Source organism: Schistocerca gregaria, chromosome 5 (genome assembly GCF_023897955.1).
Source record: "Schistocerca gregaria isolate iqSchGreg1 chromosome 5, iqSchGreg1.2, whole genome shotgun sequence".
Classification (NCBI taxonomy): domain Eukaryota; kingdom Metazoa; phylum Arthropoda; class Insecta; order Orthoptera; family Acrididae; genus Schistocerca; species Schistocerca gregaria.
This window is the reverse complement of record NC_064924.1, coordinates 149,363,826-149,652,183: the sequence shown is the minus strand read 5'-3', so window position 1 is coordinate 149,652,183 and position 288,358 is coordinate 149,363,826. Positions and strand designations below refer to the sequence as shown.

Here is a 288,358-nt window from a genome sequence, read left to right as displayed (position 1 = left end):
TTAATTATTAAGTTACGGCTGTGGACAGATCCTGGATCAAATGATCAGATATTTACCTATGATACCAAGTCTTTACATGTATCTTCGAGGAGTTACGTTCATATATAGGGGACGAACAGTAACGCAAGAAATTTCAGTCGCAATAAATGAAAAATCGGTTATTTGACAGTCGTAAGAGGAACAAATTATGGTAAATATATGAGTACTGTAAACTTTATTCAGTTTAATTTATGTACTGCATCAACAATCAGTTTCACTTTTTTATATTTTAGAGTAGTGGACAATGAAAAATGTGTGTTTCTTTATCTTGGTCGTCCTGATTTTCATGAGAATCACTATACAGGTTGTTTATAATTGAATATCGGGGTTTTAACGCTTTATAGTACCTATTACAATAAGGAGGTCTGCTGGTAGCGGAGGCATGTACACACCATTCTTGATTTGGCCCCAAAGGAAAAATCCGGATGGCGTTAGATCGGGTGAATGTGGAGGCCATGCAAAGCAAGCCTTGTCATTGGGCCCGTTGCGGCTTATCCAACGCTTGGCTATACACTTGATGTGCTCCGGTAACTAATAACTTTTCTGATTAGTGTTAATTTGATCTCTTTGTTTTAATTATGTCCAAAATTAAATAACTGGTTGAGGTGTTAAAGGCGAAAAAGAACCTACAATGCAATCAGTACTTCTTTGGTTTGACCGCAGAACTGTCATGTTAATTAAAATGATTGTGAGTAGAATTAAATTACTGCAGCGGTAAATAGTGTATCAACTAGCTCTAATTAACTAGCTTAATTAAGATATATTAACAAATATGCTGCTTTAATAATAGTTAACAGTGATTAAAAATCGAGCCTTGACTTTCCAAAGCGAGAAGGTAGTAATTACTTCCAACCATAAAGCACCTACGTTCCTTTGGTCGTGTTAGCACGACGGCACATTTATTCACATAACGAAAAGCAAGAAATTCTTACCAGCGTTTGGCAAAAATGTGTTACTTTGGCAGGTTCTGCATGCGACAGTTAACTTAATCGTTCTTGTATATTTAGTGAACATTGTCTTATAACCAAACAGAAGTATTCTGATTTATATAATACTTCATAAACGTAAAATATATTTTTCCGAATACACCTTCATGCAGTTCTGAATTACTTCTGTCTGGCCCGCCGGCGTGTCCGAGCGGTTCGAGGTGCTTCAGTTTGGAACCACGCGACTGCTACGGTCGCAGGTTCGAATCCTGCCTCGGGCATGGACGTGTATGATGTCCTTAGGTTAGGTAGGTTTAAATAATTCTAAGTTCTAGGGGACTGATGACCTCAGATGTTAAGTCCCATAGTGCTCAGAGCCCTTTGAACCATTTGAACTGTGTTGTTTGTCCATATAGACCCGTCAAATGCAGCGTCATTTCCACCTAGAAGGAGAGATCGTTTCATGAACTAGCAAAATAGCACTGTCCGCAATAGGTGAAGAAGATCCGTAGATTTTATTCACGCTGGGAATCATGAGGATATCTTAAAGTGGTAGACACACGAAAAGGACCTACTAAGGATAGTTGTAGCTACATAACGTATTTTATGTACCCCAGCAAGCTCATAAACCGACGCGCCACTCATATTAACAAATCAACACGGCCAACTAAATCCAGTCAGCATCAGTGATTTACTGCTGACTAACTATAATATCTCTCAAGTGAAAAGTGTGAAAATATACAGCTGAGAATGTATAATGTTGTCTGTATTTTCTTTATACAGACAGTCGTCACTTGTATTTCAGGGATAGTATTTATTTAACGTGTGCGTATTTTCCTGTTACTCACAGGCAGTATAAATCTTCTGTTAGGAATAGAGTCTTTTATCTGTGCTTCTAATGAATGCTGAATTATTTTCCACATGCTGCATGAAGTTAGCTGTGTGGCGTCATGGTTCTTTGAAACGCTACTTTTGTTTTAAAAAAATACAAAGAAAGAAATGAAGGAAACAACACTGAAACGGGGAGATAGATAGAGGGGGAGGGGGGGGGGGGCTGGAGGGAGCAAGAGGAGTGGCACTGGATTTTGAAGTGCGGCGTAGCTACGCAAGGCGAGGTGACACGAAGCGTCGGCGAAGACCGATCATGCTCGTTTATTCGCATGTCCGGGGTCAGGAAGACAATCATGGAGCGAGTACGTGAGTGAGCAGAGTCATATGGGGCCGACCACCAGCGACTCGGTCCTCCCTTCGGCCGGTTGGCCATAAACGATCACCGCTACGGTCGCAGGTTCGAATCCTGCCTCGCGCATAGATGTGTGTGAAGTCCTTAAGTTAGTTAGGTTTATGTAGTTCTAAGTTCTAGGGGACTGATGACTTCAGATGTTAAGTTCCATAGTGCTCAGAGCCATTTGAACCAATTTGATCCTTCCCCACAATATTATCTATGTGGTCTTTCCAATTGAAGTTGTTCGTAATTGTAATTCCTAGTTATTTAGTCGAATTGACAGCCCTTAGATTTGTGCAATTTATCGTTTACCCTAAATGTATCGGACTTCTTTTAGAACCCGTGTGGATGACCTCGCACTTTTCTTTGTTTAGTGCCAATTGCTACTTTTCACACCATACACTAATTCTCTCTATATCTTTTTGTAATTGAAATTGATCATCTGGTCATGTTACTAGACGGTAAATTACAGCATCATCCGCAAACAATCTAAGGGGCTGCTCAGATTATCACCTAGATCATTTATGTAAATCAGGAACCTCAGAGGGCCTATGACACTACCTTGCGGAACGCCATTTACCACTTTTGTTGTACTCGATGATTTACCGTCTATCACTTCGAACTGTAACCTCTCTGAGAGGAAATCACGAATCTAGTCACACAACTGATACGATACTCCATACGCACGCAATTTGATTAATAGTAGCTTTTGAGGCACGGTATCAAAAGCCTTCTGGAAATCTAGGAATATGGAATCGATCTGAGATCCCTTGTCGACAGCACTCATTTCTTCATGGGAATAAAGAGCTAGCTGTGTTGCACACTAACGATATTTTCTAAATCCGTGTTGGTTATGTATCAATAAGTCATTTTGTTCAAAGTGATTCATAATTTTCGAGAACAGTATATGCTCCAAAATCCTACTGCAAACTGAGGTCTGTGATATGTGTCTGTATTTCAGTCGGTTGCTCCTATTTCCTTTCTTTATTACTGGTGTGACCTATGCTACTTTCCAGTCTCTTGGAACAGGCCTTTCCTCAAGTGAACGGCTGTATATGATTGCTAAGAAAGGCGCTATTGTGTCTGGATACTCTGAAAGGAACCTGACTGGTATACCATCTGGACCGGAAGCCTTCCTTTCTTAGGTGATCTGTGTTGTTTCGCAACACCTAGGATATCTACGTTTATGTTACCCATGCTAACAGCTGTTCTGGTTCCGATTTCTGTAATATTAACTTCATCTAGTTACTGTAAGATACGTAGGACATTTCATTTCGAAGATTGCTAGGAATTCAATATTCCGAGATCCACTGTGTCAAGAGCATGCCAAGAGTATCAAATTTCATGCAGTGTCTCTCACCATGGATCTCACTGTGATCTACGGCCTTCACTCAGCGACCGAGAGCAGCGGCGTTTCCGTAGAGTTGTCAGTGCTAACAGACAAGCAACAGAGTGTGAAATAACCGCAGAAATCAATTGGGACGTACGGCGAACGTATCCGTTAGGATAGTGCGGCGAAATTTGGCGTTAAGGGGCTATGGCAGCAGACGGCCGCCGTCTTGGTTAGGAGATTCTGGAACATTCGAGCGAATGATTTAGCCACCCAGATCGCTTGCAGCGCCTCTCCTGAGCTCCTGCCCACAGCGGTTAAGTCCTAGACGACTGGAAAACTGTGACCTTGTCAGATTGATTTCCATTAACTGTTAGTAAGAGCTGATGATAGGTTTTGAGTGTGGCCCAGACCCTCACAAAGCCACAGACCCAAGTTGACAAGAAGGCACTGCGCAAGCTGGTGGTAGCTCCATAATGGTGTGGGCTGTGTTTACATGGAACGAGCTGGGTCCTCTGGGTCAGATGAATCAATTGTTGACTGGAAATGGTTACTTTCTGCTACTTGGAGACCATTTGCTGCATTCTCGTTCCCAAACAATGATGGACGTTTTGTGGATGACAGTGCACGATGTCACCAGGCCACAGTTGTTGGCAACTGATCTGAGGACATTCTGGACAATTCGCGCGAATGTTTTAACCACCCAGATCCATGAAACCTGGTAGTCAAGAGAAGGCAGGATTGGGTTACGATTGTGGACGGGGGCGTAACCAGTTACTACTGGTTGCCTTTTACAGTTACGCACAATTTATTTTAAATCCGTTATTCCAGACTCAACAATAAATAAAAAATACTACACGTTAATAATGAAGGAATAAACAAGTGTAAATAATAGTGTCTCCTGTGAGTTACAATTTAGCATATGACCATTAAATACAGAAACAACAATAATGTTTTTAAAGTAACCCACTGTGATCTGGGCAGAAGGCCTTACATGCCAGGAATGGCAATAAATTAAGAATTGTTTAAAACTCACTTCAACTTACAAATTACAGGTATTGAAATATTAAAGGCAAGTAGCCACAAAAACAGAAGATGGCATCAGACGCCAGGAATGACAGTACGTAAGGTATTATAAGATTACTACGTAAATACAAATACCAAATTAGAATTTTGAAGCAAATGAACAGAATGATGGCGTAAGGCCTTACACGCCAGGAACGGCATAACATTAGAAAAATTTTGAAACCTGCTGTAAAATAGCAAATACAAAAGCAAAAGTTAATTAAAAAACAAGCAGCTGATCCAGACGGTGCTCCAGCAATCGACCTCTGAGAAGGTCTGGCAACATTTTCGCGAGCGATGAGATAGGCGGCCAAAGGTTCCATTCACTCCACAAGATGGTAACTCAGACTAATGGCAGTCTAACAAATAGCTAATGATAATCCTGCTGAAGCTACCTGACGTCTGGTAAACCAAATGCAGTGATGGAACAACATGCCAAAGCCGGAATCGGCGGTCTGCAGTGCGTCCAGAATACTGTGTTTAGAGCGCCCGGAATGAGTAACGAATCGTTACCACCAGAGTAGAAGAATCACCAATCAATCAAGAAATCTGTCAAAACTACACACCTTTCCAGACAGAAGCGGTAAGGCGAGGAAATGTACACTGCCGTTACATACACTAACCCCCAGGGGTAACTGGGGCGTTAGAGGCCACCGGGCAAGATCAATTAGCGGTGGTTGAATTTAACAAATTGTAACAAGTTTCAACGCAGAAAATAGTAATAAGAAGTCGAGGAAAGCTAATCAGATCCACGTTCCCCAAGCACCCCACTCACTGCTCTTCGCCTCGGCGACACTACGAGCAGCAACAAAAATGGTTCAAATGGCTCTGAGCACTATCGGACTTAACTGCTGAGGTCATCAGTCCCCTAGAACTTAGAACTACCTAAATCTAACCATCCTAAGGACATCACACACTTCCATTCCCGAGGCCCGAGGCAGGATTCGAACCTGCGACCGGAGCGGTCGCGCGATTCCAGACTGATGCGCCTAGAACCGCTCGGCCACACCGGTCGGCGAGCAGCAACACGAACCCTAGCCACTGGAGAATCGCGAGATATCACAATGGTGGAGGTTTCTCTACTTGGATTGAAATGCACTCGTCTTAAAGCTTGCTGGATCCGGCTTACGACTAAGTCGTGCATCCTCGTGACCACAGGCCCTCCATCCGGCAGTCCATGCGTGACGCCAGTGGTCCCAGCGTGTTCTGACACTGCGCGGACCTGGCTTCTCCTCAGTCCCCAACCGAACTAGCACACTGACACAACCCAGCAAAATAACGATAGGGTAATAGTTACTACATATCGATAACCGCCGCTGCTGCTACTAGCGGACAGGCAACGCTTGCGAAACCGAGTGGCCTCAGTCAACATGAGAAGAAGCCAAACAACCGCAACCATGCCAACCAGCAGAGGGTGGAAACCTACAGACAGCTCCAACGCGAGCCGCGGCATGGGTCACTCCGAGTTTAACGTATTTTTACGGTTTGTAGCATTGCTTCAGATATTCGTAATGTTTCAACTAACTTTTGATTGAAAAGAACATTCAATTTCGCTATGTTTTGGGATAGAAAACACATTTAAGTATTGGGAGGTGTTTTTACAAAGTATTTGTCTCAGGTGTAGCCTTATGTGGGAGTGAAATGTGCACAATATAAAATACAGTCTAGAGATAAGAGAATCTATTGATACATGTTGGTAAAGAAGAAGTTTACATGATCCGATGGAGCAACTAAGACAGAGGTACTGAATAGAGTTGGGGAGGAAAATACTCCTTGGCACAATTTAACTAAAATATAGATTAATGCTGAGGCAACGATGACAAGTTCGATTGTTAATTGAGGTGAGTGCGAACAAAAATTGTAGGGGGCAGTAGTTAAGTAGAGTTAAACAAGATAGACTACCGTGGACAGCGGAACAAAACCAGTCTTCGAACTGAGGATAACTACAACAGTGACACCAACATGTTAATAATGGTCAAATATCTCTAGGCTCTCTTAGTCTTTAAATTCAAACACAAGACTTTAAACTGAATAAAAACATCATTCCGCCTGTGATCGTAATGAAAAATATTCTAGGGTAAGAAGACCGCTGCAACATACACTCCTGGAAATTGAAATAAGAACACCGTGAATTCATTGTCCCAGGAAGGAGAAACTTTATTGACACATTCTTGGGGTCAGATACATCACATGATCACACTGACAGAACCACAGGCACATAGACACAGGCAACAGAGCATGCACAATGTCGGCACTAGTACAGTGTATATCCACCTTTCGCAGCAATGCAGGCTGCTATTCTCCCATGGAGACGATCGTACAGATGCTGAATGTAGTCCTGTGAACGGCTTGCCATGCCATTTCCACCTGGCGCCTCAGTTGGACCAGCGTTCGTGCTGGACGTGCAGACCGCGTGAGACGACGCTTCATCCAGTCCCAAACATGCTCAATGGGGGACAGATCCGGAGATCTTGCTGGCCAGGGTAGTTGACTTACACCTTCTAGAGCACGTTGGGTGGCACGGGATACATGCGGACGTGCATTGTCCTGTTGGGACAGCAAGTTCCCTTGCCGGTCTAGGAATGGTAGAACGATGGTTTCGATGACGGTTTGGATGTACCGTGCACTATTCAGTGTCCCCTCGACGAGCACCAGAGGTGTACGGCCAGTGTAGGAGATCGCTCCTCACACCATGATGCCGGGTGTTGGCCCTGTGTGCCTCGGTCGTATGCAGTCCTGATTGTGGAGCTCACCTGCACGGCGCCAAACACGCATACGACCATCATTGGCACCAAGGCAGAAGCGACTCTCATCGCTGAAGACGACACGTCTCCATTCGTCCCCCCATTCACGCCTGTCGCGACACCACTGGAGGCGGGTTGCACGATGTTGGGGCGTGAGCGGAAGACGGCCTAACGGTGTGCGGGACCGTAGCCCAGCTTCATGGAGACGGTTGCGAATGGTCCTCGCCGATACCCCAGGAGCAACAGTGTCACTAATTTGCTGGGAAGTGGCGGTGCGGTCCCCTACGGCACTGCGTACGATCCTACGGTCTTGGCGTGCATCCGTGCGTCGCTGCGGTCCGGTCCCAGGTCGACGGGCACGTGCACCTTCCGCCGACCACTGGCGACAACATCGATGTACTGTGGAGACCTCACGCCTCACGTGTTGAGCAATTCGGCGGTACGTCCACCCGGCATCCCGCATGTCCACTATACGCCCTCGCTCAAAGTCCGTCAACTTCACATACGGTTCACGTCCACGCTGTCGCGGCATGCTACCAGTGTTAAAGACTGCGATGGAGCTCCGTATGCCACGGCAAACTGGCTGACACTGACGGCGGCGGTGCACAAATGCTGCGCAGCTAGCGCCATTCGACGGCCAACACCGCGGTTCCTGGTGTGTCCGCTGTGCCGTGCGTGTGATCATTGCTTGTACAGCCCTCTCGCAGTGTCCGGAGCAAGTATGGTGGGTCTGACACACCGGTGTCAATGTGTTCTTTTTTCCATTTCCAGGAGTGTATATAAAAAAACCACAATCTGCTAGTTGGAAATCGGCCTCTCCGTACCGGACTTGAGTACACATTTATTACTTAGAGTGACTGCTTAACAGTTTTCTTTAGATGTTGACTGTCCAGTCGATAACATGCTTCACTACTTTGTCGTAAAAGAGCATCTTGTAAAATGCCATCCCGTTTACCTCGTCGAGAAAATTATATGAAAGAAGGCGCTTAGAGTTCAGCATTGAATGAAATAGTACTTCAGTTCCTGCGTAAAACTGCTTTAGGTCACTAGCATTTTGATAGTAGCAACCGATCTCAAACCTCAAAGAACAATGCTTTGTTTCATTACAAATTTCGAAGCAATTTTTGGTCAATTACGGTCACTATTACCGCCAACTGGCCTTCAAGAAATTCTATACTTCCATGTGGCCCTTCTACTGTCGTGTAGCACCCGGTAAGAAACACAAGCACTTCATTGCTGAAGGAAAATAGAGCTTGTCCCTTTACCCACTTGTTGTACCACTCACTTTCTCGTTTATTCTTTCTCTCCCTGCCCACATCTTACTCTTCTCCATCCATCTTCCTTTTCCTACGTGCATTCTTTCGTGACTATACGCTGAATGAGGAAGACTGGAACACTAGCTCTGCTAGATATACAAGATAATATCTAATTCTATCAGATCTTACATAGAACGCGTGACAAAAAATTAACACCCAGAAGCAACGAAATGAAACCTTGCGAGTTGAGAGGGTATGTATTTTGACGCCTCCTACTGCTGCCTTCTGGCACATTTACGACCAGCGAAAATGTTATGTCCTTCTCAGTGCCCAGCCAGTATTCTTCAGCTCGTCGAGATACGTCAAAGCGAAGCGACACAACACACTGCCGTCAGTATCTGCTGATAATTGCAGTAATTTGAATCTATATTCAGAGTTAGACAGATCTTTTAAAGTCTCTTTCGTTAATAAGTTTAAATTCAAATTCATATTATTACTATCGGGTAGCTGCATTGTTTTGCGTTTGCCACCATAGATGCTCATTAACAGTTACTAGACGGCCGATTCGGGTTTCAAAATGAATTGATACCTTTGATTAGCGTAGCACATGTAGACCGAATTAATTCCTTTAAAAGACACAGGATACGTTTGACACAGCACGATGTTTCGTCAACTGAAAATTATTCTCTTTAATATTAATATTAATATTGATTAAGGTGTTATTATTATTGTATTGAGGTAAATCCACTACGCCATTCACTTGTGATACTCTGTTAAAATCGTAAAACACTACAGTTTCCCCTCAACTCGGTTTTTGTTAACGCAGTTTTTTTGTATGATTAACTTCTATGAATGGTAACAGTTCAGCTCGATAATAAGTGTCCAAACAGGGTCTATAATTGAAAGACTAGTTTCAACGCGATGTTTGAGCAGAAACTTCAGTTCTTAAACTGGAATTAATGATATGGATCTTTTATCGATTGGGATGTCCGCTGGATGTTGGCGTTACCTCAGTTCTGACAGTTTACGTAATTTTGACAGTAAATTAACACAACAGAAATTTACTTTTAACGAACGGGGCTTGCAATGACGTTAACTACACTGAACAGCTAAAGGAACTGGTACAGCTGCCTAATATCGTGTAAGACTCCCCGCGAGTGCGCAGAAGTGCCGCAATACGACGTGGAATGAACTCGACTAATGTCTGAAGCAGCTTTGGAGGGAACTGACACCATGCCTCCTGCAGGACTGTCCATAAATCCGTAAGAGTATGAAGAGGTGGAGAACTCTTCTGAACAGCACGTTGCAAGACTACCCAATATGCTCAATAATGTTCGTCTCTCGGGAGTCTGGTAGTTAGCGGAAGAGTTTAAACTCAGAAGAGTGTTCCTGGAGCCACTTTGTTGCAATTCTGGACGTGTGAGGTGTCGCATTGTCCTACTGTAATTTCCCAAGTCAATCGGAAAGCACAATGGACATGAATGGATGCTTACGTACGTGTCACCTGTAACAGTCGTAGCTAGACGTATCAGGCGTCACACATCACTCCAACTGCACACGTCCTACACCATTACAGAGCCTCCACCAGCTTAAACAGTCTCCTGATGACATGCAAGGGCCATGGATTAATGAGGTTGTCTCCAAACCCCTACATGTCCATCCGCTCGATGCAATTTGAAACGAGACTCATCCGACAAGACAACATGTTTCCAATCACCAACAGTCCAATATCGATATTGACGGGCCCAGGCGAGGCGTAAAGCTTTGTGTCGTGCAGTCATCATGGATACACGAATGAGCCTTCGGCTCCGAAAGCCCATTTCGATGTTATTTCGTTGAATGATTCGCACGCTGACATCTTTTGATGGGCCAGCACTGAAATCTGCAGGAAGTTTCGGTAGGGTTGCACTTCTGTCACGTTGAACGATTATCTTCAGTCGTCGTTGGTCCTGTTCTTGCAGGACCTTCTCCCGGCCGCAGCGATGTCGGAGATTTGATGTTTTACCGGATTCTTGATATTCACGGTACACTTATGAGATGGTCGTACAGTAAAATCCCAGCTTCATCATTTCCTTGGAGATTCCATGTCCCATCGCTCGTGCGCCGACCATAATACCACCTTCAAAGTCACTTAAATCTTGATAACCTGCTATTGTAGCTGCAGTAACCAATCTAACAACTGCACCAGACACGTCTTTAGCTGTGACTTTACGTAACGTATACGGTTGCACAAATTTTGGAAAGGGTTTCAAACAAGACCAAAATGTACACAGATTTAGCAGTTGTTTTGGGTAACGGACCGTAAACATCCGTTTGCCGGCATTTATACATTATCTTTGGGGTGGGTTATTTGCATGGTATCACGACTAGTTGCATTCGATACTTTGACCTTCTATCACAGGTCCCTATTTTCTCAGCCACTCTCTGGTCCATGTTGTCAAAACTTACTGAATCAGCTATCTCGTCTACACACTTTTTTGTCTCACAGTGACCTGTCAACTTTATGAATCCACAGCGGCTGAATCCGGAGTATCTGACGCTGTTCCACAACATCTTCAGCGCTTTTTCAACTGAAACTGACCCAGAGCAAAAATTATTACCTTACTTATTCAACTACCCTCGCACGAAGTTGACGCCGCCCACGCAGATGGAGTGATTGGGTGGTGGTCAGTTGTGGCACAGAAAGATGTCTCCTTCACTGATATTAACTTTTCACCTAGAAAATTTTTTTCGTGCTATGGGTCGTTTTCTATATATTTAATTGCCTTAAGTTCAAACAAACACTCCGTATATACAAAAATTTTCCTTAAATTTAATACTTCATCAACGTAAAAAAGACACAGAAGCTTCAGATTCAGCAATCTCCATTTTCCATTACATGCAGTCCTCTTTAAATTCTGCTGGTTCGTTGGTTGGTTGTTTGGGGAAGGAGACTAGACAGCGTGGTCATCGGTCTCATCGGATTAGGGAAGGATGGGGAAGGAAGTCGGCCGTGCCCTTTCAGAGGAACCATCCCGGAATTTGCCTGGAGCGATTTAGGGAAATCACGGAAAACCTAAATCAGGATGGCCGGACGCGGGATTGAACCGAGGCCAGTCTCTAACCACTGCGCCACCTCGCTCGGTTCTGCTGGTCTCGTTGAAGATATTCACTTGTTTGCTTGTGAGCAACGTCTTCCTCCAGCTCGTATCACGCGCCCTGCTGTGTGCCGAGTGCGAAACGCTGATAGACGTCCAGGTGCGTTCGTGGCGACTCAACAGTGCACTCCGAGACTGTGCATTGTGTCTCTACAGGCTTTTCCAAGCAAGTACGTAGTCCGGCTCGGTGAGTGAGTAGCAGGCTATAAATTCAAATGCCCTAACTTCGACCACCATTTGGCTGCAGGACCTTTTTTCTCTCGAAAGAACGATCGTTTCTTTCAGCGTTATCAACGATTTATACAGGATCGGCCAGAAGTTATGCAACCCACTCCCAAAGAAAATTCGCTATTTATTTTTTCTAATTATGGTGTCTATACTTCCTGCAGTACAAATTTTCTCTTGATAGAGGCAGGAAACGATCCTCACGTGCTGCAATACATGTTTCTTCGTTTTTGTTGTTACCTTTTGGAAGATCGCTGTATTTATGCTGCCTATTTCCTCTTCGATGTTGTGTACTTCAGGTGGTCGATTGAGGTTGTTCTTGTAGACGCTGTCAGTCAGATCTCTCAAAGAAATAAACGGAGTGAGATAAATTTGAGGCTCTAGGTGGCAACAAGTCACTTGAAATGATGTGCCCAGCAAATAACTCCAACGCTACAGTATCATAGTGCTGTTCACTGTGTCGTTGTTGCACCATCCTCCTGCAGCCAGCAGTGCCGTGGACTAACCTCCAACACAGCTACGAATTTCATTATGATGTCCTGGTAACCTTTAGCTGTTATCATTTCCGAGAAAAAGAATCGACCCACAATTCTTTTGAGTCTAGTTGTACACCCTAAACCAATCGTGTGTGAATGTATTGAGGTCTTTCTGAACTCCAATATCAGTCGCTCTGGCTGTTTGTTTAGCTGCTTAAATGAATCCATGCCTCATCAGAGTAAAAAACATAATCCAGCACCCGAACACTGTAGCGAATTAAATGCAGAAGCATTTGAACATGAAACAGATCTGATGATGGTCATTAAAGACCTAAACCGGCAATCTGTCAACAAAAAGTTTGTGACCACAGACGTAAGGCGGTTCAAAACTCGACTGAAGGCAAAAACATTGCTATAGTAAGTTGCCTCATTAAGTGCAAAAATCATAAGCTTGTTTTAATTCTGTAATTTCACTATATGTGTGCTTTTTGTCTGCTACTTTTAGCATAGCTGAGAACGCTACAGTTTCAAACGTAATTTTGGATCAACTAAAATTATCAGTTTTCAGTTTGTTACAGTGGACAAACTCGATAACTTTTTTCTGTTTCTTATGACCATAAGTATCATTGGTTGTAGTAAGATGGAAACTATACTCAGCACTATTATTTCCAAACTTCTGAAACGTTACATCCAAGAACCTTATTGAGAAAAATACGACAAATTACGTCTTTCAAACTGTGGAAAACTCCCAACAGTGATAGGAATGTATGTCCAGTCTACAACAAGTAAGCTGATATTGCACTAAGATGATTGAATTCGTGCTTAGCTACAACAAGGTATGTATTGCAGTGTATATGTATGTGTGTGTGTGTGTGTGTGTGTGTGTGTGTGTGTGTGTGTGTGTGTGTGTGAATAGGGAAGCACTTATGCCTCAGTTTACACATGTATTGCCATCTGATGTACTGACAGCGCTTGCACAATGACCTTGTGACGTCTCGGACAGCTGAATGCGCTCCTCCCCTCTCCCTTTCACCCAGTACCACCTTCGCTGCACTACTCGCCCCCTTGGCCACTGTGCCTTGCAGAGCTGCACTGCGACGTCACTGCGGTGGCGTCGGCCCTAACTCAAAAACTGTTTTGGGACACGGACAGAAGTTGCACAGAAAACAGCAACTGCAGTCACAGTGTATAGTAATTTACAGAATGCACTTTCTTCTTCACAGAGTCCTAACGATGGCCTGGAACATATTTCCACTCTATCCGCATTTCTCGTTCTTTGGTACTGTCTCCTTGTCACTCATTTGTCGTCATATTTTTCTCAAATACCGTCCACTCTTCGTAGCAGAACTGTTCCTCATAAGTTCACGGATTCGATCTTCGATTCCCTTATTTCCTCTGCTCACAATTCAGAAGCCGCAATTACAAATGCACATTCGAATGGTTTCTCTCTATAAGGAACACTTCTGCCTACGCGCGCCGTAGACCACCCACAGTTAACACTTTCCATTTCTGAATTGGATATGAAAGAAACGCCTGTGCTTACGCTCCACTATCCGTAAATCATCAACGAACGTTATGTGCGCTGAAAAGTACAGCAAATTCCTCTGAATATATTCTACGACTTGAGATTTGTATGATGCCGTACGCTTTTTGTAGTGCTTCTCACAGTATCGCTGCGGCGGTCTCACGATGAGAGGACAAAAGTATCACTAACAACTCAGCTTTTCCAGAACTTACTTAATCTCTTCATTGTTTCTCTCTTGGCAACTATTCCAAACAGACCAACAGGGATTATGTGAACGTGAAAGGTATGTGCTAAGGTCTGATCAGGGTAGATCCACAAAATAACGCAATAGTTGCCAACCGCAAGGTGGAATGAGTATAATATCGTTGAGTAGGAGGATCTTTGATGGTTAAGAGAGCCGGCGCGTGCAGTAAAAAACTGGGGAGTCGCTGCTAGGTGCCCGGAGGAAGCAGACGTGTGGTCACAGCTTTAAGGTAGGATTCGCGCTATGCAGTTTTCAGGTTGTACACTGAGCAAGCTTTAGCACGTTAATGGGAGAAGCTATAAAATGATTTCAAAATGGTTTTTGTTAGATAATGTTCAGAGGTAGGAATTGTATGTCCACCGCAGTAAGAGTCTTGTAAAATTTTTTGTATGACTGATTCGAGCTGCAAATATGTTGGAAATGGTAGTTTTTGTATATACACTCCTCGAAATGGAAAAAAGAACACATTGACACCGGTGTGTCAGACCCACCATACTTGCTCCGGGCACTGCGAGATGGCTGTACAAGCAATGATCACACGCACGGCACAGCGGACACACCAGGAACCGCGGTGTTGGCTGTCGAATGGCGCTAGCTGCGCAGAATTTGTGCACCGCCGCCGTCAGTGTCAGCCAGTTTGCCGTGGCATACGGAGCTCCATCGCAGTCTTTAACACTGGTAGCATGCCGCGACAGCGTGGACGTGAACCGTATGTGCACTTGACGGACTTTGAGCGAGGGCGTATAGTGGGGATGCGAGAGGCCGGGTGGACTTACCGCCGAATTGCTCAACACGTGCGGCGTGAGGTCTCCACAGTACATCGATGTTGTCGCCAGTGGTCGGCGGAAGGTGCACGTGCCCGTCGACCTTGGACCGGACCGCAGCGAGGCACGGATGCACGCCAAGACCGTAGGATCCTACGCAGTGCCGTAGGGGACCGCACCGCCACTTCCCAGCAAATTAGGGACACTGTTGCTCCTGGGGTATCGGCGAGGACCATTCGCAACCGTCTCCATGAAGCTGGGCTACGGTCCCGCACACCGTTAGGCCGTCTTCCGCTCACGCCCCAACATCGTGCAGCCCGCCTCCAGTGGTGTCGCGACAGGCGTGAATGGAGGGACGAATGGAGACGTGTCGTCTTCAGCGATGAGAGTCGCTTCTGCCTTGGTGCCAATGATGGTCGTATGCGTGTTTGGCGCCGTGCAGGTGAGCGCCACAATCATCTCCTATACTGGCCGTACACCTCTGGTGATCGTCGAGGGGACACTGAATAGTGCACGGTACATCCAAACCGTCATCGAACCCATCGTTCTACCATTCCTAGACCGGCAAGGGAACTTGCTGTTCCAACAGGACAATGCACGTCCGCATGTTTCCCGTACCACCCAACGTGCTCTAGAAGGTGTAAGTCAACTACCCTAGCCAGCAAGATCTACGGATCTGTCCCCCATTGAGCATGTTTGGGACTGGATGAAGCGTCGTCTCACGCGGTCTGCACGTCCAGCACGAACGCAGGTCCCACTGAGGCGCCAGGTGGAAATGGCATGGCAAGCCGTTCCACAGGACTACATCCAGCATCTCTACGATCGTCTCCATGGAAGAATAGCAGCCTGCATTGCTGCGAAAGGTGGATATACATTGTACTAGTGCCGACATTGTGCATGCTCTGTTGCCTGTGTCTATGTGCTTGTGGTTCTGTCAGTGTGATCATGTGATGTATCTGACCCCAGGAATGTGTCAATAAAGTTTCCCCTTCCTGGGACAATGAAATCACGGTGTTCTTATTTCAATTTCCAGGAGTGTATCTCTAACAATATATATAGTTTAAAGTTTACAGCCTGAATCATAATCCACATCCTCTTGCTTGTACTGAATATGAAAATAAGTAGTAAAGTAAAGTTACCCACCAAATAAAAGAACGTAAAGAAAATGAGGCCTGGTTTCTATGTAATATGTATGTGCAGCTCATGGTTTTAAATTGATTTTGGTGTAACTAAAGTTATCAGAGCAGAGTTATTTCAAATAACTTATTTTAGCCCACTGCACAACTGGCAGGTTGGCATTATTCAAATTAAGATGTAATTTCATTAAGTAAACATCAGAGCCGAATGTTAATTTTTCAGTACCATCTTAATGCCATTGCACAAACGGCATTATTCTCTTAAACTTGATTGCTGAGTCAAATACATGTTTCATTACTGGCAAAATGGAGGAGTGCAAGAGACAAATTAGCAGACGCAGTCAGATGCAGGTTTGTTGAATAATTATTTTAGAACAATTTTATCTTTGATACTCCCACTAATTAAAAAGGAAACCATTTTGGCTAGATACTTTCACTATTAAAGATAATTTTTGACATGATACTTTCACTAGGCGACATCATCTGTGGCCGGCCGGAGTGGCCAAGCGGTTTTAGGCGCTACAGTCTGGAACGGCGTGACCGCGACGGTCGCAGGTTCGAATCCTGCCTCGGGCATGGATGTGTGTGATGTCCTTATGTTAGTTAGGTTTAAGTAGCTCTAAGTTCTAGGGTACTGATGACCGCAGCAGTTAAGTCCCATAGTGCTCAGAGCCATTTGAACCATTTTTGCTCTGTGGTGACAATTTTGGATATATTTAACGTAACTGTGGTCTTTGTTTTCGAGCATTCCTGTTGCCACCATTGTTTCATCTGTGCGCTGCATTGCTAGTTGCGTAATATAGCGTTTGCTGCTACGGTTGTGAATATTTTTTTCAGCTCTGCTTCTGCTTATACTGATTTTATGTGTCCATTCTGATTATTTTACTTTTTGTATACAAAATATCGTCTTGTGAATTACGACCATTTTGAATTTTTTGTCCGCCAGTTTGTCTCCCTCAAGATGTCCGAAACCAATCTTCAGGGTGATAAAGCACAATTACGCAGTTCCTCAAAATCGCGTAAGCAACAACAACCGGACGATGACCTAGTTTTGTCATCTAATCCTCCTATTTCACAAACTGATCAGGAATTTGACAGCAATGCTGCGTCAAGTAATGACGCAATTGAGTCACAAAATTCCGCATCGGTTCCACTTCTGCCATCGGATTCTCAGAATACAGTAAGCGAATTAGAAAAAGTTTCCCATGACTCGTTCATGTTAATTCATCCTTCACAAAGCCATGTGGTTGATTCCGAGTACTAATTTCTCTTGCAAATATTTTTCCGCGGACAGCGAAATACACTCCTGGAAATTGAAATAAGAACACCGTGATTTCATTGTCCCAGGAAGGGGAAACTTTATTGACACATTCCTGGGGTCAGATACATCACATGAGCACACTGACAGAACCACAGGCACATAGACACAGGCAACAGAGCATGCACAATGTCGGCACTAGTACAGTGTATATCCACCTTTCGCAGCAATGCAGGCTGCTATTCTTCCATGGAGACGATCGTAGAGATGCTGGATGTAGTCCTGTGGAACGGCTTGCCATGCCATTTCCACCTGGCGCCTCAGTGGGACCAGCGTTCGTGCTGGACGTGCAGACCGCGTGAGACGACGCTTCATCCAGTCCCAATCATGCTCAATGGGGGACAGATCCGTAGATCTTGCTGGCCAGGATAGTTGACTTACACCTTCGTTGGGTGGCACGGGATACATGCGGACGTGCATTGTCCTGTTGGAACAGCAAGTTCCCTTGCCGGTCTAGGAATGGTAGAACGATGGGTTCGATGACGGTTTGGATGTACCGTGCACTATTCAGTGTCCCCTCGACGATCACCAGAGGTGTACGGCCAGTATAGGAGATCGCTCCCCACACCATGATGCCGGGTGTTGGCCCTGTGTGCCTCGGTCGTATGCAGTCCTGATTGTGGCGCTCACCTGCTCGGCGCCAAACACGCATACGACCGTCATTGGCACCAAGGCAGAAGCGACTCTCATCGCTGAAGACGACAACTCTCCATTCGTCCCTCCATTCACGCCTGTCGCGACACCACTGGAGGCGGACTGCACGATGTTGGGGCGTGAGCGGAAGACGGCCTTACGGTGTGCGGGACCGTAGCCCAGCTTCATGGAGACAGTTGCGAATGGTCCTCGCCGATACCCCAGGAGCAACAGTGTCCCTAATTTGTTGGGAAGTGGCGGTGCGGTCCCCTACGGCACTGCGTAGGATCCTACGGTCTTGACGTGCATCCGTGCGTCGCTGCGGTCCGTTCCAAGGTCGACGGGCATGTGTACCTTCCGCCGACCACTGGCGACAACATCGATGTACTGTGGAGACCTCACGCCCCACGTGTTGAGCAGTTCGGCGGTACGTCCACCCGGCCTCCCTCATGCCCACTATACGCCCTCGCTCAAAGTCCGTCAACTGCACATACGGTTCACGTCCACGCTATCGCGGCATGCTACCAGTGTTAAAGACTGCGATGGAGCTCCGTATGCCACGGCAAACTGGCTGACACTGACGGCGGCGGTGCACAAATGCTGCGCAGCTAGCGCCATTCGACGGCCAACACCGCGGTTCCTGGTGTGTCCGCTGTGCCGCACGTGTGATCATTGCTTGTACAGCCCTCTCGCAGTGTCCGGAGCAAGTATGGTGGGACACACCGGTGTCAATGTGTTCTTTATTCCATTTCCAGGAGTGTAGTTTCATCTGAGAATTCTCAAACAGTTTTTAGCAACCCTCCCCAGCAATATGAGATCCAACACCCAAATCCCGAGGTGAAATCCCCAGCTCTAGTTGAAGATAAATTAGATTATTTCTGCGACTGCTGAGCGAACGTGACGCAAAGCGTGATGAACAATTTGCTCAATACCGTGCAGACAATGTGACAAAAGATTAACAGGACGATTAGACGCTTTGTGTGCTTACAGCGCTAACCGTGATGAACAGAAGGCAAACGTGATGAATACCTTACCGGTAACATTCAGAAATTAACCCAAACTATCGACACATTTAAAGAAGTTACTGACAATAAATTACAGGATATCATTGAAATGCATAAGTGCGTCGTTACTGACCTTAGGGACAGAATCAATGCAGTACTCCCACCTGAGTCTATTGAAAAGCTGCAACAAACTTCCGCTGATCATTCTGAGTGCATGCAGGCCTTAGAATCATGTACCGAATCCCTGACATCTGACGCCATTCAACTTAAAACAAAGGTCTGTGAAGAGGGTGAGCAATTACACTCAGAATTAGAAAACATAACGGAAAGATTAGCCGCTTTGGAAACTCATGCAGAAAATGAATTAGGTCAGACAACCCCAGTTACCTTTTCAGAGACAACTGAATACCAAGCTCTGGCTAAATTTAAGAGAGAACAAATCATTATCAATGAACAACAAAAACGAGAAGTCAACTCAATTCATAGTAAACTTTCCGATATTCAGCAACAATTACAGGACGACAGTGCGCATCGTAATTTTGTCCCAGAACAGCAGGAAAATCCATTTGTATGCCATCAACAACAGCCCCCATTCTTATCTTCACAGGCTCCATTTGCACAAGATTACCCTGTACAAAGTAGTACCTTCCCAGGCAATTTTCTTTGTCCCATGATGCTCCTTCTTTTCCACGCCAAGGCAATGTAGATTACAAACACTTCCTGTCAATCAAGAAATTTAAAACGTTTCAGAATAACCGGAATGATTTACATCTTCTCGATTGGATTCAGTAATTTACATTCGCTTTTCCTCCAAATTGGCCAGAGGCACATCAATTAGAACTTGGAGGGCGAATCTGCAACGCGAATGAGATACATTGAACGGCAATGTTTGTCTTTCCAGTCATTCCAACAACAATTTCTTGATCCTTACTGGTATCCTACTTCACAGCGTGCTCTGAAAGATCAGTTGCTAAATATGCCACCTTTTTATAACTCACAATTTGGCACTTTGACAAAATATTTTGACCACATGATTCAACAGAATCAACATTTAACTGAACCTTACAGCCCTTCCGGTCTCATTCAGCTTTGTATTTCAAAATTACCTACATCATTGAGTGTTCCGTTGCAGGGGGTCGCACAGAAAACTTGAACACTTTTCGTGATGTTTTACAGCTTCTTGAACTGGATGAAACACTCAATCCATGAACTAGTCAACACTCTTTCCCGGAAACACTAAAGATTAGAGACGAACGTTTCCGTAACAACAGCAGGCAGTTTCCGAGTAATAGACCTCAATATGAAACTGCCAGACGCTTTCTTCAACAACCCCCGTATCAACAGAATGTTGTGAATGCTTACCCATCCAGGAATTAAAATTATCATCCCCTTCCATCCATGTCGTTCCGCAATGGTCAATACGGCAATACCCTACAAAATAATCGGCGGTACAGTAACAACCAGAGAACCTGGGACAATCAGCAGAATAATTCCAACACTTCTTTTGTACAAAGAAGCCAAATGTGGCACCAGAACCGCCATCAACCATACGGAACCAATGATTACTACCAACGACGACAAACCTTTGATGGCCCACCCACTCATCAGTACAGTCAACAGAATTTTTCAAATCGTAATGATAATTACCCAAGTCATAACCAGAAACAAACCAATGACAGCCGACAGAATTACAGCAATGACAGACGAGTACCATTTCATCAACCTGATTTCCGTTTCCACCCCAGACATGATTTCAATAATTCATCAGGTAGAACAGTACAGTTAGTAGAAGTTCATATGCCAAATCCACGAAACAATGGAGATCATCAGCGTGAGACAGAACACCAACAATAGCAACTAACTGCTCTGCCTACTGCGTGCTCACTGCAGCGTGAGCAGTCACGTGATTCTTCTGAACATTTTACGTCACGCGTTATCCGTTGTGGCGATATACGAGAGGATCTTCTGCTGGAAAAAATCGAACTACAACCAATTGTTCATCATCTCCTCATTAATATTTCGATAGGCACACACAAATTCTCTGCAATTTTTTAATTCGGTTTCTCCCATTTCTGTTATTAGTGAAGCTGCTTTTCAAAAATGCGCTGCTGTTTCTACCATTCCGAAACTTCCGCTTTCGCATATTAATGTCAGTGGTATTGTTCCTGGCAAAAGATTAGATATTAAACAGCAATGTTATCTGCAGTTTCAAGTCGATACACACTTTTTTTACATGCAACATTTTTAATAGTTCCGCTTCTCACTACAGACATCATTCTGGGGATCAATTTTTTCAACAAATATAAAGCAGTTTTAGATTTTTGAAGATCACTGGATTCGTCTCTGCGATGATGGATTTTGCTTCTTTTTGGACTTTCACAAACATTTGTCGAAAGCATAACAAGATCTTAACAAAATTAATTTCATTCAGTCTCAGCTCCCGTCGGACGTAGCACTGACGTCATTTTTTGTTCCTTCGCCAAACATTGACAATGACTATACAACACCAGAAATTAAGGAAATTATTCAAGATAAAATCAAGGTAGTTGATTCAGCTTCAAGTCAAGAAAAGGAAGATTTACATGACATTTTAACTGAGCTTTCCCATGTGTTTTACACAGCTCCAGGCACAAACAAAGATTTTTTATATGAATTTCAAGTAAAACCCCATACCCCTTTTCTGTTCCACCTTATCCGATACCATTAGTTCACTGTGACAAAGTCAAACAAGAAATCCAATCAATGTTATCTCACAATATTATTGAACCTGCTACCAGTCAATAGAATTCCCCAATACATGTTGTGCCTACACGGGATGGTTCAATTCGTCGATTCAAGACAGATCAATACGATCATCATAACAGAGACGGACAAGCCGCTAACTTTGGATGAAATCTTACAACAGTTTCACGGCGTATCAATTTTTTACTCCTTTGATCTTCGGTCTAATTTTTACGTCTTCGTCAACTAGCGGCAACTGATTTATTTGGCCCAGTTCCCACCACAAACAGAGGTTATGCCTATGTTTTTCTCTGCTTGGAATTAACTTCAAAATTAGTCACTTTCACCCTACTACGTAAAGCTACGGCCTGCACTGTTTCATGTGCTTTTACTAAACATTTTGTGAAAGAAGTGGGTCATGTAGCATCAGTGATCTCCGACAATAGGCCGCAGTTCTGTTCGCGCACTTGGCGACGTACTATTCAGACTCACAAAATTTCCGTCATTTTTATCTCCAGATATCATGCTTCATCGAATCCAGCAGAAAGGTTAATGAAAGAATTGATGAAATTATTAAGATCTTTTGTCATTCAAAACTCAATGATTGGGACAAATACCTTCACATGTTTTAGGATGTAATAAATTCATTACCAAATACTTCCACACAGTTGTCTCCACATCTTGTTGTAAGGGATCAACATCTGCCTGACAAGATTAAAGAAATCATACGTTTCCCGCAGTCTCACTGCCTGCGGCATCATGAGGTTATTGAACTTGCATAACAAAAAAACTAAGCGAGCTGCTCACCAACGGCTGCGCCAATTGAAGTCACCAAAGAGTAATATTTCTTTTCAAGTTGGAGACAAAGATCTGGTCCGCTCCCAAAGGCTATCCCATAAAGCCCGCAATCTATGGGAAAAATTCTTTCAGTTTTATAGTGGTCCATATCGAGTAGCCCATATCGCACATCGTAATGCACTTGAAATCCAAACCTTACGTACAAAAAAAAATCACGTGGTGTACATCATTTCACAAACATTTCATTGCATAGACAGTGCTTTTTTTCTTTGGGAACATTTTGGGTTTCACTACTTCGGTCTATTACAGTACATCCCAGCTACATATGTCCAGTTATTTTTTTTTTTATTATTTCTCCCTGTCCCGGACGTTGTTTGCGGACGTGTAGCTCCTCTGCGGAGGTAGCCTACAACCCTCATTAGGGCCTGTGTCTCACAAGTTCCTGTCACAGCTGGCGGTAGTTTGAGCTTGTAAGGGTGTGCCTGTGACATTACTTGCTGGGCGTTTGCTGTCTTCTTTTGTGGTTGACCTTGAATCAAGTTCGCTGTGGGAAAAAGAAATGCGTGAGTGAGGGTTAGGTTTTTCCCGCTCGTGCGATAAAGTAACGAAAATACCCAGGAGGTTTTGGTGATGTCAATCACTGGTGTGATGTCATTGCTCTCGTTTTTTGCTGCAGATAGTGCTCGATGATCTATTGTGGGCGGTTTCTATTTTCTCTGGTAGCCGCAAGAATCGGCGTTCCGGACTGCTCGTGGAGTGTGGCGGGTATGTTTTTATCTTCCAAGCCGGTAAGAACCGCAGCACTTGGTGTCACGCTCGATAAGCATTGGCAGATCCAGTGTGGTGGTTTGCTGTCGTCCATATTTAGGCGTTTCAGTGTTTGTTGGTGGCATCGATTGATGTCTTTGCATTCTCGTTGTCAGCCCCCTGTGGAAGGAGGCGCTCCGAACGGGCGCAAGTGACGTTTCAGGTGCCTCAGCAGAGCTCTCGACAGTGTGGGTGTTTCTGGGAGCAGCCGGCGGTTGTGTGACAGGCCCCTGGGAGCAGATGGTGTTGATACAGCTGCTGCTGCTGCTGCTGGCGGCATTGTAATTTCTGGTCCCTGGGTGTGGACGGAATGGGGAGCAGCTAGCGCCACAATCGCGGGCCCCTTCCTATTGGTTTCGATAGGGGTGGCTAGCGGTGCCTTCTCGACCACCTGGTCGGATGCCTGCGACTTTTCAGAAGGCGGGATAGTGGTCTGCGGTGATCTGCTGTCCGTGTTTGGCGCTGACGCCGCTATATTTGCGGGGCGTGCGACACGGTGGGAGGCCACGGCAGACAATAATTAACAAGCCACTTCGATTGCGGCTGTAAAGGCAGCTGAGAGCTGCACCGACATCGAGCGCAGGATGCACACCTCCCGTAACAAGATGGGCGTAGCAGGTGGCAGGACGGATGCCTCCCGAGTAGAGCTAGAAGCAGGTATGAGCCTCCATCCCTCCGAGCCTTCTAGGACTGATCGTTTGTCGCCTCATGTAGCAGACCGGCAAATTTGGGAACTTGTCATACTACCCGAATGCAGTTGTAGGCTGGGAAGGAAAACGCCACCTACTCCAGAATGGTTACGCGTTCGCATTCCAAAAGTGCTTAAAAAGTGTTGTAGCGAGATGGACGTGCAACATTAAGTTCTGTGAAAGTATTATTAAAGCTGCCTCCGTTGATGACAGAGGCGTGCGAGACGACCACAGTTACGCAGAAATATCTGGTGACAAAATTCAGAGGTAGAAAATATTTTGTAATCTTAAGAGGAGAGCTACAGAAGATGTAATATGTAAGCCGCCAGCAAAACTACTATACAGTCAACTGAAAGGAGGACACGCGGAAGAAATAACTATTAAAGACGTCGGCAGATTACGTAAGTACACTTAGAAAGCTGGGAGGAAAAATATGCCAAAATTACTTACTAGTATTCACGAAGATCTTGTTGTTCTGAAAACGTCAACGGATATGTTGTTACATAATAATGATGACAGGAAGACTGTAAAACGTCAAGATCCTTACATTACATGTTGACGGAATTTTCAAGCATTGTACAAACTTTTTGAAATATTTACGATGCATAGGCTTATTAATGGACTTTGCATTCCAATTGTTTTTTTTTCCTTGTTGATTGATAAGAAAGCTTCATCTTCCCAGAATGGTTTGGCAGCAGCTTTTGGTAGACTTGGTCTAAAATTATCTCCTTGAACAATGTTTTCATTTTTTGAGGAAACTAATATGAAAGCTGTAACTGAAGTGTGGATTTATGTAAGAATCCAAAGATGTAAGCCGACCGCTGTAGCCGAGCGGTTCTGGCCGCTTCAGTCTGGAATTGCGCTGCTGCTAGGGTTGCAGGTTCGAATCCTGCCTCGGGAATGGGTGTGTGTGATGTCCTTAGGTTAGTTAGGTTTAACTAGTTCCAAGTTCTAAGTGACAAACTGCAAATATGGAAAAAATTTCAAGAATGCAGTTCATGAAATTAGTTTCGTATAAAGCAGAACCAGGAGGTATTAACTTAAATGAAAAATATCCAGACTCTGTAAATTGGCGTTCATAATAAGCAAGTGTGACAATGATTTTTAAGTAAATTTGTTAATACCTTTGGGGTGTGAGGCGATTGGCTTCCTGGTGGTGCACCCTGGGTAGCACTTGCAGAACTGGTATAAAAATCTGTAATTCACATTTAATCATTAGAGGCTCAGTTTCTTTTGATCTCGAGATACAAGGTAGTAAGGGTCTGACAAGCACGAAGGCAAGCAGTAGAAACCCTTATCATTAGCGGGCGGGTGTTATCTTGCTGAAACGTAATCCCAGGATGGTTTGCCATGAAGGGGGACAGAACCGGGCGCAGAACATCGTCGGTGTATCGCTGTACTGCAAGGGTGCCGCGGATGACAACCAACGAGGTCCCGATCTGAAAAGAAATGGCTCCTGGATCGGCACTCCTGGTTGTGGGGCAGTATGGCGGGCGACAGTCAGGTTGGTACCACACCGCAGTCTGGGATGTCTCCAGACATGTCTTCGCATTGAACCTCATTGACTGGAAGTTACTGTCTTCAGTGTTGTCCCGCTTGGAACTGAGCACCGTCGCCTAGCTAACACATCTCTGAAGACGCCCCAGACACCAGCGGTGGGATATCAAACTCACTGTTGCCCGCCATACGGTAGGGCATCAAGGAGTGGTGGTCTGAGGTGCCATTTCTTTTTATCGAAAGACCCTTTTGGTTGCCATTGGGGCACCCTTACAGCACAGACGACATTCTACTCGGCGATTTGTTGCTCCTCACGGCAAGCCATCCTGGCCCTACATTTCAGCAGGATAATGCCCGCTCGCATGCTTCGAGAATTTCTACTGCTTGTCTTCGTGCTTGTCAAACCCTGTCTTGGCCTGCAAGGTCGCCGGATCTCTTCACAAACGACGAAGTTTGGAGCATTATGGGCAAGGCCCTCCAGACTGTTCGGGATCTAACGCGCCATTCGGTCAGAATCTGGTACAGTATTCTCAGCAGGACATCCAAAAACTTTACCAATCACTGTCAAGCCGAATAAATGCCTGCATGAGGACCAGATGTGCACTGTTGTGGTTGGCAGGAGAGCCAACACCATGTTACTAGAGGAGGCCGAAAGGCACGCGATTTAGCTCACGCAGGCTGGCTTGAGGTCTGGAACAGGACAAGGAAACTAGAATTTTGAAACGACGGACGTAGCTGGTGGAATACTTAACTTTAATCCATTAATGACGAACGTCGCTCTTGACGGTACATGATTCATAATATCAATAGTAACTGAATATGGCGCCTTACTAGGTCGTAGCAAATGACGTAGCTGAAGGCTATGCTAACTATGTCTTGGCAAATGAGAACGTAAGTAGGCAGTGAACCATCGCTAGCAAAGTCGGCTGTACAACTGGGGCGAGTGCTAGGAAATATCTTTAGACCTGCAATCACTGATAGTGGCGACACGCGGGTCCGTCGTATACTACCGGACCGCGGCCGATTTAAAGGCTACCACCTAGCAAGTGTGGTGTCTGGCGGTGACACCACATGGACCAACCCGTTATTGACTTGCTCATTTTGTGTAGCTCTTCTCTTGAATAAATCATCTAATTTTTCTGAAGTTGTAATCTTTTGTTTTTCTGTACATGTACATCACATCTATCGATATTGTCTCATTCGTATAATTCCTGCGTGGTGTATCTTTTCGTTTTTAAGAGTGTAGATAGAGACTTCCTCTTGCTGTGTTGCTGTCACGCGGATCTGGTTTAATATCCGCTGGAAAACACAAGTATAGAAAACGTAGTAGAGGGCAGTCACTTACAGGCATTTCGGGGCCCTTGCCCTTACCATGCGGTAATAAAGATCTTACTGAAGTCATGATTGGCAGTGTGACCAGCGCAAATGAAGTTTCTCATTTTTCGGTAAGGTAGTCCGTAGCTGCCTGCTATGCTCGTCCCGTCTGTGTTTGATAGCCAACCGCTGTTGCCGATTGTTTCTAGGCGCTTCAGTACGGAACCGTGCTGCGGTTACGGTCTCAGGTTCAAATCCTGCCTCGGGCATGGACGTGTGTGATGCCTTAGGTTACTTAGGTTTAAGTAGCTCTAACTCTAGAGGACTGATGACCTCAGATGTTTGTCCCATAGTGCTTAGAGCCATTTGAACCACTTTATTTCTGTTGTAAGACACGGGACGACGGTTAGTCGAAACATGACATGGGCGACTCCTTTTACTAACCTCCACATCTGTTCCCCATTTGTATGGATGGAAGCTTAACCAGCCCGTCTGGCCCTTTGTCACAGTCATATTGTTCTCTATTCTGCTGTTTTAATATTTAATGCAGCATGTAAAATTCATATTAGTGGTGGCGATCTTTTGCAGCCTAAGTAAAATTTAAATTTTCCATGAAGGTTGCACTGTGATACTGAGAAACAGAAGGCGCTATTTAGGGACACAACGTGGTCTCAACTTTTCAAGGGGGTAGACTGGCTGAGAAACTGCAATGTTTTCCTCACCTTGTACCACTCCATACTGAAGCCTTAGAAAAATTCTAAAGACACTCATCTCGCCATGTTGGTAATTTGTTTGCCTGGTCTGGACTGCCTTATAAGGCAAAGATAACTTTCCAATAAATAAAAGTATGAAAGACTCCACTTTACCTGTATCTCAGGAGGCTTAACTCGTCGGGATAACACTTTATTGCCTGCTATACTGTATAATGGTAAACCGCCAATAAAAAAACGCGTAGTAGTCCCCACGTTTCTCACTAAAATGGTTTTTTTCGCGAGGATATCAATTAAAAATGTAACAGGCATCATACTGTGAATCATGCACTTGGGCACCAAACATTATATGAATAAGAAAATAATGCTTGTTAGATTACAGAGGAACAAACGTATTCACATGTGGATTGGACACAGAATTACTTTCCAAAATTCTGTCTAAAAGCATAAACTGGATGGCTCCTACAAAACGGCGGGTTGAAGTAAGGGCGAACGCAAGGAAGCAGAAGACGACAACAACAGATTATTAATCATCTCAATGTAGTTCTCAAAAAACAGTTATCCAAAAGATCAGTCACTCCTTTCATTCGTTTATCGAAAACGTCGATGTCAAATAGGTCAAATAAATACCAGTCTGCTGGCCTAACGTTCTGCTCGCTATAATCCTTCTTAGACATACACGATCGCGTAACGAGGGAGTGCGAAGAAAATCTGCAAAGTTTCCTGTATATATATATATATATATATATATATATATATATATATATATATATATATATATATATATATATATATATATGACTGAGTTAGTAATCCGTGTACCAACCTTTCCGCAAGAATCTTCTAATCACCAGAAGAATGTTAAACGTCCATTATAAAACGTAATAAAACTGCAGCGAAAACTGGCAACAAATCAGTGCTCGTCAAGCTTTCTTTTCGTTTGCTTCAGTGTCATTCATCATACACTCAGATGCAATACTTACAGAAGCATTCTTGGAAATAAATTTCACTTACAAATTAAAGTTAGTGGAGAATAAATTAGTGTGCTAAGGTATCAGGTGGCAGCGGAGACGTTTCTCATAATGCTAAAACTTTCCAGTTTTTCTTAGAGGTGCACTCCATTTCGATGTACAGGCACGTCCTCAATATCAGTCTAAGGAATGTAAAAGTAATTGTATCGAATAAAAAGAACAATGAATATTGAAAAAGAGGAGAATAAAGTTAAAAACTGGGAATTAAAATCGGCAAGGACGCCCAGTTCTCTCTAAATTTCGCCGACGATAAGGTCATTTTCTTCAAGAAAGAAATGCAGCTACACAACACATTAAAAAGGGTTGCGATTTAGAAACAAATTTCACCGAATGAAAATAAACTTCACAAAGACTCAGTTATTAGCTGTCGGAGGCGTAGGAAGGGTTCTTATTATGGTGTTGGATCTATATCACACTGTAGTCTTTCATATAAATATTTAGCGACAACCATTTAGACGGAAGCGACGAGGACATAAAGCAGAGAACAGGAAAGGGGAAGATGAGAATTAAGCAGCTGAATTCCATTATCTGGTATAAAAATGTATCAAAAAATATGAAAAAGAGCATTTAGAAACCCACAGTTGAGGGCAATGCTCGGTACGGTGCTGTTGTGGGACGTCCTCCTAAAGAAGTTTAAAGCAATGGCAAAGGGACTTTTGAAAACGAAGTTGTGAAATAACTAGCAGAAACAAAATAAGAAGTGACGTGATACGGGAACAGATGGGAGTTCCCAAGGTTGTTGAACACACAATTGAAAACAAATGCCTAACATTCTATGGACATCTTAGAAGAATGACAGAGAAAATGTACCCTTCTAAGAAACGGCACTGGAGACCTCCGCGACACAGGAAAAGAGGAAGATCCTGGAATCACTGGAACTATGGAGCGAGGCGTGACTCATGCAACAACAGAACTTGTACTGGATGTGAGAGACGTCGCATGGTGTAGAATGCTAGCAGAAGGAAGAAGAGAATAAATAGTATTCTGAGACCCAATAACCAGAACACTTGGCATGTAACAAGATGTAAATATCACGTTTATTGAATGATTTACAACTTAAACCAGTCGTGAAAGTTAGATAAGAATACTAAGGATCCAAAACGTTAGATCGATATTCAGTACAAAGATTACAGTATAATAATTAGTTACCAATAATTCTATCATCCACCTGCAGTGAATTGATACATGTGTCGTGGAATAAATGATTCAATGGTTAATAAGGCCATTTAAAATTAACTAGAAGATCTGGCTTGCGGTTTCACTAGGTAAAGCCGCACGTAACATGGATAAAAGACACTAACCATATGAAACTGAACTGATGTCTGCCACTGAAAGTAGCAAGGCTGTGTATCTGGGACAAATATTGGTTAACGAAAAATCCAAACTTCATTGTTTAATTTGAAAACGTATACTTTGAGTTTGTGTCGAGAAGCAGATAGTAGAATATCATAATAGATAGATATGACTCTAAAACACTGAAACCTTTGCTGTATTGCTGAAGACTTTCGAAGAATGTCTTTGCTTCGTAGTAACCACCTAGAGGCAGGGACAGATACAGAACAGAAAAATGAGAAACAGGAAAGAGCTATATATTCAGAACCTCGTATACGTGTACACTGGTCCAATATGCCATTGAGTATCTCAGATGGAATACTGTTACTGTCGTATTGCACTCATTGTCTTAATTCATGCAGTGTCTCTGGTCAATTGGCGCAGCGCTCGCAGTTGAGAGAGCCCACGAGCAAAAAACTAAGAAGTGGATGTATCTGACGATCATGAACGTCAGAGATTATAGCCTAATCTTAAGATGACATGCTTATCGCACTGTCCCCACAATCACCACTGACTGTAATTCAGTTATAATTGTCGAAGTGTCCTTCAGGCGTTTAGAAGCAGTTGAAAATTATGAAACGCAGCTGCTACAAAAAAAAAAAAAAAAAAATACAAGATATCAGCCTACCGATCTTAAGCGTTGCTCTGTTTTCGGATAAGCAATGTCCAGTGTTTTTGCCTGTCGAAATTGGAATCTACGACGTCATACTGTAGCTGTGTAGAGCATCTTCAGTAATTTCATTAATCGTCTACCCAAAAGCGGTATCTCTGCTTGTTCACAAAGCGTGCAGGCAGGAAATGGGTGCCATTTGACGTCCGCAGTTTGTTCAGCATATCATTGTCCACCTTTAGTTTTGTCTTCATTTGTTGGCTCAATGCAGACAGCCGCAAATGATGGCTCTCTTTCGCTTCATGCATGGTCGGCGGTTTCCCCCAATGCAAGTTTAAATTTACGTGAAGATTTCGGCGAACGCTCTCTTAGTTTAACCTTGACCGCAGCTGCTAGCTTATGTGTAGGCAGAACGCTGCTCGATATATTTCACTAATCCGTCATTGCATTACCACATTTCCATGTTTACATGTTCGACAGAATAGATACCTCTCAGATATATAGAATTGCCGGGTTCACTTTCAGTTAGTTACTCCAATGTACTCAGTGCACAATGCTGTAAAGTGGTCTCATATCGCCGGCCTGAGTGGCCTAGCGGTTCTGGGCGTTACAGTCTGGAACCACGCGACCGCTACTGTCGTAGGTTCGAATCCTCCCTCGGGTATGGATGTGTGTGGTGTCGTTAGGTTAGTTAGCTTTAAGTAGTTCTACGTTCTAGGGGGCTGATGACCTCAGCTGTTAAGTCCCATAGTGCTCAGAGCCATCTGAACCGTCTGTTCTCATATCTCTTCCCATTTAGCGTTTTCTTAAGCACAGTGAAGGGACCACACCAAAAACGCGGAAATTACCCCCATACCGTAACACCACCCATTCCGTAATTCATTATTGTCACCACACATGATGGCAGGTAACGTTCCTCGGGCATTCCCCAAACCCTAACCCTTACATCCGATTCCTATGGGGTCTAGCGTGGTTTATCATTCCAAAACACTTTCTCCAATCATCCACTGTCCAATGGCACCTCTCTTTACAGCATCTAAAGCGCCACTTTTCCATAACAATGTGCGGCTTACGAGGAGATGACCGACCACCGTACCCCGTTCTTTAAACTTCTATCGCGCAGTGTGGTAACTGGACTTCTGATAGCACTTTGGAACTCATTAGTGATCCGTTCCGCTGATATCATAGAATTTTTCACAACCACTTTCCCAATGGTTGACAGTCTCTGGTCGCCAGTACATGTGGTCTGCCTGATCTTGGTTCAACTGCGGCTGTTCCTTCTCGTTTCCACTTCACTGTCACATCGCCTGCAGTCGACCTGAGGAGCTTTAGAAGGATTGAAATGTCTCTGACGGATTTGTAACTCGGGTGATATCGATTGAGTAGTTCACGTTCTAAGTCACTTTGCTCTTCTGACGGAGCCGTTCTGGTGTTATTGCCTCTCCTCTTTACCCCCACCCCCCAACCCCTCCACACCTCCTTTTATACTGGCTGGTCGTCCACTCGTGGCATCTAGTGGTCAATTCCGCGTTATGTATGGGAAGGAAATCGGCCCTGCCCTTTCAAAGGAACTATCCCGGCATCTGTCGGGAGCCTTTTATGGAAATCGAGGGAAATCTAAGTCAGGATGGCCGGACGCGGGATTGAACCGTCGTCCTACCGAATGCGAGCCCAGTGTGCTAACCACTGCGCCACCTCGCTCGGTTCATATACAGGTCCAACACAATATTAGGAGGTATACCACAACTTTTGTTACCTCAACGTATATTATTGAACGTTGCCTATTTAACAGCTTTCGGAGCAAATTTGACTGAAAGGTGTGGCGTCTACCACTTTTGCTGTAATAATTTTATTAAAAGTGGAAAATGCCACCTTCATTTAAAAGATTCAGTGCCGTGGTATCCGCTACGTATTTTGATTTTCAGTTTGTCGTATAATTATCTCCCGAATTAAAAATGTAAAGTGCAGTCTTAATCCATCCATTGTGAGGTATAAAATTGGGTTAAAGGCTTATCACAATAAGTCAAGTATTACAGTTAAGAACGCTGTATGTGTCTTGATGTTTTGTCACTCGCTTAGCGCAAACTATGCAGACTATATACATCCAGTACTGGTTTAATGACTGAACTTGACGAATTGCAACAAACTGTACTCGTAATTTCAAACTTCTTCTACACTTTTACTCGCTAACATACCACTGAATTTACTCGCAAAATTATTTCATTGTAAGACACGTAGTTCGTGAGATATGACGTCATAAACATTGAGCATCTTCTTTTAAAACGGAACTCAAACTACCCGGACTATACTATTCGAGTGACTGACCAGTTTTTACTCCAAATGTTTCATTAGTCCTCGAGTGAAAAATCCTAAATTAATAAAACCAATGTAGTTGAGGACCTTAGTTATAGACAATGGTAAGAGACAAGCTGATTGTTTCTAGAAATTGCAGAGTAACGTTTCATTAAAATCTCATGAATAAGATATTTGAAACACATCCGCATTGTATTTTTTATACAGATATGTCTTTGTTTGGGGGTATTCCTAGAGTAATGATATAATTTTAAAATAGCAAGTTCTATCCAAAATTTTATTCTTAAAAATACGTCACTCGGCACTGGATACTGTATACTTACAAAACGACTGCAGGTTGCACTGACTTAGCACTGTTTACTGTCTAGCCGAGTTAACGAAACATTATTGTGAAACCTCTCAAAGTTATAAATTTAAAATGTCCATATTGTTTCAGGTTATGATACTATTATTTCCGTTACGAATATTTGCAATAATTATGTACAAAATTTCAAAAATTAATGTATGATTCAGCTCAATATGAAATTAATGTTGTTGACGTCTTACTACAGCATGAAAACAATATTAAGGATAGCCCTTAACGTTTCTGCCATCACGCTATCACGAAAATTAACGTACCAATGAAAAGGGACTTAACTTATCAAAGTTTACTTACTAAAATAATTGATCACATTTACATGTTTAGTAGAAAGTTTTGAACCGCATTTGCATTGAGGAAAATATTGAGAACCCTTACCTGAGTCGTACTTATTCACAACATCCTCGGATTGGTACACTTCGTCTCTGAAAAGCATTTTCCTGGCTCTAACATCACTTTCGTTATTCTAGTGGCATCCATGTCTTTCAAACATTTTCTTCGGGTGGCTATATGTCTTGAAAAATTCATGGCACCGTTGCATTGTATTTATTTATTATTACTGTCTCTTTCGGTCATAAAACGTCAGCTAGATATTAAAGACGTGAGTATGTCTCGTCGATGAAAAAATGGCTCTGAGCACTATGGAACTACTTAAACCTAACTAACATAAGGACATCACACACATCCATGCCCGAGGCAGGATTCGAACCTGCGACCGTAGCGGTCGCGTTCTTGTCGATGAGCTGTTTACGTATTAAATACGTCCAGTTACTTTGTTGCTATTGAACCGGTCTCAGCTCCAGATCTATGAACTTTCTCGGTACTAGATGTGCTCAGTTGCAATAAATATAGCAGTAAGAGTGATTCTATGTCTCAGTTTGTGTGACATGCGAGTACTATTGTTCATTATTTCATACCAAAACAATGGTTTGTGCATGAAACTAGTAGCAGCAGAAGGTGAATACAGTACGGCTCTGCGTCACCCTTTTCTCAAAACCCGATAACTTTGACACTTAACACTGTTTACATGTACACATTCTGACAAAGACCTCACTAGAGAGAATCAGAAATTATAGAGCTGCCTTTTCTCGGTTTATCGTGGAACTGTCAACTGTTATTGTTGTGGTCTTCAGTCCTGAGACTGGCTTGATGCAGATCTCCATGCTACTCTATCCTGTGCAAGCCTCTTTATCTCCCAGTACCCACTGCAACCTACATCCTTCTGAATCTGCATAGTGTAGTCATCTCTTGGTCTCCCTCTACGATTTTTACCCTCCACGCTGCCCTCCAATACTAAATTGGTGATACCTTGATGCCTCAGAACATCTCCTACCAACCGATCCGTTCTTCAAGTTGTGCCACAAACTTCTCTTCTCTCCAATCCTATTCAATACTTCCTCATTAGTTATGTGATCTACCCATCTAATCTTCAGCATTATTCTGTAGCACCACATTTCGAAAGCTTCTATTGTCTTCTTGTCCAAACTATTTATCGTCCATGTTTCACTTCCATACATGGCTACACTCCATACAAATACTTTCAGAAACGAGTTCCTGATACATAAATCTATATTCGATATTAACAAATTTCTCTTCTTCAGAAACACTTTCCTTGCCATTACCAGTCTACATTTTATATCCTCTCTACTTCGACCATCATCAGTTATTTTGCTCCCCAAATAGCAAAACTCCTTTACTACTTTAAGTGTCTCATTTCCTAATCTAATTCCCTCAGCATCACCTGACTTAATTCGACTACATTCCATTACCCTCGTTTTGCTTTTGTTGATGTTCATAACTGTCAACTAATATGAATAAAGCAGATAACGTAGCACGTTTTATATACAATAACTCTAGTTCTCATCGACTTCAATATTTTGAACTTGGATGCACTTCAGGAGTGGTTACAGAATAGAAAGTGGATAGGACAGTCAACTAGTTGCAATAAATGGTGGTTTTCAGTTAACCTTAACTATGGTTTCAAAAATTTCAAACCGTCTCCTTCAGGACAAGACACCTACAATGTGACAACAACAATATTACGTGTCTTATACAAACTACTACCTACAAACAACCTCATATATACCAAAACAGGGAAGGTAGTAATATAGAATAAAATGTTGAAAAAGACAAGTACAAAAAAATATACTAAAATATTTTAACTCCCTTATAGAACGTTCAGTACAATGTCGTAGGGAAATAATGATGTCATGCATAAGTACATTATTACAAACATAATGATAGCAAAGAGATTAATGTCGCCTCCAGTGCACCATCGTCCGAAAAGTAATAATGCCAGGGCATAAGCACGTTATTAAACATAACGAGAGTCAAGAGCAAACATTCATATGTACGGACAGAGTGACAAAGATAACAAGCGTGGGTGGCACCAGTATCTTAGCACAACATAAACTAAGAAACTAAACTGTGCGCACAAAAAGTGTATAAGAGAATTTTGAGGAAATGAATCACTCCCAAAGGCTACCGGCAGTCGTCTGATTTTTCTTTTGCGAACATTGTGGTTTTGAAACCAACGAAAAATTCTCTACTTGCGAGCTGCATCTGGTCGTTTTGTAAACTGCCCTGTTTGCAGTCTATACGTTTATAGATCTCTAATTCTTCCAAAGGTCCATTCTTGGATTTATCTTCATACGACTGCCGGTAGCCTTGAGTGTGGTGCATTTCCTCAAAACTCTATTTCTCAATTTTTGTGCATATAGTTTCGTTTGTCAGTTTATGTTTTGCTATGATACTGATGCCACCCTACACTAGCTACGTTTTTCACTCTACGGGGGCCTATGAGTTTTTGTTCTTTATGTCATTTTGTTTCATAGAGTGCTTAAGCAATGGCATTGCTACTGTTCTTACGATGATGCACTGAAGGTGATATTCATCTCGTTGCAGTCATTATGCTCGTACTTATACAAAGAGGTCATCATTTCCCTACGATAATGGACTGACGCTCCTATACGGGTCCTTACGTATGTTAGTTTTTTGTATTTGTTAACATTTTATTGGGTTAAAGAAGTGCCAACTACGTTTCTAGCATTTGTAGAATTGTAGAAAGCTTTTGACAATGTTGACTGGAATACTCTCTTTCAAATTCTGACGTTGCAAGGGGTAAAATACAGGGAGCGAAAGGCAATTTACAATTTGTACAGAAACCTTATGGCAATTACAAGAGGCGAGGGGCATGAAAGGGAAGCAGTGGTTGAGAAGGCAGTGAGAAGTGATAGCCTATCGCCGATGTTATTCAGTCTGTATATTGAACAAGCAGTAAAGGAAACAAAAGAAAAATTTGGAATAGGTATTAAAATCCATGGAGAAGAAATAAAAACTTTGAGATTTGCCGACGACATTGTAATTGTGTCAGAGACAGCAAAGGACCTGGAAAAGCAGTTGAACGGAATGTACAATGCCTTGAAAGGAGGATATAAGATCAACATCAACAAAAACAAAACGATGGTAATGGAATGTAGAACGATTTCAATCAGATATTGCTGACGGTATTAGATTAGGAAACGAGACACTTAATGCAGTAAATGAGTTTTGCTATTTGGTAAGTAAAATAACTGACCATGGTCGAAGTAGAGAGGATATAAAATATAGACTGGCTATGACAAGGAATGTGTTTCTGAAGAAGGCAAATTTGTTAACATCGAGTACAGATATAAGTGTCAGGAAGTCTTTTCTGAAAGTATTAGTATGGAGTGTAGCCATGTATGGAAGTGAAACATGGACAATAAACACTTTAGACAAGAAGACAATAGAATCTTTCGAAATGTGGTGCTACAGAATAATGCTGAAGATTAGATGGGTAGATAACGATTTGGGAGACAATCTGAGCAGCCGTCTTCGGTTGTTTGCAGGTGACACTGTCGTTTATCGACTTATAAAGTTATCAAAAGTTCAAAACAAACTGCAAAACGATTTAGAAAATATATCTGAAAGGTGCAAAAAGTGGCAGTTGACCCTAAATAACGAAAAGTGTGAGGTCATCCACATAAGTGCTAAAAGGAACTCAAACTTCAGTTACACGATAAATCAGACTAATCTAAAAGCCGGAAATTAAAACTAAATACCTAGGTATTGCAATTACGAACAACTTAAGTTGGAAGGAACATATGGAAAAAATTGTGGGGTAGGCTAACAAAAGACTACGATTAACAGACAGGACACTAGGAAAATGTAACATATCTACCACGGAGACTGCCTACACTGCGTTTGTCCGTCCTGTTTTAGAATACTGCTGCTCGAGGTGGGATCCTTACCAGATAGGACTGACGGAGTACATCGAAAAAGTTCAAGGAAAGACAGCACATTTTGTATTATCCCGAAATATGGGAGAGAGTGTGACATAAATGATACAGGATTTGGGCTCGAAATCATTAAAAGAAAGGTGTTTTTCGTTGCGACGGAATGTTCTCAGGAAGTTCCAATCACCAACTTTCTCCTCAGTTTGCGAAAATATTTTGTTGATAGCGACTTACATAGGGGGGATGATCACTACGATAAAATAAGAGAAATCAGAGCTCGTACGGCAACATAGAGGGGTTCATTATTTCCGCGCGCTATACGAGATTAGAACAATAGAGAATTGTGAAGGTGGTTCAATGAACCCTCTGCCAGGCACTTAAATGTGATTTGCAGAGTATCCATGTAGATGTAGACGTAACAATGAGGAGATACTGAATAGGATTGGGGGAAGAGGAATTTGTGGCACAACTTGACTAGAAAAAGGGATCGGTTAGTAGGACACCATCCGAAGCGTCAATGATATACCAATTTAGTATTTAAGGGAAGTGTGGAGGGTAAAAATCAGTTAGGGAGACTAAGAGATGAATATAGTAAGCAGATTCAGAAGGATATAGGTTGCAGTTGTTATTCGGATATGAAGAAGCTTGCACAGCATAGAGCTGCATGGAGAGCTGAAGCAAACCAGTCTCTGGACTGAAGACCACAACACCAGCATATTATTCTATACTCGTTTATAAGCATGGTGTATTTCTATATTGCTTACGCTTATTGCCTTTCTATGCCACCAAGCATACCGCCAAGCATGCACCTCAGGATTTGTTTTCCTGGTGTTCACGCTCTCCACTTTCCTTCAGTCGGCATGTAGCTCTAAACACGGTCTGCCATTTTATGCGATTGATTTTACTGATGTGACAAGCCCTTGATTTTAGGGACGTTAACTTTTTCAAATTGACTCACAGACCACTGCCGACACATTTCACGTGGACATGTTAGCCCATTTTCCTAACTGACTGTTTGCTAATTTTTTAGTACTACTTTCCCTATGTTTGTATATATCATGTTGTTTGTGACATGCCTACACTTGTGGTAGGTAGTAGTTTCCATCTGACACGATTATTTGTCCATCACGTTTTGATTTAAATTTATGTTATCGCATTGTATGCAGGTTTCTTGTCCTTCGGAAGAAGATAGCTTTAAATCCGTTAAGACGATGGTTAATGTTAACTGAATATCACCGTTTGAAACTTGACGGCTGTCTTGTTCACCTGCTACTGTCAACGAGCTGGCCGTTGTGGACGAGCGGTTCTAGGCTCTTCAGTCCGGAACTGCGCTGCTGGTACAGTCGCAGGTTCGAACTCTGCCTCGGGCATGGCTGCGTGTGATGTCCGTAAGTAGTTCTAAGTTCTATGCGACTGATGACGTTAGAAGTTAAATCTCATAGTGCTCAGAGCCATTTGAACCATTTTTTTATTGTCATCGAGTGTTTCTTACCACTGTTTACAGCCGTGGTATTAGTACGCTTTTCTTTCTTCAGACTTACACACTTAATTTCAAATATTCAACACATTAATTCATTTGTAATGTAATCAGACATTTGATGCTGTTTTATACATGGGAATTCGGTTCTTTAAGACATCAGTGATGGGGGTTACTGGTGTATAATAATCCGTGTAACATTTTCGCATCCTTCGTCCCCGTTTTTATGTGTGTGCTTTTTGTTTCATCAGCTTAGCATGGCCTCTGTGCTCTGTTACCAAGCCAGTCGGAAGACAGAAAAAGCCACGCTTCCTTACAAGGCGACACGATGCTTCTGTCACTCTGGCCTCAGATCTACTAATGGGAGACAAGGAAACGTGTTGTTTCCTTACAAGGAAATGTCACGTGTCCCACTCCGCTCGAAGCGCTTACCGGTGAGTAAACCACTGCCCTACATATTGAGTCTTAACGATGTCGTCGCCTGAAACGTCTTAACTGCTCTACTTAACATAGAGGGGCAGTTAGCCATGGATGTTACAAGTAACCGAAAACTGTATATGCATGAACCAACAAAAAAAGCCATACGTCTGGACGAGAACTGTTGAAAAGCGGCCACAGGCCTGATGTCGACTCTCAATTTGGTACGAATAATTGAAAGCTTCTTTCAGGTGGCATGATGCACCACGTGTAAGATTAATTGGATAACATCACTACCATTTTGTTCATCAGGATTATAATATAATTTGCAAAATGCGAAAAGGCTCGTAGATGTTCAACACTCGATGAAGAAACTAACAGTTCACTCTCAGTAGATGCGAAAACAGAAAAGTATGTTTGTACAGATTGAAATGTCAAAAAGTTGTTCCACTTGGACAGTGACGTTATCACAGGACTCTGTCATAAATCAGAAAGTCGTAAGAGTGCATTACTGGGGTAGAGTTAAAAAAACCTATATCTGTCGTCGCTGTACTACATGTCAAGCTGAGACCCGCAGAACCAAATCAGGAAGATTAATTCGGACAGTTCGGAAACAGGTTTGCATATGGGAAACATTCATGAAAATTTCTCCTCCTTCTTTACTCCTTAGTAAATAGCAAGGAAGAAATTACGTGTTCGGCACACTCTGGTGAGAGTTAACGTTCTTAAGAACACCAATGTCTTCACTGCGATTAATCTTCTGTCGACTGCGAAGTAGATATGCACGCAGCATATTCCCAGTTTTTATCAACCATAGAGAAAAACTTATGTAGTAAACGTATCTGCTCGCCTTCTGAGTAAATCTCATGTTGCGGATTACAGATTTCTGTGTCAATGCCCCACTCCTGAAATATGCTTCCTGCATCCATCTGATTCACATTTAGGTCGTATTTAGGAGCTGAAGCAAAGAGGTAACGAACCAAAGCGTACTCACAACCTGTGATTAGCCTTCATCATAATTACCACCTATTTCTTCCAACACATCCTTTAACCACTAATCTTGCCTTATAGCGAATTGCGGCCTTCGTTTTAAGTACTCACGAAATAAAACTTTTCTCCTTAAGGAAGATCCACCAGTCTTATTTATAATTGATGAGTCGTACTCTCCATCCACCACCTTCTTTCGTTGATCAACATGAGCAGATAACAAAACTTTTTCAGTTGTCTGAGGACCATTCTGACATGGAATTCGGCAAAATAGACTGCCACACGCTTCTTCCTCTCTCTACTGAAAATCTTTGACATAATTTCTACTCTGATATTGTAGTATCTCTCACCATTGTTGCCTCAGGTGATATAGGCAACATCACAATCATTACCTAACTGTACTCAACATCATCACTCACACTCGTGGAAAAAGTATCATCTGTAGTGTTAAACAATATCTGTGCTTTCTCTATATTCTCTTAAGAATTTCTTCTGGTTACTTACTCAAAAGGGGACAACGGTTCTCTGGACGTACAACGGTAAGTAAACGTTTTTACAATTTGCCAAAAGTACGTCTCTTACTTTTAATGATGTTGTATGTGTGAAGGTCAACCGGATAATACCCTTTCGCAATCTCACAGTACCCGAATAATACCTGTTTCCTGGACTTCAAGTCCCAATGTTTGCCGTTTTTTCCTTAGGAATATGAGACGTCACCTCGGAGCCAGAACTTCACATACGTGAAAAACCTTTTCCACCTGACCATACACAGGCGTCTTTCCATCAATCACTTTGGCAGGCGATCTATTAACGACGTAGGCAGCTGTCTGCAACAGCAACACAAAAATTAATTAATGTCTTACCTAAGTCCTCAGACGCAATTTCAGAGACCGACGACAGACAGACAGTCAGTTTTTAAGCGGCAGCTCATTGAATTACGTTCCTCGTTTCTTTTTATCGATGTTTGCTCACTCTGTCTGCTTCCTTGTTCTTCTGCCGTATACATTGTAGAGAACTGCACGATATCTACCATTACCTTGTACGACTGTTTTACTGCACGTGAGTCTTGCATTGAGTCTATACGTTTACTAAAGGAGCACAGGCACTTGCGTAAAAATATTACGACTATATAGAGCACAGTACCTGAGAATCTAGAAATAAGGTAAATTGTACTTTCTGTGTAATTCATTTATAGCTACTCAGCATCTGAATTTAGTCACCATTCTTGTCTTTTAAATGTTTAAGAGAATATCCCGCGAAGTGCTAATTATGTGGCTCTACGTCTATAAAATACTGACGTGAGATATGGGCATCTGAATAGGTAATATTATCAATTACTCATTTCTACGAAGTCACGTCTTATTGTAGAGAGGCATTTTATCAATCTTCAGTGAGACTATAGAATGTACATAGAACTATTTCTAGTCTACATATAGTTAGTCACATAAGGCTTATGACTAGTTTGACGCGGCCCTCCACGAATCCTCTCCTGTACCATCCCTTTAACCTCAGAGCAGCAATTGCAACCCAAGTCCTCAGTTATTTGCTGAATATATTCCGAGCCGGCTGGAGTGACCAAGCGATTCTAGGCGCTACAGTCTGGAACCGCGCGACCGCAGGTTCGAATCCTGCCTCTGGATGTCCTTAGGTTAGTTAGGTTTAAGTAGTTCTAAGTTCTAGGGGACTGATAACCTCAGAAGTTAAGTCCCATAGTGCTCAGAGCCATTTGAACCAGCCAATATATTCCGATGTATGGCTTCCTCTACATTTTGCTCCCTTTACAGATCCCTCTACTACAGTAGAAGTTATTCCTGATATCTTAACAGATGTCCTATCATCCTATCCTTCTTGTCGGTTTTTTCACATATTCCTTTCCTCGTGATTCTTCGGAGAGCTTCCTCGTTCCTTACCTTGTCAGTCCATCCTACTCTCAACATTCTTCTGTAGCACCACACCTCAAAAGCTTCGATTCTCTCTTGTTCGGTTTTCCCATAGTGTTTCACTAGCATGTTGTGCTCGAAAAGAACATTCCCAGATATTTCTTCCTCTAATTAAGACCTATCTTGATACTAGTAGACTTCTTTTGGCCAGGAATGCTCTTTTTGCCAGTACTAGGCTCCTTTTCATGTCCTCGTTGCACCCTTCATCATGGGTTATTTCGCTGTGACAGCAGCTGCATTCCTTGCCTTCGTCTACTTACCCATATCCAGTGTTAAGTTTCTTGCTGTACCTATGTCTGCTAATTCTCATTAATTTCGTCTTTCTTAGATTTACTGTCAATCCATATTCTATTCTCACTGGACTTTTCATTCCATTCAGCCGATCCTGTAATTCTTCTACGCTTTTACTGAGGATAGCAATGTCATTAGCGAATCTTGTAATTGACATGCTTTCCACTCATGAACCTTACTTTTATTTTCATCATCGCTTCTTCGATATATACATTGAACAGTTGTAGGGGCGAGAAACTACATCCCTGTCGTACACCCTTTTTAATCCAAGCACGTCGTTATTAGTTTTCCATTCATATTGTTCTCTCTTGCTCTTGTACAAATTGTATATTACCCCTGTTTTACTCAGAATTTCAAACATCTTGCGCCATTTTACATTGTAGAACGCTTTCTCCAGATCGACGAATCCTAGAAACGTGTCGATCTCAACGTCAGAACTACCTCTCTGGTGCCTTTACCTTTCCTAAAGCCAAAGCGATCGTCAACTAACACATTTTCAATTTTCTTTTCTATTTTTCTGTATATTATTCCTATCAGCAACTTGAATGCATAAGCCGTGAAGTTGATTGTGCGATAATTCTCGCTCTCGTCAACTCTTGCTATCTTCTGAATTGTTGGGATGGTTCTTTTTCTGAAAGTCGCATGTTATATCGCTAGTCTAATACATTCAATACAGTAATTTGAATAGTCCTCTTATTGCCACTTCCGTCAATGATTTTAGGAACTGCGACGGAGTGTTATGTATCCCTTCTGCTTATTTGAACTTAAGCTCTTTTAAATTATGAGTCTAATACTGGATCCACTATCGACTCCTGTTTCTTTTTCCTTTGACAGGCCCAGCGGTTCTAGGTGCTTCAGTCCGGAACCGCCCGACTGCTACGGTCGCAGGTTCGAATCCTGCCTCGAGCATGGATGTGTGTGATGTCCTTAGGTTAGTTAGGTTTAAGTAGTTTCTAAGTTCTAGGGGAGTGATAACCTCAGATGTTAAGTCCCATAGTGCCCAGAGCCACTTGAACCAATTTTTTCTTCCATCACAAAACAGTAGAATTCCCATTGCACTCTTAATGTTACCACTCTTGCTATTAATTTCACCAAAGGTTTTTGGACTTTTCTATATGCTGAGTCAGTCCTACCGACGATCATTTGATTTTCGATTTCTTCACATTTTTTATATACCGTAGTCATTTCGCATTAGCTTCCCTGCACTTCATACTTATTTCCTTCCTAAATGACTTGTGTTTCTGTATTCCTGAATGTCCCTGAACATTTTCGTACTTCCTCCTTTCGTAGGTCAACTGAAGTATTTCTTCCGCTACCCATAGTTTCTTCGCAGTTATCTTCCTCCTACCTATTTTTTTCCACTTCAGTGATTGCTATTTTTAGGGATGTCCAATCTCTTCAACTGAACGGTTACTGCGTTCCGTTCAGTTAGTGAAAACAGTAAAGGTCTCAAAATACCTCATTTATTAAAATGACCGGTTTCGGGACATTTAACCGACCATTCTGTTGACGACTGTTTTATTGCACATGGATCTTGGATTGAGTCTATACCTTTAGTACAAGAGCACATGCACTTGCAAAAAAATATTATACAGCGCACAATACCTGACAGCCTGTGGAGATATGAAAGTACTTATTAATTAGGGAGGTCAGCCATATATGAATGAGTAGAATACTATAGCGTGATATTTGGCCGGAACCTTACGTAAAATATACAAAGGTCAGAAATACTATAGTGTAGCGTTTACCAATTTGGAAGGAGGTGGCAGCATGGTGAACAGCTGTCTGTGGTCACAACGGAAACTGCTAACAGTGGCAATTCTGCTGCGTGTTAAATACTGAAGAGTACGAGCGCTTTTGCTGTATTGCGTCAGCTGCAGCCAATGGGAACGTAAATTACCTAAAAAGCATCATAACTTGTAAATAAAATGTAAAAATAATAGGACACTTGCATGCATATCATTAAATAAATATAACTGTTTAGATAAAGCATACATGGCTTTAATAATCTTGTTATAAATTTATGAAAGGTTTTAAAATACAAACGCCGATAGGAACAGATGTAGGATCACTGAATGCCAGCTGGTGACACTTTGTGGTAATTCTTGTCGTTTCCATGGACATATCGACAAGATGGCAGCTAGTAGTCAAGGATTATGCTCTAAGACGCCATTTCCATGGAGACGTTGTACGTTGGCCTCAGGCGGCCAAAGATATTCGTAGAGGAGCCGTTACAATGGAAACATCGCTCAAGTGGCCGTTAATGGCTAAAGATGTAGTTCTTGGACGCTGTTGCCATGGTGACGTTGTGGGTTGCAACAGGCTTCGGTTGGCATAGACCTATGTAGAAAACGACGTGACAACTAAGATAAAGGCGCCTTGTATCGATGTACAGTATTACTGCATGTGTACGTTGACGATATGCCATTGTTACCTGAAGTTATCAACACTACAAGGCTTGTAACAACTTGGAAATCACAGTTGAGTGGACAAAAATAGATAAAAGTTAAATCTAAACAAATTACACTATTAGAAAATTCTCTATAGGATGACGGATTTTGATCAAAAGCTTGAGCTTAATCATAAGAATGAAAGGTATGAATTCTTAATGGTGGAAACTTTATAAGTTGAATATTAAAAATAGAAAATGTTTTTTATGAGAATATATTTGTTCACTTAGAAGGCTTGAAGAATTATTTCTATGATGAACGAAAATTTCCAGCTTTTCCAACGTGTTCAAGAGTAACCCTTTTGGGATAAGATGTCTATTGAGTTACTCTTTATCGCTGTATCTGCAGCCTGAGAATACTTCAAGCTTCTTTACTACTTCCGTATCCCCCTTCTTGGCACAGTAATTCTTCCTGACTAGTTCCTTAAACTTCAACCTAATCTTCATCATTACTAAATTGTGACCTGCATCTGTACCTGCTCCTGGGTACAAATTACAATCCAGTTTCTGGTTTCGGATTATCTGCTTTACCGTGATGTAATCTACGCGGAACCTTCCTGTACCTCCCGGTCTTTTCCATGTATACCTCTTCCTCTTGTGGTTCCTGAACCGAGTATTCGATAATACGAGCTGAAATTTATTGCAGAACTCAATTGCTCTCTCTCGTCTGACTCCTACTACCAAGGCCATAGCGTTTCATAACACTTTCTTCTACTTCTTCCGGTACAGCCGTAATCTAATTACCCATGACTGTTAGATTTGCATTTCCATTGCATACTGAATTACCCTTTCAATATCCTTATACAGTTTATCTCTTCCACTTGCGACGTTGGCATGTATACCTGAACTGTTGTTGTCGATGTTGGTTTACTGCTTATTCCGATGAGAACAACCCTACTACTGAACTTCTCACAGTAACTCACTCTCTGGCCTTCTTCCTGTTCATAACGAAACGTACTCATGTTGTAACATTTTCTGCTGCTGTTTAATTTACCTTATACTTGTCTGACCAGAAATCATTGTCTCCTTTACAATTTATTTGACTGACTCCCACTATACCTATATTGAGCCTTTGCATTCTTCTTTTCAGATTTTCCAACTTTCCTACCACTTCAAATTTCCGATATTCCACATCCCGATTCATAGGTCGCTACGCTTCCGTTGGTTATTCCGTATTTTCTCATGTTCACCTGCCCCCGGAGATCCGAATGGGGGTAGACCTTCTGCCAATGGAGAGATCATCGTGACATTATTTTCAATTACAGGCCACTGTCCTGTGAATATACATTATGTGTCTGTAACGTAATGGTTTCATCGCCTTCTGCATCGTCATGTCGTTGATCACTCCTGATTCTTCCGTCTTTAAGGGGCAGTTTCCCACCCCAAGGAGATGGAAGTGCCCTACACCTTCGCCTTCTTGGACAAGGCCGTTGGCAGAATGAGTGTCACGTCTTACGCCGGATGCTTTGACTGATGATTTTTACTCAAAATTTAAGCAGTGACGAGGTTCTAACCCGAGACCGAGTGCTTTTTTATTACTAATCAAAGACGCAAAAAATTTATAGAATTAATTTCAGATGTATTTTTTAAAATAATTATTTGAACAACTAACAGACTAGGAACAGTTATGCATATGTAACTTCTAACACGTTTATAGGATTCATTTCAACGACATCCCTTTAAATAATTATTTCTGCAACTAACATATTATTCAACGTCAATTATTGTACTGTTCAGCGTCTGTGCAGTTTCATGCAAGCATGCATTTCCGAAGAAACAGACACTGCTGATGACTCACAGCAATATTGAATTATGAAATGCATTAGCAACTTGCGATTACGATTGTACAACGGCATTATAATTTACCAGTAACAAATGAAAATTTGTGCCGGATCAGGACTCAAACCCTGATTCCCCGCCAACGACCGCCAACAGCCTCGGTTAACCGAGCACGCATCCAGGACCGACCCAAACTTCAATCTCTCCTAGTGTCTACGTCCCACAGTGCTTGTATACAATTCATATGATTTCCGCACAGGGAAAGACGTTGTTTTACTCGTCCGAGTGCCTTGCTATATGCAACTGAACTAAACTGTATCCCACTCATCACACAGGTAACCAAGTACAAATGATCAGGATTCTACAACTGTACATCTTTTTCTTCTCTTCACGTATAGGCGAGAGTTGCCTGTTGCGTTGCCCATCGGTGCCAGAGTCTTCTTCTATCTCTTCTTCAAAAAAATGGTTCTAATGGCTCTGAGCACTATGAGACTTAACTTCTGAGGTCATCAGTCCCCTAGAACTTTGAAGTACTTAAATCTAACTAACCTAAGGACATCACACACATCCATGCCCGAGGCAGGATTCGAACCTGCCACCGTAGCAGAAGCGCGGTTCCAGACTGAAGCACCTACAACCGCTCGTCCACAACGGCCGGCTATCTCGTCTTCAATTGCACTTGTAATTTCTAGCCTTTGAGGGGAATCTGTAACTCTCTATTCTTTCTAGGTGTCCGTTCCATTTTCTCCTACAATCTAGAATTTTATTATTCACACAAAAATTTTTTAGTTCTTTCCTAATGTCTTGGTTCCTTAGGCTGTCTTCTATTGTGCGATATTTAACTCGCCTCAGGAATTTCATATGTTGAACGTGAATACGGTTTCCTCGTTTTTTGTTTATCACCCATGTCTCCCTTCCAAAGAGCAGAGTGGGGACTGCAACTGTTTTGTAGAATTTAATTGGAGTATCTTGCCGAGTTTTGTTTTTAAGGTATCTGTTAATTGTTCCACATACTCAGTTGAATATATTAAGCTTAATTTCTATATCTTTGCTGTAACCATGTGTCACCTCACATCAAAAATTACTGAAGTGGTTTACTTGCTCTAAAACCTTCTGACCTACCAATATTTTGGTTCTAAAGCCTTCTTTCCCCACTAAGGTCATTGTCTTTGCTTTTTTATTGAGATTTCCATGTCAAGTTTTCCACTTATTTGTTTCAATAAGTAAATTCCATACTGGAGGTCCCCTTTTTTATCTGCTAGGTTTACTGCATCCTCAACATTTAGTAAGTTATTTAATAGAGTCCTCCTGTCTAGGTATATTGTTTTTGAAAATTTTGTTTTCTATACATGGATCATTCTATGTACGTTAATGTTAAACAAAGATAGATACAGCAGCCTTGTCATATTCTTTTGTTGGTTGGTATCTCGTCATTTTTCCCGTTTAAATCTAGAGCGATAGTCGTTTTGTGATACAAACTTTTACTCGTGTTTGTTAGATGTTTCAGATTTACGCGATTTGTCATTATGTTCCGAAGTTTCTGTCTAATGAGACCATCAAAAGCTTTTACAAAATCGATAAAAGCAATGATTTTTATTAAGTTGTCTGCGTTTTTGTATTATCTGCAGTAAGATAAAACCTGTATCTATTGTAGAGCATCCTTTCCTGAAACCCATTTGTCCCTCACGCAGTACTACACCTACTTCCGTTCTTTTTTTAAGTCTTGTGTTTAAATCTTAGCATATATCTCGTATGCTGAGTCCAGTAAACTTATTTCTCTGTTGTTACTGCACAGGTTTTAATCTCCTTTTTCATTCCTCCAAATTATAACAATTCATCGTTAATGCCATCTCTTCCCGTTGCTTTCGTGTTCTTACATGATGTTAAGACAGATGTTATTCCCTCAGACTGTATTCCATCTAATCCCTACTTTTTGTATTTGTTCAATTTCAGTTTTTTGTGCTGTATCGTCATGCCCTAATCGTCTGTAATAATTTCTTCATTGTTCAGTACACGACTTCCTGTATTGAGAATTCAGAATGTTATGAGCCCCTCGTGTGATGTAATGGGTACTTTTAAACTTTTTGCTACGGTTTCAGAGAAGACCTGTTTACATTTCTGGAGGTGTGCCTAACCCTCCCATGGTTAGTAAGCGTGCCCACAAAGCTTCGATGGCAACTGGAGGACAACATTATGTCGAACCGCCTCTCTAGGCGAGGTCGCTAACACATGCCTGTGATGTCTTTCGAATTCTATGGGAGAAAAACTTTTCATAGTCAGTATTTGACCTCTCCCTTCTCCCATGATCATACAACACAAACATAGTACCACACTTTATCAACATCAATTACACTCATCTAAAATCAACAGGTGCATCTAAGATACCTCTCTCTAACATCGCGACGTAATGAGCCACAAAACGCGGCTTTAGTAAACCCTTTCCCTTCCCCTCGAGATCACACAGTCAACACCTCTTTCTCTTTGTTTTGAAGATGCTTGTATGTTCCAGGCCAGACGTGGCCAGATGGCCTTCTGCTGGAATGTAACATGTAAAGTTCCTTGCAGGAAGAATACTACGTCTTCTTCTGTAGCGTATCTGATTTAGTGATTGTCGTTTGGATAAGAGATCGTATTCAGTACAGCCACAATCCTCACTTGCCGTTTGTTTACTCTGCTATTCAAGAATGTAAACTGTCAGACTGCAGTAAACATGGTTGCATCGGAAAACACCATAGTTTGAAAACAGGCCAGCGATTGCATTCTTGTGCTCACTGCAACTTCAAGCTGTTAGCGTTTTCTGCAGTTATAGTAGTTTTATTTTTCTGTCGCTCGTGTTTACAACATTATTTCTTCATGTCATGGTATTATCATTTAATAACGAAAAACACAATTCATTTGTACAGGCATTTCCATATTTACTCGTTTAAGTTGGCAAGGAGGGACAGGTAGTCGACCGTAGCGTTATAGCACAAATTATCTCGGTATTTGCCTGATATAACCACGCAAAACCTAAATCAGAATGAAAGAATGTGAATGGAAAGCTGCACCCTGCCGAACACAAGGCCGGTCCATTTAAAACAATGCTACCTCATTCGGCCTCCCCCCATGAACCATGGACCTTGCCGTTGGTGGGGAGGCTTGCGTGCCTCAGCGATACAGATGGCCGTACCGTAGGTGCAACCACAACGAAGGGGTATCTGTTGAGAGGCCAGACAAACGTGTGGTTCCTGAAGAGGGGCAGCAGCCTTTTCAGTAGTTGCAGGGGCAACAGTCTGGATGATTGACTGATCTGGCCTTGCAACATTAACCAAAACGGCCTTGCTGTGCTGGTACTGCGAACGGCTGAAAGCAAGGGGAAACTACAGCCGTAATTTTTCCCGAGGACATGCAGCTTTACTGTATGATTAAATGATGATGGCATCCTCTTGGGTAAAATATTCCGGAGGTAAAATAGTCCCCCATTCGGATCTCCGGGCGGGGACTACTCAGGAGGATGTCGTTATCAGGAAAAAGAAAACTGGCATTCTACGGATCGGAGCGTGGAATGTCAGATCCCTTAATCGGGCAGGTAGGTTAGAAAATTTAAAAAGGGAAATGGATAGGTTAAAGTTAGATATAGTGGGAATTAGTGAGGTTCGGTGGCAGGAGGAACAAGACTTCTGGTCAGGTGACTACAGGGTTATAAACACACAATCAAATAGGGGTAATGCAGGAGTAGGTTTAATAATGAATAGGAAAATAGGAATGCGGGTAAGCTACTACAAACAGCATAGTGAACGCATTATTGTGGCCAAGATAGATACGAAGCCCACACCTACTACAGTAGTACAAGTTTATATGCCAACTAGCTCTGCAGATGATGAAGAAATTGAAGAAATGTACGATGATATAAAAGAAATTATTCAGATAGTGAAGGGAGACGAAAATTTAATAGTAATGGGTGACTGGAATTCGAGTGTAGGAAAAGGGAGAGAAGGAAACATAGTAGGTGAATATGGATTGGGGGTAAGAAATGAAAGAGGAAGCCGTCTCGTAGAATTTTGCACAGAGCACAACTTAATCATAGATAACACTTGGTTTAAGAATCATGGAAGAAGATTGTATACATGGAAGAATTCTGGAGATACTAAAAGGTATCAGATAGATTATATAATGGTAAGACAGAGATTTAGGAACCAGGTTTTAAGTTGTAAGACATTTCCAGGGGCAGATGTGGACTCTGACCACAATCTATTGGTTATGAGCTGTAGATTAAAACTGAAGAAACTGCAAAAATGTGAGAAATTAAGGAGATGGAACCTGGATAAACTGAAAGAACCAGAGGTTGTACAGAGTTTCAGAGAGAGCATAAGGGAACAATTGACAGGAATAGGGGAAAGAAATACAGTAGAAGAAGAATGGGTAGCTCTGAGGGATGCAGTAGTGAAGGCAGCAGAGGATAAAGTAGGTACAAAGACGAGGGCTGCTAGAAATCCTTGGGTAACAGAAGAAATATTGAATTTAATTGATGAAAGGAGAAAATATAAAAATGCAGTAAATGGAGCAGGCAAAAAGAAATACAAACGTCTCAAAAATGAGATCGACAGGAAGTGCAAAATGGCTAAACAGGGATGGCTAGAGGACAAATGTAAGGATGTAGAAGCTTATCTCACTAGGGGTAAGATAGATACTGCCTACAGGAAAATTAAAGAGACCTTTGGAGACAAGAGAACCACGTGTTTGAATATCAAGAGCTCAGATGGCAACCCAGTTCTAAGCAAAGAAGGGAGGCAGAAAGGTGGAATGAGTATATAGAAGGCTTATACAAGGGCGATGTACTTGAGGACAATGTTATGGAAATAGAAGAGGATGTAGATGAAGACGAAATGGGAGATACGATACTGCGTGAAGAGTTTGACAGAGCACTGAAAGACCTGAGTCGAAACAAGGCCCCCGGAGTAGACAACATTCCATTAGAACTACTGACGGCCTTGGGAGAGCCAGTCATGACAAAACTCTACCAGCTGGTCAGCAAGACGTATGAGACAGGCGAAATACCCTCAGACTTCATGAAGAATATAATAATTCCAATCCCAAAGAAAGCAGGTGCTGACAGATGTGAAAATTACCGAACTATCAGTTTAATAAGCCACGGCTGCAAAATACTAACACGAATTCTTTACAGACGAATGGAAAAACTGGTAGATGCAGACCTCGGGGAGGATCAGTTTGGATTCCGTCGAAATGTTGGAACACGTGAGGCAATACTGACCTTACGACTTATCTTAGAAGAAAGATTAAGAAAAGGCAAACCTACGTTTCTAGCATTTGTAGACTTAGAGAAAGCTTTTGACAATGTTGACTGGAATACTCTCTTTCAAATTCTAAAGGTGGCAGGGGTAAAATACAGGGAGCGAAAGGCTATTTATAATTTGTACAGAAACCAGATGGCAGTAATAAGAGTCGAGGGGCATGAAAGAGAAGCAGTGGTTGGGAAAGGAGTGAGACAGGGTTGTAGCCTCTCCCCGATGTTATTCAATCTGTATATTGAGCAAGCAGTAAAGGAAACAAAAGAAAAATTTGGAGTAGGTATTAAAATTCATGGAGACGAAGTAAAAACTTTGAGGTTCGCCGATGACATTGTAATTCTGTCAGAGACGGCAAAGGACTTGGAAGAGCAGTTGAACGGAATGGACAGTGTCTTGAAAGGAGGATATAAGATGAACATTAACAAAAGCAAAACGAGGATAATGGAATGTAGTCAAATTAAATCGGGTGATGCTGAGGGAATTAGATTAGGAAATGAGACACTTAAAGTAGTAAAGGAGTTTTGCTATTTAGGAAGTAAAATAACTGATGATGGTAGAAGTAGAGAGGATATAAAATGTAGACTGGCAATGGCAAGGAAAGCGTTTCTGAAGAAGAGAAATTTGTTAACATCGAATATAGATTTATGTATCAGGAAGTCGTTTCTGAAAGTATTTGTTTGGAGTGTAGCCATGTATGGAAGTGAAACATGGACGATAACTAGTTTGGACAAGAAGAGAATAGAAGCTTTCGAAATGTGGTGCTACAGAAGAATACTGAAGATAAGGTGGATAGATCACGTAACTAATGAGGAGGTATTGAATAGGATTGGGGAGAAGAGAAGTTTGTGGCACAACTTGACTAGAAGAAGGGATCGGTTGGTAGGACATGTTTTGAGGCATCAAGGGATCACAAATTTAGCATTGGAGGGCAGCGTGGAGGGTAAAAATCGTAGAGGGAGACCGAGAGATGAGTACACTAAGCAGATTCAGAAGGATGTAGGTTGCAGTAGGTACTGGGAGATGAAGCAGCTTGCACAGGATAGAGTAGCATGGAGAGCTGCATCAAACCAGTCTCAGGACTGAAGACAACAACAACAACAACCTCATTCGGTTCATCATTAATTTACACATTCTTACAAAGAAGTTATTTAATAATGCAAGAACCTAATTAGTACTACACTGTTCATTCATTTTTATCACTGCACTTGCTACACACAACACATTTATTGCTAACTGTAAAAAGCTGGAGTTCGTTTCTCAACACAAATTACTTCACACACTACACACCTTTAACAAACACTATCTAGTAGCATCAGAACTATCATGATAATATTTGGTTTCTGTTTTGTATACTAGAGCTGTCCTGAAAATACATGTCAGCATCTCTTGATAATGAGTTTGATGTTGAGCTCGGAAACAAGATTTGTTACTTCCATTTTCCATTGGAGACGTTTGGAGTAAGAGTTTCAACAAAAGAACAATTATTGTACAGAAGTGTATTGTGAAACAACAAAATTTGTTTTATCATTATTACTTGTGTTACTTTTTCTGCCAAATCTCTAGTCTGTTGTATTTAATCATTAAATACAATATTACACGGAATATATTTGTAGAGAGGTACTTTTTAACTGCCTTTTTATATACACTCAGTACAGTAATCTTTAGGAAAGTTATTGCACAGTTCTATTCCTTGGTAAAAAAAATTCTGATTTGAGCTTCGTGTTTATTCTCTCTTGATAAATGGAACTTTAGTATAGGTCATGTTCCATGGTCGTAGACAAAGTGGTCGTGCTGTAATTATCAAATTATTTTTTGTTTGAGTAACAGACTGGTAAATACACTCCTGGAAATGGAAAAAATAACACATTGACACCGGTGTGTCAGACCCACCATACTTACTCCGGACACTGCGAAAGGGCTGTACAAGCAATGATCACACGCACGGCACAGCGGACACACCAGGAACCGCGGTGTTGGCCGTCGAATGGCGCTAGCTGCGCAGCATTTGTGCACCGCCGCCGTCAGTGTCAGCCAGTTTGCCATGGCATACGGAGCTCCATCGCAGTCTTTAACACTGGTAGCATGCCGCGACAGCGTGGACGTGAACCGTATGTGCAGTTGACGGACTTTGAGCGAGGGCGTATAGTGGGCATGCGGGAGGCCGGGTGGACGTACCGCCGAATTGCTCAACACGTGGGGCGTGAGGTCTCCACAGTACATCGATGTTGTCGCCAGTGGTCGGCGGAAGGTGCACGTGCCCGTCGACCTGGAACCGGACCGCAGCGACGCACGGATGCACGCCAAGACCGTAGGATCCTATGCAGTGCCGTAGGGGACCGCACCGCCACTTCCCAGCAAATTAGGGACACTGTTGCTCCTGGGGTATCGGCGAGGACCATTCGCAACCGTCTCCATGAAGCTGGGCTACGGTCCCGCACACCGTTAGGCCGTCTTCCGCTCACGCCCCAACATCGTTCAGCCCGCCTCCAGTGGTGTCGCGACAGGCGTGAATGGAGGGACGTGTCGTCTTCAGCGATGAGAGTCGCTTCTGCCTTGGTGCCAATGATGGTCGTATGCGTGTTTGGCGCCGTGCAGGTGACCGCCACAATCAGGACTGCATACGACCGAGGCACACAGGGCCAACACCCGGCATCATGGTGTGGGGAGCGATCTCCTACACTGGCCGTACACCTCTGGTGATCGTCGAGGGGACACTGAATAGTGCACGGTACATCCAAACCGTCGTCGAACCCATCGTTCTACCATTCCTAGACCGGCTAGGGAACTTGCTGTTCCAACAGGACAATGAACGTCCGCATGTATCCCGTGCCACCCAACGTGCTCTAGAAGGTGTAAGTCAACTACCCTGGCCAGCAAGATCTCCGGATCTGTCCCCCATTGAGCATGTTTGGGACTGAATGAAGCGTCTTCTCACGCGGTCTGCACGTCCAGCACGAACGCTGGTCCAACTGAGGCGCCAGGTGGAAATGGCATGGCAAGCCGTTCCACAGGACTACATCCAGCATCTCTACGATGGTCTCCATGGGAGAATAGCAGCCTGCATTGCTGCGAAAGGTGGATATACACTGTACTAGTGCCGACATTGTGCATGCTCTGTTGCCTGTGTCTATGTGCCTGTGGTTCTGCCAGTGTGATCATGTGATGTATCTGACCCCAGGAATGTGTCAATAAAGTTTCCCCTTCCTCGGACAATGAATTCACGGTGTTCGTATTTCAATTTCCAGGAGTGTATATTCACATGGCGTAATTTAAGCCCGAACATTTCATACAGAAGTCGGCAATGAACTCGACTGCTACATTCGGTTATTACTCTTACAGTTCGTGTTGGAAAACTGTTTATATTTTGTTCATTTGTTTCCCAGAAAAGAATTTCGTGACCCAAAATAGAGTTTATTTCTGGCGACTCTTGTAGTTGTCATAAATGGATTCTAGACGCTGAAATCTCTAGCGACTGGTCTCTTGTAGATGACTGAAGTCTTCCAGCTTTTTGGCGTATTCGAAGATCTGCTTGGTGCTCCTCATCCACTTTCTCGCATTTATCTCTAAGACGCCACTTGCTTGGGCAATACGATCGCGTGACCGTGTTCCTACTGCACCTTCTAGGTGCCTCACTTAAGAATTTCCTTACGTTTCTCGTCGTTGTACACTTGTCGACAATGGCATACAAGTAATACTTGACGAAAAGTTGCACTGCGATGCCGTAAGCAGTCAGCATGTGATGCTCGCTTTACTCGGTAAGTCCGAGCAGGAAGAAGGGAGCCGGCTGCTATGGCCGAGCGGTTATATGCGCTTCAGTCCGAAACCGCGCTGCTGCTACGGTCACAGGTTCGAATCCTGCCTCGGGCATCGATGTGTGTGTTGTACTTCGGTTAATTAGGTTTAAGTAGTTCTAACACTAGGGGACTGATGACCTCAGACGTTAAGTACCATAGTGCCCACTTGAACCATTTTTGAAGAAGGGATGTCGACCACCAGTCGGCGCCGAAATATGCTTCTGACCGCGACTGTACAAGACAGTGACTACTCTAGATGTGGCCATATTCCGTGTTACAGAACTCTAATATGGTGCGCGCACAAATCCTACTCTTAACATTTTCAGACGTACATGCCCTGTAAGAAATGACACGGTACGACGAAACCATTTCTTGGAAGCCGAACCATCTGCCCCGTTTGAGCTGACTCACATGCTGATTATCGGTCTTTGTCGCTGACTAAGTGTACTGCAGCTGTTTTCGCGTCTCCGCTTCATTTGACAACTCGTCACTTTCTGAGCATGGAGTTACACTGCCCTTTCCTTCAGACTTAATTACTTACAGGGTACTCGGTTCTGCAGATGCTCTGGTTTAGAATCGTCTAACACGTACATGACATCTGGCAGTTATCACAGACGTTACTGCCATCATCACATCATCATCATCTTCATCATCAGTATTTTATCATCTAATGCTAAATATGACCACTTCCTAACGTTTCCATACATTAGATCTCAAGTCTTTTAGGTCAATGCTCAGACATATTTCTTGTTGGCTTCGCCGTTTTCGACGCTTTTGTCATTTTCAACAGCTTTCGACACTTTTGTCATTTTCAACATCACATGTTACACTGTGGTGACAAAAACTCGTGGGACAGCGATAAGACACAAACAGCTGGCGGTAGTTTCGTATACACGAGGTATAAAAGGGCAGGGCATTGGCGGAGCTGTCATTTGTTCTCAAGAAATTCATGTGAAAACGTTTATGACATGATTATGGCGGCACGTCGAGAATTAACAGACTTTGATTGCGGACTGGAAGTTGGAACTAGACGCATGGGACATTCAGTCTCGGAAATCGTTAGCTTAGCGTAGCACAGCACTCTGTCTTCAGACCGCAAATGGCCTATCGGGACCATCCGACCGCCGTGTCATCCTCAGATGAGGATGCGGATAGGGTGGTCGTGTGGTCAGCACACCGCTCTCCTGGTGGTTTGCTTTGACCGGAGCCGCTACTTTTCGGTCGAGTAGCTCCTCAGTTGGCATCACGAAGCTGAGCGCACCCCGAAAAACGGCAACAGCGCAGGGCAGCCCAAATTGTCAACTATCCACAACCAATAGCGCTTAACTTCGGTGATATGACGGGAACCGGTGTATCCTCTGCGGCAAGGCCGTTGCTCTGAAATCGTTAGGGAATCCAATATTCCTAGATCAACAGTGTCAAGAGTGTGCCGAGAATACCAAATTTCTGGCATTACCTCTCACCTCACACAACGCAGTGGCCACCGGTCTCCACTTAACGACGAGAGCAGGGGCGTTTGCGTACCAAGTTGTCAGCGGTAACAGGCAAGCAGCACTGCTTGAAATAATAGTATAAATTAATGTGCGACGTACAACGAACATATCCGCTAGGACAGTGCTGCGAAATTTGGTGTTAATGGTTTACGGCAGCACACGACTGACGCGAGTGCCTTTACTAACAGTACGATATCGCCTGCACACGAGTGACCATATCGGTTGGATCCTGGATGACTGAGTCTCAGTTTCAGTTGGTTCGAGCTCACGGTGGGATTCGAGTTTGACGCAGACCCCACGAAGCCATGGACCCTAGTTGTCAAGAAGACACTGTGCAAGCCTGTAGTGGCTCCATAACGTTGTGGACTGTGTTTACGTGGTATGGACTGGGTACTCTGGTCCAGCTGAACCGATAATTGATTGGAAATGGTTTTGCCTGGAATTTTTGTTCCCAAACAAATTTGAAAGTTTTGTCGAAGACAGTGTGCTATGTCAGTGGGCCATAGCTGTGCACGATTAGTTTGAAGAACATTCTGGACTGTTCGAGCGAATGAGTTGGCGACCCTGATCACTTGACACGACTCCCATCGAATGTATGTGGGACATCATCGAGAGGGCAGTTCGTGTACGAGATGCTGAACTCGTTACACTTTCGCAATTATGAATGGCTGTGGAGGTAGCAAGGCTCAATATTTCTGCAGGAGAGTTCGAACAACTTGTTGACTCCAGGCCACGTCGAGTTGCTACACTACGCCGGACAATAAGAGGTCCGACACGTTATTAGGAGGTATCGTATGACTTTTGTCACCTCAGTGCTTTTCTTAGCCGATGGCTGCGCCAGAGCGTAGTAGCAGGGAGCATATCCTCAAGGCTCCTGCAAGAGAACTACGCTACGATCTTCAGCTTTTCGCATTCTCGTTTGTCCTGCGTTTCTTTATTTCGTCAATCCACCTTTCTCTAGGCTTTTATTATTACGAAGGGACAGACATGGAATCTCCTCTGTTGTTTCCTGTTTTCGTTTTACGAGGGTCCCTCCAAAAGAAATGAACACTACTTTTTTTTTAATCCATCTCTTATTCTAAATGCTTTAAAGTTTTACAGTGTGTAGATACAGCCTTTAGGAACAATATTTTCATTTCTCCACATAATTTCCATCCCTCTCAACTGCCTTACGCCATCTTGGAACGAGCGCCTGTATACCCGTACGGTAAAATTCTGGACCAACCTGTTGGAGCCTCTGTTTGGCAGGGAGTCATCATCTTCAAACCCTGTTGCACGAAGAGAGTCTTTCAGTTTCCCAAAGAGATGATAGTCACATGGAGCCTGGTCAGGACTGTAAGGCGGGTGTTTCAATGTCGTCCATCCGAGTTTTGTGATCGCTTCCATGGTTTTTTGACTGACATGTGGCTGTGCATTGTCATGCAACAGCAAAACATCCTGCTTTTGCCGATGTGGTCGAACACGACTCAGTCGGACTTGAAGTTTCTTCAGTGTCATCACATATGCATCAGAATTTATGGTGGTTCCACTATGCATGATGTCCACAAGCAAGAGTCCATCGGAATCGAAAAACACTGTAGCCATAAGTTTTACAGCAGAAGGTGTGGTTTTGAATTCTTTTTTCTCGGGTGAATTTGCATGATGCCACTCCACTGATTGCCTCTTCGCCTCTTGTGAAAAATGATGGAGCCATGTTTCATCACCTGTGACAATTCTTCCAAGAAATACATCTCTACCATTCTCGTACTGTTCCAAAAGTTCGCTGCATACCGTTTTTCTTGTTTCTTTGTGAGCCACTGTCAACATCCTGGGGACCCACCTGGCCCAAACCTTTTTTAACGCCAACACTTTCAGTATTTCCTTCCCCTATCCCACCGTAGCTTGACAATTCGTTCATTGTGATGCTTCTGTTTACAGTCACCAATTCGTTAACTCTCTGCACATTGTCTGGAGTGTGAGCAGTATGAGGCCTGCCGCTGCGAGGACAATCCTCAATATTGCCGTGGCCGCTTTCATCACGTAACCTACTTGCCCACCGACTAACTGTACTGCGATCGACGGCAGCATCTCCGTACACCTTTTTCAACCTCTTGTTGATGTTCCCCGCCGTGTCGTTTTCACAGCACAGGAATTCTATGACAGCACGTTGGATTGGATTGTTTGGGGGAGGAGACCAGACAACGAGGTCTCATCGGATTAGGGAAGGACGGGGAAGGAAGTCGGGCGTGCCCTTTCAAAGGAACCATCCCGGCATTTGCCTGGAGCGATTTAGGGAAATCATGGAAGACCTAAATCAGGATGGCCGGACGCAGGATTTAACCGTCGTCCTCCCGAATGCGACAGCACGTTGCTTCTGACGAACGTCAACTGTAGCAGCCATCTTGAAGAAATGCTGTGACGGCACCACTCACGGGAACATGTTGAACTAAGTTTGAAAACAAGCGGGAAGGATGTATCTACACACTGTAAAACTTTCACACCTTCAGAATGAAAACTGTATTTTTAGAAAAATAGTGCGCATTTCTTTTGGAGTGACCTCGTACTATGTGCCCAGGGAATCTCAATATTACTTTCATATGTCCTCATCGCCTTCTCCATACAAGTTTTCTCTCTCATCAACCTGTTTCAATGTCTCATCTTGCTCGTTGACAATCCTCCATTTTTGAATTATTTTTGCGTTAGCTTCCATGTATCACTTCTGTAAGATATTGCTGGCGTTATATAGTGTTGCAGACCGTCAATATCGAGCAAATTATGGAGACCTACCGATGTCCACTGATGTCACGTCATCAGTTTGGATATCATCGGTTTGTAATCCTGATTTTAGTGCACTGTTGCAGTACACGCCAGCAGGAATTTAAAAACCTTCACATCCTGTCGCGGAAGTGGTCTGTGAAAAACACTATTCGCTTCCGCCACGTACGCTGTCAACAGTGACGGGAAAACAGGAAGGCATTCCACGCCTCCACAGCTGAGGGACAACGTGGCGCTCAGCTGTTTTGGCAGACGGCCGTGCAGCGACGTAGATTGAGGCAGGGACGCCTTCCAAGTGCCTGGAAGCCGGTGTACTCGGCGATGACGCAAGCCGCGGAAAGCCTTGCGCGCTATCGGCACCGGCAGGGTCTGCAGCTGGCGTGACGCAGGCGATCACCGTGCGCTGTGGTGGGGGGTTCTGGCACAGGCCGCGGCGGCTTGCATACTGGTAACGCGCGCGCCGCCGCCGCCAGCCAGTTACCGACTGGACGCCGTCCGCGAGCGGAGCCGAGCGCAGCCGAACGCGAGTGGAACCCGACTCCGCAGGTCGACGCACGCACAGTAGCGAGCAACAGGTGGGTGAGCCGGCCTTTGTGCGGGTCAGCGCAGCTGCGCCCGTAATCCACGCTCTAAGCCGCCGCGACGGGACTCCCGGCACCCTGCGGCCGCCGTTGGGATCAACGGGCTCCGCGCGTGGATCAGAGTGATTAAGTGCGCCAGCGCCATCTGTGTTACAACAAAGTATACTTTGATCTCTTAGGATTTCTTGGCGAAATATTTCGGTCTGCTGCCCACTTGCTATTTCCTCTCCACGATATTCGGCAACCAACCAGACTTTGAGCGCGACAGGTTGTGCGCGGTTCAGGCGATTGTTTTACGAAGCCATCAAGAAATAAAACTGCCTTAAGTCACTCTGAAGAGAACCACTCCAAAGTTTTAATAGGGGTTTCAGTTTCAAAATGCTGCGACGTAATCGTCAATCGACAATGGCTGTGCAAGCCTTCCTGTTTACAACGGTCTCACATAGGGTGACCATATTTTCTCCGGACAAAAGTGGGACTTTCATAGATTCTCTTGGCCAAAAAGTGGGACAATTTTTATTTCTCGTTAAATATCCCTTTTAATGCTAACATTTCTTCTTCCTCTGCAAATATAGCCTTCACTGATATTTGTGTGTGTGTGTGTGTGTGTGTGTGTGTGTACAAAACCAAACAAAGAACGGAAAGACTGGAAAGAAGTACATTTCAAGATTTCAGAAATTTACTTATTAAGAAATGTAACATTTATAACACAGAATGTAGAAAGACATACAGTAACAATCACTACAAAAATAGTTATTGGTGAACACAAGGAATTTACGGTTTTGTGGATTCCACACTGCCATCATATTTCTTCGAAGATGAAATTTCATTCAACACTCAGGTCTGCCTAATAGGTATGAATAGAAGTCAGTGCATCTGTATTTACTGAAGTTTAAGCAGGTCAGTAAAATACACTTCACGCTCCTCGCCGTAAATCTATTCCTCTCATATGTCCACTGTGACAATAGTAAGCTGAAAACTCATTCAACATTTGCATTGTGGGCACGGAGTGAAAAGAAGTACTGCGCTACATTAAGCGATTCTCTGAACTGTTCATTACACTGGCAACATCTGAAAAACCTACACCATTTTTCATGTGCCATCAACTGATTCCATTGTTCACTGTCTGTTTTACAAATGACTGTATATGAACCATTTCATCAAATTTACTAGAATGCCCTTTTCATTTAGCCACATTAAAGTATTTTCAACTACTGACCCTTCTGGTGGCTCTGTGAGCATCATCCATGAGAATACGGAAAACTCGCCTATTCCCTGTAATCATGGGAATAAATAGTCCACTGAATCATCTTACAACGTTGATACTGCTATGTAAAATTTCTTAAGAGATTGGTCATCACAATCATTCAGCAGTTTTTTTACACTTAGTGGTACAAAATGCTCATGTTTCCTTGAATTTAGACTTGTCAAAGCTTTATTTAAGACCGCTAATACTTCACATATGGAATTATTCTGTTTCTCAAGGCTCAGAATGGATTGCTGGAAAACACTCATTTGTGAATGTACAAAAAGTAAATAACATTCATTTATAGGATCACTGAAAAAACTCTTTAAGATCGCAGGGCACTTTGAGTTAGACTGTGACAAAAAGTAAGAGTTCAAAGGTTCATTCATTTTCAAGATCCTTTCTATGACTGGCAACAATGAAAGCCACCTTGTTTTGGAAAAGGAAACTAAATTTTTGTAAGTGACACCAACAAATTCAGAGAATTCAGTGAGTTCTGCAACACGAATAGAAAAAATATGAAAATGGTTGTACAGCTTCATGACAATGCAATCAATGTCAATAGGTAAAATATCACAAGCACTTTGCAGTGTGTTATGAACAACATGTGCTGGACAACCTATGCCAACAATGTTAGAGTTTTTTAATTTTTCTTTCAGATGTGTTAAAACATGATTACCCTCCTACTTCATTAACCCCTCAAAATTACAATTAGTATGCACCAAATGCAGCACACTTTGTAATGGTACTGAATGACTGTATAACATGAGAAAGATAACTGGAATTGTCTCTGACTTTTCGTTCTGCAATTTATCAAGATCAAGCAATTTCGTCTGCAGACCACCCTCACTTACAGAAAGATACTGAACGATCACAGGAAAAATTTTCTGATGCCCATGGTTACTAGCATCAGTAGATACTGAAAAGTATTTTGCACTGTTTACAGCAGCCATTACCTGTTTCTGGGAATGCGGAGCTATAACATTGTTGATAATTGCTTCACACTTTGTTCTTCCACAAGAAACATTTTCTGCAGTCATAGAATCAGGAAGTCTTTTTTTTTTTTTTTTTAGTTGAACACTGCAGTCATTAGAACGATAGCTTTGGTGGTGTTTAACAACATGGAATGACAAGCTTCCTTCTGCTGCAGCTACGTTTTTCTGTTTCTGTGTATTTGAAGTTACAAAATATCTCGCCATTTTTTGCGAGGTATCTGAAGATTCTTCCTGTGTTTCTCTGATTCCATATGATGCTTGAGATCTGCAGCACCACCAGGAGACACGGATACAGCACAGTTTCATACGTTACATTTTGCTGAACAGTCATTGTCTGTAGCAGTGAAGCAAGGAAATTTCCTCTGAAGCTCTTCCGAAAACTGATTTTCGTTTCGGCATCGCCACGACGTGCTAGCACTTAACGAAACTGATACCGAGTGCTGACAACAACGGCAAGCAAAGGCAAAGAAAATATGAGTACGCAACTATTATAGTGCTTAAGCTATACATTATCACTGGGTACCAACGTACGGAATGTCAGTTTCAATTGATAGTTTATAAAATAGACACTCAGAAAATATTTTAACCACTTTGTAAATGTCTGAAAATAATCCTTGAAAATCGGGACAAATTTCTAGATTTTTTAAAAAAAAGTCGGGACAAATTTTTGAATCTCAAAAAACGGGACAATCCCGATTAATCGGGACGTATGGTCACCCTAGTCTCACAGAAATTTAAGACAAAATATGAGGCTGCACCAGACCGTAAAAAAAGCGTTGCAAGTAAAGAAAATGGCAAAAGACAATACACATCAGCAAAAAAGTCTGAAGAGGATCGTATCTATGAGCATGGAGATAGGATCAACATTTTTCTAAAGTGATGGAAGCCAACTGAGCAACGGATTCCGCGCTTTGTTTAAGCTAAAGCTTATGTCCTTGTTAATTAAATCTCCATTGTATCGTTGGTTACATTGTCTAAGATGTTAGGCGCCTGTACCTCGAAGCTGGTATCTTCGTATTTCATTTCACGTTCATAGGAGAGACAGTATCCGATGACAGCTGATTTTTTTTCAACATTTCATGTAATCGACAGATTACGATATTGTTGTGCCTATGTTGTTTCGAATCACGATGCAATTTTTCTTTGCATGCATTCCCGAAAGAACATTGCATTGCAATTCGGAATAACACATGCACTACAATATCGTATGTATCCGCCGCCATCGGGCAAGCGACTTTAAAATGTCTCCTCTGTTTGGGAATATATATAAAGGTTGTATACCCCCTCCGGCGAAACATTGCACTTGACAGTTCGCTTTTTGTCTAGTTAGGTTGGCTATACTGTAATAGCGATGTTGCAACAGCAGCCTCTATATACACAGCAGACGATACAGTTTTCCGTCTCGTCTCGTAAATACAAGCGATTGAACAATTACAATGTATATAAAAACTCGTTTTTAGTTGTACTACAATGACAGGAAGTAAACAACAGTATAATAATGCATGTTAAAGCATAACAATGCGCACCCTTTCGATAACGGAGCAAAGAAATACAAAAAACAAGCATCTGACGACTGGTACTTTAAAATCAATAATGTAGGTAGTTTACAAAATAAATAATAACCGAGATTGCAGTAAATAACCAATATCAGAATTTTTTCACTCACCAATTTACAGCGATAATGGCGCAATTCCATCCAGCTCGCCATCGTCACTGTTGTCCGATTCATCGCTAAAACCGTCTTCATCGTCGTCATCGGCAAGACAAATCATTAATTGTTCATGGCCACTGATAATGCCTTCTATTGTCTGTGCTGCTCGTATAAGCTTCTCGACGTGCTCTACTTTTTTTCTCCATGAGGCTGCGTCCACAGTCACAAGAGCTTCACACAACAGCTTTTCCACCTCTGTTATTGTAAAGGACTTGTTTTTGTTCCTTACGTACATTTTTACGTCACTCCATACTAACTCAATAGGGTTGAAATGGCAGTGATATTGTGGCAGCCTTATTACAGTATGACCCTGCTCCTTGGCAATTTCGTCTACTACATATGTAGGTGTCGTAGGCTTATTTTCTTTAACAAGAGAATATAACAGAACCTTTGTCATACCCATATCCGCTGCAATATTTCGAGCCTGTAACCACTGCACCATAACTTCTTTCCGATCATTTGTAGTTGGGGCTTTGTTCTGTATCACCGAATGATATGGAGCATTGTCCATTACAATTGCTGTATGGACAGGAAATTGTTTTAACAACAAATCGTGTGTGTCCCATATCTTCATGGTAATCACCAGTCTTTTTTTATCTAAAAACTAAAAGTGCGTCAGGGATAAAACCACTGGAGGAGCCTGCATGGACCACAATTAATCTAGATCCTCTTCCCGTCGGCTGATGGTCGCTACTGCTGGGTGTGTTATCCGTCCAACATTTACTGACAGCTTCCCCGGCATTAACCCATGTTTCGTCTAGCCAAATTATGGAATGAATGTCTCTGCCCACAATTTTGTGCAAGAAAATGCTACGAGCGGTAACAATATGTGCCCTCTCTAATAGTACTTTGCGTCCGTCTAGCGTTTTGTAACGGAAACCCATATTTTTAGCACAATTTTTAGTGATGTTTTACCACCCCTGAAGAGTTCACTTTCTTTTAAAGAGATTAATAACTTAGCTACAGTCGGATACTCTTTTCTGCTGTAGTAAGCATAAACATGCCTACGAACTGCATCAGTCTGGAAAGAATCTAAATCTGTGATAGGACTACCCCGCTTTTTCTTCTTTCCTGTGGTTGATAAAAATGTATTATTTGATTCAGACAGCTCGGAATCATTACGGCTCACTTCAGTATCTTCCAAGTTTTGTAGTAATACTCCCTTACTTACTAACGTTCTTGCACTAATACCAAGAGTTTTCGACGTACGTTCCACCACTTTGTCGGCAGGAATTGATGGCTGTCCATGAATGCTTACGTAGTTTTTTTCCTGCTCGTAAAACTCACGAGTTCTGCGTAGCAACTCCAGTGCCTGGCTGTTTAGCGGCACCCCTCGACGTAAAGGATTGTCACTAGGTGAACGAAGTCTTTTCGGTGGCATTTTCCAAGAAAATAAACTCACGACGTAACAAAAGTCACAACGATATAGCACACACTACAACGAAAACACGCGGTAAACAACACACAACTCACTTGTATACACATTCACTAAACAAAGCCGGCAACGCGGGAACTTTGACGTCACAGCACGTGAGTAACAGCAGTGCTCACTGCGCTGTGATTGGCTGGCGCCCCACGCTGAACGCCTAGTGCCTGTCGTTCTTCACTTGTTACTCTGTTACACTGCCAACTTCATACGCAAACGTCAAGTGCAATGTTTCAGCGGTCCGGGTATAGACACATTGTTGACGACGTATGGAAGTTTGGGTCTGGCAGGAAATCGTGCATGCGGCATATCTTTTCATTGTCGTCATTCCGTTATACAGCTGATCATTGTCCATATTCGCCACTGCGAATACATTTCATTTAGTTCCTGTAGTGTATCCTCCGTACGATACGCCTTTTAAGACAGTCTTTATAGTTTCAGTTAGCATTTAGATTCGTCTTAAATTTCTGCGAGGCTGTTTTATTGTGTGACGGAATCGGGAGACAGGTCTAAGCAATGTTCACAGATTAGTTTGAGTCCAAATCGCAAACATGTTTCACTATCGGTGTGGTATCATCAATGGACACTTCACTATTCACACTGATCATACAGGGTGCTTAAAACAAGTATCACAATCCCTACAAGCGCTGGTGTTGAAGGAAAGTTGCTATAATGATATGTCCAGAAACCAATATCCATTGGTAACTCTGCCGTTAAGATCTACAATCCACAGTCATCATTTTATTTACAGGCGAGCAAGGAATCACAGGAGGTGGCGTAGTAAATAACCACAACAAACACGTGTGGGCAGATTCATATCCTCGTGCAATCAAGGCGGTGAGGGATCAGCATCGCTTCAGTATCAACCTATGGGAGGAGTTGTTGGTTAGAGACCCACACACTTTAGCAAACAAACTGATGCATCCTGTGTATCACCTCTTTCTGCACGATAAATTACTAGCGCTATTGGAGAACGTTACCCTTACAGCTGGACAGCGACTATGATTTATGATCCACGCACTGTGCAACAGTCCTCGGTGCAATATTTCATGGGCGATGGATTGGTCGATGTGGTCCGAAGGCATGGCTTGCTCGTTCACTGAACTTGAATCCTTTGGATTTCTTACTGAGGCACATGTAAAGGCATTGGTGTATGCTCAACCCATCGACAATCCACGTCCATTATAGGAGTGATCCGACTGGACCCAAAAGTATTTAAAAAGGTATATAAATCACTGAAAAGAAGTGCTGCGTATGTGTCTGGTATGCAGCACTGCCTGTTGTGTCTACTTCTAAGTAACAGACAGATGGGAACGATACAACACTGTGGCCCACATCTCAACAGGTACTGGGTTTCGGACATACCATAGGAATCTTGCTTCTACTTTTGGCCAATACTACCTCCTGTAGGGATACATGACACTTTTTTAAACGCCCTGTCACGGCCTGTGTGATGAATTGAAACGATTTCGAATTTCCAGTCAAAGATTCAGTTAATTTTAAACGATGATTCTTTTTACGTCAATGCACTTTCGTCAGCCTCTTTGAGTGATTCGATTCCAGCGTAAAAGTGTGGTTCCAAATACCCGGCCATGACGCTGCGACTCCTTCATGCAGCCCGAAACTTCTTCCAGACACCTATTACTCTAGATGCAAGCATAGGCCTCCACAGGAATTGGCATTTTCTGTGTAATCCAGACAGTGGGTTGATATATGGACACCAGACAGACAGAATTTGGTATATTCCAAAACACTGATGATTAGAGACTCTGTATTTATTGTATGTACATTACTCTTATATCTAGAATAGTAAGTATGTCTTTCAACCAAAACGCGTCTGCAGACTAAAGGCAGACGAGTCTTTGGATCTTTGAAGGTGTTAATCATCGCGTCGTTGAGGTAGGATCCGTAGCATTTGTATGAACGTCTGCCCACGAAGAAAGCATTTGGGTAGGTGTCAGACCTGTGTATTAAACTGGGGACCTAGAAACGACGCAGAGGCTTCGCCCTGCCATGGGCCTCAGTGCTTCACAACAGGCCACAGCAGTACACCCAGATCGCTGCCGCCCCACACGGAACCCAGGGTTATTGTGCAGTTGCGCCCCCACAGTGGGTGGTCACCTGGACACCTCTCCCAGGAACGTCTCATACCACATGAGTGTAACCTCAAATGTTTGTGTGGTAGAGTAATTATGGAGTACATGTGCGTGGAGACAGTGTTTGGGCAGCAATCGCCGACATAGTGTAACTAGGCGGGATAAGGGGAAGCAACCCACATTTGCCAAGATAGACGGAAAACCGCCTTAAAAACCATCCGCAAGCTGGCTGCCACACCGGACCTCGACTCAAACCTGCCGGGCGGATTCGTGCAGGGGACCGGCACGCCTTCCAGTTCGGGAAGCAGCACGTTAGACCGCGCGGCTAGCCGGGCGGGCTTCTTAAGATTTAGTGACGTAGATAATGTTTAACAAAGGTGTTTGATTGCTACATGTTGTAAATAGGGTTGATGACTACAGCTCACCACGGCATTCGTCTGAATGCTTGTGGTAAACCCTAAACCATGGAAAATTTGGCGGGGTGGACCCACACTTTAACATTCCAAGATGCAATCAAGATACTTCAATAATGATAATATTGAAACCAACAGCTGTATTGTATTCCAACGTCGTTTATTGAATACAGCTGTGGTTTCAATATTATCATTATTAAAGTACTCATGTCTGGCTACTGCCCACTGACCTCAAGAGATAGTCAAGATAGTCCTCCTGTCAACAATGTGACACATTGTTGGGAAACCCTGGGATTGTTTTACAAAATTTTATAATTCTGGCTTTGCATGTTGGGTGGTGCTGCCTCCCTGCCAAGTTCGGAAAGATGTCAGTGTATGGTGACGATAGTTTTCGGTACTTGAGGAAGATTTCATGCTATGTTATTTCTTACTACTAGATCAGAGAATGGCGTGTTCGAAATTTATGAGTAAAGCATTTAGGTCGATACTGGAAATGAAGAAAATGCAACCTTTGTTACAAAATGACCGTGTCTTCAGCATCTACTACAAACGCTCAGTTGTGTACTGTAGACGTGTGTCTCCTCAGCACAAAGTGAGTGTAGGTTTGAAACCTGTCCTGATTAGCTATTTTTGCCCATTATTGTGAAAGATCATGATTTATTCTGAAAGTACACGAGAACAACGGTGAACCAGTAATTTTCTGGTATTCAGTTTACTGATGCTGTTTTACCTTACAGTCGAGATGTTGAGTCGCACCACACGTTGTATTTTCAAACTCCTTTGCTAGACTGCATATTTGGAGTGAAAAGTCAACACCTGTGACTCAGGTAATAGCAGTTAAAAGCTATGTTAACGGCTCCATAATGAATAGTACACAATCTATGAGTGAAAGTCACTGAATGTAATCAACATAACAGTAATTAATTGTTTCAAGAAATGGTTCAAATGGCTCTAAGCACTATGGGACTTAACATCTGAGGTCATCAGTCCCCTAGACTGAGAACTACTTAAACCTAACTAACCTAAGGACATCACACACATCCCTGCCCGAGGCAGGATTCGAACCCGCGACCATAGCAGCAGCGCCGTTCCGGACTGAAGCGCGTAGAAACGCTTGGCCACAGTTGCCGGCAACGAAGGTTGATGAATACGCAATGAACAGAAGAAAACTTTGTGACTGAGAAGCCAATATAAATTACGGCAAAATACTAGAACTGAATTCTACTTAGAGGCTAGACCACACAATCCATAGAGCAACTGAACTAAAGGGAACGAAAGACTGCGTTTTATTGGCAGAATATCTATGTTAGATACACTACGCCTGTCCGTTCACTGCGAGAGTATCGCGTTATGGGACACTTATCAGATAGTACTGACGGACGGCATAGGAAACGATCAGACAAGGGCAGCTCGTTTTGTACCATTGCGTAATACTACATAGAGTGTCAGTGATAGGATACGCGATTTCTGGCGCCATTCATTAAAACAAGGCCGTTTTTCGTTGCCGCGAGATCTTTTCAAGGATTTTTAATCAACTTTCAGCCGGTCAGTGTGGCCGAGCGGTTCTACGCCGTTCAGTTCGGAACCGCGCGGCCGCTACGGTCGCAGGTTCGAATCCTGCCTCTGGCATGGATGTGTGTGATGTCCTTAGGTTAGTTAGGTTTAAGAAGTTCTCAGTTGTAAGGAACTGATGACTTCCTCTGTTAAGTCCCATAGTGCTCAGAGCCATTTGAACCATTTTTTGAACCAACTTTCAGGGTGTGTAAATATTCTCTTGACGCTTACCTACGTAGAGAGACATTAGAATAGTGATACAATATGAGAAATCCCAACTCTCATGGAAATATTTAAGTGTTTGTTTTTTACGCGCGCCATATGGGAATGGATCGATAGAGAAATAGTATGAAAGTTTCCAGAATGAGATTTTCACTCTGCAGCGGAGTGTGCGCTAATATGAAACTTCCTGGCAGATCAAAACTGTGTGAAGGACCGAGACTCGAACTCGGGACCTTTGCCAATTCCGTGTGAAGGTTGTCTGATGAACCCCCTGCCGGATATTAATGAATAGCAGAGTATTCACGTAGATGTTAATGCAGACTTAGTTCGTAATGTTCAAAAGACCCACAGGTACAAAATGTGAACAAATTTATGTTACAGATACAAGAGCATAATTAAACCACACACAAATAATTTTCTGAGCCAGTTACTATTGCAAATAATGTACAAAATAGTGTGAGCCAGGAGACTCATAACCAGGTGTAACCAACCATAAATACAGTGAATCGAAGGCAGTGTTACGACGGTGTCAACCTTGCACAGAAGCTCTGCCAGTGCACGCTACATTGCACTGATGTAAGCAGACAGTAGGCAGATGTTCAGGCTTAACCCCCTAATAACACTGGGTTCAATATCATCCCATAATCACATTGGAAGTATATATCTCCCTAGTTTCCGAAATATCCATTTTCGAAATAGATGACTTTCTCCCCGTGAGTCAACTGTATACAATGATTTTTCGTTCATTTTTATATCTGCAACACATTAAAATTTATTCATGGTTTTTGCTCTGTGTACCACTGCGACCAATATGACCCTAGTCCAATTTTGTTTTCTTTCTTGAACGTAATATTTGTGGAAATGGAATCATTACAATAACATTGCTCAACTGTAATGTTAGTTTATTGAAATACCGTGGATATATGCGGTGTAAATTGTTTGTATTTTACACTGAAGCGCCAATGAAATGGGTATAGGCATGCGTATTCAAATACAGAGATTTTGTAAACAGGCAGAAGACGGTGCCGCGGTCGATAACACCTATGTGAGACAACAAGTGTCTAGCGCAGTTGTTGTTCTGCAATAGCTGGTTATCAGTATTTACGTGTGGCGTTATAGTCGGCGCACGAGAGATGTGACATAGCATCTCCCAGGTAGCGATGAACAGGGATTTTCCAGTACTACCATTTCGTGAGTGTACTGTGAATATCAGGAATCCGGTGAAACATCAAATCTCCGACATCGTTGCAGCCGGAAAAAGATCCTGCAAGAACGGGACCAACGACGACCGAAGAGAATCGTTCAACGAGACGGAAGTGCAACCTTTCCGCTACTTGCTGCAGATTTAAAATGCTCGGCCATCAACAAGTCTCAGCGTGCGAACCATTCAACGAAACATCATCGATATGGGCTTTCGGAGCCGAAGGCCTGCTCGTGTACCCCTGATGACTGCATAACACAAAGTTTTACACCTCGCCTGGATCCGTCAACACCGACATTGGTCTGTTGATGAACGGAAGCATGTTGCCTGATTAGACGAGTTTCAAATTGTATTGGGCCCGCGGAATGTACTGGTCTTCGGGACAGCCACTTATCATTCCTCAAGTACATTCATCTTAAACCATTGCGGCTCATTATCCTGAATTGTACAGTGAAGATTGTCATAGATACGAAAGTGTTTACTGTGAAAATTATCTACGCCATTTCCTCTTAAATGTTTCAACTTCGGCCGGCCGGTGTGGCCAAGCGGTTCTAGGCGTCCAGTCCGAAACCGCGCGACCGCTACGGTCGCAGGTTCGAATCCAAAGGTTAGTTAGGTTTAAGTAGTTCTAAGTTCTAGGGGACTGATGACCTCCGATGTTAAGTCCGATAGTGCTCAGAGCTATTTTGCTTCAACTTCTGTAAACAATAATGAAGGTGAAAGCACTGGATTGGAAGTTCGTGCAACGACCATCGTCAAAACCCTCCCGAGGTAGGTGAGAGCTGCAGAAAAGATGCGTAAATCACGCACGTAATACTGTGGGATGTATTTTTGGCACAGATGCGCAGCATCACGTGTATTGCCACTCGCGTGGCGGTACACAGCAATCTTGTACTTCTGCTCATGAAATGGGTTCCTGTCACGATTAGCTGGAACACGCACTAGATAACCGACTGACATTACACACGTGTAACGTTCAAGAAGGACTATCCTCCAACGGATACAATCAAGTGTAAGCATGTGTCCGTAACAACACCTCGCTGTCGAGTATATAATGACGGTATCAACGAACTAACTTGTTTATCTCGTATAGTAGGATGAATTTCATTGTCTTGTTTGTCTTGTAGATAAGAACAAATTTCATTTGTCTTTCGCAAAAGAGGTCGATAACATTCTTGTGTATCATTCAGATGAACTTTAAATAAATTAAAGGTATTGAATTTTAAAAGGTATTGAACTGTCTTTTGAGTGTGGCTTAACAGTTATTCCGGTTCTGCATCTGTTACAGTGGACAAGTGAGTATATGTTCGTACTAGGCGTATTTGGTTGTAGTCATGCTAGTAATTGGTGAAAGGATATGGAGATGTTAAGTCAGTACTGTTGGAAATTTTAATACGTATAGCGCTTTTTAATACAATGAATTGCGTTTACAGTGATATCACTGTGAGCCTGCTGCTTATTATACTGCACTTCACGGTGACGAACTACTCGTAGCAAAGCATTTCATATCTCGTAAACTAAACTAAAATCCACCCGAACAGGCCGTGAAGACTCAATGGCACCGACCAGCCACCGTGTCATCCTCAAGCCACCAGCGACACTGGATGGGGATATAGCGGGCCATGTGTTCAGCACACCAGTCTCCCGGCCGTATGTCACTTTACGAGACCGGAGCCGCTACTTCTCAGTCAAGTAGCTCCTCAGTCTGCATCACAAGGGCTGAACGCACCCCGCTTGCCAACAGCACTCGGCAGACTTGGTCCATCCTAGTGCTAGCCCAGCCCGACATCGCATAACTTCGGTGATCTCGTGGGAACCGGGATTACCACTGCGGCAAGGCCGTTGGTATTTTATATCTCATGATGGAGCATAAGTCACTGAAACTGTGTTACTGAAACAGCAGATAAGTTAATAACCCGAGACAAAAATATTGTATTACTAAATAAATTACGTTACTATAAAAGGTATTCTAATCAACAAGATGAACAGAAACTGACGATGAATGGTTGCCAATATAGCACCAGTAAATCTCCAGCCTGATACTATAAAGAAGCGATTTCACTTGCATAAAATAGCATCAAGTGTCTGATTATTATTATTAACAAATAAGTTAAAGAGTTAAATATTTGACGTTAAGCACTCTGTGTTTCTGACGTCATGTCTCTTGAATTATGTACTGTACCATCATATAATATTGCGGATACATTCTCTGATACATGTGGGTACTGTCTGCAACTCGTGTTTCGTATAGAGTTAGTAGTAAAGAAATAATAAATTAAACATCACACCGGACGCTGCAGCATTACTGCATGAACAGCCAAATGCAGTAAGCGATAAAAGATACGTTATTTCATTATTTTGTGGCCGGCCACTGTGGCCGAGTGATTCCACGCGCTTCTGTTCAGAACCGCGCTGCTGTTACGGTCGCAGGTTCGAATCCTACCTCACCCATGGATGTGCGTGCTGTCCTTAGGTTAGCTAGTTTTAAGCAGTTCCAAGTCTAGGGGACTGATGACCTCAGATTTAAAGTCCCATAGTGCTTAGAGCTGTTTGAACCATTATTTTGTGGGAGGTGTCGTCGAGGAAAAGTGTCGAAAAGTTTTAAAAGTATTGAATTTTCTCATTTTCAGAGTACCGAAGGGCGATCTGTCTTATTTGTTAAAAACCATTCAAAAGTCAAGCTCGCATACAAAATTTCTTTGTTTAAGACGACCGGTTTGAAGAGTCATTGCCGCCATCTTCAAGTCTCTAACATCTTTTTGTAGTAAGACATGTCCATTTTACGCTGACACTAGCATAAGATGTCAAGTGGATAAAATTCAGCACGTTATAAACGTTTGTCATCGCTAAAATATTTGAAAACATAAAGCAGTTTGTCCAGAAGGTCATGTCCACATACATATTGCTCATAAATGCTTGTTACACCACACAAACACGGTAAACAATAGCACATCTCTTTGCATATGCTGGAGACCTAATTAATATGATAAAATTATTACTCTTCATACAAGTGAGAATAATAATATAAATGACGTATTTTCCATCAGACGACTCAATAACAAAAACGTTTTTACTTAAAACTCTCTGACAACAACGGCAGTGTACGTTAGAACTAGTTGGACCACTTCCCGGGAGGCAGCAGAGTTGTCCAGAGCAAATAATAAGCATTGTCCGTTTTTACTGTCCTGGCAACTTCTTAACACCTTCCCCTGCGCGTCTTAATTGGTAATCTCATTAAATTAGTATGTTACATTAGTTTAACAGTAACTGCAATATAAGACACCATCACAAATGTTTTGAATGACATTTTTCTTTTACTCGTTGCTTTGTATTACAATAGCTGCAAACATGAGTCACACCTGAAGATGAGCGTCTTTGTAATGCGCATCCAGGAATCCATGTTACTTCCGTTTGGTGTTTACACACAGCAGTTGCGCACTCTCGTCGGCCGCGGTGGTCTAGCGGTTGTAGGCGTTCAGTCCGGAGCCACGCGACTGCTACGGTCGGAGGTTCGAATCCTGCCTAGGGCATGGATGTGTGTGATGTCCTTAGGTTAGTTAGGTTTAAGTAGTTCTAGGGGACTGATGACCATAGATGTTACGTCCCATAGTACTCAGAGCCACCTGTAGTGCGCACTCTCGTGAGGTGTCAGCATTGGAAGACAAACAATATAATGTTCTCATCTCACTTCTATAAACCACACAGTGGCCGCGCTGTATATCACTCTGACATAACAGGCAAACTTTACTTTAACCTAGACCAGTGTTAATTAAAATGAATCGCATCTTAAATTTTTAGCGTCGGTGTAAGTATTCCTATTCTTGTTGCTGAGCAATAAAAATAAACTCTTATGAATCTCTTGACGTTCCTTAAAGTTTCTGGATTCGGCTGTCAGTTGGTAGAAGCATATTATTACAATGAAGAGCCAAAGAAACTGGTACACCTCCCTAATATCGTGTACGGCCCCCGCGAGCACGCAGAAGTGCCACAACACGGCGTCGCTTCGACTCGACTAATGTCTGAAGTAGTGCTGGAGGGGACACCGTGAATCCTGCAGGGCTGTCCATATGGCCGTACCAGTACGAGACTGTGGACTTCTCGTCTGAACAGCACGTTGCAAGACATCCCAGATATGTTGAATAATTTTCATGTCTCGGAAGGGGGGTAGCATTGTCATGCTGGAATTGCCCAAGTTCGTCGGAACGCACAATGGACATGAATGGATGCATGTGATCAGACAGAATGCTTAGGTACGTGTCACCTGTCAGAGTCGTATCTAGGCGTATCAGGGGTCCCCTATAACTCCGACTACTCACGCCCCATGTCATTACTGAGACTCCACCAACTTCAACAGTTACCTGCTGACATGCACGGTCCATGAATTCATGAGTTTGTCTCCATATGCGTACACGTCCATCCGCTCGATTCAATTTGAAAGGAGACTCGTCCGACAAGGCAACATGTTTGCAGTCATTAGCAGTCTAATGTCGGTGTTGACGGGCCCAGGCGAGGCGTAACGCTTTGTGTCGTTCAGTCATTAAGGGCATACGAGTGGGTCTTCGGCTCCGAAAGCCCATATTGATGATGTTTCGTAGAATGGTTCGCACACTGACACTTGTTGATGGCGCAGCACTGAAATCTGCAGCATTTTACGGAAGGGTTGCACTTTGTTACGTTGAACGATTCTCTGCGGTCGTCATTGCTCCTGTCCTTGCAGGATCTTTTACCGGCCGCAGCGATGTCGGAGATTTGATTTTTACCGGATTCCTGATATTCACGGTACACTCTTGAAATGGTCGAACACGAGAATCCCCACTTCATCGCTGCCTCGGTGATGCTGTGTCTCATCTCTCGTGCGTCGACTATAACACCACGTTCAAACTGACTTAAATCTTGATAACCTGTCGTTGTAGCAGCAGTAACCGGTCTAACAACTGCGCCAGGACCTTGTTGTTTTATATAGGCGTTGCCGACTGCACCACCGCATTCTGTTTATTTACATATTATGTATTTGAATGTGCATGCCTATACCAGTTTCTTTGGCGCTTCATTGTATAAAACGGCTGAGAACCGTGTGCGCTCGAATACTTGACTCGGGCCGCAGTTTGACGTCCACTGTTTTAGCCTTTTACTGACATAAATAATGTTAATCCGTATTGATAACCAGCGGAAAAACGCTACTGTCAGAACCCAAAAAGTGCGAGTACTTTTCTATTGACTTAAAAGACTGACCGAAAAATGGGGTACGAGCAGCCTCACTCTACCTTCCACAGAACCTATAAAATTTTTAACATAAATTTTGCCATCCGAAGATTTTTTTTTTTTTTTTTTTTTTTTTTTTTTTTTTTTTTTTTTTTTTGCAGCTCTACTTTAATTCCCACAACCTCCCCTTACGATTACTCTCTCGCACCCATGAGTACATCGCTGCCACCTGCGTATTTTCATCCACTCTATTAGAACATTCTCATTCACTGTCATTTTCTCTTTGAGTCTGATTGTCACTGTCTCCTGTGTAACAACCGCAGACACTTCCGTTCTTTCCTAATCTTTCCTTTCTCCTTCTCACTGCCACCGTCTCCCTATTTCTTTCTCCTTCTGCTACTATCTCATTCCTTCCTTCCTACTGCTGCTGTGTCTTCTCACTGTCAGTATCTTCCTCTTCCTTGTTGTCGTCTTCATAGACTCTCTCTCTCATTCTCACTGCCTCTCAGTCACATCCAACTCTTCCTTCTGTGTATTCTTGTCCCACCGGCACGGTCTCCTTCACTCTTTTCCTAGCACTGTTCTTTCTGGGTCAACTATGTTCCACTGCCACTGCGTTACTCTCTTTCAGTCACATTGCCATTGTCTCCTTCCCTCTTTGTATGACACAACCTTTAAATACTTATTACTTTTCCGCCTTTTTCTCGCTGAGACTATCTCCTTCTCTGTCAGCATAAAAAAGCGAGAATATGTTCGCAAGCCAAAATTTTTGGGAAAATTTTTAAAGGTGCTGCGGAAGGTTGAATGAGACAGCTGGTATCCCACTTTACAGTCAGTTTTTTAAATAAATGGGAACACATTCTCAGTTTTTGGTGCTTCGATGGCAGCATTCTTCCGCTGGTTCCCTTCCTTTCTCTGCTGCAGCAGGGTATGTAACTCATATGACACGAAATGTCATGGTTAGTAAAACCTCGATTTTCTACTTATGCGAAACTGAAATATCGCAAAAATAATTTAACATCTCAGACCGGATTTACCACTAAAAAAAAAATTAGTATGTCCTTCCGTACTACAACATGGTGTTCCCAGAGGATAACGAAAATACTTCACAGCATATTTCTCCGTGTTACATCACTTTATAAACTACGATTTCCCCTCACACCGCATTTTACGTGCGTACTTTAAGTGTTCGCGCCAGATACCTTTGAACCTCTGCTGTAACAGATGGTACGCGTTATCAAGACTGAAATTTGACGGGAGAGAAACGTAACTCCACGCTCACACCAGCGCCTCTGTGAGTCAGCTGCCAATTCAGTTGCGCGGCACGCGACTCGGGGAAAACTGATGTAATCCCTGGTGGATTATTACCAGTACTTTTCCTGCGCGGCAGGAGAGAAGGCTCGTCACAGAACTATATCCGTGTTCTTGGAACGGTGCTGTCATGGCCAGCTGTTGTACTTTGGTGAATACTAAGCGCGTATTAAGGATTTATGAAGTTCGTGTTTTTTTGTAAGTTATAAATATTGACGAAACTGGCTGTAATGTGCACGCGACGATAAGCAAGTATTTGAAATCGGTGACCAACTGGTGAAACACTACGTTTGTGCTACGCACAATATGGCGTGCAGAGGAGGGTAGATGCTGTATCAGAGACATTACCGTACCACTCGCGGATTGTATACTTTCGGCATCTCTCTGTATTCTTCTTCCTGGCCCATTGTTTTTGGCTTTAGCAGTCGGTACATGAGGGTGGCCAGATACCCATGACGTCACCACTTCCCCTCAGGACGGAATTAACGTAACCCACCTGTCTGCTTCTAGTGTTGCCACATACGCAAGTGTGAAACCTATAATTGAGGAGGGTGTCGTTACCAAAAGACCACATAACGGACGCCAACGATCGTCGAGTCGGTACTCGCGCACCTCCCCATGTTCCGGAAACTGGGTATCCAGCCGGATGTGTCGGTATCACTCAGTATGAGCCTGTATTTCGCTGGTTTTACCGTAATGGTAATTGCGCGACATTTGAACGTGATTTACGCTACATTTGACTCATAATATACATGTAATTTTGTGAGTATGCCCCTCCACGACACACAACGCCACTTTTTATCGTTTCACACTGCAGTTTCTTGAAATCTGCTGTAATTCACTCTCGTTGACCAAATCAATCTACAGCGAAACGTGCAGTTCTCCTTTGACCTTGACCCCTGACCGTCAAAAAATTCTGAAGAATTGGTAGAACTCCGAATACATAAGCATCGTTCCAATAAGCAACAGAATTTGTCTTCTCTACACCTGGATTTATATGGTCGGTCCACCTTAAATCGGACAGATAATTCTAGACGCTAAAAGGCTCTGACTCCAGTGACTGATCGGCGTTCGCACAGGGTAACCTATTTCGTACGTTCCATTCTATTTACCTGTATTGTTTCGCACCTGTCGCACGTATGCTTATTGAGAGATAGTTATTATTAATCACTGCGTTGATTATCTGTAGTAACTCTGGACCGCATAGTAGTTTTCAACCAATATAACCTCCACGATTACTACTGGAGAGTTGTTTATGAACTGTTAGTAACGGTCCTACCAGAATACCTTGGGGTATATCGGACACCATTTCGCGACTTCCGATGCTTCCTCGTTAAAAAGGACGTACTGAGTTCTGTTCCCAATCCAGTCGTACCTGCCGGCCGCGGTGGTCTCGCGGTTCTAGGCGCGCAGTCCGGAACCGTGCGACTGCTACGGTCGCAGGTTCGAATCCTGCCTCGGGCATGGATGTGTGTAATGTCCTTAGGTTAGTTAGGTTTAAGTAGTTCTAAGTTCTAGGGGACTAATGACCACAGCAGTTGAGTCCCATAGTGCTCAGAACCATTTGAACCATTTGAACCAGTCGTAACTGTTTGTGTATTCCGCATGTAGAATAAAGGTGATTCTGCGGGACAGTGTCGAGTAATTTCTGGAAGTCAAAGCACAACCGCATCAACAGTTATGTCGCACAAAAGAAAGGAGATAGCTGCTTTCCAAATGATCTATGTGGATTTTTGTGGCAGCACTGTCGGGATCTCACTTCATTTATCCACATATACAAGTATATCGCGTTTTGACAGACCTCCATCATCGGATCAAAACATAAGGGAAATATCAGTACAGAGTATCTCGTCCAACGGTACTTAAGCGTACCGTGCGAAAGTGAGTACAAGATACATGGTTGCTTGAAGAGGGACCAGACATTCCGCATATTTGATTCAGGTTATCATATCAGCCGCCTGGATTTTTGTCTAGAGACTTGAACTAATAAATACCGCGTTCCCTTATTTCTGTTCCATTTTCCAATCTGTGCGACGATTGAATGTACTAAGCACCTCGCATTTTCAGAAATGGTTCAAATGGCTCTAACCACCATAGGACTTAATATCTGAGGTCATCAGTCCCCTAGACTTACATGTACTTAAACCTAAGTAACCTAAGGACAGCACACACATCCACGCCCGAGGCAGGATTCGAACCTGCGACCGTAGCAGCCGCTTGGTTCCGGACTGAAGCGCCTAGAACCGCTCGTCCAAAACGGCCGGCTCGCTCGGCCACAACGGCCGGCTCGCCTTTTCAGCGGTGAAGGAATCTGGAAAGATAGAATGCAGCTTATCGGATACCTTTTCTCATCTTCCGTTGTAGGGAGAGCGGCTAGGAAGATGGTTCTTTCGTTGTATTTCAATCTCTGCACATTCACAACGTCCTGCCCGATGTATGCTCTCAACCTGTCCAATACCTCTGCACCATAATATATAGGTATACTCTGAACCCTAACTTGGAGCACATAGTGTATATAGGAAATACACTATGTGATGAAAACTAAACGGATACCTATTAGTGGACATTAATATGGATCGTGTACTCCGTTCACCTTGATGACAGCTTGAACTCTGCTGACGACGTCGCAAGTGAGGTGTCTGAATGTCTGTAGAGGAAAGGCAGTCCATTCTCCCTTATGAGCATAAACCAGCTGGGGTCTTGAGCGAAGTCGACATTCTGACTCATCCAAAAGGTGTCCCATTGGGCTCAGGTCCGATAAGCCAGTCCATTTTAGGAATGTTATTGTCCACAAAGCATTTCCTCGCCTTTATGGTTGCGTGCACCGTCATGCAGATAGTCATCGTCTTCGGACCGGTACTCTACTGTACGCAGCAGACAATACTACAAAACTTGTTCATATCCTTCCGCATTCACCATTCTCTTAAGCGCAGTACACGGACCACATCGTGACCACAAGAAACACCCCCATACCGTAAACCACAATCTCCACCGTACTTCACAGATACCAATACACGTGGTGGCAAGTAGCGTTTAACTTGTAACATAGACTTGCGTAGCTTTAGAAGGACTGACATATCCCTGATGGATGTGTTACTCAGTTGACATCCAATGGCTAGTCCACGTTCGAAATCATCGAGCTCGTCAGTTCTGCTGTTTCTGCTTCTCTTCTGACAACACAAGGCTCCCCGGCGCCTTTCGTACTGGCGGGTCCATCTCTCGTGATATGTAGTGGTCAAATCCGCATTAGGTACGAGTATCAGTGTACTTTTGATTAGTATATTTTGGCTACTAGGATCGTAAACACAACTCATCCTTAATTCACTCTTATTATTAGCCACAGGTGCAATTACGGAGTAATGCGAGAATCACAAGGTCACTCGAGATATTATCAAATAACAGAATATTTCAGCTGCACAATTTTGTAGAACATACACTTTTTTAACGTTGACTGCTCCGCCACAGAAAGTTATGCAGCTCGGCAGTACAGAGTGAAAGTATGCTGTAGCCCACTCTATACATTAACACGGCGAGAGAGATTTCAAATCGCAAAGCAGGTTTTCGTCAACTTATACAGGTGCTGGTATCAACCTAACTAGTTACGCACATGGGTGCTTAGGGACTGGTGTAGCTCCACTCCCAGTCTAACGCTACATGCTGCACATACACTCATCAAGTGAAAAGCCCACGTCATGGTACATTATGGTGCAAGAACTATGAGGGTTTCCTGTGATTCACAGCCTGCCTTACTAGTAAACATGTTATCTCTACGAGCAACTCATCCTCATTACACCGAGTGTCACTGCCAGTGAGTCAATGCCACATCCTTTGTTTCAGAGAGCGATACGAGATGTATGTTCAGTGTTCACTGAAATATAAGCTCCGTTCACATATCTGTCGTGATAACCGCAACTTTTGTAGAAGGCTAGAACCGTACTGATGTGCACAAATTGAAGACTGCCACGCAAGTACGCCACAGTGGCGAACGCGGACCGTGTGGGAAAAGCTGGCCTTATTTTTCGTCTTTGTCTCCTTTCGGGTCGTTGCAGTTTGATTGGTTGATTTGGAGGATGGGACCAAACAGCAAGGTCATCGGTCCCATCGGATTAGGGAAGGATGGGGAAGGAAACTGACCGCACCTTTTCTAAGAAACCACGCCGGCATTTGCCTGATGCGTTTTAGGGAAATCGGGGAAAACCTAAATCAGGATGGCATTTTTTTTTCTTTTACACTCCAGCTATTTTCTCAGCTTTCTTTCACTCCTTTGAGCTTTTTTTATCTTTTAAAAGGTAAAATTATTTTACATCACGAAGAACGTTTGCTATTCTTTCCAGATGATGAAATCTACAGTGCTTCCCTTTTTTTTTCAGCCCTATCGCTTTCCACCAAATGCTTTGATTTGTTTCTCACCCACATTAACAGATAGGAGGACAAAACGAAATGTTAACCTTCTTGCAATGGTCCAAGCATTTGTTTTCGTACTTATTTTTTAGTGTGCACTTTAGAAGTTAAAGTATTAGTAACATTGACGCAGTGTCTCGCCACATGCATGTGCGGTAGTACATTCTAACTCCATTGTACTACTGGCACTGCTGCAACAACATAGTAATGTAGCATACAGTATAACTGTAATGGTGCTCATGATCCGTGAGATGGAAACAGTTTCACCCGGGTTGTTATGAAACAAGAAGAGTTTGTTCTCAAAGTTACAGTGCCAGGCAACGTCAAATCTTTTGAGTGTAACTTGCAGTATATGATTTTTTCGGATCTCATCCTTTTTTTTTAGCTGTGTGAATATGTGTTGAATAGCACAGAGGGCACTATACATCCGTTTGCTCTAATTTTGTACCAAACTATGATGTAGAAGCACCTTTGGAAAACGAATGTCTGCTCTTGTTTTTAACAATTTCATTGGTCTATATGTGCAGTTCTCACTTTTGTTTTCATTTCATATGTGCTCTGAACGACTGGGTACTCTGGAAATACAAAATGAGCAGCAGTGGTTGAGCTTCCCTCTTCGTAAAGGACTGTAATAATAGCTACATCACAAACAAAAGCTTTCAGAACATGAGTACATGCCAAATTAAGATCGGGGCATTAAAATATAGCTACGAAGTTCAACACACCAGTTTACGCCAATATTACGGGAAATTTGTGCTAAAGCCTAAAAAAGCTTCAAGCAAGAAACTAAATCTCAAACGAAAGTGTCTATACTGCCATATAAATGGTTTGCCACTCTATAGTGGCCTGCAATGACATCTCATTTGCGTTAGTACGTTTTGTTAACGGGCAGGTTGGAGGAGGCGTGAGATGTACAGTTCTCATAAGGAAACGTGGAGATTCCTCAGCAAAGATAAAATGATAGGTCGCACACATAGGATTATTTTTTTTTGTTACGGAACGTATTTTAACCCGTTGTTTATGAGTTATGGGCACGAGAAAGAGTGATAATATTTTAATAAACAAATCACATTTCGTTAACGATTTCAGTCATATTTCTTTAATTGCTACTTCAATTATGCTTTACCATACAGATAAGAAATATTTCGGGTTTGCAACTCAACATTTTGCTTATGTCTACAAAGCACGCAAACATTTTTCCGCTCTTCATGCTAGGTATCATAGTTTTCCTCTAATATAAAGAAAATTGTTTAATTTTTCAGTCTGCACTCACCTTCTACAGCTCTCATGATTCTTCAGTCAGTCCTTCAGCATGTGCGTGAGGCTAATAATGCTGTGTGTAACAGGATAGGTTACAAACACTGAAATGCTTAAATTTGAATGTCAACTGCAACTAGTGCCTACAGATGAACACATCGGTACATGAAAAGGACATAAAAATAAATTTTAGTGTGTAATGACACTTGAATACGTAAGACATATAACGATTCACTGGACATTAAAAGGTGAGATGCGTGCCAAGAATAATTACTAGTTGAGCTGTGCTTGGCATTACATTGGACTTAATAATTCGAAGGCACAGGTATCGTGCCTAGTTAGCTCGTATTTTACATTAACCGACTTTTGGAAAATAACCAGAACGCAAAGTGGTTTCATCACAAGAAAAGCCATTCTCCAATGTTCAATAGCAATACTTTTATGTGTATGTGGTGCCTGTTGCTTCGGATGTGTCCAAAAGAACAGACACCACATATGTATCATTAAGGCGAGGATGGCCAATGATCTGTTCGGTGCGAATAAACACGAGACACAGACATTTACGCAAATCGGCGAAATGCTGCGAGTAATGAGGATAATGGGAAAGGGGCACTACATTAGTAGTGGGAGGATAAGTTGAGAATTTAGATTGGACGGAAGGCGTGCTAGAGTAGTCTGTGCAGAGTGTCCTGGTAGCTTAGTGGTCAGAGCATCTATCTAATAACCTGGGGACCGGGATCGATCACTGGTCTGGAACCATTTTTTACTTTTTCCATTGATTTAAATCAGCTCCACTCGCAGTCAAAGTCTGTAATTGCTTTGTGTCTTAAGAAATACTTTTAATATCGCCGAAGCGTGGCTGGGGACAGCACAATCAAAACGGTTCTCCCACGTAACAAAACTCATTGGCTCAGATTAACGAAGATAATCCTCTGGAGCTGTCAAAAATCGCTATAGATCTCAGTAAATTAATAATACGGCATCTCAAACATATAGGACATTAAAAGACGTGTGAAAAAGGCTAAAGTGACATAATTCACAAATAAGAATAACAACGACAATATAAATACGACATTGGTTTGTTAATATAATTAACTGCACCGTCACGTCAGACAACAATTTGACTGTCCCTAGTCTGTTCTCAGGTTCGATTGTAGCGCGGTCATCTGTCTTCAAGTATTTGTGTTCCACTTGCGGAGCTCATCAGTACACTTGCCACGATCCGTCTAGGTGATGGTTGACCACGTGTTACAAAGTAACACAGAGCTGGCTGAGGTAGTTGCTATTATAGGATTTTGCGAATTTCGGTTGTGCTGCTTCGTTCCATATCTGCCGTCATTAATTTGTTGGTTCGAAATCTACGGTTGTCAGGTTATCAATTGTTTTTGTTTGGGACATTTTTCAGCGCAGTCTGTTCCTTGCTATGCCACTGATATACATTTTTATTGATATTTCTGCTTTTAATGAACGTTATTGTGGAGTGGATACGTGTGTTGCTAGAGGCGGGATACGTAATTAGGTAGCGTGTTTAAGCCATGTGTTAGTGTTTCCTCTGTTTCTTGTACTGATTTTCTTCTGGTGGCGACTGTCCAATCAGCTGTACAGGTACATTCTCTCTGTCTCATTATGTGTGTGTCAACAGTGTACCAGCTGAACTTTCTGTGTCGTGTATGTTCGAAGAAATACACAACTGGAGTTCAGACTGCCCTCATACATTCGCTATAATGATCGACCAACTCTGTAGGATAGCATAGCATTCTGTATCATATCTTCAGTCGCACCACTGATTCACGCAACCAGCTTAGCTCATCTCCCAAAATCAAAACAAGTTCGGAGCGTTACATCATGTAAGAGGTCCTACTTGTCCAGTCCAATCTTCCATTAAGTCATCAGTCAGCTGTGTCTCCGCAAAGCGCAGGGGCTCCATGTTCATGTTGTTGCGGGAGGTAGTCCTTGACCTAGCAGATCATTACCGACACAGATTTTCACGACGAAGCATTCGTGAGATTTAACAGCAATGACAGATGGATCCGCGTGGCCCAAGTTTCCTACCATAACATTTTATCTTAGAGGTCGGAACATGGAGAGAGTGAAATGGAGAATTGAATTCGGTCTAGGAGGCCTATTGGGGCTGCGTGAAAACCGGAAGGAAGGATGTGGTTTTGAGAATTTACACGATCGACTGCAAAGAAAGAAAGAGACTCATTGCATAAATTGACATAAAAACTCCAAGGGGTAGTTTCAGCTTCCGCACCAGAAATAATTTCCTTCCTCCGCCTACAATGGCCCATTTCCTTGCTAGATGCAAGCGTTGTGTCTGTACCTGTAACGCATAGGTGTGTATAGTGTAATATGGTGTTTCCGTTCTATGATGACAAGAGGGCGCCCGGTACCGGCACATACCCTGCTCCTCACGAATAGCCCAAATGGGACCACCGATCGTAACGCACCCATCCGACGGGCACTTCGCCATGTGTTGAATTTAGACCGTGATTCCGATACTACAACAACGTTTTAGGTCGTGTATCTGATACTATAATACCGTTTTGCCATTTATTGGGGACTAAAGTACGGTTTTATATGCTCAAATGTTGACAAATAAAACCCATAGATAGAGAAACACACATCGCACTAGTATATTTAATATGTATGCTTACAGAATTTCTTAATGTTCAATTTATTTTTTTTTGCATATTGACGATTACAAGCATGTTGTCAACCATCTACGTATATAAAGATAATATCTTGACAAGTAATTCAAATATGAGCAGTACTCGATTCACTACGTCAAAATATCTTGTGAAAAAAAATTCCAAAAGTCAACTAAACTACACTCCTGGAAATTGAAATAAGAACACCGTGAATTCATTGTCCCAGGAAGGGGAAACTTTACTGACACATTCCTGGGGTCAGATACATCACATGATCACACTGACAGAACCACAGGCACATACACACAGGCAACAGAGCATGCACAATGTCGGCACTAGTACAGTGTATATCCACCTTTCGCAGCAATGCAGGCTGCTATTCTCCCATGGAGGCGATCGTAGAGATGCTGGATGTAGTCCTGTGGAACGGCTTGCCATGCCATTTCCACCTGCCGCCTCAGTTGGACCAGCGTTCGTGCTGGACGTGCAGACCGCGTGAGACGACGCTTCATCCAGTCCCAAACATGCTCAATGGGGGACAGATCGGGAGATCTTGCTGGCCAGGGTAGTTGACTTACACCTTCTAGAGCACGTTGGGTGGCACGGGATACATGTGGACGTGCATTGTCCTGTTGGAACAGCAAGTTCCCTTGCCGGTCTAGGAATGGTAGAACGATGGGTTCGATGACGGTTTGGATGTACCGTGCACTATTCAGTGTCCCCTCGACGATCACCAGAGGTGTACGGCCAGTGTAGGAGATCGCTCCCCACACCATGATGCCAGGTGTTGGCCCTGTGTACCTCGGTCGTATGGAGTCCTGATTGTGGCGCTCACCTGCACGGCGCCAAACACGCATACGACCATCATTGGCACCAAGGCAGAAGCGACTCTCATCGCTGAAGACGACAACTCTCCATTCGTCCCTCCATTCACGCCTTTCGCGACACCACTGGAGGCGGGCTGCACGATGTTGGGGCGTGAGCGGAAGACGGCCTAACGGTGTGCGGGACCGTAGCCCAGCTTCATGGAGACGGTTGCGAATGGTCCTCGCCGATACCCCAGGAGTAACAGTGTCCCTAATTTGCTGGGAAGTGGCGGTGCGGTCCCCTACGGCACTGCGTAGGATCCTACGGTCTTGGCGTGCATCCGTGCGTCGCTGCGGTCCGGTCCCAGGTCGACGGGCACGTGCACCTTCCGCCGACCACTGGCGACAACATCGATGTACTGTGGAGACCTCACGCCCCACATGTTGAGCAATTCGGCGGTACGTCCACCCGGCCTCCGTCATGCCCACTATACGCCCTCACTCAAAGTCCGTCAACTGCACATACGGTTCACTTCCACGCTGTCGCGGCACGCTACCAGTGTTAAAGACTGCGATGGAGCTCCGTATGCCACGGCAAACTGGCTGACACTGACGGCGGCGGTGCACAAATGCTGCGCAGCTAGCGCCATTCGACGGCCAACACCGCGGTTCCTGGTGTGTCCGCTGTGCCGTGCGTATGATCATTGCTTGTACAGCCCTCTCGCAGTGTCCGGAGTAAGTATGGTGGGTCTGACACACCGGTGTTAATGTGTTCTTTTTTCCTTTTCCAGGAGTGTATTTAGGAATACAGAACAAGAGATGGAACACTTTGCTTCAAAATTTTACATATTTATAAAAAGTTACGACTTTTCGATAATTTATCTATCAATAAAAGATTAAATCTATTGCATTTTAGATTCATCTACATCTACATGACTATTCTGCAATTCACATGTAAGTGCTTCGCAGAGGGTTCATCGAACCACAATCCTACTATCTCTCTATTATTCCACTCCCGAACAGCGAGCGGGAAAAACGAACACCTAAACCTTTCTGTTCGAGCTCTGATTTCTCTTATTTTATTTTGATGATGATTCCTACCTATGTAGGTTGGGCTCAACAAAATATTTTCACATTCGGAAGAGAAAGTTGGTGACTGAAATATCGTAAAAAGGTCTCGCCGCGACGAAAAACGTCTATGCTGTAATGACTTCCATCCCAACTCGTGTATCATATCTGCCACACTCTCTTCTCTATAACGTGATAATACAAAACGAGCTGCCCTTTTTTGTACCCTTTCGATGTCCTCCGTCAATCCCACCTGGTAAGGATCCCACACCGCGCAGCAATATTCTAACAGAGGACGAACGAGTGTAGTGTAAGCTGTCTCTTTAGTGGACTTGTTGCATCTTCTAAGTGTCCTGCCAATGAAACGCAACCTTTGGCTCGCCTTCCCGACAATATTATCTATGTGGTCCTTCCAACTGAAGTTGTTCGTAATTTTAACACCCAGGTACTTAGTTGAATTGACAGCCTTGAGAATTGTACTATTTATCGAGTAATCGAATTCCAACGGATTTCTTTTGGAACTCATGTGTATCATCTCACACTTTTCGTTATTTAGCGTCAACTGCCACCTGACACACCATACAGCAATCTTTTCTAAATCGCTTTGCAACTGATACTGGTCTTCGGATGACCTTACTAGACCGTAAATTACAGCATCATCTGCGAACAATCTAAGAGAACTGCTCAGATTGTCACCCAGGTCATTTATATAGATCAGGAACAGCAGAGGTCCCAGGACGCTTCCCTGGGGAACACCTGATGTCACTTCCGTTTTACTCGATGATTTGCCGTCTATTACTACGAACTGCGACCTTCCTGACAGGAAAACACGAATCCACTCGCACAACTGAGACGATACCCCATAGCTCCGCAGCTTGATTAGAAGTCGCTTGTGAGGAACGGTGTCAAAAGCTTTCCGGAAATCTAGAAATACGGAATCAACTTGAGATCCCCTTTCGATAGCGGCCATTACTTCGTGGGAATAAACAGCTAGCTGCGTTGCACAAGAGCGATGTTTTCTGAAGCCATGCTGATTACGTGTCAATAGATCGTTCCCTTCGAGGTGATTCATAATGTTTGAATACAGTATATGCTCCAAAACCCTACTGCAAACCGACGTCAATGATATAGGTCTGTAGTTAAATGGATTACTCCTACTACCCTTCTTGAACACTGGTGCGACCTGCGCAATTTTCCAATCTGTAGGTACAGATCTATCGGTGAGCGAGCGGTTGTATATGAGTGCTAAGTAGGGAGCTATAGTATCAGCGTAATCTGAAAGGAACCTAACCGGTATACAATCTGGACCTGAAGACTTGCCCATATCAAGCGATTTGAGTTGTTTCGCAACCACTAAGGTATCTACTTCTAAGAAACTCATGCTAGCAGATGTTCGTGTTGCAAATTCTGGAATATTCCATTCGTCTTCCCTGGTGAAGGAATTTCGGAAAACTGCGTTCAATAACTCCGCTTTAGCGGCACAGTCGTCGGTAACAGTACCATCGGCACTGCGCAGCGAAGGTATTGAATGCGTCTTGCCGCTTGTGTACTTTACATACGACCAGAATTTCTTCGGATTTTCTACCAAATTTCGAGACAATGTTTCGTTGGGGAACTTATTAAAGGCATCTCGCATCGAAGTACACGCCACATATCGAGCGTCTGTAAATTTTAGCCCATCTTCGGGATTTTGCGTTCTTCTGAACTTCGCATGCTGTTTCCGTTGCCTCTGCAACAGCGTTCGGACCTTTTTTGTGTACCATGGGGGATCCGTTCCATCTCTTACCAATTTATGAGGTATGAATATCTCAATTGCTGTTGCTACTATATCTTTGAATTTGAGCCACATCTCGTCTACATTCGCATAATGGAAGAACTGTTGAAATGGAATAAAAATCAAGTATTAATTACGTAAGTGGCGGCTCATTGAGGAATTCTGTTATACACTTATTAAACACAAATACTGGCACTAGCGTCATGTTTAGAATTTTATGAAACTGAAAGAATGTTTATATCTTGAAAAGTTATGTTCAGGAAAAATACTAAATTAATTCCTAATTTTCTCTTTACGAGTATCAACAACAACCAGGAGATCAAAAACCACAGAACTGCTGAAAACAGGAACGCCAAATTGTATTTATACAGAATATGATCATTACACAGAAGTGGGGATTATTAACATCAGTTGCATATTTAATCTAAACATGAAGAACTATCAGTAACTTGCACGAAGAATTCCATGTGTAAAAACTGTGCTTGGTTTGGAGAGGGCTGCGATATGTTTGGCACAGAAAACGAGAGGAGGGGATTGGTTGTCAGGTATGTTAGACGTGTTTTGTAATTTCTGATTTTGCTAAAGTAGCGCAGTCTTACTGCCATTAATGCACCTTTAACATGTTTAATACATAAGTGGAGCTAGAAGCACCAGTAAATCAAGAACATTACTGAAACTATCGGTCATTTATTAATTTATTACAGTTAAATCCCTTATTAAATGTCCTGTAAAGTACGACCACTTACCTTTAACTATTTTCTACGAAATCATCGATAACAAGGCTCTCATTTTCGTGGAGAGAAAAGCAGTCTGCAGTGCTAAGGTAACGACAGACATGTCGGGACCCGCAAATTCCTGCCGAGAATCCGAGAACAGGTCAAGGTCTTCAACAGTGTCACATTCCCTCACTCTATGAGACCTTATTAAATGTCCTGTAAAGTACGACCACTTACCTTTAACTATTTTCTACGAAATCATCGATAACAAGGCTCTCATTTTCGTGGAGAGAAAAGCAGTCTGCAGTGCTAACGTAACGACAGACATGTCGGGACCCACAAATTCCTGCCGAGAATCCGACAGGTCAAGGTCTTCAACAGTGTCACATTCCCTCACTCTGTGAGACATCACGAGGAGAATATGAATTTATTCCAGGGCACAGTGAAAAAGTCTGGTGATCAGGAACCTTAAAAAAAACCACTCACGTCCACTTGCCTTCCAAACAGTGGCGGCGCAACCTCTTCCCAGCACAAGGATTGTATCCGGCAACCCCCGAATGGGGTCATAGCTTACAAGCATACGTTATTGACCACGGTTAGAGTGACATGAAGTGTCTCCAAATTCTTCATAGATAGCAAATTTGTTAGTGGTCTGCGCAATGTGGTTCTGAAATTAAGAGCATTGTGAGTTTGCCTTACGTTGACAAAATCAGCAGCGAGCCGGCAGAACCAGACATTTTAGTCCAGCGAGACGATGCATCGGTTGGAACGGCCTCCTGTTAAGGAGGTGCAGAGTCCAAATTATCGTCCACCCAAACCACTTAAGATTTCGTGGGATTCTTATAAATCTTCTAAACGCCCCTAGGCGACTGTTTCCTCGGCTAAGCGCACTCCCGATTCCACCTCTCATACATTTAAAACTGAACTTCCTACGTGGGTCAGACATCATCCACATCACGGGTCAGACATAATCCACAGGCACAAACATCGTCACATTAAGTGAGCAAACATGACAGCCCTAGAAACTTGAACCAGGGGCGATTAATGATATTTACATGGTAGTAGATATTTACCATGGCAGCAACTGTGTTGAGCATGGGGGCGATAGATATTGTATTCCACTGGAACAAGGTTTTAACACAATACCAGTTCTTATTTTCAAGAGGTCTCCACAAAGGAAATTTGGCAAAATCTTTTTAAAAGCATATTCCACTTACTTTAACACAGTTTAAACCAAGCACTCTGAAGCAATCACGAATTAAAACCAAATTTAAAAAGAAATGTGTTTCAGGTCGTAAGCATTAAGGTTGCAACTTTAAACGTTAACTCCGTCCACAGGCCGTGTCAGAATCAGCGGTACCGACCGGCCGCCGTGTCATCCTAAGACCACAGGCGTCACCGGGTGCGTATATGGAGGGGCATGTGGTCAGCACACCGCTCTCCCGGCCCGACCTAAACTTTCATAAGTCGTTCATGCGCCTCAAGTCACAACCTGCACTCGTACGTATTATGGAATTCCCCTGTAGGCGAGGGACATTTTAATTCAAAGTCGCTGCCTGGTATCTGCGGATAAATACGATATTGCAGTGCCTCTGATGTCAAGAAGAACGATTAAACATTCCTTCGGAGATGCATACATTAAAATGTCCCTCACTTGGACAGGAACTACATAATGTGTATCAGTGCAGGTTGTGACTCGTGAGACATGACCGACAACATGCAGAAGTTTGGGTCTGGGCGTGAGTCGTGCACGGATAGCCAAAGCAGTTAAGGTGATCGTTCGCGTAAAGCGGGAAATCCGGGTTCGAGTCCCGAACCGGTAAAATTTCCAGTGTCGTTATTCCATTATACAATTGATGGTTATCCGTATTCGCGACTGCGAATACATTTAATGTATTTCATGACGGCCATAGTCACGGCAGTGTCCGTTCTTTCGACATGACTGCATGTCCGAAGGAACATTGCATCCAACTTCTTAACAACACAGGCACTGCAGTATCGTATATCCCAATATTATGAAGTATGCCACACGATTTATTAGTGGATGCGGAATTTCAGGCACTTTGTAAGCGCAAGTGGATTTGCATGGAGCATGGCTATGTCGAAAAGTGATACAGCTCTGTATCACGAGAGTACAATACAAAATTAATCCAAAATATTGCTGATTTCATTTTACCCGCCCTCATAATAGTCCATCTGTAACGACTCTATTCATCACAAAAAAGGGAGCACTTGTGCAACATCGCTTATAGACCGCTAGATGCAAAGTTCAGCAGGACAAAGTGCTACGACAGTTAACTTTTTGATACAGTCGTAACAGCGTATACAACCAGGTATTTTCTGTGCCGTTATGTTAATTTCTGTACCGAAAATGCTCTGTCTCGTTCGTACTGTAAAGATCAAACAACACACTTCAAATTTGAGGCATGGCAGGAGCACCACTTTTTAGCTTCGAACGTGTGCTCATTCTCAAGTGAGTAATAAATGTGGACAGAACATTCTCCATACGTAAAACATCGTCAGTAGACCTTGAAAGGGTATCCACTAACCACGAACTGATCTCTTTTGAAGTTCCTGGACGCTCTTAACATTCCGCGAAACAGCAGATTGTGAGACTTCGTCGCTGCCCGACTCGTCATTTGTTCAGCCGACTATTTCTGGTTTTTCAGGGCCGCGCTTCCGTCACATGGCAATCAACGTTAACAAGCTCAAGCAACCGCTGCCCGATGCCCTGTATCGTGGGGAAATCCTAGTGGTGAATTTCCTACAGTCTACCAGTTGTATGACGATGCTATTATCGGCCGGGTTATAAAACTGCGAGATTTAACCATCAACCTTCAGCATTCTTGTGTAGCAGCACGTTTCAGAAGTTTTCATTTTGTTCTTGTCCGTACTGTTTAATTTCCACGTTCATACTGATCCGAGGCTACACTGCAGACAATCACCTTCAGAAAACGCTTCCCAACACTAAAGTTTATGTGCGATGTTACCAGTTTTCTCTTTTTCCAAAATGTTTTTATTGCTACTGCCGATCTGCATTTTATATCTTCTCTGCTGCGACCATTATATTATATTGCTGCCCAAATACCTACACTGATCTGCTCCTTTATTTCCTAAGCATCGCCTGCTTTAATTCAACTTCATTTCATTCTCCTTCTTTTACTTTTGTTGACGTTCCTCGTATGATCTCTTTTCAAGACATCCACTCCGTTCAAGCTCTCTTCCGAGTTCCTTGCCTTCACTAACAAAATTACAGTGACGTCGCAAACCTCATAAATTTTATTTATTCCCCGTGAACTTTAATTCTCCTTGGTTACCATTACTGACTGAACAATGTACAGACTCATTGACAGGTGCCATCCTTTCTTTTAGTGAAGTTGTATCAAATTTATTTTCTCCCCAATTCTAATCTTCACACCGAATCTTCTCCTTTCTTTATTGCACATTTCCTCTAGTCTCTTATTATCTGCAACATCTGTCGTTCACGATCCACTTCCGTACAAGGCTACCTTCAGACAATTGTTAAAGGTATTTTAAATCCTTCATCGCGACCACGAAAACATGAACGATTATTTTTCCATACACGTTTCATTTTATTCAGCTGTAACGTCTTCATACGTCTGCCTGAAAACATATGTACAACTCTGGTTTGCCCCTCGATTTCAAAAAAGCCCCTTAAAAAAGATATAAGTGTATGATTTTTGTGTCATTTCTGATAAACTCTGGAAGCGTCGTTTGCTTACATCTTTTCCAGGGTTTGAACTAATGTTTTCGCCCAATTACATACCGGTCTGCAACATTACATATTTTCGTGACTTAAAACACAACTAAATATTATACCAGTACTGCTTACATTCGTTCTCCTGGTTAAACGCATGGATCTGTACCTCGTGTGTGTGTGTGTGTGTGTGTGTGTGTGTGTGTGTGTGTGTGTGCGCGTGTGCGCGTGTGTGTGTGATGTTGCTGAATTATCTGTTAGTTCTGGTTTTCACTCCATCAAAATAAATCATTTTATAAGTAGTTTGACGTACGCATACTACCGCTATGCTTATATGACCACCACGAAAATGATTAGACTAGCGTGAAACTGCTTTTACATCTGCATTCAACTCGCCGCAAACATCAATTAAAAAAAAAAAATTGTTCAGCTGAGGTCATCAGTCCCCTAGAACTTAGAACGACTTAAACCTAACTAACCTAAGGACATCACACACATCCATGACCGAGGCAGGATTCGAACCTGCGACCGTGGCGATCGCGCGGTTCCAGACTGTAGCGCCTAGAACCGCTCGGCCACTTCGGCCGGCACTTCAATCAAACCACTGTAGATTTCTGTCGGATTTTGCCACTTAAGGCTTTTACCTTGATGTACGATGTCTGACCTTCTGTAGGCTTACAGATATTCACGCAGCCTTCAGCTGAAACAGTCGTCATTCCAAACCAGAGCGCTACACTGACGAAAAGCTCACACCCTCTCCAGCGGCCTTCAGTTTATGTAATTATCACTAATATTGTGACATTCAATAATCAGCGTTGGCTAGCAGTGAGTTATTTGTGAATAGTATTGAGGGAGAAAATCTGATGGATTTAATACGTCATGCTTCGTGCTACATTGTTACTATATGAGTTCGCCGGTTTCTAGTGAAGGGCCTCTCTCACCCACTGAGTATCAAGAGGTTTTTGTGACCAACGTAAAAACAAGGAGTCAATCGCCTAGAGCTTACACTGTTCTCAGCTTAATACAAGGCTCTATGATGCAATGAAGTTATCCTGACTTGAGATGTAAGTCGATAGGCTAGTCAGAACGATCGATATAAATACTACGGACTTGCTGATGTGAAAAGACACACAAGTAACGTTCAAGTCTTCAGCTCCTGCTACGGTATTACTTGTCGCAGCAGCTAGCAGGAAAGTCTTCTGCCTCACAGCAGACTCCTTTGTAACGTTTCATTGCGTATTCTATGATTTTGATCTCGCACATGTGCACACATATAGTAGTTGTATGCGGTACCGTTTGCGAGGTGCCTAGAACAGATGCTATGTACTACTGGCACATAAGTTATTCCAAACTACATACTACTCCAAAACGTGCTGCACAGAAACATATTTACATTTAGATGTAGGCATTTACATGAAGACGTACAAGTTCTGTTTCCCGAATGAGGATGAACGAACTTTCCATTGTGGTCATTTAACAATAGGACATTCCCCGATAGCGTTGCAAATACAGTTTGTAAGAACCCCTAGAGTGCTTTCCTAGCCGCAGTACCGCTGTACAAAAAAGTTTGTTGACATATTTCACAACAACGACGGTAACATTTTTATGCAACCGAACATTATTGCAACGAAGTGAACTGAAAAGACATCTACTCATAGGCTGCTGCAGAAACATATTCGGGGAGCCATTACGTGCACAGGATAGCGTTACGAATAACAATCATAAAATGTTTTATCTCCGCCGAGAAACAGGAATAGGGCTACCGCGCCCTTGCTGGTGAACAAACCTACGGTATGTTTAGATCCTAAGGAATGTCGGGCTCTTTGTTACAGTATAATACCGCTGCAGCGTTGAGACAGTAGACATAATCACAGGAATTTTTATTTGTTCCCCATGTCCCAAAGGTGATAATGAGAGGTAAAACGTCGTGGGACCAACAGCATGTTGAAAGGATTTTGACTTGGCGTCAAATTGAAGGGAATAAGGAAGGAAGACTGGGTTCAACGTCCCGTCGATATAGAGGTCATTAGAAACTGATCACAAGCTCAGATTGTGTCGTGCGCTCTCAAAGGAGACCATCCCGCCGTTTGTCTGGAGCGATGTAGGGAAATCAAGGAAAACCTAAACCTGGATGATCGGACGCGGATTTGAACCGCGGTGTTCGGAAAGCAGGTCCAGTGCGCTAACTAAGGAGCCATCTCGCTCGGGGCGTCACGTAAAGAGCTCGTATAAATTCAGCGGGTTATTTATCTCGAGCATCATCAAATTTTGCATTAAGAGACCAAATAGACGCCATTCTAGACCCCTCTGGTCTTACTGAATCGAAGCTAGGAATTCTGCTTCAGTGACCTCCAGACCATGGGGACATCAACTACACTGCCTAACAAAAACGGGGAAGCACCCAGAAGAAATAGTTGAAGCAGGAGCTACTGCTGGGAAGAAAACGTGTCAGACAGCGTTATCAGTACACGCAGAGTTTGGAAGACGCCTCATTGTGGATCGAATCGTGCAATATCCAGATCTGAGGGGCGTTCGGTTGTGACACTGGTGCAATATTGGACTGCACTGGACTGCATCGGAATGTGCGGGCAGGCATGCTCTTCATTGACCACGTCTGACCACTACGAGAGAGGATCACCGTGTTGCGCACCACGGACTTCGTAACCCATTTCACATCTGCACCTGGCAGCTGAGAGCAAGTAACGGACTCCCTGCAACAGCCTGTTTCATCCCGCACCATTAGCCCGAGTCTAGCAGTAGCTGCACTACGGAATTGGCTTTCCAAACACAGGCAGCCGCTAACACTCCAACACAAATGGCTGGGTTTTGAGTGGTGCCTTGACCGGGAAACATGAACGGCTGGTTAATATCGCCGCATTCTGGTCAGCAGTGAACCTTAGTTTTGCACCAACGCGGACGACCGCTGCTGGTAATAGTGGCGGCGATGGGGGAAAAAATCCCACTCTCCCATTGTTTTGGAAAAGAACAGCGGTATCACTCTTGACGTCGTTGTATGTGTATGAGCCCAGGTTATGGATGGTAGAGGATGAAGCAGCTCTAACGCCACAATGGTACGTCATGTGTTAACTCTAATGCGACAGTGACTTGGTGGCATTTTTCAGCAGGACAACGTCCACCCATGGCACGTGCTTCTATGAACCGTCCTTGTAATACTGAGGTACGTCCATGGCCAACACGTTTCCCAAATCTGTACCCTTCAGAACACGTATGAGACCAACTCGGACGTCATCTTCTCCCCAACGCCAGATCAAAGACAAGTTAAAATAGTTGTGGGTCAGCTTGCTTCACGGGAGTCACTACGGCTTTATGACACTTTTCCCAACAGAATCAGTGCTTGCAAGTATGCCAGAGGAGAGCAACGTCGTACTGATGACTAGGCTCCTACTGGCATGTTATTTGTAAATCTGATTCTCTTTTGTAATCACTGAAATAACATCACGTACCGTCTGAACCCATGAAGTTTCATTTTGTCTCCTCCTCCATTTCTGGAAACTTCATTTTCTTTGCCAGGCAGTGTACATACCACTCAATATGAAATTTGGCACCAACTGCATAATTTGCAGTGTATATGTTTTTATTTTTTCCGACATCCCTCTCAAAACTCATTTGACCCAAGGAAAGCACTGTGTAGAAACGCATGTCTACTGAAGGTAAAAGTAAAACAGTGATATTAGTCCAGTTTTGTACTACGGTTACGATTTTGAACTGAATAAAGTGGCTTGTTTATAGAGTTTGGGTTGCCATCATCCTGGAAAGGGTCGTTTCAAGCTGAGCCCTTACGCAAGTTGGTTGCAGAATGGGAAGAAGGCTTGTCAGTAAGAGAAGTTGCCTGGCGAATTGGTGTACATCACAGCGACGTAACTTTAACATTCTGTCACTATCGGGAGACAAAGTATTGTAGACCTATCTCCAAGTGGTCTCTCCCGTTCAACAACTCGTGCTTGTTATCGCTACCTGCGAATTATTGCCGTTAGATAGCGCTGCACGCAGCCTTTTTGGAGGAATCGGTAGAGTTGTGTCGATCCAGACAGTACGTCCTTGTTTGCACATGTTAAGTTTAGCTTCTAAGCGCCCATTGCGAAGAACAGTCCAAAACCTAGAGCACCACTGGTGCACCAAAGAGCTTAACAAGGGAACGTCAGGAATTGAGTCTGGAACCGTGGCGTCAGATTCTCTTCACTGCCAATGTGCGTCTCATGTATTCAGTACCAGAAGTTCACCAGGGAGCTGGATCAGTCAGGTATTGACAGATACCATGTACGCATGTAGGTAACATCTCAACGCTGTTGAGGATAACTTCAGGGCTGTGCAGTGTCGGGACAGGGTCCTAAAAACCTACTATCCAGCCCTACAGTCAACTTTTGGCAATGAATTCGTCTTTAGATATGATAATGGATTAGCATACAGCGCCCAACTCGTGGGCTTTCCTCCAGGAAACAAATAAATCCAAACCTGTGGTTACCTGGCATGATCAATCAGTACTGGAGCCGATCTGTAACTTTATGTTGTAGTCTTCTTTTAAAAACTGATTTATTTGCCAATATCGCTATGTAAGTACTATTACTGAATTACTAGTTTTGGCAATATGTATTGCCATACTCAGATCCATAAAACCGGGCGGTGGTAGGTTCATCATACAATGGTTATACCACTCTGGCACATGAGGACTGTACTCTGTGCATAAAAGAGTTGAGGCACTACAATGACTTTATGACAGAACACGCGGCATGCCATTGTAATGCCTCGACATTTTCATGCAGATTGTAAGGGCCTCTTGTGACACACTGCTGTAAGCATTGAATGACATATCTACCACTGTCCGGTTTTCCGAATATAAGGACGGCAATAGATATTATCGAAACTACTAATCTAGTGCAACGGCCTTGCCGCAGTGGATACACCGGTTCCCGTGAGATCACCGAAGTTAAGCGCTGTCGGGCGTGGCCGGCCCTTGGATGGGTGACCATCCAGCCGCCATGCGCTGTTGCCAATTTTCGGGGTGCACTCAGACTCGTGATGCCAATTGAGGAGCTACTCGACCGAATAACAGCGGCTCCGGTCAAAGAAAACCATAATAACGACCGGGAGAGCGGTGTGCTGACCACACCCCCTCCTATCCGCATCCTCACCTGAGGATGACACGGCGGTCGGATGGTCCCGATGGGCCACTTGTGGCCTGAAGATGGAGTGCTTTTCTAATCTAGTAATTGTTTTGTATAGTGATCTGGGCAAATAAAGAGCTTTTCAGAAGAAGGCGATACTACTAAATAGAGACTAGGAGCGTATCGTCGGAAGCACCCTCACACTCTGAATGGCCTCAGGAGTGCAGTCTAAGATGTTGAACAGAATTATGTTGATCATCTTGTGGATTCCAAGGAGGATGTAAGCATATTTCAGTGCACGGCGAGCGACAATACGGTTTTATATGGTACCCAGCAGCAGAGTTTGATTATACATGTATACATGTATGCGCACTTTTGAACAGCCTTTCCTTGTTTTGGTTACTGTCTTTTGCTTAATTTCATAAGATTAAGCAATAAAGAAAACGGAGGAGAAATTTCGACAGGAAATAAAGACTATGAGGTTTATCGATGATATTGCGATTGTGTCAGAGACGACAAACCACTTTCTATGGATTATATGCAGAAACTTAAACATTAATAAAAGTAAAACAATGGTAATGGAATTAGGTCGAATTAAATGAGGTGATGCTGATAGAATCAGATTAGCAAATGTGATTCTAAAATTAGTTGGTGAGTTTAGCAGTATAGGCGACGATGGCTAAAGCAGAGAGCATATAAAATGCAGACTCGCGAGGTGGACCCTTGTATGGAAGTGGAAGCGGATGATAAACATTTCAAACAAGAAGACAATAGGAGCATTGAAAATATTGTGCAATAAAAATGCTGAAGATTAGAGCGTAGATCGAATACATAATGAGAAGGCACTGATTCGAACTGGGGAAAAAAGACATTTGTAACACCACTAGACTAAAAGTAGGAATCGGTCAATAGGATACAACCTTTAGCAACAAGGAGTCGTCACTTTGGTAATGGAAGGAAGAGTAATGTTGTGCACGATTTCGCACACAACAGTAAGGAAAGATGGGTAATAGGGTGGTGAGGCAATTGTTGCTGTAGGAAAGCTGGACAGGAGCAGAAATGATTAGCAAATAGCTTGACACGGTAAACAGAAGGTATACTTAACTTGTAATACTCCAAGTGTACGAAGACTCATTACAAACAATACAGCAAGAAATGAGTCCAGCTATCACAGTGTCAACATGGATGAGTCCCCTAAAGTAAGCACAAACGATGGTGTCGCAGAGATTAGACTCAAAGTGGAATTGGCTGTGTGTCAGCGGATTTCGTCCTATATCGTGGCGAAAGAGGACGTTTGTGGTATGGAGCCACTAGAGGCATGGCTCAGTGGGCGCGCACCGTTGAGTCCGCCAGATCCCGCATGACGGGAACTATCGGATTCTGACGGGAACTTGCAATTTCGTTGCCAACTTAAAGACGCCGGTAGGGTGGTATCGTTATGCGATACCATCGGTAAGGAGTAAAAATTGCGGAGGGAGGCCAAGTAAACAGGTTCAAACGGATGCAGTTTGCGGTAGTTGCGCAGAGGTGAAGAGGCTTGCACAGGATAGAATGCTAGGAGAGCTGCATCAAACCAGTCAGATTCAAGACCACAACAACATCGTCCTTTCATTCACTGCTCCTCATTAAATTAAGTCCATAACATTAGAGGTATTCTGAGCAGTTTATAATCAGTCTATACGTGTTATATCTGCTGGTAGACATTTTTAGGAACTGAAGATTTGAAGTTTTCAAGTATTTTTCATTGAAGAACTGGCAAGTCGAGCAAAAGACTTGAAATTTTCATATTTTGATCAAAGGCATTAGATTCGTGGGACCAACGGCTGTGCAACTATCACGTTCGCAGTCTGTTCAAAGCAATATCGTCACGTGTTATCTTATTCTGCTTCTCGAGTTACTGCACGCGCTCCCACGACACTGCAGTTGGTGAAGATAATAGCTTTACATGAGCGACTTTGGCGACTTCTTTGAGTTCTTGGTCACTTTTGTTGAACATTGGTATCGCAACAGTAAGGCGATTCGGGTTAAAAAGTGATGCAGATAGCGTATGAATCTGTTACAAAAATCGGTCAACACTACCACACGATTTCTATGAATATGAATATGAACGAACGTGTGCAGTCCCTAACCACCACATATCCGTCTGATAACTAATACTGTATCGTTATTATGATTCACTGTCCCGTTTAGGTTAATAAATTTAACTTTGGTGTAGACTGGAATTTCACGTCGATACTGACGTGTGAAATAATAAAAGTACTAAGCATCTATTTTTCTATAAATAATTACGTTGACGGTATGATCTTAACTGCTTGTACATCTGCAAGTTCATCTCACATGTTAAAGAAATATTCTTTTCCTCGATAACTTTCGGAAATATTCGAAAAATTCAGTTTCTGGTTCTCTTCGTTGCGCAGACAACCTACACATACGATAAAGTAGGTAAATCTTTGCCTTCTATAGCAGCGACTGCACTTCAAAATAATATTTGTCAACATTAATATTCCACAGAATTAATTTTCAGATAGTTGTATTGCGCAAGTTTCGTTAACACATACTTCGTAGCTCTTTTCTATACCTGAAACACCAATATATTCTTGCGCAAATTCGCGTCGTTGAAGTATTACAAGACCAAAGAAATGCTTCTAACGTTCAGCCCACCTGCAAATTAAATAGCTTCTCGTATATATTTAGTGAGTTAATTAAAATTGCGTAATAAATACAGCAGAAATTATTTTCCTTCTTGTCAACACGGTACAAAGTATCGTTCAGTTAATAATCGTGAATCCCCATAAATCCTTTAAACTTGGTTTATTCACACCAACGATATTACAGAGATTGGCCACGTTAACAATGTTAAAACTCATACCATGAAAGTGGAGGTCGTTCGAGAGTGGCCTGTAGCAGACTGACTGCACTTATAAAGTTGTACATGACATTTATTATTCGTTCCATTATTTCACTGTAAGATCATAACCGCCAATGTACTGCTTCAGGCTTCTTCTTATGGAGGACAGCCGCAGATCAGGTGGGTATACCACCCACGTGAAGTGTAAACGTAGCTATCCACGCTAGCCAACCATAACGATGAAATAGCAAACAAGGGAGAAACAAAATACTTCGTAATTTATATTAATCAAAATATTATTATAATTAATTCAAGGACTAACTGTACAGTGTGATTCAATTCCCACTACCCATGGGTCTGACGGAATCTGCAACAACTTCAAATACGACACACACTATTTATATATTCTGACTCGCTATGCTCAAACTATTAGCCTTACAGAAAAAATGAACAGAATACTTTGTAGGAAATTTAATGTAGTTACATTTCGTACTGCGATAAGGTTTCGCTAGAGGCCGTAGTTTTCAAATTATTCAAGAAAAATGTACAAAAGTGACCTTCAAACGCTTTTTTCTTGATAACTTGAAAACCGTGGGCTCCAGAGAAACCGTATCCCAGTATAAAACTTAACTACATGAAATTTTCTGCAAAAAGTTATTGTTTATTTCTTCTGTAGGACTTATGGTTTGCATGTAGCGAGCGAGAGAATATGACATCAACACATGTCGGTTTTGAAGACGTTGTGGATTGCATAAAACCTATTGGTAGGGGCAGCTGATTGACCATGTACGCAGAACCATACTTCGTGTATTGACCAAACTTCTCTGTGATGCTGTGTAACATAAGCATCACTACAAGGTCTGGTAGCTGACTGTGATCTCCTGCGTACATTGATGGTATGTGTTCTGTCTGGATGATGGAGGGTTGGTATACTAATAATGACATACACTGTATTGCTGTGTTTGATTTGTAGAACTTAAGACGAAATGAACCCCGTAGCTTTCGAGAATGATATTCAACGCCCAGAAATCGATCCTATGAAAAAATAAATAATAGAAATTCTGAAGTGGCTGACGAATGACTATTCATTGTTTATCAGAACTACATCAAACTCGAACTCTCACAATCTTTCTCAAGATGAACAAAGTCTTGATGCATACACTATTTGATCAAAAGTAAGCGACCACCGGTAGTGGACGTTAATACGGGCCGTGTCCACCCTTCACCTTTAAGACCTGTTGAACTCTACTTTGAAAATGTCAGGAATGTCTGTGGACGAATGGTATCCCATTCTTCTTCAAGAACCAAAATTATAGAAGATTGGACGCTGGGATCTGGGACAAATTCGACGTTCTGACTGACTGTAACGAATATCATTAGGTTCAGTTTAGGATTCTGTGCAAGTTTGTACATTTGTACACAAACTATTCCGTCAAATATGCTGCCTTACGATAGGATGCATTGTCATGTTGATACAAAGATCGTCATTGAACTACTTCTCCACTATGCACAGTGTACAAGGCTGCAAAATGTGTTCACATCCACCAGCATTTAGAATTTTCTCAAGCACAATAAGGGGACCTCACCCTACTCACGGACAACATCCTCATATCGTAGCACCACTTACTCCTTACTTCACTGTTCGCACTACACATGATGGCAGGTAACGTTCACCAGGCATTCGTCAAACCCAGTCTCTTCCATAGGGTTGCCACAGGGTATAGAGTGATTCCTGAGTGCAAATCACTAGTTCCCAGTCATCCACTGTCTAGAGGCTCTTTACTCCACCTTGGCATATGAGGTGAAGCTCGACCATTGTACCCCATTCTTTTTAACTCCTTACACACTCACTGTGCTAGCTGGAATATTGTACTCGTAGCTTTTAAGACCTCAAGGGTTTTTTCTTCCGTTGACTTCGTGCGATTCTTTACAGCCACTCTCTGCTGTTTTTGACGGTAGTTATATGCCAGTACATGAAACTGGCTCATTTTGATTTAACTGAGCTTGTTCCTTCGCTTTTCCATTTCACAATCACATCACCATGAGGCCACGTTCAGAGTCGCTGATCTCTCCTGATCTGACCTATTATGCGGTCACTGTACTTTCAACTTTTTTTCATTTAAAGGAAAGGAGAGGGGTTGCCCCCGTTAGGTGAATGGTCAGCGCGGCGGAATGCCTCGCCAAGGGGCCCGGGTTCGAATCCCGGCTGGGGCAGGAGATTTTCTCCGCTCAGGGAGTGGGTTTTGTGTAGTCCTCATTATCATATCATCTCCATCTCCGACGCACAAGTGCGCCCAATGTAGCGTCGAATGCAATAAGTACTTGCCCTACGCTGCCGAACTTCCCCGACTGGGGAACTCTCAGCCTACAATGCCGTACGCTCGTTGCCAAAGGAGCGGGTTGTTCGAGATCCGGCCAATTACTGAGTCGCGGTTCTATTTAGCCCATTACAAGACACGATGATAGTGGGGCAGATGGGAGATCCAAATTCGGAATAAATGGGAGGGGCTTACCACTACCGGCACTCGTCTTACAATCGATGGAAACGTCCGAAGACCTTGGTCGGAAGCGGGAGATTGGAACTACATTAATTTATTTCCGGAAATTCGTCCTTCGTTAAAGACGTTGTCCCAGACAGAAATCAAAATGTTGTGCATGTGTAAGGTGTACACATCTTGTATGTGGCTACTGACAATAATCCCCGCCTCCTCTTATAATGGTGGGTCCGCCTCTCATGACGTCTAGTGATCAATTCTGCATGACATAGACGTTTCCGGATACTTTTATTCCGTTAGTGTACAATTCATTCCGATCTTGCGAATCGCCCTTATTAACTCCTGATGTCACAGGCAAACTATTCAATCTGTCAAAAATGGTTCAAATGGCTCTGAGCACTATGGGACTTAACATCTGAGGTTATCAGCCCCTAGAACTTAGAACTACTTAAACCCAACTAACCAAAAGACGTTACACATATCAATTCCCGAGCCAGGATTCGAACCTGCGACCGTAGCGGTAGCGCGGTTGCAGACTGAAGCGCCTAGAACCGGTCGGCTGTTCATTCTCTCCATGTGTGTATTATACAGCTGGCACGGTAGTGCTACAGAATTGTGCACGTGGATGAAATTTCGCTTCCCGACACAATAAAAAAAATTTTGGAGCAGAGGTTACTATTAGCTCGGTTATAAGTGGTGTTACGTGGTGAATGTATAAGGAAACAATAATCTTTTCTTTGGCTTTCACGACGAGAGCTCCATTTCGTAGCGGCACCGAATTGAATTGCATGAACTATTCTACATTCCATGAGCACCCCTACAAGGATCCATTAATGCAAAGCGTACATCAAAAATGCTTAACCGTGGTGCACAGCAAGTGTCTCCATAATAGCGCGAAACCTCTGTGAAAGCACAAGAAGTAAACACATTCTGGACATTTTTACAACCTCACCATTTAATAAGGTCAGTTCACAATGGAAGTCAACAGAAATGAAAACGGAACGTCACCGCAAATGTTTTCACATGAAACGGACGCCAACGTTACGTGACGTCACTCAGCCTGGTGTTGAACGGCGAAAACGAGGCTATGAGTGATGGCCAGTCTTGCAAAGATATGGAATCCAATATCGGGAATAAGGAACTAGCGTTCAAGTTATTAATGACCAATGGAAAACTGATAACGGATGTTTTTCACGAAAGAGATAGATCGCAAATTTTGCATATTGCTGGAAACCAGAATTGACGGAAATAGTGTCGTCCGATCGACGGACAAAATATATAAATTCAGAACCTTCATAAATACCTAGAATACACTACATAGACCCTTTTTATTTTATCCTTTGCAGTTTTATTTCTTTCTGATTAACGAATAACCAGAAAGACACTTTCTTGTCCAATGGAGATGACTTTATATTTTTGTATGAATACTTATGAAACGTGTAGAGTTTTATTCTTCAGGCACCGTAAAATCTAAATCATCATACGCTTTTCAGACATTTGGTCTCTTTAATGGATGGATATTCTTTGGAATACCATCAAGTTCTTTTGCCGCCTTCGCAATGTCTCACGAAAATGAAGCAAACAAAAAAATGAAAAATAAGAAGTCAGTCCTAAACTATACCTATACCTCTGCTGACGCGAGTTGTCGGTGTGAAATTAGGTTCAGTTAGAATGTTAGTAGACGATTCCCCCGTTTCCCTACACGGTCAATGTCAGAACTTTCTTTACGAGAATTCCTGAAGTAGATGTTCCGTTCCGTTGACGGCCAGTATAAATGCTGCCTTTAGAAACGCAATGTGGAATGTTTTGATGTTTCGTTCCGTTTCCATGACGTGCACCGTGAACTTCAACGTTAAAAGTAAATGTGTTTCCCGTTACAACTAAAGCATTTCCTGTTTTAGATATTCCATACCTTCATTAGTAAACGTTATTTTTATATTTGATACAAATTCTGCAATCCACAATACTATTCTAAAACGGAAATGCACGTTGCATTAACTCTCTGAAAACTGTATAAACAGACACGTGCGTTGAAACTTACGGTGTCAAAAATGTATGAGAGTTCTCAAGGAACCAAACTGAAGAGGTAATCGGTACCCAGACTTACACATTACTTAATCTAACTTAAACTAACCTATGCTAAGAACAACACACACACACACACACACACACACACACACACACACACACACCCATGCCCTATGGAGGACTCGAACCTCCGGCGAGAGTAGCCGCGCAGTTAGTGAGTGACATGGCGCCTCTAACCGCCCGGTCACTCCGCGCGGCTTACTTTGTCAATTTAGAAATGATGCCCCAAGCTGCAGGGCTACAGCCCATATAAACAGGTCAAAGGATGTCTTTGGTGAAGTATAGGCTGTATATAACAAGCTCGAAACGAAGGAGGCGATGCAGCTGTTAAATGACTACCCTCGCAATCGCGAGTAGCTGTTTCAAAACCGTGTGAGACCAACCAGATATCCCTAAATCGATAAAGGCAAATGTCGGGTGGGTACACACTAAAAGTGTGCAGCAGGACTCCTCCCCCCCCCCTTTGATCAATCCAAGTGTATGTTACCATTGTGTATGGTAAAATACAGGAACTAGGTTTTCATCGATGGGTGTATTCAAATGCAAGTCACTGGAACTCAGAGAAAAATGAAAACGATGATTATCTCTGACCACTGTAAACTGAGAAAAAAAAATGCGAATACACCGTACTTAAATACAAGATAGGGAAGATGATCTGTATGTGAGTGTTAGCTGCCCCTTCTTAGCATTAAATAATGAGTCCATTTTTATCAGTTATTGAAATTTTAATTCACATTAGTGCGGCGCACCTGACATGAGAAACCACTGCATCAGGGAGATAATTCACTCGCAGGGACCACTGTTGGTAAGTCAACAAGAACACTCAGCAGCCACTTCAAACAGAAGCCTGTGACGACACAGTTAAGTAAAGACAGTAACCTACGTTCAAATATACTCATATTTAGAACATGAAGACACAGCATAAATTTTATTCGTATATCTGCAAAATTCAGTTCATAGCGGAGTTTGAGGTATTCAGAAATAAGGCCAGTATTCTGTGATTACAACAAGGAACACCACCTGTTACAAGCGTAAAGAACTATTTGCACGAATGTCATTTTCCTGTATGGAGGAACTGGTAAATGCATATCTTATTATTTTTTGTGGTTAATTGCTTCAGAAGATTAATAATTCAGAAACCATTAAAAATGTATTGAAAGCAAACGCATCATATTTAAAAAATTAACATAGCTGTACGGAAGCTGCACTCGCTAGGCAGGGACTTTATTCTTGTAGTAGCTTTGAGTACAATTACTGTCTGTGTCACTTAGTTGTTGTGCAGTGTGATCGGAATACAGTAGCAGTACTTGTTTGTGGTGATACTGGAGTGCACAATGAAAATTTACCTGGAACAATATTAGAAGAAGAGGAAGGCCTCTATGGGATCATTGATGGGACTTTGCCATAAAATGAACGCCGAAGGACATGAAGGTTGTCTGCTACTAAAACACGACGACGACGACAACAAAAACCCAGCTAAGTGACACTTTTCTTTGTGAAGTGCAGTTTCCAAAGAAGTAAGAATTTTTTTGCTACCGATGTTGCCACTAGCATTGACGAAAATCAGTGGAATGGATCCGTGTGTTACCTGACTGTTTTTCTAACTCACTTTCATAAAATATTTGGTACTGTCAAATAGTACAGACTGTTTTGACAGTGTAGTAAACTGACAATCAAAAACTGCTCAGTATTCCTTGTACAAATATTTACCTTACCTAGTTCTTCATTAGTAAATTAGTTGTATGTGTGTCTGTGAATGATTGTTGTGTGTACTATACAAGTTACTGTGTAGTCCAAAGCGTCATAAGCAATATCGTTTGGAAACTTTCACCAGTACTCTAATTCTGTCAAAGTTTTGTTCATTACTGATTTCAGAGTTTTCAGTACATCCGCAAGAAACAATATTTTTCCGTGTACTTGAGCTTTAACTATAGGACGGCGTTAGTTATTCTGATGCCCACGGTAACGTTTTCGCTTAATTTGGTACTACTAAATTATAAAATCCCGACAGCCGCGTTATAAGATTCTACACTAATTAGTCATCACAAGCCGAAGTTATAGTATAGGTTGTACGGTGAGGGGTTTCAGCAATGCCATAGCGTTCCTATAACACTTCCTGTCACAGTTTGCTGCTCAGCCTTACTGTTCAAACTGTAACAGAAATAAAAGAAAGGTTCAGAGTGAAAGGAAATCAGTGCTGACTACATTGCTACACTCTGTGGATACGATTACGAGACCTGAGTCGGGTGAACAATCCACTACGCTTCGAATACAGACGAAGAACACACCAAAATAAAATCGTAGAGAGTGGTAAATTCAGCGACAAAAGTGTTGACATTGTACTTTACGAAATGAAGGAATTCCGCTACGCTGAAAGCTAAATAGCGTACGCAGTACGAAGCAAGAAGAATCTAAGCAACAAACAAGCACAGACAATGAGAGCACTTTTGATAAATTATACCTACCTTTACGAAGCATGGGCCTTGACTTGAGAAAAGATGAGGACGTATCTATGGAGTGCAGCATGGTACGGAAGCGAATTATGGACTCTCAGAAAATCAGGAAAGAAGAGCATCAAAGCGTTTGTGGCGTGTCACGAAAAGTTGCTAAAATTCAAGTGGACGGATAAGAAACGAGAAGTTTGTATGTGGAATTTGCGGAGTTTCAGAACTGGATGTTCCAAAACAAAGGTACGGCAGCAATGACGTGATTGCCTGACGGAGTGCAACGGGCTTTCTTGTTTGGGTGTGCTCGGCGTAGCGGAATAACCATGTTCCATTGACTACTGTTGTTATTTCCCTAGCGCAAGAAAACCCCTGTGTCAAAGGCAGTCACGACTGTTCAGGGAGGCTGCGCTTTCCGCATTGTAATGAAACACCAAGAACACAGTCGTCCATTGAGTTTCGTGGGCGTCGGAGGGCAGTAGGGGACTCAACGAGGACAGGACCTGTAGTACAGAAATTATTTAGTCTCGACCTTATGCAAAGAGCTCCAAGGTATCGGTAGAAATTTGAACACAATGAGACTAAATTTCGGGTCGATTTCACGTACTTGTTTGTTTCTATTTACTCGTGTGGCTCTTGGCCCGATGGTATCCTCTCCTGGCGGTGCCGCCTGTACCGGACATGTGTCAGGTGATCAACTAAAGCTGCCTCGTGGAGTGTCGTGTTTCTGTTGTTGACTACCTTGCACGAGTCCACCATGGATTAAATCCAAAATGAATCCATGGAACGAAGCCTGTGCCGCTGATCATGACGATTCGGCAACGTAAAGCTAGGCTGCCCCTTTGGAGATAGTCCAGGTTTTAGCCTCTGCATATCGTCATCACTGACATTAATTGGAGGCCACAGTACACCCGTTTTTATCACCATCACTTTTCCTCGACAAATACACTAGAGACAGAACTCTCACAACTGAGCACGAAGGAAGAAAACTTTTCCAGTTAGATGTGATAGTCCTTGTGATGGCCCAGCCAATGATGTACAGCTTTAACTTTTTTTATTCCTAAACAACAATATCAGAAATTGAGTCCGCCTAGATGCAAAACACCTTGTTATTCGTTTATTTCTTTATTCTCCCAAACTAGTTTCGGCGACAAATATCACCACCATCAGTGGTTTTTTAAAATCTAAAACATACAGAAATTGGCATGGTTATACAAACACAGTGGCACATTATTCCTTTTTTACTATTCGTTTCTTGAAATATAGTTTTCTATGAATACTTTCATACTACCTTATTTATTGTATGTTACAGCACTTTTTGAAATTGTTCGAACTGTCTCGATACTGTACCGAAAGCTGCAACGTACCGGGAAATCTCAAACGCGAGTATCGTTTGCTCAGTCGTAGTCTGGTTGCTGAAATGGTTCAAATGGCTCTGAGCACTATGGGACTTAATATCTGCGGTCATCAGTCCCCTAGCCTTAGAACTCCTTAAACCTAACCAACCTAAGGATATCACACACATCCATGCCCGTGACAGTATTCGAACCGTGAAAGCAGCGCGGTCCGTACTGATGCGCCTAGAACCGCTCGGTCACAGCGGCCGGCAGTCTGGTTGCCGTGCAGGCGCCGAGTAAATATAACAACACACGAAGAAGATGGCAGGGTCGCTCGTCGAAATGTTGTGCAGAAAATGGGACAACTCGGCAGAACACCCGGAAGCTCCCTATTAGAATAATATCTTTCTAGTCCTTTGGATACGTTAAAATTCACACCAAATTTCTAACTTTAGTTATATACAGTTATGTGCAATCGGATGAATATTTTCGAGACACATTGTAACTTGTAGGTTCTCAGAAATAATATCTTCAAAAGCTTGCAAGGGGCTTATAGCCAACGGAATTTCCTATACGATAAATATGTTGTTTTTGGATTTTCTATCATCCATCGCATTTCTTGTGATTTGTGCTCAGTTCTGTTCACTGGCTAAGGTAGTTATACAACCGTCATCTACCTGCACGGAGCTAATCGCGAACGGAATTTCCTGTACATAAAAAGATGTTGTTATTGGGTTTTGTACGATTTATCGCCGTTCTTGTCTTTTGTGCTCAGTCCTGTCCACTGGCTAAGATAGTAGTACAACAGTCATCTAACTGCGCGGGGCTTATCGCGAACGGAATTTCCTGTACATAAAAAGATGTTGTTATTGGATTTTATAACACCTGTCACCATTCTTGTCTCCTGTGTTCAGTCGTGTCCACTGGCTAAGGTGGTTATACAACCGCCACATGTGGACCATAGAAAGTGTATAGGGAATGATTAGCTAATCACGTACGTAGCGGTTCAGTAGCAAGATTTACACGTGTGTTATGTTCCTTTTTTTTCAGAAATATTTTGTGTAGCGGGTGACGAACAGCTTTGATAAACTTCTGAATTTTTTCTGGCGTGTACCTTCTTCTACATCTACATCAACATTCATACTTCGTAAGCCACCTGAAGGTGTGTGGCGGAGGGTACTTTGAGTACCTCTATCGGTTCTCCTTTCTATGCCAGTCTCGTATTGTCCGTGGAAAGAAGGATTGTCGGTATGCCTCTGTGTCGGCTCTAATCCCTCTGATTTAATCCTCGTTGTCTCTTCGTGAGATATACGTAGGAGGGAGCAATATACTTCTTGACTCCTCGGTGAGGGTATGTTCTCGAAACTTCAACAAAAGCGCGTACCGAGCTACTAAGCGTTTCTCCTGCAGAGTCTTCCACTGAAGTTGATCTATCATCTCCGTAACGCTTTCGCGATTACTAAATGATCGTGCAGCGAAGCGCGCTGCTCTCCGTTGGATCTTCTCTATCTCTTCTATCAACCCTATCTAGTACGAATCTCACATCGCTGAGCACTATTCAAATATTGGGCAAACAAGCGTACTCTAACCTACTTCCTTTGTTTTCGGATTGCATTTCCTTAGGATTCTTCCAATGAATCTCAGTCTGGCATCTGCATTCCATTTTAAATCACTCCTAATGCGTACTCCCAGATAATTTATGGAATTAACTGCTTCCAGTTGCTGACCTGCTATATTGTATCTAAATGATAAGGGATTTTATTTCTATGTATTTTCAGCACTTCACACTTGTCTACATTGAGATTCAATTGCCATTCCCTGCACCATGCGTCAATTCGCTGCAGATTCTCCTGCATTTCAGTACAATTTTCCATTGTTACAACATCTCTATATACCACAGCATCATCGACAAAAGCGTCAGTGAACTTCCGATGTCATCCACAAGGTCATTTATGTATATTGAGAATAGCAACGGTCCTACGACACTCCCCTGCGGCACATCTGAAATCACTCTTACTTCGAAAGACTTGTCTCGATTGAGAATGACATGCTGCGTTTTGTTATGTAGGAACTCTTCAATCCAATCACACAATTGGTCTGATAGTCCATATGCTCTTACTTTGTATATCAAACGACTGTGGGGAACTATATCGAACGCCTTGCGGAAGTCAAGAAACACGGCATCTACCTGGGAACCCGTGTCTATGGCCCTCTGAGTGTCGTGGACAAATAGCGCGAGCTGGGTTTCACACGATCGTCTCTTTCGAAACCCATGCTGATTCCTACAGAGTAGATTTCTAGTCTCCAGGAAAGTCATTATACTCTAACATAATACGTGTTCCAAAATTCTACAACTGATCGACGTTAGAGGTATAGGTCTATAGTTCTGTTCGACGTTCCTTCCTGAAAACGTGGATGACCTGAGCCCTTTTCCAATCCTTTGGAACGCTACGCTCTTTTAGAGACCTACGGTACACCGCTGCAAGAAAGGGGGGGGGGGGGGGGAGAGGGCAAGTTCCTTCGCGTACTCTGTGTAAAATCGAACTGATATCACATCAGGTCCAGCAGCCTTTCCTCTTTTGAGCGATTTTAATTGTTTCTCTATCCCTCTGTCGTCTTCTAATAACTTTCGGGTGTGCAGCTGGATTCTGTCGCCATTCTGCCGCGATATTTCGGCCCAGAAACGTCCGGCCATCCTCAAGTGAGTAGACAATTTCTGAAGAGCCCATGTGCATTCCTATACGTGCAGCACCACACTCACAGGGATTTTCGTAAACGCCCGCTCTTTTCAGTTGAAAGTCGTCTATAACGGATCCATCCAAGGCCAAGCTCTTCGCTGCTGGACAGAAGATAACCCTCATTTAATTTTTCCTGAGCAGTTTGCCTATTTTAGAAGACACACTCCGGTATTTGCAAGGAACGTAGTTGATTTATAATGGTCATCACTACCCTCAGTGCGTTGCCTCTTTTACTACAGCTGTGCACGGCCTCCCTTATTCGGCGTGAAGTGTAGCCGTTCTCTCTAAAATTATCCAGTTACAGCGGAATCGACGGGGTCATTCAATACTCAGTGATTACATCATCTCTTACTTCCCCCACCGAGTCCACCTGCTTAGCTGAGTACACCCCATAGCCTGCAAGCACCGATTGATGTGCGGAGGGTTAATGCCCGTCTGCATTATGGGAGAAATTTTTTTCCTCGAAGCAAGTTATCTTAGTGACGAAATCAGAAGCAACACACGTATCACAGCGCGCGACATCATACTTGAAAGGAAGAAACAAAATTGAAACGAAACTCCCTAATTGTGACTGGAAAGCTATATGGCGGAACATCAACTATGCCCGGCTATCTACAGACGCTATTTCCGCATGGTACAAAACAGTTAACAATGCCATCAGCACCAACGAGAGACTATATGGGATCGGTTTAAACCAGACACACCTTTGTGGAAAATGCAATCTGGTGTATATACTCATCCACAGCTTCATCTTTGGCGGCAATGTGAATAACTGGAATTGGATTAGGCAACAAATCGCCTTTCTCACCTGATCCTCGACGGAATGTATAACGCCATCGCTCCTCCTGAGACCAGACATGACATACTTTCCGAAATTAAAAACCAACGCCTTTAGCTGGTTACTGGGAACATATGTCAGTTATGTCATCCACACACTTGGGTCGGACAACGAGATAGAATTCCGCGTTTACATGAAGTGTGAATATGCTAAAAATCAGCACGTATCGCAACCACAAGAAGCACTACGGCAACATGCTGAAGATCATTTTTGAAAGAATGGGTGTTGGTTAAATATGTGGTACCACTACAACACCTCGAACGAGTACGAACAGAAGAAAATTAAAAGTCACTTGTGTTCTCATTATTATTTACTATCACCTTGCTTCCGGAACTTCTATCTTACTCGAAGAGATTTTTTTTTTTTTCAAAACATTTTATTCAGAATTACTCGTGTTCGACTTCCAGAGTATTTGTGTGATTCAAGAAGAATTGTTAAGTTTTATCAGTGTTCAGTTTCTACTCAGAGAAGAGGTTTCTTTGTCTTTCTTACATCGGAGGCTGGGAGTTTTGTGTTAAGATTTCTTCACACTTAGTGCTATGACCCAACAAGGAACATGAAAAAGGGGTGGGAGAGGTTTGGACCTCGACGCACTGGCCGTGCCGTGAATCCGTTGTGTGCTAGTGTACAATTTTCCAAATTAAAAAAAGGGTGGATAGAGTGTAAATAAAAAAATAAAAAAAGAGCGCATACGCGAAAAAAAGAAAAAAAAGCGGTCCAAGGCCCTGCAGATGTGGACTGTGCGGCTGGTCCCGGCAATATTCATGAAAAGAAAAGTGGTAGCGTGCTTGCCTACAGTGCAGCGAGCTCGGGTTTGATTCCCGACTGGGTTGGAGATTTTCCCCGCTCTGGGTTTGGGTGTTGTGTTGTCCTCATCATCATTTCACCCACATCCCGGCACAAAAGTCGCCCAATGTGGCGTCGACTGAAATAAGTCTTGCACTCGGCGGGCGTACTTCCCCAGGCAGGGCCTCCCTGACGACATTGTCACACGATCATTTTTTCATTTCCACCACCGAGGGGAGAACAAACCACTCGGCTGTCCCGTGCGTTAATCATCTGAGGCATGCGCCGAAAGACGCCAGCACATTTCGCATGCGCAAGATTCGGCATAAATACTGTGAATGCACCTGGGCTCTTCAATGGTTTTCCACTCACCTGAAGATGGCCAGATGTCTCTGGGCCGAAATATCGTGGCAGAATGTCGCTGCATCTGCCACGATATTTCGTCCCAGAGACATCATAAAATTATTGGAAGCTTTGATAAAGATTAAATATAGCATCGTATAGCACACCGCTGCATCATTTTGTTTTTATGAAAGACGATCGATTTCGGTCATGAACTGTATGAAAAAAGTATTTAGATATGCATTGCATAACTGCAGTACCAAATTAAACTCTTAAAATATTCACACTGGACTCGCATTCGGGAGGACGACGGTTCAATCCCCTCCTGCCATCCTGATTTAGGTTTTCCGTGATTTCTCTAAATCGTTTCAGGCAAATGCCGGAATGGTTCCTTTCAAAGGGCACGGCCGATTTCCTTCCCCATCCTTCCCTAACCCGAGCTTGCGCTCCGTCTCTAGTGACCTCGTTGTCGAAGGGACGTTAAAGACCACTAACCTAACCTAACCTAACTACCCTTAAAATATTGTATTCTTAATACAGGCGACCATGTGTAACACTCAAGTCATGTAAAGATCAAACACTCTTGTGTCAGCCCTGTCATCTCGCCTGAAGTAAATTGCCCAAACAGCTTATGTTGTAGCTTGTGACGGCAAACAGAGAAGATAACCTGATAATTAATATGCAAGCAGAAACGGCAAAGAAACTCGGATGGCTTACTGATTACCATGCTCTGTTTTAAGTTTCAAACTCTTCTCGCCTTTAACTGTTGAGAATGTTCGTCAGTGACAGTGTTACAACAAATCGGTCTCGTGCCTGAAGAAGTGACACTCTAAGCAACTGACCGTTACGTAACATTTAATGACTTGGACGTAACAATAGCCAAAGGCAGGATTACAGAACGAACTATAGTCGGAACGGGCCATTCATTTGACTTCACAATACAGGTCGTTAGGGAATTCCAACAGTTCCGAGCGCATTACGTTACTGCGTGACCCAAATATAGCTGAGAAGTTGTCAAGAGTGTCAGGCCGTTAGATCAGACTTGAGAGCTCTCAATGTAAGTTAATTACTAACCAAATGAATTTCGCAGGTTTTATCATATATATTTGGACAAAATTTAGGGGTGTAGTTCTTACACCGAACAAAGCTTGTGTTGTCACAGTAACAGAATTGTGCAATTTCACCATATATGTTTCTAATTACTAGCTCATGGGAGCTGTTCACAACGCAGTCAACTAAAGGAAAATATACAAAAGTCTTTCCCGTGCATCTACAAACTTCCAGAATTAATTATTGCCCTACAGCAGAGTGTGTACTGATATGAAACTTGCTCGCAAATTAAAACCGTGTGCCGGGCCGAGACTCGAATATGAAACCTTGGCGTTGCGTGTGTAAACGCTCTAACCACTGAGCAATCAATGTACGACCGACGGTCCGCCCTCGCAACTTTACCTGCGCTAGTAACTCCGTCTATCCTTTTTTCCAGCAGTGCTAGTCCGACGAAGTATGCAGGACGAATTGAAGTTTGGAAAGCAGACAAAGGTACTAGTGGAGGTGTAGGTGTGAGAGCCTGGATAGTTCAGTCGGTAGCGCGTTGACTCGCGACAGGCAAATGTTACCTGTTCGAATCTCAGTCTGGTACGCAGTTTTAATCTGCCGGAAAGTTTCGTGTTTAATATATCGCACATTTTCAAAGAACCAAGACTGCCATCAAATGGAGGCTCAAGTCTTCATAATAAATGATAATTGTCTATAAATATGAAATGCCCGGTGCATAAAGTAATTCGCCTACATATGTGAACAGACCAAGGGATTCAGGCTGGGCGAATTTGAACTGCGTTTACACGCGTCATGCGTGTTTAGTTGCCTGGGTCTCATTCTGCAGGTCTGGAAAAATTTACCAGCTTGTTTTCACTGCTCCAAAACATCAAAAGAATTGTTTCAATAATTCTGTGGTAAAGGATTTTCGGCCATGTGATCCCCTGACATGTTCTCTTGCTTTTGGCAGCCATTGTCTGCCTCCAATAGCTTATGCAGCTAATTTTTAGTACACCGACGTGGAGCACGGCGAATGAAGAAACAGTAAAACAAAAAAGTCTCCACTGGGGCCAATACCTCTAGGTAGCTCGCGTCCACATTTTTAAACTGGTATGCTTGTCAAGCAGGAGACTGGCTTTCACTTCGTGCAGTGCGCAAGAACACACGTATAGGCGTTCATACTGTGGCCTGGGAGGTACTGTACCAGAAACAAATTAAAAATAACCCCCAATCCCGCAGTGTCGCAGTGCGAAGTTGCGATACTATAGGGAAGTTCGCTCCAAAATATTCCCAAGGAAGAGCCTAGCTGTACCATTCCTAGCTCGCTGGGAGCTGTGTCAAAGGAATCAAGTTCTGCGATGGGACAGGTCTCAAACACCACGCCTGGCCACTGTATACTGTACGAGGGAAACAAAATAATAAAAAAATAGTATCCTGATGCTATCAGTTATGTTTGTACATAACAAGATCTCCTTCATTAACAGATAAACTGATGTCGCTTGCTACGATACATGCAACTTTTCTTGTCACAATTTTCAAGGAATCAAAAACAATAATTTTATCTTTGAACTCTTCCATTTGGTCCGTGTTTGCATAGAAAAACAACAATACCAGAAATTTAGTCGGCCTTGATGCAAAACACTTTGTTATTCGTTTATTTCTTCATTCTCCCAAACTAGTTTTGGCGACAAATCATCAGTGGGTTTTTTAAACCTAAAACGTGCAGAAACTAGGATGGTTATAAAAACACAGTGGCACATTATTACAGTTTTACTATTCGTTTTTTGAAACATAGTTTTCTATGAGTGCTTCCATAGTACCTTGCTTATTGTTACAGAACTTTTTTGAGAATGCTGACATACGAAGTTCACTTTTTAGTATCTGTTTACTAGCAGCCGCTCACACAGTTGCAGATGACATGATGTTCACTCAGTAAAAACGGCAACAGAAAAAAGGGCACAGAAAATATGTCACCAACAGCGATGCGACTGCAAGGGATACGCAAGAAATCACGAACTAGCCATAACTGCATGTTAAGGTTCTTGCGGAGAATCCATATAGATGTAGATATCAGCGCCAGCTCTGAAAACCAGATGAGCATCAAAGGCCGTAGTGGACGTCTGGGTTCGACTCGATTGTAAGACCAACTGTAGTTCACAGTCTGGTTGGAGTCCAGGCAGGGAGCACACACAACATCAGAAGTCGCGGCACGTGAAGAAGGTGGCTGGGTCCCTAGACCAAATACACTACTACCCATTAAAATTGTTCCACCAAGAAGAAATGCAGATGATAAACGGGTATTCATTCGACAAATATATTATACTAGAACTGACATGTGATTACATTTTCACGCAATTTGGGTGCATAGATCCTGAGAAATCAGTATCCAGATCAACCACCTCTGGCCGTAATAACGGCCTTGATACGCCTGGGCATTGAGACAGAGGTTGGATGGCGTGTACAGGTACAGCTGCCCATGCAGCTTCAACACGATACCACAGTTCATCAAGAGTAGTGACTGGCATATTGTGACGAGCCAGTTGCTCGGCCACCATTGACGAAACGTTTTCAATTGGTGAAAGATTTGGAGAACGTGCTGGCCAGGGCTGCAGTCGAACATTTTCTGTATCTGCAACATACGGTCATGCATTATCCTGCTGAAATGTGGAGTTTCGCAGGGATCTTATGAAGGGTAGAGCCACGGGTCGTAACACATCTGAAATGTAATGTCCACTGTTCAAAGTGGCGTCAATTCGATCAAGAGGTGTAACCAATGACACCCCATACTATCGCGCCGGGTGAAGCGCCAGTATGGCGATGACGAATACATGCTTCCAATGTGCGTTCAACGCGATGTCGCCAAACACGGATGCGACTATCACGATGCTGTAAACAGAACCTGGATTCATCCGAAAAAATTACGTTTTGCCATTCGTGCACCCAGGTTCGTCGTTGAGTGTACCATCGCAGGCGCTCCTTTCTGTGATGCAGCGTCAAGGGTAACCGCATCCATGGTTCAAATGGCTCTGAGCAACATGGAACTTAACTTCTGAGGTCATCAGTCCCCTAGAACTTATAACTACTTAAACCTAAGGATATCACACACATCCATGCCCGAGGCAGGATTCGAACCTGCGACCAGAGCAGTCGCGCGGTTCCAGACTAAAGCACCTAGAACCGCTGGATCACACCGGCCGGCGCATCCATGGTGTCCGAGCTCATAGTCCATGCTGCTGCAAAAGTCATCAAACTGTTCGTGCAGATGGTTGCTGTCTTGCAAACGTCCCCATCTGTTGACTCAGAGATCGAGACGTGGCTGCACGATCCGTTACAGCTATGCGGATAAGATGGCTGCCATCTCGGCTGCTAGTGATACGAGGCCTTTGGGATCCAGCACGGCGGTTCGTATTACCCTCCTGAACCCACCGATTCCATATTCTGCTAACAGCCATTGGATCTCGACCAACGCGAGCAGCAATGTCGCGATGCGATAAACCGCAATCGCGATAGGCTACAATCCGACCTTTATCGAAGTCGGAAACGTGGTGGTACGCATTCCTCCTCCTTACACGAGGCATCACAACAACGTTTCACCAGGCAACGCCGGCCTACTGCTGTTTGTGTATGAGAAATCGGTGGGAAACTTTCCTCATGTCAGCACGTTGTAGGTGTCGCCACCGGTGCCAACCTTGTGTGAATGCTCTGAAAAGCTAATCATTTGCATATCACAGCATCTTCTTCCTTTCGGTAAAATTTTGCGTCTGTAGCACGTCATCTTCGTGGTGTTGCAATTTTAAGGCCAGTAGTGTATATTCCATCATAATTTACTTACTTTCACGAGCGGAGAAATAACCGCAGAAAAATTATACCAGTGACCGGTTTATTCTTGTTACGGAACACAATTCTTTTTTTAAATATATCAGGTTGTAATATTCAGTCCGTAATGATGATCTTCAGAATTGAGTAGACACTGTTTCCTAATCATATCGAGTTGCTGTATGTAAAACTGATACGGTCACTATATGGAGCCAAACGAGTTTCCTCCCATATAAAATATTCATCTATCACATACTCAGTTGTAATAGACATACTGACTCTACGAAGAAAATATTACACTCCAGTGTAATAACTTCCTTCATAGAGTGAGCGTGTCTATTAGAACTGTGTATGCCGTACTTAAATTTTATATGTACACAACGAAGTTTGTTTAGTTCATTATTGTGGGTACGCCATTTTTACATAATCACGCTAACGATATGATTAGTAAACTGTATGCTCAGGTCTGAAAATCGTCATTACAAAGCGAAATTAATAACTGTTATATTAAAAAAGATTGTGGTTCGTCAGCGGAATAAAACATGTGTAAATAAGTTACTTTCAATGAAAAAAAAAACAGTTAGGTTGTTTCAACTCATCTAAAGAAAGCTCGTTTTCACGGAACACCATTACGCAAGATTCCAAGCGCTGTATTTCATTCGACTGAATAAGACGCACTGTTTACAAACTTCGGCTCTTTGTCTTCACCTAGAGATAGCAAACAGAGATAACGCTTGAACGCGAGAATAAACTTCTTTGCACTGACAGTGCCGTGAAAAACAATGTAGTTAGTCACGCTAGAGCTTACTTTATACCGCCAATTTACCATTATAAAATTCCGTATATTCACTGATAAGCCAAAACATTATGACCACCGCTAAATAGCTTCTGTGACAGTCTTTGTAACGAAGTACGTCTCTGATACCGCGTGTCAGGGATGTGACCCTTTGTTGGTAGGTTTGTGGAGGTATGCGGCCCCTAGATGTCTACGCACAGCTCACGTAATTCGTGTAAATAACGGGGCCCTGATTTGCGTACGCGGGAATGGCACTCGATAGTCACCACGTGGGTTCCGTAGTGTTTACACAGGTGAATCTGGTTGCCGAGACATCAATGTGAGTTCACTACAATGGTTCTCAAACAAGTGTAGCTCGGTTTTGGCTCCGATACACAGACAATTATACTGCGGATGGATGACATCGCCATCGGGGAAGACATTAAGCATGAAGGGATGCATCTGGTACGCAGCTGTCAGCGTGCCTTCTTTTACTACCACAGGTCCGATGCAAGCGCTGGAGAACGTCACCCACAGCATAGTTCTGCTCCCACCAGCCTCCGTCCGTGGCTCTCTGCACGAGCCGTCGTTCACCACGATGATGGCGTCTGCAGAGACGACCATTGACCTGGTGTAGCAAAAATGTGATTCACCCGAAGAGTTGAGACGTCTCCACTGATCGTCGTGGAATCCTCATGGTCCCGTGCTTACTGCGATCGTAATTGACGGAGTCGTAGGATCAACATGTGAACATGTAGGGGTGATCTGCTCCGGGGCTCCATGTTCAACAATGTGCCGAGAACGGTGTGCTCCGAAATAATGGGGCGTGCAGCAGCATCGTGTATAGATGCCACAGATAACCATCTGCAGACAAGCCTCTGAACCCCACGTCCTGTGGAGAGTTGTGGACGTCCAACCATTTAGCGCCTAGTCATGGTTTCTCTGTCCTACCTCTTTCCGTAGATGCTCACGACAGTAGCACGTGAACATTCGACCAGCATCGCCTATTGCTAGATACTCGAGCGCAGGCTCTGTGTAATACTAATCTGCCCTTTGTCAAAGTCGCTTGTATCAATGGGTTTCCCCATTTGCAGCCCATTAAGCATCATATGCTGTGATTACATAATTTTGTTACCGCATTGTGTGCACACAACACCGCCAGGCGGCATCCAACGCCGTAGTGGGCAATGGTCATCACGTGTTCTCCTATCAGTGTATGTGTATCCCAGTGGATACACCTAGATCGTTCTGTGAACCTAATTTTAAGAATTTAAAAAAGTGTGGTCCAGTGTAAGAAATTAATTCGCTATTATTAGTGTAAGGAACAGAAAGAGGTCATAATTAACACTATGCTGCTAACGCTAAGGTTAATCTAAATCAGAAACATACATAATCCCCGTACATGCTTATTGAAGCTCAGTATAATTTTTCTCCATAATCCTCAACCCTTTTCCAGGTGACCAATATATATCTTGCTTCAGACTGGCTATACAGGAATTGTACTCAAAACTTCATGTCCAATCCTTTACAGGTAAAATACGATTTACCCTAACCGATAACACGAAGTGAAGCAGTGAACCTCCATTAGACTAAAACTGAATGCTGTATGATATTTTTGACTTGGATATCCCACGAAGTGGGTTAAACCGCCTGTTGAAATGGATGTTCTTGCTCCACGCACAATGGTCCTTTTCCTTGTGGATGACAGAGAACTGAGTTGTGTGTGTATTTGTAGAGTGTACGGGAGTGTAATGGATGCGTGTATACTGTAGTGTTTTGCTTGTATTCTATTGGTGTTGATGATAGAGGGAAGATAGTAGGAACTTGTCCATCAAAGGGATGCGGTTTTTAGCGTTATCTTGCCCCTCAAAATATTACTGGTCTATAAAGCAGCTGTAGCTCAAAATTTGTTGAAACAGTTGGAGCTATTAGTCAAAGCATTTCTGAGCAAATCAGTTATAAATGTATTACATTGTGATTTTGACAATATTTATAGGAGGATAAAAAAACAGAACACTGTTTAACTGAGGTACCATTCCCTTTGGTACCACTGACTGCACAGTTTAGAAAAAGTCAGGCTACAGACAACATTAAGGAAAGTATGTTATGCCTCCAGTTTCCTCTTCTGTGAAAATTATGCAAAATTTATTTTACTATGAGAAATATATTTAAAAATATAAATCAACAAGCATCATCATATTTTAGAAGTTTCTGAAAGCAGTAGGCAAGGGAGATAAGATCATTCTAACTATCCATGCCCATATTGGTGAATTGAACTTCAGTCATTTAGAAGAAACGTGTACCTGAATGATAAAAATTCAGGTTTCCGAAATCACAAAAGAAAACTTAAGATCTTATTAGCTCACCATAATGTACTTTTAGAACATTGAAGCTGCATATTCCTGTTGGTACCTGTTTCTGTATCCTCAATACTCGTTCACTTTATTCTTTTATTTATCCTTGCCTCCTTGGAAGCAGCTTATGTAGCCCTCTTCGGTTACTCGCAGCCTTTCAACAACAGTTAGAGATGAAGCCATACTCCTACCAGTGTATATATTTAGTTTTTTCTGAACATGAATACTAGAGATTTCACCATGAATGAAAGTTACTACTGCATCCATTACAACTCTCTTCAGCACTAGCAGCGGGACAAATACAGTTCTCGGTGTTTTCTCCCCTACACAGCTGTTGAAGATTTCGTTTGGTTTCTGTGAGGGGTCATGGAGACATATCCTAAGAAGATTTTTATTTGCAAGATCCCCTTCGAGTTAACTGGCCCCATAACAGCCAGTTATGGTTGTGAGTGTAGGCCTGTTGTGTGCCTGGACACCCAGTTACTGCAAGTGATTGTTGAACTAAATGATGTATATTACTCGATGTTGCTTTGAACTGGTTACCTTGAAACTTCCATTGGTTGCTCAATTTCTTTATTCTCCGCACTTCTAACACAGAAAATCCATACACTGAATTAGAACAGCAGTAACTACGGAGTACATGTGTTTCAAATTCCGAAACCAAGAAGTAAAGAAATATAAAAGAGTTGGTTGCAATAAAGTCACAGCCTTCTAGAAACGCCAGTACTCAGTTTCTGGTCAGAGACTTCTAGAATATACCCTTGTATATGATCCATGTATAAAAGCTGAAAAAATAGAGAAAAAAAAGAATACCTCACGTATTCTGAAGCACTTTAAGACGACAGAAGGGTGTGGCATCCGTGTAATATTATATTCAAACTAAATTTACGAAGAAACGCAGGATGAAAATATCCATAAACTACGTATTTTTGTAATCGACATGAAATACTATTTTCTACAGAGCACAATTTCTTTTTCAAAATTTTGGTCTTTTTCGAGAGCAGGTCCCCTCAACGTCATCATCCGACGGACGAACTACAGTCAGTAGTGTCACACGCCCTCGTTTTATTAGGTACTGCAGTGAGGTTTGAAATTTAATGTACGAACAAGACCGGCGATCAGGAACTTTACGTCACCACCATTCCTCCCCTTGTCGGCCAAATACTGGCAGTAAAAATTTCGGCTGCCAGCAGAATTTAAACTGGCTTACCTTCGAAATGATTGCCACTGCAGTGACGTGCGTTAGTGGCTTTCTTTTTTTTCTCTTTTTTTTTCCTTGACCTGTTTCACTTCAGGCGTTTGCCCCTAATACCCATACTGCCCCCAAAAACGTATCTCACATACAAACAAAAACAATATCTAATGCCACCGCCACTTTTACCCTGAACGCTATCGAGGACAGATGTTAGCCACCACTTCAGGCTCTGCCCACGAACAATAATGAAATACGCCTCTGGTCGTTTTGTAGAAAAAGAAGGGATAAAAGAAAGGGTAAAGTGCTTTTATTTTATTAGTTTAATTTTTTAAATCTGCTTCCGGAGGTGTCGACAGCAGCCTGATGGTGGCGTGTCGAGGTCGTCTTCTGGTTCAGCGAGATTCCGTTGATGACTCTCCTCAGTTCATCTCGTGCTATATCTTCAGTCTCTTCTAACACCCGGCACACCCCAGTGTTCTGGAGGGTGCGTAATCAATAACCCCAAGTAAATAAATATCGTGTGACTAGGGCCTGAAGTCGGGTAGACCGTTCGCCGGGTGCAAGTCCTTCAATTTGACGCCACTTCGAAGAATCGAACCCGGGCTCTTAGGATTGAGATTCTGTCGCGCTGACCACTCAGCTACCGGGGGCAGACATGACCCCAAGTAATTCGCAAAGACTGAACAATACGACGCCTTGCGCCGTAAAACCGTTTAGTTGATCGTTAAATAGTACCAAAAATCTAACAATTCTGCAACAACCCCTCCAGAAAAGTGTAACAGCGCCATACCGTTAATCTACACGGCAGTGTTATGACGAGCATCAGGGTAGTAAGTGACCTCAAGATGGATCAGCTCGTTGGACTGAGGTGTCTGTCACAGCAACAATGTCAACATGCGCCATGTGAGGAGCCAACAGCCGGCAGCCGTACCACAAATGAAACGGTGCATGTCGGTGTCGACAGCGGCGCATCTGTGGCAGAGAGGGTCCAGGGCAGGATGATAGTGGATGAACGTTGTCGGGTGCGAAATTTTTCAGCTGTTAGTGCCCTCACCGCGGTGCGAAGGAAAGGCAAGTGCACAAGCATGTTACTCCACACCCGCTTTCAGCCAACCGCCGGATGTCAGTATTCAGTCACACTAGCAGGCAGGGTCCGTTGAAAGTAGCGGTAGACGTAGTTCTTCGTTATAGGCGCCTGCGTGGTTGGTAGGACATCCAACAGTTAACGCATGCCGACCTGACAGGTGCAAATGTGACGTAGTGGCGGTGCGATACGTCCAACAGGAATCGGCGGCGGCGGGTTTGTGCTCGCGCAGTTCCTCTCATCTAGGAAAAGCCATGTTGACAGTACGTTATCAAAGGTTTCTGTGATGGTCTTCAGTTTGTCTTCCTTAGTCGCTCAGTGACGACGTACTCTAACGGAGAGGGCTGTCTTATGCATACAGGATGAGTCATGATCAAAAGTACAAGCTTTGACAGTGATCATATTAACGATTCTTTTAAAAAAAGCATATGAGCGTATGTCCTATTCTCAACAGTTTTCGAGGTCACTAATGGAAACAATGAGGAAAATGCGGAAATGCAGGGGACAGTAAATGAAACATTGTGATCTAATATTTTCTTTGTTTACATTTACTCACAACAGATTTTCATAAAGTCCGTCATCAACTGCAAAGCGTTTTGCAGCTTTTATAGACAGTTGCTGCGTTGCTGATCTGAGCTCATTCGTACTACGGCCCTTTACTTGAGCACACTCATGTAAAATACGAGCGAGAAGTTCCTCCGTTCCGCTTGCAGTCTGCGCTTTTAAGTCAACCTAACAAACGGTAATCTACTGCAGTAACCTCGGTGGCCAAGAAATGAATACGCGATGAGCGATCCCAAACCCAGATACTCTTCACTGAGGTATTGTGTCAGTGGCCGTACGGAATGTGCAGGAGCTCTGTCATGCTGAAAATACATACGACGTTGTGTTGCCAAAGAAATGTCGACCAAGTATTGTGGTAACATATTTTGAATGAAAACAAGATGCCGTACTCCATTAAGGCAGCTATCTAAAACAGCTTGGTCATTAATAACACAGCAATACAGGGTCATTGAGAAATGATGAAAATTTCTTTCCATACAGCATTCAGATTTTCATCTTAGTACGCTTGAGAATGCGCGTTATACTGAAGCCGTTGCGGGTAAATGTTGACTCATGAGTGAACAGAATACGTAGAATTCAGCGTTTATTAGCAGTGACCCTTTGACAGAATCCCTTTTGCATGGCATCGTAGCCGACGTGCAGATGTTGCACACTCTGCCGATGACACAGTTGCAGACCTTGCTCATGTGCTGTGCGTATCACTCGTGCTTGTGGAATACCAAGCTGTGTAGCAATTATTCTAGAGCTGGTAATTGGGCTGCGTTCTACCATTCAAGAAGGTACTTACCTTCACTAAGATCTTGTTGGACGGTACGTTCAGGTACATGATGTAAGCTGGAAAGTGTACCATGAAATCTATGAGACACCTTACTAAATACCCGGCTACTCGGAACACTGCGATCAGGAAACCGTTGTTCGTATTCGCGAAAAACACTTCTGGAATTTCCATTAAAAAACCGGTAGATAAAGATCAAGTCACCATACTTCGCATGTATGAAGATCTGTTATTCCATTTTCACTACACTGACCAGTGAAGTTTTGATCGTACACGTAACAATACTGCAGTACTATCCAACCACGATATTACTGCAGTTGGGTGTTATCGGAAAACCGCGGTGTCGCTACAAAAAACTACTAAAGTTGTGTCTGAGGAAAACGCACCACATTATCAATGCTTTCAGGTCAGTTGTGGATGTACTATCAGTCCCGATTGCCTGCTGACTCACGATAAGCCAACCAAAATACCCTCACTCCCAGGCGGAATCATTTTGTGTTCGACTGAGACGTGAGATAAACAACGTGAACTGAAGTGCACATTGAAATGGTCCGTACAGACAACACTACGTAGCTTAATGTCGCTTTGGTAGTATTCGCATGTGTGTGCTGTTGAAGAAGAACATGCGACTGACGCCCGTGATTTTCAAACAACTGTGCCGCGGGTACGATTAGGAAATGGGCATATGTTTATTTGAAGTTCTTTGTTCAGAGTCACCAATACTACTGTCGCCTCTGAAAATATATATCTTTCCTCCCAAGTCACTCTGTATAGCACTCAAAGAATGACGCCAGGATAGAGAGGGTTTATGCAGAGAGATATCGCGATCGCCCTTGCCGTTCACGACATTTCTTTCCGTGGTTGGAGGCACAAATACGAAATAGTGGCATGGTACAACCGACCTACAGTCCTAACAAAAAAGTCAGGCCATGAAACTTCCTGGCAGATTAAAACTGTGTGCCGAACCGAGACTCGAACTCGGAAACTTTGCCTTTCGCGGGCAAGTGCTCTACCACCTGAGCTACCCGTGCACGACTCACGCCCCGTCCTCACAGCTTTAATTCCGCCAGTACCACGTCTCCTACCTTAAAAAGGTCAGGACATGTTAGTCAAAGCTTTAATGTCTTCCTGAGAGAGAAGTAACCTGATAGAAGACTACCTACATGATGGTGTCGAAAGATACCTGTATTTATTCTGCACGCAGATTGGTACATATTTGGTCGGCGATCAGACAGAATATTACTCCTTGAATAAATATACAGATCGTAAATATACAGCAGAATTCTTACGCTTTGTGACGAAGTGTCAACTAGTCCACCACAAGTACGTTGAAAAGCAGGAGGGTTTTGTTGATTCGTTTGGCAGATGTTTGATACTTGTCATGGACCCTTCACAAAGACATGTGCTCCTCATTTCCGGTAATGTATCTTAAAGAAAACGATTGATTATGAACATGGTTCTATTATGATATAACATGATGTATTCAATTCTAATTACTTCAGAACTTTTTGCATTGATTGTTTTCTAGAGCGTAAAAGTGCGTGTTTTTAAACATCATTGTTATTCACAGATGACATGGAAACAATTCATATTTACTCACAAAGGACTTGAAAACAAAGCACTTTTCCACCCGGTTTATACAGATCATGATTCATTATCTTTAGAACCTGATCAAAACCTATACTGTAAAGTAGTGTGAAACATGACGTCAGCCAATGTTTTTTTTTTCCTTTTTTTTACCTGGAGATACTAAAAGGTATCAGATAGATTATATAATGGTAAGACAGAGATTTAGGAATCATGTTTTAAATTGTAAGACATTTCCAGGGACAGATGTGGACTCTGACCACAATCTATTGGTTATGAACTGTAGATTAAAACTGAAGAAACTACAAAAAGGTGCTAATTTAAGGAGATGGGACCTGGATAAACTGAAAGAACCAAAGGTTGTAGAGAGTTTAAGGGAGAGCATAAGGGAACAATTGACAGGAATGGAGGAAAGAAATACAGTAGAAGAAGAATGGGTAGCTCTGAGGAATGAAGTAGTGAAGGCAGCAGAAGATCAAGTATGTAAAAAGACGAGGGCTAATAGAAATCCTTGGGCAACAGACGAGATATTGAATTTAATTGATGAAAGGAGAAAATATAAAAAAGCAGTAAATGAAGCAGGCAAAAAGGAATACAAACGTCTCAAAAATGAGATCGACAGGAAGTGCAAAATGACTAAGCAGGGATGCCTAGAGGATAAATGTAAGGATGTAGAGGCTTATCTCACTAGGGGTAAGATAGATACTGCCTACAGGAAAATTAAAGAGATCTTTGGAGAAAAGAGAGCCACTTGTATGAATAACAAGAGCTCAGATGGACACCCAGTTCTAAGCAAAGAAGGGAAGGCGGAAAGGTGGAAGAAGTATATAGAGGGTTTATACAAGGGCGATGTACTTGAGGACAATATTATGGAAATGGAAGAGGATGTAGATGAAGACGAAATGGGAGATAAGATACTGGGTGAAGAGTTTGACAGAGCAATGAAAGACCTGAGTCGAAACAAGGCCCCGGGAGTAGACAACATTCCATTAGAACTACTGACGGCCTTGGGAGAGCCAGTCCTGACAAAACTCTACCATATGGTGAGCAAGATGTATGAGACAGGCGAAATACCCTCACACTTCAAGAAGAATATAATAATTCCAATCCCAAAGAAAGCAGGTGTTGACAGATGTGAAAATTACCGAACAATCGGTTTAATAAGTCACAGCTGCAAAATGCTAACGCGAATTATTTACAGACGAATGGAAAAACTGGTAGAAGCAGACCTCGGGGAATATCACTTTGGATTCCGCAGAAATGTTGGAACACGCGAGGCAATACTAACCTTACGACTTATCTTCGAAGAAAGATTAAGAAAAGGCAAACCTACGTTTCTAGCATTTGTAGACTTAGAGAAAGCTTTTGACAATGTTAACTGGAATACTCTCTTCCAAATTCTGAAGGTGGCAGGGGTGAAATACAGGGAGTGTAAGGCTATTTACAATTTGTACAGAAACCAGATGGCAGTTATAAGAGTCGAGTGGCATGAAGGGAAAGCAGTGGTTGGGAAGGGAGTGAGACGGGGTTGTAGCCTCTCCCCGATGTTATTCAATCTGTATATTGAGCAAGCAGTAAAGGAAACAAAAGAAAAATTCAGGGTAGGTATTAAAATTCATGTAGAAGAAATAAAAACTTTGAGGTCGCCAATGACATTGTAATTCTGTCAGAGACAGCAAAGGGCCTGGAAGAGCAGTTGAACGGAATGGACAGTGTCTTGAAAGGAGGATATAAGATGAACATCAACAAAAGCAAAACGAGGATAATGAAATGTAGTCAAATTAAATCGAGTGATGCTGAGGGAATTAGATTAGGAAATGAGACACTTAAAGTAGTAAAGGAGTTTTGCTATTTAGGGAGTAAAATAACTGATGATGGTCGAAGTAGAGAGGATATAAAATGTAGACTGGCAATGGCAAGGAAATAGTTTCTGAAGAAGAGAAATTTCTTAACATCGAGTATAGACTTAAGTGTCAGGAAGTCGTGTCTGAAAGTATTTGTATGGAGTGTAGCCATGTATGGAAGTGAAACATGGATGATAAATAGTTTGGACGAGAAGAGAATAGAAGTTTTCGAAATGTGGTGCTACAGAAGAATGCTGAAGATTAGATGGGTAGATCACCTAACTAATGAGGAGGTATTGAATAGAATTGGGGAGAAGAGGAGTTTATGGCACAACTTGACAAAAAGAAGGAACCGGTTGGTAGGACATGTTTTGAGGCATCAAGGGATCACAAATGTAGCATAGGAGGGCAGCGTGGAGGGTATAAATCGTGAGGGAGACCTAGAGATGACTACATTAAGCAGATTCAGAAGGATGTAGGTTGCAGTAAGTACTGGGAGATGAAGAAGCTTGCACAGGATAGAGCAGCATGGAGAGCTGCTTCAAACCAGTCTCAGGACTGAAGACGACAACAACAACCTTTTTTTTACAGTAAGTTTGCGAAATACTTTAAAATTTAGTGTATAGCATCTGGGGCTTCATGAAGCGGTTTGTGGATGGTGCTGTTATGAATAGGAAAGTCGAAAAACCAGAAAATTGTAGCGAATTCCAAGAAGACCTGTCGAGGATCGACGCGCAAATAAACATTATTGCTCGTAAACAGACAGAATGACCCAACATTGTTCGTTGACACGGATGGCAATTAGTTACTGGAAACAGCATGAACCGTAAATTACCACTTCCATGCGTCTGGGACGATCTGAACTGAAACGACCACATAAAACAAGTAGCAGGAAACGCAGATGCCACACAGAGTTTTGATTGAGGAATTCTAAGGAAGTGTAATTCATCCACGAAATAAACAGGTTCATGTTCGATGGGTGTCGAGTATTTATCGACAGCCTGGAACACTTAACGTGATAGAAGAGATTGAAAAAATCGAAAAAAGCAACACATTACTTCATAGTTTCGTCTAGTAAACGTAGAGGTTTACATCGTACTACAGTGACTGATGGCTTGAATAGAAGTGGGAGGTGTACTCCTACGGTGCCGAGAACCTGCTTTCCAGTTAGTGTCAGGCAACATAATACTTCGTGCAGCATACACTCCGAGAAATGGGAGTGACTTACCCAACGATTGTTCTTAATGCAAGCCACTCAAAACAGCTGACAGGTATTACCGACGTATATCCTGAGGCTAGCGGAGTATAGATATAGATTTAGAGATACCAGCTATTGAGACAAATGTTTTAATTTACGTAAACAGTAATATTCGGTGATGAATTTCCTTATATTTCTTTGGATTCATATATCTGCTATGGGGAACGCCTCAGAAGCAGGCTTGGAGCTAATCTCCATTATTAACTCCAGGATACGGTCTCTGTTATGGAAAGCAGCTCGCAGACCTGAAGTCCATTAGTTTCAGTAATACTGCTCATGATTCACCACACCAATACCCTTGACCGAGACAAGGATCCACTTTTACTAAAAATACCAAAAAAATATTTTGCACGGACATTTTAGGTCAAGCACAATCATAAAAAATTCATGACATCGTCCCTTACTATGCAACAGTCTTAACAGCCCAAAAGCAAGGCGGAAAACGGGGTCAAATTACAGTCCAGGCCGTCAGTAAGCGAAACATGTATCTCAACACACCTTAGGAAGACGAATAGACAAGTTGTCAAAATATATAAGGAAAACTGATATACTCGATTGCCAACGTGGAATTCTACGAGTACAGAGTACTTAGGCTTGTTTCGTTATATGTAAATAAACAAATTCGTTTCGAAATACGGTGACTCACGTTCTGTGACAGCAATACCAGAAATAACTAAACACTACTATAAATACAGCATACAATTCACTCATCATTCAACATATACAGTGGTGTAGTAGCGAAGGACTTTGCGCTGAGATAAAATATACTTTGCGCAGTGCTCGGGCGTTTCAGCAAGTGCCTTTAGCAATGACTTACAGCGAGTGTATTACTATACATATTATAAAGATGTAATGCTCTGTAGAGAGCTAGTGTGCTACCAGTGTGAAGAAAAAGTGCATTCCGAAAAAGTTATGATTCACTGCAATTGTCACCACACGAGGCACACATGCATTTGTCACGCTTGGCTCTGCGTCATTCCGTCCCACTTAGGCTGGAGATAATAAGATCAGCTGACTGCTATTGTTGACAGCTGGGATCGAGAGATTTGGAGGACGACGCCCACGTGCTAACTTCAGCACCAGGTAAGGATTCATTCGGCACCGCTCCAAGCAGCCTTCCGTCTCATTCTTCGGTTAACTGAGTTTAAGTTTTATGTTGAATTAACAAAGCTATACTAAAGGGGTTGGTTTCTGTTTACCTGTTATTCTATAAACGGACAGATGGAGTTTCGATGGGAAGCCTTAGTCACGAATAACGCCAGTCTGGTCATGGAAGTTTTCGAAGAACGAGGCTTGAAGTCGGTGCCATTAAAACCTGAAAGCTTTTTCCGATATGCAGACGACTTTTTTTGTTGTTCGGCCTCATGAAAGTGAGAAATTGAACAACTTTATAGATCATATGAATGCAGTGAACCTTAATATTCGGTTCACGGTGGAGGTGCAAAAGAATGGCAGCCTTCTGTACCTCGATCTTTCGGTCAGCCAGGCGTAGGATGGTTCGTTGGGACATGCCGTTTAAGGGAAGCCAACTCACAATCATTTTTATCTTCAGACTGATAGTTTTCGCCATCCGGCTGAGCGTGAAGGGGTACTTCGTACCCTAATTCATAGGGCCCACGTGACCTTAGACCCTTCAAGTTTTTCAGTTTAGTTTGTCCACCTCGAAGTCAAATTTGCCCATATTGGCTGTAGTGAGAGACCGATCAAATACACGGTGCGCTATGGACAATATGTGACTCGGCTAAGAGATTAAAATAATGAGGCCACACCTAAGTCTTTTTGTTTTACGCAGGTAACTGTTGCAATAGGATTGGTCATAATTTGCACAAGCAATGTGTGAGGTGTGTTTTTCGATAAACGTATAAGATTAGGGCCCTTTATGGGCCTGTAGAGGATGTACATGGTTTGCTTATGGCGGATTTCAGTAGTTCTAAGTTCTAGGGGACTGATGACCTCAGATGTTAAGTCCCATAGTGCTCAGAGCCATCTGAACCATCTAAGAATAAGCATCACACACGCTTACAAAAGCTTAGCAAATCTGTCACTGCATAACATTCCCTTGACAACAGTCATTCGATAGAATACAACGACACAGAGATGTGGCGTGCACTTACAGCCGTTGGGATACTGTTATTATGCAAGCAGTTGAGATTAAATTAGCAAGTGACCTTATATAGAGAGACGGAGATTTTCGCATAAATTCAGCTTGGAATACTGCTCTTCCCCTGGCCGAACAACAGAACGACAGAGTTAATGTAACGGTCTGTTGACACATAGTGCGTATTCAGAAAGTATCATTCTTTTGAAGCACGACCAGCTCCTCATTTGCACGAAGTAATGAGTGGCATAGATAGTGGATCTTAAATTGATTCCATATTTCTAGATTTACAGAGGGTTTTTAACACAGTTCCTCCAAAGAGTCTTATAATCAAATAATATGATGAACAAGACCGCTTCAGCAGCATGACAAATCTTTATTTCTGATCCAACGAGTTTCGCGGCTTTAGAGCCACATCTTCAACAACTTTTGGAATGAATTATAAACCTGCATCCCTGAATACGTGGGTTTAACGCTGCGAAACTAGTTGTATCAGAAATAAAGGTTTCTCATACAGCTGAAGCGGTGTTATTTATCGTGGTTCAGTTCCTCTATAGTTGCTTCATCTCACTGTGTCTCCTTTATTTAGTATTCCGCAAGTGACAGACTGCTTCCATTCTGCCCTGATCCTCTCTTCCAAATTAAACAGATTAGGTCGTATCCTGTCTCTTGTAGGATCTCTCTTCCCTCTTTCAGCATCTGTGCAGGTAAGCGATCTATTTCTGGTGCCTTTCTTCTCTTCATCATTTTTATGGCTTCGTCTACCTCTTCAGTCCCCAGCAGTTCAATCTCTGCTGCTGCCGTTGTTACTCCGTCTTCTCTGTACAATTCTTTCAATTCTTCTTCTGATGCTCCTGTCGCAACGCTGCTGATGGTGTCGTCCACATTCGAGAGATTTGCGAAACAGTTTTCCCATTCCTCCATAACTTTCGTTTCATCTGCTGTCATTTGTCATGCTTGACTTTTGGTCATGTCAGTTCTTAAGTCATTTACTGTAAATGCCTCTTGTATTGCCTACTGTTCGATCCTTTTCTGCCAGTGCCATCTTGCTGTTTGGAGTACATTTCTCGTTTCTCGAGGTGCCTCCGTGTAGGTCTATACTGGAAAGTAAACAAAATATAAACATTTTTTTCTTGGCTTTTCGTTGTCATAATGAGTAAAAGAGATTTTGCCTCAGAGGCTTCTATGTCTAATCCCGCTACCAGCCAAGAGGGTGCTCTAAAAGTCCGAACCTGTGTTTCCTCTACAGACACTTGGGGGAAACTAACCTGTATGCTTAGATGGGACAGCAATCAAAAAAATGTTCAAATGTGTGTGAAATATTACGGGACTTAACTGCCAAGCTCATCAGTCCCTAAGCTTACACACTACTTAACCTAAATTATCCTAAGGACAAACACACAAACCCATACCCGAGAGAGGACTCGAACCCCCGCCGGGAGGACAGCAATCAAATCACCACTTCGTTATCATGGTTTAGAACCACTGGGCCAATCATTCGACAACAGCCATCAGTTTCTGTTCCATCTTGTCCACCTGAGCGAGCGTTGCATTCCTGATGGCCAAGTTGAGCATAAACTGCATCGTCGTTTGTGTGTTGTTTCAGATGCAGCAGAGATGACGGCATCATCGACGCCTCAGTACGAGCTGGTGCCCCCTGACGGCGGCTGGGGCTGGGTCGTCGTTCTTGGAGTCTTTCTCAGTCACGTGAGTTCTTCCTGCCAATACTGTACTGTCCAGCTGTTTGTGCTGAGTTCTGTTTAATCCTGTAGCAGTTGTGAACTGTGGATGATGCTACCGGCGTATAATAGAGGTTGTAGTTGAGGAAATAATGGTGATACTGTTGTTTGGAACACCACACTAGAAAATTTTAGAGTGGAGGGCATTCTATCGAAAATAATATGTTACCCAGTAGACTATTTTACGAAAAATAACGGTAGTTATATGTGAAACTTTTTTGGTTGTAGACAAAACCTCTAGCTAGCAGTGTGAAAGCAAGTACATTTAAATTCCGATTACCTTGTCGCCATGTATTCTGATCCAGAATCGCCTTTACTTCTCAATTTTTATATGCGAACATAACTATATACACTACTGGCCGTTAAAATTGCCACACCAAGAAGAAATGCAGTTGATAAACGAGTATTCATTTGACAACTATATTATACTAGAACTGACATGTGATTACATTTTCAAACAATTTCGGTGCATAGATCCTGAGAAATCAGTACCCAGAACAACCACCTGTGGCCGTAATAACGGCCTTGATACGCCTGACCATCGAGTCAAACAGAGAATGGATGGCGTGTACAGGTACAGCTGCCCGTGTAGCTTCAACACGATAACACAGTTTATCAAGAGTAGTGACAGGCGATTTGTGACGAGTCAGTTACTCGGCCACCCTTGATCAGACGTTTTCCATTGGTGAGAGCTCTGGAGAATATGCTGGCCAGGACAGCAGTCGAACATTTTCTGTATCCGGAAAATGCCCGTACAGAACCTGCAACATGCGGTCGTGCATTATCCTGCTGAAATGTAGGGTTTCGCAGGGATCGAATGAAGGGTAGAGCCACGGGTCGTAACACATGTGAAATGTAACGGCCGCTGTTCAAAGGGCCGTCAATGCGAATAAGAGGTGACCGAGACGAGTAATGGCACCCCATACCATCACGTCGGGTGATACAGCAGTATGGGGATGACGAATATACCCTTCCAATGTGCGTTCACCACGACGTCGCGAAACATGGATGCGACCATCATGCTGTAAACAGAACCTGGATTCATCGGAAAAAATGAAGTTTTGCCATTCGTGCACCCAGGTTCGTCGTTGTGTACACCATCGCAGGCTCTCCTGTCTGTGATGCAGCGTCAAGAGTAACCGAAGCCATGGTCTGCGAGCTGATTGTCCATGCTGCTGCAAACGTCGTCAAACTGTTCGTGCAGATGGTTGTTGTCTTGCAAACGTCCCCATCTGTTGACTCAGGGATCGAGACGTGGCTGCACGATCCATTACAGCCATGCAGATAAGATGCCTGTCATCTCGACTGCTGGTGATACGAGGCCGTTGGGATCCAGCACGGTGTTGCGTATTACCGTCCTGAACCCACCGATTCCATATTCTGCTAACAGCCATTGGATCTCGACCAACGCGAGCAGCAATGTCGCGATGCGATAAACCGCAATCGCGATAGGCTACAATCCGACCTTTATCGAAGTCGGAAACGTGGTGGTACGCATTCCTCCTCCTTACACGAGGCATCACAACAACGTTTCACCAGGCAACGCCGGCCTACTGCTGTTTGTGTATGAGAAATCTGTTGGCAACTTTCCTCATGTCAGCAAGTTGTAGGTGTCGCCTCCGGCTCTGAAAAGCTAATCATCTGCATATCACAGCATCTTCTTCCTGTCGGCTAAATTTCGCGTCTGTAGCACGTCATCTTCGTGATGTAGCAATTTTAATGGTCAGTAGTGTATATTACTGTTGTTGTATTTAACATCAGTTAATCTAAACTGCATCTGACTATCTGTAAATGGACTGAACATAAACAATAGTTATCAACAGTACACAGAATGGCTATCTGATGAAACAATCACACACAATGGCTAACTCTTGCGTAACATAAATATGCCCTGCTTTAAAAAACGCGCCAACTTATGTCATATGGAATTTTGTAAATGTATATTGTCCCAAATTAACTTTCAAAAGGTTCATTTAGGTGCTACAAAAGGTTGTTACCTTGCAATGGGTACCTTGTCTCTTCTCTGTCGACACGCTTCAAACAAAGTGAAGTGCTGAACTGCACCTATCTGAAATAAACCACTGCGCGGCAAACTACCCCGTCTTCTTTTATTTTATTTTCGTAAATTAAACTTTACTCTTTGCCTTTCTGACTGAAACACTTTAACTACCAGTGGGGGAAGGAAGATAAGCAAAATAATGAACACATGACTGATTATTCACGCTGGACAACAACAAGTAGATATTGTTAAAAACAAAACGCTTACAGGGGAATAAACTCACTGCAGATGACCTTTTTCTTCAAATTTGCCGTCTCTCTATAAAATCGTCTTCCTCAGTTATGTATCAGGGAGTATGTCATTTCTCTGTGCGGTAGGCTACGTCCGCCATCCAAGTTTTTCACTCTGCCACGGCACAACACTATCTCTCGCTCTCAGGTCGATAACTGCTTCCGACTCCTTCGATCGCCTGAGCTCTTCTCAATAATACAGTCTGTGGTGGCCAAAGAATACGTTATCCCTCATGTGTTCAGCCACCCAAAATTGCTCACAGTAGTAAATCTTTCACTTAAAGTGTCAAATATACCGAGCAAACTGTCATTTCTCATGATATATACATCTTTCGCAACCATTCACCTAATAAGTGTACCACTAATGTGGTCGCGCGTCGCCAACTTTTGGCTGATTCTTATTCAAATGCATAGTGATCTAGTTCCATCAGAACGAGTAGTTGAAGTTTCATTCAAGAAGCCATAAAATCTAATAATGCTGTAGGGAGGAAGGGCGCAAAGTGTTATTTACATGTGTATACCGGGATATAATGTTAAAGTGGGTGAAGAGTTTATCTGTTATTGTCACCCACCACTCGGAGAGGAATGCTCTGGATATTGGAATATATTGTCTCAGATTACTGAAAATGTTACACACGAATATACAGTTCCAATGATTGATAGATCTGTTAATTAATAGAATGTCTTTGACAATACATAAAGATTAAGCTGCTGTCAGGAGGTTTTATCCGAGTTTTTGATGTCATCAGTAATCTAACTGCGAGCGGTGATTATTCATCTGTCAGACTTCATAAGCATCCATCGTTCCCATGGGTTCGTAAAAGGCTACAGCGCGCACTATTGTTTATTGGGGCACACATCAGCTGTGAGCAAAAATGGGATGTAATCTAACTTCGTCCACTTTACAAGGCGTTGTACAGTGGAGACAAAGAAAAACCGAAAACACATTATCCCTAATTACACTCAGCTTGCTTTGCGGCCGCGGCTGGGAAACCGCAGTTATTACTTCGGCGACGACTAACCTTTGTCAAAGTCTTTTTATGTTTCTAGAGTACTATTTCGGTGGAAAAAGAAGTTCATGGGGTCTCACTTGTCTCTGACATGAGATACACACTTCCGCCAATTTATCAGATCGCAGATGAGATAGGTTAATACAACATATCGTTAGGCCTGAAGGAATAGTTAATTTGGTAAGGGGGAAGCGTAGGGCACAACTGTAAAAGGGTAGGCTGAAACGGATATAGGTTGCAGTAACCACGCAGAGAAGAAGTCGCTCGTACAGTAGTCGTTAGAGGCGACATTACCTGAATCTGACCTTATGACATACGTGAAGGAACACACAATTACCCACATAACTTATGTGTAATCATATCGTTTCTTAGTAACTCGGTCACTATATCAGGTTGATGCGCATGACAGAGACCTTATTCCTCAATAAAATATTCTCCTTCACTATTTACAATAGTCTGCCAACACTGGGCGATTGTAGAAATCACATGTTTTTGAGGCGAAGAACTCGACGAGCTCTGTTCGGACCGCATTTTAATCCGGAAACTAAATTCCTTAGAGGTTCTTCGATAGACAGCAGAGAAGTTGAAAATCCAAGGGGGTAAGATCAGGAAAATAAGTTGGCTGCAGAATGACTTCCCAACTCAACTCCTGTATAGCAGAATGCTAGCGGGCCTTATTGTGGAGTAGCACCACCTCACACTGTCACCATGGACGTTGTTCTTGGATTCCGTCTGCAAGAAGACGTCTCATTTTTTGACAACAAATGTCACCAGTCATGGTTACACCTCGGGGAAACAATTTGTAGTACACCAAATCGTCGTTGTTCCACCAAATGCATAACATTATCTTTTGTGGATGTGCGCAGATCTATGTAGGATGAGTTGCTGCTTTGTATGGGCCCAATTATTCCTTCCTTCTCCTTGTGTTAGTAAAAGGACATCATTGGAAATGTCGTGTGACTAGGGCCTCCCGTCGGGTAGACCGCTCACGTGGTGCAGGTCTTTCGAGATGACGCCACTGCGGCGACTTGCGTGTCGATGGCGCTGAAATGACGATGATAACGACAACACAACACCAAGACCCTGAGAGGAGAACATCTCCGACCCAGCCGGGAATCGAACCCGGGCCGTTAGGTATGGCCGGCCGCTGTGGCCGAGCGGTTCTAGGCGCTTCAGTCCACAACTGCGCTGCTGCTACGGTCGCAGGTTCGAAATCTGCCTGGGGCATGGATGAGTGTGTGATGTCCTTAGGTGAGTTAGATTTAAGTAGTTCTAAGTCTAGGGGACTTATGATCTCAGATGTTAAGTCCCATAGTACTTTGAACCATTTGAACCGTTAGGTATGACATTCAGTCGCGCTGACCACCATTTCTCGTCACAAATACCTATACAAGATAGGAATGGTCGGTATCATTTGTAAGTAGGCTGTTTAGGTTCTGATATTGGCAACGCCGCCGCCACGTAGCGCTCTGTATGAAAAATCACTGGCTGTGCTGTGTGCAGTCTGTGGCTAGTTTGCATTGTTGTCTGCCATTGTAGTGTTGGGCAGCTGGATGTTAACAGCGGGTAGCGTTGCGCTGTTGGAGGTGAGCCGCCAGCAGTGCTGGATGTGGGGAGAGAGTTGGCGGAGATTTGAAATTTGTAAGACTGGATGTCATGAACTGCTATATACATTATGACTTTTGAACACTATTGAAGTAAATACATTGTTTGTCCTCTATTAAAATCTTGCATTTGCTAACTATCCCTATCAGTAACTAGTGCCTTCCGTAGTTTGAATCTTTTATTTAGCTGGCAGTAGTGGCGCTCGCTGTATTGCAGTAGTTCAAGTAACCAAGATTTTTGTGAGGTAAGTGATTTGTGAAACGTATAGGTTAATGTTAGTGAGGGCCATTCTTTTGTAGGGATGTTTGAAAGTCAGATTGCGTTGCGCTAAAAATATTGTGTGTCAGTTTAAGCACAGTCATGTACAATTTTTCAAAGGGAACGTTTCACATTCACGAGCCAATTGATGACGAGCAGGAAGCAGGGGGTTATGCGGTGCCCCATATCCCCTATTGTTGAACCTTCCTCACTGTATGCAAATGTCGCACAGTGGTGAAAAAAATCACAGTTCATCACATTTGCCAGTTATCGAGTATACTGACGTGGATCATTATGGATTAAAGCCTTTAACCGATCTTTATCAAACCCAGAAGGTCTTCCCAAACGTGAAGAGCCACTAATGTCAAAACTATCGTGCATAAAACGAGAAACCACTTTTTCCTGGAGTGCTCTGCGCAATGGTTTTATACCCATGCACGACGCAAATGTTTGTGGCCGCCTCCGCTCCTGCCACCGACTACTGAACTCAAAACAGAAGAATAAGTTGAAGTGCTCCGATTCCTCCACTCGTCACTTCAATTTCTATCATCCATAGCTCCACTCACTATCTCCATATGACTAAATGACAGTGCGTAAACTCAGATAGCAACAGTGAACTAAAAATACAAAAATGACAATGATAAATAAAGCCGTACAAACGTAATAATAACATGCAAAACAAAAGCACTAAGAACTTATGCACAAACCTAATATCACAAATAGCTAAGATTCGCAAAAGAATAAAATAGTTTAGCAAATAGATCCTCCAGATGATATTCTTACAGCCCTCATTCACTGGAAACATTCCAGAAAGCCTTTAGTGTATTTCAGATAGCAGGTCTTAATGAAGATTCCTACCGTAGGTAAGCTTGTTTAAGGAGGGAAACCACATTAGGAGACGGTTTGACACAGATTTTTTGGGATTTTTTTTTTGTTTTTGGTGGGAAGAATTAATTAGAATTTAATCTAAGTTTGACATCATTTCTTCATAATTCGAAAATTTTCTGTGAATATTTTTGAATAATTTCAGCCAAAAATAACAAAGTGATGCCCTCTGAGGGTTGTGGGTATAGTCCCCCAATCGCGTGCAGTGTAGCAATTCCGATTTTCATCTGAAATCAAAAAGGTTTTAATTTTACATTAATAACTTATCTTCTAAGAATATGAGCCTCAATGCAGGTGAAAACATGAAAATTAAAAATTTTGCAGGTGTTGGAACAATTTACTTCGATTTTCACGATTTTTCTCTAATTGATGCAAAGAAAAATACCCTTAAAATAATGATATCATCTCACTAGTTGGTTGGTTCATATAATTCGTAATTTTATAAACAATCAGTCTATCAATTTTCATAATGCTTGGTGCTATGCTTTTTTAGTTAGACTGCATGCTAATGTGAAAAAAGTGATTTCGAGATAAACGCGTTTGAAAAATAAATTCTCGGAAACTAAAAGTTCAAGGAAGTTAACAATTATGTAAAGCCGGCCGAACGGTTCTAAGCGCTTCAGTCTGGAGCCGCGCGACCGCTACGGTCGCAGGTTCGAATCCTGCCTCGGGCATGGATGTGTGTGATGTCCTTAGGTTCATTAGGTTTAAGTAGTTCTAAGTTCTAGGGGACTGATGACCACAGTTGTTAAGTCCCATAGTGCTCAGAGCCATTTGAACCAATTATGTAAAATGCTTACCTATTAATCTGTGATACCAGCACCATATAGTAATCCTTCTTCTTACTCGTAGGCTTCGTATCGCGCTTGCAGCAGTGCTCTCCGAGCTTTCCTACCTTACTTGGATTCCAATGAACTACACCGATTCTGCCTGCTCACGCACTGGTTATCCATTTGTTCGGCATAATTGAAACTTTGCATGCCTACTACAATTCCTGCCTCGTTCATAAACATCAGGAGAGATTAATTTCCTTCACTGAATAAGCCCGCTGCTAAAGACGATGCCAATTCAACGACTTTTAGTCCGGAATGCAAGTGTAGGAGCTAACCCCGAAATAGTGGAATGAAAACTTTCATTCGCATTTTGTGTGTGGCCACCTAAACATTTCTCCAATAATCCCTTGATAAATCTGCGCTCGAGCCTGTATCCGATGTGAACTCGGTTCTATGCCCATAAAATCTAAACGAATGCCAATTTCACTTTGAAATTTTGACAGCGTATTCTTAGATATTTATGCAACTGAAAGAAAAACGGATTTTTTTAACCTTCTAATGTGGTTTCCCCCCTTAATCACTAGTATAATACCCGACACTCGAAGTTTTACGTTTGCCAAAAGTCATATTTTAGGAACTGCACTGCTTTATGAAGCAGACTGTGGGTAGGGACTGTCTGTAATCCCAGACTGAGCACTGTGAACTGCTGCCAATCCATTCACAGCGTCGCCGAGGTGTAGACGGCACAGATGCGCCACGCGCCATCGCACCCCAAGAGAGAGGAAATTCTCCTGTCGCCAAAGCGCAGCCGCTCTGCTAATCTTCTTTGTATGGAACGCCAAAGTGAGTTAGAGGCGATCGAGGCTCTCAGCTACGCTTCAGGGACCAACTGAAATACTTCGGGCTAGCTTGACGTTGCCCTCCAGCTAGCAAGTTCTAACTACGGTTCATAGGAGGAAAGATACCACCGAGTTCGTTATCCACAAAGAACTCTCACTAGGAGGGGTATTTATGTGTTTTTAATTCTCTGAGAGAGATGGTGTGATTCAAAACAACTGTAATATCTGAAATGGTTTATGTGTAAATGCTACGTATATCTATTCACTGATTAACATCATAACCACCATAGAAAGATGAGTGTAAGAATCGACATTTGCGATAAACTTAGCATCAAAATCAGAGACTTCTTAGGAGCCGAAGTGAAGAAATTCTACTATCTAGGAATGTAAATAACACTTGACGGTTCAAGAAAGGAGGATATAAGGAGGGGACGAGCACAAATATAAAGGACATTCCTCGCTAAAAGAAATCTACAAGTATCGAACACACATCGTAATTTGACAAAGCAGTTTCTGATATGGAACGTACTCATGGTTTGTGGAAAACCGTAAAACAACAGAATAGAAGCATTAGAGATGCTATGTCACTGAAGGATCCTGAAAATGAAATCGACTGACAAGCAATGGAAGTGTTCTCGGTAGAATAAGTGAGGAAAGGAGTACATAGAAAACGTTGCTTAGCAGAAGGGACAGTGTGACAGGAGTGAAGACAACGAAGAATAACATATCCGTTAGATAATATTTTATTTTTGTTCGGCTAACTAGAATGTTATCATTACAAAAGAGACGAATTTCATGATTGCAGATGTTTCATTTCCATTTTGTTAGAGAGAGCCGGCCGGTGTGACCGAGCGGTTCTAGACGCTTCAGTCCGGAACCACGCGACCGCTACTGTCACAGGTTCGAATCTTGCCTCGAGCATGGATGTCTATGATGTTCTTAGGTTAGTTAGGTTTAAGTAGTTCTAAGTTCTAGGGGACTGATGATCTCAGGTGTTAAGTTCCATAGTGCTCAGAGCCATTTTTGCTAGCGAGAAAATACAAATATGACGAAAAAACACAAAACACTGCGCTCTTAATTCGAAGTTCTGGGTTCAATTCCACGTAGTGTGCTTACCACCCAAGTGCAAACACTTCAATTCGACCCCTCTTCGGTTGACTGCGGGGCAATGTAGTAACTTATTTTTCATGTAGCTTCCCATTTGAGTCCAAGCTTTTACGCCACAGCATTATACGAGGCAACTATCGTTAATCGAAGCGCAGGTATCACCTTTCGTAGTGTACAAGAAGCACTCCATCTAAATCAGTTCTTAACGCAACTTACAGTCGATGTAGTCGTTTCTCCAACAGTGTGATCAAAACAGCTATCTACACTCCTGGAAATTGAAATAAGAACACCGTGAATTCATTGTCCCAGGAAGAGGAAACTTTATTGACACATTCCTGGGGTCAGATACATCACATGATCACACTGACAGAACCACACATAGACACAGGCAACAGAGCATGCACAATGTCGGCACTAGTACAGTGTATATCCACCTTTCGCAGCAATGCAGGCTGCTATTCTCCCATGGAGACGATCGTAGAGGTGCTGGATGTAGTCCTGTGGAACGGCTTGCCATGCCATTTCCACCTGGCGCCTCAGTTGGACCAGCGTTCGTGCTGGACGTGCAGACCGCGTGAGACGAAGCTTCATCCAGTCCCAAACATGCTCAATGGGGGACAGATACGGAGATCTTGCTGGCCAGGGTAGTTGACTTACACCTTCTAGAGCACGTTGGGTGGCACGGGATACATGCGGACGTGCATTGTCCTGTTGGAACAGCAAGTTCCCTTGCCGGTCTAGGAATGGCAGAACGATGGGTTCGATGACGGTTTGGATGTACCGTGCACTATTCAGTGTCCCCTCCACGAGCACCAGAGGTGTACGGCCAGTGTAGGAGATCGCTCCCCACACCATGATGCCGGGTGTTGGCCCTGTGTGCCTCGGTCGTATGCAGTCCTGATTGTGGCGCTCACCTGCACGGCGCCAAACACGCATACGACCATCATTGGCACCAAGGCAGAAGCGACTCTCATCGATGAAGACGACACGTCTCCATTTGTCCCTCCATTCACGCCTGTCGCGACACCACTGGAGGCGGGCTGCACGATGTTGGGGCGTGAGCGGAAGACGGCCTAACGGTGTGCGGGACCGTAGCCCAGCTTCATGGAGACGGTTGCGAATGGTCCTCGCCGACACCCCAGGAGCAACAGTGTCCCTAATTTGCTGGGAAGTGGCGGTGCGGTCCCCTACGGCACTGCGTAGGATCCTACGGTCTTGGCGTGCATCCGTGCGTCGCTGCGGTCCGGTCCCAGGTCGACGGGCACGTGCACCTTCCGCCGACCACTGGCGACAATATCGATGTACTGTGAAGACCTCACGCCCCACGTGTTGAACAATTCGGCGGTACGTCCACCCGGCCTCCCGCATGCCCACTATACGCCCTCGCTCAAAGTCCGTCAACTGCACATACGGTTCACGTCCACGCTGTCGCGGCATGCTACCAGTGTTAAAGACTGCGATGGAGCTCCGTATGCCACGGCAAAGTGGCTGACACTGACGGCGGCGGTGCACAAATGCTGCGCAGCTAGCGCCATTCGACGGCCAACACCGCGGTTCCTGGTGTGTCCGCTGTGCCGTGCGTGTAATCATTGCTTGTACAGCCCTCTCGCAGTGTCCGGAGCAAGTATGGTGGGTCTGACGCACCGGTGTCAATGTGTTCTTTTTTCCATTTCCACTAGTGTATATCAGAAATAAGATGGCAGGAGAACACAACATTTCAATCTGTGGTATCTAGAAAAAACCTAGAATAATACCTCTGTGACGAATCACAGTTTTCGATTTCATTGGCCGTGAACATCCACTTAATGAGTTTTTGTTTTTGTATTAGTGCAGTTGAAGGCAATGACTGGATGACGACAAAACAAACAGAAATTGAGGCAGGCCCGGGATGCTTAAATAGTTTTCGGAGCTAAGTTTCCAGTGCGACATATTATAAACTTACAAAAGGTGTGTTTCACCAGTTTCGACTTAACGGCTCTGGGGCATGGACCTTGAATGCGAGACCTAAGTGAGAAAACGTAATGCGTGCTTTGAAGAACAGAAATGGTAGGAAAACAAACGGATCATGGAAGAAATGTCTGTGAAAGACATATTTATGACCTATTTTCTCCGTATTGATGGAAAGAGGAGTTACGGCGATAATGGAAGTTAAATGTGCGATGGGCACAACATGAAGACAGGAGAATGGGTGATACATGTCTTTGATACTAAAAGGTAAGAGAAGATCGGGAAGACGGGTAGATGTTAGGTCACATGCAAGACCAACAGGTTATCAAGAGGTCTTGAGAAACCTTCTTTCGAGCACTGTATGCAACATTTTGTGCAAATTATAAATGATTTCTTCACGGTTATCAATGTGTATAAGTGCTTAATTAAGTGGCGCCTACATAAACTCACATTAAATTCATAGGTAATTTGGGTTATCTTAGGTTTTCTATATTACCAATCATTTACACCTGTTTGTAAAACAGGGGAAAAGAATCGTAAGCTCTGTAAGAAATGTATTCCGCTTGATCAAATGAATCGAGCTTGTGTGTGTGTGTGTGTGTGTGTGTGTGTGTGTGTGTGTGTGTGTGTGTGTGTGTCTTGGGCCGTAAGGGAATACTATGTTATGTTCTGCTTTGGAGAGAAAATGGTTTTCAGGACAAATAAAACTAGGAAATTAACTACAGATATTTACAGTATCTATTACTACACTAAAATGAGTGGCCAGAAACCACGGTAAGGGTCACATTTAAAGATGTGCCATGTATGACGCCGTATGGTGCGACTAGATGCGAGACGTGGCGCCACTGTAGACATCACATCTGAGCAGTCTGTTACAGGCAGGAGTGTAGTGAACATGGCACCAGATGGCCAGTTAATCGGCTGCATGTAGCTACGTAATCGGTGCAAGACGCGTGATCACAGCGTATCAGAGATTATAGCAGAATTCGGCTTCCAAACGCGTACACTGCAGCCTAGCACGATCAAAGGTGTTCAAATAACGAACTTCACGTCGTCATCGCAAAGACATTCGCAGCGATCGACCAAGGACAGCTGCGCACACTGTTCCTCAAGTAGTTCCAAAATTCGTCATTATCGTTACAGGCTCGTTCTGGATGCTCCCGAATGGGTCTCCCTGTAACAGGAAATGAAAGGTTTTGGTGTAACGTTCATGGCTCACCACCATTGACGATATGGAGAAGAATTGCAACAAAAGAAAGGCCGTGCCTCGTTTACAGTAATCACACCGACAATTACTCCCGCTTGATTTAGAGAAACCACATAATAAAGTAGATTAGCTAGACAGAGATTCGCACCCTCTTGCTCACACAGTCACGTCCACGGTGTTAATTACTCTGCAGATTCGCTCTACATCCACATTTATATTTTACCTAAGAAAGCCACTGTAAACTGAATAGCACAGGGTAATGCAAATCAGTATTAGCAACTTTCATATTCCATTCGAACATGCAGCGGCGGAAGAGTGGCTAGCAACGCTATGTGATCAAAAGTATCCGGACACCCCCCAAAACATACGTTTTTCATATTAGGTGCATTGTGCTGCCATCTACTGCCAGGTACTCCATTTCAGGGACTTCAGTAGTCATTTGACATCATGAGAGAGCAGAATGGGACGCTCCGCGGAACTCACGTATTTCGAAAGTGGTGAGGTGATTGGATGCAACTTGTGTCATACGTCTGTACGCGAGATTTCCACACACCTAAACATCCCTAGGTCCACTGTTTCCGATGTGATAGTGAAGTGGAAACGTGAAGGGGCAAGTACAGCACAAAAACCTACAGGCCGACCTCGTCTGTCGACTGACAGATATCACCGACAGTTGATGAGGGTCGTAACGTGTAATAGAGATACATGTATCCAGACCAACACACTGGAATTCCAAGCTGCATCAGGATCCACTGCAAGTACTATGACAATTAGGCGGGAGGTGAGAAACCTTGGATTTCATGGTCAAGCGGCTGCTCAAAGCCACACATCATGCCGGTAACTGGCAAACGACGCCTCGTTTGGCGTAAGAAGCGTACATTTGAAGATCGAACAGTGGAAAAACGTTGTGTGGAGTGACGAATCGCGGTACACAATGTGGCGATCCGATGAAAGGGTATGGGTATGGCGAATACCCGGTGACCCGGTGAACGTCATCTGCCAGCGCGTGTAGTGCCTAGAGTAAAATTTGGAGCCGGTGGTGTTATGGTGTGGTCTTGTTTTCCATGGAGGGGGCTTGCACCCCTTGTTGTTTTGGGTGGCACTATCACAGCACAGGCCTACATTGGTGTTTTAAGCACCTTATTGCTTCCCACTATTGAAGAGCAATTCAGGGATGGCGATTCCATCTTTCAACACGATCGAGCATGGCCTGTGCCGTAGTAGTTACGCGACAATAACATCTCTGTGATGGACTGGCCTGCGCAGAGTCCTGTCCTGAATCCTATTGAACATCTTTGGGATGTTTTGGAATTCCGACTTCGTGCCAGGCCGCACCGCCCTACATCGATACCTCTCCTCAGTGCAGCACTCCGTGAAGAATGGGCTGCCATTCCCCAAGAAACCTTCCAGCATCTGATTGAACGTATGCCTGCCAGAGTGGAAACTGTCATCAAGGAAAAGGGTCGGCCAACACCATACTGAATTCCAGCATTACCGATGGAGGGCGCCACGAAATTGTAAGTCATTTTGAGACAGGTGTCCGGATACTTTCTATTTTTATTTATTCTCATTATTCCTACTCATGACATGTGTCAGAAACAGCAGAGTTGTCATACAATTTCCTTCTAACACTGATTCTCTAAGTTTATCCAACAGCGTTTCCCATTTAACACCCTAAGCATCTCCATTACACTTCTCTACAGGCTGTGCCGATATGTCACGATTTTAGTAGGGCGTCTCATTTTCCTTTCGATGTCTCCTATCAAGAGTAGTTGGCAAGGTCTCGAAAAGCAGCAGCCGGATCTAAGCCTCTAACTCCTTTTCAAACTTACCTGAGTACATAATTGACATAACACAACATGCTTTCAAGATATTCCCCTCGTATATAAAATGTTGACCAATGAATGAATAACAACGCCATCTGACTTCCATTTGTGAGACGTTTGAAAGTATGAAGCAACTATAAATATAGGGAATTAAGAACAAATGTTTAAGTAATACATGATTACGCCCAATACACCCAAGTATGCAATCAAGTCTGTTCAATTCAGCTACGATTTTGCACAAAGATTATGCTAGTACATGGCATCTGACCATGGTAACGTGATATATTAAAATCAGCTTCAATATAAAGATATAAAGATAACTGCAGAGAATTTGAAATCACTTTTGATTATGTTCATGAAATAAACTAGAAAATCTATGTAAGGAAATTACATATTTCGTCCATTGGACCACGTAGAATAAAAGGCCGCAGATCATAAAAATTACCACAAAAGGCGCTGCATATAATCTCTAATTCCTGCGATAGTATTAACTGAGAGGGATTGTAAAGTGAGTTATAACCTATATATATTCACGGCTGAGTTAATGAAAGCCCGATATCGACCCATCAACGTGAAACTCAGGAACTTGCCTGACACAAATGAATTAACTTTCGTCGCAAAGAAAGTGCATCTCTAAAGCTGAAAATAGTAGGTGATGAAATATTTCGCTAAAACACGATAGTTAACGCAGTCTCGCATTAAATTCCTCTACTTTATAGCGCATAAACGGAAATAAAACATTACACAAATTCGTCGAATCTGAACCAACAGAATCTTGAAAATAGCAGGCAGAGTTCACGTTATGTGACTAACCCAGCAGTTCTTTGTCACTGCTTCACATGGGAACATTAACTTAAATCTCAACCGCTGTGATTGGGCACTGAGGCACCGCTCCGAAGTACCGCGTGCAGCAATCCTTTTGATAGGCAACCAAAGAGTGTGGAACTTATAGTAGTCGAAAAGCATGCATAGTGAGTCTTTGCTAGCAACATGCAACTCCCCTAAAGACAAGAAACATGAAAGATGTACTGCAACAGATGGCTTTAAAAAATTCCAAAATTAGTCACATCAACAACATGTAAGTGGCGACGTTTACGTAGACCTCTTTCCCAAAACCCTGCTTGAAATCTTACGATATCCATTTGTTATCCCTACTACAGATGGATATGACAGACTCCAACCGTTTACCTTCAATCTTGTTATCGGATGCTATTGTTCAATAAGGGTGGAAGCTGAAGCAATGGATTACAATTTGTGACATAGCTGGGATCTGAATACAGGTTTCTTGCTTATTAGGCAGAGGTGCTAAGCACTACACCACCGTAGCACTGTGGCCATCATAGCTGCACGTACTACCCCAGGTACTTTCCCTCCCTGAAACAAACTTTAAATCACACCTTGAGCCCATTTTCTCTTTCTTAAATCGTCAGTATAGCCGAGAGTCTGGCACTGGAGTAGCACCACAGCTTTGTACGGAATGAGGAAATCCTGCCTGTACCTCAGGCGTAGATGATGTATTGATCTGGTGGAATTACGTTTTCCTTGAGACGTATAAGTCTCAACATTATCTTCGATAAAGTTGCCACACTGATCTCAACTTTATCTTCGATACAGTTGACGACTGCAGGAAAACGTAATTTCACCAGATAAATGGATGCTATTGTATTCTTTCTTGGTATAATGCGCATTGCTTTGCATCTGCCATCATTTAAGGAACGCCGCCATTTGGTACACTAAATGGGATATTCAAAAAGAACAGGCAGGCTCGGTTGCAAAATGGTTTTTTGCTTGTCAAATTTTTGATGCGCTTTACTTTCACAGGAGCGTCATCAGACACCCGTGACAGTGTAACGCCTTACAAATTAAATAAATAAAAAACCATTTCGCAACTGAGACTGCCTGTTCTTTCTTGAACAACTGAAGAGGTTGCTGTACCATTAGTCGAAAGATGAAGTGGTGTGATTTCCAAGTGGAACAGGTTCCAGAATTAATCTTTGACTCGGCAGCCAAATGCCCTCTGTTTAGAAATTTCCTGTCAAATTAGAACTTGTGCCAGACAAGGACTCGACGCTGGGACTTTACTTTTCCCCTGCAATGATCTATCCTAATCAGCTGTCTACACGCAGCTCACGAGCCGCCATCACTACGCCACCTGTGTGAGTACCACTCTCCAGGAATCCCCACATCACACAAGATCTCTTTCATACTTCGGTGAACTAGCACTCCTAAATAACGCCTTCAGGGGTCTTTATCCAGTCTGGAGTAATCTTACGCTGTATAAGTTTTTCTGATTTTCTCTGCCACCATTAAGTAGTAACTGCCTGTAGGCACCACCTTCTAACTTTACCTGATAAACCGTTTGTGCAGACTAAGCACGTTAGTGACCCCACAACATTTTCTTGTAAACATACGTTGCTATTTCCTGTCGTTGTATCATTGTTCAAGTCAGTCATCCATAAGCGAATATATTCCGTGTGATTAAGTTCTTGTTGTCAGTCGAACAGTATTAATGTTGATTTCTTTTGGGGCGTACACCAGAACGTTGATAAACCGAGAATTTTATTTTATGTTATTTCATACTTACAACGTATGGACGGACTGAAAACACTTTTGTGTAGGTGATTTCCAGCTGTTTAGTCCGACGTTACGCCTTTCGGCGTCCATACCTTGTGTGAATGTGAGCCGTATGGCAGGCCGATGTGGCCGAGCGGTTCTAGGCACTACAGTTTGGAACCGTGCGATCGCTACGCTCGCAGGTTCGAATCCTGCCTCGGGCAAGGGTGTGTGTGATGTCCTTAGGATAGTTAGGTTCAAGTAGTTCTAAGTTCTAGGGGACTGATGGCTTCAGCAGTTAAGTCCCATAGTGCTCAGAGCCATTTGCACCGCATTTGTCTTTTGAAACATAGTTCCTAGGAGAATATGTCCAGAGGCATTAGTCCATATTAAAATGAACTAAGGGGCGAAACTGGTCAGTAGTTCTAGAGAAGTTCGTTATTTCAACGAAACGACCTGCTGCAAATGATGTCATTCTTTGAGTGTCATTGTGATGAGCGCCTTTCAGAAATCTACTTGTTCACCACCATCTTCTCTTTGCAATTTATCAAGAGTGAAGAAAAACTGTGGCTTCGCATAAGTTTTTTCCTGAACAGTGATTCTTTAACATAAGCTTATTTTCCTCTTGGAAAGCTAGAGAGCTCGCAGTAGTCTCTGCGATTATGTAAGAGGCGGACGTTGGGAATAATGGTCTGTAAAACAGAGACCATCAAATCACCATTAACGGAGAGAAATCTTCATAGGTAAAAGTATCCCAAACAAGTGTTGGAGACCATTAATCGTCGCGAGTCCCATGAGGCTGATAACGGATAATGTAAACAGACCAATTGCAATGGTATAAAATTGCGATGAAATGCGGAAAGACCTTGCAGACGATCGAAGCTTGGAGCAGGGTTTCGCAGTTGACCCTCACCGTCAAGTAATGTAGCATATTGTGTTTAAATAAGTGGAAAGACCTATTACTATACGATTGGCGATCTAGGACTAGAAGTAGTCATTTTGTCATACAGCTGGGAGTATGCTTACATAGCGATTTAAGGTGGAACAACCACATAAAGCTACTTGTAAGTAAGACAGATGTCATGGGATTTTCCTCGTGATGTGTAGTCCACCCAAGAAGAAGGTAGCGTACGAACCCTTGCTTACCAATGACTGAATTTTGCTCGTCACTCTGCAAGCTGTAGCAGAAAGAGTCAATAGAGTAAACATAGATGAGCCAAAGGACAGCAGTGCGTTTCGTCGCAGGTTCGTATAGTAAGAGACAGAGGTACGCGATCTATCCTCCACCACACACCATAAGGTGAGTTACGGAGTATAGACGTAGGTATAAGTCAGTGCATCTGTTCTGCTCCGTTTTGTAAACAGAAATGGATGAGCTCATTTCTAGTCATATAGCAATCAGAGTTTCAAGTAAATTTGAGCTAGGATACTGGTTTATTCCGCATTGTATTCAGTGTCAAAGTAATAGCAAAGCCGCGAGGGATCAGTTGGCCTTGTACAGGTATCAGACCAGGTGCTAAGAAATAAGTGTGTTAACACTGTCCATAACAGCCGCTAAAGCTGGCGCGGCGCGGAACGGTGTAGTGGCGGTAGCGCGGACGCTAATGGGACCTAACTGGAGCGAAACTCCTCGCGGCTGTCGGTACCTGGTGGTCCGCGCTGGCGCGCCAGTATTTTTAGCATCTCTCCGCCCGCTGGGGAACAACATGGCAGCCTTCCAAGCTGACCGGAACACTGCCAGCCTCCAGGGACCAGCCGCCGCGCTGCCTTATCGGCTGAGCCGTGTTTATCGCAGCTGATATATGTGATAATACGAGACGACCGATAAACAGCGACTAAAGCACACGCGTAAACCTTCTCCCTGCGGTATAGCAATTTACAGTATGTGATGGCTGACGTAACACATGGAAATTGATCTAAAATATTAACTGTGAATACGAAGAATCAAGCTGCTGAGGTTAGAAGCTACTGTTGTCCTCTCTCCGTGTTAACGAATTATTTTTTTCTCTTTTCTTTTTGATTCCGAGTCCTACAAAACAGGTTGCCGCTCTACATCTTGTACACCAAAGCACGTTACGACTCCTGTGTGTACAATAAAAAGAAAACAAATGCGTTTTGAGCAAAGCCATTAAGGAATAAAAGGAAGCAACCATGCACAAACCAGTCCTGAAAAACAATGCAGTTTCAAGTAAAATCATGTACATTGTAATTATCCGGGCTGTTATGACGTGGTCGGTTGCTGAATTCTGTGTCGATTCCCAACGTTTCGTCTCCGACTGCGGGAGACATCTTCAAGGGGGTCCTTAGCTCGATGGAAAGTCCAACACACCCCCGCAGTCGGAGACGAAACGTTGGGAATCGACACAGAATTCATTAACCAACCACGGCAAAACAGCCCGGATAATTATAATGGGCATGATATTTCCGGCCGTGAAAGTCTACATTTTAGTTTCAAGTAAAATGCACATATTACACTTTATGAACTCAAAATAGGAAACAAATCTGGTACACTACTTTACAGAAATAAAAAGAGGACCTGCGAAGAAGACGGGTGGATGTCGAGGTGTATTCAGGGAACGAATTTGGAAAAGAAAAAGCATTGTGTTTTACAGTAAGCTGAGTTGTATAAAAACAAAGTTTCATTATGAACATATTACGCCGGCCGCAGTGGCCGAGCGGTTCTAGGCCCTTCAGTCTGGAACCGCGCTACCGCTACGGTCGCAGGTTCAAATCCTGCCTCGGGCATGGATGTGTGTGGTGTCCTTACGTTAGTTAGGTTTCAGTAGTTCTAAGTTCTAGGGGACTGATGACCTTAGATGTTAAGTCCCATAGTGCTCAGAGCCATTTTGAACATATTACGTTAGGCATACCCGTGATTTACACGTTTTGGTGTTAATTCCTCACAACAAAACAAGGAAAAAAGCTTTTATTCACTGTTATTCTAAAGAAATTTCCAGGAATTCTCAAAAAAAACTTTAAAAAGATCCTTAAAACGTTTTTTTAACTGAATTACATTTTTCGGGCTGTAGTAGCTGTACAGAGGTTTCTTTATTAGACAACACAACCGGTTTCACCCCATTATAGGTGCATCTTCAGTTGCTAAACTGTATTGATACAAAAAGCGTTTTATAAAATGTTGTTAACACCTAGTGTATAATAGCGAGAAGATATAAACATGTTCTTGCAAACGACTTTCCAATTCATAAGGCTAGAGAGAATGTACGATGTCCCAACATTCAAACTGTAAATCATTTAGTTGCGTAACTTTTTAAAAGGCTGGTAATGGAACGGCTAAACTCGCAAATATTCACCACAAGATGAACGTCGAAAATGTCAAAACTCATGCTCCAATAAAAAAATAAAAAATAAAACTGTGTTAAGACAGTGGTGAGGAAGCTAAGATAGTTTAAGGTGGCCATCCAGTGATAGGTTCTTGCATCCTGCTATTGAGGTTTTATCTTGTCTGGAATCGTGTATAGAGTAGGCTGAAAGTACTAATAAGAACTGAACGTGAGCCAAACAAGTTTGGCGAGAAGGAAAACTAGACATGCGCTAAACGCAGTGACTGGTACTATGAGCAGACAGATGGAGTTGTGGAGCCATTTGTCACCAATTATTGCCAATCTACTTCTGGAAGATTTCCGCAGGAGTCGCTCTCCTAGCATCACTGCAGATGGCCAACTTGAGCAGACTTCCCCCCCCCCCCATCCCCCCTCCCCCCCCCCCCCTCTTACCCGTCAAAAGCCGCTGGTACGGTCAGCACAAATTTGTAATATCTGTCCAGGAGCCGGTGCTGCCTGTCCATCATACCATCTGTCCCCTGCATTCTTCACCCAGCCATTACGTCCAAAATGTTTCTCACTCAGGACCTATGATTCAAATGGCTCTGAGCACTAGGCGACTTAACTTCTGAGGTCATCAGTCGCCTAGAACTGAGAACCAATTAGACCTAAGTAATCTAAGGACATCACACACATCCATGCCTGAGGCAGGATTCGAACCTGCGACCGTAGCGGTCGCTCGGTTCCAGGCTGTAACGCCTATAACCGCACGGCCACTCCGGCCGGCCACACCCAGGACCTCTTCGAGTTATGCGAAAAAGGAGAAAATCGCCATGATTTGTCTGGAATGCAGGGTGAGTGATCAAAAATTTCCGAACCACATTGATCCAGCAAGTCTGTAGTTGCTACATCAGTATGAGATTGAAAACTGTCGTGAAGAAGTACGACACCGCGAAAAAGCATTCCACGCTTACGATTTTGGATTGCTTGCCATAATTTTCGAAGAGTATCAAAGAATTTTGCATTGACAGAAATTTAATTTGTCATGAAATGGAAGAGGGTTCCCTAACGATCCTAAAAAACTGTCTTCAAGGCTTTTCGTGTTGATGGTGTTTTGGAATTTTCAAGGTTGCCATCCGAGCGATTGGCAATTGGTCTCCACGTAATGTGTGACACCCATTCCTTAGCATCAACAACAGTTTGATGGAGAAAGGCACTTTCATCCGTTTGATTCCGCGTTAAAAATGCAGCTAGTCTGTGTTTTGTGTTGGCCTCTCAGTTGCTGCAGAACCCTTCGAGTACGAATTTTGCTGTAATAAAGACCGCAGAACATTATTTTATCAAGCAAAGAACGATAAATATTTGGGAAAGAATTCTGCAACTCGTCTCACATTAGTCGTCCGTTTTGCAGGATGCCGGATTTCCGTTCTTCACTCTGGTGTTCGTATCATCTGTGACGAGTGACGGGCATCTGAGTCTTCGTCATTCATAGTTTGCGTGTATTAAACATTTCACATGAACTTCTTACGTTCGTTTCATTTACTACTGATCCACAACTCAGTTCCATTAGTTGACACTAAATTTGTCAAGGTTTCAGTAGCGGAACATTCAAAAATTCTATATCACTTCTGACCAACTAGCTGGCTGGGCTTCATGTCACATAGTTCACCTTAAAAAATCACAGAATGAGCAACAAAGACTTGTTCCGACTGGCACTGACGCAATGCTTGTACAAAATGACGAGGAAACTATTCGACCTTGGATAAATCCCCACATAAACCTCCTCAGCAGGAAAGCGGGGCAGGTCATTAATTCCTGGATTATCCTCGTAGTTTGTGAAACGTCTTTTTACAATAAGAAGCAAAGAATAGTCAATTTATTACTGTAGGGACGTCTGGTGGAAGGCGGGGGGGGGGGGGGGGGGGTGCATGTTGTAGAAAGAGTCCGAGGTTTTTACGCATTAGTAAGTTCGAGTTTAGGTTACTGTTACAAACTGTACCATAAAATTACAAATATGAGATTAATATCAGTAGATTCTGATTGAATTTTCAGTCTGGAACAAGTAACTGGTAAAAGAAGAGAATTCAGTTTACCAGTTCACTATGTTTGTATCGATTATGGAAGGTCGTTTGGCTACGTGAAACGAGAAATGCTAGGGAAGCCATACAATCGGAGTTCCAGCGCATTTTTGATTACGGCAATTCATTCATTATACAAAAATAATAAAATTAAGATCCCTACTGTAAGGCATGGCAGGGATTCTGCCGACGTTAATCAAGGTGTTGCACAAGGCTGTCCAATGGCCCCCACTCTTTTCAATTTTATATTGACGATATCATTCATATATGGTGGATTATACTACATGTCAAATTACTGTGGATTTTATAATTATGTACGTCAAATTAGAAAGTGATAATATTAATTTCATGACGATGCTATTTGCTGATGATGAGCTTTTAATAGGAGGGTCCGAAGAAAAACTTCCAGGTTGCAGCACATAAGGTGAGTCAAACTGTCGACAAATACCGAATGAGAATATCGACAGATGAAAAACAAAAGTGATGGTATTTTAAGGACTGGAAGGTGGAGGGGTCAAATTTGTTATAGATGAATACGTAACTCAAGAAGTAAGGCAGTTAAAATATTCGGGGTGCAATTTTAAATTTTCTGAATCAGACGCCGTAGAGTTACAAAGATTCGAACATTACTGTGGGACCATACAATGTGCATTATTAAGTCACAACGAATAGAAAAAAAAAGTTCAAATGTGTGTGAAATCTTATGGGCCTTAACTGCTAAGGTCATCAGTCCCTAAGATTACACACTCCTTAACCTAAATTTTCCTAAGGACAAACACACACACTCATGCACCAGGGAGGACTCGGACCTCCGCCGGGACCAGCCGCACAGTCCGTAACTGCAGCGCCCTAGACCGCTCGGCTAATCCCGCGCGGCCACAACGAATAGAAAGAAACGTTAATTAAACTGCGAAAAGTAAAAGTCTTGCCTTTGCTGCTGTATGGTAGTGAATGTGGGATTACATTAAATCTTATCTTCAGAGATGATGTTCCTCCCTTTTGTAGCTAGATATTAGAAAAGAATTAAATGCAGAACCCAGTACAACTATCAGTGAAAAATACAGACTGAAATGGGAAGACCATGTCCAACGTGTGTCTAATAATCGAGTAATTAAAGCCTCAGTATTTTAGAACCAAATAGGAAAGAGAAACGTTGGTCGTCCGTCAAAGAAATATCGCAAATGAATTCGAGGTGGAATAGGCAAAATACCCTTGTTCTTCAAGACTGATGAAGTAGATGTATGTTGCAGTAACTATTCAGAGATGAAGAGGCTTCCACGGGATAGGCTAGCATGGTATTCGGACTGAAGACAACAACAACAACAACAACTTCACTGTCTTCCGACCTCTCTTTAAGGGGCAGCCAAATAAAAACGAGAGATGTGAAAAAAGTAAGTAACCTGTTTACTATTTCAAAAGTAATCGCCATAGCTATTAATACTGCGAGGCAAGACAGCGAGTGCCTTCATGCGGCCGAGGCTATTTCTAGTACGCTGCAGAAGTTTCGCTTAGACATCCTCCACACAGTTCCGATCACTCCCCATGCGATTTCCATACTTTTGGAGTCCTGAAGAGAGACATTCGTGGCTGTCGATTTGCTTCGGACGAAGAGGTGCACGCTTTGCTACAGTCATGGTTCCGTAGGAAACCGCAAAAATTTTTCCATGAACGCACTGACCGTTTTGTGTAATAGTGGGATAAATGTATTAAGAGTTTTGGCGATTATCTGGTATCTGCTCAGCATGTTGATGTCGAGGACGAGGAGTGAAAAATCAGTGTTACTTCACAAAAAAATCACATCATGTGTCCGTCTTAATCTATTGTATTGTATATTCGCTCACATATAACCAGTGAATAAATATACATTACGACGACTTACGGTGGTTCCTATGATTCTGTCCCTCACGCGCAATGAAACTCTCCAAGAGGTGATCGTTTGACACGCTACTGGAAAAATGTGGCGACCAGGCAATATCGAGCATCGGTCGCGGGGCGACTCACGGATGAATTCTATAATGTCCGATTCTACTCGTCGGCTTCGAACAATGACGTCACACCAGAGGCAAGGACGATTCAGTGAGGGAACCTGTGAAATCTGGAGACGATATTCGTAAACAAAGGAAAATACGATAAAATTACAATCCAATTCGTGCGATTATTTACTTAGACACGAATTATATTGAAACTAATTGAAGATAACGGAAATAAATAAGAACAAAACAAAAGAGAAGTATACTTGAGAATATTCTATTGCATTATAGCGCTTGGTGAAGTCCTGATAGCGTTAAATTATAATAGTTTTTATTGAACCTAACAGAACTACGTCAGGAAAGTGGGAATTTTGGAGGGGGGGGGGGGGGGGGGGGGGAATGAAGCAAATGACAATTAAAAAATGTGGAAAAACCGATATACAAGTCCTTAAAAATCAGTGCACAGTTAAAGAAATTTCGTAGATTCACAACAAACACTGATATTGCTAGCTAGAAATGACCCACATACATTAATTGTTGTTACTGAATCCAGTAGTAGTTGCTTTTACGCAGAAATTCATATAGCAATTACAAGTGCAGAAATCATATTACATTTCAGTGCACACACTTGCTGCGGAAACGATCTGAATAATGTACCACGTAGGTGTTGAAATCGGTAGCTTAATTCTAGTTACCGATTTCAATGTTTGTCATTTTTTCGCAGTACTTAAGAGAGTAACTACTTATGCGAAAATCTCGTTACATTTCAGTGCACACAATTTGAGAATACAATCTAAATTATGAGCTGTGGAATTGGTGGTATAGGTAACTAGAACTAACCTATATGTTACTTTCTGTGAATTTTCGTTACTTTGGTACTGACTGTAGTTTTTTTTTGTTCCATATACGTTACTATTTCTTTCATTTTACCATTGTTGTGTTACATTTAACTTTCTCCCCATCCAAAACCACCCAATTTACCACGGTAGTTAGATTCAATAATTATTGTAAAAGATTAACGCTATTTCACAATGTTACAACTTCACCATGCGTTACACTGTAATGGATTTAAAGGTTATCTGTGCTTTTCTTGCTTGCATAAATTACGTTACCAGACGTGTATATCTCTCTTTTTCTCTTCTTATGTATTTTCGTTACATTCAGTTATTTTCAATATAATGCGTAACACGTAATCAATTGCGTGAACTCTGATTGAAATTTTATCGTACGCTACATTCGTTCGTTTTCGAATACGATCATTTGATTTCAGAGGTTGTCTAAAAATGTAGTGTATTTGCCTTAGCTTTGACGTCATTGCTCAAAAGCGATGAGTGGAATCGGGACCCTAGGAACTGACTCCGCCCCACTGCGGAAGCGAGGCGGCATTGGCATTGCTAAGCAGGCGCAGCCGTGGGCCGGGCACGCGTGGAAGTGCCTGAGCGCACGCTGGAAGCGCGTGACCGGCCGCTGCAGCCAAGGACACCTTTGTCAGGCAGCGACCGCGCGACCGCTGGTTGCCGGGCAACAGAGACGGTTGGCACCCGCAGACTGCCTGTCTGCTGCACGTGCAGCGCGGCTGATCACTCGGCCGGCGTGACTGGACGGCTGTCAGCCCAGTCTTGCGCGAACGGCTACTTCGGAACTCTTAGCCATAAGACGTCGTTTGGTTCTTCTTCATGTACAGCCTCATCAACATTTATTGCGCTACTTACTCTAACACCTACATCTACATTTGCATCTGCACTCATGCTCATAAATTAAGGATAATGCTGATACATGGTGAAACAGCGCTCTGTTGGGCGGTTTGTTTGTTTAAATCACCTCGGGGTATGACCACGCGGTGCATTGGACCTGCGGTCGACGCACGGTGGCGCTGGCAGCAGTCCATATACGCAGAGTTGTGTGGGTGCATGTCAGAGTAAGTGTGCAGACGTTTTCAGACGTGCTAATGGTGACTGTGTGTTGAAAGGGGCTCAAAAAACACATATTGATGACGTTATGAGGGGTAGAATACTAGGGCGACCGGAGGCTAGTCAAACACAGCAGGTCGTAGCACGGGCCCTCCGTGTGCCACAAAGTGTGAGCTCAATATTATGGCAACGATTCCAGCAGACAGGAAACGTGACCAGGCGCTACAATACGTGGCGTCCACAGTGTACTACACCACAAGATAACCGATATCTCACCATCAGTGCCCACAGACGACCACGGAGTACTGCAGGTAGCCTTGCTCGGGACCTTACCGCAGCCACAGGAACAGTTGTAGCCAGACACACAGTTTACAGACGACTGAACAGACATACATTACTCGCCGGGAGACCTGCAAGGTGCATTGCACTGACCCCTGGTCACAGGAGAGCCCGTAAAGCCTGGTGTCAAAATACAGTAAATGGTCATTCGAACAGTGGTCCCAGTTTATGTTCAGGGACGAGTCCAGGTCTAGTCTGAACACTGATTCTCGCCGGGTTTTCATCTGGCGTCAACCAGACACCAGATACCAACCCCTTAATGTCATTGAAAGGCACCTGTATGGAGGTCGTGGTTTGATGGTGTGGGGTGGGATTATGATTGGTGCATGTACACCCCTGCATGTCTATGACAGAGGAACTGTAACAGGTCAGGTGTATCAGAACGTCATTTTTCACCAGTACGTCCGCCTTTTCAGGGTTGATGTGGGTCCCACCTTCCTCCTGATGGATGATAACGCACGGCCTCACAGAGCTGCCATCGTGGAAGAGTACATTGAAACAGCCGAATGGAGTGGCCTGCCTGTTCTCCAGACATAAACCCCATCGAGCACGTCTGAGATGCTCTCAGTTGACATATAGCTACACCTCTTGAAACCCATAGGACACATCAGGAACTCTGACAGGCACTGGTGCAAGAATGGGAGTCTCTACCCTAGCATCTGCTCGACCACCTGATCCGGAGTATGCCAACCCGTTGTGCAGCCTGTGTACGTGTGCATGGTAATCATATTCTATATTGATGTTAGGTTACATGCGCAGGAAACAGTGGCGTTTTGTAGCACATGTGTTTCGGGGCGGTTTTCTCAGTTTATCAGCAATACCGTGGACTTACAGATCTGTGCCCTGTGTGTCCCGTCTGTGCCTATGCAATTAGCGCCAATTTTGTGTAGTACGACGTTGTGTGGCATCACATTCTGCAGTTTTCCTTAATTTATGAGCATGAGTGTTCATACATTCTGCGCATGCCACTATTGGTCATTTCTCTTCGGCTCTACTCACAAATGGAGGGAAGGAAAAAAACCGTTTATACCCCTTCGTTGTTTATTGTTGTGGTCTTCAGAGCAGAGACTAGTTTGTTGCAGCTCTCCATGCTATTCTATCGTGTGCAACCTACATCTTTCTTCTCCTGGTCTCCCTCTACGATATATGACCCCTAATTTCTCTTAATTTCATGGTCCTTACGCGAAATGTACGTTGAAGGTATTGTAGTCGTTCTGCAGTCACAGTCAAATTCTGTGTCTCTGAATTTTCTCGTTAGTGCCTCGCGATAAGAGCGTCGTCTTCACTCCAGGGATTCCTAATAGTATTCACGAAGCATCTCCGTAATACTCGGGTGCTTATCGAACCCACTGATAACAAATCTAACAGCACGTAACGAATTGTTTCGATGTCATCCCTTAATCCGACCTGATGAGGATCCCTCAAATTCGAGCACTCAGTTTACCGTGTCGATACCTTTGTCTCAGATGAACACTCACCGTCGAAGACAACGTTCTAGGTTCTGTTACTTAAAAAGTCTTCAAACCTGTCTCATTTCTGGGAACCTAGGCAATATTCTTGTACCCTCGTTAACAATTCTGCAGTGTGGTACCGTGTCAAACGTATTCCGAAAATCTGAGAATATGGAATCCCCCTGTTTCCTCCAAACATGGTTAGCAGGGTATCATGTGAGAAAAGAGCAAGCTGAGTTTCGGACGAACAATGCCTTCTAAATCATTGGTGATTTGTAGATAGAAGCTTTTCCGTCTCAAGAAAATTTATTGTATTCGAATTCAGAATCTATTCACTAGTTTTGCAGCAGACTGGTGTTAAAGATGCTGATCTGTAGTTTTGCAGGTCCGTCTTTTACCCTTCTTTTCGTTATGTTAGTTCAGCGCTCTCAGTGTAGTACACGAAACATTCGCCGTTGCCGCTTTACATCTACATCCAGATTCTGCAATGCACTGTGAAAGTCATGGCACCACGTGTTGCATTTTCTCCCCGTCCGATGCGCGTATGGAGCGGAATGTGGATGACTGCTGAAACGCCTGTGCGTGCAGTGTAATTGGGTGAAAACGTTCTTAGCGGTCACTACGGAAGTGATACACTATGGGCTGAAGTATATTTTTAGATATCTTAATACTGTTTCTTGAAACTGTAAGAAGTTTTTGCAGGGTAGCTGACGTCCAAGCGCCAGGCAGTTTAGGTTGTTTCAGCATCTGCGTGACCTGCTCCCGTGGGTCGACAATTCGGTGACACTACCCCCGTCAGATCTATTTGGTACAGGTACTAAACAGTCGTGCAGTATTCTGAGTTGGGTCAAACTACTGTTTTGTAAGCGATCTTCTTATTAGACTGATTGCAGTTCACTACTATTCTACCAAGAAACAGAAGACTGCTACCTTCTTTACTGTGACTGAGCCTAAGCGATCTTTCCATTTAACATGCCTGCAAGATAGTACACCTATGTAATTGTATCAGCTGGTGGGTTGGATGGTTCGTGAGGGGAGCAAACAGCGAGGTCATCAGTCCCATCGAATTAGGTAAGGATGGGGAAGTAAATCGGCCGTGCCCTTTCAAAAGAACCATCCTGGCATTTGCCTGAAGCGACTGGAGAAATCACGGAAAACGTAAATCACGATTGCTGCACGCGGGTTTGAACTGTCGTCCTCCTGAATGCGAGTCCAGTGTGCTAACCACTGTGCCACCTCATTCGGTGGTTATATCAATTAATCGATTGCAGTTGTGACTGGAAAGGGTAAGTCACATATGCCGTAAAACCCCTTTTTTTTTCGTGAACGGCTTCAAATATCGAAGCGAGGTTTTCGGCAAATGACAGTACGCTAAGGTGCTGGCCGTTGTGTCCGAACGATTCTAGGCGCTTCAGTCCGGAACCGCGCTGCTGATACGGTCGCAGGTTCGAATCCTGCCTCGGGCATGAATGTGTGTGATGTCCTTAGGTTAGTAATGTTTAAGTAGTTCTAAATCTAGGGGACTGATGACCTCAGATGTTAAGTCCCATAGTGCTTAGAGACATTTGAACCATTTTTGAACAGTACGCTAAGTGGCATGCATTTCGGTATGTGATAAAATGTCATAACTCTTGTATCTATCGAGATAGTGATACAAGCATCATTTATCAAATAGAATCATGTACTTTTTAACGACATCCTAAAGTGCTTGAAAAAAACGAGAACAGTGATGTAATGTTTGTTAATGTTTAGATTGAGACTCTTCGCAAAAGAATTCGAGAAATGTACTAAAACAGATCAATGAGGCTAGAGTCAGCTATTGCCGTAGCCAGGGTCAGCTATTGCCGTGTAAACACCGCCAAGCAGAGTCTCCGTCGTTACAAGCAGCAAGCCTACTAAGGTCCAACGTTAGTTCCTAATCAACGTAGATAGCGGGTCAGCTATCATTTTTGAATATATAACTAAAGAATGAGCTACTTTCGGGTGCATCAGTGGGGCTTAGGAAAGTTATTTCAAATGCTTGTATGTTTCCAGATTTTTGTAGAAAGCCTCCTGGAGCCTCCTGAATGCTTCTTAAAGTAAACCATCCACTCTCGAAAAAATTTGTCTACAAATAATACTCAGAATTGTTATTAGACGGAATAAACTTTAAATAATCTATACACTTTTATCAGAATGATTACATGTCACTCAAAACATAAATACTTTTCTTAACGAAACGTCGTTTTAAAGTTTATTTAGTGTATGGAGTGTATCCATGTATGGAAGTGAAACATGGACGATAAATAGTTTGGACAAGAAGAGAATAGAAGCTTTCGAAATGTGGTGCTACAGAAGAATGCTGAAGATTAGATGGGTAGATTGCATAACTAATGAGGAAGTATTGAGTAGGATTGGGGAGAAGAGAAGTTTGTGACACAACTTGACCAGAGGAAGGGATCGGTTGGTAGGACATGTTCTGAGGCATCAAGGGATCACCAATTTAGTATTGGAGTGCAGCGTGGAGGGTAAAAATCGTAGAGGGAGACCAAGAGATGAATACACCAACCAGATTCAGAAGAATGTAGGTTGCAGTAGGTACTGGGAGATGAAGAAGCTTGCACAGGGTAGAGTAGCATGGAGAGCTGCATCAAACCAGTCTCAGGACTGAAGACCACAACAACAACAACAATTAGTACGTGCTCAAATTCTTCACCATCGATTGCAAGGCGCATTTGCAGTTCACGGTCGAGAGTTGGATTAACAGATGAATTCGATGAATGTTATTCCGCGCATGCTGGGGCCATTCCACGACGCATGCCGCTTGATGTAGCTGGGGCTTCATGACACACTGCCTCTTTCAGCGCTCTCTATAGAAAGAAAAAAGAGGAATCAAATCGAGAGACCTGGTCAGTCACTGTACTGCAGGATTCCGTCCAATCTAACGGCCAGAAAACTTTTCATTCACTATTTGCTTTGCAACACGGGACGAGTGAGCTGGGCAGAAGTCGTCTTGGAACCACATACACCGTCGCTTATTCAGTGGTACCTCTTCTAGAAGAACTGACAGAATTTTCGTAAGAGAGATGGTATACGTATTTCCATTTAGCATACCAGGTATGAAGTAGGATCCCACTATTGAATTTCCTCTGATGCCGCAACATAGGTTGCTTTCAAGGTCGTTGTTGTTGTACTTGACGAAACCAGCGTGGGTTTTCAACTGCCCAGCAGATCATATTCGTAAATTTACATTGCCGTGTTTCGTAAACATTGCTTCGTCAGTAAAGAGGGAACGTTGCAAAAACGTGGTATCGTCTCCCAAATGATGCAGAGCGAACGAATAAAATTCTATACGACTTTCGATATCACGTCCTCCGAGCAAACGATGTTATTGAAACTTGAGAAGAATGGAATTTATGTTGATACAAGATGCGAATGACACTCTTCTGCCTGATCCCCTATTCTTTTGCAATATGTCTCGTGCCACCATTCGCCGTGTAAATGTAGCCTCTAACTTCTCCCCATTGGTATACATGTTAGGAATGTGGAAGGGAAAATGACCAGCCGACAGACCACAGAACAGTCGACAGACTTGATACAATGACAGAACCTGGTCTGAGCGTGTTTACAACACAATTGCCGACTCCGGCCGACTTTACTTTCAATTTTACAAAATTTCGCAGGTTTTTTTTCGGAAGTTTCAGCTTCAACATAAACAAGCAAACAAGCATTATTTCACTGTAATTGTCTTTTCCAGTGCTTTCTGATACCGCTGAAAAAGTGTATCATTCTATTTCTTAAAAAAAACATACTTACTTCAATATCTCGATCAATACAAGAGGAAAGACTCGTTATCCGTACCAGAGCATATGCCCCGTGGTGTACTATTATTTGCAAAAAATGGTTCAAATGACTCTGAGCAGTATGCGACTTAACATCTGAGGTCATCAGTCCCCTAGAACTTAATACTACTGAAACCCAACTAACCTAAGAACATGACCTACATCCATGCCCGAGGCGGGATTCGAACCTGCCACCGGAGCGGTCGCGCGGTTCCTGATTCAAACTCCTAGAACCGCTCGTATTATTTTCAGAAAACCTCGTTTCGATATCCGGACCGTTAAGGAAATAAAGGGCTGTTACGTGTTACGTGGCTCATCCTGTGTGTTGTACTCATAAGATACAACGATTCTGCATTTCATAAAGTGCAATATTGTATAAAGGTTTCTTGAAATTACTGCAACCAGTCGCCTTTTGGTTTATTCTTCAATTTTTACTGTCCCGTTATCGGTTTTAAACCGCCTAGCGATTCATCATCAGATGGTACATATTTATTGATTGTTTGCAGCAGTGTGGAAGTCGTGTAGCTGTGGCAAGATGTACAAACGAGATATGTAAGTTCTGACTGTAGCGAGAGTTATTCACAATATGAGATCGATTTTGTTGGATTACTTTACAGTTCTTAGTGTTGCGTTACTTACAGTTATTAGAATCCATTGGTTGGTTGTTGGTGCACACAGTATTCTGGAAAACGTAATGAATGTTCTCCGATGCCGTTAGTTTTACTGCATTTCACACAGTTAGCCACAGGTAACACCTTCCGTATGCTTTACAAAACGTAAATAAGGCAAGGAGTATAGCCACAGTCTTAAAACATTACAGTCGCGACACTCCGTCTCTTTTTTTTTTTTTTTTTTTTTTTTTTTTGTTACCCACTGCGACTGCAGCGCTCCAAGCGGCCAGGAAGTTATACTGTTTTATTTCGGCGAGATCTTGCGAAAGCCAAAAGGGAACCGCAACTGTTTATATTGCTCTGTAGTATGCTTTTTACGAATGAGAGAGTCTGTAGCGCAATAAATTGCAGCAGCAACAAGAAGGCACGCACATCTGTCTTTTTTTTAGGTTTCCTGGCGTCCCTAGGAGGTGTGAACCGCTACATTATAGAACAGTTTATTTACTGTTTTCTTGTAACCTACAGATATTTACTGGAGAATATCGTTTTCTTTAAGACCAAAAAATACTAGTAAACAGCAGAAGACCTGACCTTTTCCAGCGGAACGTCGTATATCTACTCAAAAACGTGAAGTTTTCTTCACTATACTTCCAGTCAACTCAGTGAATGTGGAACATAGGGAACGTGAATGGAATCCAATACCTACATTATTTAACGTAGCAGATAAGATACCACAAATGTAGCTAAAGGAAAAACCACACAGACGTGATAATAAAGAAAAGAAAGCAATACAACTGCTTCCCCTACATAGAAGAAACCACTTCAACAATTGTTGCTCCACATGAGCCACAAACGGCAAGAGTCTTCAATAGATTCACCTTCGAAGCAAAAGTAATTACATTTAAAAATATTCACATATTAGAAATCCAAGTGAAGTGTAAGACTGTGCGAAATATTAGGCTCCCTACAAAGCCCGTAGGTGTCAAGAAAAATGCCTGTCATAATTAGAACAGACAAGGAAAGAAATATATTCTTCTTATGCATGAAATATATGTTTGTATTCTCTTGTTTTCATAGGAGTAAGCCGCAGTTATACGCATATTCGATAGTATTTCTTCATCATTAAGCTGCAGCTTATATCACTGAGCCGGGGACATTCGGCTGTTGTTATATGTATTGCGTAATCATTCACGTCTGTTGATAATTTATTAATGCCTGGGACGCAAGGATGTAATAACTATTTCGCTAACTAAGTGGAAACACAACTAAAAAGAAACTCCGATTTTACGAGTGCTTTCTAGCCGCTTGGAGCGCCAGTGTAGCACCAACTGTCAGACACTAACAATTTTCACAGCAGTGAGTGTCGCGACATACGCTAACGCTAAAGTTATGTCAAAGAGTTTGTGTTAGGGCAGAGAGCCTGTTTGTTCAGCTCTTGTTATACACACTGGCGACACTAAGTGTGTGTCTATTTCTCTACTGCAAAAATAACTTGTAATTGTACGGCAAAACTGACATGTGCTGTTTATAAAATCAATAAAATAATGAATTTGGAAGATATTACATATTCAATTTTAGCTCAGAAATTTTGTTTGACATTTCATTTATCAATTGTTTAAATAACATTAATGTGTGTGTAGAAAGAGAGAGAGAGAGAGAGAGAGAGAGAGAGAGAGAGAGCGTTGAGCAGGGTGTCAATGCCAATGTGGAAGAGAGAATGAGAGAGAGAGAGAGAGAGAGAGAGAGAGAGAGGAGGGAGGGAGAGTGAAAGAGAGAGAGAGAGAGGTTTTTTGTGAGTTACTTAGTTTTTTAGGTTTGATGATTCTTTGAAAGTTTCGGAAAATAGGTTATTTGCTAACCCCGCTTGTCCATTTAAAATGGCGTGGGATGATTTATTGTTATGGCCGAATAATCACTAATTCTTCCAGGACGTCCAGTTTTACTACTCTGTCTGCAATCTGTAGGATACGGGGGTTTGTTTTGATGTTTGTAACTGAATGGCTGTTTTCTGCTAGATGGGCTGCAAAACTAGAATTACTCACATTTTTTAAACATAGTGCTTCTGCGTATTCTTTGTATCGAATTTCTCAATTTCGCCTTGTTTGCCCTACATAGTTACAGGAGCAGCTGTCACAGGTTAATTTATATATACCAGATTTGTGAAAAAGTGGCTTGGCTATTTTAGTGTTATGAACTACTTTGTTTCGTATCTCGTTGTTTGTGCAGTAACTTACTTTGACTTTGGGTGGTTTAAACCGTTTTGCAGATTTTATGGTTCTTAATTTTTAAACCAAGCTGTCGATCTTTGAGCTACTTTTAGACACATTTTTTCAAAGTATAACCGCATATTGGCGCAGCACTATTTAGGGAGTACATTTTTTAATACATAACTGCACCATCTGCAAAATGAGCGAGGTCACAACTAGTATTATCTGCCAGATTATACGACACTTCTCAAAACCACACCAAAGTTGCCCGCAACTGCCAAAGCACCACGACAACGCGCCAGTTTACCTGCAGCGTCCGTGTGGTGCAGTAGCGGTACACACGCTGGATCCGTTATCGGGCGTTGCCTGGTGAGCCTCTGACTGACATCTCCCGCTAGTGCTGCCAGATCAAATTTTCAGAATATCGCGACTTAGGGACTGGTGGTTTCAAAAACCCTCCGAACAGGAACCAGAAACACGAAACAGAGGAAAAGCAGCGGGCAATAATTAACAATCATTCGTGAAGTGTTTCCTTGTAATATGTTATCAGCAAAGCTGATACACTGGCACAACTGCACACAGCAGTACTGTTCCGTTCGATACTCTTAAGCACAATTTGAAACCCCCTTAGAAAAATTTATGAATGACAGTGCTGGCAAACCCCTTACGTTTTTCAAACAGCTGAGCAAAACTGAACGTGCTCAGACATTTCTCTCTTTACTTATCCTGATCATCAATAAACTGACACACAATATTTTTAGCGCAACGCAATCTGAATCTCAATAATCCCTACAAAAGAATGACCCTGGTTAACAATAACCTATACCTCTTATGAACCACTTATCTCACAAAAATCTTCGTTACTCGAACTACTGCAATACAGCGAGCTCCAATACTGCCATCTAAATAAAGGATTCTAACTACTGAAGGCACTAACTACTGATAGGCATTGTTAACATATGAAAGATTTTGATAGAGAACAAACAATGTATTTACCTTACCAGTGTTCAAAATCATTATACATATAAGTTCATGACATCCAGTCTTACAAATTTCGTTTTCCTGACGGACACATGTCCAGATCGTCCGCTCTCAGAATTCTTCCATGTCTCTCCCCACATCCACCACTATTGGCGGCTCCCCTCCAACTGCGCAACGCTACGCGCTGTTAACATCCAACTGCCCAACGCTACAATAACGAATATTCCAACAATGCTAACCAGCCACATACTGCACACAGCACAGCCAATGATTTTCATACAGAGCGCTACGCGACGTCACCAACATAAAAACCAAAGCAGCCTACTTACAAATTGTGCCGTTGTGCTAACTTACTAAAGGTATAGTAAGGGTGGACCAGGAAATCATGGTATCGCTGGTATCAGGTGACTCGCGCCACGTCATTGTATCAAAGGTCGCAGATTCGAATCCTCCCTCGGGTACAGTTGTTTGTGTCTGTCCCTGTGTGCAGATACACTGGATGTGCAAAGTTGAAGGACGACCTCTACATCCACATCTATTTCATTGCTCTGCAGGTCGCAGTTAAATGCCTGGCAGAGGGTTCGCCGAACCACCTTCAAGCTATTTCTCAACCGTTCCACTCTCGGACGCGCGCGGGAGAAACGAGCATTTAGTCTTTCCGTGCGAGTTCTGATTTCGCTTGTTTTATTGTGATGATCAATGCTCCCATGTAGATGGGTGCCAACAAAATATTTTCGTAATCGCGGAAGAAAGTTTATGATTGAACTCTCATGAGAAGATCCTGGCGCAAAGAAAAACGCCTGTGTTCAAATGATTGCCACCCCAGTTCGGGTATCATATCCGTGACACTCTCTCCCGTATTTCGCAACACTACAAATCCTGCTGCCCTTCTTTGGACTTTTTCGATGACCTCCGTCAGTCCCACCTGATACGAATCTCATTCGCCACAGCAATACTCCAGAAGAGGACGGACAAGCGTGATATAATGAGTTTCTTTAGCAGAACTGTTGAATTTTCTATGCGATCTGCCAATACATCGCAGTCTTATTTTCTATGTGATCGTTCCGATTTAAGTTACTCACAAATATCATCCTTAAGTATTTAGCTGAATTAACAGCCTTTACATTGTGTGATTTGTCGTGTAACCTAAATTTAGCGGATTTCTTTTAGCGCACATGTAGACGACTTCACATTTGTCATCATTTACTGTCATATGCGACTTTTCGCACTGCGTAAGATACCTTGTCTAAATTTTGCCATTGGTTTTGATCACCTCATTGAGACGCTAAATGACTGCATCATCCACAAACAAACTAAGAAGGCTGCTCAAATTGTCTCCTAAATCGCTTATGTAGGTCAGGAACAGCACTTCATTGGGGAACGCCACTTCTCTTTCACTCATGACTTTCCGTCAGTTACTATGAACTGTGAACTTTCTGACTGGAAACTGATGATCCATCACGGTCAAGTAACATTGCTCATTAATACATAACCATATACAGAAAGAACTACTACATTATAATGCAGAAGCTAAGTGAAAGAAATGCGCATTGAGAGGAACAGAAATGACACTTTTATTTAGCTCAGTTCAGGAATATTATTTTTACTATATAGAGATGATGTCTGCGTCACATTTTCTCTGTCAGTTCCCTAAAACATGTAAACTGTCTATAAATTCAGCGGCAGGAGATACGATATGCTTCAACAGTCAATGTCAATGATCCATTTCAAAATGTACAGAGACGATTATACAGATTGGTTGGAGACCAGAAAAGTTCTGTCAGTAATGCATTCCTCCTGGCATTGTTTAGCAGGCTTTTATTTCCAGTCACCACAGACCAAAAACTTAATTGGTATTTTATGTAAATATTATGACGCCTCTTTACAGCAGCATTGTGTCTCGTATTCATCGCTACATTTAAACAAAACTTAATATTCCCGCTAGAAGCGAATGAAATGCCCTCGGTTTTCAAGCTTAGAAGGTGTCACTCCCGACGTTTTCAGAAGTTACTAGTTGGCGGGAATGGCACAGAACCCTCCCAAATTCACATGGGCTGAAAAACAAAAGGGTTTTATTCAGGCATGTCGCCGAAAAGACTCCCAGGGAGTACCTAAAAAATGTTGAATTGTGTACGATTCAAATGCGTCTACAACTTTCCATGTGAGCTCCATGTAATGTTGCATCTCAGATCACGTAATCGCTTAAGTTAGTAATGTCTTTTATCTGAGGCCTTGTCCGTGCTGTGTGAAAAACGATACTGATGTTATCGAGTTTACCGCGCTTTACAAGTATCCAGGTGCACTGATAACATATCATTCCATTGTCAAGTAGACTACTATTCATGATAATGATTATGAATTCCTCTATATAACAATTTAATGCTTTCGACTGACTTGTAAAATTCACTCAAGTCGCACAATGGGGTGGGCCGTGCTTCATTAATCACGAAGGGACGAATGGTATTCGAATATATGTTCCTGTGACATTCTTGTCTTGCATTGGAGGGAGTAATTTATCCACCCCCCCCCCCCCCCCGTCACCGCCCAACCCCCCAAAAAATCAGCTGATTGTATCCTTGTGCTACTGTAGTTCACGCACTAATCAAATATAATTCCTTTCTGATAATTCCCTTGTGGTGATGCAGTCAGTAGTGGTCAACATTCTCAGGAACATAGTAAATCAAAAATTTACATCATTTAATCATTTAAATTTGCTTTACACAAGTTTCAGCTTTTTCTTCTTTTTCTTCTGTTTGGTCACCGCACTGTTCAAGATTCAGAAAAACTGCATTTTGCTCGATCATTTTATGTACATTCATATCGGCATGAAGACGCTGAGCCAACGGTAAGTGGTGTGGCACACAGACTTGATAGTGAAACAGAGCTTTTCTTTCTGATAGCCGAGGGGGGCTGTGAAACTTTTATTTGATGTTCCGTAGCTTGACAGCCTACTGGTGTAATGAGCAGAAAGATACGCGTACGGAAATCTACTTTTCATTCTCTCAATGATCTATAAGTCCACGTCAAACTAATATTTCATTTTGTTAATTTCAAAATAAATAAATGAGACATGCTGGTATCTACGTCACTACTCTCATTAACACGTCACCCCTCAAATCGATACTGAAGCGTAATGTCCAGAACGCTGGTTTGTTAGACATATTCAGCAGGAATCCTGAAGCTCTATAAACGCTTTGGCCTGGCACAGTGGCGAGGCTGGATGTACAGATATGAAAAAAGTTTTGCATCACCACGGTTCCCAGAATTCCTGAAGATAGACGTCGACTGTGGATACTGTATCACAGACATAGTCCCTTTGATTGTTCAGATGTCACTAAACCCGCCCAAAGATGTAAACAACCTTGCATGAGTAGCGTCTAGTAGACAGAGGGGGTCCGACAGCCGATCAGTTCGAGTCATTCGACCAGGAAGGAGGTACATGGCTCGTGTTGCCTGTAGTTCTACCGTGCCTAGACGGTCAATACCGCTATTCGATAGCCAGGAAAGGCCCTTAACATGGGACGTGTCCAGGCGCCTCGGAGTGAACCAAAGCGATGTTTTTCAGAGATGGAGGAGACACAGATAGGCAGGAACTTTCGATGACATTCCTCGCTCAGACAGGCTAAGGGCTGCTACCTATGGATTATGGCTCGAAGGAACCATGGCAGCCACGCCACCATGTTGAATAATGCTTTTCGTGCAGCCACGGGAGGTCGTGTTACGACTCAAACTGTGCGCAATAAGCTGCATGATTCCCATGGCGAAGTCCATCTTTGCAACCACGACACCATGCAGCGCGGTACAGATGGGCCCAACAACATGCCAAATGAATCGCTCAGGACTGACATCATGTTCTCTTCACCGACGAGTGTCGCATATCCCTTCAATCACACAATCGTCGGAGACGTGTTTGGAGTGAACCTGGTCAGGATGAATGCTTTAGACACACTGTCCAGGGAATGCAGCAAGGTGGTGAATGTCATTCTCCGACCGATAGTGTAACCATATCAGCAGCATATTGGCAAGGCATTCGTCTTCATGGACGACAATTCGCGCCCCCAACGTGCACATCAGGGCGGAAATGATGTTTATTTCGATCTCTATTCTAATTTTCTGTACAGGTTCCTGAACTCTCAGAACCAAGGTGATGCAAAAATTCTTTTATGTGTGTTTTTTGAGATGGTTTCTCTCGCCTGTATAGGCGAATAGTAAACTGTAAGAAGTGAAATTATGAAAGGCTTGTCCAAATTCACGGTGATGAGACTTTTATAAAGAGGAGCAAGATCAGATGACAAAATTACAGCCTATACTGCAGTGCGTTCCTGACATGTCAAAAGCACAGAATTTATCGTAGGATCAACCAGAGACGTCGCTTGAAGATAGACAATAATTATCTCACGAAAGCCCAGTTATAAAGTTTCAAGAATTAGTATTAAGTGACGAAGCTAGAAAACAAGGTCCCTCGCCTCAAAGACACCGAAGACAGGCTTGACTGATTATACCGCAAACGAAGGAAGTTAAGCAGCCATATTCCCTGCTCTGCACAAGCAGGACCGAATTGATACCCTGATACAATGCTAGGTACTCTCCGTCATGTACTTGATAATGATTTCCGGGGTATAGATGCAGACACAGAGAAGTCTGTCCTTATCTGAGTTTCACACGGTGGTCAAAACCCTGCTTTCGGCCGCTTTGAACCTTAATACTTAATTTCTTATATAAAATAAATTTATAGTTGCAAGTACATCGATAAGGAAAGTTTTTTGATGACTCTTTGTGTCTTTTAGAGGAATTTCCGACCACACAGTTACGGAATAATAGGTTTATTGCCGAATCTCGACGGTCCAACTAAATCCTCGAGAACATTATCACTCGGCACACAGGGCTACGCCTTCTTTAGCTGGGCTAATCTACTTATCGAATATTAACGGAACTCGCGATACAGGGCTTAGGAGCGGGCATCGCGGCCGCCGATAGAGAATTTGGCGGGTTCCGCAGGTGTGTGTGTCGGTGCTTCCGCCCTGCCCCCATCTCTTCCCCCTTCCCACCACACCCCTCCCACACAGATAAGCCTAAGTGTTTCGTATTCCGCGCTGGCCGCTCCAATGGGGTGGAGAGATAATAAGATTATGCAGCGACTAAAGCATTTTAAGCAGCTTCGGCCAGGACAAAAGCCGGGAGCGGAGTCGCGCGACGCCAGCGCCGCCCAGCGTGGCAGCGGCAAAATAAATACAGCGGCGGAGGCCAAGTGGGCGCGTTTTAATTCAGCCGTGCGTGTGGCGTGCAGGCGACTGGAGGAGGGGGGGAGTAGGGGAGGAGAAGGAGGGGGCTGGCTCCGTGAACGCAAGCGAGTAACAAGCGCATCTAGAGAGGCCACGCTGCTGAAGTCGTCCGGCGAGCACAAACGACGGCAGTTTAATAAACGTTGGAATACGCTGCTGCAATCGTTGCACACGTTGCCTATTGCGGCCGACCTGCGCAATTTGTATATTCATCTGCATACCTCGCACGTCTGCCAGAATCCTGCCACCCTGTCTGTACTCCTGAACGCCTCGTCACTAGTCTTGGGCATTGACGCTAAGCTTATTATTATCAGAGTAGCCACGCTTCCATGTGCGCTTAGTACTGAGGTCCTTGCTGTACTTGCCAAAGGATGTGCCAGGAAGAACGCAGTTTTTAAATTTAATAATAAAACACATATATTATTTGAAAATTGCCAGTATTATTATGTCAAAACGAGACAGAAACATTGAGATTAAACATGAAACAAAATATCAGGAAAATTTCCTTCGCGCCTTCGTCTGCACACATCCATTCTGTGGAGAAAATGTTTGACGACTCCAAGCAAAATTTCGCTTGAGTTTTACCCATGACACGTCTAATTCCTGCCCTGAGTTGAGAGGATAGTTCGCGGATTCTTCACATAAGCGCAAGATTTGACGTATCCCCACAAAAAAGTCACATTCCGGCAAAGTACACGATCTCTGTGGCCAGTTCTCTTCGCCATTGTTAGAGATGAGACGAGCAGGAAATATTACTCTCAGTAACCTTGTTGTTTCAAAGGCACTGTGGGAGGTTGCATCGTCCTCTTTGAACCACATTTGTTCCACATCAGTTCTTACAGTTGCAACTATAAAAACTGTGTGGTCATGTGGCGATAACGATCATCAGTCATTGTTTCTGTCACTGTTTTCCCGGTCTCGTCTTCAAACATGTATGATCCAAATATTTCGCCACCATAACCCGCACCAGTGACTCGTCCCGGATAAAGACACTTCTCACGGACCATGCCGGGATCCTTTGTGTCACAAACCGCACAATTTTATTTATGTACACAACGATTAAGATGGAAGTGGCCAGCCCGGTTAACATAACATAGCATAAAATAAACTGGAAGTGTGCCTCCTCGCTGAAGCTTATTTTATTATGAATATCACTACGTATTGAGTTCTTGTTTTGTGAATGCCCAGTCGGCAAATGTTCGACGCCTAAAATGGTCCATCGGTGTCAGTTGGATCGTAAAAGGATATAAAAGCAGATTTTTAGTTAAAATTTGGTGTAAACGACTTCTCGCAATGGCTAACCGTAGAGAACGGTAGCGAATCGACTTCATTGGACATTCTCTACCGATCGACGAGAACGATGACGTCTACGTCATTTGGTGTTCACTGTCGATTCTGTATCTATAAATTTCTCTACCAGTCTCTGCTCTATTAACACATTAGCACATTTCTCCTACCAAAGATTATACGAAGTCTTCGAATGGTTTCTGCACACAATTCACCGTGCACTTTCAAAATCTGGATGCGTCGATCCATCCTAAATCTCTCGATCCTAGTTGATAACAATACGCCCGAGGGCCAAATGACTAATCGCATTAGTAACAGATGACAGTCGCTAAATTTTAAGGTCAGGAAACCTAATAAACTAAAGGAAGTGCTCAATCTAAAAATTGCGTTCTTTATGGGAATCCCTTTTCTACTGAATAATGAATTTCGAGCGCAACGAGTAAGAGCACGTGTAATTTTTTCGTTCCTCAACGCAACAACACTGCTACCAAAACTCAGCTATGTTAATGTGCCGTAGTATCCAGAAAAACGTTACTGCCAGCACGTATGTGTACCAGTGTTGACCAGAAGATAAGATAAATGTTGATAAGGCAAAGGAATGTTTAGAACTTTTCCTCTTTAGGGATTATATGCGAAATTTCCAGAGTGAGCCTTTGGGTCTGCCTGTAAGAAATATTTTGAAACCAGACTGTTTTCTCCCGTATAAAATACTTTACAGGCATTGAGATAAAGCCCAAAATGCAGCAGTAAGTTTTTCTGAGAGAGATAAGACTCAATCAGAAGGTTATGGCCGACCATACTCTGGATCTACCAATATCAGTAAGAGACAAACAAATTGAGGTTGAAATGTTTCAGATGGCTCTGAGCACTATGGGACTTAACTTCTGGGGTCACCAGTCTCCCAGAACTCAGAACTACTTAAACCTAACTAACTTAAGGGAATTACACACATCCATGCCCGAGGCAGGATTCGAACCTGCGACCGTAGCTGTTGCGCGGTTCAGGACTGTAGCGCCTAGAACCGCTCGGCCACTCCGGCCTGCACAAATTGAGGATCCGTATAAACTATTAGTAACAATAATGAAGAGACATGCGCTCACTTACGAAAGAAATGGTTGCGGATGTGAGAAAGTTGAGGCTTAGGTGCCGCGCGGGATTAGCCGAGTGGTTCTGGGCGCTGCAGTCATGGGCTGTGCGGCTGGTCCCTGCGGAGGTTCGAGTCCTCCCTCTGGCATGGGTGTGTGTGTTTGTCCTCAGGATAATTTAGATACACTCCTGGAAATTGAAATAAGAACACCGTGAATTCATTGTCCCAGGAATGGGAAACTTTATTGACACATTCCTGGGGTCAGATACATCACATGATCACACTGACAGTACCACAGGCACATAGACACAGGCAACAGAGCATGCACAATGTCGGCACTAGTACAGTGTATATACACCTTTCGCAGCAATGCAGGATGCTATTCTCCCATGGAGACGATCGTAGAGATGCTGGATGTAGTCCTGTGGAACGGCTTGCCATGCCATTTCCACCTGGCGCCTCAGTTGGACCAGCGTTCGTGCTGGACGTGCAGACCGCGTGAGACGACGCTTCATCCAGTCCCAAACATGCCCAATGGCGGACAGATCCGGAGATCTTGCTGGCCAGGGTAGTTGACTTACACCTTCTAGAGCACGTTGGGTGGCACGGGATACATGCGGACGTGCATTGTCCTGTTGGAACAGCAAGTTCCCTTGCCGGTCTAGGAATGGTAGAACGATGGGTTCGATGACGGTTTGGATGTACCATGCACTATTCAGTGTCCCCTCGACGATCACCAGAGGTGTACGGTCAGTGTAGGAGATCGCTCCCTACACCATGATGCCGGGTGTTGGCCCTGTGTGCCTCGGTCGTATGCAGTCCTCATTGTGGAGCTCACCTGCACGGCGCCAAACACGCATACGACCATCATTGGCACCAAGGCAGAAGCGACTCTCATCGTTGAAGACGACACGTCTCCATTCGCCCCTCCATTCACGCCTGTCGCGACACCACTGGAGGCGGGCTGCACGATGTTGGGGCGTTAGCGGAAGACGGCCTAACGGTGTACGGGACCGTAGCACAGCTTCATGGAGACGTTTGCGAATGGTCCTCGCCGATACCCCAGGAGCAACAGTGTCCCTAATTTGCTGGGAAGTAGCGGTGCGGTCCCCTACGGCACTGCGTAGGATCCTACGGTCTTGGCGTGCATCCGTGCGTCGCTGCGGTCCGGTCCCAGGTCGACGGGCACGTGCACCTTCCACCGACCACTGGCGACAACATCGATGTACTGTGGAGACCTCACGCCCCACGTGTTGAGCAATTCAGCGGTACGTCCACCCGGCCTCCCGCATGCCCACTATACGCCCTCGCTCAAAGTCCGTCAACTGCACATACAGTTCACGTCCACGCTGTCGCGGCATGCTACCAGTGTTAAAGACTGCGATGGAGCTCCGTATGCCACGGCAAACTGGCTGACACTGACGGCGGCGGTACACAAATGTTGCGCAGCTGGCGCCATTCGACGGCCAACACCGCGGTTCCTGGTGTGTCCGCTGTGCCGTGCGTGTGATCATTGCTTGTACAGCCCTCTCGCAGTGTCAGGAGCAAGTATGGTGGGTCTGACACACCGGTGTCAATGTGTTCTTTTTTCCATTTCCAGGAGTGGAGTATGTAAGCTTAGGGTTGAGGCTGAGGTCGTCTCATGCCTGTTGCTGAGTCAGCGTTAAGTTGACCCCTGATAGTTGTAGTGGGCTGGGGGCACTAGCTTCGAGCGCCTACCTCGGCCAATAATGTTATGCGATTTTGTTTGCGTACCTCTGGCAAACGGCTCAGAGTTGTCACGACTCAGTAGACGACTACTGTTTTAAGCGCTTCGCAGTTTAAAACTGACAACAGTGCTGCAAGCTGTCTGGAATCGTCTTGTGCTCTCTCGACTACAGAGAAGAACTTATCTAGAACAATTATAGCGTGCACAGAGGCGTTTACCGCGTCAGACAAAAAGGTTTCCAGGATGGTTTGATGAAAAAGGACTCAAACGTTGAGGTGGTAGTTTTATTGCTTCAGGCGTTCTAGATTGATTCCTCCCCACTTGAGTACAAAGTATAGGACGTTCATACAAACACGTGAAACTATCAGAGAATCCCTTGTTTGGGAGCTGTTTCCCTCGTGTGTCACATTGGCTTGAATCTCGGTTATGTTGTCAAAGCGTTGCCCCGTTGTCGTTTTGTAGTAGGTTCGTATTGGTAACAACGTCTCGATACCCGTACCGAAAATTTTCGGAAAAGGATCGTCCGTGTTCTCCATTTTAATCAAATCGCAGCTTCAGTCCATGCGTCTTTATTTTTGTCCTGGAGTCAAGGAGTGTGAGAGAAATTTTATCACACACTTTGCTCTTCTTCTAAACATCCTGGAGAATGTGTTGAACACATGATGTACAGATGTTGCTCCACTGCGTAATGTGACACAACAACACTGACACATAACGGTTGCACATTTATTAGTAGACACTTGTGTGTCCAGAACTGACTGGTCGAATGCAGATCTGTTGTTTAAAGTTGTTAGTTGTGCTGCCACCGTAGTTATTGCGCTGACGTCCCTTATACACCAGGAATAAAGTGAGGAGCTGGAACTCTTTTGACGGACGGTGTAAGCAGTCGTCATTCCCGGGTTCCGAAAGCTAATGGAACGTGGAGAAACCCCAATAACTTTGCCTGACCCACTAAGATGATCACCCAGAAGACATGGTCATACGTCAATGGAACGCATTAGAGCTGCAGTTCTCTGTGACACGTGGAACGGACACCAGAGTGTGTAGTGTTGTTCTTGTTTTATTTCCAGGCATGGTGGGATGTACACTGAGGTAATAAAAGCCAATGGAGAGCAATATGCACATATACAGATGCCGGTAGTATTGCATGCACACGGTATAAAAGGACGGTGCAGCGGTAAAGCTGTCATTTGTACTCAGGTGATTCACGCAAAAAGTTCGAAGTGATTATGGCCGCACGTTGAGAATTAACAGACTTTGAAGTCGGAATGGTAATTGGAGCTAGACGCTTGGGACATTCCATTTCCGGGATCGTTAGGGAATTCAATATACCGAGTTCCACTGTGTCAAGAGTGTGCCGAGAATACCAAATTTCAGGCATTACCTCTCTCTATGGACACGGCCAACGACACTTAACGACCAAGAGCAGCGTTGCTTACGTAGTGTTTTCATTGCTGACATACAAGCAACACTGCTGGGTGAAATAACCATAGAAATCAGTGTGGGACATACTACGAACGTATTCGTTGGGACAGTGCGGCGAAATCTGACATTAATGAGCCGTGGCAGCAGACGACCAACGCGAGTTCTCTTGCTAGCAGCGCAACATCGCCTGCAGCGCCTCACCTTTGCTCGAGGCTGTGTCGGTTGTTGGAACCTAGGCAACTGGAAAACGGTGGCATGGTTAGATCAGTCCCGGTTTCAGATGGTAAGAGCTGATGGTAGGATTCGAGGGTGGAGCAGACCCCACGAAGTCACGGACCCAAGTTGTCAGTATGGCGCTATTCAAGCTGGTGGTGGCTCCATAATGGTGTGGGCTGTGTTCACATGGTGTGGGATGTGTCCTCTGGTCCAACTAAACCTATCATTGACTGGAAACTGTTATGTCTGGCTACTTGCAGACCGTTTGCAGCCATTCATGGACTTCCTATTCGCAAACAACGATGTCATGTCACGGGGCCACAATTGTTTGCGATTGGTTTGAAGAACATTCCAAACATCTCGAGCGAATGTTTTGGCGTCCAACATTTCGAGCGAATGTTTTGGCTATCCAGATCGTCCGACTTGAATCTCATCGAACATTTATGGAACATAATCGAGAGGTCAGTTCGTGTCGAACATGCTGCATCGGTAACGCTCAGTGTTTCTGTAGACGTCCTCCAATGATTTGTTGCGTCCACTCCACATCGAGTTGCATCATTACGCCGGTCAAAAGGAGGTCCGATACGATGTTAGCAGCTATCCCAAGACTTTTGTCGCCTCAGCGTATAAGGGACGCGAACAGCGTCAGATGTTGAGTGATCATACCTGACGTAGTTCGACAGGACTAATTGTTGTTCCCCATTTGATCGGCTAGTCGGATAGTGCAATATCCAGATTAGGCGGCTTTCAGATGTGACAGTGGGCCGATTCTGGAACGTATGGGACGTTGGGGTTGACGTTCTCGTCGTCAAAGGTCGAGCGACCACCATCAGCGGGGACCGTCGTATTGTGCACCAAGCACATCGTAACTGCTTCACGTGTGCGCTTGCTGTCAGAGAAGAAGAGGCACCCTGCCACATTCTATTTGATTCCTCACCTCAGGTCCAAGATTAGCAGCAGCTGGACTACGGGATTTTGGCATCGTATGCTGTGGTTCTCGCTAACACCACAACACGGCTGTGGAGTGGACGCAACAAGTCATTGGAGGACGTCTACAGAAACACTGAGCGTTACCGATGCAGCATGTTCGACACGACTGTCATTCATGGACTGCTGATCAGTGGCGGCGCATTTAGGTGACCAATGGACAGCAGTTCTGCACTCTCTAAGATGAACACTGCCGTCGAGTATGGAGGCGAACTGCGGAGAGATTCCATTCTGCTAACGTTTTTGGAGATGCACAACAGTGTTACTTCTAACGCCACAGTAGAGATGGCGGTTATCGCTAAAATAACTGGTTTTGTGTTATATTATTTTCTTTTTCACGCCATTTTAACCTGACTGCTAAACCCGCTCAAAATAAGCGTTATCTGAAGTAACCGCTTTCGATTTTTTTATTCCTATCATTTCCCATAATAAACGTAGAAATCGCACGAAGACTGAAACAATTTCACTCTCTCAGTTTCCAAACATAGTCTTGGATACTGCACGTAAAGGCATACTGTAGGCCATGACACGTGGAAACAGGGTCATTATTATCTCATCCATGCTGTACGAATACTTATGCTACACTATGTGATCAAAAGTGTCCGGACACCTGGCTGAAAATGACTTACAAGTTCATGGCACCCTCCTTCAGTAATGCTGGAATTTAGTATGGTGTTGGCCCACGCTTAGCCTTGATGACACCTTCCACTCTCGCAGGCATATATTCATTTAGGTGCTGGAAGGTTTCTTGAGGAATGGCAGCATATTCCTCACGAAGTGCTGCACTGAGGACAGGTATCGATGTTGGGCGGCGAGGCGCGGCACGAATGCGGCGCTCAAAAACATCCCAAAGGTCAGTCCATTACAGGGATGTTATTGTCGTGTAACCACCCCACAACAGGCCGTGCATTATGAACAGGTGCTCGATCGTGTTGAAAGACGCAGTCGCCATCCCCGAATTGCTCTTCAACAGTGGGAAGCAAGAAGGTGCTTATCAGTGTAGGCCTGTGCTGTGACAGAGCGCCGGCCGCGGTGGTCTAGCGGTTGTAGGCGCTAAGTCCGGAACCGGGGGACTGCTACGGTCGCAGGTTCGAATCCTGCCTCGGACATGGATGTGTGTGATGTCCTTAGGTTAGTTAGGTTTAAGTAGTTCTGAGTTCTAGGGGACTGATGACCACAGATGTTAAGCCCCATAGTGCTCAGAGCCATGCAAAACAACAAGTGCATGCCCACTCCATGAAAAACAGGACCACACTATAATACCACCGCCTCCGATTTTTACTCTTGGCGCTACAAACGCAGGCCATGACGTTCACCGGGCTTTCGCCATACCCACACCCTGCCGTCGGATCGCCACATTGTATACCGTGATTCGTCTCTCCACACAGCGCTTTTACACTGTTCAATCGTCCAATATTTACGCTACTTGCACCAAGCAAGGCGTTGTTTGGCGTTTACCACCGTGATGTGTGGCTTATGAGCAGCCGCTCGACCATGAAATCCAGGTTTTCACACCTGCCGCCTAATTGTCATAGTACCTGCAGTGGTTCCTGATGCAGTTTGGAATTCCTATGTGATGTTCTGGATAGGTGTCTGCCTGTTACACATCCTCTTCAACAGTTTGCTTTCTCTGTCAGTCAACATACGAGGTAGGCCTGTACGTTTTTGTGCTGTACGTGTCCCTTCACGTTTTCACCTCACTATGACCTCAGAAACAGTGGACCTATGGATGTTTAGGAGTGTGGAAATCTCGCGTACAGACGTATGACACAAGTGGCACCCAATCACCTGACCACGTTCGAAGTCTGTGAGTTATGCGGAGCGCCCCATTCTGCTCGCTCACGAAGTATAATGACTGCTGAGGTCGCTGATATAGAGTACCTAGCAGTAGGTAACAGTACAATGCACCTAATATGAAAAACGTTTGTTTTTTGGAGTGTCCGCATACTTTTGTTCACATATTGTAGTTGCTTGTGGTTCGTTTCTGTCAGCGTTGTAATTGAAACAGCACTGATCGCTTTCCTCATTTTCTATAATAACGCAATATTTCACACCAATACAAATCACATCAATAAAAATTACTCCTTCTTTTAAAGGAAAGGTTTATTTAAAAACGAAAAATTTTGGCCATGCTGTAATATTTCGGTGCTTTTATTTGGCTGTTATTAAAGGTGCACCTGTTATAAGCGAGGTCAAATAAATATCGAAAGATACTGGTTATCCACAACTAAAATACCCGTATCGGTTCCCATCCCCACGTCATGATAGGGTAGTTATCGGCTATGACTTCAGGTCACAACTAGCACAGTTTGAGGGCACGCTGCTCTAACAACGGTATGTCACGAACGTCCTGAGTGCTCATATTTTGTACCTCATGCGTGATACGCGTGGTGCCATTTTTCAGCAGGACAACGTTCCTCTACACATGGTGCGGGTCCCTATGAAATGTCTACGTGGTGTTGGGTAACTTCAGTGGTTAGCAAGGTCCCCAGATCTGTTCCCGATAGAACGTATTTAGGTTGGGCGTCAAATCCGTTCCAATGCCAGTATCCTGTTTATCAAGGACCAGTTACAGCAGTCGTAGGCCAGTTTGCCACGACTGAGGATACACCAGGCCAGAGAGGATGCAACGTCATACTGATAAGTAGGGTCACACTGCTAAGTCTGTTGTAAATCTTACTCTATTTTCTCATCGCTGAAATAACATCACGTACCCTCTCAGGCAGTGATGTATCACATTGATTCCTCCTCCACTACCAGATTTTTCCCTTGTTGTAAGGCAGTAAACGTGGTAGAAATGTGATTACCCTCTACCGTGCATTTTACAGTGGCTTGCAAACTATGGATGTCGATGTAGAAGTTCATTGTAATTTCCATTGGAGGTCTCCGATCGCATCGCCTGAATGGCTGAGTGTAGCGGTAGATGTCGAGAACACTTGCGCAGCTTTCCATGAAGAAATATTTTAAAATACAAAAATTGCGTCCTTCTTTCACTTTCAGTTCAACACAATCAGCAGAAAAATAATTTCCTTGTACGCTAAAGAGGCAGGGTATCGAGAAAAACACAGCTAGGAGAAACGTAATCTGGACTGCATCTCACACTGCATCCACCCATTTTACATCCTGCCTTAATATTTTAAGGTAACTAGCGTTATTTATTAACTTGCGTGTTTTTGATACCGATCGGTAAATTAGTGAAATTGCTCATATAAGTTTTCAGTTTGTGTGATTGGTCTATAAATCAAGGATACTCTTCTTACCGTCATCAGTGGTTACTTGTTAAAGGATGTGCTCAGTTGTGGTTATTTATCTTAATGCCAGGACATTATTTCTGGTTTGATTTTAATGACACAAAGCGGTAACTTCGCGTGCCTTAATTACACTACTGGCCATTAAAACTGCTACAACACGACGATGACGTGCTACAGATGCGAAATTTAACCGACAGGAAGAAGATGCTGTGATATGCAAATGATTAGCTTTTCAGAGCATTCACACAAGGTTGTCGCCGGTGGCGACACCTACAACGTGCTGACATGAGGAAAGTTTCCAAACGATTTCTCATACACAAACTGCAGTTTACCGGTGTTGCCTGGTGAAACGTTGTTTTGATGCCTCGTGTAAGGAGGAGGAATGCGTACCATCACGTTTCCCACTTTGATAAAGGTCGGATTGTAGCCTATCGCGATTGAGGTTTATCGTATCGCGACATTGCTCCTCGCGTTGGTCAAGATCCAATGACTGTTAGCAGAAGATGGAATCGGTGGGTTCAGGAGGGTAATACAGAACGCCCTGCTGGATCCCAACGGCCTCGTATCACTAGCAGTCGAGATGTCAGGCATCTTACCCGCATGGCTGTAACGTATCGTGCAGCCACGTCTCGATCCATGAGTCAACAGATGGGGACGTTTGCAAGGCAACAACCATCTGCACGAACAGTTTGACGACGTTTGCAGCAGCATGGACTATCAGCTCGGAGACCATGGCTGTGGTTACCGTTGACGCTGCATCTCAGAAAAAAATGGTTCAAATGTCTCTGAGCACTATGGAACTTAACATCAGTCCCCTAGAACTTAGAACTACTTAAACCTACCTAACTTAAGGACATCACACAACACCCAGTCATCATGAGGCAGAGAAAATCCCTGACCCCGCTGGGAATCGGGAACCCGGGCATCAGAAGCGAGAACTCTACCTCACGACCGAGAGCTGCGGACGCTGTCTCACAGACAGGAGCGCCAGCGATGCTATACTCAACGACGAACCTGGGTGCACGAATGGCAAAATGTCATTTTAGCGGATGAATCCAGGTTCTGTTTACAGCATCATGATGGTCGCATCCATGTTTGGCGACGTCGCGGTGAACGCACATTGGAAGCGTGTATTCGTCATCGCCATACTGGCGTATCACCCGGCGTGATGGTATGGGGAGCCATTGGTTACACGTCTCGGTCACCTCTTGTTCACATTGACGGCACTTTACACAGTGTACGTTACATTTCAGATGTGTTACGACCCGTGGCTCTACCCTTCATTCAGTCTCTGCGAAACGCTACATTTCAGCAGGATAATGCACGACCCCATGTTGCAGGTCCTGTAAGTGCATTTCTGGATGCAGAAAATGTTCAACAGCTGCCCTGGCCAGCACATTCTCCAGATATCTCACCATCTGAAAACGTCCGGTCAATGGTGGTCGAGCAACTGGGTCGTCACAATACGCCAGTCACTACTCTTGATGAACTGTGGTATCGTGTTGAGGCTGCATGGGCAGCTGTACCTGTACACGCCATCCAAGCTCTGTTTGACTCAATGCCCATGCGTATCAAGGCTGTTATTACGGCCAGATGTGGTTGTTCTGAGTATTGATTTCTCGGGATCTATGCACCGAAATTGCGTGGAAATGTAATCACATGACAGTTCTAGTATAATATATTTGTCCAATGAATACCCGTTTATCATCTACATTTCTTCTTGGTGTAGTAATTTTAATTGCCGGTAGTGTATTTGAATACCAGCAAGTCTCGGGAAACATATTCCAGTTCTTAACTGATTCAGCACATCGAGCTACCAGTAGAGAAACGGACATAGTTCTGCTCTACCTTCGTCACCGATCCAATATCGACGGGACAAAAGAAACAGGTGAAAACTTTTGCCCTGGTGGTGGCGAGTTGGCTGGCAGCTGCCTTCAACAGCGCGTGTCGCGCCAACAGAAACAAGAGATGCTCGTGTTGGCTGATAAAGTGCTGTGCGGGCTTCCTGTTTTCGTTACGGATAACAGAGGCTGCCAGACTAGCGAGTCGTGCTGAATCACACAGCTGCCGAGCAAAGATCAGATACAGTCAGAGCGCAACAGACGTAGTAAACACAGTGCTTCATTTTTCAGAAATCTTCGAGTACAATACCGCATGTTCCGTATCCGAAATCGTCGTCAGTGTCGTGATATAGTTATGCTGAACTCGCAGCTCGATAAGTCAGAGATCCACTGCTATCACTCTGTCCCAGATCTCGATCAATCAGCGATCGATTTCTACTACTCACTCAGTTCCAAATCGACTACTTCAGATAAAAACTCATTTGTTCGTCATAACCTACAGTGCACGTAATATATGCGAGTTCTGATGTAACAAAACAGATACTTTCAGCCACTGCATATAGTTAGTTGAAATTTTCCGTCGCTTTCTATATCGATTTTTTTTACTTATATTTACTTTATTTATTTGTATGTACAGCACTTCCTCCTCTTTTACGCTTCATCGTTCCGTGCTCCAGCCCCACTTTCACTAGTTAATTATGTCTTGATTCCCCGTAGCATTCAAGTAGAAAGAGAAAATCTGCTGGTAGGTTTTTCTTTCCACTTTTTCATTATTATAATACTTTGGGTTAAAGAATCAGCCGAAATTGCAACAGAATTTCCCCAAACGCGTAACGAATTTTTATCCAGAGATTCGTCAGTAGTGATAAGCTTTGAGAAACTCCTACTTTTCTCTTAGGGCTTAGATGTTACATGTTGTGTCTGTTTTTATTTTTTTTTTAATTTGCTTCCAGACAGAGTCCATTTCACCTGATACTACTATTGCACATAATGATGGAAACATGACACTAGTCTGATTTCATTACCAAATATAAAACGAAATTAAAATACACGGGAGTCAACAAAATAAATTAGTCTGACTACGCCATACCAATAAAAGCTGTGAAATTTTAACATAAAAATATATTTAAATACATATTAAAATATTAAATATATACTCGTTTTTTTGAAGTTTCCTTTTACAAAGACGAAGAAAATGGCAAATACATTTATCAACGGACCTGTTCATGGAACTAGAGCTACTCTAAGAGAAAAAATAAAAACAATTCAATTTTTAAAATATTGTACTGCGTAATTCTTCTTTGGCGAAGCTATTTATCACATTCTATGAATATACGTACATATAATGTCCTAGTCAATGTGGCAGAAACCGCAGCTCAGAGAAGGATTTAAGTATTACAAACATCTTGTTTTATTATTATTCGTCCGATCTGCTCTTAGTCTTTTAAGTGTAACAGTTTATTTTCTCTTGAGCGCTAAGTTCAGAAATCAAAGGCGGAGCGTAATCTGTTGCCGAATCGGCTAGTACCATGGTCCTTTCATGTTACAATCTGTGCCTATTAACCTTTGTTTTTGCTTGGCTGACGAGTCTGTTACGAAAATCACTGTATGGTAAGAGTATGTCGATGGGAAGTGGATGCTGTACCATTTTGCGCAGTTGATGTGCCCGTTCGTTGACCATAATTCCATCTTGCTTCTCTTGACGCAACCTAGGAAAAAGACTAGTCCGCTGCAGGTATTATGGAATTCAATAAATAGCATTTTTTTTATAAAACCAACATACTTTTATGGAGAAGGCATATAAAATATTTACAAAAATTAGCGATGACGTGATTTCTGAACTGTTCGTGGCGTGATTGATAGATGTTACGGATTCGGGATACATGCCCAATCCACTTATTTAATGGTGTAACAATAAACATCTAATTTGTTAATTATTTTATTGTACACATGCATCACAACTGCAATGAATCATCGATTAGAATGGAACATCGGTGGCAGCATACGTTATCATTTGTTGTCAGGTGTGGCAAAGGATACCATTCCGCCGCTCGTTTCCGGCAATAGTGGTATCGATTCTTTTGTATTACATGAATGAAACCACATGATAGCCTTGGACAGTTACCTTATTGTAAAGCGTGATACGTAAGTTAAAACACAACATTACACAAACTACATTCAGTAGTCACTCTCTAAACAGCTTTTGTAGTAACCGACTACTCGCCACTGGATGCACTTAGTTGAATTTCGTGTAATTTTTTATTTTTCTAATTTTATTCAGGGCCATCTGTCCTACAGACACCACTACTTCAGTATCGAGGTTCCATCACAACTACCATAAAAAAAGACGGAAAGCAAACTTGCGTGGCATCCTTGCAGCTACAAAGCAAACTATGATTCTAAAATAATTGTCGTTGTGCTAGAATAAAAAAGGTATTTTTTCTTTTGTATCTTGAATTTGTATTGCTATTTAGTTGCTAAATAAATGATCAGGTCACCTTTCCTTTTTTGAAAAACGTTATTAACAATAATAGATACTAAGTGATTCGTAAATAGAACTGTAATTATAGACAAGAAAAGCTGCACATACAGTACATAGCAAACATTGCCCCGAGATTTACGAATGTCTGTCTCTACTTTTGAAACGAAAAACCTATTAGTGCAATTTCAACATAACGTGTCACTTACTGTAAACGCGCCGGCCGGATGGCCGAGCGGCTAGGCACTTCAGTCCGGAACCGCGCAACCGCTACAGTCCCAGGTTCGAATCCTGCCTCGGGCATGGATGTGTGTGATGTCCTTAGGTTAGTTAGGTTTAAGTAGTTCTAAGTTCTAAGGGACTGATGACCTCAGATGTTAAGTCCCATAGTGCTCAGAGTCATTTAACCGTAAAAGCCATGCGAAAGAGAAATATGAGGCACAACTCCACATAGCCGGAGGTGCATTTTGGGCAATTGCAGCCAAATGCCAATACGTGTCGCTTATTTAGTCGGGACTGGAAACAGATACAGCTGTCCTTCGAGCGTTATAAATGATTTCGGTATGTTACTTACAATTCTTACATAGGAATTTATGACCTAAAATGAACCAAACGTATCCTGGCAAGAGACCACATTTTAGTAAGCGAACTACAGCCGCTCAAGTGAACATGAGCACAAATTGCTCGTCGGAGTAGTGACAGTGAAAGTGAAAGAGCTTGAAGAACGACATTTATGTGAAAAATTGTGCTACAAATCTGGAAAATTTTGAAGCCAATCATACGGGGATGATTATATGAGACTCATGGTGTGCTAAGAGTGGTTAAAGCGTGTTAAATAAGACGGAATGTTGTCGGTGACTATCCACAGCCTGAACGACGTTCCACATTCACAGATAATGACCATGACGAGAGAGTTCTTGTTGTTATTCGATAAGTTGCTGACGAATCCTAGCGCGCATGAGGGATGAAGGAAGGGGCCTGAATTGTGGGCAATCCGGACTCAGATGTTGCATCATGACGATGCACCGACTCACTCGTCGCTCCTCGTCCGCAGCTATCTAGCAAAACGTCACATTCCCGTTGCGCCCCATCCACTGTATTCTCCGCAGCAGACTATTTCCTATTTCTCAAACATAAAATCACGGTGAAAATACGTCATTTCCTAAGCATAAATGAGATTCAGAGCAATGCGACAAGAGACTTGCGTGCCGTCCCGAAAAATGAGTTCCAGGAGGCTTTCCAAAAGGGTGAGAAAGATGGGAACGTTGTATTGCCGGCAGAGGTGACTTTTTTGAGGGAGACAGTACTTACAGCGTCGTATAATAAGTAATGAAACTGATACAGCAAAAAGTTGTAGTTCATTTTGAACACGCAACACTGCATGCACACAGAAAGAACCGGTAGTTGGTGAGGGATTTCTAAAGTCACTTGAATGAAATGGATCATCTATATAATTAACCTTCAACACACATTCACATAACACTTAATTACAACCTTAAGACACGTAATACTAATAAGGAGATTGCGAATAACATGAAAAGCGACTAAAATGAAGACTGAAACTGTGCACTTGGACGGTAAAGGACTGTAGTAATCGGACGCTTTTACAGATACCGATGTGCTGTATTAGTTTAGCTGAAGCGTCTGACTAGTATTATTGTTTTAATTTTGGAAGCCAAATAAACGGCCATTGCGCAAAGATTTCGTTCGTTATTTATTGGGTTTACTGGTAACACCTCAGCCAACATAATACCAAGGTGTGGACCGGCAACAATGGACAATAAACGAGTGCAAGGTAGGTGTGTATCCACGGGAGTAATTGATTTGGGGATCAATGTTACTAACGGGGGCTCGCATTAGTGTATGTAATAAACTACAGGCAGGTCTCGGTGTTTTGTCGTAATAATATAATTTTATAGGTGTGACTGTATGTTGAACTATATAAAGCAAACAGTTATTGTTCATGACATGGTCTGGAGGTTTTGAATACTACAGGATGACCTACATAGTCATATTAGCGTAGCTTCCAGTTCAGCGATATTGACTCCAGTGAAGGAAAGAATTTTCTCCATTGCCGCTTCCTTTAGGACCTTGCTGTGGTGCTAAAAATCAGAATTGTCAGCCAACGATGAAGAATCGTCCCTGAAAGGCCTCCTGTTTAATATGTATGTAACGTTAATGACTGATTACAAAAATTGACTAAGTATACCAACACAGCTGGCGAAAACCTGACGAATATTCCTCGTATAATCATCTGCGATCCGGATGTGAAGGCTGTTACTTTCTGAATCGTCAGACTCATGATTTTCAGCTGTTATCATTTAATTGAGGACCATGGTCTGAAAGACAGACCATCCTACCCAATTTTGGGACGGTTGAGGCCTTTGCTAACGGAACAAGAAGATGTTTCTCTCTGCATGGCCATTAACACGATTAAATTTTTTCGTGGTTTGCTGATTATGCTGACAGATCCAGAAGTATTTATTTAACCGGTTGCTCATCTCGAGCAGATCTAGCCAGGCACTTTACATTTTACGAAGTTGACGTAGATACCGTAATCGATTTCTTTAGGACGCAACAAAAAGGTACTGCCAAATATTCACGACACATTCTTCTCACATAGGATAATAAACTGTCTCATATCGACATGAGTCTGGGAACGAATTATTTCCTTGCTACAACTCATTTTCTACAACTCTTTATGGAACATTGGTCATGGGAACACATGGGAATTAAACACACCACCACTTCAGATGTAACTATTACAGGACATTTTGAAAGCATCCTGATGGTTGTATCTAGTTAAGGGGACCACACTGTGGCTCAGTTCGAAAAAAACTGATTTTCGGTTTTCATCATATTTCGATAGATTAAGGTCTTTATTTAAGTACTCTGAAAAGAATTTCGCAGATATTTTTTTCCCAGCATTTAAAGAGAATTTTCCTACCACGTGTGTTTATGTGCCACGCCCACGTTTCTGTGACCCACTTTTTTTATATATTTTTGATCTTTATGTCTCCTACATTGCACTTTAGGGATTTGTTTTTACTCCCGAGTGTGTTGGCTATCCTTAGAATGCAGCGGTCGGTATTCTTTTGTTTCTACTGTTTGTAAATAACACGCTTCCAAACACGCGGTTAGTTTTGTTCAAGTATGATTGCGAGTAGTTTTTATACTTACGTTTGCAGTGATTGTTTACGTGTGTTTTGCTGTGTTGATTGAAGATGGCGAAACGTAAAGGCAGTTTCAAGAAATGATAATTTAGAGGAAACAAGTTTAGAAAGCTTTCTGTACAAGAGGTTATGTCGCCTGGCAACGATGTTGCTAATTGTAATTCTTCAACAAATGCATCATCAAAGAAGCTCTCACCATTTCAAGAGAGTTACAACGAAGTCACAAGGGGTGCAGTAACATTGTTATAAATTTGAGAATATTACCAGATGTAATTTCTAAATTAGTACAATGTAAACAGTGTGGTGAGTCCTAGAGTGTGAAAATTTGTGAGAGTGCCAGTGGGAGAAAAGACCTAACAATAGCTTTGGATTTAATTTGCACTAAATGCTCAGCTGTGATTTATTTATGAGTTCTTCAAAACCAGACGCAAGTGGTCCTTATGAAATCAATGCTAGATTAGTTTATGCCTTATGAACCATTGGCAAAAGCATGGCTGCAGGGAGAACATTTTGTTCAGTGATGAACTTACATCAACCACCAAATAAATGTGAATAAATTACTGCAATATTAGAGAAACTTGTATGTTAGGTCAGTGAGGAAAGCATGAAACTGGCTGCTAGGGAAGCAGTGGGAGAAGATGATGGATGTTCAGATATTGCAGTTGCACTTGATGGAAGTTGTCAGAAAAGAGGACATACTCCTCTAAATGGAGTAGTGGCTGCCACGAGTGTAGATACCGCTAAAGTGTTAAATAATGTCTAAATATTGCAAATGTTGTAAAGTCAATGAACACAAAGAACACAACTGTGTGGCTAATTTTAGAGGAACAAGTTGTGGTATGGAAGTTCATGGAGTATCCATGATCCATTGGCAAAAGCATGGCTGCAGGGAGAACATTTTGTTCAGTGATGAACTTACATCAACCACCAAATAAATTTGAATAAATTACTGCAATATTAGAGAAACTTGTATGTTAGGTCAGTGAGGAAAGCATGAAACTGGCTGCTAGGGAAGCAGTGGGAGAAGATGATGGATGTTCAGATATTGCAGTTGCACTTGATGGAAGTTGGCAGAAAAGAGGACATACTCCTCTAAATGGAGTAGTGACTGCCACGAGTGTAGACACCGCTAAAGTGTTAAATAATGACTAAATATTGCATATGTTGTAAAGTCAATGAACACAAAGAACACAACTGTGTGGCTAATTTTAGAGGAACAAGATGTGGTATGGAAGTTCATGGAGTACGACAAATATTTCATCGCTCCATAGAAACTAGAAGCGTACGGTACACCAAATATTTGGGCGATGGTGACAGTAAGGCATACAAAAATGGCATTATTAGCAAAATAGAATGTGTAGGTCATGTTCAAAAACGTTTGGTAACAAGGGTGAGAAAACTAACTGTTGATATGCGAGGAAAAAAATTAGAAGATGGAAAATTGTTGACCAGTCAGCGTGACTTAACTAAAACTGAAATAGAAAACTTGTAGGTATACTATGGGCAGGCAATTAGAAGAAATAAAGAAAATCTGGAGGCAATGAAGAGAGATGTTTGGGCCATAAACTAAACTTTTAAGTACACATGCCCCAGTATATCAGAAACTATCATAGATAAATGAATGAAATTTTCAGAGACTCTGACTAACGTAAAAAGCCACCTCTGGGACTACAGTCATTAATATTCCTCCATCAGAAAGTTAACAAAAAATATTTTCTGCAGAAAATATTTAATTTTTTGGTTAATTAATTTAATTTCTTAAAAACTATAAACTCGATAAAGTAGATTTTAGTACAGTTGACTCTATTAGCATCATGTAACATACAGTAAAAATATTAAGGTCCTGCATCAAATAGACTTTTCAGAAATGGTGCAAATACTTTCCTACATTAACATGAGTGAGATAGGCAGGGTATGGTCCTCTTAAGTCGTAATTCTTGTGTTCTCCGTATTGGATGGCAAGAAGTGGACCAGTTCCGTATGCTCCACATCCTGTGCAACTTCAGTCTGTAATGACATTTGAAAGCTGCCATGGATCGAACCCTGGTACAAGATGCAGATAGTACTGTGTAATGCTGCAGAACACGGCGGAATGATGCCAGTGAGGAAGTCTGTCCATTGTTTCCATCGACCTAAATGCTGCAAACGATGCAGAGTGAAGAGAGGGCAGCGTTATGTGATATCTCAAGCGGTATGATACACCCTTATCAGGCTGCATAATACTAATCTTTCACGTTATCTTGAAAAACATGACAGTCGAATTATTGTCTTCCACATAGTTCGGCTGAACCGTCCCTCCCCCCACCTCTTGTGTATTTCCTACATTCCCAGAATATTGTTAGGAAAATTTGGATCCGCCGGCTGCAGGTTATAATAATGACCATACGCTGCAGTCCGTTACCATTTTTACCTAGGACTCTGTTCCAGTAGATTCAGACCAGATGTGTTAGCTCCGGTCTTATTACCAACAGAGCTGGAGCCGGAACGCTCAACACCTACTTCGAAGACAGCACCTGCACCACAACCTACACTTACACTGGATACGCTCTGCTTATACGAGAATAGGCCATAATGTTGGACATTATATTACATTACATTAATACTTGTTCCATAGATCGTGAATATTGTAATGATGTGGAACCTGTCAGCTTAACATAAGTTTTCTTTATACAATATAATTTTTTTCTTATTCCATAGGTTTTTTTTAACGAGTATCATAACTAAAACTTCATCTGTTGAGTAGAAAGAGTTGTCATTCAAAAAGTCATTTAATTTGTTTTTAGATGCTGGTTGCCCATCAGTCAGACTTTTTATGCTATTTTGTAGATGACCAAAGATTTTTGTGGCAGTTTAATTCACCCTTTTTGTGCCAAAGTCTAACAATGAAGCGTTTCTTATTGAAAGAAACATCCACAATTACCTACTTTGGTCGCGAAGTTGCACTGGGTTTTAGCATTCTAATTAGAACAGTTCTGGCAAACTCTAGGAGGCAGATGTTCACAGCACTTTAACCTTTCGGAAGATGCACAAGTAACTTAAAAAAAAAAAACTAAGTGGTCAAGGCTCCAAAAGCTGACAGAACATGACAGTGCTTTACCGAGGTAAAAAGAAACATTTTTGCCTTGTGAAAGGAAATTAGTGTTTTCAGGTCAAAAACCACTATTACAACTCGTAGTTCTCTTTTACATCAATGATGAGTATCCATATTTTTGTGTGTAAGCTAAATAAGTGCCTTATACTCGCTCCTGGAAAGTCTGCAGAACTTCGACTAACCATATGAAATACAAGGGCGTTCATTAAGAAATGCGACACGTTTTTTTTTCTTGGCCAATTTCGGTTAAAAAAATACGGATTTTCTTATGGGGACATGGTTCAATATTCGTTTTGAGCCCCTATAGTTTCATGAAGTTCCGATAGGCGACAGTGCTATTCATGCCCTCCAAAATGGCGTCGCTACGGTCGCAGGTTCGAACCCTGCCTCGGGCATGGATATGTGTGACGTCCTTAGGTTAGTTAGGTTTAATTAGTTCTAAGTTCTAGGGGACTGATGACCACAGCAGTTGAGTCCCATACTGCACAGAGCCATTTTAATCAAACAAAATGGCGTCTGTAACGGAAGTGCGCTCCAAGTAGTGCTGTGTCATTGAGTTTCTCTTGGTGGAAAACCAGAGCATCGGAGATATTTGTAGGAGCTCCCAGAGACCTGGCAGTGAAAAAAACGCGGTGAGTCGTTGGGTGAAGCGTCTGTCGTCAACGCATCAGGGTCGCGCAAACCTGTCCGATGTCCTGAGTGCTCACCGTCCGTACACAGCTGTGACTCCTGCAGTGATGGAATGTGCGGACAGTCTCATTCGGGGTGACGGACTGATCTCAATCAAACATCTTGTTGCTCAACCGGACGTCTTAGATGGTAGTGCTGACTCCCACGCCCTCTAGTTGTGGTACTCAAAGGTGTGTGGCCACTTGGATCCTTGCCGCGTAACAGAAGATCGTAAAAAGCCACGAAGGACCCTCTGTGCGGAATAATTTACACGTTCTGAGGTTGAGCGTGACAAATTTTTTTCCAACGTCGTACCGGCTACGGTGGCGGAGCGGTTCTAGGCGCTTCAATCTGCAACCGCGCAGCTGCTACGGTCGCACGTTCGAATCCTGCCTCGGGCATGAATGTGTGTGATGTCCTTAGGTTAGTTAGGTTTAATTATTTCTAAGTCTAGGGGACTGATGACCTCAGATGTTAAGTCCCAAAGTGCTCAGAGCCATTTGAACCATTTTTATCGAACGTCGTCACAGGCGATGAAACATGGGTTCTTCATTTCGAAACGGAAACAAAACGGCAATCTATGGAGCGGCGCCACAAACACCCCTTTTCCGAAGAGAAAGTTCAAAGTCAGGTCGACTGTCTTCTGGGACTCTAAATACGTTATTCTGTTTGGTGTACTCCCTAATAGTGCAATGATCAACTCTAAGTGTATTGTGCAACCTTCACGAAATTGCAGAAACGGCTTCAGCATGTTCGTCGCCACAAAAATGCAAGCGAACTTTTCCTTCTCCGTAACACCACAAGACCTCACACAAGTGTGCGCACCAGAGAGGAGCACAAAAACCTTCACTGGACTGTTGTGCCTCATCCGACCTACAGCCCGGATCTCGCACCTTCCGACTTCCATCTGTTTGGCTCAATGAAGTACGTTGCTGCTGCTGCTGCTGCTGTAAAACACTGGCGTCATCTGCCAGGTGTGGGGGCAGTTTAAGCGGCGTAGCTGCTGTTCCTGCTTTGACCTCAGGGACCGACTGTGTTGCCTATCTGGTTGAGCTGCCCTCAGTGAGCGTCTATGGAGACGCTCTAATTGGCTACTCCCGCAGGAGGTCGGGGCAACGTGTTGTCGGCCTGTGGTTGACCTGGCGGCCCAGCCCACGAATCAGGCGGCTGCCACAGTGTTCTGCAGTTTTGCATTCTGTTGGCCTTGTTTTACTTTTGTTGATGTTCATGTTACAACTTCTTTTCAGGGCACTATCTGGTTCATCCAATTGTCCTTCCAAGTCCTTTGCGGTCCTGGAGTGCTGTGGCCACTTCTTTCACAGACGTCGGATCAACTGCTTTTCTTCCTCTGTCACATCGACTTCAAAAGGACATGTCTTTACGAATTTTTTAATCGTTTTCTCCACACCCTTTGCACACCTTTTGCTGGGATACTGGCACAGTGACCGTCCTTTTAAAAGAGCTTTGCCAGCAGCGTGCGATCCTTCGTTGAGACATTCGTGTTGACTGTGTCGGACGCAAACTGAAGAACAGCCGGGTGCCGCGCGTCTGATGGTGTGCATATTCTGACGCTTACAGGGCCGTCTATTGGTCAAATTTTTGTTGAATTTTTTCCTTGTTCCCTGACGTTTCTGTCTCCGTCAATAACATGCTGTTCAAATTTGACGTCATTCTGAGCAGTTTTCTTTCTACAAGGTTTTGAAACTGGAATTTCCATTAATGACACCCTGTATATACAGTATGCTTACGATATCCGACCTTGCCTTCTAGGTGCTTCACATTTTTTGTCACGCAGTGTATATATTTTTCACTTTGTATCATGAAGCATATTGTAGTTATACTGAATCACTGATATTTTCACTTTTATTACCATTTGTATATATTTCAGCATGTATTCCAATAAGTACAAATTTTGTACGAGCTATGATTTAGTTAGCATTATATCCCCTTAATATTCGTATCTTGCTTCACTTGTTTTCTCGTGATTGTCTTTTGTAGATATCTCCATTGACATTTTACTGCGTCATTTAAACAGGCATGGAACTTCATCGCACAAACTGACACTCAGCACCTCTACAAAACAATGCATGGATTTTATACAAACGTAGACTACAATAGGTTCGTACTTCATAACGAATTAACACTATTGTTTTCAAATGTTGTTGAAATGGCTCTGAGCACTATGGGACTTAACATCTGTGGTTATCAGTCCCCTAGAACTTAGAACTACTTAAACCTAACTAAACTAAGGACAGCACACACATCCATGCCCGAGGCAGGACTCGAACCTGCGACCGTAGCACTCCCGCGGTTCCGGACTGAGCGCCTAGAACCGCTAGACTACCGCGGCCGGCCACGATTGTTTTCCTGTCATTTTTCTATGTATAAAGATGCCAGAAAATGCACAACACACTTCTTACTCATCTTCTCCTCTGTATCATAGCCTGCCGAAGTATTTTATACAGTTTACTATAGTGTAGCCTTATTGTCTGTAAGAACAGCATTATTTACGAATCTGCAGTGAGAAATCAATGTTTCTTTATCTGTGCGTGGGTAGAAGATGTAAAACCTTGTGCTACTGTTAGACTCTTAAGTTAAACTTGTCCTTTCGTCCATCTGTTACGTTTCTCGCTATTAGAGTGTAGTGACCAGATGTAATACTGTATCACTCAGGTACCAATGCCGCGTCCTCTGCTCCTCTGGGAGAATGTGGTGCCATTTCTAGCTGCATGTGTGAATTCCTACTCCTCCCGGCTTACGGAGCGAAATAAATCTCGTGACATTTAAGAGAACAGTTTCACCATTTGCACAACAAATGAGAGGCAAAGCGTGTTGGTCGAGAAGATAAAAGGATTACTGGAGCCAGAGGCCTCGGCAAACAGTGGAGCGGAAAGATAGCTGCAAGGGTAGGGAGGGTAGAGGGGGGGGGGGGGAGAGCAGAGGGAGGGAGAGAGGAAGGAGGTTGACCCTGCTGTCAGTGTACGGCGAGCAGAATAGCGGAGCCTCAAGTAACAGCTAAGCATAGTAACGGAATCTGCTGAGAAGGAATGTCCGGGTCAGTGTTGGTTCTACTAGCGATCGACGTCCTTGTTTCACCAAAAATATAGCAATACTTTAAGGAATTAATAGTGCTCCCCTTATCAAATCACAACATCGCATTCATAACTCCGTTGACTTTGTGCAACTTCTCAGTAGTTTCCGGCTAGAAGGTTCTAACATACATGTTCCCTTTTACGTTGCGTGGGTTTTTAAGCGCTACTACAGGAATACTTAAGACTCATCTTATACGAATTCCACTTAGAAACTTCCAACTTGTTCAGTAACATTATGATATCGATATATTTCTCTTTTACACCGTGTATGCTACCCTATCTCACCAATAGCGCTAAGAACAGTCCACTCTCACTGGCGGCCAATATGAACAAGGAACACTTCGGCGAGAGGTACTGGCAACGGTCCACTGGAAGCCGAGGTGTTTTATGCGTCATAATGAATGACCAAACACCGCCTACGTCACTATTTCTTCTGTTAATGATTACCGGTTTCAATCTAGCCTGCAGATAATCTTCAGATCTGGCGCGCAAGGTGCAGCTTCTCGGCACTTTACGCGCCAGATCTGAAGATCATCTGCTGGGTAGACCGAAACCGGTAATCGTTCATTACTGGCAGTATTTGTTCATTACAACAACAGAGATCACGGCTTCTGAGACAGGACATCAGTTTTTTTTACGCCACGTTGACGGCACATTATTTATAGGGCCACAAGGAATAGACAAGCCCGAGGAATTCCTCTTACAATTCAGTTCCGTACGTCCTCGGATCAACTTCAACACAGAATCAAAGTAGACAGGAGGCCACTCGTCAAGAACAGTTGTATGCATTCGCAAACATGTAAAGGCAACATATCGTATGAATTCGGGGTCTATTGAGCTCTCGTTCTAATTCCTAATATGTTACCCCTAACGATATTTCTTGCAGGCACGGGCGAAACGTTAGTGAATAGTTTTATCCATAGATATGGTCTATCTGCCTGTTACTGTTAACAGACGTAATACATAAGCTAAAAAACTAAAAGTTTTTCTTCTGGCTGAATTTTTACTCTGCAGCGGAGTGTCTGCTGTTTTGAAACTTTCTGGCAAAATGAAACAGTTCAATTCCATACATTCACCGATCAACTTCACCACGAAGCAGAATGGACAGGAAGCCACCCTTCAAGAACAATCGTATGCATTCGGGAACATGGAAACGCAACTTATCGTATGAATCGGGGGTGTGATGGGCTTTCGATCTAGTTCCCAACATGTTACCCCTGACGGTGTCTCCCGCAGGCGGGGGCGAAACGTTAGTGAATAGTTTTAACCATATACCTGGTCTCTCTGCCTGGAACTATTAACAGATGTAATACGTAAGCCAAACTCTGTAGCTGTGTGCTGTTTTGATGGCAAAACGAAACTGTATGTCCGACTGGTACTCGACTCCGAAACCTTTGTCTTACGCGGCGACAGAATCTGCCGAATAACTCAGTCAGTAGCGGATTTGCTCGCGGAAACCATAGGTTCCGGTTTCGAGTTCCGGTCCGCCACCCGGTCTTAATTCGCCAGTATGTTTCAAAGTAAGTTCTGCTATGCGTACCATTAATTAATGTGTTATTTGTAATTCGCTTTCCAGATGACATGCCAGTCGCTGATTTCCGTCTTCAGCCTTCTGTTCGGAGACAAGCTGACGTCCATGGGCCACGAGACGACGAGTGCAGCGCTCATCATGAACATCATGAGCGCCGTTACCAACTTCTCAGGTGAGTCGCTCCGTCACAACGGTTTCGCGTCACTCAACTACTAGAGGCAACACTGCCTTCGGTGTAAGGGCACATTCAGACTAATGCAACTCGGATCAGTGTTCGACGTGAAGGAAATGTTCTGCCATACAGTGAGGCTGCTATTCAGTCGCACTGCTCAAAACAGCTGATAATATTTCTTGTATTTCGGACGCTTTCCGTTTCAATATCTTTGCTTTTATTTCTCAGCAGATACTCTTGAAAATCCATTACTGATTTCCTTTTTCCATTACCCTCTGTAAGAAGACAGTGCTTACAAGTGCAAAATACAGGGTGTCCCAGCTTTCTTGTCCACCCAAAATATCTCTGGAACAATAACAGCTATTGGAAATCGACTTTCACCGGTATCAATGTAGGGCTGGGGCCCATGAATGTACATTTTTGGAAACATTCTAAAACGAAAGCATATGTGTTTTTAACACAAACTTATGTTTTTTTTAAATGGACCTCCTGTACTTTTTCGTCAGCAATCCATAGCATGACAAAGCACATACACAATGGCGTTGATTGCATCGCAATATTCCCATTACATCCCGAGATATTGAGACGCGAAGTTGACGCTTGAAACACCCGACATGCGCTGCTAGCGCACGTCCTGAGGCTCAGGCGTGAACCCCGTGCTGCCCGTAATCGCGATGTGATTGACATGCGTAATCACACCTCCATACTTATCAAGAGGTCCGAAACGAATCATACGGTCTGCTGCGCGATTACGGGCAGCACGGGGTTCACGCCTGAGCCTCAGGAAATGCGCTTGCAACGCATGTCGGGTGTTTCAAGCGTCAATTTCGCGTCTTAATATCTCGGGATGTAATGGGAATATTGCGATGCAATCTACGCCATTGTGTATGTGCTTTGTCATGCTATAGATTGCTGAAGAAAAAATACAGGAGGTCCATTAAAAAAAAAAAAAACATAAGTTTGTGTTAAAAACACATATGCTTTTGTTTTAGAATGTTTCCAAAAATGTACATTCATGGGCCACAGCCCTACATTGACACCGGTGAAAGTCGTTTTTCAATAGCTGTTATTGTTCCAGAGATATTTTTGGTGGACAAGATAGCTGGGACACCCTGTATATGGTTATGCAGTTCTGCTTACAGATAACGACCTGTGAACCAATATCTTTTACCAAAGTAACCGCTTATTATAATAAGGTCGCATAGGGACGTGACGCACTTCTTAATTCAATACAAATCTTCCGAAGAGTGTTGGATGTTCAACACGCATTTACGTTTCTGGTATAATTATTTTGACCTCAGATAACGAAATATTTGTTCCATATACAGGATGTCTTGAAAAAACATCGACAAACTTAAGTGACATGTTCCTTACCTCAAAACAAGAAAGAAATATCTACAAATAAGGGCCCTAAAAAGCATACCTTAAGAGATTTGAGCACTTGATTCACCTTCGATACTATGAAACATATCTCTTCTGCTATAAGGTTTTTGCTTTTCGTATTTTGGAAGGAGGTAGTATAGACCAAAATAAGAAAAAAAGATGAAGTAAACATGGGCTCTAAAAAGTATATTTCAAGAGCTGTGGTGGCCGAGCGGTTTTATGTGCTTCAATCCGGATCCACGCGGCTGCTACTGTCGCAGGTTCGACTCCTGCCTCGGGCATGGGTGTGTATGATGTCCTTGGGTTAGTTAGGTTTAAGAAGTTCTACGTCTAGGGGACTGATGACCTCAGATATTAAGTCCGATGGTGCTTAGAGCCATTTCAACCATTAAGAGCTATGAGAATTTGTTCGCCAACGGCCTTGCCGCAGTGGTAACACCGATTTCCGTCAGGTCTCTCAAGTTAAGCGCTCCCGGGCTGGGCTAGCACTTGGATGGGTGACCATCCGATCTGCCGAGCGCTGTTCGCAAGCGGATTGCACTCAGCCCAAACTGAGGAGCTACTATATTGAGAAGTAGCGGCTGCAGTCTCGGAAAGTGACATACTGCCGGGAGAGCGGCGTGCTGACCACATGGCCCTCCATATCCGCACTCAGTGGCGCCTGAGGGCTCAGGGTGACACGGCGGTCGGTCGGCTTCGTTGGACCTTCATGGCGTGTTCGGGCGGAGTTTAGTTTAGTTTAGTCAGCGTTTCTTCAGTAGGAGTGTAGCGTTTCACGCTAGAGAGGTTGACAAGTGCTCATAGCTTTTACAGAACGCGTTTTACAGCTCATGTTTACCAGACATTCTTTACTTATTCCTGTATAAGTGAACTGTCCCTAAAGGATGTCGGTGCCTTTTGGGCAGCATGTATAAATGAGACACTGAATCCAACTCAAATTGACCACCAATGAAAGAGGCTATACCTCAAAAAATTTTAAGTTGTGGGTATGTGTCACTTGGGAACGCACATACACTGCCTGACAAAAAAAAAAAAAGTGATGTGGCCAGAAGATATAGTCAGATGACAGTGCAACTTGGCGCACGCACGCACTATCGGTGGATTTGAAAGCGATAGGAGTTCCAATTTTCTGTGACAAGGAGAACGGCGACCTGATTAGGTTGTCGTTACCAGGCCTGACAGGGTATGTAAGGGGGCGTGAACGAGGTCGGATATTAAATAATCACGGTGAAGGATATGGAGCTGCAGCGTACTCCTGTGAGACACATTTACAACACCCACAGGGTTTTACAGGGGCTTCATTGTCGCTCTCCATTTGGACTGCTGGTCGAATCGTGCAACATCCAGACTTGTAGAGCATTCGAATATGACAGAGTCTAGACACCGGACTGCCTGGGAACGTCAGGGCAGCCATACCCGTTGCCTACTTTCTAGTCGACCGCATCTGGCGGCAACAAGGGAGGATCGGCATATTGTGAACCAAGCAATTCGTAACCCATTCATATCTATACCTACAATTCGAAAACAAGTAATGGGCTCACCGTAATATTCCATCTCGCCCTGCACCATTTGTCGGATTCTAGTACCAGCAGGACAAGGGAAACACCTTGCGATATATGGGCTACCGCTAACACAGTAATACAGATGGCTGCGTTTGGAATGGTGCCATAACTGGGAAGCATGGACTGCTGGTAAGTGGCGTCGCATTGCTTTCAGCTAAAAATCAGTTCTGCTCTACCCCGGACGACCATCGTCGGCGACTATAACGGCGATCTTGGGAAAGGTGATGACGTTTGATGTTTGGTTTGTGGGGCGCTCAACTACGCCGTCAGCAGCGCCCATACAAAGTCCAGATTTTGACACTGTCCAGTTTTTACACAGTCCAATCTAGCCATTGTCACGAATGATGATGAAATGATGAGGACAACACAAACACCCAGTCCCTGGGCAGAGAAAATCCCCAACCCGGCCAGGAATCGAACTCGGGACCCTGTGGTCCAGAGGCAGTAACGGTAGCCACTAGACCACGAGCTACGGACGACCTTGGGAAAGATACCAGTCTTCTGCAGAGCCGCAACTGTTGTAAGCTCCCCACTAAACGGTTCTGAATGACATTTAGTCAAAATTTACCTTCCATTCCATAGAAAATCTACGTACTACCAAAACTATCAACTGTTATTCAGTTTACATTCATATGGTAACTTTTGGCTAAGCAAAACAAAATTTGAGCTGAACTGTAACTGATCTGAATAAAACTTGTCTTCATATTAAATGCGCAACTGAACTAAAACCACTCTCTGACCCTAATCGAAAGTTTCGCTTACCTCACGTCTCACCAACATTGTTCCAGATCTGTGGAAAGCACAACAGCCACAAGCAAGCAGGCAGCGGCTAAGCTAGATTTATGTTTTTTAAATTAAACCTCCAAACAGTATTCCAACTGTTGCATACCAATGGTGCAAGGTGATAATGCGTAATGGTAAACCCTCTTTAAACAGTGGAATGGGGAGAGTAGCCATTCCTATGAAATTACATTCCAAGACAACGATTTTAGAATGAAGTTTGTATTCAAAGAGACAGAGCAAAATTTCACATTATCTTCACACACAAAACTGGTCTGAACAATATTCATGCTTAACAAAGTGAACAATGATTTGAAAAGTGAACAATGTTAACAGACAACTTCTACAAAACAGAAACAGCTTGATCAGTTGATATATTAGTGCATGACTCAGGGATGTGGGGTGGTCTTTCTCTCAACTGTGAGCAAGTTAACTATCTGGCAATAATTATTACAACAAACTTGCTGTACAGTGCTGTAGTCTTACCTCAATCTCCCTCTCTTCAAAATCAGTAACATTATTAAAATTTATATTCTTTCGCATACAGCATATTCATCCTTGTAGTCCTTTATAATAAATTTTTCTTCATCCAACAGATACAATCTCAAGTCAGCACAGCACTGAATACTGTACATCCATCACCTACCACAATTCAACTAAGAATGTATCAGACCTCGCAGAGGCAAAGACTTTGTCACAACAATAACAAAGATTGTGCAACAGTAACGTAGCTTGCTCTCTCTCTCTCTCTCTCTCTCTCTCTCTCTCTCTCTCTCTCTCCCTCTGATGTGCACATCGATGACTTACAAAATAAACCTCACATGGTGTTACTCCTGGTATCATGATGAGGGAGGCAGTCGAGTCGGTGGTACTCTTTAAGGGAACCCTGGCGGTACAACGGTGCGTCACACACATTCTGCGGCCGCAAGTATTTCTTCCCTTGTAAGACCGTCGTGGTGTCATTTTTCGAAAGGAAATGCTCGTCCACGCAAGCACGTTTCTCTGCATACTATCCGTGTGATGTTGAGATACTCCCGAGGTCAGGAAGATCCCCAGATCTGCCACCGACAGAAAACGTGTGCGTCCAGCTCGGACGTCAATTGCGTTCCTGTGCCAGTGTCCAGTATATCAAAGATCAATTACCACAGCTGTGCGCCATCTTGCATCTACATCCATACTCCGCAAGCCACCTGACGGTGTGTGGCGGAGGGTACTTTGAGTACCTCTATCGGTTCTCCCTTCTGTTCCAGTCTCGTATTGTTCGTGGAAAGGAAGATTGTCGGTATGCCTCTTTGTAGGCTCTAATCTCTCCGATTTTATCCTCATGGTCTCTTCGCGAGATATACGTAGGAGGGAGCAACATACTGCTTGACTCCTCGGTGAAGGTATGTTCTCGAAACTTCAACAAAAGCCGAGCTACTGAGCGTCTCTCCTGCAGACTCTTCCACCGGAGTTTATCTATCATCTCCGTAACGCTTTCGCGATTACTGAATGATCGTGTAACGAAGCGCTGCTCTCCGTTGGATCTTCTCTATCTCTTGTATCAACCCTATCTGGTACGGATCCCACACTGGTGAGCACTATTCAAGCAGTGGGCGAACAAGTGTACTGTAACCTACTTCCTTTGTTTTCGGATTGCATTTCCTTAGGATTCTTCCAATGAATCTCACTCTGGCATCTGCTTTACCGACGATCAACTTTATATGATCATTCCATTTTAAATCAGTCCTAATGTCTATTCCCAGATAATTTATGGAATTAACTGCTTCCAGTTGCTGACCTGCTATATTGTAGCTAAATGATAAAGTATTTTTCTTTCAGTGTATTCGTATCACATTACACTTGCCTATATTTATTCAGTTGCCATTCCCGGCACCATGCGTCAATTCGTTGCAGATCCTCCAGCATTTCAGTACAATTTTCCATTGTTACAACCTCTTGATATACTACAGCATCATCCGCAAAAAGTGAACTTCCAATGTTATCCACAAGGTCATTTATATATATTGTGAGTAGCAACGGGCCTACGACACTCCCCTGTACACACCTGAAATCACTCTTACTTCGGAAGACTTCTCTCCATTGAGAATGACATGCTGCGTTCTGTTATCTAGGAACTCTTCAATGCAGTCACACAATTGGCCTGATAGTTCATATGCTCTTACTTTGTTCATTAAACGACTGCGATGCTTACTCCCGAGGTCAGGTATATACGCAGATCTGACACCGATAGAAAACGTGTGCGTCCAGCTTGGACGTCAATTGCGTTCCAGTGCCAGTGTCCGGTATATCAAAGATCAATTACCACAGCTGTGCGCCATCTTGGCCGAGACAGTATACAGTAGGTTTATGGCACCCTTTACAAACGAATCGGTGCATGCCTCCAGCCCAGAAGGTGTGCAACATCATACTGATAAGTGGACACATACGGGAGAGCTCTCGTCATTGCTCAGATGGAAACCCAGTTCTAAGTAAAGAAGGGAAAGCAGAAAGGTGGAAGGAGTATATAGAGGGCCTATACAATGGCGATGTACTTGAGGACAATATTATGGAAATGGAAAAGAATGTAGATGAAGCTGAAAGGTGAGATACGATACTGCGTAAAGAGTTTGACAGAGCACTGAAAGACCTAAGTCGAAACAAAGCCCCTAGAGTAGGCAACATTCCATTAGAACTACTGACGGCCTTGGGAGAGCCAGTCCTGACAAAACTCTACCATCTGGTGAGCAAGATGTATGAGACAGGTGAAATACCCTCAGACTTCAAGAAGAATATAATCATCCTAATCCCAAAGAAAACAGGTGTTGACAGATGTGAAAATTACCGAACAATCAGTTTAATAAGTCACAGTTGCAAAATACTAACACTTATTCTTTACAGACGAATGGAAAAACTGGTATAGGCCGACCACGGGGAAGATCAGTTTGGATTCCGTAGAAATTTTGGAACACGTGAGGCAATACTGACCTTACGCCTTATCTTAGAAGAAAGATTAAGGATAGGCAAACCTACATTTTTAGCATTTGTAGACTTAGAGAAAGCTTTTGACAATGTTGACTGGAATACTCTCTTTCAAATTATATAGGTGTCAGGGGTAAAATACAGGGAGCGAAAGGCTATTTACAATTCGTACAGAGACCAGATGGCAGTTATAAGAGTAGAGGGGCATGAAAGGGGAGCAGTGGTTGGGAAGAGAGTGAGACAGGGTTGTAGCCTCTCCCCGATGTTATTCAATCTGTATAATGAGCAAGCAGTAAAGGAAACAAAAGAAAAATCAGAGTTGGTATTAAAATCCATGGAGAAGAAATAAAAACTTTAAGGTTCGCCGATGACATTGTAATTCCGTTATAGACAACAAAGGACTTGCAAGAGTAGCTGAACCGAATGGACGGTGTCTTGACAGGAGGATAAATGATGAACATCAACAGAAGCAAAACGAGTATAATGGAATGTAGTCGAATTAAATCGGGTGTTGCTGAAGGAATTAGATTAGGGAGTGAGACCCTTAATGTAGTAAAAGAGGTTTGCTATTTTGGGAGAAAAATAACTGATGATGGCCGAAGTAGAGAGGATACAAAGTGTAGCCTGCCAATAGCAAAGAAAGCATTTCTGAAGAAGAGAAATTTGTGAACATCGAGTATTGAATTAAGTGTCAGGAAGACGTTTCTGAAAGTATTTTTAAGGAGTGTGGCGATGTAAGGAAGTGAAACATGAACGATAGATATTTTGACAAGAAGAGAATAGAAGCTTTCGTAATGTGGTGCTACAGAAGAATCCTGAAGATTAGATGGGTAGATCACATAACTAACGAGGAGGTATTGAATAGAATTGTTGAGAAGAGAAGTTTGTGGCACAACTGGACAAGAAGAAGTGACCGGTTGGTAGGACATCTTCTGAGGCATCAAGGGATCAGAAATTTAGCATTGCAGGGCAGCATGGAGGGTAAAAATCGTAGAGAGAGACCAAGAGATGAATACACTAAGCACATACAGAAGGATGTAGGTTGCATTAAGTACTGGGAGATGGAGAAGCTTGCACATGATAGAGTAGTACGGAGAGCTGCATCAAACCAATCTCAGGACTGAAGAACCACAACAACAACAATCACATACCATCTCTACCGGCGAGGTCTCATTTTGGTTTTTCCTCCCCTTCTAGTGTTTCATTTTATTTTTTGTTAGTAGGTGTATGAATGAGATTTAGAAACGATGAATTAAGCATGGAATACGATGGTTTTGTCGACCGTGTACTACCATTACTTATTAAACCCCATTTACTATTGAGCAGAGGTGGATATTTTTTCCATTCTATATGAAAAAAATAATCTCGAAATGCTGTTTGTATTTCATATCCAACAATGCACAATCTGAAACCATTAACCGTAAAGTGTTATACGACCACATTCGACGTTGCAGCAACCGTCAAATTACGTGTCATAGTCAATTAATTTCGGAACGTCAAAATAACTACTATGAATAACAAGAGGAGATCTGTTCGCAACCAAGCTATAAAGAGAAGCTGTAAGATGTAAAACTATTCTTTTTTACAAAGTAATATCTTACACATCGACGGAGAAACATTTCTGAAAGGTGAAATAATGCTGAATGACTAACTATGGTTTTTTATTTTTTTATACAAAAATACTATACTTACAAACAAACTTAAAAATTGAATTAAGAATCCTCCCTTTATTTAAATATTTTTTTAGAGAATCGTAGCAGATAACAGATTCCGAAAGAAAGTTGGCAAAACTGAGTGACACAATACCGCACAGTATTACTTATTATTGCAGAATTCGTAAAAAATATGAATTACCGCCATGAGAACCGTAACTTTGTATAGGTACCTTATACAGGCTGCCTGATATTGGTTCCATCTGAACAATTCCTTACGTGTCAGTGTAAGTTCAGTATCCTTCATACAAGTTGCTTCTGCGTAAAAGCGGACTGTTGAATAACCGTGCTCAGTTGTACGTGAAGCGAATAGGAAGCAACGATTCAATACGTTACTGTGACAGCGCCTTTTATTGCCCATATTGAAACATTTCATCAGTTTCAGCGTTGCGTCAACTTGGAGAGCAGAGAATATCGACTGACCACGCTTCTTTGACTTGCCTTAGAGCTTCACAGAAATTTTGGAAAATCTGAAGAAACAGCCGCTTTGAAGAAAGGCAGCCGATATGCTAGCCAAACCTTCTTGATTTCCCTAAAAATCTGTCTCTCGAGTCCCAAGAAGTAGCCCAAATAATATCAGGTAGCACAGATTAATTCCTAGTACGCTCCTCCACGATAAACGTGGCGTAATAAATTATATTCTCCACTATGAATTTCACAGGGAATCTTCCAATTATATACGCAGCTACAAAAATCTTAGACCAGCATGTCTATAGCGAATTATTTTCCAAATCTACTTGCTGCGTATATTGGACTATTTGTTTGGACGGACTGTGTACTTACGTTAGTTTTTCGTTTCTTCTTCTTATTACGACAGGCCGGAAAAAGAGAAGACGTAGCTTTAAGACTTTCGCTGCCGTTATGTAAACTGATCTGACGTGGTAAATGGAACGGCTTCAATTTTCAGAACGAGGTAATTCAATATTAACCCTTCAGCAATTGGTTCTAGAGATGAATCGTTGGAGATAATAATGGGTTTCTTTGGTTTAAAATACTCAGGAGGCGGACACAATCGCCGTATACATGGATGAGCCAAAACATTATGACCATATACTCAATAGCTTGTCCGCCCATCTTTGAAATGAAATACATCACTGATTCTGTGTATCAGGTATCCATCAATATGTTTATAGGTTTGTGGTGGTATGTGGCATTATATGTCTACGCACAGGTCATATAATTCGCATAGATAACGGGATGCTGATTTGCCTATGCGATGATGGCGCCCGATAGCGACACGATTTACATCATGCGAATTCGGTCACCGACACATCAACGTGAGTTCACTACAATGCTCCTATAACCACTGTGGCGCGGTTCTGGCTCCGAGACACGGACAACTATACTGCTGAGAGACGACACCGCGTGAGAAACGACATCAAGTATGATGGGATGCTTGTGGTTCGTAGCTGTCACCGTGTCTTTAGTTACTATCCCAGGTCCCACGCTAGATCAGGAGAGTGTTTCCCATAGCACAATACTGCTCCCACCAGCCTGTGTCGGTGGTACGCTGCACGTGTGGAGCCGCCGTTCACCTCGATGGTGGCGTTTGTGTAGACGACCATCGACATAGCGCTGCGAAAATGTGATTCATCCGACGAGCCGACACGTTTCCTTTGATCGGCGGTCGCATTCCAATGGTCCTTTGCCCACTGCAATCATCACTGACGACATCGTTGGGTCAACATGTGAACACATAGCGGTGGTCTGTTGCGGAGCTCCACATTCAACAATGTACGATGAACGGTTTGCTCTGGAACACTTGGGAGTGCACCATGATTGTGCTCATTCGGCAGAGATGACATAATCACCATCTATTCCGCTTTACAGAGCAGACAAGCCTCCAAAAGTTACCTTTTGTACAGAGTCTGGGACGTCCAACTATTTAGCGCCTAGTGGTAGTTTCACTGTCCTACCTCTTCCCGTACATGCTCACGACAATAGCACGTGAAAATTCGACCAGATTCGCCGTTTTAGAGATTGTCATTCACAGGCTCTGTATAATAACACTCTGCTCTTTGTCAAAGTGGCTTATCTCAGTGGATATTTCCATTTGCAGCCCTTATCTACGTTAGGGTGATCGCTCGTCCGTTTCTGCTCCGCTTGCATTCGTTTGTTACCACGTCAGGAGCCCGTAACGCCACCAGGCGGCTGTGGGTAGTGATCATAATGTGATTCTTGAGTTTCTCCCGGCGTATTTGATAATCAAAATATCCACGGGTGTACTGCCGGGCTACAGTGTCCAACGGGCACAATATTTCGGCGATCATACATGTCGCCATCATCAGGTGAACTGACGGACTGACCTCCTTTGAACCTGCTGGCACGAAGATCCGTACGCTATGGCTGCTCAGAGGGAACTGGGTTCGGTCGCGACGGCGGCCGATATAAATACCCTCCGCCCGCGGCGCCCTCCCTCCGCTATCCGCACCCCGCGCCACGGTCGCGCCGTGGAACAAATTTCGACGGCGTCTGAGATGACGTCGGAGTGATGGCTCCGTCCGCCGTGGTCGTCACAACTAAACGTTTGCTCGATTTACTCTTGATTAACCCTATCGCTAGTCCCCAAGCCTTGCTAAGATTATAGCCACAGTCACGGTTTATGAGGTCGTCATTGGTGCGAATTTCGATGGCCTCTCTAACAACGCTGTCCCAGTATCTCGACGTCTGTACCAGAATCCTCGTGCGGTCATATTCCATAACGTGATTTTCCGACAAACAATGTTCAGCGACCGCCGACTTGCTCGGATACATCAGTCGAGTGTGCCTCTGGTGTTCACGGCATCGATCCTCGATGGTACGCATCATCTGACCAATATACAACTTGCCATATTGACACGGAATCTGGTACACGCCGGCGTTCCTCAGACCGAGGTCATCTTTGGCGCTGCCCATTAGTGCACGAGTTTTATTCGGAGGACAGAACACAGTTCCGACCGGTGTTCCTTCAAAATGCGGGCGATTTTCCACGAGAGTGCGCCTGTATGTGGAATAAACGCAGTGCCTACCTCCTCCCTCGTGATATCATCCATCTCCACAGGTTGTGCTGTAGTGGTTGGGCGGAGAGCACGTTGAATCTGCCACTCTGAGTAACCATTTTTTCGAAATACAGTTCTCAGATGTTCCAATTCCTGGGGTAGACTCTCTGCGTCAGAGATGGTGCGCGCCCTATATACTAGAGTTTTAAGTACTCCAATCCTCTGTGAAGGGTGGTGGCAGCTGTATGCGTGCAAATACAGATCAGTGTGCGTTGTCTTCCGATACACCCCATGAAGGTTCACAAAGAGGGGATACCATTACGCCCCATTGTCAGCAACATCAGGTCCCTTCATATTTGTTGGCCAAATACCTTACGGGAATATTAAGTCCTTATGTGGGTAAATGCCCTCATCACATCCGTAATTCCGTGGATTTTGTTAAACGCCTTGATAGCTTCAGGTTGGATGAGTCAGATATCATGGTAAGTTTTGACGTCGTTTCCTTGTTTACGAGGGTATCCCTGCGAGAATCACTAGAATTGATTAGTCAGAAGTTTGACAAGAAGACCACTGAACTTTTTAGGCATGGCTTGACTTCCACGTATTTTCTTTTTAATGGAGAATACTACCAAAAAACGGAGGGAGTCGCCATGGGTAGCCCACTCTCACCGGTGGTACCGAATTTGTACCTGGAGAACTTCGAGGAGGAAGCCCTATCTTCATCCGAATGGAAACCTACTTGCTTTTCCCGTTACGTGAACGACACGTTCGTCATCTGGCCACATGATTTGGATAAACTCCTTGACTTCCTTACACATCTAAACTCCATACACCCCAACATCAAATTCACTATGGAGACTGAAACGGAGGGTAGATTACCTTTCCTTGACGTCTTGGTCAGGAGAAGGGCTGATGGCACCCTAGGTCAAGGGTGTATCGGAAGACAGCGCACACTGATCTGTATTGCACGCAGACAGCTGCCACCACCCTTCACAGAGGAATGGGGTACTTAAAGCTCTAGTACATAGGGCGAGCACCATCTCTGACGCAGAGAGTCTACCCCAGGAATTGGAACATCTGAGAACTGTATTTCGAAAAAATGGGTACTCAGAGTGGCAGATTCAACGTGCTCTCCGCCCAACCACTACAGCACAACCTGTGGAGATGGATGATATCACGAGGGAGGAGGTAGGCACTGAGTTTATTCCATATACAGGCGCACTCTCGGGGAAAATCGCCCGCATTTTGATGAAACACCGGGTCGGAACTGTGTTCTGTCCTCCGAATAAAACTCGTGCACTGGTGGGGAGCGCCAAAGATGACTTCGGTTTGAGGAAGGCCGGTGTGTACCAGATTCCGTGTCAATGTGGCAAGTCGTATATTGGTTAGACGATGCGTACCGTCGAGGATCGATGCCGTGAACACCAGAGGCACACTCGACTGATGTATCCGAGCAAGTCGGCGGTCGCTGAACATTGTCTGAAAATCGAGCTTGGGAACCAGCGATTGGTTTAATCAGGAGTAAATCGAGCAAACGCATAGTTGTGACGACCACGGCTGACAGAGCCTTGACTCCGACGCCATCTCAGACGCCGTCGCAATCTGTTCCACCGCGCGACCGCGGCGCGGGGCGCGGATAGCGGAGGGAGCACGCCGCGGGCGGAGAGTATTTAAATCGGCCGCCGCCGCGACCGAACCCAGTTCCCTCTGAGCAGCCATAGCGTACGGATCTTCGTGCCAGCCGGGGCACCCGACGGGCGAAGACGACATATGGTCCTGAGCGGGCAAGAGTTCCATGTCGGAGGACAACTGGTCACGGGAAGCGATTGGTTGCGCATGCCCCAGGGAGGCGCCTGGCGGCTGCAGCGACGCATCCACTGCGGGCGTCGCCGGCGGGAGAACAGGGGGCGGCTGTGGCGGCGGCGGCGGCGGTTCGTCGCCATGGGGCAAAATGGAAGGCAGCGTCGGTAACACCTGGGGCTGAGGCGAGCCAGTAGCTAGGTCCCCGGGGCGCTGACCGGACGGCACCGTCGCTGAAAGCAGACGGCGAGCGGCAGATCCCGTGCGACGACAGAGGCGCAGCTGATTGAGATGCCGACGCACCTCACCAGTGACCCCAAAACCAGATACATAGCGCGTCCGAGGCAGCGAAGAATGCGCCCTTCGAGGCAACGCCGTGAACCTCGATAGTGGCTACAGTAGACAACGTCGCCTGGAGCAAAAGCAGGAGTCTCCCGCTGCACAGGAACCTGATGCGGCGGATGTAGCAAAGACATCAAGGTTCGATGATGACGACCGTGGAGCATCTCAGCCTCCGAGCGACCATCTCGGGGCTGAGAGCGATACGAGGACAAAAAGAGCAATAACGCGTCCTCCCGAGAATGCGACTTCAACATCTGTGAGTTGAAAGTCCTGACCAATCGTTCAGCGGCACCGTTTGACTGTGGCGAAAACGGCGCGGACGTCAGATGTTGAATACCATTGGCCTTGCAGAATGACTGAAATTCTGCAGACATGAATTGTGGGCCATTGTCGGAAACAATAGTCTGTGGAAGACCTTCAATGCAAAAGATAGCGGATAACGCTTGGATGGTGGGATATGACGTCGTGGAAGAAATCCGGACAACAAAAGGAAAATTACTGAATGAATCTACCACAACCAACCATCGCGCATTCCAGAATGGACCAGCAAAATCGATGTGTAAGCGTTGCCAAGGGGAAGTGGCTTTTGGCCATGCAAAGAATTTCCGAGGTGGTGCTGATTGTTGTTCGGCACACACTATGCAAGAAGAGTACATATTCGTAATCACGGCATCGATTCCCAACCAAGTACTGTGCTGACGAGCAAGTTGTTTCGTTCTCACTATACCCCAATGTCCTTGGTGGAGAAACTGTAAGATAGAGCACTGTAACGAACGTCGTACCACGACCCTGGACCGACCATTATCAGAACGCAACAGCAAAACACCCCGTCGTACAAAAAGTCTCTCCTTGTGCGCAAAAAATCCCCGATCCATGACTTTCACAAGGGCCATTGCGTAGCAACAAAACGCAGAACGGGAGCAAGGACAGAGTCGGCAGCTGTGGCTGTAGCTACACGACGATAATCAATCGGAAACGATTCGACCACGTCATGGGTTTCCGCATCAATGAACATGCAAGCAACTTCGGAGGAATCGAATGCCCTATCCTCAGCAACAGGCAAGCGGGACAACGCATCGGCGTTTCCGTACTTAGCAGTGGACCGATACAAGATATGGTAGCGGTACTGTGAGAGGAAAATAGACCAGCGAATGAATTTCTGCGCTGTACGTGGAGGTACAGGCTTGGTCGGATGAAAAAGCGATGTCAAAGGCTTGTGGTCTGTGATTATGGTAAAGTGACGACCATACAAGAAATCATGAAACTTTGTAACACCAAATACGAGAGTCAATGCTTCTTTCTCAATCTGTGAATAATTTCTTTGCGCAGACGAGAGCAATTTGGACGCAAAGGCAATAGGGCGATCGTGCGATCCATCTTTGTGCGCAAGCACAGCACCGATCCCGAAATCCGAGGCATCCACCATCAACAACAGGGGCTTACGGGGATCGAATGGCGTATGGCAAGTACTGGAAAGCAACGCCGATTTAAACTGGCGAAAGGCGCGTTCGCATACCGTTGTCCAGACGAACGGAAAACCCTTACGGCGTAAGCGATGAAGCGGAGCTGAAATGGAAGAGGCATGCGGAATATATTTATGATAATAGTTGATTTTTCCCAGCACACTCTATAGCTGCTTCAGATTCTGCGGCGAAGGCAAGTCTTGTATGGCACGGAGGTGCATGGGACTGGGATGTATGCCTTGGGCATTGATTACATGTCCCAGGTATGGCAAGTCCCGAGCAAAAAACACACATTTTGTCCTTCCGCAAGCGAAGACCATTTTGTCGCAAGACCTGATATAATGTTCTGAGATTGGCCAAATGTTCTTCTTCCGTCTTTCCGGAGATCACAATATCGTCCAGATAATTTGCTGCAGTAGGGACCGACGCACAAACAGTTTGTAGATATTGCTGAAACAATGCAGGGGCGGATGCACACCCGAATGGCAGTCGTTTGAATCGATACAAACCAAGATGCGTGTTAACCACCAACACGCGCTGGGATTCTTCGTCCACTGGTATTTGCAAGTACGCATCTGCTAGGTCCAACTTACAAAAAATATTTACCCGGGCACAATTTGTCAAACAGAACTTCCGGGCGGGGTAAAGGAAAAGTTGCAACCACTAGTTGTGGATTCACTGTTGCCTTGAAGTCAACACAAAGTCTATGATGTGGCCTTTGGATTTTGTGCATGACCTTTTTCAAAATTTTCTTCAAGTATAGACTCATTCTATTTACATTAAAGAGAACACCAAACAAAAATATAAGCTAATTTTACTATCATACGGCATAAAATTTGTATTACATCCCGAACTGATAATGTGTTCGATGACCGCAGGTAAGGCGCTCTTCATGTTAAATTTATTTTTCTTTTCTCCCTTCCGCTTTGGCCACAAGGGACACAATGGCAGTTACTTCTTATGTATTCTTTTCTTTTATTTGAATATTCTGGCATCTTTTCACGCCTCTTTTCTTTCTTCAGAGCAATTCACTTATGTCACCGTATTACTTTTGCCTTGTAATCCTTCTAAATTTAACACTTCTCTTCACAAAATATATCTTTTTCATGCAGCTTCTTCCACTTTTATATTCCAATATTATCAACAACTCAGGTACAGATTGTTTTCAGTTTCCTTTACCAGTGAAAGCACTTGAAATTCAGTCCCGTCAGTCTGTTTGCAATCATCCCACATGAAGCACAAACAAATTATCTTATCTTTCTTGTCGTTAGTATAATTTTTATACGTTTCGCTATATTTAATTACTGCTTCTTAATTTCAAGGGTTACTTCCATCTTATTAGACTTATTATTTTTATAATATTTCTAGACAGTCTAATTTAAAGTGTAGTGTTGGACACCACTTGCTTAGAGACATTCCAATTTCACTCCCATTTTGTGATACATTATTTTTGAACAATTTGATATGTAGTTTTTATTATAATATTTTTATTATTTCCATATTCCTCGTCCGTTGTGTGCATTCTTTCAGTCATGACAGATTTTTGTAACCAATGAACTAGATTATCTTTCATCGATAGGTGAACTTATTGTCATTTTCTATATGACCATTGTCTATCTGCATACAATTAGAATTCTTCATACTGCTAGCCATAAATGTTGTCTTCTTTGCAGAGATTCCTAAACGCGCTTTGTAGGCTGTGTGTTCGAAGAGACTACCTGTATTTCTGCATCTACTACATTTTAAGATAGTACAGCAAAACTTCCTGCAAACCCCTGGCAGTTTAGATCAATAAAGTGTTTTGTCTTCCCAGTTTTGTTGATGATACTTGATATTCTTTCAGTTTTTGTAATACAAAGTTGAAGAGGACGGAAGCCATCACCTTGCCATACATCTGTATCTCTAACGTACTCGCGAACCTGGCAGTAGTTTGCAACTCGTAAATACAGTATGTATGGAAACAAGGTATACATATTAATCTGTTGCCCTATTTTTAATCTGCCAGACTTCTCCTCCCCCCTCTCTCTGTCCATCTCGTCCTTTCATCCTTTCTCTGTGCGTCACCTCTTTCCCCTCTGTCCATCTTCTTCTCCCCCATCTCTATGGCCATTCCCCCTATTCCCTCATCCAACTACACCCCACCAATCGGTCATGTTACTCCTCTCTCTGATCTTGAGCATTGTTTATTGTTACTACGACCGAACTTTGATTGAGAGCTGGTCACTTAAAGTGAGTGAATAAGTCGATAGGTATCGTTGTTATACGGGGTATGAGGCAGACCTCTCCGGCTCTTGGTTCTGTGAGAATAATATATTCGATGATAGTATTTCAGATAGTTTAATTTGTGGCTGGGTACGATTCAGATTCGTGATAGTATTCTAATCATAGGCCAATAAGCCATAAAATCCCACTTCTCTGTTTTCTGAAAATCATCAGCAAGAAAGAAACAGAACAGTACTTTGTTGTGTATGCAATTTTTGTTTGAAAATATATCTAAGGGGAAAGAATATCTACTGGAGAAAAAAAAAATTGTCTTGTGGTTTACGTGCTCTAGGATCGAATTTGAAATTAAATACGACAAAGAAATCGAAACCGTACACTTTTCGCTGAACTGCCAAACATTTTCTTTCCTGCAGTTGGTTTTAAAAGTGAAACGTCCCCTTAGAAAAATTATGAATGACTGCTGGTACAACTCTACGTTGTATGATTTTCAAACAGCTGAGCAAAACTGAACTTACTCAGAGATTTCTCTCTTTACTTATTCTGATCAACAGTAAAGTGACACACAATTTTTTAAATTTTTTTATTATTATTTTTTTAGCGTAACGGAATCTGACTTCCAATAATCAATACAAAAAGAATGGCCCTGACTAACAATAACCTATACCTTCAATGAATGACTTACCTCACAAAAATCTTCGTTACTCAAACTACTGCAATACAGCATGCGCCATTACTACCAGCTAAATAAAAGATTCTAACTACTGAAGGCACTAACTACTGATAGGCATACTTAGCAAGTGAAAGATTTTGATGGAGAACAAACAATGTATTAACCTAATAGTGTTCAAAAGTCATAATATGTATATATCAGGTCATGACATCCAGTCTTACAAATTTCCTTTTTCTGACGGGCACATGTCCAGATCGTCTGCTCTCAAAACTCCGTCATCTCTCTCCCCACATCCACCACTGCTGGCGGCTCACCTCCAACTGCGTAACGCTGTTCACATCCAACAGTACAATAGCAAATATTCTAACAATGCAAACCAGCCACAGACTGCACAGACAGCACAGTCAGTGATTTTCATAAAGAGCGCTACGCGGCGTTACCAACATAAAAACCTAAACAGCCTACTTACAAAAGATAACATGTGCTTTGTCATTTAAAAAATATATTTCCTGCGTTCGTCCGAATGTTTATTAGTGTATCACGTTAAAATTGTAAGTAAACCGGTGAAGAATTTTAAAAAATTTTTGGAAACTATGTTAAACAACAACGTGTCCAGATATATATGCGCAGTAATATTGGTGAAAAATCGTTGACCTGTGACAAGCGACAGAATCAGTGTTCACGACTGACTCAAGCCGCCCCTGTAGATGAAGTTGCTAACTCACGTCCTCGCTGTGGTTCTCAGCCACCTGGAGGTGGAAGAAATATTCACCTTCACTGCCTGGGCTGCGGTGGATTGCTTCAAGTTGTTCATCACCAGACCTTGCGCCAAGTTTCAGGATGAAGATCCTACCCCCTCTGCGGTGTTTTAAGTAAGCATGTGACTGATGGTGGGATCCGTTCATCCGATTGTGTCATCAGTCTCGGTCACCGTATAGGTTGTACGCGAGGAGCCACCTCCCGCCACAGGGTTTCATCCTCTCCCTTCGCCTGTCCTTACATGACAGCTCGCTATACGGGCACCGCTTACCGTCACCCACACTGAAAAGATACACTTAAGACACTGTTATAAATCAATGGGAAAGGGTCCACTGAGCGATGAGGAAGGAAACCGTTTCCGATTAGGTGGGCATCCTTTGGGGTCTCCAGGTCAGTAATACCACGAGTCTGTCCAGCACATTCACATACATACTAACTACTCTAGTCAGGGAACTGTGGTACTCAGAATGTACGGGGAGAACTCTGGGCCCCAGTGTACTCATGCGCGCCGGCCGAGGTGGCCGAGCGGTTCTAGGCGCTACAGTCTGGAACCGCGCGACCGCTACTGTCGCAGGTTCGAATCCTGTCTCGGGAATGGATGTGTGTGATGTCCTTAGGTTAGTTAGGTTTAAGTAGTTCCGAGTTCTTGGGGACTGATGACCTCAGAAGTTAAGTCCCATAGTGCTCAGTGCCATTTGAACCAGTTTTTGAACTCATTTGATCCTCTCTTCTTGCAGGACTCTTCACGGGACCATTGCTCAAGAAGTACACGATGCGTCAGGTGGCCATTGCTGGCGGAATCTTGGTGTCTGCGGGGCTCATCCTCACCAGCTTCGCGAATTCCCTATGGCACATGATCGTCACCTACAGTATCATTGCAGGTAAGTCTAATTTTAACGCAGTTAGCGTTCCGCCAAGTATGAGGGTCTCTCCAAAAGAAATGCACACAATTTTTTTAAATCCATCTTTTATTCTATATGTTTGAAAGTTTTACAGTGTGTAGATACATCCTTTAAGAACAATATTTTCATACCTCTGCATAATTTCCATCCCTCTCAACTGCCTTACGCCATCTTGCAACTAGCGCCTGTATACCCGCTCGGTAAAATTCTGGACCAACCTGTTGCAGCCACTGTTTGGCAGCGTGCACAAGAGAGTCATCATCTTCATACCTTGTTCCACGAAGAGAGTCATTCAGTTTCCCAAAGAGATGATAGTCACACGGAGCGAAGTCAGGACTGTAAGGCGGGTGTTTCAGGGTTGTCATTCTGAGTTTTGTGATCGCTTCCATGGTTTTTTGACTGACATCTGGCTGTGCATTGTCGTGTAACAGCAAAACATCCTGCTTTTGCCGATATCGTCGAACACGACTCAGTCGAGCTTGAAGTTTCTTCAGTGTCGTCACATATGCATCAGACTTTATGGTGGTTCCACTTGGCATGATGTCCACAAGCAACAGTCCTTCGGGATCGAAAAACACCGTAGCCATAAGTTTTCCAGCAGAAGGTGTGGGTCAGAATTTTTTTTCTTGGGTGGATTTTCATGATGCCACTCTATTGATGACCTCTTCATCTCTGGTGGAAAATGATGGAGCCATGTTTCATCGCCTGTCGCAATTCATCCAAGAAATTCATCTCCACCGTTCTCGTACTTTTCCAAAAGTTCGCTGCATACCGTTTTTCTTGTTTCTTTGTGAGCCACTGTCAACATCCTGGGAACCCACCTGGCGCAAACCTTTTTTAACGCCAACACTTTCAGCATTCTGCAAACACTTCCTTCCCCTATCCCAACGTAGCGTGACAATTCGTTCACTGTGATGCGTCTGTCTGCAGTCACCAATTCGTTAACTCTCTGCACATTCTATGGAGTTTGTGCAGTACGAGGCCTGCCGCTGTGAGGACAATCCTCAATATTGCCGTGCCCGCTTTCATCACATAACGTGCTTGCCCACCGACTAACTGTACTGCGATCGACAGCAGCATCTCCGTACACCTTTTTCAACGTCTTGTTGATTTTTCCCTCTGTCTCGTTTTCACAGCACAGGAATTCTATGACAGCACTAAGATGCCGACGAATGCCAACAGTAGGAGCCATCTTGAAGACATGCTGTGACGGAGCCACGCACGGGAACAGGTTGCACTAAGTTTGAAAGCAACCTGAAAGCATGTATCTACACACACTAAAACTTCCACACATGCAGAATGAAATCTGTATTTTTACAAAAGTAGTGTGCATTTCTTTTGGAGTGACCCTCGAATATAACGAGACATGATAACGAATCAGTTGCTTAGGTCCGAGGCGGACACGAGTTCTTTCTCCGAGGATCAATCTTTTGACTAATACGAGTACTTTGATACCAAGTCGTGGAAATATAGCAGCACATCGAAACGAACTGCGAAACTAACATCAGGGTGCACAGAATACAACGGATATACCAAGTAACCAGGACAATTAGAATTCATTGGTAAGAACTGTAACATTTAATCTTAGCGTCTGCCACCGTAGTTGGTTACTATCATCTTGTAACTATTGTACGGCTGACACCGCTTCTCCCTTCCCGTACTCCAGTTCTTCCGACCATTCCAGTCACCTTCTCGTAGTCCTCTGACATCGGTCTCGTCCCAAACCTCTCGGATCCAGCTCCTCCTATACCTGTCAACGCTTTCAACATTCTGCTGGAATCCACTGGTGCCCTTGGCCATCGACTGCCGTCCATTCTTCCGAGATGTCCATGCCATTTTAGACGTTTCACCTCTGTGGCGTCTATTATTGATTTAACGACAACCATATCCTCTCTTAAGTTGGTATTTGGTACACGGTCCAGCTTGGAGAAGCCATAACTTCGCCTCTTGAAGTCCGTCTCTAGTGCCGGCAACTACAATGAATTGCCAAAGAAACTGGTATCCGTATTCGAATACAGAGATATGTAAACAGACAGAATACGGCACTGTGTTCGGCAACGCTTATGTAAGACAACGCGTGTTTGGGCGCAGTTGTTAGAGTAATTACTGCTGGTACAATGGCAAGTTATCAAGATTTAAGCGACTTTCAACGTGGTGTTATAGTCAGCCCACGAGCGATGGGACACAGTATCTCCGAAGTAGCGATGACGTGGGGATTTTCGCGTTCGACCATTTCACGAGTGTACTGTGAATGTCAGGAACCCGGTAAAACAAAAAATCTCCGACTCGCTGCAGCCGGAAGAAGATCCTGCAAAAACGGGACAAAAGACGACTGAAGAGAATCGTTCAGCGTGACAGAAGTGCAACCCTTTCGCAGATTGCTGCCGATTTCAATGCTGGGCCATCAACAGGTGTCAGCGTGCGAACCATTCAACGAAACATCGTCGGTAAGGGCTTTCGGTCCCGAAGGCCCACTCGCGTACCCTTGATGACAGCACGACACAAAGCTTTACGCCTCTCCTGGGCCCGGCAACACCTACATTGGACTGTTGATGACTGGAAACAGGTTGCCTGATTGGACGAGTCTCGTTTGAAATAGTAACAAGCGCATGGAGTTGTACAGGTATGGAGACAACCTCATGAACCCATGGACCGTGTATGTCAGCAGGGGACTGTTCAAACTGGTAGAGACTCTGTAATGGAGTGGACATGTGTAGTGGGATTGATACGGGACCCCTGATACGTCTAGATACAACTCTGACAGATGTCACGCATATAAGTATCCAGTCTGATCACCTGCATCCATTGTGCATTCCGACGGACTTGGAAAATTCCAGTAGGACAAGGCGACACTCCACATGTCTAGAATTGCTACATAGCGGCTCCAGGAACACGGATCTGAGTTTAAACACTTCCGCTGGTCACCTAACTCCCCAGACGTGAGTATTATTGAACGTATCTGGGATGCCAAGCAACGTGCTGTTCAAAAGAACATCCTCTCGTACTCTTACGGATTTAAGGACAGCCCTGTAGGATTCATGGTGTCAGTTCCTTCCAGCACTACTTCAAGCATTAGTCGAGTACACGCCACATCGTATTGCTGCACTTCTGCCGCGCTCGCGGCGGCGCTTGACGACATTAGGCAGGTGTACCATTTTCTTTGGCTCTTCAGTGTAATAAATTCCTCTGACGTTTCGTTTATTACCTAAGTTCCTGCTCCGTACGTAGCGATGTTTGCAACAACTGAACGATACTTCACCTTTTTGGTCCCTTTTGTCACTTTTTTATTCCTGAGGACGGAGATCAATTGTCGTACAGACCTCTAGCCTTCCCCTATTTTATTATTTGAGCCATCTCCACTTTTTCCGATCGACGATATCGTAACCCCCAGATACTTAAAAGACTTGTATCCCCTGATCTTACTGGCTCCGAACTCCAGGTTACTTTGTGGTATTTATTTATTAATTGGTTATTTAGCCTGGCCAGAGTGAGGCCTTAAGAATTTCTCTTACAACTGACCAGGAACAACACATACAAAAAGTACCCCATAACCATCACAATAATAATAATTTTGATTATGAATTGAAATAAAAATTGGCAATAAAAATAGTAGTAAAATAATAGATGATATCAATTAGTTATTACATAACACACTCGATGATAATGATTTGCGTTATTAATAAAAACTAATAATTTCCAATAATAATAATAATAATAATAACAATAATACTAAGACCAATAATAATAATTAAATATTTGTGGCATTAATAATGGTACAGATTAGTTTAGCACTACTGAAGTGTTGTGTGGTGTTAGAAGAAGTGGAAAGGATAATACAGAGGAGAGGATTGAAACTGACGTGACTATGGCTGCTAGGAAAGAAGAGAATTTCAGTAGAAAACTCTGTAGTCAGAGGGAGGGAAAAGTGGACGGGGAGAGAGAGGGCTAACGAGCGTGAGCTGCAAGAAGAGATAGCTATTGTGACAAAAGGTCGGTCATTAGCTGTATTTTGAAGTGAGGAACGATTTTAATTTCTTTAATATTTTGAGGAAGATCGTTCCAGAGTCGGGTTCCTGATAGAAGAACTGATTTACAAAACATGGCATTGTTGTGTAGTGGTACAGAGAGAATTTTGCTTTGTTGAGACCGTATATTTCTGGTATGTTGGTAAGATAGTAGTGTGAAGGTGAAGATAAAAAGGAAGGAGTGCAATGACTGAGAAGACGATGCAACAAACAAAAGGTATAATAACCTCTGTGTTTATTGACACGTAGCCCTGATAATTGTCGCTAGCCTTAAGATATTGTGTTTCCTTCAAGTTAATTGTGAGGCCCCTTCATACCTACTCCTCTTTTAACTTCCGAAACATGTTCTCAGCATCATCCTGGTCTTCTGCTGTGTTGACCCGGCCATATGCGAAGAGAGGTATGTTCAAAACTTCGTCCCCCACAGGGACTCCCATACCTCCACATTTGCTATTCCATGCTTTAAGTCGCTCCTTCACACAGATTTCAAATAATGACGGTAGTCCTTTTGTATCAGGCAACTCATATGACACTAATTTTCCTACTCTGTCGACACTCTCACAATCCTAGTTTGATGTAAATAGTTGACACGCCATTATTTTTCATACTTCTCCACAGACTTGTTTGTGGCACAGCATCATAGAGCTTCTGCTAATTCACGAAGACTAAAACAGGTCTCCAACTCCGTGGGAGCGCTCTTTGCTAGATTCGGCAATGTGAATATTCAATCATTACATGAGCGCCGTGGTAGAAAATCATTCTCTTGCTCGAATGTTAAAGCCTCCATATCTGTTCCTCTTTTTAAGACTGTCTCGTATAATTGTGCTAGTGGTGGCTTCACACTTATGCTAGTTGCGGAAGAAGGGCAAAGGTATAGAAGAACGGAATGATTACATCTGTATCTACAGTGGGGTGCCTAAAAAGGAGAGAAGTGGGGTCTCCACATCTATTAGAAAAAAATACAGGAAAGATATAAAATCCAGGGATCAGATAATGAAATAATTCTGTAAGCCATTCAGCCGTGACCACGGCAGTGTATGGGCCAAGATGGAGGAAAGAGAAATATTATGCGGAGCTCATTGGGTTACTGGTGAAGATAAGTGATCGAAAAGAAAGTTTAGTTATTCGTAACTTGAATGCACCTTCTGGGTAGAGAACTAATGACCCCACTGTTGGCCAGTATGGGGAAAATGTTTAAATGACAATGGCGGTAGGTTGGATGGTTTAGGCATAAGACAATACAATAATATACGAGGGTGAGTCAAATGAACACCTACAATATTTTTTAAAATATTATTTATTGTGCAGAAGTTGTGCAAAGCTGTATCACTTTGCAAAATAATCTCCCCCACGCTCAATGCAAGTCTTCCAGCTCGTACAAAGTGCATAAATTCCTTTAGAAAAAAGTTCTTTTGGTAGTCCGCGCAACCACTCATGCACCACATGGCGTACCTCTTCATCAGAACCGAATTTCTTTCCTCCAATTGCGTCTTTGAGTTGTCCAAACATATGGAAATCACTTGGGGCAAGTTCTGGGTTGCTCGCTCTCTTCGATTCCGGTTGGTGGAAGTCAACCCAGGTTTCGTCCCCAGTAACGATTGTTGCAAGGAAGCCATCACCTTCTCCTTCAAAGCGCCGAAGAAGTTCTTCACAAGCATCAACAAGTCGTTCTCTCATTTCAGGAGTCACCTCCCGTGGCACCCACCTTGCAGGCACTTTGTGAAACTGGAGCATATCATGCACGATGTGGTGTGCTGACCCATGACTAATCTGTAAACATGCTGCAGTGTCATTCAGTGTTACTCGGCAGATTTCCTTCACGTTGGCTTCAACTGCTGCAGTGTTCTGTGGAGTCACAACTCGTTGTGCCTGACCTGGACAAGGAGCTAAAATGGCTCAAATGGCTCTGAGCACTATGGGATTTAATTGCTGAGGTCATCAGTCCCCTAGAACTTAGAAGTACTTAAACCTAACTAACCTAAGGACATCACACACATCCATGCCCGTGGCAGGATTCGAACCTGCGACCGTAGCGGTCGCGCGGTTGCAGGCTGTAGTGCCTTGAACTGCTCGGCCACTCAGGTACGAGGAGCATTTCCACAGAAGTCACACCATTTGCGAACTTCCTACTCTCTTTGAAGACTTGCTGCTGTAACAAACATGCATCACCTTACTGAACCTTCATTCGTCGATGAAGGTCAATAGGTTTCACACCGTCACTACGCAAAAACCGAATGAGAGAACGCTGTTCTTCCTTGGTGCAAGTCGCAAGTGGGGCGGCCATCGTTATACTGATACTGCGACGGTAAGTGTGCATCTGCACTATGCTGCCACCTACAGGCCATTCTGCACGCTGTTTGTATCATGCTTACCAACTTACAGGATAATTATTACAAATTTCAGGTTTTCTTTCTACTCACCCTCGTACATGGGAACATCCCGACTCATAAGTTTAAGATCGGTAACTATGTGTTAACACGACAGAAAGCAAAGCTGTTTATTAAGGACGGGACCCCAAATGTGTATCAGACCATTACTTACTGGTTTTAAGAATCTAACTTCCTTTTGCACGGACGGAAATAGTAGGTGGAGAGATGGCAAATGTGACCTCTTCGGAAGTCCGGTATGATCTTTTAAGTTTGCAGTCTATTGCCTTAGACTGGCAGCCAAGACATCACATATCAAGGATGATACCGTAGAGAATAAGTATAAGTCTGCTAAAACAATGATACATGAGACGTCCATTGAAGCTCTGGGGGAGAAAACAAAACGGAGAAAACGAAGGAGGATTCCATGGTGAAATGAAAAAGTAGAGAAATTGGTGAAGATGAAAAAGGACGCCTGTCATAAATGGCTGAACACTCGGCTTGGTAAATGCAGTAAAATTCATGCAGCTAAACGGAAAGAAGCATAAAGGGCCATTAGTAAAGCTAAAAATGAGGCGTGACAGAAAGTCGGAGAGGTTATAGAAGAAACCTTCGGTGGTACAAGAGCAAGAAGAACGTGGAAGATACTAAAGACGACGAAAGTTGAAACAAAAACAGTGCAAGAATTACTCTAACAAACGTGCAGGAATGCGTAAAGTATTACAAAGCCGTGCTCACGGAGAAGAGAAAGATATTTCTACAAAGAAGGTTGAATTTGAGAGAAGAAAACGAACAGCGATGGGCACGAGATGTAACCTCGCAAGAAATTTGTAAAGCTGTGAAGCATAAGAAAAATGAGAAATCACCAAGTCCGCCTACAATAAAAATGGAGTTAATAAGGGCACCTCCTATGGTTTTGTATATCTTGGACCAATTGTACACTCTTTGAAAGGGCACTAGGTATCCAAGTAATGTAAAAAGTCTGTTATTAGTAACTGATGATGGTTAGAATACCCGTCCGGCGATCAAATTTTGGTTTTTTCGTGGTTTCCCTAAATCGCTCCAGGCAAATGCCGAGAGGTTCCTTTGAAAAGGGCACAGCCGATTTCTTTCCCCGCCACACTTCTTTCTTCCATAGCTGAGCGGTCAGAGTAATTGCCGTGCAGAGTGCCTGATTTTGATTCGCGGTACTGTCGGGGATTTTACTTTGGTGTGAACACTGTCCTCGGAGAAAATAAATCACTATAATATCTTATTGACAAGTTTCGTCAGCTTTCTCTTATCCCTCGATTCCATGGTGCAGAATGCTATTTCCCAACCTTAACTCTGTAGTTTTTCAGCAAGACAAGAATAACGATCTAATGAAATCGTGTTGCATTTGATGGTGACTACTCAGACAGGCAGTGGCGCGTTTTTACGACCTAACCTTACCACAGTAAACTATGGGAAATAATATCGATATATTCTGTGTGATTTAAGGACATAACTGTTTTCATTAATATGTTTTAGTACTTAAAAATTCATTGGGATTGATGGGAAAGAATCGTTAAATCCTTCATGATTTCTGTGAGGTTGTCACAAGAATCGCAAAAGTGTTCGCTTTTCCACATCCTACTACTAGCTCCTTACCCATTTCCCTTTTTCATTTATATTGGGAAGTATTACTCTTCCGTTACCTACTGTTATTTCCTCAACGTTCTGAGATCTTATTTTGTCCAAATTGTTAGAGAATTCCTTGAAGGTCCATACATTTTTCATACTGGTATGCAGTCACTTCAAATGATGTTCTTGTCTCTTGAGTGAGGCCTGCATTGTAGAGGCATATGTTACTTAAACGACCTCTATCTTTCCAAGAATATTTTTCATTGTGCGGAGATTACTATCCTTCTCTTGTCAACGCATCTCTGTAAGTCACTAAAGTATTTCTCTGCTTTTCATCTCAGTAATAGCATAACCAATGTACATTTGCTACGTTTCAGCCGCTGTTACAAACAGTCACACGTATTTTTTGTGGGATTAAAATCGGTTTATTTGATGGACCAGTCGAGGTGCAGAAGTGTGGATGAGTGCTCGTCAACGCGGAAACGGAGTGTGCTCCCTGCCGCCGTTGGATAAGCAGCCGCTGCAGCAAGTCGTATAACCCTAGCTTACTTATTTGTTAGATAGTTTAATTAATTTCTTTGCGTGTTTTTGGGTACTTGCATTGTTTAATTCATATATTTCGGGCGTATTATAGAATTTGACAGTTGTAGCATCGCGCTTTAGTGTTTACTTCGTAGATTCTTATTTAAATTGCGTGTGAGTTTCGTATAGGAGGTGCAATTTCGAGTTTTAGTTACTGTAATCGTAAATTCAGCAGATTGTAGCGCAGTCGTTAGGCATTTGTACAGGTTAGTTGATACATTCTTTGTGTGTTCCGCTTGCGTTATCTAGGCACGGACTCGTGTTTCAGTAACTGTTGTTAAACATCAATTAGAATGGACAGGGACTGCGATTGCTGTGTTCGGATGAGGGCTGACTTGGCATCCCTTCGCTCACAGCTGCAATCGGCGCTGACTTCGGTCGCGCAGCTTGAGGCTGTTGCCAATGGGCACCACTGTGGGGAGCCGGACTCGGGTATCACGGGGATGTCAACCTCATCCCGTCTGTCCCCAGATCGGTCTGCCGCTGTGGTTGCCCCGGTTGCTGCCCGCAGTGGGGCTGAGCCCTCGCCTGTGGTTGATTGGGAGGTCGTTCCAAGGCGTGGCAGGCAGCGAAAGGTGTCCCCGGAGGCTGATCAGAAAGCCTCCCCGGTGCGTCCGACAAACCGGTTTCAGGCACTGTCTCTGGCTGAGCCAGATGCAGCCGCCTGCCCTGTTTCAGAGGATCATTCTCAGCCTTCAAGGTCCGGGCAATCGCAGAGGGTGGGCTTACTGGTAGTTGGGAGCTCCAATGTTAGGCGCGTAATGGGGCCCCTTAGGGATATGGCAGCTAAGGAGGGGAAGAAATCCAGTGTGCACTCCGTGTGCATTCCGGGAGGAGTCATTCCTGATGTGGAAAGGGTCCTTCCGGATGCCATGAAGAGCACAGGGTGCAGCCAGCTGCAGGTGGTGGCACATGTCGGCACTAATGACGTGTGTCGCTTTGGATCTGAGGAAATTCTCTCTGGATTCCAGCGGCTATCTGATTTGGTGAAGGCTGCCGGTCTTGCTTACGAGATGAAGGCAGAGCTCACCATCTGCAGCATCGTTGACAGAACCGACTGCGGACCTTTGGTGCAGAGCCGGGTGGAGGGTCTGAATCAGAGGCTCAGACGGTTTTGCGACCGTATTGGCTGCAGATTCCTTGACTTGCGCCATAGGGTGGTGGGGTTTCGGGTTCCGCTGAATAGGTCAGGAGTTCACTACACTCAGCTGGCGGCTACACGGGTAGCGGAGGCTGTGTGGCGTGGACTGGGCGGTTTTTTAGGTTAGAAGGCCTCGGGAAAGTGCGGGATGGGCTGCAATGTCAAAGGGTGCTTGGCAATTACAGGACGTGCTTGGATCAAGGAACAGCCGGAATTATAGTTGTAAACTGTTGTAGTTGCGCTGGAAAAGTCCCTGAGCTTCAAGCGCTAATAGAAAGCACAGAAGCTGATATCGTTATAGGTACAGAAAGCTGGCTAAAGCCTGAAATAAGTTCTGCAGAAATTTTTACGAAGTCTCAGACGGTGTTCAGGAAAGATAGATTAGGCAGAATTGGTGGTGGAGTGTTGGTGTCTGTCAGTAGTGGTTTATCTTGTAGTGAAGTCGAAGTAGATACTCCGTGCGAATTGGTGTGGGTGGAGGTTATACTTAACAGCCGAATTAAGTTAATAATTGGCTCCTTCTACCGACCCCCAGACTCCGATGATACAGTTGCGGAACAGTTCAGAGAAAGTTTGAGTCTCGTAACAAATAAATACCCCACTCATACGGTTATAGTTGGTGGGGACTTCAACCTACCCTCGGTATGTTGGCAAAAATACTTGTTCAAAACCGGTGGTAGGCATAAAACGTCTTCCGAGATTGTCCTAAATGCATTCTCTGAAAATTATTTAGAGCAGTTAGTCCACGAACCCACGCGAATTGTAAATGGTTGCGAAAACACACTTGACCTCTTGGCCACAAACAATCCAGAGCTGATAGAGAGCATCATGACTGATACAGGGATTAGTGATCACAAGGTCATTGTAGCTAGGCTCAATACCATTTCTTCCAAATCCATCAGAAACAAACGCAAAATAATTTTATTTAAAAAAGCGGATAAAGTGCCACTAGAAGCCTTCCTAAAAGACAATTTCCATTCCTTCCGAACTGACTATGCGAATGTAGACGAGATGTGGCTCAAATTCAAAGATATAGTAGCAACAGCAGTTGAGATATTCATACCTCATAAATTGGTAAGAGATGGAACGGATCCCCCGTGGTACACAAAAAAGGTCCGAACGCTGTTGCAGAGGCAACGGAAAAAGCATGCGAAGTTCAGAAGAACGCGAAATCCTGAAGATGGGCTAAAATTTACAGACGCGCGAAATTTGGCACGTACTTCGATGCGAGATGCCTTTAATAGGTTCCACAACGAAACATTGTCTCGAAATTTGGTAGAAAATCCGAAGAAATTCTGGTCGTATGTAAAGTACACAAGCGGCAAGACGCAGTCAATACCTTCGCTGCCCAGTGCCGATGGTACTGTTATCGACGACTGTGCCGCTAAAGCGGAGTTATTGAACGCAGTTTTCCGAAATTCCTTCACCAGGGAAGACGAATGGAATATTCGAGAATTTGAAACACGAACATCTGCTAGCATGAGTTTCTTAGAAGTAGATACCTTAGGGGTTGCGAAGCAACTCAAATCGCTTGATACGGGCAAGTCTTCAGGTCCAGATTGTATACCGATTAGGTTCCTTTCAGATTACGCTGATACTATAGCTCCCTACTTAGCACTCATATACAACCGCTCGCTCACCGATAGATCTGTACCTACAGATTGGAAAATTGCGCAGGTCGCACCAGTGTTCAAGAAGGGTAGTAGGAGTAATCCATTTAACTACAGACCTATATCATTGACGTCTGTTTGCAGTAGGGTTTTGGAGCATATACTGTATTCAAACATTATGAATCACCTCGAAGGGAACGATCTATTGACACGTAATCAGCATGGCTTCAGAAAACATCGCTCTTGTGCAACGCAGCTAGCTCTTTATTCGCACGAAGTAATGGCCGCTATCGACAGGGGATCTCAAGTTGATTCAGTATTTCTAGATTTCCGGAAAGCTTTTGACACCGTTCCTCACAAGCGACTTCTAATCAAGCTGCGGAGCTATGGGGTATCGTCTCAGTTGTGCGACTGGATTCGTGATATCCTGTCAGGAAGGTCGCAGTTCGTAGTAATAGACGGCAAATCATCGAGTAAAACTGAAGTGATATCAGGTGTTCCCCAGGGAAGCGTCCTGGGACCTCTACTGTTCCTGATCTATATAAATGACCTGGGTGACAATCTGAGCAGTTCTCTTAGGTTGTTCGCAGATGATGCTGTAATTTACCGTCTAGTAAGGTCATCCGAAGACCAGTATCAGCTGCAAAGCGATTTAGAAAAGATTGCTGTATGGTGTGTCAGGTGGCAGTTGACGCTAAATAACGAAAAGTGTGAGATGATCCACATGAGTTCGAAAAGAAATCCGTTGGAATTCGATTACTCGATAAATAGTACGGAATTCGATTACTCGATAAATAGTACAATTCTCAAGGCTGTCAATTCAACTAAGTACCTGGGTGTTAAAATTACGAACAACTTCAGTTGGAAGGACCACATAGATAATATTGTCGGGAAGGCGAGCCAAAGGTTGCGTTTCATTGGCAGGACACTTAGAAGATGCAACAAGTCCACTAAAGAGACAGCTTACACTACACGCGTTCGTCCTCTGTTAGAATATTGCTGCGCGGTGTGGGATCCTTACCAGGTGGGATTGACGGAGGACATCGAGAGGGTGCAAAGAAGGGCAGCTCGTTTTGTATTATCGCGTTATAGGGGAGAGAGTGTGGCAGATATGATACACGAGTTGGGATGGAAGTCATTACAGCATAGACGTTTTTCGTCGCGGCGAGAGCTTTTTACGAAATTTCAGTCACCAACTTTCTCTTCCGAATGCGAAAATATTTTGTTGAGCCCAACCTACATAGGTAGGAATGATCATCAAAATAAAATAAGAGAAATCAGAGCTCGAACAGAAAGGTTTAGGTGTTCGTTTTTCCCGCTCGCTGTTCGGGAGTGGAATAGTAGAGAGATAGTATGATTGTGGTTCGATGAACCCTCTGCCAAGCACTTAAATGTGAATTGCAGAGTAGTCATGTAGATGTAGATGTAAGGGTGCGTCCGTTTGCAGAAGGTTGTTGTCATCTCGCAACATACTCACCATGAAGAAATCATCGAGAATGTTGAAATAAACATCCTCGCTCACGAAAACCTGAATGTGTGTGCGCCGTTCATGATACGAGAAATGATCTCAGGCCTGAATTGTGTCCTCAAAATGTTTCACTGAGCCACTGGTGCACTCTACGCACTGCCTCATTTGAAAACACAAAAATGCTAATCCTAGGAATATACTACGTCTCGAGTCCATTACTTTCCACTTACGTTGTTTTATCAACCAAAGGCGTGCAGCATTACACTGTGGTGGTTAGAGTCATCGGATACCTTTAAACATCATGTCGGACCTCTTTTTTCCCAGCCTACTGTAGCAACTCAGCGTGGCATGCACTGAGCAAGTCGTTGGACACCCCCTGAACAAATATTAACGTTCGATACGATATTGTGCGGTATCCCATGACTTTTGCCACCTCAGTGTATATTGGCTTTACTTGGGTTCTTGTTTATTTCAAAATAAAACTCACTACCAACGTTTCGACATCGAAACAGGTTTCGTAACGCTGTAATAAAATAGGAACATCTTTACAATAAAATAACGCACAGATTTCGTAACGCTGTGATAAATTAGGAACGTCTACAAAGTGACCATAGAACGAGGAACGTAGGACATCTGAATTAAACGTCCGGGCAGTGCAGGGCGAAAGATCGATTTCGCACATATAGTGGACTTTTTTCAGCAGGCTAAAACCTAACAGTAAGAGTTACTGACAGTAACACATTTTCCAATAGCCCTACTCTGTACGGTTTTACATAGAACAGCTACAAACGCAGAAGAGCTACCGCCGTACGTACTCCAAGGAGCGCCCCATGCTGTTGCAGTGTTCCTAAATTTTCCTTCAGTATGATTGTTTATTACCACAACTCTGCCTCAAGACACTTTTACCTTAGCGTATTGGTGCAGACCAGGATCGTTAATTTGTCATCACCCTGTGCCCTCGTTTCGTCTTGACTTCTAATCGCAAAGAAATCATCGGACATATCAGTCACTGGGCTTGTTACTTTCATTTCTAGAGTGGAGAGTTCGGAACAGTGGTGCAGTTGAAACCTGAAAAAGACTGCAAACGGATGGCAAATGATGTGCCACGTCGGCTTAGAAGCCCACTTTTCATGTCACGACAGGTAAGAGTGTTGTTTCCGGGTAGTATCACAGTATGCCAATGCTCCGAGCATATTACATCGGCACTCGTCTTAGTTATTGCCGTCGGTTTTAGATTTTTGTGAAATAATACGCACGTGGCTAGCGTCCTGCGTGCCCCCTGTTGTCCAAGCATGACAGGTACCGATCTGTTCCATACAGTTACATCTGCGCTTATATTCCAGAAGCTAAGTGCTGTCTAAAGCAAACAGTACTTCTTGTACGACTGCAACTTCCCCCTTCCATGTTGCATTCGCAAGAGGCGTGACGTTGACCAGCAATCGTCTAACTGTACAACAATTGATCTTTCTGCCTATTATGCGCAAAGCATTGTATTTGTTTATGTTGGAGCTCAACTGTGAGCCCTGTGCGAATTGTCAACCCTACAGAGATCTTGTGGTGTGCGTACTGTAAGACCTCGCTCTAACGAAGTAGGCGAGTGTCAGCAATATATCTCGTGGTCTTTTCGTGGCGTGTTTAGGTCAGACGATAGAAATGCCACTTGCACGCTTAGAGTAGCAGATTGACGATGACCAACTTTAAACACAACTTGATTAATTTTCACACACATTTATTAAAATAATAAAAAGCATAGACTACGTAACTTGATTCTGGATGCTGTTTTCAATTGAAAATCTGAAGTTCCTTTGGTCTTGGTACGTTAATCTTATTCTCCGATATCTCTGATACTTGACAAGGTGTCTATACATTTATCTTCATGGCTATGTACAGGAATATGATAACCTTATTAGGTACAGACTGAAACTTGACTATAGACTGGTACAGACTGGTGCAGACAAATGGAGACTGGTACAGACTGGTGCAGACAAAAGCAGACTGACTAATCGGAGGTCTGTACACTCATTATAATACTTCGCGCATTCAGATATTACTGCGCGAGTGTGATCCACGAGGAGAAAGGTTCTACGTTAGCATCAATCTCATTGTCTGCGTTACATATTAATACGCGGATCGACGGAAGCAGAATTTGGTTCGTCTCTAAGGCAGCGCCATCGCGTAGAGCGGAGACGGACGAGCGCTGCGCCTGCGCTGTTGTGCTTAGCGGGGCGCGCTCTAGTGGGAAAGTTGTGTAAGCGCTGACTACGCGGAACTATGTACACAAGAGATCTCATAGTATTTCACTATGATTTTTTTTCACGTTGTTACTTCCCAAACCAGAATGCATCGTCAGTCTGCAGCGGAGTATGTGCGCACTCCACTGTAGAATGAAGGATTCAATTGAGAAACAGCCCCTTAGGCTGTGTCTAAGCCGTTTCTCCACAATTTCTTTCTTCTCCCGCTATGTAAGCATGACAGATTCTGGGAATTTTGGAAAGTACGAGAGATGTACTAACAGTATTATAGCTGTGAAGGCCAGTTGTGAGTCTGGGTCGTGAGTCTGGCGGAGAGAGTGTGGGCCGCGAAACTGAAGGTTCCAGTTATCTACATGAAGCAACTTAAAACATCATGAAAAGGACTATCCATCAGTTCATTTATTCAGGGTCTAGCAAAGCTATACCAACTTCGATTGACAGTGTGTTGGAATAGCTCATCTGTTATGGTCATTCGTACAATAAGACTAGTTACGAGTTCGGTTCAAGTTGAGAGTTCAGCACACAACACGAACTTCTTAGTAACAGACTTTATACAAAGAATGAACATTGGGAAAGATTGCAGATCTGTGAATAGGGCCCAAGTCCGTCATACTACAAAGAGAAATTCAGCCACAGCCAAATACGAAACGTACTCCGAGCTCACGTTTAAGGTGGTCAACAAGAGGGCATCCTGCGGGTTGGTTGTAAGTATGTAGACTGGAAAGGGCACCAGCCCGTCCTCACTGCGTAGGCAGCTTTACCCCTCTTTGGAAGCTATGGGGTCACGCCATGTGATTTGGAGGGGGGAGGGTGGGCGGAGGAAGGGGGGGGGAGGAGGAGAGCTAGTTTACCGCCCGTTGCAGTGTGATCCTAAAGCGCACTCCATAACAGAAGGCAGAAAAACCATTCAGTGTTTCCTCTGGCTGTTCTGGTTAAAATTCATTGCGAATCTGGCAGAATGTAGCTCTAAATTTTCTTATTTGCTGCAAAATAAGGAAATGAACTTTTGGTCATGGTCTTGCGGTTGCGTTCTTGCTTCCAGCGCACGGGGTTCCGGGTTCGATTCCCGGCGTGGTCAGGGATTTTCCCTGCCTCGAGATGACTGGGTGTTGTGTCGTCTTCATGATCATAATTCATCCCAATTACGGTCGTAAGAAGGCAATGGCAAACCACCTCCGCTAGGACCTTACTTAGTCGACGGTGCGGGTCTCCCGCATCGTCCCCTACGCTCCTCGGAGTATGGGGCCTCACATTCATCATCATCATCATCAATCTCTATCTTTAGATCAATGTTTTCCAAATTTTTTCTCATGGCGACACCGTTTCACAAGACTCCCGTTCATTAATGTTATTATTAATAAAAGCAATTCTATTGTAACAAAATGATGATTTTGAAACAGGGTGAGTCAAAAAGGATTTTCCAACAATGATATAGAATCGGTAGATGTTTCATTTGTAGCAAACAGCCTGAAGTTCGAGTCATGTCGCGCAATAGTACCCCGCTCCGCCACCAGGAGCGCCAGTGTAATGCACATTCAAAATGGCTGATTTCAATGGTGCGGAGCATGCTCCCTGTGGGTTTTGGTTTCATGAAACGAACTCGGCAACAACTGTTCGACTTAAATTTCATACCGAATACGCTAAAGAACCCCCAAGCAGGCCCACAATTTACTCTTGCCAGAAGCACTTTGTTGAGACAGGTTGTTCACTGCGAAATGACAAATCACCACGTCGCCCGCGAGTATATGGTTATGCGAGATTCCGCAAAAAAACTGCGTAGACGTTTATACCTGAAAAAATACAGATTCACTATGGCGCAGCACATTATCGATGCAGATAAGGTTGCTCGTGGGGAATTCTGGGCGGAAATGTTGCATCGGACAGAGAACGACGAGACGTTACTGAACACATTAATCTGCGGTGATGAGTAACATTTCATATCAGTGTCATGGTGAACACCTACAAGTGCAGAATATGGGGCAACGAAAAATCACATGCAACCCTGGAATACGATAGTGGATGCATCGAAGTTAATGTGTTTTGTGTCCTTAGGAAATTGAAAGTGTACAGTCCTTTCCTCATGACCGAGTGAGATGGCGCAGTGGCTAGCACACTGGACTCGCATTCGGGAGAATGACGGTTCAGACCCGTATCCGGCAGTCCTGATTTAGATTTTCCGTGGTTTCCCTAAATCGCTTCAGGCAAATGCCGGGATGGCTCCTTGGAAAGGGCCCAGCCTTCCCTAATCCGATGGGACCGATGGCCTAGCTGCTTGGTGCCCTCCAACAAATCAACCAAACAATCTTATTCATGGAAAAAACTGTCACTGGTATTGTGTATATGGATATGCCTGCAAAACATTTTAAATTCCACAGGGCGATGAAGATGACCGAGATAGGATGGTTTACTATCAGCAAGACGGTGCACCAACTCGTTTCCTCATAGAAGTTCGAGGTTTCCTCGATAATCGCCTCCCAGGTCCGTAGACCGGCCTCGAAGGAGCAATCGCATGGCCCCCTCGCTCCCCCGACTTGATAGCACTGGACTTCTTGGTCTGGAGTTTTGTTAAAGACCGTGTGTTTGTTCCTCCACTGCTAAACAATTTAGCCGACCTGAGAAATCGAATCTACGGTGTCACTGAACAAGTTATGATCGATTTGCTGCATCGAGAGTGGAAAGAAATCGATTCCCGTGTGGGATGTTTACCGCGTCACAAATGGTAGTCACATGGAACCAAAATAACGCTTGACACTTTTATGTGAAACTTGAGATTGTTTGCTACAAATTGACATATCTACTGATTATGTAAATTTCTGTATCATTCCAGAGTTAGAAAGTCCTTCTTGATTCACCCTATATTTCATTTTTAAGCTTACGTTAAACACCATTTTACAGATAGAAAACTGTCCAGAACTATTATGGATTCAATGACTCATATGGGCTAGACGAGCATTACAAATCTGTCTTATATTAGCTCAGTGTAGGATCAACTGTCACGGATCTCCTCATACATCTTGCTCAAACTTCCACGTTTAACTATTTGTATATTGGTCATAAGAGAAAAACCACATTCACACGAATATGTTGTAGAAAACTACAGCAAAATGTTGAATGCTCTTTAACTTAGGTAGAATTATAGTACTTGAGTAGAAATCTTGAAGTTGCATAAATCTGATTCTTAGTACTTGAGTTTTAAAGTGCGGTTGTTCTCCAGGCCTGTCAGATCCTCTTCTTTAACAAGTCTAAGTTTCCAAAATCTGGAAGGTTCGAAAGTATTTCTTTTCCAGTCACACTGGTTTATATCTAGTGTTGGGAAATATCCATCCATCCTCTATTTCAGTCCCACTAAATGATCAAGAATTGATGGATGTATTTTGTTATTAACTGCACTTGTTTAATACGTGACCTGTGGTTACACTGAACTAAGAGAAGGACGTTTTGTATTATTTTGTCACAAGTTTTCCATTTGTTTCACGTTCTGAATTTACCTATGTCGTGATACCCTTGATACTACTAAATGTGTGTGAATTCCTAAGGGACCAAACTGCTGAGGTCATCGGTCCCTAGACATACACACTACTTAAACTAACTTAACACTAAGGACAACACTCACACCCATGCCCGAGGGAGGACTCGAACCTCCGGCGGGTGGTACCGCACGATTAGTGACATGTCGCCTCTAACAGCGCGGCCACTTGAAAAGTCTGATTGTCTCTAGACTCCGTGCGGCTGATACTACTACACGAGACGTCAGGGCGTCGGGACACTGTTTGGAAAGCTCTGCTCTAGATTTTGGAGCCGCCATCTGAAGAAATCATTGTTTTTCGTCGTATTTGGACAGATTCTGTTGCGATGGGTTGCCGTAAGTGAATTAGGCTCTAATCAGGTGATGAATGACACCATTCTTGCACGCGTAAAATGTAAGAATTGAAATACATTTACAATCAAATCTTATCTTTTGTTATAAAATTTCTCCTTTTGCGATGACTGTGGATCAGAACGTAGGTACTTTCATGTACATAGTGCATGGGGGCTTAATTAAAAAGAAAAGACTAATATTAATGAATAAATGCAATAATTTTACAAGCTGTGTGGCCGGTTACGAAGTCTCGTAACCGGTTGGCCCTGACTATCATTAGCACGCAACCTGAGTGCATAAAATAAAAATAAGGAATGACAAGGAATATCCATTAACACAATTGATTAATTAAGTCCCCTGCAACTATAAAAACTACGAAACAACAAAGCACAAGTGTAGCTGTTCTGTGTGTGGTAGTGTGACTCAATGTACATGGCTTGGTTCTTTCTCAATACGACAAAATATTTTAAACGCCTTTTACAAAGAACTAATTGAAAAACCAGAAATACTATAATTGCACATAGAAACCAGTCTAATAAATGAACACGAGCCAGATGCTTTGTTGACTGTACCTGTGAGAATGACGGACTATTATTAAAGAAAACTGTAATAACTTTTTACATCATTATACATTGACGAAAATATTCCATTACACCAGCTTCATAAATCAAAAGCCCATCTCCTTTCTCAAATACATTCTGACAATTGCGTCTTCTTCCATCTACACATTACACCAACAGAACAGTACAACATTTCAGTCAACACTCAAAGATCCTCTACTCTCTCGCCCAACAGAACGACTGCCCTCGACATCCTCTGAATTATTACTGCGCCAGTGGAGGCAGCCGAATAATAATCTTTGGCGCAATCTCTGGCGCTGTGACTCAGTGTAGCCACCTTTCAATAGACAGAACCAGCCTAACACTTGTGTTGAAATAGATTGTCGTTGGAAATACAAATCGAAACTCTTTCTCGTAATTCTGTTCGTTCTATAGAAATTACACTGGTAGCACTATTCAAAGACAAAGTCCACAACCATATGCAAAGATCTACAGATTAACTTAGTCTACCTGATTGTCTCTAAGTAGAGGACTTGCCCGTAAAAGGCAAAGGTCCCGAGTTCGAGTTTCGGTCCGGCACAGTTTTAATCTCCCAGGAAGTTTCTGATTGTCTCGTTGCCACCAGACACGGTACCCTTCTCGCTGCTTGCCGTGGACTAGGCATTGACTGGGCCATGGTATGATGTAGAACTAACTCCGCGTTTGTGCGTTGATCTATTTCAAGACAGGTCGCTGACTGTGGTGCGGGCGAGGGTGGGCAACTTTGTGGTATCGACAGCAGACGCCAATGCTACGTTTTTTTTTTTTTTTTTTTTTTTTTCATCAGTCTACTGACTGGTTTGATGCGGCCCGCCACGAATTTTCCTGTGCTAACCTCTTCATCTCAGAGTAGCACTTGCAACCTACGTCCTCAATTATTTGCTTCACGTATTCCAATCTCTGTCTGCTACGTATATAGACTATAACGCAGCTTCTGTACTCTTCTCGCCAAGGTGTGCCGAGTAGGGCCAAGCACAAATTTCTGTTTCTGTCTAAACTGTCATTGGGCGCTCTTTTGCTCCAACCACGGTGAAGATCAAGACCGTTCATCTACGTCTACGTAATTACTCTGCTATTCACAAAAAAGTGCCTGGCAGAAGGTTCAGTGAACCACCTTCAAGCTGTCTCTACCGTTGCACTCTCGAAAGGTACGCGCAGCGCGGAATTAGCTGACAGGTCTCAGGCGCTGCAGTCATGGACTGTGCGGATGGTCTCGGTGGAGGTTCAAGTCCTCCGTCGGGCATGGGTGTGTGTGTTTGTCCTTAGAATAATTTAGGGTAAGTAGTGTGTACGGTTAGGGACTGATGACCTTAGCAGTTACCTCCCATAAGATTTCACACACATTTGAAACTTTTTTTTTAACGGTACGCGGGAAAAACGAGCCCTGAATGCTCTTATTTTATCGCGATTATCATTTCTACCTTTGTAGGTGGGTGCCAACAGAATGTTTTCGCAATCGGAGGAGAAAACTGGTGACTGAAATTTCATGAGAAGCTCCCGTCCCAACGAAAAACGCCTTTGTTTTAATGATTACCACTCGCATTCACGTGTCATGTCTGTGACAATATTTCCCCTATTTCGCGATAATACAAATCGAGCTGCCCTTCTTTGTACTTTTTGCACCGCAGTCTTCCACCATGCTATTGGGGTGCAGCAATGTTTGGTGTAGGTGATACAATTTCACGAGTGTCTTATGATAGAGATGTGATGAATAAGTGAAACCGATGCCGGCAGGTCTGGGTCTGGGCCTGGTGACGCCGTCCAACTTCCTGGCGGTGAAGACGTACTTCCGGAAGGCGCGCGGCCGCGCCGTGGGGCTGTCGCTGGCGGGCACCAACGCCGGCCAGATGGCGATGCCGCACGTGGTGCGGCTGCTGCTCGAGACGTTCGGCTTCAGCGGCGCCGTGCTGGTGATCGGCGGGCTCACCATGCACGGCTTCACCGGCGCGCTGCTCTTCCACCCGCTGGAGTGGCACGCCGAGCGCCAGCCCGTGCCGCAGGAGCTGGAGCCGCTCAAGGCCAACGGCAACAACAACAACGACGGCGACAAGAAGGAGGGGGAGAGGGAGCCCGACAAGAAGGACGGCCTGCTCTCCCCCAAGAGGCAGGGCCCGCGCCGCAACGCGTCCGCCGTGTCGCTGGCCAGCTCCAGCACCGGTGACGTCATCGACATCGAGATCGACGAGCGGAAGCGGCCACAGCTCACCACCACAGTGGAGGAGGTCGGCGAGGAGGAGGCGCAGGAGACCACGCCGGAGCCCAGTAAGACCCTCCAACGGTCTTCCCACCGTCTGTTCCTTTACTTTTGGAGGAGACTCTAGTGTTCGATCTAGTGTTGGGTTCTTTTGGAGAAAGATGTTCCACAAGCACACTTCGTTTATATAGGCTGTTACAAAAAGGTACTGCAAAACTTTCAGGAAACATTCCTCACACACAAATAAAGAAAAGTTGTTATGGGGACATGTGTTCGGAAACGCTTAATTTCCATGTTAGAGCTCATTTTACTTTCATCAGTATGTACTGTACTTCCTCGATTCACCGACAGTTGGCCTAATTGAAGGAAGGTAATGTTGACTTCGGTTCTTGTGTTGACATGCGACTCGTTGCTCTACAGTATCAAGCACATCAGTACGAAGCATCAACAGGTTAGTGTTCATCACGAACGTGGTTTTGCAGTCAGTGCAATGTTAACAAATGCAGAGTTGGCAGATGGCCATTTGATGTATGGATTAGCATGGGGCAACAGCCGTGGCGCGGTATGTTTGTATCGAGACAGATTTTCAGAACGAAGGTGTCCCGACAGGAAGACATTCGAAGCAATTGATCGGCGTCTTGGGGAGCACGGAACATTCCAGCCTTTGACTCGCGACTGGGAAAGACCTAGAACGACGAGGACACCTGCAATGGACGAGGCAATTCTTCGTGTGGTTGACGATAACCCTAATGTCAGCGTCAGAGAAGTTGACAAGGTAACGTAGATCCCGTCACTGTATGGAGAGTGCCACGGGAGAACCAGTTGTTTCCGTACCATGTACAGCGTGTGCAGGCACTATCAGCAACTGATTGGCCTCCACGGGTACACTTCCGCGAATGGTTCATCCAACAATGTGTCAATCCTCATTCCAGTCCAAACGTTCTCTTTACAGATGAGGCTTCATTCCAAACTGATCAAATTGTAAATTTTCACAATCAACAAATGTGGTCTGTCGAGAATCCGCACACAATTCTGCAATCACGTCATCAGCACAGATTTTCTGTGAACGTTTGGGCAGGCATTGTTGATAACGTCTTGATTGGGCCCCATGTTCTTCCACCTACGCACGTTATCACGATTTCATACGGGTTACTCTACCTGCGCTGCTAGAACATGTGCCTTTAGAAGTACGACACAACATGTGGTTCATGCACGATGGAGCTCCTGCACATTTCAGTCGAAGTGTTCGTATGCTTCTCAGCAACAGATTCGGTTACCGATGGATTGGTAGAGGCGGACCAATTCCATGGCCTCCACGCTCTCCTGAACTCAACCCTCTTGACTTTCATTTAAGGGGGGCCTTTGAAAGCTCTTGTCTACGCATCCCCGGTACCAAATGTAGAGACTCTTCGTGCTCGTATTGTGACGGCTGTGATACAATACGCCATTCTCCAGGGCTGCTTCAGCGCATCAGGGATTCCATGCGACGGATGGTGGATGCATGTATCCTCGCTAACGGAGCACATTTTGAACATTTCCCGTAACAAAGTGTTTGAAGTCACGCTGGTACGTTATGTTGCTGTGTGTTTCCATTCCATGATTAATGTGATTTGAAGAGAAGTAATAAAATGAGCTCTAACATGGAAAGTAAGCGTTTTCGGACACATGTCCACATAACATATTTTATTTCTTTGTGTGTGAGGAATGTTTCCTGAAAGTTTGGCCGTACCTTTTTGTAACACCCTGTATTTCCTGTATTTATCTTTCGTTCTTTGTGACTAGCTTTGGGGTCGCAGTCCCTCCCAGGGTGAGTGGGACATTTTTTAATTTGTTGGTTAATTTGTTGGTTAATTTCCCACCTCTGTGTCCTTGGTTTTTATTTCATGTATTTCTCTTTCGTTCTTTGTGACTAGTCTTGGCAACGCAGTCCCTCTAAGGGTGTGTGGGACCTTTCTCTATTTGTTGCTTATACAGGGTTGTACCAAAAGTAAGCTACCCATATTTTTTACAAATTGTTATTAATTTATACATCGTTGAAAAGATTACACTTTTGTCTATTTTTCAACATAGTCCCCATTTTTTCCGACACGCTCTTTAGGACAGCTTTTGTTTTCCTAAACCGAAGAAGTTTCCCGCCAGCCCAACCCGTTGAGGAAGCATGTGACCTCTGCTCGGACTTCATCGTCGCTCTTGAAACGTTTGCTACCTAAGTGTTCCTTTATCTAGAGGAAGAGGTGATAATTGCTGGAGGCTAAGTCCGGGCTGTATGGGGAATGGGGCATGACAGTCCACCCAAATTTCTTCAGAAGCTCCCGTGTTTGACGAGCAGCGTGGGGTCGAGCGCTGTCGTGTAGAAGCACTAATCCCTCCGTCAGTCATTCTCTCCGGCGATTATGGAACTCGCCGGAGTTTCGTCAATGTTTCACAATATCTGCCTGAGTTTATAGTCGTCCCAGGTTGCATGAAATTGATGACTAGCACCTTCTGATCCCTATAAACACAGTCGCCATTACCTTTCCTGCCGACTGCGTTTTTTGAATTTCTTTGTTGGCGGTGAACCGCCACTGACGAGACTTTTGTTCTGTTTCGCGGTTGTAATGAAATACCCACGTTTTATTCCTCATTAATCTCCACAGGCGGTAACTTCCTTGCGTGGAGAAACAGGATTACTGCTCTAACCTCACACATCGCGGGAGCGGCTTTCAACACTTCCATCTCTAACGGCTGTCGTGCCATCACTGAGTGACATAGCGAATCGCTGACTGCGGGCTCGAGAGTGGGGAAACCACTGCGGACTGCACTGTTGTCGGATTTAGCGTAGCACCTTCCTTCGTGGCTGTAGCTCATTGGGAACCTTACTTTTGGCACAATCCTCTCTGTCTTACCCTACAGCTTCTACCCCCTACAACATCCATCGTTACCACGGAAGTTACTCCCCAATGTCTTATCATACTGTCCCTTCTTCTCGCCAGCTTTTTTTTTTGTATGTTCTCTTCTTCCCCAATCCTACAGAGAACTTCCTCATTCCTTATCTTATCAGTCCACCTACTTTGCAATATTCTTCTGTAGCACCTAAGACTATAGATAAAACATCAATACATCGAACTTTACCTAGAAAATATCGATATATAAAAACGGTTTCTTCTTCTCCGATATGTCGATATCAAAACAACTGATATTTTTATTTTATATTTCATTTTTTTTCCAAATTTTCGCTAAATATTTGTAAGTGTTCTTTTATATTGGTGTGGAACATAATTTTACTTTCACTGTGTGAAGGAGTCTTACTACATTTTCTCTGGGGGAAGGTGAAGCAAGTATATGTGGCACGAAAGATGTCCGATTGAACTTCGCAAGGGGGAGAGGGGGCAGGAAGGGGGGGGGGCATGGGATGGCGGTTTGAGTAGAATAACAAGATTTCCGACGTGAAGAAATAGCACACCAACTGCGTTAAAAAATAACTTTCAATGCAGCTAGTGTGCTATTTTTTCACATCGACATTCTTCAAGAAAAGGTGAACAAAAATTTAAATGGCAAGATTGGTCCTATCGGCGGGTGAAGACGTGTGAGGGGAAATACTGTCGTAATCGCTACTTGGAGCCACGTCCAGAAACTGCAACGTTTAGCTTCGTCACGCAATTTTCCCACATCAGCATGAAAAACGGTTTATTTCGACGTGTAGCCAACGACAAATTAAGAAAATGATGTATGAGAGGTTAACTGAAATGAAATATTGCATGACAATCCTACATGTACACAGTTGTTAATTAATAACACAACAGTCGACCAAAAAGGAATTGTAATACAAGCTTCTCATCTGCACAAAGTCCCATTATGAACTTACAAGTTTTCAAATTAAATGTTTTTCTTTCAATTCTTGCTCTAAGGAAGTAGGCAGGCTGCTACCTTGTTGACGAACAGAAAAAAATGGCTCTGAGCACTATGGGACTTAACATCTATGGTCATCAGTCCCCTAGAACTTAGAACTACTTAAACATAACTAACCTAACGACATCACACAACACCCAGTCATCACGAGGCAGAGAAAACCCCTGACCCCGCCGGAATCGAACCCGGGCGCCGGAAGCGAGAACGCTACCGCACGACCACGAGCTGTGGACTCATGAAAAGAATATCTATTAATAAATCAGTAATTAAATATACAACTCTTAAATGGGCAGTATATTTACAACGTGCAGCCGATATTTTTATAGGCTGATATGTCGATACTTTTTCCTTAGGACTGTCGTAATTTTTTTCGATTTATCAAGAGCCGTTAATCACACTTTCTTAATGACAGATATTTTTAAAAATATCAGCAGTCCTAGTAGCACCACATCACAGATGCTTCGACTCTCTTCTGTTCCTGTTTTCCACAGACCATAACCGACTAGCATAAGGAGCTCTGGTCCAGACGTACATTTTCAGAAAATTCTTCTTCAAATTGAGGCCTATGTTTGGTACTGATAGACTTTTTTGGCCGGTCTGCTTTTCTTGTCCTCCCATCTTCTTCCGTCATGGGTCATTTTGCTTCCAACGTAGCAAAATTACTTAATTACGTTTACTTCGTGATCATCAATTTTGATGTTAAGCTCCTTGACATTCACAGCTCTGCTACTTCTCATTTCTTCAGTCTTTCTTCGATTCACTCTCAATCCATATTCTGTACTCATTAGACTGTTCACTTCATTCAATAGATCCTGTAATTCTTCTTCACTTTAACTAAGGATAGCGATATCATCAGGAAATCTTATCGTTCATGCCCTTTATCGAGTGGTCCGATGCAAAAGTGAACGATATACTCGTGATTTTGACCGTGATTTTATCTTGTATGTTATATTTTCTTTGTTCTGTGTGTGCCTCACGTCATATGACTCAGAGCATTTCGTGTTTATGTGATTGTGGTTTTCTGGGGCCAGTTAGAAATTCTATTTATTGACAGAATAGCATGTCGAAAGACTCAATTTCTATATGTACTTTCCATATGTATTTCCATATGTATTCTCCTTTAAGCTTTATCAGGTCTTCTAGTATTTACATGATACGTTCGGTAGCTACATTCGGTTGCGTCACTGGAACGTGCTGCCCTCTCTGGAGTTTTCTGTATGTGAGGGAGAATGGACAGCAGGTATTCCAATCATTATGCAGTCCTTGTAATTCCTGGTCCTCCGCTAACACATAAATTCTACTTTGCTGCCTGTGGGCGCAAACACTTAGGTTAACTGACGATTCTGGGGCTACAGGAAGGACGTGGAGGCACAAAGTTAAACAAAAAATATTGCCACATAATGAAGACAGCGGACCCTATGGGACAGAGTAAACGCTAGAAAGAAGAGATCGTTGACTACACTTTTGTTTAACTTCCCATCTTTATTTTTATTCATCTCTGTACATTGAAGATAACGTGTTGTCCAACAGCTTCGAGCCATTAAAGTGATGAACTATTTAAACTGCTTTATTTTTTATCGACATTTGCGCTTTAGAAGAGTTCATATTGAGATGGCTTCAGCATATTTATGAGATGATACTGATTTTCTGTTAGACAAGACGAAATGTCAGTAAATAGGTGCGGCATGAGAGCGGGTTTGGGATGGGAGAGACACCTTACAAGTGAACTTAACAGGACAGAAAATACTGTGCGAGAGAGAGAGAGGTGCAGTAATAATGTAGGTAGGGGTAGGATTTCATTTGGGATCGAGACATTTCAGGTAATGATAAATCAGTTCATCATTTTAAGCCGTCGGCACACAGACCGTGCTTTTGAACGTCAACGTTGAGCTTGGCGAGTTCAATGTCTTGCTGAACACTTAACAAGGGAAAAGCCCCCCCCCCCCCCCCCCCCTCAGATATTAAAACATAAAAATAGGAAGAAGGTGTACTGAACTGTGGAGAAAAACAAGAATAGAAACAGTGAACGGGCCAAAGAAATTTGGTTTACTTCACAAAATTTCACCTTTCCGTCCGATCATTGACGTGTCTGTTCGCTTTATTGAATTTTGTGTATGTGTCGTGGCGTAATGTCAGTTTGCAACAATAGAGTGTCCAGACGTACGTACCTCCTATTTGTTGCGTTCCGTTTTGGATGTTTTGACTCTTGAATTCCCTAGCTGTAGCATAGTTCGCACCGTTTATTTGTTGTTTTCATTTCTGTGTGAGATCTATGCGGCATCTCGCCTGCTCTCACAGTTCATCACAAAATATGATTCATATGGTAAGAATGTATCACCGTCGCAAGTAGTTCCTATTTTAGGCTCCATAAAGTCTAGTCTGTAATGACATCGGCTTATAAAAGTTCCATTACAAACAGTGCAATATAAATTTACAGTAGTTCTACACATAACATAAAAATTGTATCCCCCTTCTAACTTCTTAATAGTAAGATCATTCATACTTGATCACTGTACCTATTCAGTAGCCGAATCCTTATAGCATATGAAACACAGAAGTTAAAACAAGAAAGTGCAAAATATCAGCTTCCTGTGAATAGTGCAAGTCATCTTGTAGATTAAGCTAATTGAATAAACTCACTCTTCAGAAAGAGCGCACTTATATTTACATAACATCGAACATCATAGAATATACCTATTAGAAAACGTGAAGGTTAGAAAAAGAAAATATTTCGATTCAGTGAGATGCCGACCAGCAACACACCAACCTTACAATTCTAAGACACTACTCTTTGCGCTACAGCGACAATGAATGTTACGTGCTCTTTCTTTGCGTGCAACTATCTCCTGAAAGCTTTAATCGAAGGTAGGTTAATACTAAACTGAATTCCTCCCGAATAGGCCATGATGGTCCAACGGTACCGACCGGCCGCCGTGTCATCCTCAGCCCACAGACGTCACTGGATGTGCATATCGGGGGTAATGTGGTCAGCACACCGTTCTCGCTACCGTGTGTGAGATTACGAGGCCGGAGCCGCTACTTCTCAATCAAGCAGCTCCTCAGTTTGCCTCACAAGGGCTGAGTGCACCCAGTTTGCCAACAGCGCTCGGCAAACTGGATGGTCAGCCATCCAAGTGCTAGCCCAGCCCGACGCTCTACCAAAAATAAAGCGTTTTTGATCCCAAATGTGCCGTTGTCTTGAAATGGCATAAGCTCAAAAGACGAAAGTTACAATTATTGTTCAATGGTTCAAATGGCTCTGAGCACTATGGGACTCAACTGCTGTGGTCATTAGTCCCCTATAACTTAGAACTACTTAAACCTAACTAATCTAAGGACATCACATACATCCATGCCCGAGGCAGGATTCGAACCTGCGACCGTAGCAGTCGCACGGTTCCGGACTGCGCGCCTAGAACCGCGACACCACCGCGGCCGGCCAATAATTATTGAGCCACAATTATGACGTTTGGCGTACTTGTGACGTAGGGATGCTCTTCCATCTCATTGGTCCACTTTCAAACAAACATTAAGAATACCGGACATGCCAGATATAGATTTGCATGTTCGCAGAGATTTCCCAATGTGTTATTCCACGCTGTGGCGTCAGAAGCCCGGCACGCTCGGTGCTCAACGTTAGAATACGCGGTCCATGTGCCGGTGGCCTTACGTTAGTCTTCGTACTAGCTCATGACTTTTTTCAGTGGGGAAGATCGTTGTGTCCCTGAGTAGCCCAAGAACACTGGCTCAGTTCAGGATAATGACGGAAGAGGAAATCACCAAATCCCAGTGGACACATTGCGCCACGCAGTGCAAATCTAAAAGTAATGACTTGCTGAATTCGTGTGGCAAAATGATACGCATAACTTAGAAGAAGTGAGGCAATATCTACTGAAAATTCACGCTGGTCGCTTAAGGTTTGCTTTAGAACAGGGCCGGCCACGGCGGGCTGGACTTCACGCACGCAGCCTGCGCGGGTCGCGGGCGGGCCTTTGCCCGGCCTATCATTCGGCGGGCTCGGTCCTTCACGGACGTCACCGTAAGACTGCGACAACGCGTTCAGCATTTGCGTTTACATGTTGAATAAAGTATGTGCACGCCCTCGTTTGGAACTAATTAAGGTTTTTATTTCATGTTGTTGTTGTCGTGGTCTTCAGTCCAGGGACCGGTTTTATGCAGCTCTCCATGCTACTCTGTCCTGTGCAAGCTTCTTCATCTCCCAGTACCAATTGCAACCTACATCCTGAATCTGCTTAGTGTATTCATCTTTTGGTCTCCCTCTACGATTTTTACCCTCCACGCTGCCCTCCGATACTAAATTGGTAATCCCGTAATGCCTCAGAACATGTCCTACCAACCGATCCCTTCTTCTAGTCAAGTTGTGCCACAAACTCCTCTTCTCCCCAATTCTATTCAGTACCTCCTCATTAGTTCTGTAATTTACCCATTTAATCTTCAGCATTCTTCTGTAGCACCACATTTCGAAAGCTTCTATTCGCTTCTGGTCCAAGCTATTTATCGTCCACGTTTCACGTCCACACATGGCCGTACTCCTTACAAATACTTTCAGATACGACTTCCTGACGCTTAAATCTATACTCGATGTTAACAAATTTCCCTTCTTCAGAAGCGCTTTCGTTGATATTGCCAGTCTACATTTTATATCCTCTCTACCTCGACCATCATCAGTTATTTTGCTCCTCAAATAGCAAAACTCATTAACTACTCTAAGTGTCTCATATCCTAATCGAATTCCCCCAGTGTCACCCGACTTAATTCGACTACATTCCATTATCCTCGTTTTGCTTTTGTTGATGTTCATCTTATATCCTCCTTTCAAGACATTTTCCATTCCGTTCAGCTGCTCTTGCAGGTCCCTTGCTGTCCCTGACAGAATTACAATGTCATGTGCGAATCTCAAAGTTTTTATTTCTTCTCCATGGACTTTAATACCTACTCCGAATTTTTCTTTTGTTTCCTTTATTGCTTGCTCAATATAGATTGAATAATATCGGGGAGAGGCTACAACCCTGTCTCCCTCCCTCCCCAATCACTGCTTCCCTTTCCTACCCCTCGACTCTTATAACTGCCAACTGCTTTCTGTATAAATTGCAAATAGCCTTTCGCTCCCTGTATCCTACCCCTGCCACCTTCAGAATTTGAAGTAGAGTATTCCAGTCAACATAGTCAAAAGCTTTCTCTAAGTCTACAAATGCCAGAAACGTAGGTTTGCCTTTCCTTAATCTAAGAAAAGTCGTAGGGCCAGAATTGCCTCACGTGTTCCAATATTTCTACGGAATCAAAACTGATCTTCCCAGAGGTCGGCTTCTACCAGTTTTTCCATTTGTCTGTAAAGAATTCGCGTTAGTATTTTGCAGCCGTGACTTATTAAACTGCCGGCCGCGGTGGTCTCGCGGTTCTAGGCGCGCAGTCCGGAACCGTGCGACTGCTACGGTCGCAGGTTCGAATCCTGCCTCGGGCATGGATGTGTGTGATGTCCTTAGGTTAGTTTGGTTTAAGTAGTTCTAAGTTCTAGGGGACTAATGACCACAGCAATTGAGTCCCATAGTGCTCAGAGCCATTTGAACTTATTAAACTGATAGTTCGGTAATTTTCGCATCTGTCAACACCTGATTTCATTGGGATTAGAATTATTATATTCTTCTTGAAGTCTGAGGGTATTTCGCCTGTCTCATACATCTTGCTCACCAGATGGTAGAGTTTTGTCAGGGCTTTCTCTCCCAAGGCTCTCAGTAGTTGTAATGGAATATTGTCTGCTCCTGGGGGCCCTTTTTTACTTAGGTCTATCAGTGCTCTGTCAAACTCTTCATGCAGTATCATATCTCCCATTTCATCTTCATTTACATCCTCTTCCATTTCCATAATACCGTCCTCAAGTACGTCGCCCTTGTACAAACCCTCTATATACTACTTCTACCTTTACTTTGTTTCCCTACAGTTCAATAATTGTCATCCTGTTTATTTCACGTACTGGGATGTATGCTTGACGCTTGTAAGTCAATGCAGTCAAAACATACGGGTACTGGAAAACTCATTCGGCAAGCTCACTCATCAAACCTATATGGTACTTGCCCGTAGGGCTATAACCATGAGAGTCGAAAAAAATAAGGGTTTCGTAGTACAAAGAAAGAATTGCTAAAAATGTAAATTTTTAATTACATCAAGCGAAATAAAACTTTTTTTACAATTCTTCATATGGTATCCTCTGTCTGTTCGTATATCTGTTAAGACCACTTTTTCCTAAGAACGAGTAAACTATCAAGTTGAAATTTGTGTCACATACTAAGGTTTAAGATCCTTTGGCAATAGAGAAATTTGAAGCTTTTAAGTCAGTGCCGTCAAGAGATACACCCATTTATGTCACATATTTGGGTACTTGAAGAACGCACTCATCAAAGCGTACATGATAATTATCGTTGGCCTACAATCACGAAATTTGAAAAAATAAAATAAAAGAAATAGAGAGAGATTTCACAGTACAACAAAAGGTAGAAACCCGAAAACCGTAAATTTGTAAATATATCATACAAAAAGTATTACTTTTATAATTTGTTATCCGACATCAAACTTGAAATTAAAACTATCGGTAGTTCTGCATTCAGGCGGGCTGGGTCGCTGTTGTAAAAAAAGGTCTGAGAATGTTTGTTTCACATACAACTTGAAACGCCGTATCTGCGTGCAGTAATCGCTCCTGTCAATCTGATGATGGATAAATTCTGAAACACGTCATTCCGTGCTCGATATTTGACTTTTACCATCGCGACCCAATCGGTCTGAATGGAGAAATGCTGATTGTTATAATAATTTATTAGCGACTCCACGGAGTGTCCTGTGCACCACGACCAGATAATGGATATACTTGGAAGGAGAGACAGCGTTGGTCGTATTTTGTTGTTTTATTAACCGCACCAATGTAAATTGTAAATTACAGCACTGAGGATGGTCACTAAGTGACCGAAAATCAATTTTGCGCTTAATAAAACAACATAATACGACCAACGCTGTCTCTCCTTCCAAGTATGTTATAATAATGGTCGCCTGCCTCCTGTGTCATTGATGCATTTACACGGGGTGTTCAGAAAGTCTCTCCGTAGTGCCGTATGATTGTTAGCCGCGCGTGTCGTATACCGCAATGAATATACCGAAATGAAACCCAGTGAAATACATGTTATTACTTTATTGAATATTCATTTTTACTTACAAATTTTCACATTAAATGTTGAAAGGGTCCCCCCTGTTGTTGAATACACAATTCAATTCGTCTAATCATGTTTCCAAACACAAGCCACAGCATATCTTCTGTAACAGAAGCAGTGAAAGTGGATATTGCAGTTTTCAATTCACCGATGGATTTTGGACGGTTTTTATAGACAGTTGCTTTCGGTACACCCCAGAAGAAAAATTCAGGTGGTGTTGGTCAGGCGATCGTGGAGGCCAAAGTCCCTGAAATTACGCGATTACCAGAAACATCAGCAATCAGTGACATTGAAAAGCGAGCTGTATGCGCGGTTTCACCATCATGTTGAAAATAACCGTTCAGTGTTTCACATAACACTAGTCCTTTTATGAATGCGTACAGAATATCACTGCAGTTGTGCGTTTATTGTTTCGATGAAAAGTATGGGACCCACAATCCGACGTCTAGAAATTGCAATCCAGACTCCTATTTTCTCAGAATGAAGTGGTTCCTCACGAATACACAATGGATTTGCAGTACTCCACATACGTTGATTTTGGGAGTTCATGTACTCGGATAAATGAAACCACGCCTCATCAGTGAAAAACGTTTTATTAAGAATATCCCTTTCATTTTGTTTAACGAAATTTTTAAACCATTGACAGCAATGCATTCATTTGCCATGATCAGTATTTTTCAGTTGTTGCACGACTGTTACCTTGTATGGGAAAAGTTCAAATTTTTTCCTTACAGCTATGTGGGCCCTTCCGACACTAACATCGATTTCCTGGGCATGTTTTATTACTGACTTGTTCGGACTCATGGACATTTTATCGGAAATATCGAGAAGTTTGTCCTCAGACAAAACGCTAGGACGACCACTTCTCGATGCATCTATCATTGAATCCGTACTTCGAAATTAGTTAATCAGATCTCGCACAGTATCGCGATGTGGGACTGTTGTCTCCGGGAAAACTGGATTAAATGTTTGACGAACTGAAACTGTCTATATACCGCCAGCTTTGAAAAGTTGTTCGACTAAAAACACACATTCTTCAATGGTTAGCATTTTATCTGTGACAGAAATGAAACAAACGAGCAAAGTAACTAAAACGTTCACGTCAACACGTAATGACACACACCAACGATACTACTAACGCTGGCTGAGATAAACGAAACGGTGGAAAGTTGGGAGAGTCCACTTGTAGGGAAGTTAACACAGGCAGGCGATCAATCGTATGGCACGCGCGGCTAACATCATACGGCACTGCGGAGAGACTTTTTGAACACCCCGTGTTACTGAAACTAAAACGCTCTCCAAAATCTTTGAATTCATCGGGCCGATATCTTCCCAGCATCAATGGCGATAACAGGCAAAAATGGTCGAGGTTTTCGGTTTCTGGCGTGGATGAACTATTGACGCACATCGTTAAGTTTATCCAATACTCTGGGAGAGCGACTCCTACTCGTCCCTGCGCAGGTTTTTTCCTCCAATTTTGGCATTTCTCTGTGGCCCCTTGTACCTGTTTTCCCAACTGACGCGAGTGCTCTTGTTCGCAGAGCGGCGGACGCTGCTGCAGCGCTTCGTGGCGTTCATGGACCTCGACCTGCTCAAGGACCCGGTGTTCCTGAACGTGACGATCGGCACGGCGGCGGTGTACACGACGAACGTGAACTTCAACATGCTGCTGCCGTTCTACCTGCACAACGGCGTGCGGCTGACGCTGGCGCAGACGGCGCTGTGCATGTCCTTCATGGCCGGCGGCGACTTCGTGTCGCGGCTCACGGTCCCGCCCGTGACGGACAAGATGCAGGCCAAGGCGCGCTACACCTTCCTCGTCGGCGCCATCTTCCTCGCCGTCCTGCGGTCAGGTGAGCGCGCCGAGCTCTCCCCGCGACGGGCACACGGGGCTATTCACCATCTCGGCGTTCAGACCATAAACACTGGGGACGGGAAAAACTTTTCGACTTCGTGACTGTAGAAATCACGTGGCTTTGGTGCGAGAAACTCGTCGAGCCATGTTCGGAGCGTGTTTTCATCAGGACGGGATGTACCTTGGAGGTAGTTCGAGAGCGAGCGGGAAACATGGAAATCCGAGGGCGCAAAATCAAGTGAATAAGCTGGGTACAGAATGACTTTAAGCTTAACTCATGTATAGTGTTGTTTGTAAGTCTAGCAGAGAGCTCGCGTGCGTTATCGTGACGCTGTTTTGTAACCTCCCCACAAAATAAAATAATATGAGTAATATTCTCATTTAGTGTAACCTCAAAACATAAAAATTCCTAAACGTCTCAACAGTAAAAAATATAATTATGTCTTTCACATTCAGTATAACCTACCAACAGGAAAATTGCTTAACGTATCAATAATAAAATGCGACAAACCTCTCAATAAAATTGCGACTCACTTATAACCTTTCAATAATTGACTGTCAATTTAACCTGGTAAATTTTGAACATCAGCAGTGCTGCGTCATGGCCCTGATATATCATTCTGAATAAATTGAAAAATCTTACCTTAATTAGATCGCCGGATGAGGCGTATATATCTGCTCCTATAAAAAAATTTTCTGGCGCAGCTAAGTGCAGTGCTGGCCGATAGATTTGTCTTATATAAAAGGAAAGAACTGATTTTTCTTTTCAATAGTCAGGATGACCAAAGATCGGAGAAATTAGCAAATTCTTTAAATTGAAATGAATGATTGTCAAAATTTACTTTTTATGACAAAAAGATTCTTATTAAGCGATTTTTTTAAACATTTACATGGGACTTGATATAACAATACTACATATGTGCGAGGCTGCTTTTACCTTATGCTACAACGCTCAGCCTCCGCCATCGCTGCACACGACCGGCCCAGCCAACACGATACACCAGACTGCTAGCAACTACTTACTGCTACTGCCACACAGTTCCTACTGCACTCAACACCGCTCTTTGGTCTCAGATTCTCTTATAGCTTACATGTTGCAGGCAGGGCATGAGCAATACATCGAAATTACATCTGCTCGAGTGCGCTAGCAACATATTCTTTAATCATGGACCTCTTACAGTTTTCCTGCTCGTTGTTCTTGGGTTGCGTCTGCAAGACGTATCAGTTGTTGACAATAAAAATGCCAGCAGCGATGGTTACACCTCTGGGAAGGTATTTCTAGCACACTACACCCTCGCTGCTCCAACAGGCGCATGACACCCTTTTTGGATGCATGCAGGTCTTCCTACGGTGAGCTGCTGCTTTGTCTGGGCTTAGCCATACTTTTCGTTATTTTAGGATAAAGACTCCATTTCTCCTCACCACTAACAATACATGACCACCCGCTTATTTTTGTTATTTTGGCTTATAGCGTGTTGTACCCATAACACTGATTTTTTTACCTTTGCCATTGCAAGCAAACGTCGCACGATGGTAGAATGACAGCAGTTCATCATCACATTTGCCATTTCTGGAGTACAACGACGTAGATCATTGTGGATTAATGGGTTTAAGCGATCTTCATCTGACCCTGAAGGTCTTCCTGAACGTTGAGAGTCAGTACTGTCAAAATGATCCTTCTTAGAAAGAGAAAACCATTTTCTTGCCGTGCGCTTTCCAATGGCAGTATCCCCACACACTAATGTTTCTGGCTGCCTCCGCTGCTGTCAAGCAGAAAAAAATGTCGGAGAGTTCGTTTCTCCACATGGCACTCAATATTTTAGCGTCCACAACTCCGTTCACAATCTCCACATAACAAAATTACATCATGTAAACTGAACTAGCAACAATAACCCACAAATAAAAAATGGCAATCGGTAAATAAAACCACACCAATCACGAAGACAACATGCAAAACTCTACGAACTTTTGCACTAGCATGATGCAAGAGAGTTATGTGCTTTTTTTTTATAGTCATCGACAAGTCCGGCACTCGTAACCTCGCGGTAGCGTTCTCGCTTCCCGAGAACGGGGTCCTGGGCTCGATTCCCGGCGGGGTCAGGGATGTTCCCCTGCCCCGAGATGACTGGGTGTTGTTGTGTCGTCCTCATTATAATCATTCATCCTCATTACGGTCGGAAGAAGGCAACGATACACCACCTCCATTAGCACCATGCCTAGCAAGGCGGTGCCGGCCTCCCGCATCGTTCCTCTTCGCTCTGCCAAGAAGCATGGGACTTCATTTCCATTTCCAATGTTCGACTATGTCTTTTGGGATAATACTTGGGATACGAGCATCGTGCATTAGCAACAGAAACGATTTTCAGATGGGATGACAGTGTGGTAAGAGTGCAGCGTATGTTATGGCAACATTGCGACGCTGGTCTTAATAATTAATTTCCATCCCAGAAGACGATTCCGAGATGGATTTACGATTTGAGAGCAACAGCGCGCAACAGTTACAGTTGCTTTCCAGCGATTTTCAGCGCACTACATTCGTCGGCATTCGCAAGGCTTTCACATCTCGGACAGAAATGTGTTCATGTCCAAATGGTGCAACAGTTGTTCCCCAGGGATCGGGAAGCACGTCACAAGTTCTTTACGGTCTCTGGTAATGATTAGCACTCATCCCGATTTTCTCAACAATTTCATGAATCCTGGCGGGGCTCTTTTCCATTTATCGGGCTACGTGAACAAATAAAATCGTAGTGCCGACCAACCCACATTAAATGCATGAAAACACTTGATAGCGCAAAAGATACTGTGTAGTGTGACGTCTCTACAAAGAGTGCTGCTATTGGCCCTTACTGTTTTGAGAATGATGCTGGCGACAGTGCCACAGTAACATCACATCCAGATGTTGTTATGTTACAAAGTTCGTAATGCAGGAAAAGTGTCATAAAAATATCCGTGTACAGTTATGGATCCAAAAGGACGGTGCGACCACTCACACAACCTGAACGGCCATGACAGCATGACGCGGAATGGTTCCAGAGCGTCTTATTTCCTGCTTTGGTGACGTATCAGCTGGCCACTCTGAAACCCAAAGCGTACGTTACCAGACCAGTAACTAGTGAGAACTTGAGAAACAGCATTCACGCCGAAATCTCGACTATAACAAGCGACACTTAGCAAGGTTACAGCGGATGTACGTTTTCGTTCCGAGAATGGCATTGCCGACAATGGTTGACACCTTAAGGTCATAATTTGTAAAAAGTGACATGTCTAATTACATAGTATGAAGTCTTTTGTCAAACAATGCACTCTAACAACATGTAATTGTCAAACTTCATAGTCAAATAAAATCTCTAAAGGAAGTCACTGTTTCTGCCGCACGCTGTGTAGCGACACGGAATGATTAAGTGCGATACGTTTAGGTGCGATCTTCTTTAAACGCCAAGAACCGACAGTCGGCACTGCTTATAGCGACTTCTCTTTTAACGACGTACAGGTTATACAGGCAAAATCTAACGGTGCCCTTTAAAACCCATTTAAAGGCTGCATTTAAAAATAGCTTAGTACGGCATCGCTTATTGCGACTTATCACATTAAACGACGTATTTTTCATTACATTTTCGAAGAAATATATCAGCTGAAACGTCCAACGTTCATTTTATTTGTGACTTATTTTAGAATTACTAACATCAATGTAACACTTATTCTCCAACTCTTCTTTTTGCAGACTGATAGTTTCAAATCAGGCGTTAAAACGAATGCATCGTCAAATGCAAAATGCGTACGTACATTTTCAATGTAAAAGGCAAACAAAGGCAACTCATTACCTTAAGTCCGACAGTATACTGTAGCATGCCTTATTGTCTAGCATTTTAAAGTAGCTGCTTACAAAATAAAACTACACTGTCTTTGCTGTGATTGTACAAGATTAGAAAATTAAAAACCCTAATATCTTATTTTATCAAGGTTAAAAGTCGAATAATAGCATATTAGTTACTGACGTTTTGTGGTTATGTTTGTTACATATTTTCCGTGTGTTGGATACAGTTCATCACATTTGTACAACATTTTGAAGAGAAACGTAGGAGTAAGGGTAGGCCTTCCTGTAATTTTTGTATCGAGTTCTGTCTTTCCATTTTGCTGCTGACGATTAATTTTTGTATTACAGTAACGGCAACGGAGCTGTGTCATTCACGAGTATGATACTATGCAGTACTTACAACAACTTTTAAACATACTTAACACTTCATTTCATCCATTATCCAAGACCATTTTCGACATTATTGAAAATTTTTCAGTGCTAGTATTTCTTTCTTCGCTTATTAAGGGGTTATACATTTCGCTGGCATTATATTGCTGTACGTAGTGCATAGACATAAGAAAAATTCCTCTTCAGTTCCTCTTCACAAATACTGTATTGTAAATAACGTAGGTGTACTGTATTTGTGACACTTTTTGAAGTTTTAACTCTGTGGGAGCAAAACATTTACTAATATGAAAATTGTATCAAGAAACAAAGCAACAACAATTTTGTGTGACTATCAAAAATGGTTCAAATGGCTATAAGCACTATGGGACTTAACAGTTGAGGTCATAAGTCCCATAAACTTAGAACTAGTTAAATCTAACTTACCTAAGGATATCAGACACTTCCATGCCTGAAGCAAGATTCGAACTTACGACCGTAGCAGCCCGCATGGTTCCGGACTGAAGTGCCTAGAACCGCTCGGCCATCGCGGCCGGCTGTGTGACTGTCGTCTCTAAGAACTGTAAACCGACGGTGCCTTCGATGTTGCTGTAACCGTTTTCGGCTGCATGTTTATGTTGACGCTGCTTTCAATCATAGGTTATATGAGTACGTGAGCCAGTGTTGTCTTTAGAAAGTGGTTACGGCAAAAGTCAGGATTTTCTACATTCTGGCAGACTAGACAGAAAACAAAAGGCCACGACAATTTACTACCTAAAATAAAAATATGGCATTTCAGCCTTTGATCGCTATTTTTTATTTCCAATGACCGGTTTTAGGTTAGCTGCCCATCTTCAGATCTGTTAGACATAGTTAAAAATATAATTAACAAGAGAGATACATTTACTGATAGAAATATCTTAGTTTACAAAAAGAAGAAATTTAGGAATGTATTAAATGCCAACATACCATATATCGCAGTTACAGAGTAACTTCTCAGTACATACATATGGGTTCACTGTCATAACTAAAGTAATTTTTAAGCTGTTAAAAGCTTATATCGCAGTTTTGGAGAAACCTGACTAGAAACTGTAAAACGTGCCCTCTACGTATAAGAATTGTGCATATGTTATGTTTTCACCGTACATGTTAATGGTGAATACATTTTTTAATGAAACAATTTTTTTGTTGTTTGAAAGGGGCGTAAACCGAAATAATACATCAGGTTTCCCCAAAACTGCGATATAAGCTTTTAACAGATTAAAATTTAGTTATGACAGTGAACCCACAGTTCTGTACTGACAAGTTACTCTGCAACTGCGCTATATGGTATGGTGGCATTTAATACATTCCAAAATTTCTTCTTTTTGTAAACTAAGATATTTCTCTCAGTAAATGTATCTCTCTTGTTAATTATATTTTTTAATATACGAAGACAGTAACTTGTTCTCAAAAGAACAGTTAATGTTGATGACCGTGCAGCTTTTCCCTGGAATAAATAATAACTAACTGAAAACCTCAGCTGTCGACAGGTGTTGTTGATATACCTTGATGTGGACAGCTGAAAATGTGTACCCCGACCGGATATCGAACCCGGGATCTCCTGCTTACATGGCAGACGCTCTACCCAGGAAAAAGCTACACGGTCATCAACAGTATCTGTTCTTTTGAGAACAAGTTACTGTCTTCGTATATATAGTTAAAGGCTACCCAGCCATTGACCTTCGTCTGTGCGAATGCGGACAGATTGCCCAAACTCTTACGGGAATCGGCAAAGCGTGCGCGAGTAATGAGTGAGTGGGCAAATGTCTATAAGATACAATACATATGTAGAATTGTGGACAGTTGCGAATGTGGGTCTCACGGGAGGCGTGCAAGGGATAAGTTCCTGCAGTCGCGTTATTCATTTGTGTGCTCGGTGGCTCAGATGGATAGAGCGTCTGCCATGTAAGCAGGAGGATCCGGGTTCGAGTCCCGGTCGGCGCACACATTTTCAGCTGTCCACATCAGAGTATGTCAACAACACCTATCGGCAGCTGAGGTTTTCAGTTAGACGTCATTTATATATATTTTTACTTTGTCTAACAGATGTGAAGATGGGCAGCTAACCTGAAACAGGTCATTGGAAATAAGAAATAAAAAATAGCGATCAAAGACTGAAATGTCATGTTTTTATTTAAAGAACGATCGCGGAAATCCCATTAAGACAGTCATGTCTAGTTTTGATAAGATTACTACCTTTTGTACGACGTACTGTTGTGGTAGAAATTACTGGTTGTGACGAATTTTAATCTGAGTAGTGTAAGAGCTTACGCGATACGTGGTCTACACCTCGTCTCACGGTCTGTGACGTGTTGCAGCTATCGCCATGACGAGCAACCTGGTGGCGCTGTGCGTCATCTGCGCTCTGTGCGGCTTCTCGCGCGGCTCCGTCGTGGTCAACATCAACCTGTGCGTCTCGGAGGCCTGCGTCGACGAGAAGGTACCCGCCGCCGTCGGCCTCAACATGGTCTTCAAGGGCATCTCCATACTCACCTTCGGCCCTCTGCTCGGTAAGGGAGTTCCTCCTATGGTCAGACGCCCCCCCCCCCACCCACTCCCCCACACTGGGTAGGACCTCCTGTTCTTCTTGTTACACAGATCTTCACGCAATACCGGCTTCCCGCATTCTCTGTATTCTACCATTCTTTTCTTTATTACATGTTTTGCATCTTCACCATTATCAGCCCTCTGGCATCTCTCCCTCTCTCTTATTTTTTCCATTCTCCATCTCTCCTAAAACATCTGTAAAGGACTGCCTTCTTACGCAGTGTCCTAACATGTTTACGAGAGTGAGTCAAATGAAAACCTTAAATATGTAATAACAAATCGAAATTTCGCGGCGTTATCCTGTAAGTTGGTAAGCGTGCTTGAAACCGCATGCAGAATGGCCTGCAGGTGGCAGCATAGTGCAGATGCACACACACCGTCGCAGTATCAGTATAAAGATGGCCGCCGCACTTGCGACTTGCACCAGCGAAGAACAGCGTTCTGTTATTCGGTTTTTGCACAGTGATGGTGTGGAACCTATTGAAGTTCATCGGCGAATGAAGGTTCAGTACGGTGATACACGTTCGTCACAGCAGCAAGTCTACGAATGGAATAGGAAGTTCACAAATGGTGCGACTTCAGTGGAAGATGCTCCTCGTCCAGGTCAGTGAAGGAAAACCGGCGAGTGACACTGAATGACATTGCAGCATGTTTACAGCGTAGTCATGGGTCAGCACACCACATTGTGCATGATGTGCTCCAGTTTCACAAAGTGTCTGCAAGATGGGTGCCACGGCAGCTGACTGCTGAAATGAGAGAACGACGTGTTCATTCTTGTGAAGAACTTCTTCGGCGCTTTGAACGAGAAGGTGATGGCTTCCTTGCAAGAATCGTTACTGGAGACGAAATCTGGCTTCACTTCCACCCACCAACCGAGCGAGCAAGGAATGGCACTATTCCTCATCACCAAAACCAAAGAAGTTTCGAACAGAACCATCAGCAGTGGAGGTTATGCTAACTCTGTTTTGGGCCGAAGAAGGCGTCATTTTGGAGCATTACATGACTAGAGGGACCACTGTCACTAGTGCATCACGCACATGTCCTAAAAAATCATCTGCGGCCTGCAAGAAAATCAAAGCGATGTGGATTGCTGTCAGCAGGTGTCCTTTTGCAACATGACAATGCAAGGCCCTACACTGCCCGTACAACAGTTGCAACTACCACAGACCTGCATTTTGAGTGTCTTTCTCATCCACCATACTCACCAGACCTTGCCCTAAGTGATTTTCATTGTTTGGACCACTCAAAGACGCAATGGGAGGAAAGGAGTTCCGTTCCGATGAAGAGGTGCGCCACGCGATGCATGAGTTGTTGCACGGACAACCAAAAGAATTTACTTATAGAGGAATTTATGCACTTTGTAAGCGCTGGAGGACTTGCAGTAAGCGCGGGAGAGATTATGTTGAAAAGTGATACAGCTTTTTACCACTTCTGAACAATAAATTATATTTTAAAAAATATGTAAGGTTTCCATTTGACGCACCCTCGTATATTCTCTATAAAATGTAGTGCAATGCTTGTCATCCTTTACCAATTCTCCTTAATACTTCTTCATTCTTAACTCTTTCCGCTCGGTTTATCTTTTCCATCTCGTTCCAAACCCACATCTCAGAGACTTCCAGTCTATTATCAACCTCCTACCGTATACAGATTTGTGCGCCGTAAAAGAACCACAGTCCACACGAAGCATTTAAACAGTCTTCCTCTCAATTGTCTGTTGAGTTTTCCACTTATAGCATCTTCTTCCCTCCCGCGCCCTGGTTCCCGGGTTCCATTCCCGGCGGGGTCAGGGATTTTCTCTGCCTCGTAATGGCTGGGTGTTGTGTGATGTCCTTAGGTTAGATAGGTTAAAGTAGATCTAAGTTCTAGGGCACTGATGACCATAGATGTTAAGTCCCATAGTGGTCAGAGCCATTTGAACCATTTTTTGAACATCTTCTTCCTGTTGGATGTTGCGTAACTACTACAGCTCTAGTTTTTAATCCGTGGAGCCATGTCTTTCCTGCTTTACACTGAGGTGGCAGAAGCCATGCGGCACCACCGATCATCGCGTCCTCCCTCCTTTCGTCCAGTATAGTGCATCAGCTGGACCTGTCATCGGCTTAACAAGTCGGTAGAAGTCCCCTGCACAAATATTGAGCCATGATCCTTCTATGGGGTGGTCCATCTGAAGTTTCGGATGAGATTATCTCGAAAACCATACATCGGGTAAAAATAGTGGCTAAGACAAGTTCGTAAGCTCAAAGGGGGCCATCAAATGATACTACACGTGACCCACATTTTTTACGAAATGTATCATACCTGCCACAGTTTTTGAGGGAGAGAGGCTGAATGGTATTAAAAACTCGTTGCGAAACTCTTCACAATTGCATTACTTAGTTAAAAAAATATCGTTTATGATAGACAGCCCACAACCCGAAACGATATGGAGCAACGCATTGGAAGAGCGTGTGCAGCCATACCACGCGATGTGCTGCTCAAAACTGTGGGCAACTTGCGCAGACGATTGACTTTATGCATTGAAGCAAATGGGGATAATTTTGAACAATTTCTTCGTGGCTAATTTCAATAATTTAGCACCCCAAATTGTGAGGGGCAAGGGGTTCTCACTAATAAAGCACCCCAACATCTGAGAGGCAAGGGTACTGTCACTAATAAAGAACCTCAACATGTAAGAGGCAAGGAGACACACTAATGAAGCACACTATGGGAACATCATTCTACTACGTCCATGTCGTTGTTCCTGCTAACGCTTAAAGTGGGATACTACACATTTTGTACAAAAGTAGCTTAATTCTGCGTAACGAAAGAATTGGTGCATATTTTTTATCAATTTGACGCGTCTTTGTGAGATAATTCTAAATAAATCAGAGTTCTTCCCCAATTTTACTTTTTTTCTCGATTTCATCGCCATCTGTCAATGGTTTAAAAAGTGTTTCAGACAAAACTTGATTACTTTTTTATGGAGAATACGAATCTGCAATTCTAAATGGGTGTTTCCATTCAAGCCAAGGGGGTGGGGGCTGGAGGTCTCATGTAGTATTATTTGATGTCCCCCTTCGAGCTTACGAGCCTGTCTTAGCCACTATTTTTACCAGATGTATACTTTTCTACATAATCTCATCCGAAACTTCAGATGGATCGCCCTGTGTAACAGACGATAGGTGGAAAGCCGGTCACAGTCTGGAACCGCGCGATCGCTACAGTCGCAGGTTCCAGTCCTGCCTCGGGCATGGACGTGTGTGATGTCCTTAGGTTAGTTAGGTTTAAGTAGTTCTAAGGTTTAGGGGACTGATGACCTCAGAAGTCCCACAGCGCTCAGAGCCATTTGAACCATTTTTGATAGTTGTAAGGTGGTGCCACTGAAGGATGTTGTGCACGAATTGACCTCCTAATTATGCCCCATGGGATTAATCGTTCGCTCGAATTTTCCAAAACGTTCTTCAAACCAGTCACGAACAGTTGTGTACCGGTAACATGGCGCGTTGTCATCCATAAAAATTCCAGCCTTGTTTGGGAACATGAAATCCATGACTGGCTATAAATGGTCTCCAGTAGCCGAACGTAACCATTTCCATTCAATGACCGGTTCAGTTGGACCAGAGAATCCAGTACATTCATGTAAACACAGCCCTCACGATTATTGAGGCACCACCGGTTTACACATTGCCTTATTGACAATTTGGGTCCATGGCTTCCTGAAGTCTGCGCCACTCTCGAACTCTACCATCAGCTCTTACCAACTGAGATCGGGGATCATCTGACCACGGGAAGGTTTCGCCATATTTCGCTGCATTGTCCAAACGGATACGTACGTTGTACACCCCACGTGGATTTCTTGCGGTTATTTCACGCAGTATTGCTTGTCTGTTAGCACTGACAATGACAATGATGTAAACGGCCTTGCTCTCGGTCGTTAAGTGGAGGCCGTCGGCATCTGTGTTGCCCGTGGTGAGAGGGAATGCCTGAAATTCGATATTCTCGGCACACTCTTGACACTGTGGATCTCGGAACATTGAATTCACTAGCTGTCTCCGAAATGGAATGTCCCATACGTCTAGCTAAAGCTATCAATCCACATTCAAAGTCTGTTAATTCCCTTCTTGCAGCCGTAATCGCGTCGGATAGCTATTCACATGAATCAACGGAGTACAAATGGCAGCTCCGCCACTGCACGGCCCTTTTATGCTTTGTGTACGTGATATTACCGCCATCTGTACATGTGCAAATCATATTCCATGACTTTTGTCAGCCCCTCACCTCAGCCCAAGAATTGGAAAATTTTTAATTGTCCATTTGTATCATGTCCTGGTATTAAGGTTATCTTCCCATCCTTTATACCAATGGAAATAATTTTGCTTTCCTTCATAACATACTCTTGACTTGTTGCAGTCAGATTTGCTACTATTTAGCTCATTGTGAGTTAGTTTTCGTCCAAAAGTTCCGTGTTGTCATCATATTTTATATTTTCAGTCCCAAAAATACAAACATCCTTGTCATCTTCAAAACAAGGCATCGAGCAACTTTTTCAATCAATGGCAAGCCGAGTAACTTCTTGCATAAGGGAGGGAGATGGACCAACGCTTCATTGACTATCTCAGTTTGTGAAGCTCTTTCTCTTAAATAAGTATCCAGTTTTTCTGAAATTTCAATCATTTGTTTGTCAGTACGTGTATATCACATCTACCGATTTCCATCCGATTTAACGAAGTCTGTCGTGGTGCGTCGTTTCTTCTTTTTTTATTTTATTTTCTTTTTACATAGCGTAGTGTCCTGATTATCAATTTTTCACGGCCATACAACATTCCCGTATTTGGTAAATACCATATTGCAGCCAAATCTATGACGTGTGAGACACAATAAATTCTCCATTTACTCTGATACACATTTATTTCGGTAAGATGAACTAATAAGCAGAAAAACACCCCAGCATCTATTAAACGAAATTTTGATGCCACAATTCTCAAACTTCGATGGGTTACTGCGTCCAAGTTCCTAATGTCCCGACACGGATTTTTTTGTAGAGAATTATTTTTACCGTCCCATACAACATATTCAACGTTGTGGTTGTGGTTTTGAAATACCGTGTGTATGTCACCATTTTTATAAAGGAATGTAGAAACAAATACCATCATATTACTGAAGATATATTGCACATTTTAGTTGACATTTCGTACATCTGACCTTCTTTCATTATGGTCTAGCTCATAGGTCTGTTATTTCTTCTAAGTATTCAGCCGTCTTTTTCTTGGTCTCCCTAAGGATCTCGTTCTTAGGGCTTTAAATTAAGGCTCGTTTTAGTAGTTTTGAATCTGGCATTGTTTGTAGATGTTCTAGCCAGCTTTGTCGAAAACTTGATCTTCTCTTTTATAGCATATACGCCAAGCTCAGCTCTTATGTCTTCGTTTCTTAGTCTATCAATCTCGCACAGCCGTTAACTCCTCTCAGAAATTTCATTTCTTGGATTCTGCTTTGTTGCTTTTTAGTAGCCGTCCTAGTTTCGCTTATGTGAGGATGGCCATTACCTTCTTAAACTAGATTTTTGTGTCTTCCGTCACTTTATTTCTGAGTGTTCCATTGATTGCTCCTCATGTCATTTCATGATTTTGCAGTTAGTTGTCAATGTCGAATTCAGTCTGGCAGCTTATAATACTTCAAAGCTAACAGAATAAGTTGTCCAGTGTGTTTGCTTCCTATTATTCTCTTATTGTTAGCTAATTCATGGAGATTGTTATAATGGCGATACTGACAAAAAAGTAAATTTAAAATACCGCCGTGAGACGTGTTCTCTGGTCTCGTTTGCTAGAGGCATATCTTAGAAAAGCTTAGGTTGAGGTTCAAGATCTGTCTAGTATACAAATTAAATTGACTTTTTGTTGACAGCATAGCACACTCTCTACGTAAGAGACAAAGTTTTATCGTAGGCTCATTAGTGCTGTAGTTGCTGGTAGCTGGCGCCATTTGTTGGGGAATGATAACTTATCTCTTAAAATCTGTATAGATCTTCATACCACAATCCGAATTGAGCAGGATTCCACGCTCTATTCTTTACTCTATTTTCTAGCGAATATGGAATCCATTAAACATGTGAGTGACATTGGGCTTCTTCCTGGTTTTCAACGATCCTCAAGCAGGATCTGTCTAAAACTAAAGCGTCTAAAATACGAGTATGAAGAATGATGGAAGTCACGCTTATGCTCCTAGGTGGCGTAAAAGTATTCTAAATCGTATGTGAAGTATTTAGTGGCATATAATGTGTCTAAACATTTCGACATTTCGGTATTTCAAGGGAAAGGCGTGTTTTCTTTATTGCAATTGTGTGATTTTATTCTTTTTTATACTCCAATGTTAACATCCACTTCTGAAACAGACATGCGAAACATGTTGAAAAAGTATCGTATTAATTCGAATTCGTAGCTGTTTTAGTAGATGCAGTGCTATAAATGTCGACCCTTGTCACGCTTTCATCACCATATTCTTCTGTTGTTCTGGTGTATTCATGACTGTAACGGAAGAAACGCCAGCTTGGCTTGTAATTAAGAAGGCAATAAAATGCTTAAAACAGTATGTTCCGCTTCGCTGCTAAGATAGAAACTTGGTGTTCTAATTGTTAATACACGGTGGCGTAGTTTTCAAAGTTCAAGGGGGGCGTGAAAATGTTTGTTACGTTTCTGGCGGCACCGTGCTACAGGAGCAATTTTATTAATTTCCGTTATAAATGTTTGTTGTCTAGCCATGATTGCGCGGCAAAATGTACGCTGATATCGGCGAAAATAGAAGTAGCGAGCTCTGATAGTCCAGGAGAGTGGCGTTTGTTTAATATTACTCGGAGCCCCAGTATTTATTTTTTAGTGCTGCATAATATTTTTCTACCGAGAAAATTAGTTGCGAAACCCTCAGGCGCAGCAACAAATGGTTTGTGTTCCCTGTGGAGTGGACCTGCTGCGACCACCTGCTGGTAAAAAGAGTAATAGTCGATTTCAGCAGATAAAGCAGTGAGAAACGCTGTAAGTGTATCATTTTTATCTGGTCTCTTGTGTCTATTACGCACACCGGAAGAACGCCCCTCCCCCTCCCAGAGGACATGACGCTCATGTGATAACGGCCTAATAATCGGATTAATATTGCAATTAAGAGACTGGCCGTCTATGACACGCTAGAGAAGACCAATTTTGTGTATGGTGGGCGTGATCTCGAAAGATGAATTAATGAGAGAATGATTTAGAGAGTTTTACACTAGCTAAAGACTGACTACACCGCCGTCGGGAGGGTTCCTGGCATACAACTCACGTAGGCACAGCTATCTACAGTGGCAGCTTGAACTAACAACTACCGTAAACAACTGGTGTGATTCGACAACAACTTTTGAGCACGCAGTGTTAAATAAGGGACGTGCGGCCTTAGTACGTCAACATTGTTGCGTCACGAAACTCAGTGGAGCAACATCTCTAAATCTGTTGTTCAAGGTGTTCTCCTCAGTGTTCTGCAGAAGAGAAACGTGTGTGCAATGTTTGCTCTGCACACCTTCGCTACCAGATAAAAACAACGATGCATGAAAGCCTGTCGCGACTTGAGTAAAACGCAAAACGGGGTCAGTTCTTTTGTGGAAAGAATCGGCGTGGGAGACAAGTCTTGGTGTCATCAATACGAACCTACAACAAAACGACAAAATACAGGAATTCACATGACGGCTCAACTCTTTGACGACATAACCGCCGTTCGAGACAATCTGACTTGCGACTTAAAGAAGGACTTATCCAGAGTTTCACATGGTTGTATGAACACTCTGTGCGGTGTAACCTAGTGAGAAGAGACTGTAGAGAACATTTGGAACTTCAAAACCACCGTCTTAACTTTCCTCTATTTTTTAAATGGTTCAAATGGCTCTAAGCGCTATGGGACTCAACATCTGAGGTCATCAGTCCCCTAAACTTAGAACCACTTAAAACTAACTTACTTAAGAACATCATACTTATCCATGACCGAGGCAGGATTCGAACCTGCGACCGTAGCAGCCGCGTGGTTCCGGACTGAAGCGCCTAGAACCGCTCGACCTCTCTATTTTTTAATCCAGTCTCGAAACATTTTGCACTGATAGGATGGTGAAGTTCGCAAAGTCCTTTGATGTTGCACCAAACACCGTTCTGGGCTACGATGTTGACTATCCTAGGTGGCACGTAGTCGGTGGTACTTAACGCCTTTTTCATGTCCACAGGTTACGTCCGAGACGAGACGGAGAACTACCCGCTGTGCATGCACATCCTGTCGCTGCTGATCCTGGTGACCATGATGTGCTGGCTTGCCGAACTGGTTGTCCTCCGCTTCCGCCGCAAGAGATGATCGCGTCTTGTTGAGGACCACGAAGCCTTTAGTTGAGACGGTGCTCCAATCTACTGAAAATGACGGCGGAACCTCGCCGGGGGCACACGAAGACTTGGATCGGCCTGTGGACTGTGTGATCCGCCGTCATGTAGACTCTTTAGTGACGCGAACTTGCCTATAGTCAAGCGAGAAAACGGTATTGACTGCCTTGTCTCCGCCCAGTAAAAGCCGAGCAAGGTGTAGTACTTAACATACTGCCATTACATGGAATCTATGGACGAATGGCCCAGTAATAAATGTTGAATAATGAAAAGTATAAGCAGACCTTAAGAAACACCACTGCTTTGCACCAAGTTCTATGACGTGACTGTAATGTGGATGCAACGTGCAGTTGTGGAAAGCCAGCTAAATTAGTTGAGAGCGTACTACATACATGGGTTCTGTGAGATTATACTTCAGGTACAGCTGCTGAAATTCCTGAGAAAATTTTTAGAAAACAATTCATTGTATTGAAATTGATAATTATGGAGTAGCAGGAGCTTTGATCCACAAGAGTGACGGATGTATTTGTTCTGCGAAGAGACAGCAATGTAAATCCATTATAAATGTTTTCGAAAGGCAGTTTATGAGATAATGTCAAACTAATTTTAGCTGTTCAATACAGAGGTCTCCCTTCTGTCTAAATAATCCTACTCACCTTATGTTCAGTAGAGCACATTTATGTCGTTGAACTGTTTGTAACTGAAGTGTCTTCTATTGTAATTTATATAACAGGTTAGAGATTTAGAATTTAGAAGCGGAATCTTTTCCTCATTGGCAACATACAGGAAGGACAAGAATTTATGCTACGAGTTTGTGTTAATAATGACTGTAAAGATTCTTGTCACGTGTTGTGGATTCCTGAGACACAATATCGTAGTTAAATTAAATGAAGTGCCTTTTTCAAGTGATGTAAGTGTTGTAAAATTGACTGGTTCACTTGTGAGAAGTTCCAACGGATCACAGCAAGTTTCCAGAAACATTTTGACTAAACTCGGTTGATGCACGTATCTCTAAGCTCTACATCAAAACAGTATTTGTATTAATTGTTATCAAAGCGGCTTCAATTGGAATTTTATTTATTTTCTCCTGTGAAACAAATGTTTGTGTTTGAAGATTAAATTCATTCAGCTCTTTGGCCAGCATTGACATTTATTGGGCATACACAATAAGTGAAGAATGTTTGGGTTTCAGAAGTAGTGTTACAGCTAATTTAATGCTGTAACTGCATTTGCCATTTTCAAAAGAATACATTAATTTTCTGTTTCAAAGAATACCATATTGCTTCAATGTGGCCCAGCTTGTAGGGAGCAAAGCTTCAGTATGTGGTTAAATGGAATCATGTACTGTAAATAAGTTCACTTTTTATTGATTCATTTCCAAACAAATTTTACGTTAATAGGCATTTGTGTATTATCGATGCTCTTATTGAGTATTTATTGTCTCTGAGATGATTGTTGTGGTTTCTTGTTATATATAAATCACTTCAGGGTACCAATAATTTATATTCTGTGAGACAGTATTATTGTAATTTGTCTATAACAATTTATTCATTTTTAAAATTTACAACTGTGAATGAAACACACACATGTGCACTGCTGGTTGGACAGAGATAAGATTAAGTAACGCTTGATAAAATCAGTCTGTAGCCAAATGTTTCATGATGCAAACAATAACATAAATGTATTATGTTACTTTGCAAGAATTTTGTAAAAATACCGTCGATTACACTGAAATATAACTATCCACCTATTTAAATAAAGTGCAAAAGTATGCACTCTGGACAGTGTTTCAGCATAGTGTGCAGCCTTCTGGATGCACACACAAAGTTTTCTCAGTCCACATAAGATAGAGTAAGCAAATAAATCGATTATTTTAATATTGGCTGTCTTTTACATTTATATCTTTAAAAAATCCTAATTCTTAAATCTGTCTGTGCTGCAGAATATTACTGCCTCAAGTAGCTTTCTCTATGGCTGGAAACCACCGATGTCTTATCAGCATCAATTAAAAGAACTAAAATAAATATGCCTACATCTGCTGATTTGATGCCTGTAACAGATCTATTATTAATAAAGAGAATAATTAACAGTAACAGTAACTACTTGAAACTTTTACTTTCTGTAAAACGTTTGACACAGGCACTGTCTCAGGTCGTAAATATTCTACAAAATAGCATGTAATTTTAAAATAACACACCTGTTCAATAAATATTGTACCAGTATTGCATCAAAACTATTTGGCTCATACTTTGGCCCGCGATCACTTTACAGGTGCTAATGGAGAGTTTGCGTCCTAGTTTCCATATCTTATCCTGTTCCTGGTATGATTAACCACGAGAATAATGAGAGATTCTTTTTTTTAATTATTATCCTGGGGGCCAAGGAACAATTTGAGTGAAGGGTACATACGAAAGAGTCGATTTTTTACATATATCTGAAGTTGAATGCTATAACTAGATTAATCATAGTATAAACATAAATAATCTTTAAGCGAGTTTGCAAATATTTTTCTACAATTGGTCGTTGACTATATGCACTTCATATTATAGAATGAAGCAGTTCATTCAAACCCTACCGTCATTTAATCATAAATGAGCATGGTGCATTTATCTAACAACCTTTGTTAAAACGATTTCATTATATTGGTAATTGTTCTTCACTTTCTTAAAGACAGAGCAACTAAAGTAGCTTTTTCATCGAGTTCTGTTGATATTGATCTCTTATTTGTTGATCTATTATGAAAAGGTTGTGAATAAAATGTGTAAACTGCTGTACTCTTTAATCACTGAATGTTTTAGATTTTTATCCCTAATAGCTCGCTTCAAAATGATACTTTTATGGCAAAAAGCATGTTTGTGGTTCAAAGAAAGCGTTTTTTCAATCACTTGACAACTCTTCATCTATGCTTTCTTTAGGAGTTTTCGCCCTTTGCCCCACCTACCTCCACAAATTCTTTAGTTTCCATTCAGTGTTCTCCTTCCTCTCATTGTCAACTTTCTGGATATAACAATCAATAAACCAAACTATCACAAATGTTTGAAATTTACCAAAAACCTACAGCAATGACCAATATCATTCCCTAATCCCTGACCCACCCACACTCACAAAAGCGAACAGCACTTCAACACATGCTCCATAGGCTTAACGCACTGCCACTCATCAAAGAAAACTACCAAAAGGAATGGGACATAATAATGCAGATTACACAAAACAGTGCTTACAATAGTAACATAATCACAAAGCTAACAACAAAATTAAAAGTAAAATAAAAGCAGAAAGCACCAGACCACAGGCAACAACACAACAGAACCAAACACATACACGTAGTACTGTAACAACTACACAGAATAATCAGAAAAAGATGAAAGAAAACACAACATGGTACACAGTGACATACAAAAACCAATGCTCACATAAAATCAGCAACATTTTCAAAAGACAGGGAGTAAATACAGCGTACACAACAGACAATTCTATAAAAATGCACATCAAAACTGATAAAAAAACAGAGACATATATCAGAAAGCAGGTATACATCAAATATAGTGTAACACTTGTGAAGACACATACAAAGGACAAACAGGTAGAACATTTGATGTTGGATACAAAGAACACATTAGAGGCTGGACGTATGGGACAACCCACTCCACATCTGCAGAACACCTAAGAGAAAATAACTACAATCCAACTACTAGAGAAGTAGACTCTAAAATAATTAGAATCAACAATAAAAAAAACATCCCACCCCTGCAAGAAAATTACCACATACTGAAAACCAAAGCAGAAAGGAAAACCCAGTTGAATGATCAAGTACATAAGCCAAACAATATATTGTTTTGACTAACAGATAAAATAATGGAATAGCACTCCTAAAGAGGAGTAATACAATAATAATAATAATCCACCCAATATAATAATAATACCACCCAACACCTTTTCACCCACCTATCCATGAACCCCTCCACAAACATTGAAACCAAAAGTCAGATCGGCTGTCACCAAAGCTGCCAAACACTAATGGAAGTTGAACATACACCTCGTTAGGTTGGCAATATGTAGATGAACAAACAAAAGAGAAGAAAACACATAATGAAGTTCCAATATTTACATTGTTAAAAGCACAGTGATAGAACAGATAGTTGTATCTAATGGCAAAAGAATGACAGAGCACCACAAAAAAGAAGGAGAAACATGGTGAACAGTGTGAAGAAGCACAGAATACAAAACTGTGGTCATGTTTTGGAAATAAACTGGTAGTACGACCTCCATACTAGATGAGACTAAACGCATATCACAGCAAACTGTAAATAATTATTTGTCTTCAGAAAAGAACGAGACGTGAACTGTTTGATTATCTAAAAATAACAAAACTGCATCGTTATATATCCCACTGAAGATACCTTAGAGCAAGAAAAAGGCGAAACGCGTCTGGGGAAAAAAAAGAAAAAAAACATTAAGTTGCAGCAAGAAAAGGTGGTTTTATTTACAAAAGAAGCCTACTTATAATCTACATTCACGGTTTTTACTTTCACATTACTACAACTATATAACGTATCGTAAGGGGTGTAGGTGAAGACGAGACCAGCAATTTGATTTATGACACTTGTGGACTATCAAGCCGGAGCACAATCTCAAACTGGCGTACAGAAGGAGCCTATGCTACACCGCATGGGTGGCGCCAGAGGTTTTTAATATCTCGTCCTCTTAAGCCACAGACATTCGTTGACATAGTTAAGTTTCCCTGCAGTGATAATCAAAGAAAAAAAGAGTTCTGAAGACGTTATGCAAAAACCAATTAGCGTTTCCAATTCGATCCAAACTTCACATGTACAAGCATAGTAGTCCGTGATTTGGATAAACAAGACCGCTGCAATTGTTTGAACACCTTATTGGAGAACACGATCGCTTTCACAAACAAATCTGCATCTTCAGGTGCTTCACTGTATAGAAAGTGACAAAAGAACTTATCAGAAATTTAGCCATCCCCAGAAAAGGGCCAATAAAAGCGTTGAAGTCTATCTCTACCTACAGTCGAAGATTGAAGGTTCTGTTAAACCCGATAAAGCCATTCCCTACATTTATATCCAGGTATTCAAAACGTATTCAAGAACGTGCGAGCGTCTATGATAAAATGTATTGGGGACTAAGGCCATCCACAACCTTAAAAAAAAGTAATAACGTCAACTAAGAACATAACAGCTATTAAAATAATTTATAATAAAAATAGTTAAAATACTTAACAAATACACCACGTTTGTATCATTAAAAGAAAAACAATTGTCAATAATGTCACACTTTAGCTCCATTGTAGACAGCCTGAAAAATGAAGCGTTGTTGTTGCCACCGCCAGCTAACCGCTATCTGCTGTGTCGCAAACATTAAGTAACCAGATGCCTCGATTGAAATATTGGGAGCTGGCTGCACATTTTAAATTACAAAACCCTAATAATCAGAAATAATATACTCCACTTATCAGCCCCAGAAAATACCCTCAACTCCCATAAAGATTTACGTCACAGAAACGTTCTATCCAATTTTGATTATTTAAGCGAATAATGTTTTCTGCCCTACCATTGTTTTTCTATTAATAACGCGTTTTTCATTTGCGTACAAAATTTTGTTATTTGGAAGGGCACTGCATTGGCTAGTGCTTGCATATAGGATCCTGGGTCGTAATTAGTTGCAACAGTAATTCTGACTTACGTGACTCATAAAGAGTTTGCTAATTTAAAATGTGTAGCCAACCCCCAATATGTCAGTCAAGATATCTGGTTACTTAATGTTTGCTACACTGCATATGCGCGGGTTTCCGCGTAGGCCTCGCTACAGTTAGCGGTTAGATGACGCCTCCCCAGGCTGTCTACAATGGATGTAGAGTGTGACACACTTGACAACTGTTTCTCTTTTAATGTTTCAGACGCGGTGTATTTGCTACCTACTTTATTTTTATTATAAATTATTTTAATAACTACTACGTTCTTACTTTGACGTTTTTGTTGGGGTCTTTTTTTAGGTTGGGGCTGGCCTTAGCCACCAATAAATTTTTTTAAATCATAGACGCTCGCACATTCATGAGTCATAACTTTTAAATACCTAGATGTAAATGTTGAGATTGGCCTTATCAGGCTTAAATTGACCTTTTAATCTTTGGTTGTGAGTAAACATAGACCTTATCGCTTTTATTTTTTTGTTTCTTGGCATGGCTAAATTTCTGATATGCCTTTCTAATAGCGAAGCGCCTGAAGATACAAATTTAATTTGTGAAACCTGTCATCTTCACCAGTAAAGTGTTCTACAGTTCCAGCGATCTTGTTTATGCAAATCATGGAATATTTGGGCTGTGGTTGCCCTACATATAAAGCAGTAAGCCCAGTAGTCTCACAGTAAGATAACTAGAGAAACAAAACGCTTTAGTTGTTAATTCTGCGTTGTTGCAATTGACAGAATTCTGAGGTAAAACTTAGTTTATAAATGCACAACTAAGCCGATGGCGTAAGAGGGAGAGAAGATATTCCACAACGTTTCGCGGCGGTCATGTGCTGAGGCTTTTAAGTGACAGGAGCTGTGTTCTCGCTTGATGGTCCACAAGCGTCTTTAATCAAACTGTTCGTCTGAGCTTAACCTACACGATTGTGGGATGTTCTAAACAGTTATCATTTACACCCTGCATACGTCGATTATATTCGTCCATTGTGAGTACACATTTCACAAACTTTGTACTCTCAATCTTACTCTCTGTATTTGCAAACATATCATTTTGCCTCTGTTGTAATCCAACCACCGCGCTCACTAAACGAGCCTTCTACGTCGGCGAATTATTATGAATAATGGTTTCTGCCAGCTGACTGCTGTTAATTCAAATGGCTCTAAGCACTATGGGACTTAACAGCTGAAGTCATCAGTCCCCTAGACTTAGAACTACTTAAACCTAACCAACCTAAAGACATCACACACGTCCATGCCCAAGGCAGGAATCGAACCTGCGACCTTCCGGACTGAAGCGCCTAGAACCGCTCGGCCACAGCGGTCGGCTCCAATTGCTGTTATAGAACGAGCTATAATAGCTGCATTTCTACTCGCTGTATGGCGTGTGCTCACACGGTGTGTGTAACAGTGGATACGGTTATACCATGACAAGTATTTGGTTTCAGACCGCTGGGACCTATACTTCAGAATGACACAACGTGACGTTGCGGAGTTGTCTTTAACATTCCATCGCACATATGGTTTGAGTTTTAAGGCTCGATCTTTTTTAACTCCAACTTATTTTATTAGATGAATGTTTGCTTTCAGAGTGCTTGGCAACGACCAACCATCGAAACTGTATTCACATAGAATATTGTTAACAGCCCTATGCGGTATGGAACGGCGTAATGTTTGCCACGGAACCTCAGCGCCCTTCACACACACGTGAAACAACCGCTGCAACAGCTACACAACAGCCACAGACAACACCTGAAACACAACAAGCATCGGTACCAACACCTATGCCCCCAAACAACACGACCCCACTCCCGGAAATCACGTGCTGCGAAGAAGCGCACCATATACAGGAAAACACATCCACACAAGAACCCCCCGAACTCCAAGCCCAGAGGAGGAATAGACGCACACGCAAACACAGGGCGGGGAACACGAAATCACCACAACAGGCCACGTAGCTACTACAGATCAGCAACACACAGGAAAAGACACTGAGACTGTAACTCACATTACCATCCCCCTCACCACAGAAGGAACACAGGCGCCTCAACCTCTGTCACAAAACACAAATGCCACTCCTAACAACACACCAGTACCCGCACAAGCGGCCGCTAACTCCACAGCAGCACCGCAGGCTGCCACGCCCAACACCAACACATCACCGGGGGGAATACTGGAAACGCTATTCCCTCGACACACAACCGCTCAAATCCTTACCAAAGTGCTGGCGGCCGTCACTACACTCATCACCCAGCTCATGAGCGCCGAACCCGGGCAATACTGGGCTGACATACACACTGCCATTACTACACTCATTCACACTCTTACATGAATAATATACCACAACCGGCCCATAACGCAGACCCGCACACATTATCACAGATCCTGTTCTAGAATGCAGACTCGATCCCACAACAAAAGGGCTGAATTTGCCGCGTTCATGGAGCGCAAGGGAATCCTGGTCGCGCTACTGAGCAAGACCAAGCTTAAATCGCACAAACAACTAAACTTTCCTGGCTACTGTGTCTATCGTACCGACCGACCGGGCGATGCCGTGGCAGGTGGAACTGCAATCGTCATACACAAAGACAATGAGCACACAAACATAGAGCTCCCCGAACTGGAAAAAAATCGAGGCTACGGCCGTCAGAGTCAAGTTCAACGGAGCCTACACCACACTGATATCGGTATACAACAGCCCTGTAGGCATTTCAACACGCGATATCAGCACATTACTCAACATTTCACCGCGAGTAATAGTCGCTGGAGATCTGAACGCTAAACACCCAGAATGGAATTCACGCATACGAAATCCCAACGGCAAAAAACTGTACGAACATTCATTAGGCAGAAACTACATTATACTAGCGCCGACTAAGCCGACGCACATTCCCTATCAGAGGGGACACAGGCCAGACGTGATAGACATGGCCCTCATCAAGGGCATTACATAGACACTCAACGTTGCTGTTGGAAACGATCTGCCCTCAAACCACCAACCTGTAATACTATACATCGAGGAAACACTGCAGCACATGGAACAACGCAAGATGTTGGACTACGGCCGGGCGAATTGGACATTGTTCAAGCAAACGCTCGATAGCCACATCCCACCTGTACACGAAATTAATGAAACAGCACAAATTGACGAGGCAGTAGAAGCCCTCACTAACGCCGTCCAGGACGCCATGGCAGGCACCATACCTGATCGCACCTCACAACAACGCAGTGCGGCCCTGCCCCAGGAAATCCTGGGCCTAATCTCAATGAGGAATCGCCGCAGGAGACAATGGCAGCGCACCAGGCGTCCGTACTTCAAACGGGACATTAACAGGCTACATGGCATCATACACGATAAAATACAAACACGTAGAACACAACAGTGGAACCAAAAACTCGAAGGGCTGGACACCACACGACCTGGCGTGTGGCAACTAGCCAGACACTTAAACAGGGAGAAAATATTCACCCCCACGCTTCAAGGGCCTGACGGACCTGCATACTCAGCGGAAGAGAAAGCAGAGCTAATGGCCCAAACACTCGCAGCGTCATTCACACCGAACCTGGTACCATCAGATCCAGTGTTCACACTTGCTACTGACCAAGAGGTTACACGCATTCTAGCCCAACCATCGTGCGACGACATTCGACATGCTAGCACAGCCGAAGTCTCCTGGGCTATAATGCACTCCACTGCTAGGAAAGCCCCTGGTCATGATGGCATTCAAAAGCGTGTCCTCCAGGAGTTCACGGATAAAGCAACTGAGTACCTAACACACATAACGAATGCCATAGTAAAACACCAACACTTCCCCGCCTTTTGGAAGACGGCCAAGGCCCTGATGTTCAGGAAGCCGGGGAAATACCACAGCCTCCCACAAAATTACCGACTCATCAGCCTTCTGAGCTCGCTCAGTAAGATTGTTGAGAAGGTGATTCTCAAACGCATCACTAGGCACTGCATAACAAATGACATCCTGAGACCGGAGCAATTCGGCTTCAGGAATCACCACTCCACAACACGACAACTCCTACGGGTCGTTGAACATATAACATATGGCTTCAACATAAACAAAGCTACAGGGGCAGTGTTCCTGGACATCGAAAAGGCTTTGGACCGTCTATGGCACAACGGCTTCATCCGCAAACTCAGCGACGCGGGATTCCCCGACGGGCTGCTGCGTCTAATACACTCATACCTCACAGATAGGAGTTTCAACACTAACGTGCAGGGAAAACAATCAAAACGACACGGTATACACGCGGGAGTACCCCAGGGAAGCATCCTAGGGCCCCTGCTGTTTAACCTCTACATAAACGATCTCCCAACCACACACAACACACCGATGGCAATCTGCGCTGATCACACAGCCATCCTTGCGCAAGATTGGAAATCATCAAATATTATATCACCCCTACAGACTGCACTAAGAGTGGCTGAGCCTTGGTTGGAGAAATGGCGTGTTAGAGTAAACTTCGACAAGTGCGAAGCCGTTCTGCTCACTAGAAGACCGAAGCAACTGCGCAAACACCGCTACTGCAGACCAATAACTCTACATGCACGCTCAATACGTTTCCGCGAGAAAGTCTAATACTTCGGTGTCGGGCTGGATCGGAAACTACTCTGGGGGGGACCACATACAACACATGACCAACCGAGCAAGGGCGAGGCTCAAACAGCTCTATCCTATGCTCAACAGGCGTAGCACACTGAACAGAAGGGTGTCGAGGTCCTTGTACATGACACTTATCCGACCCCTGATAACGTAGGCAGCCCCTGTCTGGGGATACGCTGCGCCCACACGCCTGCGCCGTCTGCAGCTCATACATAACAAAGCACTCAAAATCATAAGCAATGCTCCATGATACACACGCATCGCGGACCTTCACCTGGAATACCGACTTGAGTCTCTCAAGGAGGTAATCCACAAACTCACTGCAAGACTATACAGAAACTCCAGACATTGGCAGAACCCGTTTATTCTGAATCTTGGGAACTACGACCACAACCATAGATGGAAACATAAAAGACCAAAAGATATACTTGTAAGGACATAACATCTATGGCCAAGCATACGCAAACATAACGGTACAGGCGAGCCCCTGCTAATTAGACGCCATTACTGGAGATCCACCTGAAACACACTGCCGAATAACTGGCACCACACAGGGAAGCTGTACCGTACACTGGATGCAGACAAGCTCCACACATCCCCCACACAGTGAGATGATCTATGGCCGATCTCCCACTACTGTATAACGTCTTGATTGTTCCAGGAATGTAGCAGCAGGAGCAACTGGGACACATCTGCTCTTCAAATCGCTACCCTCACTCGCGTTTCGTCCACTATCTATCACCTGATGGACCGTGTTAATGCGTTGTCGTACCCAGACGCAAGGACCACATCACAGCCCAGCATCCTGTGATCCACTTACTAGACAACTAACAAGTTTATGGAGGTGACAGTAGAACTTCTGGTTTGGTCACCACGTTGGTGCGGGCCCCATCTCTTTTAAAAAAAGCCCTATGCGAAATCACTTCTATTCTTATGTTACTTCCTGGAAGTTCTTTCTTTTCAGAAACGTGATTTCTGAACCTTGGTGTGTGGGTTATTATACTCAGAGTGAAGAAATTACTACCTATGTTCATCCTAAAACACTATATTCACGCGTATTACCTACTTTTGACCTCCTGAGCTATTTACATCTTTGAACGTCACTGTCATGATAAAAGTACACTCCTGGAAATTGAAATAAGAACACCGTGAATTCATTGTCCCAGGAAGGGGAAACTTTATTGACACATTCCTGGGGTCAGATATGTCACATGATCACACTGACAGAACCACAGGCACATAGACACAGGCAACAGAGCATGCACAATGTCGGCACTAGTACAGTGTATATCCACCTTTCGCAGCAATGCAGGCTGCTATTCTCCCATGGAGACGATCGTAGAGATGCTGGATGTAGTCCTGTGGAACGGCTTGCCATGCCATTTCCACCTGGCGCCTCAGTTGGACCAGCGTTCGTGCTGGACGTGCAGACCGCGTGAGACGACGCTTCATCCAGTCCCAAACATGCTCAATGGGGGACAGATCCGGAGATCTTGCTGGCCAGGGTAGTTGACTTACACCTTCTAGAGCACGTTGTGTGGCACGGGATACATGCGGACGTGCATTGTCCTTTAGGAACAGCAAGTTCCCTTGCCGGTCTAGGAATGGTAGAACGATGGGTTCGATGACGGTTTGGATGTACCGTGCACTATTCAGTGTCCACTCGACGATCACCAGAGGTGTACGGCCAGTGTAGGAGATCGCTCCCCACACCATGATGCCGGGTGTTGGCCCTGTGTGCCTCGGTCGTATGCAGTCCTGATTGTGGCGTTCACCTGCACGGCGCCAAACACGCATACGACCATCATTGGCACCAAGGCAGAAGCGACTCTCATCGCTGAAGACAACACGTCTCCATTCGTCCCTCCATTCACGCCTGTCGCGACACCACTGGAGGCGGGCTGCACGATGTTTGGGCGTGAGCGGAAGACGGCCTAACGGTGTGCGGGACCGTAGCCCAGCTTCATGGAGACGGTTGCGAATGGTCCTCGCCGATACCCCAGGAGCAACAGTGTCCCTAATTTGCTGGGAAGTGGCGGCGCGGTCCCCTACGGCAGAGCGTAGGATCCTACGGTCTTGGCGTGCATCCGTGCGTCGCTGCGGTCCGGTCCCAGGTCGACGGGCACGTGCACCTTCCGCCGACCACTGGCGACAACATCGATGTACTGTGGAGACCTCAAGCCCCACGTGTTGAGCAATTCGGCGGTACGTCCACCCGGCCTCCCGCATGCCCACTATACGCCCTCGCTCAAAGTCCGTCAAGTGCACATACGGTTCACGTCCACGCTGTCGCGGCTTGCTACCAGTGTTAAAGAGTGCGATGGAGCTCCGAATGCCACGGCAAACTGGCTGACACTGACGGCGGCGGTGCACAAATGCTGCGCAGCTAGCACCATCCGACGGCCAACACCGCGGTTCCTGGTGTGTCCGCTGTGGCGTGCGTGTGATCATTGCTTGTACAGCCCTCTAGCAGTTTCCGGAGAAAGTATAGTGGGTCTGACACACCGGTGTCAATGTGTTCTTTTTTCCATTTCCAGGAGTGTATTATCTAGCTTTGAATCAGTGGTGATAACACTACTTGAGCAACTCAGTCGTTTATCGGTGTGATGTTTGGTACATTGTTGATAACTACTTACGTAATTTTTTCCACCAAAAATGAGATCTAAGTAAATTATAATAATGTGTGGCTTGAAACTAACTCGAGAATTGTTATATCGGTGTTTTAGGGCCTGTTAGCTTTGTTTTTGATTTTTGAGTCTATGGGTAGACAAAGCTTGCTGTCGTGAAGGTAGTACTGGAAAACAATGTATCCCTGACAGAGCATGAAGTACATCAGCCGTTAGCACAATTCCACCTGGACAGTTTACAGCCGAAATATTAGCAATTGACAACGTATGCTTACGTCTGATATGCCATAAATTTATGGACAAATTAATAAGCTGTGAGAACACGAACATTCACGTGGAGTACACATTTGTACAAAAAGTGTCCGGAGAAATCTTATTTACTGGATTTCTTCCTGTACGCCAGTCATTAAGTGAAGCCAAATTAACATCTGTAATGGCTCAGAAGAGATCCTCAACTCGAATAATGATGTTAAAATAGCTTTGGTACGACTGGAGCAAGGAAAAGGAAGATATTTTACAGATCTCTAAGATTCCCAGAAACAAAGTTTTCTGTAGAATAAACACACATTTCCGTAAGGACACGCCATTAAAAAAACGACATAATTCTAGCTTACATTCAGACAACCACCTGAAACCTGGACTGTATGTGTTGTCTTTACCAAACTAACTTTTCGCTACTAAAGATTTTTTTTTTCCCATATGAGTACATTTCCTCCATATGTGTAGACAGCACACAGTATACGAGGAGAGCTACAGATGAAGATGTGAAGAACCAGCTTACGGTACGTTATAGTGTGAAACATCGTTTCCGGACACGGGGTTCAGATAGTGTCTATAATCTTAAAGATTCAGTTAATCAACAGTAACATAAAAAAAAAAAAATCCGAAAAAATCTCCCGCTTCAGTTAAAGCTGAGATTTCCTAACAGTGACTTTGCCTTTATGCACAATGGAGCACCTTATCATAAAGTCAAGTCTGTGATGTAGTTCTCAGAAGAACATGTTGTAGAAGCGTTGGCATGACCTATGAACTCCCAGACATTAACCTAATAGTGAATTCGTGGGCTGCTGTGAAGCGAAGATAGAAGAAGACTTCCATTACAATCAAGGCACAACTCACTCAGACGCTTACATAGATATGGTACTCTAGTGCAGAAATTTAAAATCTTTGTCGAGTTATAGTAGAAACTATGCCAAAGGTAATAAATGGTTGACAAAAATGTAGCACGCACAAAAAAATATTCATGTCTCCTCCAACTGTTAAAGTAATATGAAGCATATAAGTGTCCTTTGGGAAAAATTGCGTGGATCCTAAAAATTTTCGCACTTCTTACGTTATTTTTGTAACACCGTCTGAAAAGAAAACAATTGCCTTTATTATGATACCATATTATAAAACTGTGAGAACATATTCGACAGAAAAATTGTCTGTGGAGTTACTGAAACTTTTAAGTAACAACTTTTTACGAGAACATGTTCCGCCATATCTGCCAGCATGTTTTAGGAAATAAGTTGAAAACAAAATGAAGTTAAATGCGAAATATATGCGTCATTTTAAATGGGAGAATCTTGCCTACTTTAATATACCCAGAAACGAAACTTTTATTCACGCGAGTCACTCGCAGCTTACTGCTACACGTTCTAGACGCGACGTAGATGGCGTAGATCTCATGTGTCTTAACTCCAACTGTCTCATGTAGGTAACAATGATGAGCTCGTGTGTAGTGGATTGTCGTGTTTGTGTTGTTGACAATGATGAAGGAGAGGTTGAAACCTACTGCCGGCACATAGCCTGCTCATCTCGAATAGCACCAAGGGGCACGCCGAGCTTAACGTGCTCATCCGCCTGACGGATTACCGTCAATAGTCTCACATGCGCTCACTCCGTCACACGATGGAGAGGGATTAGGGAATTAACCCAGGTCATTGACACTAAGTCTGGTGGTCAGCAATACTACGCCACCACCTCTATGGTCTTTGCCGGCCATGTAATGGAAATGCAATATTTTTCCATTACAGAGTTAAAATCGGCTATCTCCGTGTCAATTGCGACCGAACAGATATGAAAATGGCTACCGAGACGTATTTCAGTAATTTAGATAGTATTCACAGAAACTATGTCGTGCACGACAGTGGACGGTGCCAATATGTGACAGAAAGCTGCGCTCAAAAATGTGATTTTAAAGGGGCGGTCGTATCTCGCGATCTTTTGATCACAGAGATAAGAGGTCAAGTGTTTTGGATAGCCCTTGGCGTAGCGATGATTTGTATACCTATTGAAAGAGCGGGCATACTGTAGCTGTACTTCAGTACTTCGTCATAATTTAACCATTGCGCGCGTGCTCCAGCCCTGATAAATCGAGCAAATAAGTTGGTTCTTTTAAATAGTTGCAGTCTAGGGTGGACCTTAGGAGGCATAGACAAACACAATCTGTTCTTTCGCAGTTCCTGAGAAGACGCTGAAGAACCACGATTTTTGGTAACGAGAAGTACCAGTTGCGAGAATGTCCAGTTCTATATTATCTATTCATGGCGATTCGTCGAAATTTTTAGCGTATGATCTTAAGATGATGTTCTCGGGAAACCTTGAAATTGTTTTGGGTATCTTCATCCGTTACCGAGATCCAGAGACTGAAAGTTACTGAACTCGTGCACGTACAGTACGCCCGTAATATCCGGACTAAGGCGTAAAGGTAGTTTTAACTGACACAGTGAACACATATCAGGGGTTGTAGGACATCGCAGGGTTTCTGAGGTCACCAAATTATACTTTTAGCCAGTAAAGGTTTATGACGCTCTCTCTCTATGTAATGGGCACTTCACGCCTGAGCAGGTATGCTCCAAGTGGTACTGCCGTGACAAAAAATGAGCTACAAAGTATCTTACCATGCCTAGAAAGAACTTAAGATGAATACCAAAAATTATGTAAAATTAGAAAAAGAGCAAATTCAGTAAAACGTTTCTGGTATAATTTTTATTTTAAGATAAAAATTATTTTGGATTAATTTCAGTTGAGAGCAGAGTATTAAAAAAAAAACAGACTAAACGATTTTGCGTTAACACTATATTATGCATACTTATTTGTTGTTTATATGTGTCGAAGTACATGAAACTGTCAAAATATTACTGACCTATAGAAGTCGTTTCAAAGAAGGAGCCTACTCTGCTAGAGGGAAAAGAAGAGAACCAGCGGAAAATGGTCCCTGTTGGAGTACAAAAAACTGAATATGTTCCTCTTTAAAAATGGGAAGCCAGCCAGCTGCATCAATCCTCATTTCACCCACTCATGAAAAATTTTGGCATGCGCACATACTCGAGCTTTCTTGTGCTGAAAGATAGTAACACAGAGACAGTGATGCTGCAAGAGAGAGAAGGCAGTGGAAGTAGGAGGTAAGAGAGAGGATACAGTGATGGTGACAGCGAAAAAAGTGGTAGTAAAAGAGAAAGAGAATGGATGAAGACAGAAGCAGTGGAAGCGAAAGAAAGATGTGATATTGACGGTAAATGAGAGAAAGTGACGGTAAAAAAGTAAAATGATGGATAGAGGTAGCACCTGTGGGAGTACAAGAGAGAGGAGGCAGTGGAGATGAAAAGTACAGTTGTGTCAAGACCATGTATAAGCTCGGGAGGAGAGTAGGGGTGCATCTTCTCACACCAGCGAATTTTAACATGTAGGTGTTGGGGAGAGTGCATTTTGTAGCGAAATTTTGAATAGTATAGTGGAAAAGAAATGTTGGATGTCCAGAACTTTTGAGATGCCAAGGTATGCTGGAGAGAGTGACAGTGGGTATAGAAGGCAAAAAAAGACAATGTAAGTGAGAGAGGAGACAGTGGCAGTTGAATACACTATAAATCAGTTGGAGAGAAGGAGACACTGGGAGGGAAACATATATACCGGGTGACTCACTAACTACTGGCACCAACAATAACTCCAAATCTATGATAGGAGCTAAAAAGTTTGTGAGAGAAAAGTTTCTTGGGACAATGGGGGTTATAATATGAGAATGGTTTTTTGTTGCTAGGTGGGGTCGCTTCAGAGATATGAAGGTCAACTTTTTTTTAATGGTATGCTATAGTTTGGTACTTATTTTCTGATAGAATCCAGTGATGTGTAACAGTAAGATCTTTGAAAGTCAAGAATGTGGCATGAACGTCCATTTACAGAAGGTATTCGAAGTGATG

At 43.2% G+C, this 288,358-nt stretch overlaps 1 protein-coding gene and 1 non-coding gene across 2 annotated transcripts; both read left to right on the top strand.

Moving 5' to 3' along the window:
• The first annotated feature begins 60,555 nt into the window (after positions 1 to 60,555).
• LOC126272360 (monocarboxylate transporter 1-like) lies at positions 60,556 to 273,110 on the top strand. Its single transcript, XM_049975171.1, has 8 exons — positions 60,556 to 60,727; positions 135,535 to 135,635; positions 201,780 to 201,906; positions 221,277 to 221,420; positions 242,680 to 243,207; positions 255,786 to 256,097; positions 262,640 to 262,831; positions 271,084 to 273,110. Exons 2-8 carry the CDS (start codon positions 135,546 to 135,548, stop codon positions 271,206 to 271,208), a joined length of 1,518 nt encoding a protein of 505 aa, XP_049831128.1. The 5' UTR covers positions 60,556 to 60,727; positions 135,535 to 135,545; the 3' UTR covers positions 271,209 to 273,110.
• On the top strand, positions 262,191 to 262,265 carry Trnat-ugu (transfer RNA threonine (anticodon UGU)). Its single transcript has one exon. It is a non-coding gene; the product is annotated as a tRNA-Thr (tRNA).
• Positions 273,111 to 288,358: the final 15,248 nt, after the last annotated feature.

Excerpts from the sequence above, each read along its gene's own strand:
- LOC126272360 (XM_049975171.1), top strand. The coding sequence starts at position 135,546 with ATGACGGCATCATCGACGCCTCAGTACGAGCTGGTGCCCCCTGACGGC. Across the intron at positions 135,636-201,779 it reads TTGGAGTCTTTCTCAGTCAC|ATGACATGCCAGTCGCTGAT; the intron begins GTGAGTTCTTCC and ends TTCGCTTTCCAG. Across the intron at positions 221,421-242,679 it reads CACCTACAGTATCATTGCAG|GTCTGGGTCTGGGCCTGGTG; the intron begins GTAAGTCTAATT and ends CGATGCCGGCAG.